This window comes from Saimiri boliviensis, chromosome X, assembly GCF_048565385.1.
Source record: "Saimiri boliviensis isolate mSaiBol1 chromosome X, mSaiBol1.pri, whole genome shotgun sequence".
Classification (NCBI taxonomy): Eukaryota; Metazoa; Chordata; class Mammalia; order Primates; family Cebidae; genus Saimiri; species Saimiri boliviensis.
This window is the reverse complement of record NC_133470.1, coordinates 48,538,931-48,745,891: the sequence shown is the minus strand read 5'-3', so window position 1 is coordinate 48,745,891 and position 206,961 is coordinate 48,538,931. Positions and strand designations below refer to the sequence as shown.

The 206,961-nt window shown below is 47.7% G+C and overlaps 2 protein-coding genes and 3 pseudogenes across 19 annotated transcripts; 3 read left to right on the top strand and 2 right to left on the bottom strand.

Annotated features, from left to right (window-relative positions):
- Positions 1–25,649: 25,649 nt before the first annotated feature.
- LOC101046821 (mpv17-like protein 2) lies at positions 25,650–40,691 on the bottom strand (annotated as a pseudogene).
- A 2,909-nt stretch (positions 40,692–43,600) lies between these two features.
- On the bottom strand, positions 43,601–44,894 carry LOC101047138 (small ribosomal subunit protein uS2 pseudogene; annotated as a pseudogene).
- Positions 44,895–46,066: 1,172 nt separating this feature from the next.
- Positions 46,067–133,954, top strand: IQSEC2 (IQ motif and Sec7 domain ArfGEF 2). 9 transcript variants are annotated; one of them, XM_074392024.1, is made up of 16 exons: positions 46,067–47,086; positions 75,934–75,963; positions 88,172–88,267; positions 110,697–110,958; positions 111,881–112,282; positions 116,121–117,016; positions 118,412–118,573; positions 119,059–119,181; positions 120,134–120,300; positions 123,461–123,600; positions 125,027–125,152; positions 127,583–127,682; positions 128,532–128,693; positions 130,333–130,506; positions 130,995–131,044; positions 131,644–133,954. In XM_074392024.1, the coding sequence occupies exons 1-16, from the start codon at positions 46,380–46,382 to the stop codon at positions 132,607–132,609; spliced, it is 4,563 nt and encodes a 1,520-aa protein (XP_074248125.1). In that variant the 5' UTR covers positions 46,067–46,379; the 3' UTR covers positions 132,610–133,954. The 9 variants fall into 9 exon arrangements, with proteins under 9 accessions (XP_074248125.1, XP_039331548.1, XP_010329880.1 ...); XM_039475614.2 differs by lacking the exon at positions 88,172–88,267 and having other exon boundaries at positions 46,144–47,086; XM_010331578.3 differs by lacking the exons at positions 88,172–88,267; positions 130,995–131,044 and having other exon boundaries at positions 46,144–47,086.
- A 5,901-nt stretch (positions 133,955–139,855) lies between these two features.
- Positions 139,856–193,511, top strand: KDM5C (lysine demethylase 5C). Of its 10 annotated transcripts, none has more exons than XR_005581179.2 (27): positions 139,858–140,361; positions 144,154–144,231; positions 146,426–146,548; positions 146,853–147,023; positions 147,543–147,677; positions 148,948–149,071; positions 149,169–149,347; positions 150,290–150,448; positions 153,699–153,818; positions 153,949–154,107; positions 154,618–154,799; positions 154,898–155,060; positions 164,232–164,351; positions 164,462–164,656; positions 167,103–167,284; positions 167,373–167,497; positions 167,619–167,766; positions 168,731–168,836; positions 169,546–169,904; positions 170,544–170,682; positions 171,188–171,367; positions 171,531–171,668; positions 171,853–172,452; positions 172,739–172,817; positions 172,947–173,146; positions 186,762–186,843; positions 190,720–193,511. XR_005581179.2 is itself a non-coding variant. In XM_010331580.3 (26 exons), exons 1-26 carry the CDS (start codon positions 140,212–140,214, stop codon positions 173,614–173,616), a joined length of 4,671 nt encoding a protein of 1,556 aa, XP_010329882.1. In that variant the 5' UTR covers positions 139,857–140,211; the 3' UTR covers positions 173,617–181,756. The 10 variants fall into 10 exon arrangements, 7 of the variants coding, with proteins under 7 accessions (XP_010329884.1, XP_010329883.1, XP_074248165.1 ...); XR_005581180.2 differs by having other exon boundaries at positions 190,708–193,511; XR_005581181.2 differs by lacking the exon at positions 146,426–146,548 and having other exon boundaries at positions 139,857–140,361; positions 172,739–172,808.
- Positions 155,067–156,437, top strand: LOC104650198 (large ribosomal subunit protein eL29 pseudogene; annotated as a pseudogene).
- Positions 193,512–206,961: the final 13,450 nt, after the last annotated feature.

Sequence of the window (206,961 nt, the reverse complement as noted above, 5' to 3'; positions counted from 1 at the left end):
CAAGAAGTTCTTGGCCCAGCAGCTCTTGGGTTAAAATCTTCGTCTGCATCTGAGTTATTTGTAACCCGTTGTCATAGCAACAAGTTTGGCAAGCAAGCCAGTGCTGCAAGCTCCTGACAGTGCGGAGGGGAGGGCAGTGGGAGAAGACGGAAGATTTGGAAGGGGGGTGGTCTGTGACCGCGCCTCACTTCCCTCTGATTTGTCTGAAGCTTTCAGCTGGAGATGAGGGTGAACGTCCTCTAGGGAGAATCACTGGACGTTGGAGCCTCTCCTCCCCAATCTCCTGATATTTCAGATATGAAAATAGGGCCAGAGAGGTCCAGCAGCTGGCTCAAAGCCACACAGCATGTCAGAGACAGGACTAGACTTTTCTAAAAAAGGACTTAGGGTCATGGAACTGAAGCATAACAAACTGGGAGGGGACCTTTAGAAATGTTTCCTCCACCTCCCCACCGACACACACATGCCTTTTTGTGTTGTTCATATCAGGAACCTGGACCCAGAGTGGTTCAGAACAGACTCAGCTTCACACAGCAATGCCGGTGCTGACTTGAGATCAAAACCCAGAGGACTCGGGCCTCACAGACCTGGGTGCTTCCAGAGGAGGTGGCAGTCTAGGAGTCACAGTCCAGAGATGTGCCTCTCTGCTGACTGCCAACACAGGGCCTCCCAGAGTAAGACTGATTTGATTGCCTTGACTTCTGACTGCCTTGGCCTTTGGCCTCCTCAAATCCAACACGCACGTGTCCAGGTCACATTTCCCCTCCATCGCGCCCCCCTTTGTCTGCATGTACGTGTGTCCTCCTGCCTGTGGCATCGCTATTGCCCAAATGGCAGCCCAGCCCCACCCCAACCTGGACCAAAGACACCTGCCACATGCTTCCCATCCATATTGCCTACAGGGCTAGGCATTTCTTGAACATTCTCTTATGTAATTCATTCCTCCCAATTAATCGTTCTCCATCTCCCAGTTTAGCAGGTGGAAACCTAAAGGGCCAGAGAAAGATAGTGACTGGCCCAAAGTCACACAGTGAGTCTTAGCCCGGATCCCTCCTCCTCATAATGAACCTCCTCATTTTACATGTTTCTGCCCATTCCATCCCACACTGATTTCTCAGCCCTCAGAGTTCCTCTGGCACTTATCTTTGTCTTAATCACCCCCTTAAACTTGTGCAATTTCCTCTGTGTTCTCTGCCTTATGTGCAGCCTAAAATCCTCCTGTCTCCTCATAGCTGATTCCTCACCAAGTCCAGTTGAGTCTCTCCTTCCTGTATGTCAAATCTACCTTCTTTCCTCGTCCTCTGTCACTATCCTGTTCGAGCCTCAACATCCCTCACATGAATGACCCCAAACCTTCTCCCTGGTTTCCAGTCTGCCTATCTTCAACCTAATATTCAGCACACCAGTAGTGAGAGGGCATTGATGTGAGTCAACACAACCTTTACTTCTGTGACACTCCATATACCACAGGCTAAAGTCTAGCTCCTTGGTTGGTAATTAAGGTCACATAAGTTCCAGCCCCTGCCAGACCTCTCAAGTCTCATCACCTGCCACTCTTGGCTTCACACCCTGTGCTCTGACCACTGAGCACGTAACTGTAAGTGCAACTAACTACAAGTGCTTCCTAGACTGCACCAGGCTATTTTTCTTCTAGGTGTCTTTACAATGTCCTCTGCATGAAAAGCCTTTCACACGGACACCCAAATCCCATTAACTCAGCTGTTCAAGTGTCACTTTATTCATGCAGCCTATCTTGGTTCCCAAGTTGGATGGGATCCTGTCATCTGGGCTCCCACAGCGCCCCTCTGCTCCTGTACCATGCAGAACTGTTGTCTGGGGCGCTTTCTCCTTTCAGATCAGAAGCTCCCTGAGGGCAGGAATTCTGTCTCCAGCAAAGCCCAGCACCTGGATAGTCCCAAAAGGAAGAGTCGTCGAATATCCATTAAATGAATCCAGGAGCATGAATGGTTGGATGACGAATGAAATTTGTTTTCAGCTCTGTGATTGCGCACTCCAGCCCGAGGGCCTGGGTAACAAGACTTGTTACCTAGAAGCTTTCCCTCCGTTTCGGGGCGTGGTCTATGGGGGCGTGGCTTGTGTCCGCTGACGCTAGGTAAGGTGGCGGAGCAGCCCAAACTAGATAGGTCTTTTATTTATTTATTTATTTATTTCTATATATATATTTTTTTATTGCATTTTAGGTTTTGGGGTACATGTGAAGAACATGCAGGATTGTTGCATAGGTACACACATGGCAGTGTGCTTTGCTGCCTTCCGTCCCCTCGCCTGTATCTGTCATTTCTCCCCATGGTATCTCTTCCCACCTCCCCACCCCCCGTCCCTCCCCCATTTCCCCCCAACGGACCCCAGTGTGTAGTGCTCCCCTCCCTGTGTCCATGTGTTCTCATTGTTCAACACCCGCCTATGAGCGAGAATATACGGTGTTTGATTTTCTGCTCTTGTGTCAGTTTGCTGAGAATGATGGTTTCCAGGTTCATCCATGTCCCTATAAAGGACGTGAACTCATCGTTTTTGATGGCTGCATAATATTCCATGGTGTATATGTACCACATTTTCCCTATCCAGTCTATCATCGTTGGGCATTTGGGTTGGTTCCAGGTCTTTGCTATTGTAAACAGTGCTGCAATGAACATTCGTGTGCACGTGTCCTTGTAGTAGAATGATTTATAATCCTTTGGATATATACCCAGTAATGGGATTGCTGGGTCAAATGGGATTTCTATTTTTAGGTCCTTGAGGAATCGCCACACTGTCTTCCACAATGGTTGAATTAATTTACATTCCCACCAACAGTGTAAAAGTGTTCCTATTTCTTCACATCCTCTCCAGCATCTGTTGTTTCCAGATTTTTTAATGATCGCCATTCTAAGTGTTGTGAAATGGTATCTCAATGTGGTTTTGATTTGCATTTCTCTGATGACCAGTGATGATGAGCATTTTTTCATATGTTTGTTGGCCTCCTGTATGTCTTCTTTTGTAAAGTATCTGTTCATATCCTTGGCCCATTTTTGAATGGGCTTGGTTGTTTTTTTCTTGTAGATCTGCTTTAGTTCTTTGTGAATTCTGGATATCAGCCCCTTGTCAGATGGGTAGACTGCAAAATTTTTTTCCCATTCTGTTGGTTGCCGATTCACTCTACTGACTGTTTCTTTTGCTGTGCAGAAGCTGTGGAGTTTGATTAGGTCCCATTTGTCTATTTTGGCTTTTGTTGCCATTGCTTTTGGCGTTTAAACTTCATATGGAACCAAAAGAGAGCCCACATAGCCAAGTCAATTCTAAGCAAAAAGAACAAAGCAGGAGGCATCACACTACCGGACTTCAAACTATACTACAAGGCTACAGTAATCAAAACAGCATGGTACTGGTACCAAAACAGAGATATAGACCAATGGAACAGAACAGAGGCCTCAGAGGAAATACAACATACCCACAACCATCTGATCTTCGACAAACCTGACAAAAACAAGCAATGGGGAAAGGACTCCCTGTTTAATAAATGGTGTTGGGAAAACTGGCTAGCCATGTGCAGAAAGCAGAAATGGGACCCCTTCCTGACACCTTACACCAAAATTAACTCCAGATGGATTAAAGACTTAAACATCAGACCTAACACCATAAAAACCCTAGAAGAAAATCTAGGCAAAATCATTCAGGACATAGGTGTAGGCAAGGACTTCATGACTAGATAGGTCTTGAGCAGGAAGGCTTGGTAGAAGAGAAGTGCGGATAGAAAGTGAGGGTCTTGGCGGGGAGCGGTGGCTCACACCTGTAATCCTAGCACTTTGGAAGGTCGAGGCGGGTGGATTACCTGAGCTCAGGAGTTCGAGACCAGCCTGGGCAACACGGTAAAACCCTGTCTCTACTAAAATACAAAAAATTAGCCGGGCGTAGGCCAGGAACGGTGGCTCACGCCTGTAATCCCAGCACTTTGGGAGGCCGAGGGAGTGGATCACGAGGTTAGGAGTTCAAGACCAGCCTGACCAAGATGGTGAAACCTCTTATCTGCTAAAAATACAAAAATTAGCCAGGCACGATGGCAGTTGCCTGTGATCCCAGCTACTCGGGAGGCTGAGGCAGGAGAATCGCTTGAACCCGGGGGAGCGGAGGTTGCAGTGAGCCGAGATCACACCATTGCACTCCTCCGGCATGGGCAACAACAGCAAAACTGTGTCTTAAAAAAAAAAAAAAAAATTAGCCGGGCGCAGTGGCTAATTTTTGCCTAATTGCTAGAAACCGGGGGGCGGAGGTTGCAGTGAGCCAAGATCACGCCACTGCACTCCAGTCTGAGCGACAGAGCGAGACTCCGTCTCGAAAAAAAAAAAGTAAGGGCCTTATGAGGTAGGTGATATTATTTCCCCTCCCCCTTATAGGTAAGAAAGCTGAAGCACAGAGAGACTTAGGTGACTTGCCAAAGCTACACAGCTAAGTACCGATGTGGTGTGCCCTCAACTCTGACCAACTCCAAGTCACTTTTCACATTGTCCCGTCCTCTTAGCATTCCCTTTGGACAACAGGGTAGTTAATGGCGAAGTCGTGCCTGGAACCTGGGTCTTAGAGAAACAACTGTCAAAGTAGAAGAGAGAGAATAAATTATACTTTGAAAGCCTACTGTGACCTCGTGCAGTAAATAGCCCATAGCCAGGCCAGATGGAGCACTTTCTACATATTTAAAAAAAAAAAAAAAAAGGCTGGGTGCGGTGGCTCACACTCGTAATCCCAGCACTTCGGGAGGCCTAGATGGGTGGATCACTTGAAGACAGGAGTTTGAGACCAGCCTGGACAATATAGTGTGACCCCGTCTCTACAATAACAACAACAATAACAACAAAAATTATCCAGGTGTGATGGCACACACCTGTAGTCCCAACTACTTGGGAGGCCGAGGTGGGAGGATCATTTGAGCCTGGGAGGTGGAGGCTGCAGTGACCCGAGATCACACCACTGCACTCCAGCCTGGGTGACAGAGCAAGACTCTGTCTCAAAAATTCGTAGGAAGTCCTTAAAATATATATACATAGCCGAGTTCGGTGGCACGTGCCTGTAGTCCCAGCTACTCGGGAGGCTGAGGTAGGAGGATCGCTTGAGCCCAGGAGTTCTGGGCTGTAGTGTGCTATGCTGATCGGGTGTCTGCACTAAGTTTGGCATCAACATGGTGACCTCCCGGGAGCGGGGGACCACCAGGTTGCCTAAGGAGGGGTGAACCGGCCCAGGTCGGAAATGGAGCAGGTCAAAACTCCTGTGCTGATTAATAGTGGGATCGCACCTGTGAATAGTCACTGCACTCCAGCCTGGGCAACATAACGAGACTTCATCTCTAAAAACAAAAAAAAAGAAAAAGAAAAAGATAAAAAAATATATACGTGTGCAAATTTTTCTGATGTTAAAAGTAAAATTCATTAAATACATTGAAATGTTTGTCTTTGGGTGTAAAGGGAGTGGAAATATAGGAGAAAGAATAAAATTAATAAAGGAAAGGAATCAAGAGAGAAGCCTTGAACAAACTAATGATAACTTCCGTCCCACCAAAAGTAATAAGTGTTCACTGATGAAAATTTAGGGGGAAAAAATTCCTACCATCTAAATACAACCAATGTTAGCATCTTGGTGTACTTAGGTTTTTTTCTAGGCCTAGAAAAATCATATTTGGAATCATGCTGTATGTTCAATTACATTCTGCCACTTTCACATAAACATTTCCCATTAAAATTTTTATGAACATCATTTAAATGGCCACAAAATATTCCATTGAGTGGATATACTTACGGAATTCCTTTCTGCGTGGGTTTTGGCATTTATTTTATTTTTTTTCTTGCTTTCTTTAGATTTGTTTGGCCAGGTTTTAGGTTTGATTTTCTGTCTTATTTTGGGAGATGGCATAGAGAGAGATTGTTGTTTGAGAAAAGTAAGGAAAGGCAGGGTAGACTTTTGGGAAGCAGTAGTATTTGAGGGAAACTTTGGAGTATGTCATGCACAAAACCTTCAAATGACACAAGAGGTTACACAGTGAAAATGGTCTCTTTCTCACCTCTCATCCTCAGTTCCTCAGATGTCCACTGGGGCTCTCCACTGTTACCAATTTTTTGTAGGACCTTTGTGTGAATATTCTAAGGCTACACAAGTGTGGGGGGGGTGGGGGGTGGCTATTTTTTTTTTTTTTTAAAGGAGTTTCGCTCTTGTTACCCAGGCTGGAGTGCAATGGCGCGATCTCGGCTCACCGCAACCTCCGCCTCCCGGGTTCAGGCAATTCTCCTGCCTCAGCCTCCTGAGTAGCTGGGATTACAGGCACGCGCCACCATGTCCAGCTAATTTTTTGTATTTTTAGTAGAGACGGGGTTTCACCAAGTTGACCAGGATGGTCTCGATCTCTTGACCTTGTGATCCACCCGTCTCGGCCTCCCAAAGTGCTGGGATTACAGGCTTGAGCCACTGCGCCCAGCAGCTATTTTTTTTTGAGACAGTTTCACCCTTGTTGCCCAGGCTGGAGTGCAATGGCGCTATCTCGGCTCATCGAAACCTCTGCCTCCTGGGTTCAAGTGATTCTCCTGCCTCAGTCTCTCCAGCAGCTGGGATTACAGGCATGCACCACCACACCTGGCTAATTTTGTATTTTTAGTAGAGATGAGGTTTCTCCATGTTGGTCAGGATGGTCTCGAAGTCCTGACCTCAGGTGATCCACTCGCCTCAGAATCCCAAAGTGCTGGGATTACAGGCGTGAGCCACCGCACCCGGCCTGGTTTTTGGTCCTTATAAACAGCTTTATTGAGATATAATTCACTTACCATACAATTCACCCCTTTAGAGTGTAGAATTCATCCGGCATGAAACTGGAGGTGAAAATAAAATAAAATAAAGAAAAAAATAGACTGTAGAATTCAACGGCTTTTAGTATATCCATAGAGTTGTTCAACCATCACCACGATCAATTTTAGAATATTTTTCATTACTCTTGTATTAGTTCGTTTTCACACTGCTATAAAGAGCTGCCAGAGTCTGGGATAATTTATAAAGAAAAGAAGTTTAATTGACTCACACTTTTGCATGGCTGAGGAGGCCTCAGGAAACTTAAAATCATGCAGAAGGGGAAGCAGGCACATCTTACATGGTAGCAGGAGACAGAGTGTGTCAAGAAGGAACTGTCAAACACTTACAAACCATCAGATCGCCGGGCGCGGTGGCTCATACCTGTAATCCCAGCACTTTGGGGAGGCCGAGGTGGGCAGATCACGAGGTCAAGAGATCGAGGCCATCCTGGCCAACATAGTGAAACCCTGTCTCTACTAAAATACAAAAACTAGCTGAGTGTTGCGGTCTGCGCCTGTGGTCCCAGCTACTTGGGAGGCTGAGGCAGGAGAATTGCTTGAACCTGGAAGGCGGAAGTTGCGGTGAGCCGAGATTGTGCCACTGCACTTCAGCCTGGCGCCTGGTGACAGAGTGAGACTCTGTCTCAAAAAAAACCCCCATCAGATCTCGTGAGGATTCTCTCACTATCATGAAAACAGCATGGGGGAAACCACCCCCATGAGTCAATCACCTTCCACTAGGTCCCTCCCTTGACATGTGGGGATTATGGGGATTACAATTTTAGATGAGATTTGGGTAGGTACACAGCCAAGCTATATCGGCTCCAAAAAGAAACCCTATACCCCTTAGCCATCACCCCCCAGTGTCCCCATCCCCCATCACTAGACAACCACCAGTTTACTTTCTGCCTCTGTAGATTTGCCTATTCTAAATATTGCGGGGTTTTTTTTGTTTTGTTTTTGTTTTTTGGGTTTTTTTTTGAGATGGAGTCTCACTCTGTCACCCAGGCTAGAGTGCAGTGGCATGATCTCGGCTCACCGCAACCTCTGCCTCCCTGGTTCAAGTGATTATCCTGCCTTACCCTCCTGAGTAGCTGGGATTACAGGCGTGTGCCACCAGGCCCAGCTAATTTTTGTACTTTTAGTAGAGACGGGGTTTCACCATGTTAGTCAAGCTGGTCTTGAACTCCTGATCTGGGGATCCGCCCACCTCGGCCTCCCAAAGTGCTTGGATTACAGGTGTGAGTCACTGCACCTGGCCTATTCTGAATATTTCATATAAAATGAATATAAAATTGAATCATACAAAATGTGGCTTTCTGTGATTGACTTCTCACTAGCATGATGTTTTCAAGCTTCATGCATGTTATAGTATTTTTCAGTATTACCATTTTTTAAAGAAAAATATAGTTGTTTTTTTGGGGCGCACAGGGTTTCACCATGCTGGCCAGGCTGGTCTTGAACTTCTGACCTCGTGATCCACCTGCCTCGGCCTTCCAAAGTGCTGGGATTACAGGTGTGCGCCACTGCACCCGGCCAGAGACTTTATTTTTATTTTTTGTCTGTTTGTTTGTTTTGAGACACAGAATCTCTCCCTGTTGCTCACGTTGGAATGCAGTGCTGTGATCATGGCTCACTACACCATTGACCTCCCACCTCAGCCCCCTGAGTAGCTGGGACCATAGGCATGCACCACCACGCCTGGCTACTTTTTAAAATTTTTTTGTCGAGACAGGATCTCCCTATGTGACATAGACTAATCTCAAACTCCTAGGCTCAAGTGATTCTCCCACCTTGGCCTCCCAAAGTGATGGGATTACAGGTGTGAGCCACCATGCCCAACCCTAGACTTTATTTTTTTGAGCTGTTTTAGGTTTACACAAAAACTGGGTGAAAAGTACAAAGAGTTTCCATAAACCCCCTTACCCTACTACAGTTTCCTCTATTATTAACATGGAATACATTTGTTAAAACTGATGAGCCAATATTGGTACATTATTATTATTGTTATTATTTTGAGACATAGTCTCGCTCCATTGCCCAGACTGGAGTGCAGTGGTGCGATCTTGGCTCACTGCAATCTCTGCCTCCCGGGTTCAAGTAATTCTCCTGCCTCATATTCCTGACTAGCTGGGATTACAGGTGCGTGCCATCACACTCTGCTAACTTTTGTATTTTTAGTAGAGAGAGGGTTTCACCATGTTGGCCAGGCTGGTCTCAAACTCCTGACCTCCTGATCCACCAGCCTCAGCCTTCCAAAGGGCTGGGATTACAGGTGTGAGCTGCTGTACCTGGCCTGGTACATTATTATTAACTAAGGCCATAGTTTGCTAGAAGGTTCACTCTTGTGGTTGTACATTCTGTGGGTTTTGACAAATGTCTAACGTTATGTATCTACCATTACAGTATCATACAGAGTAGCTTCATTGTCCTAAAAAATCTTCTGTGCTTGGCTAGATGTGGTGGCTCAGGCCTGTAATTCCAGCACTTTGAGAGGCCGAGGCAGATGGATCACAAGGTCAAGAGATCAAGACCATCCTGGCCAACATGGTGAAAACCCATCTCTACTAAAACATAAAAATTAGCTGGGAGTGGTGGTGCGTGCCTGTAGTCCCAGCTACTTGGGAGGCTGAGGCAGGAGAATTGCTTGAACCTGGGTGGTGGAGGTTGCGGTGAGCCGAGATCGCGCCATTGCACTCCAGCCTGGCGCCTAGCGACAGAGCAATACTCTGTCTCAAAAAAAAAAAAAAAAAAAAAAAAAAGAGAGAGATTGAGACCATTCTGGCCAACATGGTGAAACCCTGTCTCTACTAAAAATACAAAAATTAGCTGGGTACAGGAGGCTGAGGCAGGAGAATTGCTTGAACCCAGGAGGTGGAGGTTGCAGTGAGCCGAGATTGCGCCACTGCACTCCAGCCTAGGTGACAGAGCGAGACCCTGCCTAAAAAAAAAAAAAAATCCTCTGCACTCCACCTATTCACCCCATTCTCCTTCCCTCAAACCCCTGGCAACTTTTGACCTTTTACTGTTCCATAGTTGGCTTTCTGGAATGTCGTATAGTTGGAATCATACAGTATGTAGCTAGCCTACATTATGAAAGAAGGATTGGTGTCCTCCACTTAGCAATATGCGTTTAAGCTTCCTCCACGTCTTTTCATGGCTTGATAGCTCATTTTTTATTGCCAGATAATATTCCATGGAATGGATGTACCATGATGTGTTTTCTCAGTCACCTTGGTTGCTTCCAAGTTTTAGCAACTTTGAAAACAATTGCTATAAACATTTATGTGTGGATTTTTATGTGAACATAATTTTCAGCTCATTTGGGTAAATACCAAGAAGCATGATTTCTGGATCATATGGTAAGAGTAAGTTTACCTTTGTAAGAAACTATTCCAAAGTGGCTGTACTATTTTACATTCCCACTTTGCAGTGAGGATTCCTGTTGCTCTACATTCCTTGTCAACATTTGATGCTGTCAGTATTTTGGATCTTAGTCATTCTAATAGGGTTGTGGTGGTACTTACTGTTAGTTTAATTTTGAGTTCCCTAATGATACGTGATATTGAGCATCTTTTCATATGCTTCTTTGCCATCTGTATATCTTCTTTGCTGAGATCTTTTGCCCACTTTTAAATTGGATTGTTTGCTTTTTTATTGTTGAGGGGTTTCTTTTTTCTTTTTCTAAATTATTATTGTGTTTTCTTATAGGGATGGAGTTTTGCCATGTTGTCCAGGCTGGTCTTGAACTCCTGGACTCAAGCAATCTACTCACCTTGGCCTCCCAAAGTGCTGGGATTACAGGCATGAGCCACCATGTCTGGCCTTATTGTTGAGTTTTAAGAGGTGATTGTATCTTTTAGACACCAGTTCTTTATTAGATAAGTGTTTTGCAGATAATTTTTCTCCATTCTGTGGCTTGTCTTTTCATTCTCTTTAAAGTGTCTTCAGCAGAGCACAAGTTTTTAATTGTAACAAAATCAAATTTATCAGTTTTTTTCTTTTATGCATTGTGCTTTTGGTGTTCTATCTAAAAAGTTATTGCCAGCCTGGGCAACACGGCAAGACCATGTCTCTATTAAAAATACGGAAAATTATTTGGGCATGGTTGTGTACACCTGTGGTCCTAGCTACTCGGGAGACTGAGATGGGAGGATCGCTTGAGCCTGGGGGACAGAGGTTGCAGTGAGCCTAGATTGTGCCGTGCCCTCCAGCCTGGGTGACAGAGTGAGACTCTGTCTCAAAAAAATAAAAATAAAATAAAAAGTCATTGCCAAAGCCAAAGTCACCTGGATTTTCTCCTATGTCACCTTCTAGGAATTTTATAGTTTTGCATATTATACTTAGGCCTCTGATCCATTTTGAGTTAATATTTGCGAAAGGTTTAAGATCTGTGTCTAGATGAATGTTTTTGCATGCAGATGTCCAGTTATTCCAGCACCAATTGTCGAAAAAAGCATCCTTCTATTGAATTGCCTATGCTTCTTTGTCAAAACTCAGTTGGTTATATTTGCGTGTATCTATTTCTGGGCTCTCTATTCTGTTCCATTAATCTATTTGTCAATTCTTTTTATCAATAACACACTGTCTTGATAACTGTAGCTTTATTTAGTAAGTCTTGAAGCCAGGTAGTATCAGTCTTCTGACTTCGTTTTTCTCCTTCAATATTGTGTTGGTTATTCTGGGTCCTTTGCCTTTCCAGATAAAATTTAGAATTATGCCGGGCGCGGTGGCTCAAGCCTGTAATCCCAGCACTTTGGGAGGCCGAGGCGGGTGGAACACGAGGTCAAGAGATCGAGACCATCCTGGTCAACATGGTGAAACCCCGTCTCTACTAAAAATACAGAAAACTAGCTGGGCATGGTGGCACGTGCCTGTAATCCCAGCTACTCAGGAGGCTGAGACAGGAGAATTGCCTGAACACAGGGGGCAGAGGTTGCGGTGAGCTGAGATCGCGCCATTGCACTCCAGCCTGGGTAACAAGAGCGAAACTCCGTCTCAAAAAAAAAAAAAAATTAGAATTAGTTTGTTGATCCCCAACAAATAAATTAGTGGGATTTTTGTTTGGGATTGTGTCGAATCTATAGATCAAGTTGGCAAAAACTGACATCTTGATAATATTCAGTCTTCCTATCTGTATACAAGAAATAGCTCTCCATTTATTTATATTTTCTTTGATTTCTTTCATCAGAGTTTTATAGTTTTCTTCATGTAGATCTTGTACTTATTTTGTTAGATTTATACCTTAATATTTCATTTTCTTGCCGCTAATGTAAATGATATTGTGTTTTTTATTTTAAATTCCAACTATTCATTGCTGATATATAAGCAAGCACTTGAGGCTGGACACACTTGTAATCCCAGCACTTTGGGAGGCCAAGGCAGGAGGATCACTTGAGCCCAGGAGTTCAAGGCCAGTCTGATAACATAGTGAGACCCTGTCTCTATTTAAAAAAAAAAAGAAAGAAAGAAAGAAAAGAAAGAAAGCACTTGACTTTTATATATTAACCTTGTATCCTGCAACCTTGCTATAATTGCTTATTAGTTCCAGAAGTTTTTTGTTGATTCCTTGGGATTTTCAACATAACAATCATGTCATCTGCAAACAGAGACTATTTTATTTGTTCTATCCTAATCTGTGTACCTTTTCTTTTCTTGTCATTTTGCATTATTTAGGACTTCTAGTATGATATTGAATAGGAGTAGTGAGAGCAGACACCCATGCCTTGTTCCTGACCTTGGGGAGAAAGCTTCTAGTTTCTCACCAGTAAATATGACACTAACTGTAGGTTTTCTGTGGATTTTTTTTTTTTTTTTTTTTTTTTTTTGAGACAAGAGTTTCGCTCTTGTGGCCCAGACTGGAGTGCAATGGTGTGATCTTGGTTCACTGCAATCTCTGCCTCTTGGGTTCAAGTGATTTTCCTGCCTCAGCTTCCCAAGTAGCTGAGATTATAGGCATGCATAACCACACCCAGCTAATTTTGTATTTTCAGTAGAGACAGGGTTTCACTATGTAGGTCAGGCTGGTTTTGAACTCTTGATCTCAGGTGATCCACCCGCCTCAGCCTCCCAAAGTGATGGGATTTCAGGCATGAGCCACCATGCCTGGCCTTTTTATTTACTTATTTATTTATTTATTTAATTTATTTAATTTATTTTTGAGATGGAGTATCGCTCTGTTGCCTAGGCTAGAGTACAGTGATGCAGTTATGGCTCACTGCAGCCTCAACACGCCAGGCTCAAGTCATGCTCCCACTTGAGCCTCCCGAGTAGCTGGGACCATAGGTACGTGCCACCACCCCTGGCTAATTTTTGTACTTTTTGTAGAGACTAGGTTTTGCCACATTGCCCAGGCTGCTCTCAAACTCCTGGGCCCAAGTAATCTGTGCACCTTGGCCTTCTGAAGTGCTGGGATTTTTTGTTTGTTTTTCTGGGTTTTTTTGAGATGGAGTCCTGCTCTGTCTCCCGGGCTAGAGTGCAGTGGCGTGATCTCAACGCACTGCAACCTCTGCCTCCCTGGTTCAAGCGATTCTCCCACCTCAGCCTCCCGAGTAGCTGGGGTTACAGGTGCCTATCACCACACCCGGCTAACTTTTGTATTTTTAGTAGAGATGGGGTTTCACCATGTTGGCCAGGCTGGTCTCAAACTCCTGACCTCAAGTGATCTGCTCACCTTGGCCTCCCAGAGTGCTGGGATTACAGCCACCACACCTAGTCACAGATGTTTTTTAGCTATGTTTTTTCCATTAGGATTTTTTTTTGAATTTTTATTTTGACAATTTCAGACTTACAGAAAGTGTACTCTTCACCTAGATTTGTTAAATGTTCATATTTTACCACATTTGTTTAGCCTACTGTTGCTTCCTCTGTCTCATATATATATTCTGTTCCATTGATCTATTGATCTACCCATATATATTTATATGTGTATTCTTTAGATATATATTCTTTTTTTTTTTTTTTTTTTTTTGAGTTGGAGTTTTGCTCTTGTTACCCAGGTTGGAGTGCAATGGCACGATCTCGGCTCACCGCAACCTCTGCCTTCTGGGTTCAGGCAATTCTCCTGCCTCAGCCTCCTGAGTAGCTGGGATTATAGGCATGTGCCACCATGCCCAGCTACTTTTTGTTTTTTTTGTTTTTTGTTTTTTTTTTTTTTTTTTTTGAGACGGAGTTTCGCTCTTGTTACCCAGGCTGGAGTGCAATGGCGCGATATCGGCTCACCGCAACCTCCGCCTCCTGGGTTCCGGCAATTCTCCTGCCTCAGCCTCCTGAGTAGCTGGGATTACAGGCACATGCCACCATGTCCAGCTAATTTTTTGTATTTTTAGTAGAGACGGGGTTTCACCATGTTGACCAGGATGGTCTCGATCTCTTGACCTCGTGATCCACCCGCCTCGGCCTCCCAAAGTGCTGGGATTACAGGCGTGAGCCACCGCGCCCGGCCTAGATATATATTCTTTATATATGTATTTCTTTTTTCTCCAGAACTGATTAAATTGATAGTCAGTTGCAGACATAATGCCTTTTTATCCCTAAATACTTCAATGAGTATTTCCTTAAATAAAGAATTGTGTTTTTTTTGCAGTAGCTTCGAAGGAAAAAAAAAAAAGAAAAAAAAAGAATTGTGCTTTAGGCCGGGCGCGGTGGCTCAAGCCTGTAATCCCAGCACTTTGGGCGGCCGAGGCGGGTGGATCACGAGGTCAAGAGATCGAGACCATCCTGGTCAACATGCTGAAACCCCGTCTCTACTAAAAATACAAAACATTAGCTGCGCATGGTAGTGCGTGCCTGTAATCCCAGCTACTCAGGAGGCTGAGGCAGGAGAATTGCCTGAACCCAGGAGGCGGAGGTTGCGGTGAGCTGAGATCGCGCCATTGCACCACTCCAGCCTGGGTGACAAGAGCGAAACTCCATTTCAAAAAAAAAAAAAAAAAAAAAAAGAATTGTGTTTTATAAACACTGAACAATTATCAAAAATCAGAAAATTCACATTGCTAACATTACTATTACATATAGAATCTACAGACCTTACTCAGAACTCACAAATTTCCTCAATCATAGCCTTTATAGCCAAAAAAACAGTCCTCTGAATAATGTGCATTTGGTTGTTATAGCTCTGTAGTCTCCTTCCATATGGAAGAGTCCCTCAGTCTTTCTCCGTTTCGTGACACTGACATTTTTGGAGAGTGCAGGCTAGTTATTTTTGGACAGTCCCTCAATTCGTGTTTGTCTGATGCTTCCTCATAATTAGACTCAGGTTATGCATTTTGGTAGGAATCTCACAGAAGTGATGCTCTGTCTCTTTCAGTGAATCACATCTGGATGCACATGATGTCTTATTGTCCCATTAATGGCAATGCAAACTTGCATCACTTGGTTAAGGCAGCATTCATCGGGTTTCTCCACTGTAAAGTTACTGTAGTACCTTGTGGGGAGATGCATTGGGCTTATGTAATATACTGTTACTCAAACTTTCACCCACCAGTTTTAGTGTTCACTGATGATTCTCACCTGGAACAATTATTATGGCTGAGGTCCACAAATGTTGATTTTCAAATGCCATCATTCTTTTGACATATCCTGGGTTGGCTTTTCAGTATAAGGGAGCAGTTTTCTTTCTCCTACGTTTATTTATATCCTCATGGACTTATGGTTGTCTCCTTTACTCAGTGGGTTATAACACATTAAACTATTCTTTATTTTGATGTGCAAATGTTCCATATTTGACCACTAGGACACCTCTAATCTGCTGTGTCCTTGGATACATCTCCATCTCTCTTTGAACAATTCCTTGTTTTCTAGCACCCCAAGATGCTGCAGGCCCATCTCATGCTTTCCCTGCCGCAGCCCTGGAACTAGCCATTTTCCCAAGGAGCCCTGGCTCTTTAGTAACCAAGATTTGGACACCAGGTGTTACAGCTATATTTTAAGGGTTTGCTTTTTTGTTTGAAAAGATAAAGCTGGGCCGGGCGCGGTGGCTCACGCCTGTAATCCCAGCACTTTGGGAGGCCGAGGCGGGTGGATCACAAGGTCAAGAGATCGAGACCATCCTGGTCAACATGGTGAAATCCCGTCTCTACTAAAAATACAAAAAATTAGCTGGACATGGTGGCGTGCCTGTAATCCCAGCTACTCAGGAGGCTGAGGCAGGAGAATTGCTTGAACCCGGGAGGCAGAGCTTGCAGTGAGCCGAGGTCACGCCACTGCACTCCAGCCTGGCTCCTGGTGATGGAGTGAGACTCTTTCTCAAAAAAAAAAAAAAAAGAAAAGAAAAGAAAAAGCTGAAGCCACGTTACTGACAATCAAATGCTCTTCGTTGGAAGTATTGGGAAATAGGCAATATCTGCCTGTAAAGGTTGTTGGGTGTTGGTGTCTTCTGAAAGCAAGTTGTGCCTTGGGATGTGGTACCACAGAGATTCGGGGGAAGGAGCAAAAGTGGAGGTGACTGGCAATGAGGGTGGGCTGGAACATTAGAGAGGATAATAACAGCTTATAATTTGCATTTAGTGAGCACTTACTGTGTGCCAGGCAGTGTGCTGGGAGCTTCACAAACATTTTCTCTGATCCCTACAATAATTTTTGGAGGTGAAGTGAGGTTGACTTACTGGCTAGCGGTAACTGAGCCAGGATAAGAACACAGAGAGGGAGGAAAATGGTGGGAGAAGCCATTGAAGAGGGAAAATGGCATATCTCTGGATTTTTGAAAAATCACTCTGGTGTAACAGGTTAGGAATTTGAAGACTGAAGCTCTAGTCACAGTTCTGCCACCCACTGATTGTGAGATTGGGGGTAGCCACATAGCCTTTTTGAACATTAGTTCCCTTGCCTGGCTACCTCACAGAGTTATTAAGAGAATCAAATTAAATAATGATCCAAAAGCAGATTCGTAAACCATAAAGTGCTACACAAATGGAGGTGGTTACTATTTATTTATTTTGTTTTTTAGAGACAGGGTCTCACTCTGTCACCCAGGCTGGAGTGTGGTAATGTGATCACAGCTCACTGCGGTCTTGAATTCCTGGGCTCAAGCGATCCTCCACTTTCACTTCCCAAGTAGCTGGGACTACAGGTGCATGCCACCATGCCCAGATAATTTTTTTTTTTTTGATAGGGACAGGATCTTGCTTTGTTGCCCAGGCTGGTCTCAAACTCCTGGGCTCAAGCCATCCTCCTGCCTCAGCCTCCCAAAGTGCTGGGATTACAAGCATGAGCTACCTCACGAAGCTGGAAGTGGTTATGATCTACTTAGCCTTATGAGCCTAAAGTTTCCTCTTCCATCAAATACCATAATTTTCTTGAAAATATAATTGATGACTGGGCATAGTGGCTCACGCCTGTAATCCCAGCACTTTGGGAGGCTGAGGCGGGTGGATCATCTGAGGTAAGGAGTTCGAGACCAGCCTGGCCAACATGGTGAAACCCCATCTCTATTAAAAATACAAAACTTAGCTGGGCATAGTGGCGGGTGCCTGTAGTCCCAGCTACTTGGGAGGCTGAGGCAGGAGAATCGCTTGAACCAGGGAAGCGGAGGTTGCCATGAGCCGAGATTGCACCACTACACTCCAGCCTGGGCAGCAGAGTGAGACTCCGTTTCAAAAAACAAAAAACAAAACAAAAAAAAAAAAAAAAAAAAAAAAGAAAGAAAAACAAAATATGATTGATCTAGGTTACAGGAGAACCCCAATGATCTGTGTCCCTTCTTTACTTCATGGGCCAGAAATTTTTTAGGACACTCCTTTGGCAAATTTTGAGTTAGCTAATGCTACCAAAGCTACCATCATTTATACTTGTTCGTAACTGTGGCAGCTAACCTGATGACCCCCAATGATCCAGACTCTTGGTATTCACCCCTTTGCTTAATCCCCTCCCCTTGAGTGTGGGCTGACCTAGGTACTTGCTTCAAACTGATGGAATGTGTCAAAGGTGATAGGATTTCACTTAGTCATTAGGCCACTTAAGACTTTTTTTTTTTTTTTTTTTAAATAAGAAAAAGAATAAAGAAGAGGAAAAAAGAAAAAGAGGAAGAGGGAGAGAGGATGGGGGTATTGCTTTATTGCCCGGGCTAGAATGCAGTCTAAATATGGGTATGTCTATAATTGTCCTTAATAATGGAGACACGAAAGAAAATGAGGGAAGAGAGTAACAAACAAGGAGCCAACCAACATTTCGTTTAAACTTCTAAGTTGATATGATGTGGTACTGATCTACGTATTCCTGTATTGGGTGCGTCTATATTTAGGATCTTTAGCTCTTCTTGTTGTTGCATTGATCCTTTTATCATTATATAATGTCCTTCTTTGCTTCTTTTGATCTTTGTTACTTAATTGTAACTTCTGCTTTTTGTTTATTTATTTTAGCTCTCTGTTTGGTTGGTAAATCTTTCTCCATCCCTTGTTTTGAGTCTTTGTGTATCCTTGAATGTGAGATGGGTCTAGATGCAGCATACTGATGGGTTTTAGTTTGTTTGTTTGTTTTTTTTCCGAGACGGAGTTTCGCTCTTGTTACCCAGACTGGAGTGCAATGGCCCGATCTCGGCTCACCACAACCTCCGCCTCCTGGGTTCAGGCAATTCTCCTGCCTCAGCCTCCTGAGTAGCTGGGATTACAGGCACGTGCCACCATGCCCAGCTAAGTTTTTGTATTTTTAGTAGAGATGGGGTTTCACCATGTTGACCAGGATGGTCTCGATCTCTTGACCTCATGATCCACCCGCCTTGGCCTCCCAAAGTGCTGGGATTACAGGCGTGAGCCACCGCGCCTGGCCGGGTTTTAGTTTTTTATTCAAATTGCCTGTCTGTCTTTGGATTGGGGGATTTAGTCAATTTAAATTTAGAATTAATAATAATATATGTGAGTTTAATACTGCCATTTAATATTAGCTGGCTATTTTGCCCATTAGTTGATGTAAATTCTTCATTATATTGATGCTCTTTTTGGTATCTTTTTAGAAAGGCTGATACTGTTTGTTCCTTTCTATGTGTAGTGGTTCTTTCAGAAGCTCTTGTAAAGCAGGCCTGGTGGTGATGAAATCTCTGAGTGCTTGCTTATTCACAAAAAACTTTATTTTTCCTTCACTTGTGAAGCTTAGTTTTGCTGGATGTGAAATTCTGGGTTGAAAGTTCTTTTCTTTAAGGATATTGAATATTGGTCCCCACTCTCTTCTGGCTTGTAGGGTTTCTGCTGAGAGATCTGCTGTAAGTCTGATAGGCTTCCCTTTGTGGGTAACCTGACCTTTCTCTCTGGCTGCCCTTAGTATTTTCTCCTTCATTTCAACCCTGGTGAATCTGACAATTATGTGCCTTGGAGTTGCTCTTCTTGAGGAATATCTCTGTGGTGTTCTCTGTATTACCTGGAGTTGAATATTATCCTGCCTTACTAGGTTGGGAAAATTTTCCTGAATAATATCCTGAAGCATATTTTCCAGCTTGGATTCATTCTCTTCGTCACGTTCAGGTACACCTATCAAGCGTAGATTAGGTCTTTTCACATAGTCCCATATTTCTTGGAGACTTTGCTCGTTCCTTTTTATCCTTTTTTCTCTAATCTTGTCTTATTTTATTTCATTGAGTTGGTCTTCGGCCTCTGATATCCTTTCTTCTGCTTGATCAATTCGGCTGTTAAAACTTGTGCATACTTCACGAAGTTCTCGTATTGTGTTTTTCAGCTCCATCAATTCACTTATATTCCTCTCTAAATTGTGTATTCTTGTTAACATTTCATCAAATCTTTTTTCAAAGTTCTTAGTTTCTTTAGATTGGTTTAAAACAAGTTCTTTTAATTCACAAAAGTTTCTTATTATCCACATTTTGAAGCCCTGCTTCTGTAATTGGAACACACTCGTTCTCCATCAAGCCTTGTTCCGTTGCTGATGAGGCACTGTGATCCCCTGCTGAGGGAGAGGCGTTCTGATCTTGGGTATTCTCAGCCTTTTTGGGCTGTTTTCTTTGCTTCGTTATGAATTTATCCATCTGTGGTCTTTGTATTTACCGTCTTTGTAATTGGTTTTCTGAGTGGACGTCCGACTTACTGATTCTCAGCGCCGAAATCTGAGCAACCCACTGTGCCGACTAAATCAGTGGCGTTAAGATTGATGGTGCTTTTCTGACTCTGCACCAAGAACTGACGCTCCAAGGCGCCGGCAAAACCGCCTCACCAGTCACAAGAGTCGTGCTGGCGACCCGTGGGGCTCCTCCGCTGGGAATCCCCTGGTGCGTGAGCAACAAGAATTCATGTGAAGGTGTGGCGTCCTCTCGTTCTTTGCGCTTTCACTGGGAGCCACAATCCCGAGCTGCTAGTGATCAGCCATCTTGGATCTCTCTCCGAGGCCACTTAAGACTTTGACTTCCGGCCAGGTGTGGTGGGTCACACCTGTAATCCCAGCACTTTGGCAGGCTGAGGCAGGCAGATTGCTTGAGCACAGGAATTTGAAACCAGGCTGAGAAACATAAAGAGATCCCATCTCTACAAATAAAAAAAAAGAAAAGAAAAATTAGCAAGGCATGGTGGCATACACCTGTAGTCCCAGCTACTCAGGAGGCTGAGGTGGGAGAATCACTTGAGCCCAGGAGGTTGAGGCTGCAGTGATCTGTGATCACACCACTGCACAGTAGCCTGGGTGACATGACAAGGCCCTGCCTCAAAAATAAATAAATAACCAACTATGAAACTCTGCTTTCTATCTTGCTAGACTGTGATTATCTCTCTTTTTTTTTTTTTTTTTTTTTTTTTTTTTTGAGACGGAGTTTCGCTCTTGTTACCCAGGCTGGAGTGCAATGGCGCGATATCGGCTCACCGCAACCTCCGCCCCCTGGGTTCAGGCAATTCTCCTGCCTCAGCCTCCTGAGTAGCTGGGATTATAGGCACGTGCCACCATGCCCAGCTAATTTTTTTGTATTTTTAGTAGAGACGGGGTTTCACCATGTTGACCAGGATGGTCTTGATCTCTTGACCTCATGATCCACCCGCCTCGGCCTCCCAAAGTGCTGGGATTACAGGCTTGAGCCACCGCGCCCGGCCTGTGATTATCTCTTTTGTTGGCTTTGATGAAGCCGTGTTGGGAAGGTCCATATGGGAAGAAACTGAAGAGCACCATCCAGGCAGATACTGTGGCGCTCACTCTAACAGTCTTTGAGGAATTGAAAATATGCCAATGACCAGGTGATCTTGGAAGTGAGTCCTTCCTCCGTCAAACCTTCGATGAGACTCTATCCCTGGATGACACCTTGATTACAGTCTTGTGAGGGACCTTGAAGCAGAGGGCCCAGTTAAGCTGTGTGTAGAATCCTGACCTACAGAAATTATGAAATGAAGAATGTTGTGGGTTTTTTTTCTTTTTTGAGATGAGATTTTGCTCTTGTTGTCCAGGCTGGCGAGCAGTGGTGTGATCGTGGCTCACTGCAACCTCTGCCTCCTGGGTTCAAATGTTTCTCCTGCCTCAGCCTCCAAGTAGCTGGGATTACAGGCATGAACCACCATGCCCAGCTAATTGTGTGTGTGTGTGTGTGTTTAGTAGAGATGGGGTTTCACTATGTTAGTCAGGCTGGTCTCGAACTCTGACCTCAGGTGATCCACCCACCTTGGCCTCCCAGAGTGCTGGGATTACAGGTGTGTACCACCACACCCAGCCAAAATGTTGTTTTAAGCCACAAAATTTGTGGCCATTTGTTACTCAGCAATAGATAACTAATACAGTAACCATCTTTTATATAAGCTCCTGTAATCGTCTGTTCATTCCTGTATTGCTTTTTATTTTTTGAGACAGGGTCTTTCTCTGTCACCCAGGTTGGAATGCAGTGGCATTATCATAGCTCACCTCAGCCTCAAACTCCTGGGCTCAAGAGATTCTCCCACTTCAAACTCCTGAGTAGCTGGAGTTACAAGCATGCACCACAATTAGCTAATTTTTTTTTTTTTTTTTTTTTTTTTTTTTTTTAGTGACGAAGTCTCATTATGTTGCCCAGGCTGGTCTGGAACTCTGGCCTCAAGCAGTGCTCCCACCCCAGCCTCCCAGATTGCTGGGATTGTAGGCGTGAGTCACTGTACCTGGCCTTGCCTGTATTCTTACAACTCTGCATTTTCCCTCCCTTGAGTCAACCTTGAACTGCTTTGCTTCCTTCAAAACTTTTCTACTGTATCTTCTGGAAATCACACTCTATAGTTAAGAAGTTTATCCTATAAAATGTAATATATTTGGATATTTTGCGTTTTGTATGTGGTGTTTTGTTTGTTTGTTTTTTGAGATGGAATCTCCCTCCGTCGCCCAGGCTGGAGTGCAGTGGCACAATCTTGGCTCACTGCAAACTGCACCTTCCGGTTCAAGCGATTCTCCTGCCTCAGCCTCCCAAGCAGCTGGGATTACAAGTGTGCACCACCATGCCCAGCTAATTTTTTTTGTATTTTTAGTAGAGACAGGGTTTCACCAGGTTGGCCAGGCTGGTCTTGATCTGACCATGTGATCTGACTGCCTCAGCCTCCCAAAGTGCTGGGATTACAGACCCGTGAGCAGAGTAGAGGCAGGGTTTCACCCTGTTGGCCAGGCTGGTCTTGAACTCAAAACATAAAAATAAATAAACATTCAAAGCTCACCCATACTTTATTCATAATTGACAAAAAATGGAAAACCCCCATGTCCATCAGCAGGTGAATAAACAAATTATGATGCGGCCGCACAGTGGAAGACTTTTTTTTTTTCTTTTTTTTGAGACGGAGTCTCCCTCTGTCGCCAGGCTGGAGTGCAGTGGCTTGATCTCAGCTCACTGCATCCTCTGCTTCCCGGGTTCAAGTGATTCTCCTGCCTCAGCCTCCTGAGTAGCTGGAACTGCAGGCGTGCGCCACCATGCCCAGCAAATTGTTTTGTATTTTTTGTAGAGAGGGGGTTTCACCATGTTGGCCAGGATGGTCTTGATCTCTTGACCTCCCAAAGTGCTGGGATTACAGGCTTGAGCCACCACGCCCGGCCAGAATGGACTCTTGGTACATGGAATGACTGCAGTGAATCTCAAAATCAGATGCTCAGTGAATGAAGCCAGACAAAAAAGAGCACATACCATATGATTCCACTTACATAATATTCAAGAACAGGTCAAACTAATCTATGATGATAGAACTCAGAACAGTGGCACTTGTGAAAGAAGGTTGAGTTAAAGGGTCATTAGGATGATGGAAATGTTCTGTATCTTGATAGACATGTGGGTGACATGGGTTCATGCTTTTGTCAAAACTGATTGAAGGCTGGACACGATCGCTCACACCTGTTATCCCAGCACTTTGGGAGTCCAAGTCGGGGGGATTGCTTGAGCCCAGGAGTTCAAGATCAGCCTGGGCAACCATAGCGAAACCCCATCTCTATAAAAAATACAAAAATTAGCTGGGTGTGGTGGCACATGCCTGTAGTCCCAGCTACTCTGGAGGCTAAGGTGGGAGGATTGCTTGAGCCTGGGAGGTGGAGGTTGCAGTGAGCCAAAGATCGCACCACTGCACTCCAGCCTAGGTGACAGAGTGAGAGCCTGTCTCAAAAACAAAAACAAAAACAAAAACAAAAGTGTTGCTTATAGCCATTATTGAATTTTTTTAAAAAAAAGCATAATTGAACTTTTCATTTAAGATCTGAGCATTTCATAATATGTAAATTACATCTCAATAAAAAATTATTAGCTGGGTGCAGTGGTTCACACCTGTAATCTCAGTACTTTGGGAGGCCGAGGTGGGAGGATTGCTTGAGCCCAGGAATTTGAGACCAGTTTGGGCAACATAGACCTTATCTTTGCAAAAACAAAAACAAAATTAGCCAGGCATGGGGGTGTGTGCCTGTGGCCCCAATTACTCTGGAGGCTGAGGTGGGAGGATCATTTGAGCCCCAAAGTTCAAGGCTGCAGTAAGCTGAGATTGTGCCACTGCACTCCAGCCTGGGTAACAGAGCAAGACCCCATCCCAAACAAAATTACTAGTACTTATAGTATCACTCATAAAATATTGGAAGGAAATATTCAATATTGTTACAGTCTAGAGTGGGGAAGGCCTTTCTTTTTTTTTTTTGAGACCGAGTTTCGCTCTTGTTACCCAGGCTGGAGTGCAATGGCGCGATCTCGGCTCACCGCAACCTCCGCCTCCTGGGTTCAGGCAATTCTCCTGCCTCAGCCTCCTGAGTAGCTGGGATTACAGGCACGTGCCACCATGCCCAGCTGATTTTTTGTATTTTTAGTAGAGACGGGGTTTCACCATGTTGACCAGGATGGTCTCAATCTCTTGACCTCGTGATCCACCCACCTCGGCCTCCCAAAGTGCTGGGATTACAGGCTTGAGCCACCACGCCCGGAGGGAAGGCCTTTCTTATGTGACACAAAACCCAGAAACCATGAAGGAAAAGATAGATGATGTTTTCAGTTTCTTTCTTTTCTATTCTTTTTTTAAGACAGGGTCTCATTCTGTTACCCAGGCTGGAGTGCAGTGGTGCAATCTTGGCTCATTGCAGCCTCTGCCTCCTGGGCTCAAGTGATTCTCCTGTCTCAGCCTCCCAAGTAGCTGGAAATGGGGTTTGCCATGTTGCCCAGGCTGAGCTCAAGTGATCCCCCACCTCAGCCTCCCAAAGTGCTCGGATTACAGGAGTGAGTCACACACCCGTCCTATTTTATTTTCAATTAGAGAGAACTTAATGGAATTTCCACAGTCTATAATCAGAGACCTAGAGGCTGCCTGGCCCTGCCTGAAGGTTTTGGGGGCCAACTCCAGGTCTGACCCTGTTTTGAGAGGATGGGCTACATCCCCACCTTGGTGTCCAGTTCAACTGCTTGGCCCAGAACCAGGTCCGCAGCAGTGTTGAGGGGTTGGTGCTTGGGAATGGCTGGCTGGGTCAGGCCCCTTGGGACATCTTTGTCACAGGTCACATGATGCTCCTAGCTGAGAAGGGCTTGGGGATGACTGACCATCTTAATGGTTGTGTTTCAGTTAGGGACACCTCAGAGGCCAGACACAAACAGTGGGCTTGGAAGGGGCAGCTTAGCCGAATGCCCAGAAGCTGGACTGGTGCTCAGATGCAGCCCAGGACCCCAGCCTGCTGCGAGAGCCCATTCCTCTTCTTTTCTTTTTTTGAGACAAGGTCTCACTCTGTCACCCAGGCTGGAGTGCAGTGGCATGATCATGGCTTACTGCACGCTTCAACCTCCCCAGCTCAGGTGACCTCTGACTTCAGTCTCCTAAGTAACTGAGACCACAGTGGGTGCTACCACGCCAAGCTAATTTTTATATTTTCTTTTTCTTCTTTCTTCTTTCTTTCTCTTTCTTTCTTTCTCTTTCTTTCTTTTCTTTTCTTTTCTTTCTTTCTTCTTTCTTTCTCTCCTTTCTTTCTTTCTTTTTCTTTCTTTCTTTAGAGGGAGTCTTGCTCTGTCACCCAGGCTGGAGTGGAATGGTATAATCTTGGCTCACTGCAATCTCCACCTCCCGGGTTCAAGCGATTCTCCTGCCTCAGCCTCCCGAGTAGCTGGGACTACAGGTCCACACCCTGCTAATTCTTGTGTTTTCAGTAGAGATGAGGTTTCGCCATGTTGGTCAGGTAATTCCTGACCTCAGGTAATTCACCCATCTTGGCCTCCCAAAGTGCTGTGATTACAGCTGTGAGCCACTGCACCGAGCCTAATTTTTGTATTTTCTGTAGAAACATGGTTTTGCCATGTTGCCCAGGCTAGTCTCAAACTGATGACATGCATGAGCCACCACATCCAGTCCTGTTCCCCTTCTGGTAGAGGGGTAGACCCCTGGGAGTCAGTCCTGCACCTTGTCCCTGGGGACGGGCAGCTTAGTCTGCTCTGGTACCCAGGCCATATAGCCTGAGGTGTCAGAGGAACTGGTACTTCAGGTAGGACAGGTATGTGCCCCAGCCCAATGGCAGGCCATTGATGTAGGTGACTCGGAACTGGGGGAGGAGGGAGGGACGCAAAGAGAAAGTTGGCCAGCATGCCGCCGGCCACATGCACCAGTCAGCCTTGTAGAATTCCCAAAACTTATCCTGCAGCTCCTGGCAGCTCTCTCCCAGCGTCTGGCCTTCCAGGCAGCCAAGGCCCAAGAAGTACCAGATGCCCAGCATGGGAGACGCTACCAGCTGATCCACGAAGATCTTCCTGAAAGCATTTGGGAGACCTTAGAGGCCAGACACAGGGAGAAGGCAGTCCAACCAGAGGTACCAGTAGCGCAGGGAGGGTTCCACGCTGCCGCCCACTGCAAACGTGCTCGCTGAGTGCCACCAGTGGAACATCTGGTCCAGCTGGGTGTAGACCTCCCAGGACTGTCACACGCCGTCTGGGGCCACCATAAGCACACCACAGCCTAGTGTGTTGATGACCAGCAGCACACAGCCCTGGAACAGGGACTGTCCCGTAGTCCACAGACCACACAGCCAGTGCCAGTAACATTTGGCACTGTTGACCTCTCCCCTCCATTTGGAAGGAGATGGGCCCTTGGTTTCGGTGACACCGGACTCTCCTGGCTTTATTCTTTACTGTTTGGCTGCTACTTCTCAGTCCCTTTTCTGGGCCCCTCTTCTTCTGCCCTTTCCTTAGAATCTGGTGTTCCGTAAGGCCGTGTCCGAGCCTTTTTCTTATTCTTGTGGAAATAAAGACTCACCAAATAATAAAAGCAAAGCCTATTTTTTCAGAGCTTGGTATAGCAAAGGAATTGGCCACCATCACTTGCCTACTGGCAGACTCAAAGGTGGGCAGAGCAGTGGGAAAGCTTTAGCATGGAGAAAACGGAAGGCATCGGGGTGCCCTGACTGGAGGCTGTTGCTGTGGGGAAGCTGCAGGCAGTTAGCTAGAAAACGGGGTAATCCGATGAGACTGGTTGGGGATATGTATTTGTCTTTCTTTAGTTAGTCCTAAATTGGAAGCAGGGATAAAAATTAGGGGAGCTGTTAGTTACTCATCAAGTCCTGGCCATTTGGGGCCTTTTTTTTTTTTTTTGAGGCACAGTTTCACCCTTTCGCTCAGGCTGGAGTGCAGTGGCGTGATCTCGGCTCACTGCAACCTCTATCTATGAGTTCCAGTGATTCTCCTGCCTCAGGCTCCCGAGTAGCTGGGACTACAGGTGCATGACAACACACCCGGCTATTTGTTGTATTATTAGTAGAGACGGGGTTTCTCTAGGTTGACCAGGCTGGTCTCGAACTCCTGACCTCAGGTGATCCACCCACCTTGGCCACCCAAAGTACTGGGATTATAGGTGTAAGCCACCATACCTGACCAGGTCCAATTATTAGAGAAATATTTGCTTAGCTTCCTGGATTGTCACTAGAGGTGGCAAGCTGGTTTCCTGCAAGTCTGACTTAAGGCAGGCTGGCTTCCTGGGCTGTTTATTATACATAAGGAGTGGGTCCAAGTTCTGTTTTTATATATGATCTGGCCATTGTCCATTTGTACGTTCAGTCTCTCATTCTGCTCGGTCTTGGTAGACAACCTCACCTATTCCTATAGCTTTAATAACCATCTACATGTTGATGGGTCCCAAGTCTATCGCTCCAGCCGACATTTCTTTCCTGCACTTCATATCCATATGTCCAACTGCCTCCTGGAAATCTCCCCTTGGACATTCCAGACACTTAAAATTTGGCAGGTCCTAAATTGAATTCCGCATTTTCCCCAGAAACTTGTTCCTCTTTGGGTGTTCTCAGTCTCAGTGAATGGTTCCATCATCCGATCAACTACGTCAGCCGTTAAACCCAGGCTTCCTCTCTGACCCACTCTGTCAACCATCACATACAGTCCATCACTGATTTGTATCTCCTAAATAGCCTTTAAATTGGACACATAGGTTCATGGATCCTGGAGGATTCCAGAGCATTCACAAAGATGTTGAACTGTAGACACAATATGATAATGTTTAGTGGCATTCTTCTGGGGAGAGCGTGCAGGCCATAGCTTTCATCACATTCTTAGACAGGTCTGAGACTCAACAAAAGGTTTAGAACCACTTCTCTAAATGCATCCATTCCTCTTCATCCATCCTCCCACTCTGACCAGATGTAAGCCATAGTCCTACAGAGGACACGTCTCCCGATAATAGGCTCTTTGCTCTCCCACAGCTGCAGATAAGGAGGGGATCTTGCTGAGGCCATGGGCAGAGGCCAGCAGTGCTGGATGCTCTGTGCCCCAGGTGGCTCCCGTGTGCCACTGTGGCCTGCTCCCCTCCCCACATGCCGACAGGTCACTCACTCATTTTTCCTTTTCCTCCCCTCTCCCATCTCCCTTCATCTTCTTTTCTCTTTCATTCATTCTCTTTCCCTTCCCCAGCTTGTCTCATGCTTCATTAACACACTGATGTAGGGTAATGGGATCTTTGGCACACAAAGCTTGAAGCCTCTTAAAACCAAGACTAGAGGCAGCATTCACCCTGCTCATTGGCTGTCACTGGCAGAGCCCCCAACACCCCCGCCTCAAAGAAGAGGAAAGGGAAGTGAGAGGGGGGCTGAGCTTGGAGGTGTGGGGCCAGTAATTAGGGAGACCTCAGCCCCAGGAATAGCTGAAGTGTTAGGAGGGACATGGGGGGCATCTCAAAGAATTGTAGACCCTACAACCCTTGATTAAAACTTCAGAGTTGGCCGGGCTCGGTGGCTCAAGCCTGTAATCCCAGCACTTCGGGAGGCCGAGGCGGGTGGATCACGAGGTCAAGAGATCGAGACCATCCTGGTCAACATGGTGAAACCCCGTCTCTACTGAAAATACAAAAAAATTAGCTGGGCATGGTGGCGCGTGCCTGTAATCCCAGCTACTCAGGAGGCTGAGGCAGGGGAATTGCCTGAACCCAGGAGGTGGAGGTTGCGGTGAGCCGAGATCGTGCCATTGCACTCCAGCCTGGGTAACAAGAGCGAAACTCTGTCTCAAAAAAACAAAAAACCTTCAAAGTTGAGACATTTTACATTCTCTAACCTGATCTTTCTCCCATCTCTTACAGATGGTCCTTGATTCCTTTTTTTCCTCGATTCATATTTACAACAACAAGTTCTGTTGGCTTTACCTCAAACTGTATTCCACTCTGTCCTATTCATCTCTGTGTGCATTCTTTCTTTAACACCACGGTGATTATTATAAAATGTATACTTGGTCTTCCCCATTTCCTGACATACAACTTTTAAAATCCTTGAAATCTCCAAAATGATGTATTTTTACATGTTAATGAATTGGCTGTTGGCCAACAGCACCAGGTAGCTTCAGGATTGGGAATTGCTCCCCAAAAGGACCAAGGCATGATTAGAGAGTTGGGACTTTCAGCCCCACTCCCCAACATCAGGGGAGGGGAGAAGGGCCGGAAGGTTCAGCTGATCACCAATGACCAATGACTTAATCAATCACACCTAGGTAATAAAGCCTCCATCACAACCCAAAAGGCCAGAACTTGGGGAGATTCCAGACAGCAAAACAGGCGGAGGGTCCTGGAGGGCGGCACACTGGGAGAAGGCATGAAGCACTGTGCCCCTTCCCGCAGGCCTTGCCGCATGCATCTTTTCATCTACATCCCTTGTAATGTTCCTTATAATAACCCAACATCCTTTTGCTGCCTGACCACTTTCATCGTGGATCACATGCATGCTCCTGGTGGCTGAAGTTGACTTCCAATGACGTGAAGGAGCAGATTGACAAACTGGCCAAGAAGGGCCTGACACCCTCACGCATCAGATAAAGGATGCTAAATTCTATCGGACTCTGATAGAGAGCCAGATTCATCATTTGGCCCGATATTATCAGACCAAGCCAGTCCTCCCTCTTGACTGGAAATATGAGTCATCCACGGCCTCTGCCCTGGTCGCATAAATTATCTGTGTACTCAAGCAATAAAATGATAGTTTAACTAAAAAAAAAAAAATCTAATAAATATAAGTAAATGTTACCTTGAGTTCTGTGAGCTACTCTAACAAATTAATGGAACTCAGTGAGGGGGTTGTGGAAAACCAGCTTACAGCCAGTTTGTCAAAAACACTGGTAAAACAACCTGGAGTCACATCTGAAGGCGGAGGTGAGGATGACGGAAGGGAACATGGCATTCTTGGAGACAGCTCTCAACCTGTGATATCTGATGCCATCTCCGGCTAGTTAGTATCAAAATTACACCAAATTAGAGGACATTCACATGGTGTCCACAACAAAACTGATTGCTTATTTAGTGTGTGTACTCCCACACATCTGGTCACAGAAATCTGTGTTGATTGTTCTGTGAGAGCAGAGCAAAAAGAGTTTGTCTTTTTCCACTCTCAACCACGCTGTTTTGTGTACCGTAACTTTATGATACTGTGGCGTCTTGACATTAGATAGTGCGAATCCTCCAACTTTGTTCTTCAGTATTATTTTTGGTTTGCTAGGTCTTTTGCTTTTCCATATAAACTTGAGAATCATTTTGTGTATGTCTATAATATGGCTTGCTAAGATTTTGACTGAAATGATACTGAATGCATACATTAAGTTGTAAAGAAATGACATCCTAAAAATATTGCGTCCTCTTTTTCATGAACATGGAATAGTTCTCCCTTTATTTAAATTTCTTTTATTCGTGTTTTGTAGTTTTCTAGATTTGGGTCCAGTACATATTTTGTTATATTTATTCCTAAGTATTTAATTGTTTTGCTGCTATTGAAAACAGTATTGCATCCAGGCGTTGTGGCTCACACCTATAATCCTAGCACTTTGGGAGGCCGAGGCGGGTGGATCACTTGAGGTAAGGAGTTTAAAACCAGCCGGGCCAACATGATGAAACCCTGTCCCTACTAAAAAACACAAAAGATAGCCAGGTGTGGTGGTGGGCACCTGCAGTCCCAGCTACTTGGGAGGCTGAGGCAGGAGAATTGCTTGACCCTGTAAGGCAGAGGTTGCAGTGAGCCGAGATCGTGCCACTGCACTCCAGCCTGGGCAACAGAGCAAGACTCTGTCTCAAAAAAAGAAAAGAAAAGAAAAGAAAAGAAAAGAATATTGCTTTCCTAAAATTTCAAATTCTAATTGTTCATTGCTGGTATATAGGAAAGCAACTGATTTTTTCTTGTGTGTGTATCGACCTTGTACTCTGTGACCTTGCTGTATATATTTTCATTAGTTCCAGGAGTAGCGCCCCCCCCCCATAGACTGTTAGGGATTTTCTACTATCCCACAAATTTTAATAAATTGCATTTTTATTTTCACTTAATTTGAGATATTTTAAAATTTATATCGAGACTTCTTCTTTGATCTATGTGTTATTTAGAAATTTGTTGTTTAATTTCCAAATATTTGAGGATTTCCCAGTCATCTTTCTGTAACTAGTTTCTATTTTCTTTTTCTTTCTTTCTTTTTTTTTTTTTTTTCAGATGGAGTCTTACTCAGACGCCCAGGCTGGAGTGCAGTGGTGCAATCTTGGCTCACTGCAACCCACTGTCACCTGGGTTCAAGCAATTCTCCCTTCTCAGCCTCTCGAGTAGCTGGGATTACAGGCACACGCTGTCATGCCCAGCTAATTTTCCTTTTTTTTTTTTTTTTTTTTTTGAGACAGAGTTTCACTCTTGTTACCCAGGCTGGAGTGCAATGGCGCGATCTCGGCTCACCGCAACCTCCGCCTCCTGGGTTCAGGCAATTCTCCTGCCTCAGCCTTCTGAGTAGCTGGGATTACAGGCACACGCCACCATGCCCAGCTAATTTTTTGTATTTTTAGTAGAGACGGGGTTTCACCATGTTGACCAGGATGGTCTCGATCTCTTGACCTCGTGATCCACCCGCCTCGGCCTCCCAAAGTGCTGGGATTACAGGCTTGAGCCACTGCGCCCGGCTAATTTTCATATTTTAATAGAGATGGCGTTTCACCATGTTGGCCAGTCTGGTCTTGAACCCCTGACCTCAGGTTATCTGCCCACCTCGGCCTCCCAAAGTGCTAGGATTATAGGCGTGAGCCAACGCGCCCTGCCAGTTTCTATTTTATTTCTATTGTGGTCTGAGAGCATACTTTGTATGATTTCTATTCTTTTGCATTTGTGGTTTTTTGTTTTTTGAGACAGAGTCTCAATCTGTCACTCATGCTGGAATGCGGTGATGCAATCATAGCTTACTGCAACCTCAAAATCTTGGGCTCAAGAGATCTTCCTGCCTCAGTCTTCTGAGTAGCTGGGACTACAGGTATGCACCACCATGCCCAGCTAATTTTTTATTTTTTATTTTTTTTGTTGAGAGAGGGTCTCACTATATTGCCCAGGCTAGTCTTGAACTCCTGGCCTCAAGCGATCCTCCTGCCTCGGCCTCCTGAAAGTGCTGGGATCACCACACTCAGCCTTTTGAATTTGTTAAGGTGTGTTTTATGGCCCAGAATACAGCGTATCTTGGTGCATGTTCCATGTCAGCTTGAGAAGGATGTGTATTCTGCTGTTATTGGATGGAGCATCTATACATTTCAATTAGATCAAGTTGATTGATAGTGCTGCCCAGGTGAAAATCTATTCCAAATCCATCCACATATCTTTCTCCACAATGACTATCCTAGCCCAGGATATCATGATCTCTTGCCTGGACTGTCTAACTGGTCTCGTAACTAGCCTCCTAGCTGGCCTTCTTGATTCCGGTTTTGCCCCCACTATAACCCATTCTCCACACATCAGACAGAGTAAGCTTTAAAAGACAAAATTCAGATCATGTCACTTCTAGCTCAAAACCCTCCAATGGCTTTTCACTGTACCTGAATAAGAGCTAAATGCCTTCCATGGCTGACATGGCTGACACCGTCTTATTCCAGAACTCTTTCCTGCCTTCTCTAATACCAGTCCTACTTGCTGCCTCCAGTTGGCCTTCTTTCTGAAGTCCCTTGAATACACCAAGCTCATCTCTACCCTGGGATGCCACACCTCTAGGTCCTCATGAAATGACTGACGACTTCTTGTCGTTCAAGCTCACCTCAACTCTCACCTCCATGGAGAATCCTTCCCTGACTAAACGATTTCATCTTGTTCTCCATCTTCACCTCATGACACTACCTTTGTCCTTTTTCTAAAAAATTGTTTTCATAACACTTTTGACTTTTTTTTAAATTTTTTTTTTTTTTTTTTTTTTAAGATGGGGTTTCACCATGATGGCCAGGCTGGTCTTGGACTCCTGACCTCAGGTGATCCACCCACCTCGGCCTCCCAAAGTGCTAGGATTAAAGGCATGAGCCACCGTGCCTGGCCCACTTTTGACTTTTTGCAATGTTCTTGTTCATATATTTGTTTGGTTATTTGTGTCTGTCATCCCGTCTCTAAAATGTGAGCTCTAGGCGATCAGGGACCTTCTTCACCACTAAGTAGCCAGAACCTAGAACAGTGCCTGACACCTAAGTATTTATTGAGTGGCGGTACTTCTACTTGAACATTTCCAGTGACTTGGAATTGACTACTTTGATCCATGGGTGGCTAGTGCCTCTTTGGATAGTTTTGTATGTTAGAAATTTCACCTGTTTCTTGAACTAAATGCTGCATTCTTGACCATATAAACAGATTAGAAGAGAAAAATGCATGATTATTAGAAAAGATGCTGAGGAAGCAGTTGATAAAACTTAACTCCTATTCATAACAAAAGAAGTTCTTAGTAGGCCAGGCACAGTGGCTCACACCTGTAATCCCAGCACTTTGGGAAGCTGAGATGAGCAAATTGCTTGAGCCCAGGAGTTCCAGATCAGCCTGGGCAACGAAACCTCAGCTCTACACAAAATAGCCAGGTATGGTGGCACACACCTGTGGTCCCAGCTACTTAGTAGGGGCTGAGGCGGGAGAATTGCTTGAGCTTAGGAGGTCAAAGCTGCAGTGAGCTGTGATGGCATCACTGTACTCCAGCCTGGGCAACAGAGCAAGACCCTGTCTTAAAAAAATAATAATAATAATGAGAGGAAACTTCCTTAACTTAATAAAGAGTAAAGAGTATCCTCCAGAATCCTCCCAATCCTCCAGTGAAGACCATGTCTAAACATGGAAGATTGATATCTTCCCCTTTAACATAAGTAACAGCACAAGGATGCCCATTGCCATCCCTTTCGTTCAGAATTGAACTGGAAATTCTGCACAATAAGGCAAAGAAACAAAAAAACAGGAATATGGATTTAGAAATAAAAAACAAAACTGTCATTTAAATCTGCCTTCTGGGGTGGTTCACGCCACCAACACTTTGGGAGGCCACGGTGGGCAGATCACTTGAGGTCAGGAGTTCAAGACCAGCCTGGCCAATATGATGCAACCCTCTCTCTATTAAAAACACAAAAATTAGCCAGGGTGGTGGTGTGTACCTGTAATCCCAGCTACTTGGGTGGCTAAGTCAGGAGAATTGCTTGAACCTTGGAGGCGGAGGCTGCAGTGAGCTGAGATCATGCCACTGCACTCCAGCCTGGGCAACAGAGTGAGACTCTGTCTCAAAATCAATCAATCAGCCAATCAATCTGCCTTCTCGTAAATCATACTCACCGGTCCTCCTTTTTTCTGGAGGCCCTCAGAACAAAGCTGTTCCCTCTTCTGCATGGTAGCCCCAGCTCTTCCTCTCTGGGCCTCGGTCACCTCATCTGTAAAATAAGGTTATCCAAAAAGCTCCTTGTGTTTCTATCCTTCCATGCTCCTCTGAGTCCATATCCTTCCTACGGGCAAAACACCTCCGTTTTCCAATCGTGACGGTTTCCACATCCCTCCTTTCCTAGCAACAACACACTCCATTTTGTTTTGTTTTGCTTTGTTTAAATATGGTGCCCAGAACTGGAGCAGAAGGTGAAGAAAGGCGAGGACACAGAAAGATGAAAATAGAAGGAGTTAGACTGAAAACAGAACTTGAAAATGGTAGAGAGAGGCGGCCAAGGGGAAGGCTTGGGGGAGGGACACACAAGGCAGGGGACAGCCTCTGAGACAGAAGTGGCCTGGTGGAGCCAGCTTGTGGGCAGTGCCCCGTCTCCTTAACTAATTTCCCCGGGAGGGGAGGAAGGTCCCCTCCATGGTTTGGGAGATGGTGATGGGCACAGAGTCTGTGGTCAGCCACATGCCCTGGGTGGCTCTGCCAGTCCTTCCTTCCAGCTTTCCTCCTCCTGGACTCTAGGACTCTCTCTCTCTCTCTCTCTCTCTCTCTCTCTCTCTCTCTCTCTCTCCCAGAGCTGGGGTGGGGGTAGGGGCAAGGGGCATTGACAAAAGCCAGCTCCAGATGGGAAGGGGAACTGCACAGAGTCAGGTCCCTGTCCAGGAGGCAGGAGCAGCCGCCACAGTGGGAGGGAGCAGCAAGCCAACAGCTGAGTGCGACAAGGCCTGGGTTATTTTTTTTCCAGTTTGTTGGCATGTGGGTGGATTTTTTTCTCCTTTTTTCTTCTCTCCTGCTCTCTGCCGTTTCCACAGAGATGTGGGAGTTTGCAAATTTGTCTCAGTGGAGGGGAAAGGCAAGAGCTGATTTTGGGGGTCCTTGTCAGGGACCAGGGGAGCGGACAAGGACGCTGCAATTTTGGCAGCAGAAAAACCAGGACCCATTCCCTGGCAGCATCCCCGGGGCGAAGAAGGCTTTCACTTCCTCCTTTTGTCTTGAGGCTGCCTTCTCACCTCTCTTCAGCTCTTGGCTCTCAAATCCATCCCACCTGGTGATTGCAAAAGCCTCCCTCTGCTTCCTTTCTTGCTCTGCAGTGCCAAATGCCCTTTCCTCCGGGCCCTGGACCAACTAGGGCCACTCCCGAGACTATTCTGACCAGAGGCGGCTCTCCTTGTCAGTATCTCTAGGGGCTGGGCTGTGGGAAGCCGGGGAGCTTTTCTTTTTTTCTTTTTCTTTTTCTTTCTTTCTTTTTTTTTTTTTTTTTTTTTTTTTTTAGCAATACATTTAAAGGACAAAAAACAGTACCTATAGCACGTGCTAACTGTCAAATGAGTGTTTCAGGCTTTCAGAGGGGAAGTTTTCTGAAAGGATGAAGGGGTGGGTAGTTTAGCGAGGGCTTTCTGGAGGACATGGGACCTAGACAAACTGCCAAAGTTGCTGAGGGCATGCCAGCCAGGGGCAACAGTACCTGGGGCTGTGGGCCTGGATACCTAGACGCTGATTCTGGTTCTGCCATTAATTTGTAATGTAATGCTGAAGAAGGAAATTCTTTTCCTTCTCTTGGGCTTTGTTTCTCATCTAGAAAATGGGCTGGATCTCTAAAGCTCTGCAGATCTCTGCAGAATGAATCCTGATTCCTGGCATCGACTGTTAGGAGCCATGTAATGAGATCATGTGTATATAAGTGTGTTGAACACCATCAAGGGGTAGGCTTGCCTGAGACTCTGAGTTTTCTTGAGATGTAGGTCTTTCAGCTGCGAAAACAATCTTGGGCAGACGGGGATGGTTGGTCACGCAAGCAAGGACCACGTCCACTAGTTGTCATTATCATTATTATAATCATTATTATTATTATTACCACTAGATGGCAATACTCTCTTACGCCTGGGAGTAGGTCTTACCCCATCGAAAAGGTGCAGAACTGACCCCTCATTCCAGGTCCAATCAGATATCTCTCTCTCCCTCTCTCTTTGAGATGGAGTTTTGCTCTTGTCGCCAGGCTGGAGTGCAATGGCAGGATCTCGGCTTAATGCAACCTCTGTCTCCCGGGTTCAAGCGATTCTCCTGCCTCAGCCTCAAGAGTAGCTGGGATTACAGGCGCGTACCACCATGCCCGGCTAATCTTTGTATTTTTAGTAGAGACAGTTTTGCCGTGTTGACCTGTCTGGTCTCGAACTCCTGACCTCAGGTGATCCAGCTGCCTTGGCCTCCCAAAGTATAGGGATTACAGGCGTGAGCCACCACACCTGGCCCCAATCAGATCTCCTCAACCTTTCTCCTGGAGAGCAGAATCCTGAGAAATAGAGAGATTTGTGAATTCTGAATCCCAGGAGTTTCCTTTCAGCTCTGCCCTGTGGTCTGACTGCCAGTTGTGCCCAAACCCAGATCAGCAGGTGGTGGCCAGTCTGTCCCACTGTGGCAGAAGTGCCTGCTTCCTAGGGGCTGGGGAAATGGAGAGATGCTGACAAGTAGCTTTGGTTTGCCTGAACACAATGGGTGCTTTCACAATGCTATGCCATTTGCCGCATGCTTTGATTGGCAGTATATGCTTTCTGCAAGGCTAGCCAAGGCCAGCTCCATAGATGCAGAAGCTGACCTCCTCCTTTCTAAAGAAATGATTTCGGCTGGGCACGATTGCTCATGCTGGTAATCCCAGCACTTTGCGAGTCTGAGGCAGACGGATCACCTGAGGTCTGCAGTTTGAGACCAGCCTGGCCAACACGGTGAAACCCCATCCTTATCAAAAATACAAAATTAACCAGGTGTAATGGTGCATGCCTGTAATCCCAGCTACTAGGGAGGCTGAGGCAGGAGAATCACTTGAACCCAGGAGGCGGAGGTTGCAGTGAGCCGAGATCACGCCATTGCACTCCAGCCTGGGTAACAAGAGGGAAACTTCATCTCAAAAAAAAACCCTGATTTCTGTATTACTTTATATCCTTTATTCCATCTCAAAAAAAAGATTTCTGTATTACTTTATATCCTTTATCACACAGAATTGTAGTTACGATTTGTCTGTCTATATACCCAATTAGGTTGTCGATTCATGCATTTAACAAACACAGATTGCTTATCACTTTACTTACCACATACCAGGCTTTTGGTCAGGCTTATGGTATAGAGTGGGAAGCAACAGCAGTACCTGCCCTTGTAGAGCTAACAGTTTAATGAGGAGGCAGGAGGTAAGCAAATCAAGAACTGCACAAATCAATATAGAATTACGAACTCGCTAAATTCAGAAAGGAAAAGGACTCACTGAGAGCATGTATCAGAGGGATCTGCCAAGTTTGGGAATGAGAGAAGATGCTGCTGATGAGCCGACATTTGATCTTAGATTTGAAGGATGAATAGGCAGTTAAGCGGGCAAAGGCAGCAAGGAGAAAAAACTTTCCGTGCCAAAGGAACAGCAGGTGTGCAGGGCCGGAGAGGGGAAGAGCCTAGCTCCCTGGAGGAACGTTTGCTCCTGGAGGGCACAGCTGGCCTCTGGTTTATCTCTTACTGTAGCTCCAGGCCTGGCACAGAGAGAAACCAGTAAATGTTTGTTGAACTGAATGGAATGAGATTTTGTTATGGAAAGCATCATTAGGTTGGGGGTTGAAAGGCCTAGCTTCCAGTTGTAGCGCCTCTGGGCAACTCAGTTCCATTTTCCAACTGCTTACTCTTCACCCACAGTGGCCGAGAACCCAGGGCCAAGCTTGGCTGGGGGATCGAAAGGTCAAAAAAACCCTCTCTGCCCTCTATAAGCAGCACACGGCCCTGATGGAGTAGCGAACAGGGAGACAAGTCCTTTCCATTGTCTGAGCCTCCTTTTATCTGGTTATAAATGAGAGGTTTGGATTACATGATCTCTAAGGCTCTTTCTAGCTCTAGCCATCGTGACCTGTTCTTCCTTGAATAATAGCGAGTTAGATGGCAGTGCAGAGCCATGGAAAACGGATTTTTCGATTTATCCTGCCCTGTAGGAGTTACATGCAGTAGGACTGGGGAAACGCAGACCTGAGTTCTGTTTATGGACCATTCTTCCTTTTAGGAGTGTCTCAGGAGCTGTCAGGGTTCACTGCTTCTGGCTGGAATGTTCCAGCATTCAAAGGCCCTTTGTTTCTTTCTTTCCTGTCCCTCCTCGTTACCTCCCCGCCAGACTTCTTTTCTGCATCTAGGACTGTGTAGTGCAAATCAGGGCTGGAAGGAGCCTTTAAAATGATCTTTTTTTTTTCTTTTTTAGAGACAAGGCCTTGCTCTGTCTCCCAGGCTGAAGTGCAGTGGCACAATTACAGCTCACTGTAGCCCCAACCTCCCGGCCTCAAGCAATCCTCCTGCCTCAGTCTCCTGAGTAGCTGGGATCACAGATGCATGCCACCCCACCCAGCTAATTTCTTTTTTCAGTAGAGACAGGGTCTCTTTACGTTGCCCATGCTGGTCTCGAACTCCTGAGCTTAAGTGATCCTCCCACCTTAGCTTCCCAAAGTGCTGGGATTACAGGCGTGAGGCACTATGCCTGGCCAAAATTATCTTATTCAGCTCCTCTGCGGAGTGTTTCCATTCCCTAGGCAACAGACCCTCCTGATGAGGCTGTCCTGCCACTATTTGAAGACCTGCGATGACAGTGAACTCGCCGTCTTCGCCAAGCATTGCCTGTGAGAGCTTTCTTCCCCTCTGGGATCATCTCCCTGTAATTTTCACCCATTGCTTCTGGCTGTGCCCTTTTGAGCTAAGCAGAATAATTCCACTACATTGCCCCCCTGACAGCCTGTTGGATATTTGAAGACAGTAATCATGTCCTCATAAGCCTGCTCTCCTCTAGGCCAAATATCATCTGTTCCTTCAAATGTTCTTCATTGTTTCAAATCCCCTTAGCATCTGTAAATATAGTTTAGTTTATGTAAGATTTATATCCCGCCTACTTTAAAGAGGATATTAGGCGACTCATCAGTTTATAACATGAAAGAAAGACAATTAGGGATAAAAATGTGGAAGAAAACAGACCAGAGACCATGTAAAGGAAGCACAAATAGATGTTGCCAGGTACCTAAAATGAACTGGATTATAATTGGACTCTGAATTTGGCTCAAAGTTTTATGGCAGCTAGGACAAAATTGGAAACACATTGGGTTATGTGGTTTTATGTTCTGACAGGATCAAGCTTACAAATCATCTTCAGAGAGAATATTTTCCTAAAACGAAACTCCAGACTTGCCTATTACAATTACTTTTTGTGCAGCTGTTTGAGACTGATAGGTATTTTGGTTACACCTCACCCCTTCCCCCACTAGGGGAAAGGAGGCTGGAAGGATAATTAATTACTTCGCCAACTTCCATCTCAGTTTTAAACACCACTATCTCTTCAGGGATTCCCCCAGAGAAAAGAGTCTTCCTTTTCCCTGTCTTTTTTTCTTCTGTGTTCCTCAGCCATGGCTACTTTTCTACCTTTCTGCTCTCTAAAGTTTGCAATCTTAAGACTCTTTGGGAACACCAGACAGCAGCAAATACAGTAAGAAAATGGTAGTAGCCTAGTGATCACTGATCATAGCAATTGTGTGCAAATCACTTGCCTCTGGTCCTCAGTGTTCTTATCCGGAGAAGGAATTCACCTCGAAGTTCCTTTCAGCTCTAATATTCTGGACTGTAAAGTCTGAGAGAAAGACCAATTTTTTAATTTTTATTTTTATTTTTGAGACAGGATCTCACTTTGTCACTCAGGCTGGAGTGCAGTAGCATGATCTCAGCTCACTGCAACCTCTGCCTCTTGGGTTCAAGCGATTCTCCTGCCTCAACCTCCCCCATAGCTGAGATTATAGGCATGCACCACCACTCTAGGCTAGTTTTTGTACAGACAGGGTTTAACCATGTTGGCCAGGCTGGTCCCAAACTCCTGGCCTCAAGTGATCTTCCCACTTTGGCCTCCCAAAGTGCTGGGGCTACAGGTGTGAGCCACTGCGCCTGGCCAGACCAGTGTTTTTTTTTTTTTTTCATTTTGATTTTCCCACCTCGTGCTTGGCAGCTAACAGATTTGGGAGAAAAGGTCTGCTCATGGAAGGGAGAGAGCTGTGAGGATCCAGTAGGAAAAATCAATTTGAGCAGATGCCACCTTTGGATCTGAGGCAAATGTTTCATGGTTCTCAGTATTCTGACGGATTCTTGTTGACTGGATTCTGGCAGTGGTGAGATGTGGTTTTTAAATCTCTTTCCTGCTCTAGCTCCACGTTCCTTGGCAAAGCTGGTCCCAGGGACTCAGGCTTCTGGGAACTGACTCTGGGAAGCAGCAGGTAGGAGAAAAGGTAAGTACCACAGTTTCTGATGAACAACAACAACGAACCAATACTAAACTCACCTTGTACTGTGTGATTCTCGGTGCGCGCAAAATCCATGTGGGCCCCTCCCCTCCCACCATGTCACTCTTCTGATCATAAACCTTTCACAGGGCTGGGTGCTGTGGCTCACGCCTGTAATCCCAACACTTTGGGAGGCCGAGGTGGGCGGATCACGAGGTCAGGAGATCCAGACCATCCTAGCTAACACGGTGAAACCCCGTCTCTACTAAAAGTGCAAAAAAAATAGCTGGGTGTGGTGGCGGACACCTGTAATTCCAACTACTTGGGAGGCTGGGGCAGGAGAATTGCTTGAACTCGGGAGGCGGAGGTTGCAGTGAGCCAAGATTGCACCACTGCACTCCAGCCTAGGTGACAGAGCGAAACTATGTCTCAAAAAACAAACAAACAAATGAACAAAAACAAAAAAAATTTTCATGACTTTTCATTGCCTATAAGGGAAGGTCCAGGTCCTTCAGTTTGGCAATGAAGTCTTCTCTAAGTGGAATCAAGTTCTGTCTTCCCATCTCCCATCCCTTGCCACCCCCCAACCCCAAACACGTTTCTTGCGCTGTCTTCAACCAAACCACATGTGGTTCCCTAACACTGTTTCCCTGATCCTGTTCCTTTCCTCACTGGCACAAGGTTCCTCTCAGCAGGCCCCACCCACTTCTAGCACTTCCACCTGTTGAAATCGTAGCTTAGCTCAAAGACCGTCATTCACATCCATAAAGACTTCCCGCCCCCTCCCCATCGTCCTTGTGCCTCAACTCTAATGTTTTCCACATTCGGTCTCATTAGTCATGTTTGTGATTTATGGTTGTGGCTCTCTGAGTAGATTGGGAGCTACCTAAGGGCATAGGCTGTATCTGATTCACAGAAGCCTCTGCGTCATCTCTTCTTCCCTTGTCTTTCTCCAGAGCACCTGTCAACGTCTGTATTAGTGTCTCAGGGCTGCCATAACAAAGTACCACAGACAGGGTGCTTACAGCAGCAGTGGTTTCCCTGAGAGGCCGAAATCCAGGTGCCTCTGAAGGCTCTAGGAGAGAATCCTCCCTGCTGCTTGCAGTGTCTAGTGGCTGCGGCAGTCCTTGGTATTCCGAGGCTTATAGATTCATCTTTCTGATCTCCACCTCCAGATTCGTGTGGTGTTCTCCTCATGCATGTGTGTTTCTGTGTCTAATTTTCCCTCTTCTTTTAAGGACAGCAGTCATTGGATTAAGACCTGTACTCATCCAGTATGACCTCATCTTAAGTTGATTACGTCTGCAAAGACCCTTATTTCCAAATAAGCTCACATTCAGTTTCTGTGTGGCTATGAATTTTGGGGGGACATTATTCAACCCCGTTCACCATCCAATGTGCCCTACATATTCTATTTGCTTCTTGTGTCTCTCTCCCACTAGAATGTTAGCGCTGCAAGGTTAAGGATCGTTGTCCTATTTTATTCATAGCTATATCCTCAGCTTCGGGAGCAGTGCTTTACTCATGGTAGACGTTCAAAATAGTTTGTAAATGAATCTAAGTACCCATCTGCTTTCAACCCCAGAGGGCATCTGAATAATAGAAGAAGAAAGATAAGGATGGGAACACACATATTGCTTAGAACACAATGTTCTGTGTTTGTTGGAGGAGTGGACATAATATGGTGGATATACTGTATTACTTTAACGTTTATGGAGCTGTTGTTTTATACAAGGTTCTGAGGGAAGATACAAAAATGTGAGAATGAATCATCTGAGTATCGTCACTGTGCCTCTGTGTGACCCTGGGCAAGTCACTTGACCTCTCTGTTTTACTTCCCTCATCTGTAAGACGTCGGGGGGCGGGGAGAGGTATTAACAGTACCTACATCACAGGATTGTCATGAGGATTAAGTGAGTCCTTATATGTAAGTGTGTAGCACAGTGCCTGGTACACAGCAAGCACCAGAGATGTTAACTATTACCGTTGTAGTTGTTATGTGTTAGCTCTGTGCAAGGTGGTTTTTTCTTTAATAAAAAAAAAACTTTATTGAGATATAATTCATATACCATAAAATTCACCCTTGTAAAGGGTACAATTCAGTGCTTTTTAGTATATGGGCAGGATTGTGCAACCATCATCACAGTTTAATTTTAGAACGTTTTCTTTTTCTTTTTTTTTTTTTTTTTTAAGACTAGTCAAGTGCAGTAGTGAGAGGTGGAAAAAGAGTAGAACAAGAAGTTTGATCTGTGACTGTGAACAACCAATTGAGATAACTCACTGCCTTTGGACCAGCCTCATTTTAGAACATTTTCATCCCCCTCCAAAAAAGCCCCATACCCATTAGCAGTCTTTCCGCATTTCTCCACCCACACTCCAGCCCCTGGCAACCATTACTCTAATTTCTGTCTCTACAGATGTGCCTATTCTGGGATTTCATACAAAAGGAATCATACAGTATGTGGTGTTTTGTGACTGGCTTCTCTCATTAGCATAATGTTTTCAAGGTTCGTTGTGTTTTCGCATTCCTTTTTAATGACTGAATACTATTCCATTGTGTGGTCATACCACATTTCGTGTATTCATTCATCAACTGATGAGCGTTTGGTTGCTTCCACTTTCGGGCTATTACAAATCATGCTGCTGTGAACATTCGTGTACACGTTTTTGTGTAGATGTATGTTTTCATTTCTCTTGGATATATACCTAGGAGTGGAATCCCTGGATCATATGGTAACTCTATGTTTAACATTTTGAAGAACTGCCAGACTGTTTTCCAAAGTGACTGAACCATTTTACATTCCCACCCGCAATGAATGAGGGTTCCAATTTCTCCACATGCTTGCTAACACTTCTCATTGTCTGTCCTGTGGATTTTAGCTATCATAGTGGATGTGAAGCGGTATCTGTGTGTGTGTGTGTGTGTGTGTGCACTTAAGAAACTAATGTTTATTTTCCATCAATCTGATTTCCGTTTTCTGTTCAAGAGCCCGTGGAAGAACAGCTTAAGACCACTCAGTGGTTGTTCCTATCCATTCAGCTATCTGAAAGTGACTGCTACAGATCAGCCTCCAGTGGTAGGCTGAGTGCTCCAAACTTGAGTAGAGAATTACTGAATAGGCACGAAGGGCACCTGCAAACCTTCAGACCAGTCTGCACCCTCAGGTTGAATAGCAGCAGACTCTGGAGCTGACTCAGTCCATTCACCCTGAAGTTTCTCCTTGGTCACAGCCTTTTCAGCAGCAGCCTGCTCTTCCTTTTCCATCTTTTCAGGATCTCTGCAGAAATAGAGATCAGGCATGACTCTCACGGGTGTTCACAGGAGTTGGCACCACACTCCCGCAGAACCTTCTGGGCCAGCATCCACTCCACCAGACCCCCCTGAGGGAGCTCCCGTGTTGTTGCATGGGATGGCAGTGTCCACACAGGGCAGGGGAGACTCTGTGTGACCCAGAGCAATGGTAGGCAAGTTAATATAAGATGCCTCTGTGAGAAGCTAGTGGTCAGTCCTGGGATCAGTAACCACCAGCAGACGTGGCTCCTGGAAGGCTGCCTGGATCTGGTTAGTGAAAGTTCCAGGAGTGAAGCTTCCAGCAATAAGAGTGACCCCAGTGGAAACAGCAAACTCTAGCACAGACCACTGGCCAGTATTCCTGGAAGATATAACACCAGCATCAGTTGGAGTTTCAATGGCAACAATGGCAGAAGCTTCTTCCAGGTCCTCTTCAGATTCAATGTAGATGCCATCACTTTTCCTTTTGCAGACGTGCTGTTCCATTTGGAAGTCAAGGTTGGTGCCATTCAAGTGGGGTTCTGCTGCAAGGAATTTTACGATATCCTCTTCCTTCATCTGCAGGTCACGAAGGGCTCCAGACAACGTCCAAGTTTCCTTTTAGGTTACTGGAGAACGCAGGTGATGCCTGATGGGTAGCGCTGAGAGCTCATTGTGGTTTTGATTTGCATTTTCATGATGGCTAATGATGTCGACGACATTTTCATGTGCTTATTGACCATTTGTATATCTTCTCTGGAGAAATGCTTATTCAAATTCTTTACCCATTAAAAAAAACTAGTTGTCTTCTTGTTGCTGTAAGAGTTCTTTATGTACAAGTCCCTTATCAGATACATGATTTGCAAATACTCTCTTTTATTCTGTGGGTTGTCTTTTCTGTGCAAGGTGTTTTTTGCATGCTTTTATCCAAGACCACCCTGTCAGGTAGCTGTTATTGATAGGGAAATGGAAATTAAGAAAGAAGAAGATGGAATTTAAATCCAGTTTTGTCTGACTGTAAAACTCATGTTTTCTCCTCTAACCCAACCTGCTCACAAAGATAAATTAAGAAACGTTTCTGTCTTTAAGGAGCTCCGTCTGGCAGAGGACATAAAACAAGAACACAAACGAATGTGCTGTAAAGCAAGTCCCACTTGTTCCACAAATGCCACAAGAAAGGGACAGAGGAAGTGGAGTAGAAGGTCAAGAGGAGAGAGAGAAAGGGAGAGAGAGAGCAGCAGCAGCTCGCACTTCTGGCTGAGGGAATCAGGGTTGGCTTCAGTAAGGTGGCATTTGAGTTAAGTCTTGAAGAATGGGTACAGTTTTAGTGGATGGGGATGATGGAGTGAATGGGAAGAGCATTTCTAAAGGAGAGCAGGAAATGAGGGTTGGTTTAATGAATGGAGCCTGGATCCCAAGACTGGCTATGATGTGGAGTCCCAGGGCTTGTTGAGTTGGGAGATTCTGGGACTGCCTCGGTTAGAGGACCCAGGGGCTGGCTAATGGGGATTCTGGGGTTGGCAGAGGTAGGAGATCTGGGCACTGGCTTGAATGGAGAGTGTAAGGGCTGGCTGGAGTGGGAGATGCCTGCGATGTTGTGCCTGAGAGAGAGAGAGTGTGTGTGTGTGTGTGTGTGTGTGTGTGTGTGTGTGTGTATGTGTGTGTGTGCATCCCTTGGGAGTTCCAACGGCTGCCTGGGATGAGGGCAGCTGCAGACCGGCTGGGCTGGGGGGAGAGTCAAGGGACTGGTTAGGATGGGAGACCAAGGGACGACTGCCCCATAATGGGGGCTGGAGGAAAGTCGCCTGAGGTAGGAGATACAGGGGTTGGCTTAGAAGGGGAATTTGACACTGGTTAGGATTGGCAGACCTAGGGCATGGGGAGGCTGGTTGTCTGGAGCCGGGGACTGCCTGGGATGGGGGCTCCTCCCGGGATGACTTTGGATGAAGATCCCCAGGCTGGCGGACCCCAAGGACCGGCGGACTCTGGGAAGCAGGGCTTCTTTAGGCTGCGTTAAGTGAGGACCCTGGGACGGGTGGAATGGAGAAATCTCTTTCGGGCTGTGATGGGGCTGGCCCTCGCCGAGCGCCGGTGCCTTGGGGCCGGTCCAGCTGCGGGTGCGGGTGGCAGCCGCAGGTGGGGCGCGCGGGGGCGAGCCGGGCGAGCCGGGTGGGGGCAGGGGCGGGGGGCGGGCCGGCGGCCGGGGCGGTCCCGCGCGGCCGCGCTGCGCAGTGACTCCGCAGCGGGCGGAGCGCCGTGGGCCGCGTCCTCTCGAGCAGTGGCTGTGGTGGTGGTGGTGGCGGCGGCAGCGGCGGCAGCCTCAGCTCCTGCTCCCCGTGCCGCCGGCCCCAGCGCTGTCTCCCGGGCCCCCTAGGGCCCCCGGGCCCTCGAGCCCGGTGCGCGCCCTTGCGTCCCGCCGGCCCCCTCCCCCGGCTGGGCCCGGGGGAGGGTGGCGCCGTGAGAGAGCGGGGACCGGGCTCTCCTGCCCGTTCCCCTGCCCCTGGGCCGCCAGGATGGAGGCGGGGTCAGGGCCCCCGGGTGGCCCGGGATCGGAGAGCCCAAATCGGGCCGTGGAGTACCTGCTGGAGCTGAACAACATCATCGAGAGCCAGCAGCAGCTGCTGGAGACCCAGCGGCGGCGCATCGAGGAGCTGGAGGGCCAGCTGGACCAGCTCACCCAGGAGAACCGCGACCTGCGAGAGGAGAGCCAGCTGCACCGCGGGGAGCTGCACCGGGACCCCCACGGCGCGCGGGATAGCCCGGGCCGCGAGAGCCAGTACCAGAACCTGCGCGAGACCCAGTTCCATCACCGAGAGCTGCGGGAGAGCCAGTTCCACCAGGCGGCCCGGGACGTGGGCTACCCGAACCGGGAAGGCGCCTACCAGAATCGGGAGGCTGTGTATCGGGACAAGGAGCGGGACGCCTCCTACCCGCTCCAGGACACTACCGGTTACACAGCCCGCGAGCGCGACGTGGCCCAATGCCACCTGCACCACGAGAACCCAGCCCTGGGTCGCGAGCGTGGCGGGCGGGAGGCCGGGCCGGCGCACCCGGGCCGCGAGAAGGAAGCCGGCTATTCGGCGGCGGTGGGCGTGGGGCCGCGGCCACCGCGGGAGCGGGGCCAGCTGAGCCGTGGCGCATCCAGGAGCTCCAGTCCCGGCGCCGGCGGAGGCCACAGCACCAGTACCAGCACCAGCCCGGCCACGACCCTCCAGAGAAAGTAAGGAATGTGTGTTTGTACCCCCGGCTCTTCCCTCGAGATCCCTCTCCAACTTGTCCGGCTGATAGAGTGAGAAGCTGTCTGGTTCCATGTCTTCCTCTCCTGTCCCAACTCGCCAGGATAAGCTAGGTCTCCCTCATCCAGCCGACACCCCTTCCCTGGCCACCCCAGACTGGGTTGGCCAGATGAGTGCAGGCGCCTCCCCCGCCTCCACTTCTTCAACCCCTAGCTGCATCCTTGCTAGAAGATGGGTTTTCATTTATTTATTTATTTTGGATATGCTGGTTGGAATTTTTATGGTCGGTGAGGGTGTCGACTCAGAGCCCCAGGGGAGAGAAAGCCCCCCCCCACCCCGCCTTTTCCCCCCTTTTTCTTTTTTTCTTTTTGCCTGATCTTTTCTCCTCTGGCCGCCTCAGCTCCATCCTTTACCAGAGAGGCAGGTGGGGACCAGAATGGCTGCTGGAGGCTGAGACATCTCTCTGAGGGGAACTGCAGCACATTCTGGCCGGGGGGAGCAAAGATGGGGGAGCAAAGATGGAGGCCAGGCCCTTGGCTAGTTCCTCAAAGTCCACCCCCTCTCCACCCTTCAAGAAAAACAACATCCATTTAAAGAGCCCTACCGGGAAGGGAAGTCTAGATCTCCCCTCTCCTGGATCCGTTCCAGTTCCGGCGCTGGGGTCTTGTGTCTATTTGGGACACCTTGGCACTATGTCTTGGGTTGGTGGGACATGGGCTGGGTCCACTTTTTCTGTGCAGATACCATGGTGAGCCGATTGGGATAAATGTATCAGGCTGAGAGAGTCAAGGGCGTGCAGGCTCGCGGCTGCCCTAAAGGCTCCCCTTATTTCTTTTCTGCCGTATTCGAAGGAACACTGAGCTGGGAGTTGGGAGACCTGAGTTCCCCTTCCGGCTCTGCTGCAGATTGGCTTTGTGACCTTGACTGAGTCTCTTTCTCTCTTAAGCCATCAGTTCCCCCGTATCTCTTTAAACGGCCAGGTCTGTCTTAAATGCTCTTGAAGTACCCCTCCAGCTCAGATTTGATGGTTCTGTGTTTAATCCAGCCACACTACAGAGCAAGTCTGAAGTCCTGTAGCGAATGGACAGGCTTCCCCCTCCTCTCACTGCTCAGCTGGTCCTACCATGTGCCACAACCAGTGGAGTGTCTCTTGGAGGCTGGGCTGGGGGTGGGGAAACCTTCTGCCTCAGGAAATCTGCCGGGAGACAGCTCTCTGCAACTCCCCCGTGGTGAGGCAGCAGGCTGGGGTGCTGGGTTGAGATGGCTGGGCCCCAGGAGCAGCAGCTGTAGCTTGAGGGCTCGGCTGGGCTCCACTGCAGCGCACCCTAAGCTGAGTTTTAGTGTAGACTTGCCCGAGGAGTCTGGGGCAAAGGAAATGGGCTTTCCTGCCCCGGCAGGGCTGCTGTGAGCTCAGTCCGGGAGGACTGACTGTGTGCCTCGTGGTGTCACACTGGAAGAGAGACACAGGTAGACCAAAGTCCATTCAGGAGAGGGCCGTGGTGGGCCGGGGGCAGAGGAAGACAGCATGGGGCATGGTGGTCTTCGAGCCTGGCTGCAGAAGAGTTTTCTAGAGGGGTCAGACCTGTGACAGAGGGAGCAGACTCAATTACGTGTGGCTTCAGGGAGCAGAACCCAGAACAGTGCGAACATTTAGGGTCAATTAGGAAGAACTTTCTAACCTGGCCTTCCAGTGGTGTAGTGGGCTGCCTCGAGAGGTAGAGGTGGGAGCTGGTTGGACCTGGAGCTCTCAGTGGAGCCCGGGTGGGGTCTGGGAGATCTGGAGGAAGCATGATTCGTGAGTCAGGTAGAAAGCTCAGGGAAATGACCTGGGTGGTCCCCAAATAGGGGATTCCATGACTCTGGCTCTCCATCCTGCAGACATTGGTCTGAGTCAGTAGGCTGGCTGGACTCCTGTTTGCTCCTGAGCTCCATGTTTCTGCCGTCCGTGCAGGCCTACGTCTTGGTCCTTCCCTCTTTTTGTGAACCCCCAAGGTTGCTTGTTGCATTTCCTTGCTTCGCATTTCCTACTGGATTAATAAAGGGGTTTAGGTAGTGCTTTAAGTTCCTCTCCTGACCGTATATTAACTATTTGCACACCCATTATTACCTCTTTTGGACTTCGCAACAAGCCTTGTGCACTGAGTGTTGGCAGCTGCATTTTTAGAGATGGGGAAACTGAGGCACCAAGATGAAGGGACCTCGCTCAGGGTTACCCTACTAGTTGCTAATGGAGCTGGGACTAGAACCCAAGTCTTCCTGGCTCCCAGGCCTGTTATTTTTTCTCTAGAGCTCTCCAGCCCACAGGAGTGTCTTGGCCTCAGGAGCTGGACTGGCACTGAGCAGGGAGAGACCCGGAGAGCCTTAGGTCTCTAAAGGATTAGAGCAGGAGACGCGTCTGGGATGAGTGGGGAGTTGACGGCGCAGGGACGAAGGCTCTGTCTTCCTCCTTTCCACTCTCTCCCTCCTGGCCTGGCATCAGGAGGGCCTGTTGATGCAGTAGCCATTGCTGTCACTGCTGCTGCTGCAAGCAACTCCCCTGCTAGGCCTGTTCTGGGTTTGTAAGGAGTGGGTGAGAAGCCGCTGGAAGCGAGGGCAGGCAGGGTGGGAGTTTAGCAGCAGAGGCTGCAGCATTGGGGGAGGCTAGGTAGAGCGGGTACAGGCTGGGCGCTCCTGGTCCCCAGGCTCCCCCTGGTGGAGGAAGAGGGGAGAGTGGCACCTGGGCCAAGCTGGGGCTTGTTGGGGCCCCCCGCCCTCACTCCCCCGCTGTGCCCAAGGACTGTCTTTAGTTTTCCCAATGATCCCATGCTTCTGTCACCGCGATCCACATTTTACAGCGGAAGAAACTGGGGGATCAGAGAAGTGAAGCCCACCAGAGTTTACGTTACTAGTAAGACAGACTCCCAATCCTGTGAACTTTCCCTCTACTGCACCGGACATCAGCTGTCATGCCCAACTCCATCCATGTCATCCACCCAGGCTTTCCATATCCTCCTGCACTGTGCCCTCTGGACAGGTTCCAGGGCGCCAGTATCCCTTCTGCTGTGCTCTGGGTGTGGCCTTTCTAGTGCAGATAGAGTGAGATGCGTCCCTACCTCCTTTTGGTCATGGGTCCTCCGTATGCGAAAGATTTGTTTGCTTGCTTTCTAGTAGTCGTTGGTCCTGACTAATGCTCAGGTCTTTTTAGCTGGAATTGACCACATACCCACCCCAAGCCCGGCTGATTAGAGAACAGCTCTGCTTTTGTTGTTGATCTTGGCTTGGCCCCCTTGCAGTTCTGCCACCTAGAATGATTTATAGGAGTGCGAGGGGCCACTGCTGAGTTGCTCCACGCTGAAGAGCTGCATTTCCCACGCTTTTTGCATGGGCCCAGCTCCGGCTCTGCTGTAGGCGGTGGTGGGCTGAAGCTGGTATGGTGGCAACTCTCCTTCCTCTACCCCCACCCCCACCCACCCCGCAAGCTGGCTTACATTTGGAGATAACAACTAGAGGGGCTGGCCTGATGTGCGTGCGTGTGTGTGTGTGTGTGTGTGTGTGTGTGTGGTGTGTGTGTGTGCGTGTGTGTGTACGTTTGGTTTTGTTTTGTTTTTGAGACAGGGTCTTGCTCTGTCGCTCAGGCTGGAGTGCAGTGTTGCGAACATAGCTCACTCAAGTGAGCTCAGGAGTTTGAGGCTGCAGTGAGCAATGATTGCAAAAAAAGAGGAACACCAGGCTGGCCCTTCTACTTGCTATCCTCCCAATTTTTTTTTTTTTTTTTTTTTTTTTAAGCAGAGATGGGGTCTCTCTGTGTTGCACAGGCCGGTCTCAAACTCCTGGGCTCAAGAGATCTTCCTTGGCCTCCCAAAGTGCTGAGCCACCACACCCGGCCCAACCTGGTATTCTTGACAGCCAGGGCAATGTATGGTCTACCACATGCTGTCCTCTGCTTGCGGTGGGATGTCAGCTCACCCCACGCAGGGGCTAAGGCCACTGAGAGACAGTGCGTGAGAGAGTGAGCCCAGGAAGAGGCTCAGGGGAAGTCTCTCATATGGGGTCTTGGGTACTTTTCCCAGGGGGTGTCTCTCCTTCCCAGGAGGGAAAACCATTTATCTTCCCTCCCACTGTGTTGTGAGCATTATCTTGGTGTGGGAGGAAATGATAATGTTGAATTTAATGAGAATGTGAGTCTTGCTTCTCTATCTAGATTTGGGGCAAGAATGGGGTTGTTGTCATCCACAAGCATTTCTTGGCTGTGTGCACAGTGCAGGAGGGGCCACCAGGCTGAGCAAACACCGAGCTCTTAGGGCTTGCGGAACCCCCTCTCCCCTCCGTCCAGGGAGACAGGGTTGCAGGCCTACTAGCCCTGCCATAGAGACAGTGCTCAGGGCAGAATGAGTGGCAGGAGTGGTGAGGAGTGGGAGTTCTCAGAAGAAGGAGGGATCAGGGCAGGCCGGGTTGCTGGTGGAGTAGCTGGGTGGCGGGTAAGGGATGGGGGTGTGGAAGGAATGTGAGTGGTCCCTTCGTGGAGGTGGCAGCTGGGAGGAAGACGTCAGACCAGACTTGCTGCCTGCGCTTTCCTCCTCTGTCCTACCCCTTTCTCTGAATTTGCTGGGTGCAGAGTAAAGGCTTGGAGTATGGGGAAGAGGCCACACGTGTGCCGAGTGAGTCTCAGCCTCCTGTGTGCCAGGCCCCACGCTACGTGGCTTTATGTAATAATAGCTAACATTTTTTCACTGTTCTTACTGTGTGCTAAGCACTATTTGTTCTAAGCACTTCCCATGTATTAATTCATTCAGTCTCCACATGAATCCTCTCGTGTAGATATTGTTATTAACTCCGTTTTACAGATGAGGAAACTGAGGCCCGGAAAGGTTGGATAGCCTACCCAGGATCACTCGGAGAATAAGTGGCGGAACTGTGAAGGAGCTGGGGAAACCCAGGGAGTTGCGCTCCAGGGTCTGCAGTGTTCTAACCCACCCTGGAGCACTACTTCTTATCTCATTTGCACAGAGCCCCTGCCAGATAAGTGTTTGTTTTGGTTTTTGGTTTTTTTAAATACGGAGTTTCACTCTTGTCACCCAGGCTGGCGTGCAAAGGTGTGATCTTGGCTCACCGCAACCTCCGCCTCCCGGGTTCAAGTGATTCTCCTGCTTCAGCCTCCCGAGTAGCTGGGATTACAGGCATGCACCACCACGCATGGCTAATTTTGTATTTTTAGTAGAGACGGGGTTTCACCATGTTGGTTAGGCTGGTCTTGAACTCCTGACCTTAGGTGATCCACCCACCTTGGCCTCGCAAAGTGCTGGGATTGCAGGCGTGAGCCACTGCGCCCGGCCTCTCCTCTTGTCTTTTTACAGACCATGCTCCAGCCAGACTGACCCATGTGCCCCCATGGTTAGCCCACTTGGGCCTTCTGCTGGCCTCTGGATCTTTGCTCATGTTGTTCCCTTCTCTTGGGCTGCTATGCCCAGTTCCTAGGCTGGACTCGGCTGTCACCTCGCCCCTGTCTGTTTGCTGGCGTCTCTCAATGCTTGCTCTATCCCTGACTCTCTCAATGAGCACTCTGCCCCTTTTTATTCCTTCGTGGTTATTTACATCTCGTGTCCCCTCTGTTAGACTGAGAGCCCCTTCAGATTTAGATTTAACTGACATATACTGAAGTGCATCTTGTGTGTTAGGTTCTGTGTTAGGAGCTGTGGCCATGAGTGAAGGGGCTATAAACTTGAAAACACATAGCACAGCACATAGTAGCTGCTTAATAAATACTGAGTGGACAAATGAATGTCTGATTGACTCCTGCTGAACTAATGGCCAAAGGTACCTAACTTTTTCTTCCTTCCAGGAATCCTGTAGTGAGAAATGACAACTGTAGAATTCTCTTGGGGTAGGCACAGTAGCTCCCAGCACTTTGGGAGGTCAAGGTGGGAGGATCGCTTGAGCCAGGGAGGTTGAGACTACAGTGAGCTATGATTGTGCCACTGCACTCCAGCCTGGGCAAGAAATCGAGATCCTGTCTCTAAGGAAAGAAAACAATTATTCTGGGTTTTCTGTGGCTTTTTTCTCCTGCTTCCTGGAGCCGTTTTGGCCTTTGCTGTCTCTTCTCACAGTCACCAGCCCCCCGATTCATAGAACATCAAGGTAGCAGAGTTGGATGAGACTTTGGAGACATTTAGACCAATCTGCGGATCATTATCTCTCTCTACCATGTCAGGCCGTGGTCATGACTGGAGCAAAGAGGCCTGCACAGGACCTGTGTGCAGTTCACCCAGCCCAGTGGGAAGTTGCTTATTTATCCATCAAATCTTTCTTGAGCTCAGATCCTGAGCTGGACATAGTATCTTAGGGTTGACAAAAGACTTGGCCCCTCTGCCTCACTCACTGGCGTGTTCCCTGGCAGAATCATAAACATTGCTCATGGGGAAGAACGCGTAGTAAGTGACTGATTCCTCTTTTGGGGAAGCTCGTTTAGGGCAAGATAATTTGCCAGTTACTACAACTTCCTCATGGTATTTGGTTTCTCTGCAAGCCTGCATTTTGGAAGCATTTACATGGAGAAGACCATTCCCCAGTGCTTAGTAGCTGAAGCTCTCTGGGACCTTAGCATTCAGGGAAAGCGTGGTGTCGTGGAAAGACTGTGCAACGCTAGGCAAATCACTTCACTTTCAGAGCCTCAGTTTTCTCAGGTAGTAAATAGGAATAAAACTGTATTTTCTGATGTATGAGATTCATGTTGCCCACTCCCCTTTCCCCAATAAAAATTGTATCGGAAATTTATTTGGCCGCCTGTCATACCTGTACATCAAGGTCCTGAATCAGGCTGGAAAGCTGAGGATGTTAAATACTACATGAGACTGCCCTGCCCCCTAGAGGTGGAATGTAGCAAACACACAACAATGCAAAGAGGGACGCATAGCATCCCTTCCAAAACAAAGATGACAAGCCAGAGCTCCAAATCTGATCAGGATTATTCCTCTAACATTTTAGATGTAAATGTGGCACTATCATCACCTGATAGGTACCATTTCACTAATGTTTCACTAGTGCATTTCTTTGGAGCGATGTGACTTTATACCTTTTTAAAGGAGTGATATGACTGCATATCCAGGCCCTGTGATTTCCTACTGGATTCTAGGAGACGGCATACTGCATTCACCTGAATAAAGCCAATATTTTCCTTTATGTAACCACTTTAGAATTATTGCCATTATATCTGTGATGAAAAGTACCTAACTTGGCACTTCCCCCACATTTTCTTACAAATCTGGGAGGCATCTCACACAACTGTACATTTGATATGCCAGCCAATTCACAAACAACTCATCTCATTGTGATTGTTGTGAAAACTAAATACGATGACGTAGATGAAGCGTTGAGCACACAGTATGTGTTTACTCAGCGATAAGCATTATTATTAATAATAACTCTGTAAAGCTCTGTGCTGTGGGAGGAGGGGAGGAAAGCCACGCGGCAGCTCACCACATTTCTGAGAGAGAGATCAGTCCAGTGACTGTTGCATGCCAGGCAGAGAAGTCCATGATTAGAATGATATAGTTCCTGGCTTCAGGCGCTCATAATTGGGTGGAGAAGGTGGTGGTGGAAATAGACTATTGCAATGTGCTATTTAGTATGTTATGCCAGAGGGGAGCACAGGGGGCTCAAAGGAGAGACATCAACTCAGACTGTCAGGGAAGGCTTACTGGAGGAGGCGACACCTGAGCTGAGGCTTGGAGGATGAGTTGGAGTTAGCTAGGTGAAGAAGGACAGCATGTGGGTTGGGGGGCAAAGGGGAGGTTAAGGCAGAGGGGCCAGCATGAGCAAATGCACAGAGGTGTGGGCCCAGCAGGATATGTGTGTGGGGAGGTTTTTTTTTTTTTTTTTTTTTTAGTTCAGTACAAACTAGAGCACAAACTGGGAGGCTCGGAGGGGAGTCTGGAGGGTCACCTGGCTCACATCATGACACTGCACTAGCAGTGCCAGGAACTTTCTGTTGTTTCGTTTTTGTTTTGAGATGGAGTTTTGCTCTTTTGCCCAGGCTGGAGTGAAGTGGTGGGATCTCGGCTCACTGCAACCTCTGCCCGCCGGATTCAAGTGATTCTCCTGCCTCAGCCTCCCGAGTAGCTGGGATTATAGATGCCTGCCGCCACACTTGGCTAATTTTTGTATTTTTAGTAGAGACAGAGTTTCGCCATGTTGGCCAGGCTGGTCTCGAACTCCTGACCTCAGGTGAGCTACCCACTTCGGCCTCCCAAAATACTAGGATTACAAGCCTGAGCCACGTGCTTGGCCAAACAGTGTTTTAAACTGGAGGGAGAGGTGCCTATTGTGCTGTGTGAGAGGAGATGTCGAGAGCCATGTTTTAGAGAGATCCCATTAGAGGGCAGTTTGGAAGATAGATTGGAGGGTATCCAGGGAGGAGGCTGGTGCAGCAGTCTAGATGAGAGGTGGTCAGGCCTGCGCTTGGGCAGTGGGAGTAGAGATAACCTATATGGGGAGAAAGATGATGACAGGGGGAGCGCAGCCTGCTGTGGAAGCTGAGGAGTGGCAGCATTCATGACCAGTAGGGTTTTAATAATACCAGCGTAGAAGTCAAGAGACTACAAGCTGGAAGGACTCTGACAAATTATCCAACTGAAGCTGTTCATTTTACAGATGAGAAGACTGGGGCCCAGAGAGAGAAAGGACTTGTATAAGGCCAGTCAGGGTATGAGCAGAAAAGAGAGCACGTGCCTGTAATCCCAGCACTTTCAGAGGCCGAGGCGGGCAGATCACAAAGTCAGGAGATCGAGGCAATTCTGGCCGACATGGGGAAACTTCGTCTCTACTAAAAATACAAAAATTAGCTGGGCGTGGTGGTGTGTGCCTGTAGTCCCAGCTACTCGGGAGGCTGAGGCAGAAGAAGCGCCTGAACCTGGGAGGCAGAGGTTGCAGTGAGCCGAGATTGTGCCATTGCACTCCAGCCTGGCAACAGAGTGAGACTTCATCTCAAAAAAAAAAAAAAAAAAAAAAAAAAAAGAGTCACCCTAGTATGAATGCCAATGTTCAGAGCATCTTTTCTTAAATGTGCTATTTCCTGCTTTTAAATCCTGTGCAAGTGGCAGGGATTATTATCTTTGTGTCCCACAGATGAGAAAACTGGGGTCAAAAGGAGGCTAGGTGACTTGCTGGGGAGGAAGCGATGAACGGGCATCATCTAAGGGGCTCTTGTTTTGATGGCAGACAGACCCGCTGCTCTGTTCCAACCTCTCTGAAATCAAATCTAGAATCATAGCTGGGGAATGAACCCAGGGTTCTCTTTTTCCCCCTAGCCCAGGCCTAGCCTTGTTTCTGCTGCTTTTTGCCTTACATGGCTTCATTTACTATAACTGAGGCAGCTCAGAGACAGTTTCTGGCCTGACAGCCAGGTCTGTCATTCCCCTTTTTCTGTTTCCATGGAAGAGAGTGGAACTGTGTCTGTCTTTAGTATTTCCCCATTACCTAGTCAGGACAACTCTGCCCTGGGTGTCTGTTTTGAGGCCCGATGTTATGATACGCAAAGAATGAGCTCGGGACACAGACAGACCTGGGTTTGAATCTATGCTCCACCCCAACCCATGGGATGGCCTCGGCTAGGTCATTTGACCGTTTCTGAATTTTCATTTTTCTGGAAAATGGGAGAACAGTGCCTATTTCTCAGGATTTTTTGTTGGTTGGTTTGTTGCTCACTTGTTTTGAGACAGGGTCTCTCTCTATCAGCCGGGCTGGAGAATGATGGTACAATCACAGCTCACTGCAGCCGTGACATCCTCAAGTGATCCTCCTACCTCAGCCTCGCAAGTAGCTTGGACCACAAGCATGCACTACCATGACCAGCTAACTTTTTTTTTTTTTTTTTTTTTTTGTAGAGACAGAGTCTCTTTATGCTGCTTGTGCTGATCTTGAACTCTTAGGCTCAGGCGATCCTCCCACTTTGGCCTCTTAAAGTGAAGGGATTACAGGCATGAGCCACTGTGCCTGGCATATTTTCCAAGGTTAGCCAAGATAATTTGAATGGCATTCCCTGATACTTGTAGGTGCTCAGTAAATAGTCATTTTTCTTCTCTTTCATGAAATTTCCCGTGGACGATGACGTAACGAATCAAAGCTTTGCTTCCCTTGAAAACTGGTAGATTTCCTCTTTCCTAAAATGAGGCTGTCATAGCTCACCGTATCTTCCTTTTTGCCTTAACCACCAGTTAATTTGAAGCATAGATCTAGCATCTTTGTTGATTTCTTTTTCGGAGTTCTTATTTTCTAGTTCAATTTCTGTTCTGTGTTCTTGGAGTAAGCACCCTCAAATCCTCTGTGACTCAGGCAGGTATAAATAACTAAGGGGTGTAAGTGGTTGAATGAATGTAAGGCTGAAGAGGCTGGACTGCCCATGGTGGGATTTGAAGAGGACCAGAGGGTGGAACAGGCTGGGGCAGCCAAGACACTTATCTGCGTGGATGGCTGTGAGGAGCGAAGGAGTTAGTTAGAAGGGGCCAGCCCTTCACCCGCCTCTCTTACTCCTGTTCTCAAAACAAACATAGATTGGAGAACAGTACCTTGTGTCACCAGAATCATCAGCTTCCCCATTTTGTATTTCCAGTGTGCAAGACAGAGCTCTAAAGAAAGAGAAGGGGCTTGTTTTGAGAAATTAAATCAAAGCAATGCACATACACAATTTTTAAAAGGCAAAATCGTACACAAGGACTCATGTAGTAAAAAGCTGATGTCTTCCTATCCCCTGCTTCTCAGCCCCAGAGGCAACCACTTTTCCCATTTAGTTCTTCTGGTGGTAACTTCATAGCGCTAAGTAACATGCTTGAATGGTTATTTCCTATTTATCAACTTTAAACATCATCTAGACTTTTTCCTACTATGACAAATAATTTAGCTTATTTACAACAGTTGACTCTTTCTCAACACCCCTCTCCCAGGTTTTTTTCTTTTTTGAGACAGGATCTCGCCCAGTGGTCCAGGCTGGAGTGCGGTGGTGTGATCACAGCTCACTATAACCTCAAACTCCTGAACTCAAGCAATCTTCCTGCCCCAGCCTCCCGAGTAGTTGGGACCACAGGTGCACTACATCTGGCTAATTTTTAATTTTTTTTTTTTTTTTTTTTTTTTTTTTTGTACAGATGGAGTCTGGCAATGTTGCCCAGGCAGGTCTGGAACTCCTAGGCTCAAGTGATCCTCTTCCCTTGGCCTTCCAAAGTGCTGAGATTGCAGGGATGAGCCACCACGCTTGGCCCCTCCCAGCTCTTGCGAGTTTTATTAGTTTGGGCTCCTCTATTAGTTACCTTTATAACTTTATTAAGTACTATTTTAAACTGCAACTTCTTATTTCACCGGTTTTCTACAGCATCTCTTGACCACACACTTTGTAAAACATAGTTATGACTGCCATCAGCCCCCCATCTCTGCTTCCCCTCTTCCACCTCCCCCCAGTCTCTATGTTCTGTACCTGTGTATTTAGCAAGGTTGATTACATTGGCATTCTATTCTGTAAAAATAATTATGTCTTTAAGTGCTTTACCTAGAAAGACTGATTACAAAAATTACTGGCAGTACACTGTTTCTGTGATTATGACTGTGTCACTATTAGTCATCGCAGGGCCAAATAGTGTACTGTAATTATACCTCATTACTCACAGTTGCACAACCTTTGTGCTCCCAGGATTGTTTTAAAATTTCATGCTGAAATATAACATGAATACAGAAAAGTGCTCATATCGGAAGTGATGTGATCATATCACAAAAGTGATACCGTCACTTTTTACAAACCAAATCCCTAGGTAACCAGCACTCAGAATAAAGTCTGTTTTTTAGTTTGCCTTAGGTGGTACTCAAGAAGCCCTTTCAGTTCGAAGGACTGAAGGACTATGTCTGTTCATTTTTCTTTGTTTGTTTTTTGAGATGGAGTCTCACTGTGTCCCCCAGGCTGGAGTGCAGTGGCGCGATCTCGGCTCACCGCAACCTCCGCCTCCTGGGTTCAAGCAATTCTCCTGCCTCAGCCTCTCAAGTAGCTGCGACTACAGGCGTATGCCACCATGCCTGGCTAATTTTTGTATGTTTAGTAGAGATGGGGTTTCACCATATTGGTCAGGCTGGTCTCGAACTCCCGACCTCAGGTGATCCACCCACTTTGGCCTCCCAAAGTGCTGCGATTACAGGTGTGAGCCACCGTGCTGGGCCTTTTTTTTTTTTTTTTTTTTCTCTTCTTCTCTTTTGATACGGCCTCACTCTCCATCGCACAGGCTGGAGTGCAGTGGGGTCAACCTCTGCTTGCTGGATTCAAGTGATTTTCCTGCCTCAGCCCCCGGAGTAGCTGGGATTACAGGTGTGTGCCACGATGCGTGGCTAATTTTTGTATTTTTAGTGGAGACAGAGTTTCACCATGAGACTGCATGAGACTACATGAGACTACATGCCTATAGTCTCAGCTTCCCATGTTGGCCAGGCTGGTGTCAAACCCTTGACCTCAAGTGATCTGCCCACCTTGGCCTCACAAAGTGCTGGGATTATAGGTGCCAGCCACCGTGCCTGGCCTTCTTCTGTTATTTCTTTAATCATTTCCTTCCCTTCATTTGCTCTGTTTTCTTGTTTGGGAATGTCTCTCCATTGGGTGTTGAGCTTCCTGTAGGCTGTTGATCCTGTAGGCTGCTTACCTTTTCTCTCATACTTTCTATTTTATGGTATGTGAATGAGTTAATAGAATGTTTGGGTGAGCCAGGCATGGCGGCTCATGTCTGTAGTCCCAGCACTTTGGGAAGCTGAGGCGGGAGGATCGCTTGAGCCCAGAAGTTCGAGACCAGCCTGGGCAATATGATGACATGATGAAACTCTGTCTCTACAAAAAAAAAAAAAAAAAAAAAAAAAAAGAACGTCTGATTGAGCTGTTAGCTGTCTGTGTTTCCAGGCTTGCTTGTCCATTCACTGGCTTCATTTTGGTTATGGCAGGGTCCTGGGAGAGAGAGGAAATAAACATTTATGCCCTTGAGGTGGAAACTAAGGCAAAAGCTACTTTAAAAAATGGTTGTTTTAGGCTGGGCGCAGTGGCTCACGCCTGTAATCCCAGCACTTTGGGAGGCCGAGGCGGGTGGATCACGAGGTCAAGAGATCGGGACCATCCTGGTCAACATGGTGAAACCCATCTCTAAAAATACAAAAATTAGCTGGGCATGGTGGTGCATGCCTGTAGTCCCAGCTACTTGGGAGGCTGAGGCAGGAGAATTGCCTGAACCCAGGAGGCGGAGGTTGCGGTGAGCCGAGATCGCACCATTGCACTCCAGCCTGGTGACAAGAGCGAAACTCTGTCTCAAAAAATAAAAAAGATTGTTTTGCTTTTTCAACCCAGACTGAAACTGGAAACTGAGTAAGTCCCCCAGATAGCCAAGCCTGGATGACGTCATTTGGGCCTGTGTTGCTTTTGGCCCCAGCCCTTATCATGCGCATTCCTCCAGTGGCCTCCAGAGCACCCCGTTCCTCAACCTCTGCTGCCTAGGCCATAGAGTCAAGTGAGCCCTTAGCTGAGGAACCAGACGCCTGGGTTCTGATCCCAGCCCTGCCCCTGGCTCCCTCTGGACCCCTGGGCCAGCCCCTCCGCCTCTCTGAGTGCCCTCTCTGTGACTTGAGAGGCTTTCCGTTTGCTGCGAGCTGGGCTTTGCCGGGGTTGGCTGGGTGCTTGGAGGGCAGCCCAGCCTCTTTGTCCAGGTGATGGGAGCAGGTGGGCCAGAGATGGGCCTCAAGCGCTCAGAAGGGGGCTTCAAGGCTGAGCTGAGGCTTCTGCAACAGCAGGCTGCGCTAGCTCTCCCCCTTCCGCCCACTCTTTCCCATCATGGCTGAACCTCTATCCCTCTACCTCCAGCAGAGGGAGGAAAGAAGGCAGGGCTAGAGAGCTGGTTCTGTTTTCCTTTGCTTCTCTCTCTCTCATTGTAGTACCGAGCTGATCTGTGCTGCAATACCTGTGCCTAGCCCCACCTTCCTTTTCTGGTGTTCCCCCTTTCCGTCCTTGAATGATTATTTCTTCTAGAAGCACTCCTTGAGTGTTCGTGGGGTGGAGGCCTTGGGCTGCACTGCGTGGTGGGGAGACAAGAGACAGATGAGGGAGAGGGACCAAGCTCGCAGGCTGGGATGGGAGATGCAGTGCCGCTTGACTCTGGGATGACAGAAGGAAGCAGCAGCTGTAGCAGTTAAAAGCATTGGTTTTGGAATCAGACAAACCTAGACTTGAATCTCAGCTCCACTACTTATGAGCTGTGTGAGTCTGGGTAAGTAACATTGCTCCTCCGAGCCTCAGTGACTGCATTCATACAATGAGAAGAACTACTTTGCACAACAAAGTTATGAAGATTGTGCAAAGTAGTAAGTGCAACTCTGGACCACTGTAGGTGTAACTAAATAGTAACTTTATGGCTGGGCATGGTGGCTCATGTCTGTACTCCCAGCACTTTGGGAGGCTGAGGCAGGACTGCTTGAGGCCAGGAGTTTGAGACCAGCCTGGGCACCATAGCAAGACTCCATCTCTACAAAAGATGAAAAAATTAACTGGGTGTCATGGTGCATGCTTGTAGTCTTAGCTACTCGGGAGACTGGGAGCCAAAGATCGCTTGAGCCCAGAATTTCAAGGCTGTAGTGAGCTATGATCGTGCCACTGCACTCCAGCCTGGGTGACAGAGTGAGACCCTGTCAAAAAAAATAAATCGAGTTGGGTGTGGTGGCTCACACTTGTAATCTCAGAACTTTGGGAGGCCAAGGTGGGTGGATTACTTGAGACCAGGAGTTCAAGACCAGCCTGGCCAATATGGTGATATCCCATCTCTACTAAAAATACAAAAAATAGCTGGATGTGGTGGTGCACACCTGTAATCCCAGCTACTCGGAAGACTGGGGCACGAGAATCACTAGAACCTGGGAGACAGATGTTGCAGCGAGCTGAGATTGGGCCACTGCACTCCGGCCTGGGTGACAGAGCGAGACTGTCTCAAAAAATAAAAAATAAGAAAAATAAATAGTAACTTTATGATTATTTGGATTACTATAAGGTGGAATATGCTAAGACCCAAATAAAGCCTGCTTATTACTTTATTAGATTATATACCATATAGTATTTATGATTGAAAGGAGCACGAGGTTAGGGAAGGCATTCTCTAAGGAGGCAGCTTTTGACCTCATCATTCCTTGGGTCAAGCCTCCCAGGGGCTCCCTGGCAATTACAGAATGACGTTCACGCTGTGCTGCCTGGTATTCAAGGCTCTCTTGGTTGTAATCTCTGCCTTTCTTCTCTTCAAAATGTGAAATGATACTTGTCTCTTTATTTCCTGAAAAAGACTTTTCAAAAGCGATAGACAAATATTTCATTTGAAGCACACAGAAATCTTCCTCATTATTGTCATCATCGTCAACATTTTTTTTTTTTTTTTTTTTTTTGAGATGGAGTCTCTCTCTGTAGCCCAGGCTGGAGTGCAGTGGTGTGATCTCGGCTCACTGCAACCTCTGCCTCCCGGGTTCTGGTTCAAGCAATTCTCCTACCTCAGCCTCCCAAGTACCTGGGATTACAGGCACAAGCCACCATGTCCAGCTAATATTTGTGTTTTTTAGTAGAGACAGGGTTTTACCATGTTGGCCAGTCTGGTCTTGAACTCCTGACCTCGTGATACACCCGCCTCGGCCTCCCAAAGTGCTGGGATTACAGGCATGAGCCACCGCACCCGGCCCATTTTTTTTTTTTTTTTTTTTTTTTTTTTTTTTTTTTTTTAGACAAAGAGCCTCACTCTGTCACTGAGGCTGCAGTGCAGTGACGTGACCTCAGCTCACTGCAACCTCTGCCCTCTGGGTTCAAGCGATTCTCCTGCCTCAGCCTGCCAAGTAGCTGGGATTACAAGTGCCTGCCACTGCGCCCAGCTAAGTTTGTATTTTTAATAGAGACAGGGTTTCACCATCTTGGTCAGGTTGGTCTCCAACTCCTGACCTCATGATCCACCCTCCTCAGCCTCCCAAAGTGCTGGAATTATAGGCAGGAGCCACCGTGCCCCGCCTATCAACATCATTTTTATCATCCCAGAACATGTTCAGTAAGTTGTGCTAAACAAGGACTATGGGAAAAATAATCACTAGCAAAAGGATAGCCAGCAACTGAAACAATCATGGCCTTCATTTTGCATCCGTTACCGCCATCTTTGCCTTCAGGATTGTTTGGATCCATTACTAAAAGTGATTCCAGTATCCAACAAGCTTTCTGATTTGTCATCTGGTTCTATTTCTTCTTTTTAAATAATCTTCATGAGATTTTCTTGCATAATACCATTACCTCATCCACCTGTTCTCTATATTTTTTTGTCATTTCTAGGTCTGATTCTTGGCTTCCTTAGAAAGGAGTCTTCCTCTCTACCTGAATCATCTTTCAAAAGGTTTTCACTTTCGCTTTTTTGTTTTGAGACGGAATTTCGCTCTTTCACCCAGGCTGGAGTCAAGTGCCACGATCTGGGCTCCCTGCAACCTCTGCCCCCCAGGTTCAAGTGATTTTCCTGCCTCAGTTTCCTGTAGCTGGGATTATAGGTGCCCACCATCACCCCAGCTAATTTTTGTATTTTTAGTACACACAGGGTTTCACCATGTTGGCCACAGCCCCACTCATTCCTCAAGCCACTCCGCTTCCTTCCTAACCCTACACTCAAGTTGTACTGAACTATGTAGAGTTTCCTAAGCATGTCAGGCTTCTTCATGCTTCCATGCCTTTATTCTGGCTGTTCCTATGGCTAAATGCCATTGTTGGTTTTTTGGAGATGGAGTCTCACTCTGTTGCCTAGGCTGGAGTGCAATGATGTGATCACGGCTCACTGCAGCCTCATCCTCCTGGGCTCAAGTGATCCTCCCATTCCAGCCTTCTGAGTAGTTGGGACCACAGGCATGGACCACCACACCTGGCTAATTTTTTGACTTTTTGTAGGGACAGAGTGTCCCTATGTTGTCCAGGCTTGTCTCAAACTGTTAGGCTGAGACAATCTTCCTGCCTCAGCCTCTGGAGTAGCTGGGACTACAAGTGCACACCATCATGCCCGTCTAATTTTTGTATTTTTGTAGAGACAGAGTTTTACTATGTTGCCCAGGCTGGTCTCCACCTGGGCTCAAGCAATCTTTCACTTTAGCCTCCTGAGTAGCTGGGACTAAAGGCACACACTAATAAGCCTGGCCAATTTTTAGTTTTTTGTAGAGATGGGATCTCCCTGTGTTGCCCAGGCTGTTCTCAGACTCATGGGTTCAAGCAATTCTCCCACCTCAACCTCCTAAAGTGCTAGGATTATAGGCATGAGCCACTGTGCCTGGCCCCAATGCCTTTTTACCCTTGTCTATGTGGAAGATAACTACTTAACTTTTTTTTTTTTTTTTTGACATAGGGTTGTGCTCTGTTGCCCATGCTGGAACGCAGTAGCATGATCATAGCTCATTAAAGCCTCAAATTCCTGGGCTCAAGTGATCCCCCTGTCTCAGCCTCCCTCGTAGCTGAGGGAGGCCTAGAGACTCATTTCTCTCTGTTGCCACCGTGCCTGGCTAACTATTCAAATTTGAAGAACATCTAAGTACCTCACACTATTCCAGGCACTTGGAAACAGTGAGCAAAATAGACAAAACCTCTGCCCTATGGAGCTGAGATTCTAGTGTATGGATGTCTGGGAGGGGCATGGAAAAGAAACAAATAAACAAGAAGACACACAATATGTCAAATAGTGATAAGAGCTATGGGAGAAAAATAAAGCTGCATGGGCCTGGGGGGTGCAGAAGGCACACTCAACAGCACCACAGCCAGTGTTTGCACAACTAATATTATTATTATTATTATTATTATTATTATTATTATTATTTTTGAGATGCAGTCTCTGTCGCCCAGGCTGGAGTGCAGTGGCACTGGATCCTCCGCCTCCCAGTTTCAAGTGATTCTCTTGCCTCAGCCTCCCAAGTAGCTGGGACTACAGGTGCGCGCCACTACTGGCTAATTTTTGTATTTTTAGTAGGGACGGGGTTTCACCATATTGGCCAGGCTGGTCTCAAACTCCTGACCTCGTGATCTACCCACCTCGGCCTCCCAAAGTTATTGGGATTACAGGCGTGAGCTACCACGCTCAGCACACAACCATTATTAAGCAGCATTTTCTCATTTAAGCATTTCCAGTGTTACCACATATTCTTTATAACCATAATCCTCGCAACAACCCTATCATATTAGTGCTGTAATTATCTCCATTACATTGATGAAGAAACTGAAACTTAGGGTTGTAAATTGCATAGCTAGGAGAGGCAGAGCTGGGGACCCAAATCCAGGCCTGTCTGACCCAAAGCTTGGACTCATAACTACTTCATTCTACAAACCTCAACACAATTCTCTGGAGACAGACTTATGCCTATTTTACAGTTGGAGAAACTGAGTTCCGAGAGAAGAATGGATTCATCCATGGGTTGCACAGCAAGTGAATGGATTTGAACCCAGATCTGTGAAGGCTAGGGCCTCCTACAAACCCTGAGGCCTAAGGCTCTATAGATTTGCCTGCCTCTACATTTCTAGGGCCCAAGCAAGTTATCGGTTGAAGCCCTTGGGCCTCCATGCTTCTCTTCCCTCCTGTAGTCCATATGGAACCTTGGCATATGTAGATAACCCAACCCACATGTCCAAGCCCTGTCTATCTCCCCTTCACCTTAGGCCACTCGGGCCTGGATAATAAGACCGTACAATTCCTGAAAGTAAGCCCAAGAAATTTAGGCAGGAAATTCCAAGGTCCTTGGTGCTTGAAGCGCAGCCTAGAAGGGACAGGGCCAAAGATCCTGATGGGTCCCGATGGCCTTATAGACCTTTTGCCTGATGGGAAATGGCCCCTAAAGTGTGGGCCCTGGTGTAGGGCCTTCTGTTTATCAGTACGACCCATGAGACTGTGATTTGTAATAGGCCACCCTCCAAGATCCTTCTCCTTTGGCTTCCTGAGCTAGGTCCTGCTTTGCAGGGAAGGGAACAGGGGGTGTTCCACGGGCCTGAGACTTCAGAGGCTCTGGCAGGTGAAGAATGGAGCCTTCCCAGCAAGTACTGGTGGACATGTGCACTGATTCTTAGGCCCCCCTTCACAGTATTTTGTTCCCAGTACTCTCAGGCTACTTATCCAATTTAATTTCTTAGTAGCTTTTAAAAAAATTATACTTTCAATGCATTTTTTAATTAGGAAATTCAGAAAAACTAGGAAAAGTAGAAAACATTACACATAATTACAGCACCAAGAGGCAGCCACTCTGAGCATTCGGTATATTTCCCTTGTTCTCTGCATTTTTTTCATGTAGTTGAAATGCTTTTACACATACAATTTTTTTCTTGATTTTTCCATTTGAGCATTTCCCAATGTCATTGCATATTCTTCATAACCATCAATTATAGTGGCAACTGACATAACACGATGGGTTTAACCATCCTCTTAATGTAGGGCGTAGAAACTGCGCCCATTTTTTCACTGGTTTAAATCATGCTGCAAGAGGGTTCCTTGCACACATGGCATTAAAGGAACTTAGAGCTTTTAGGGAAGTGATCTTATATAGGGACAATCGTATTCAGCTTATTTCCCTTTCTAGATGGTCCCTCTAGCTAGGTCCAGTTCATTTCTTTAGCCATTCAGTTATTCATTAATTTCATCACCACGTATTTACTCCATACACCTGGGAACCAGAGTCTGAGATCTGGGGGTTCAGGGAGGAATGAGACAGAGCCCCCGACTACCAGGAACTCCCAGTCACTGGGAGAGTCAGCCATGGAAATAGACAATTTCAGAACAGTTTGATCAGGGCTGTGATGGAGGCAAGAAAAGGATATTAGCCGGGCGCGGTGGCTCAAGCCTGTAATCCCAGCACTTTGGGAGGCTGAGGCGGGTGGATCACAAGGTCGAGAGATCGAGACCAACCTGGTCAACATGGTGAAACCCCGTCTCTACTAAAAATACAAAAAAATTAGCTGAGCATGGTGGCACGTGCCTGTAATCCCAGCTACTCAGGAGGCTGAGGCAGGAGAATTGCCTGAACCCAGGAGGCGGAGGTTGCGGTGAGCCGAGATCGCGCCATTGCACTCCAGCCTGGGTAACAAGAGTGAAACTCCGTCTCAAAAAAAAAAAAAAAAAAAGAAAAGAAAAGGATATTGTGGGAGAACAGAGGAGGGCTCCTAACCCAGCCTAGGGGTGTGAAGATATGCTTCCTGGAAGAGGTGATACCTAAATGAGTCATGGAGGATGAATAGGAGTTGGCTGGAATAAGAAAGGGAGCTTCCTGTTAAACACAATGAGTTGAATAAACTTATTTCTCTCTGTTGCTTTCCGAAATCTCATTAAAATATGAAAAAAGGAATAAAAAAGATAGAAACACATAAGGTCTGGGATACTGACCAGAAGTAAACTATGCTACTTAGAGAATCCCAGTGGTGCTCAGGATTGAGAGGTAGTCAAGGTACATCCTCAGAAGGCAGGATGAAGTATGGACCTAAGAACGGGCATGTTGAAAGACTTCTCTGCCTGGGCACAGTGGCTCATGCCTGTAATTCCCCCTACTCTGGGGGGTTTGAGGTGGGAGGATCGCTTGAGCTGAGGAGTTTGAGACCAGCCTGAGTGACATAGTAAAACCCTGTCTCCAAACACACACATACGCAGACACACACACAGAAACAAAAAGATTGCCTGGGTGTAGTGGCATGTACCTGTGGTTCCAGCTACTCAGGAAGCTGAGGTGGGAGGATCGCCTGAGCCCAGGAGGTCAAGGCTGTAAGCTATGCTCACACTTCTGCACTCGAGTCTGGGCAACAGAGAGAGGCGTTGTCTTTTTTTAAAAAAAAAAAAAAAAAAAAAAAAAGGTATTTTATTTTTGGTCCTTCCCCAACCCCATCCAAACAATGAGACCCCCCGCTCCCAGCTGCCTCCCTGTACAATGGAGTGAAACAGGGCTGCAGGCAAAGGGATCTGCAACCTAAAACAGTGGAACCCCCACTTCCTTTCACTTAAAACAGCGGGACTGCAATCTCCTTCCACTCTCCTACTTCTAGGACACCAAAGTCAGGTACACACATAAGATCAAAGAATTCTTCTCTGGGGAAACGGAAAGGCCCTAGAAAAAAAGGCCCCCAAAAGCTGACATTTGGAAGTCTTCTAGCAAAAGAACAGGCTTTCGGCCTAGTGATTCGGTAGTGAAGCCCACCACCTGGCAACCCCCACCTACACACAGAGCTTCCAAGCAGCTTGGTAGTGTCATGGGAACTAATCTTCAAGTATCACCAAGGAGCCAAGTATCAGCCAAGGACCCTTAAGATAGGTTTATTTTATTTTATTTATTTATTTATTTATTTATTTTGAGATGGAGTCTTGCTCTATCACCCAGCCTGGAGTGCAGTGATGCGATCTCGGCTCACTGCCACCTCTGCCTTCCCAGTTCAAGCGATTCTTCTGCCTCAGCCTCCTGAGTAGCTGGGATTACAGGCATGCACCATCACACCAGGATAATTTTTGTATTTTTTTTAGTAGAGAAGGGGTTTCACCATGTTTGTCAGGCTGGTCTTGAACTCCTGACCTCATGATCTGCCCACCTCAGGCTCCCAAAGTGCTGGGATTACAGGCGTGAGCCACCGCGCCTGGCCTATTTTTTATTTTTTTGAGATGGAGTTTTACTCTTGTTGCCCAGGCTGGAGTTCAGTGGCACGATTTCGGCTCACTGCAACCAGCCACCATGCCTGGTGAAGATAGGTATGTTTTATTTTATGTAAACTAAACGTCAGTAAACAGTTATGGTGGTTTATGCCTGTAATTCCAGTACTTTGATGGGGCTGAGGTGGGAGGCTCACTTAAGCCCAGGAATCTTGAGAGCAGCCTGGGCAACATAGGAACATAGCAAGACCTTGTCTCTAAACAAAACAAAACAAAACAAGACAAAACAGAAAAAAAAAAAAAAAAGAGAGAGAGAGAGAGAGAAATAAATAAATAAAAGAAATAAACCTCAGCATATTTTTCAAAACCCCAAGCTCTTGGTAGCCAGAAACAATCAGTTTTTTTTTTTTTTTTTTTTTTTTTGAGACGGAGTTTCGCTCTTGTTACCCAGGCTGGAGTGCAATGGCGCGATCCTGGCTCACCGCAACCTCCGCCTCCTGGGTTCAGGCAATTCTCCTGCCTCAGCCTCCTGAGTAGCTGGGATTACAGGCACGCGCCACCATGCCCAGCTAATTTTTTGTATTTTTAGTAGAGACGGGGTTTCACCATGTTGACCAGGATGGTCTCGATCTCTTGAACTTGTGATCCGCCCGTCTCGGCCTCCCAAAGTGCTGGGATTATAGGCGTGAGCCGCCGCTCCCGGCCCAATGATCAGATAGTTTAAGGCTATTTGAGGAAACCCATCAATTTGGAAGACAGATTGAAAAAGCAAACAAACAAATGTTAAAAAAAGGGAGAAAAAGAAACCTGGCCAATTAAAAATAGTGAGAGCCAAAATAAAAACTTCAGTAGAAGGATTAGAAAATAAAAGGTGAAGAGATATCCGAGGAAGCAGAGTAACAAGACAAAGAACGGACAACAGAAGAGAAAAGATGAGAAAATTGGGGGATCAATTGAGGAACTCCAACAGCCAACAATAGGAGTTCCAGAAATAGAGAATGGTAGAAACAGCAGGAAGGAAATTCTCAAAGACATAATACAAGAACATTTCCTAGAACTGAAGGAATGAAAAACTCCTGCTGAGTACCCAGAAAGATAAATGATAAAAAGACCCATGCCAAGATATGGCACTGTGGTATTTCAGAATACCAGGGATTAAAGGGAAGATTCTAAAAGCTTCCAGAGAAGAAACATCATAGACAAAGAATCAAGAAAAGGAATTGCGTTGGACTTATCAACAGCAACACAGGAAGCAAGGATGTGATGGAGGAGAGTTCCTAGTATTCTGAGGGAAAGGGCTTCCCGAGAAAGGAGGCATAGGACATAAAACCTTTAGATCTTATATAGCCTCATTTCTTTCCAGCAAAATGTGGGCATAAACTCTGAAAAAAAAAAAAAAAAAAAAAAAAAAAAAGCCACGGAATCTAGGAAACAGGAAGTCCAATGCAAAGGAGAAGTGAAGGGAATTCCTGCATGATGGAAAAGAGAGAGGTTCTTAGGGCAACATCTGGGCAGGCCTAGAGAGCAGCCAGTCTAGATTGCAGCGGGAAGATGAGTGTTTTTAAGGGAAACAAATAATCTGATGGATTACCTGATATGTCAGAGCATATTGAGAGGACGACTATGCTTCTGACAGTTTGGGGAGAATTGATCATTTGTATGAAGAGAACTAAGCTCACAAAAAGATAATGGATAGTAACCAGCCTGGGTACAGTGGCTCATGCCTGTAATCCCAGCACTTTGGGAGGCTGAGGTAGGTGAATCTCTTGAGCCCAGGAGTTCGAGACCAGCCTGGGCAACATGGTGAAACCCCTTATCTACAAAAAAACACAAACATTCACTAGGTGTAGCAGTGCGTGCTTGTAGTTCCATCTACTTGGGAGGCTGAGGCAGGATTGCTTGAGCCCGGAAGTTTGCAGCCAGCCTGGGCAATGTAGTGAGACCCTGTATCTATTTTTAAAAAATGGTTGGGCGTGGTGGCCCACACCTGTAATCTCAGCACTTAGGTAGACTGAAGTGGGCAGATCACTTGAGGTCAAGAATTTGAAACCAGCCTGATCAACATGGTGAAGCCATGACTTAACACACACGCACAAAAAAAATACAAAATTCACCATTGTAGCAGTATGACTGGGCTATAAAAAAATAAAAAAATACAAAAAATACAAAAATTAGCCAGACACGGTGGCACACACCTATAATCCCAGCTGCTCAGCAGACTGAGGCAGAAGAATCGCTTGAACCCAGGAGACAGAGGTTGCAGTGAGCCGAGATTGTGCCATTGCACTCCAGCCTGGTGACAGAGTGAGGCTCCATCTCAAAAAAAAAAAAAAAAAAGTTCCTTTAGCAGTCAAGCGGAGAGAGGAGCTGTCCACAAAGACATTTGCAGTTAGGTGTAAGGTGATATTCCAGAGAGAAGGTGCGAGGCTCTCCGCTTTTGGGCCCAGAAATCATGCTGGGCCAGGGTACCTGCCTCTTTTTCCTCAGGACACTCCTGGGAGGAGCGCTGTTCGTAGTTGCCCTTCAAGTTTCATTCTTAAAACAAATCTACTTCTGTTGCTGTCCAGTCTCCTTTCTGTGGGAGACATGATCTTTTAGGCATGCTGTTCAGATTCTGGCTCAAGGACAAGTCTGTGATCATTCAGGTTCCTCTGCATATCTCATTTCTGATGCATTCTGTATTTCTTTAATTAGTTTTGCTTTCAGGGACAACCTTCTTGATCTAATTTCAGGTTCCTGGGAAGAGACACCATATTGTTCCCCAGTTACTGCTTATGGATGGCTTGGAGGATGGCAGGGAATCTAGTGAAGAGGCAGGGGCAGGAACTCCGACACAGCAACTCTAAGGCCTCCGCTCTTTTCGGTCGTTCTGCTCTGTCTTCCCCATAAGTCCCCAAAAGGTTCAGGAACTTTCGATATTCTGCCATTTGTTCTCCTATCTTCCAGATTGCTTCTTGTACCTCGAAAAAGCAACATTAAAGTCCCTGGTCAGATGACGTGCCTGTTTTTGATTCAGAAAGTATGGTCACTATCCTCAAAGCTCCAATAAGTTACTGTTTATTGGCCATCACTGCTGAGCATGGGAGTGGGCATATCCAAATCTCTTGAGAATCCTGGGACATAAATAGCCTTTCGTTAAGAGAAGGCTGACCAGGCGCGGTGGCTCACGCCTGTAATCCCAGCACTTTGGGAGCCTGAGGCGGGCGGACCACTTGAAGTTAGGAGTTTGAGATCAGCCTGGCCAACATGGCGAAACCCCGTCTCTACTAAAAAGACAAAAATTAGCTGGGCGTGATGGCAGGCACCTGTAATCCCAGCTAGTTAGGAGGCTGAGGTAGGAGAATTGCTTGAACCTGGGAGGCAGAGGCTGCAGTGAGCTGAGGTTACGCCACTGTACTCCAGCCTGGGCAAAAGAGAGAGACTCTGTCTCAAAAAAATAAATAAATAGAAATAAAAATAAATAAAATAAAGAGAAGCTTGTGGGGAGTAACAGGTCTCCTCTACTGACATGGATTGGTGAAGCAGGAGCTAGCACTTGGGTCTACTGCTTCTCCATGTAGACAGCAGAATCTATTGATAAAAGAGAGAAACTTTGGGGTTCTGAAGAAATAGATTTTTTTTTTTTGAGACAAAGTCTTACTCTGCTGCCCAGGCTGGAGTGCAATGGCACAATCTTGGATCACTGCAACCTCTGCCTCCCGGGTTCAAGCAATTCTTCTGCGTCAGCCTCCCGAGTAGCTGAGATTACAGGCAAGCGCCACCACACCCGGCTAATTTTTTATTTTTAGTAGAGACGGGGTTTCACCATGTTGGCCAGGCTGGTCTCGAACCCCTGACCTCAGGTGATCCACCCGCCTTGGCCTCCCAAAGTGCTGGGATTACAGGCATGAGCCACCGCGCCCGGCAGAAATAGAATGTTTTAAGGCCTAAAGATTGCTTGGAATTCAACTAACACAGCTCCATCATTTTACAGGTGAAGAACCAAGGTCCAGAGGGAAGTGACTTGTCATGCTGCCAATTAGGGAGTGAGCCGTAATAGAACCCAGCATTCTTTCTACCCGTCTGTACTGCCTACCAAAAGAATGATGGCCCAGCTTCCTGACCATTGGGCAGGACAGGAGCCTCTAAGGAGTTGTAGGATATCACAGCACTGATGATTGTTGTCTATACAAAATGAATAATATGCTAAATGCATGAAGGGTGATGGACCCTGGGGTGAGCTGCACCCCCACATTGAGAGTCAGATGATGCTGTGTACCCTCAAGCTAGTAAGAATCAGTCCATGGCGAGGGGAATTGGCGAATTCCCTCTGCAGCATGACTTGGAGCTCTTTTGTTTTCCTTTGCTGCCATCTTGAGGCCTGTCACATATCACACAGAAATACTTTTGGAGCAGAGGTAAATTTCTCATCATCTCTCAGATGAAAGAGCCCTGGAGAGGAAAGGTGTGTTGGTATCTGTCTGGCTTGATACTGAGGAATGAAGATAAGGGAACGCACCATCACAGTGCGTAGGTGCTCGGCACTGAGCTTCTGGTACAGTGGAGCGTCGTGGTAAGCACATGAGCTTTGGGGTTCACTCAGCTCCTCCGCTTGTGTGACCTCGGGCAAATCATTTCGAGCTCTCTGAGTCTCAGTTTCATCATCTTAAAAATTGAATGAATAATCCCACTTTGCAGGCTCAAAGGAGATATTGTACAAAAAGAGGCTATCACTGTGCCTGGTACATAGTAGGTACTCATAGTGTGTTCACAGTGGTGGGGGGAGGTGATTAGATGTGTTGCTTAAACGCTTGGGGAGGTTGGGGCAAGTGGCCACTCCATGAGCTCCTTGAGAGGTTGTATTCCCAGGGCAGGGCGTTGTAGACAGTGGACTGAATACATGTGTGCTGCGTTTGGGGGTAGGTGGGTGGTGAAGAGATTGGCCTGTCTAGAGCAGAGAGTTAGTGCTCAGTTCTGTAGGCATCTGGGGAGTCATTGAAGCCAGGCCCCTCAGGCCTGGTACCTGAGAATAATTGGGCCAGGCCTCAGAAGCAATCTTGTTGTTGCAGAGGGAGATGGAAAGTTTTTGTTTTTTTTTTTTTTTGAGACGGAGTTTCGCTCTTGTTACCCAGGCTGGAGTGCAATGGCACGATCTCGGCTCACCGCAACCTCCGCCTCCTGGGTTCAGGCAATTCTCCTGCCTCAGCCTCCTGAGTAGCTGGGATTACAGGCACGCGCCACCATGCCCAGCTAATTTTTTGTATTTTTAGTAGAGACGGGGTTTCACCATGTTGACCGGGATGGTCTCGATCTCTTGACCTCGTGATCCACCCGCCTCGGCCTCCCAGAGTGCTGGGATTACAGGCTTGAGCCACCGCGCCCGGCCGGAAAGTTTTAATAAATGTGACAAGGCGTGCTGTGGCCCTGGTGCTCTGTTCCTCCAGGAGGTGAGAAGGCTAAGGGTTGCTGCTACTGGCATCTGCTGAGCACTTACCATGTGCCAGGCACTGTGCTAGGCTGAGCCTCACAGCCACACCCCATAAAGGGAGGGATTCTCACCAGCTCACCCCCAAAGCCCCGTTTTACAAGGCAAAGCACGGATACTCAGCATAGTGAAGTACCTTCGCTACGATTCCATGGTTTGTCAGTACTGGAACCGGGAGGGCTGTGGTCACAGCACCCTGATGCCTGCCTGCCCCACCTCGCCAGCGAGGTCTCCTTTCACTCTTTCAACAAATGCCCCCGTCTGAGGCCCACCTCCTCCTCTCCCTGTGTGTCCCTCTGTCATTTAGCGCTTAGCATAGATGGACACTCCCCTCAGTAAGGCCACATCTTGGCTCTCTTAGCTGAGGACAGAGCCTGTTCTATGTTCATCTCTGTCTCCTTTGCAGCATAAGGGAGGGAGGGAGGGCTGGGGTGAAGATGGAGGAAGATGACAAAGAAGGAAGGGGAAGTCTGTGTCCCACATGCTCCCCTCCTTTTTTTTTTTTTTTTTGAGAGGGAGTCTTGCTTCTTTACCCAGGCTGGAGCGCAGTGGCACAATCTCAGCACCTCTCTGTAACCTCCGCCTCCCAGGTTCAAGCGATTCTCTGCCTCAGCCTCCCAAGTAGCCGGGATTACAGGCGCACGCCACCACGGCCAGCTAATTTTTTTATTTTAGTAGAGATGAGGTTTCACCCATCTTGGCCAGGCTGCTCTTGAACTCCTGAGCTCGTGATCCATCCGCCTCGGCCTCCCAAAGTGCTGGGATTCCAGGCGTGAGCCGCCGCGCCCAGCCATGCTTCCACTTTCAACTTCCATGGTCCTCCTCTGCCCCACTGTCGTGACCCTCCCTCCTTTACACACACAGACACACACACATGCGTGCATACACATGTGTGAGCGTGCACTGGCGTATACACTCTCACATTCTCTTTAGGAAGGAGTAATGGGAGGGGAAGGGTGTGGTTCAGATTTCACTCGTTTCACTCGTTTCCCTGGTTCCCTCAGTGATGTCCCTAACTCCATTCTCTCCTCTCGCCTTCTTTTGCCTCTGAAGTGGCCTCACAATGAGAAAAGCAGTGTAGTAGAAAGGAGCCCAGCAGCTGACTCATTTATCCTCTCAGCCTCGTTCTCTTCATCTGGAAAATAAGCAGGTTGGAGCAGGCAGTTGGCAAAGCCTCCTCTATGGTGTTAATAATACCTGGCATTTGCCTACCGGGTTCCAAAGGGCTTAATTATCCCAACAGCCCCGTGAGGATCGGCCTCGTGTCACAAATGGGGAGAGACTGAGGCTCAGACTCAGAGAGGTGAAGTGGCTTGCCCAGGTCATGGGGCTGGTAAGTGACAGAGCCAATATTTGAGCCTAGGTCTTTCTGTGTTTCAAGCTCGGGCTTCGCCCTTGCTCACGGCTGCTGGCTGCCTCGAGGAAAGCCACACTCCTCACTGCAATCCACTAGGCTCCACATGGTTGGTTCCTGGTGGCTCTTTGACCTCACCTCCGACCACTCCCCACCTTGCTCACTGCACCCCAGCACCACCGTCTTCCTCTCCATCCCGCCAACTGGCGAGGCACTCTGCCGTCTCCCGGCCTTGCACTTGCTTCTCTTCGCATGAAACACTCTTGCCCTCATTTTTATGACATGCATTAGGCCTCAAGGCTCCCAAAGCCACTCTACCTAGGGCAGAGGGAGAAGAGTAGAGAGCGCATACTGACTGTGTTGGGTTTTTTTCTGTTTCTCTTTCAGATCTGATGGTGAGAATTCCAGAACAGTCAGGTCAGTACCTCCTTTCTTTAATACTAGTTGGGAGATGGGGCAGGGCCTGGGGTGGGGGCCTCTGGTTTGTAACTGCAGGACCCATGGGCAGGGGCAGGGGCCAACTCCAGGGTGTCTTCCCTGTTGGTATTAGGGGTGGCTATGGAGTGGAGTGGGAGGGTGGTTGGGGGATGTGGCAGTTGTGGGGAGGGGGTTCAAGACTGTTCCTTAGTCTTTCCAACCCTAGTTGACTTGGGGGCTTGGCTGAACACCACAGGGGCTCATAGGAGCTGCCCAGATGTGAAAGCTGATTTTCAGAGAGGTCAGCTCTGGACCCAGGACCTTTTCTACCTTCTCCTCCCAGAGGAAGAGGGCATGATCATGCTGAGCTTCCCTGGTCTAGCGTTCACGTTCCACCCTGAATCCATGCCAGCCCCGAGTAGTGGGATTTGGATGGACTCTGGATATAACACATTCTAGACTTTAGAACTATGCATTACGGTGACAAGGAAAAATTTTTTGTGTGTGCTTGGTAAAAAAAACAAGTTTACAAGCTTCAGTATGTTTTATTTCCTGTTTTTGTTGGTGTTGTTATTGCTGTTACTGACCCATTGGTAAACATAGTAAGTCTTAAAGATGTGCTCAGTCTGCCAGTTGGGGAGGTAGGAGTAAAACTTGGGTAAAGGTAAAGACAAGGGTCCTTCGTGCATTGCCCAGGCCTTACCCCCTCAGAACCTTCATGAAGGCAGAGGTGTCAAGTATGGGGATGATACAGGGATGATGAGGGGCTCAGGAGAGGACCCGCTCAGCCTAGCATCCAGGCTGGGGGCTATGGGATAGGCCGCTGAGATGAGATGAGCCCAGGCAGCAGAGGCACAGATGGGTACAGTCCTTCCCAGCCACGGCTGCCAGTAGCATAATTGGCACCTCTGTGAAGAATAGAAAAAAGATGTTCCTTTCAAAGGCACATCCTCTGAGTGGCTCCATTGAACATAGCGCGGGTTGGGTATCAGCCCCCGTTCGTGTCCTCTTGGCTGTGACCCTTTGTGCACAACTTGCCCGACTGTATGCAGCAGCCCTGGACCTGTCATCCAGGCAGTGGATGTGGGCTGGTGACAGAGGATGCCAGCATACAAACAAAAGTGTCTAATGAGACACACTCTGTTCTAGCACCCCAGGCAGGGGATCTGGGGTAAACACATGGGTACCCAGAGCCAAGACTGGGGCTGTGGGATGAACACACACTGAGGCCAGCTTTAATGCAATCAGTCCCAGTGTCCAGGAAAGAGGTTTGTGACAAGACATAATTAGTCCCAGCATGCAGCCAAGGAGCATGTCATGGGCACAGCTTGTTCTAGCACGTAGGAAGGCACCTGTCTAGCAAAGGGTGTAGATCTGTGTCCCACCGTGGGTTTGGAGAGAGGCCATCTGAGCTGACCCCGAGCACAGGGCTCCTGCAAGCATCCCCAGTGATGTGCCTGCTACTTGTTGAAGAACAAGATTGAAAACATCTCTAGTTCTCAGCACTTCCCAGCAGGGAAGTTCCCGGGACTTAGAGCTCAGGACATTTCGTAATGAACGTGATCATAAGTCTAGCAATGATATACATTTGGGCCTTTACAACTTACAGCAGTTGTCAGGGACTTTCTTTTGTTTGATCCTCCCAGTGACACTGTAGGTAGAACCTGGGCTGGCCTTATCTTGATTGTTTTACAGTTGAGGAAACTGAGGCTCAGAGTGGTTATGGGTTTTGCCTACAGCCAGGCAGCTAATATGTGGATTCAGCTAATATATGGATCCTGAGCCAGGATTCAAACCCAAGTCTGTCTGGCACCACCCCAGAGTGCTACTGACACCATCACCACGGGAGCTCTCGACAGCCTGGCAGATCATCATCCTCATCCCCATCCTCATCCTAATATTAGCGATCATAGCAATCATCATCTGTTCCTCACATACGAACAGTTCAGAATATCATCGTATTTAATGCTCACAACAGCCCTAATAGGCATGGATTACAATCCCTGATTTACAGATGAGGAGAAAGAGTTTCTGAGAGAGTCAGTGCCTTGAGCTGTCTGGTTCCAAAGCCAAATTTAATTTTTTCAGACACGTTTCCTGATAGCCATCCTGGGCCCACAGTCAAGGAGGCTATAAGGGCCTAGAGGACTCAGAGCATCTGGGAAGCGAGGGTCAAACTCAGGCTATGGGAAGGGGCTAAAGCATGGCGTGTGGAGGGCAAGATCTTGACAACATGATGGGAAGGCAACTTGAACTTGCGACCAGGGCTGGGTAGGGATCCACTTATAACTTCTGGAGTTCACTCCAGTTAGGGTAAGGAAGAGCTTCCCAGAGCAGGCAGTGTCTGCAGGACTGCTGTGCAGATTTGCATAAGGAGGGTGTCCCGGAGGTGGGATCAGCAGAGCGGAGGAAAGCGAGCGGGGTGGGTTTAGAGACAGGGACTGATCCTTGGGGCTAAAATAGAAGATCTAGGCAGGAAAAGAGCAGTGAGGTCAGAACACCGATCAGGGCTGGGTCACAGCGACTTTCTGTCATCAGTGGGGAGCTGGGGAGAGTTGGAGGAGAGAGGCGAGGCTCTGTAGCATAGGAAGGGCAGAAACATTGGCTCCATGCACAGGGCTCCATTTGGGGGTAGGTTGCTTTCTAGTTGTGTGACTGGACAATCTGTTCGTCTCTTGGAACCCCAGTTTCCTCGGCTAATAAACTTCACGTGTGTGTGTGCGTGTGTGTGTGGAGGGGGAAAGGCTGGGGGCGGGGGGAGAAGAAACACTGAGGAGAGGCGCTAGGCCTGGGCTTTTATGAGAACTGAAGAGCAAGAAGAGAGCAGAGTCGGGAGACTGCAAGCCACCCGTGGCAGGTCCCAGGCCTGAGGGCTTCTAAATATGGGGTGCCAGAGGAAGTGTGGAGTCTAATTACAACTGACAGCTGGTGCTGGGGGTGGGGGGTAGGCACGGGCAGAGAAAGGTGCCTGGACTTCTTGTGGATCCCAAGAAGTTGTCACGGATCTACCTAAAGGCACCTTAAGCCAAGGTCCAGAGAGGGATCGGCCATGGCCCAAGGTCACAAAGCTAGCTAGCAGCATACCGCGCTTCCTAGCTGTGTGCTCTTTGCAAAATCACTTAACTTCTCTGGTTCTTAGTTTCTCATGGAAACGATAGTCTTGACTTCTCTGGGTTAATGAGAGAACTTAAAGTAAAGCAATGCTAGGTGTGAAATAGTGGCGCAACAAACTAGAGTCCTCCGCTCTCCCCTAACCCAATCCATCGTCATATGCTATACAGTCAGGCTGGAAGAATGTGAAGAGGTGTAGAACTTGAAAACAGAGAGGGCGGGAGGGGCCTGATGAGGCCCTCACCGGAAGATGAGGGGACCCAGATCTAGAGGCGCTGCTGCGGTGAGGGTCAGCCTGAACTTCTTGGCCCTGGAGACCAGGCTGGGGTTGCTAGGCACACAAGGATGAAAGCCGGAGGAGGTGGCCTGTTGCTAGGGAAGGAGGGAGGGGGTGGGGGAGCTGCTGACACCCTCGGAGGCAGGGGTGTCCCCATGGCAACGGGAGTCGCTGCAGTTGGAGGAAAAGTGGGAGGAGGAGCCTCCCACTCTGGGCCTCAGTGCCCCCATCTGTCCTACGGGAGTTTGGATTAGATAATCTCTTTTGACCTCTTAGCAGTCTGGGATGGCCAAGACCTCAAGAACCATCCGTGGCTCCCTCATCCACATGTCCAAGACACTACCCGTCCCCAGAGCCGTCCAGCCGCGTCACCTCCCATGTTGCCCTCCCGTTCGGCTCAGCCCAGTGGCCCACCCTGCTCTGCTCCTACCACTTCCTTTGCTTGGAACCTTGCCACTTACTGCTTCCCAGTCTGGGGTTGCTGCAGACACAGATGAGCCAGCTCCGGCCAGCCCAAATGGGAGCGTGATGATGGTGTAGACAGCCAGTTTGTAAGGATAGAAGTCTAGAAGAGTCAGAGCTAGATTCTGACAGTGGGACAGAGGAGGAAGTACCTTTCCAGGAAGCGAAAGAAGGGCAAGAAGGGATAAGAGGTTTCTCTTCTCCTCCCCTTCCTTTCAGTGTTCTGCCTCCGCCTGGCCCAGCCCCAGGAAGTGGGTGACCCCTAAGCAGGCTGAGTGCCTGGTTGGCACCGAAATAAACTTACCTTCTCTCTCTTCCCCTCCCCGTGCCTCTGTCCCCTCTGTCCTGGCTTTAATTAGCAGCCCTGGGGATGAGTCACTTGGCAGCTGGGGTGGGAGGCTGCACAGAACCCAGTGAAGCTTTGACTCCTGCCCTCAGCCTTACGGGCAGCACCTCTGTGTGCATGCATGTGGGTGCACTGCTGCATGTAAGGGGCTCCGTGGCAGTGCAGCTGTAAAGAGCACAGTGCAACACTGCATGCTGGCGTGTGGCCCTGCATGTCAGGGGGTCTGCAGACAACCATATCTGGTTGCTGCTGCGTTTGTTTCTGTGTGCCACTGAATGTCAGCTTGTGTGTGTGAGCGTGTGGCTGGAGTGTGTGGCTGTGGTTGCAAGTGTCAGGGAACAAGGGAGCTTCTGGGTGAACACACATAAATGCTGGATAATTGCATTCGCCCCTCTCTACCTAAGCGTTCTTTATGTGATTTTGCTTACACAAGCCCTGTCCTTATGTTCCAAATTTTCACTTGTCTTAGTCTGGGTACACTTTGTGGCAAGGAACAGAAACCCACCCAAGCTAGTGCAAAAATAAAGGGCTGGTGGGGTATTGTGAGGCTACACCTCACAGAATCTAAGAACAGTGAAAAAAATACAGCCAAGCCTCACACCAACTGGAAGTGGGACCAGGAAGTCGAGAACCAAGGTTGCTGCCTCGCCCTCTGCATGTCCTGGGCCCATGTCTCATCTTTCTCCATCTCTCATGGCTTGCCTGGTCCCGATCATCTTTTTCATGGACTCCTCTCTCTGGATCGGCTTCCTCTGCTTGCTATATGACCTTTTTCAGCTTCAGGATCCGCCCGCCCTCACCATCGGACTGCAAGGATCCTCCAGTCTGTGGTAACACAAGGCAGCAAGGGGCCGTGTGAGATAATTGATTCCCCGAGAACTGGATGAGAGGAGAGAGAAAACACTTAGTACTTCGTGTTTCTTCTGCGATAAGCACAGGTTTTATGTGTACCCAAGTGAGGTCAGAGCCTGGTCGGCTCAGAGGCAAACACTTGTAAGATTGCTTCTGGTTCCAATTTTATAGAAAGATGACCTTTTGCTCACCATGCTTTCAAGTTCCATATCCTTGCATCAAAACATGCTGTTTTGTCTAAAAGTGCCTTCTTATTTTATGCCGAGAAGGCTTTTAAATGTAGTGCATATTACCATTGCTACCAGCTTGTGGTAATTTTTCATAGCCTCGGAACAACTGGCATAATGCGACTGATGGTACAGCTGCCACCCAGCTCTTGGTGGCCTCAGGAATTTTGATATTTGTGAGTTCAGTGACTGAATTTATAGTTCTCTCCGGTATATAATTACAAGTACACATTATCAATGTTATCAGCTTGACGCTGTAGCTTACTTTTCCATTAATACAAACCCTGCAGGTTTTACATTAATTACAGAGGGAATTAATGACCCCTTAGATAAGTTTTCACCTATGAATAAAGAGTTTGGAACCAGCTGTGCCAGTAATGACTGTTCTCCAGACACAGGGGTGATGCCCACAGCTCTGGCCTTGGTCCTGACGTCGCATCCTCTGGCCGAGAATAGGGCTTCCCACCACCTCCTCAGAGGCCTCCTGATTACAGCCTGGCACACAGTAGGTGCTGTTATTTTTGATGAAATTGATAGTTTTATTATTGCTATTAAAGCCACCTTCCATATATAAATGGTAAACCTAGGTGGGAGAGATTATCCCAGGTTCTGGGCAGTCTCCTTCAACTCCTCCCCTGCCCTTTTCTCACCGTTCCAAATAGTCATAATTGCTTCAATTCAGAAAATGCCTCCTAAATATCAGGTAGTATTACACAGCACTGGACACACATTATCTTTAATCCTCGTGGCCACCCTGCCAAGTAGGGTGATTTACAGGTGGGGAAACTAAAACCTAGAGAGGTAAAGCGACCTGCCCCAAGTTGTCCATCCATCCATCCATTCATTTATTCCTTCATTCAAGGATTTATTGAGTGCCTACAATGTGCCAGATGCTGCTAAATGTGGCTGACAGGGTGGTGAGTAACAGCCCTGCTGTGATGAAGCCCACTGTCTGGTCAGGAAATAGACAAGGAGACAGACAATTAGAGACAATTATAGGGGAAGTGCAGGGTGCTGTGGGAGCACCACGGAAATATACCCAAATCAGCCTGAGGGCCAGGGAGGCTTCTCCAAGCCGACATCTAAGCGGAAACTTGGAGCGTGAGTGCAAGTTAGCCAGGGGAGGGGCTGGGTGGGGCAAGATGAAGTGGAGAGTGTTGCAGGCCAGAACTGCACATTTTGGCACCCACATTTGTGAAGGACTAAAGGAGTATCTGCAGTGAAATGGCGATGTCGTGAGAAATAGTCTGGTCTGGAAAGGGAACAGCAGGTTTATTGGGAGGCTGGAGCTGCTGCCCTGGTTGCTTAGATCCAGAGCTGAGGAGCTGCAGGATCCAGCAAGTTTCCATTCGCGGGCCTGGGGGCCCCCTGGGTTGGCCTGGCCAACATCGGGCTGGGATTCCAGTGGCCACAGTGCCCCCTAGTGTCCACCAGCCCACTTTGCAGCCTCCACCTCTGTTCATTGTCTCCCGCCATGTGTGACCAGGTGCCCTGCGTTGAGTGCTGGGGACACTGGGATGAACAAAACACAGAGCTCTCACAGAGCTCCTGGCAGAGAGGGGGCAGCAGGCATGTGAACACAGTGTTCAGAGAAGCCGGCTGAGACGAGCAGGGCGTAAAGGCACAAGGGAGGTGACCCATCCTGCTTGGGTGGGGTCACGGCAGGTTCCCAGAGGGCACAACATCTAGCTGACTTTTGAAGAACAAGGGGGAGCCAGCCAGGTGGGGAGATGACAGTGGGGGCACAGCGGGACAACAGAGGTACTATTACAGGGCATTTGACACACAGTCTCTTTAATAAAGCTTGCAGCAGCAGAGTGGAGCCGAGAGTTGCAGGTGCTTCTGTCTGGGTGGGGTGCAGGTTGAAGGTAAGGGGAAGGCTGAGACTAGCTGGAGGGTCACAGGCTAGCTCATAGAAGGTTCTAGGATGCCTGTCACTAGCTCATCATGGGCACTTAGTGAATGGGATCATACAAGAAACTTCTCTACCCTTTGGGATCACAGACACATCTGAGGATCTGGCCAAAACTAGAGATGCTCTCCCTAGAAATTAATACTCTTCATACAACTTTGGGGACTTCCAAGACACTCCCCACTCCACATGCATGTCCACAAACCACAGGCTCCCAAACTGATCTTCCTATAGGTACGGAAACCCGCACGGAGGCCTCCAAGGCTCTGCATGCTGGGCCCCACCTCCATCTCCAGTCTTGCCTTTCTCCCCTGCACGTTTCCCGCCCTGCCACGCTGGCCTCTTCATGCTTGCTGGAAATAGCACTTCAGGTCCTTTGTCCAGGTTGCTTCCTCTGCCTGGAATGCTCTCCTCTTGCCATCTCTACCTTTTGCTCAGTTGAACTGCATTCGTTTGTGAATGTCTGTCTCCTATCACTTGGATATAAGCTCCATGAGAGCAGGACATGTCTACCCTTAGTCCCTGCTGTATCCAGCCCCGGGCACAGTGCCTAGGCCACAGTATCTGTCAAATAAGTGCATGAAGGCCCTGCCAGTGCCCCGTGGCTGGGTCAGGCTCCTCACCATTCATTCCTTCCTCCCTTCAACTCCTGATGGATCATCACCTGAGTCGGCTCAGCCTGCTCAGCTATGACTGAATTCCGAAAGTGGCCCCAGACTCAGGGATATTTTCTTAGAAATCTTCCTCACTATCCCTGAAACAAACAGGCTTCCCATGGGTCCTCCGCCTCTCTGGGAGAAGGGTCAGACTCTCTCTGGCTCAAGCTGAGACTCTTCACCACGTGCACACTTTGTCTACCAAATCCCTACAAGAACGGTGAGGTAGGAATTGCCACTCCTCTTCTATAGATGAGCAAACTAAGCCTCAGAGGGCTCACCTAGCTAAAAAGCGATAGGGTGGGGACTTGTACCTAGCTTTACCAAGCACCAAAGTGTAGGTTTTTTTGCTTCACCAGAGAGGGAAAGGGGCTTACCCAAGGTCACATGGCATCATCCCTTAAAGCTACCACTACGCTTTTTTGTTTTGGACAGGGTCTTGCTGTGTTACCCAGGCTGGAGTATAGTGGCATGATCTCAGCTCACGGCAACCTCCGCCTCTAGGGCTCAAGCAATCCTCCCACTTCAGCCTCCCTGCTAGCTGGGACTACAGGTGTGCACCACCACGCCTGGCTAATTTTTGTATTTTCAGTAGAGACAGGGTTTTCCCATGTTGCCCAGGCTGGTATCAAACTCCTGAGCTCAGGTGATCTGCCCACCCTGGCCTCCCAAAGTGCTGGGATTACAGGCGTGAACCCCTGCCTATAACCCCGGCCTGGCGCTGCACTTAAAGTCTATCGGCTCCTGCCAGGTCAAGAGGGTTCAGGTCTTAGGGCGACAACTACAAATGGCTAGTTACAAGGTGAAGCTGCTGCAGGAGCTAGGAGAGTTGCTCAAGGACAGTTTTGTTTTGTTTTTATTTGTTTGTTTGTTTGTTTTTTAAGGCAGGAGTTAAGGGCAGAGCCCTGAGGACCAGGGCTTTGAGGGGTGGGCAGAGGGAGAGGAGGCCACCGAGAACCCACAGATGCCAACCTTGCGGTGGTCCGGAGGGCCTCTCTCTCTCAGTAGCTTTGGCTTTCTTGAGAGGAACCAGCTGCCCCGGCAGGGAGGCAGGAAGGCTGGCCTGTTGCCTGTCAGCTTCTATTTCTTCTAGATCACTGGCCCCCTGGCCCCTCCCAGGGCCGCCTTCTGCTCAGAACAGCCAGGGGCCTGGGCTCTGGAGCCATGAAAGGACGGGAGCACTTCAAGTTGGACCTGTGGTACTCTTCAGGAGCTCCACGTCCTTTAGAGCTGAAAACCTCTCTCCTTTCCCCAGTCGCGCCCATGTGGAGGACAGAGAGGTTGCTTTCATAGGCAGTCAGGGAACCAGGGCATCTGGAGTCTACTCTGACTCGCTACATGAACTTTGGTAAGACTCTTCTCTTCTCCAGGCCTCAATTTCCCCATCTGTAAAGTCAGGCTGGGCAGTTTCCTTGGAAGAACAGCCTCTTGGCATTTCTTTTGATTTCTCCTCTTCTCTTCAGGAAGCATTTCTCTCAGCCAGTCTAGAAAACAAGACAGACGAGTGAGAACTGACTGCAGTGCGAAAGAATATTGGCCGGGGCCCCATCTTGAGATCTCAAAATGGGTGATTTGAATTTTCCTTGATATGGAGAGTCCCAGAACAACTCCTAGACATAGTCACTTTAACTGTGCTGTAAATGACGGTATTAGTGAAAAGCTTCTATGGAAAGGTTTCTGCATTCACAAGGTAGCGATATGGCTGAGGGCACAGATTCCAGGTTTGGGAATAGCCAAACCGGGTCTTGATCTTGGCGTTCTGCCACTGACTAGCGGTATTACTTCACCTCTCTCGATCTCAATGTTCTGTTCAGGAGAACAGAGCCACACACTTGATGGAGCGCTTGGGGAGATTCTAGCAGAGGTGCACGTGGGGAGCCCAGCCTGGGGTTTGGCCCAGAGGAGTGACTGACTGCAAGCTCTCCGGGAGGAGTAGGGGAAGGAGCAAAGTTTCCAGTTGCAATCTGGCCCGCAGCCCAGCTGGCCTGGCCCCGCCTTCTTGGTTCCTCCTTCTAGGGAAGGGCTGGGGAGGAGGGGGTGGTGACACAGTGGAGACACCGGCTAGGCCAGGGGGCCTGCCCTTGGGACAGGTCCAGACCCATGGAGCCCCCCAGGAGGAGCAACAGGTAGGAACCTGGGCCCCGCAGCCTGGCCCCTCCCTTCCTGCCCAGGCCTGGACCCGGTCCCTGGGCTGCTGATTCAGCAGCCTCCTGGCTTCCTGGTTCCTGGCTCCCTTCTTGGACTCTGAGAGGCCTTTGGCCCGGGGAAGGGAGCCAGCTCGAGTGGGAGAGACCATGGGCATCCAGGTGCCCAGCTCTGGAAGGACCCTGAGCCCTGAGCAGCACAGCCTGTGGCCGGTGAGGGGTGAGCTTGGCTGCTACCTGGCTTATTGGCTGTGTGTTCGAGGCACTGCAGGGCTCCAGGCTCTCGGCCCCTGAGATTCTCACACCAACATTTCAGCAGCCTAAGGGTCTCTGAGTCTCAGATTCAAAAGAGATCATGAGTCAAGGACTTGGGCTGGAGACCGGTACCTGAGAAGCAGTTGCCCTGATGATTAATCCAGAGCCTTTGATAAGAAGAGTCTCGGATCCAAAGATTCCCTGTAAGGTGCTGAGATTTGGACATCCTCAAATTTGCAGCTGGCCTGGCCCGCGGCCACATCTCCTGGCTTTTACATGGGCTTTTGAATGGCTCGGCCCTGACCACAGCCTGCCTCTAGGGGCTTGTGGGTGACAGGGGCTGGCTGCCATGGAGGGGTCGGCTCCACTCCCAGCCTGCTCTGTCTCCGGCTGACTGGCACGCCTCTGGCACCTGCGCTGCATGGGGTAGGGTAGGGACCAGGCCCTCAGCCTCCCTGCCCTGCTGTGCCACCTCCTCCCCTTGGCCATTCTGCGGGAGGCAGGAGGTTGGAGGGGCGTTCGGAGCCCGCCCTAGGGGTGGGAATGCAGCATCAGGGGTGGAGTGCGGGCCCTGCCTTGGGGTGGGGGGTAAGCACTGGCCTTCAAAGCAAAAGAGTCCTACCTGGAACCACCCCATCCTCGGCCTCACCCACTCAGCCCTGAGTCCCATCCTGTCACCAAGACCACTGAGACCTTGTCAGCCTCCTCCGCCCTCGCCCTCCTCTGCTCTGGCACTCTCTGCCTCTCTCTGGCTTCTCTCTGTGTCTTTTGTCTCGCCCTTTCTCTGTCTTCCTCTTTCTCTGTCTTTCTCCTCTTCTGTCTCTTTCGGTTTCTCTCTGTCTCTCTCCCTCTCTCCCTTCAGTGTTCCCCCTACCCACCCAGCTGGCTTCTCCCCTCTCTTCGGGCCCAGAGCCTCTCCTTCCTGGAGCCCTTTCTCCCTTCCTGTGCGGGGTCTTCTCTCAGGGGAGCCCCCAGGCGTCTTTCCCCCTTCTCTTTCATCCCCTGCTTCCCTCTCCCGTCCTCCCTACCCCTGTGGCGTCTGGTGTGAGGAGGGCTCCCTTCCCCCTTCCCTGCTGTGGTGTCCCAGCGTCTCTGTGGCTGAGGTCCCCACGGAGTCACCTGGAACACAGGAGGCCCAGCCCGGCTCTTTCGTCTCTACTGCCCCCTGTTGTCGTTGTGTTCTGTATGTGGTTCGAGTGCCGTCCTCTCTTTCTTGACTTTGTGGTTTTTTTCTTTTTTTCTTCCTTCCTTCCTTCCTTCCTTCCTTCTTTCCTTCCCTCCTTCGCTGCTTCCTTCCTTCCTTCCTTCCTTCCTTCCCTCCTTCCACTCCTCTCTCCTTCCTACCTTCCTTCCCTCCTTCCCTCTTTCCTTCCTTCCTTCCTCCCTTCCTTCTTCCTCCCTCCCTTCCTTCCTTCCTTTCTTCCTTCCTTTCCTCCCTCCCTCCCTTCCTTCCTTCCCTCCCACTCTCCTTCCTTCCTTTTTTCTTTCCTTCCCTCCCTCTGTCCCTCCCTCCCTTCCTTCCTTCCCTCCTTCTTCTCCTCTCTCCTTCCTACCTTCCTTCCCTCCTTCCCTCTTTCCTTCCTTCCTTCCTCCCTTCCTCCCTTCCTTCTTCCTCCCTCCCTTCCTTCCCTCCCTCCCTCCTTCCTTCCTTCCTTCCCTCCCTCTGTCCCTCCCTCCCTCCGTCCCTTCCTTCCCTCCGTCCCTCCCTTCCTTTCTTCCCTCCTTCCCTCCTTCCCTCTCTCCCTGTCTTCCTCCCTCTCTCCCTTCCTCTTTTCCTTTTTCCCTTCTTATCTTCCTACACTCCCTGTCCCCCTCCCCTCCTCTTCCATTCCCCATCCTCCATTCCTCCCAGTCTTCCCTTTCTCCTCCCGCACTCACTCTCACCTTCTCGCCCCCATCGCCCACCCTGCCACTTCCCTCCCTCCCTGTCTCTCTCTGTCTCTCTCTGTCTCTCACTGTCTCTCAGGTCCACAGCGTCTCATACTCTACACCAGTATTGCTGTCCTACTCAGGTCCTTGACTCCATGAAGCTTACCCCCTCAGGCAGGCTGGCAGAGAGCAGGTAAGAGCTAGACCCATCCCCCCCCCAACTCCTCCCCATTCCGGACAAATATACAGTGTCATTGCCAGCCCCTCCCACCTCCCTGAGTCCCTGCTGTGCCTGTGGAATGGGTGTCCGAGTGTATGAGAGTGCCTGGGAGATCAGGTCAGGAGATCAGGTCAGGAGACCAAAGAGGAGATGCAGGGCCTATCTGTAGTTTGTCCTTCCTTAAAACAATTCTTCCCTAGAGACCGGCCGGAAAAGGCCTGAGTGCTTGGTCCTAGACTATGTGATACTCCAGCTGTTGTAAAGGATGAATAGGAGTTTGCCAGTTGGATAGACTGAGGAAGGGTGTTTAGGCAGAGGGAACAATCTGCCCATATCTTTGGAGAAGGTGACTTCTTTTTTTTTTTTTTTTCTAAGAGAGAGTCTTGCTCGGTCGCTCAGGCTGGAGTGCTGTGGCACAATCTTGGCTCACTGCAACCTCCACCTCCCGGGTTCAAGCAATTCTCCTGCCTCAGCCTCCTGAGTAGCTGGGACTACAGGCACGTGCCACCATGTCTGGCTAATTTTTGTTATTTGTTTTTTTTTTTTTTTTTTTTTTTCTTTTTTTTTTTTTGGTAGAGACAGGGTTTCACCATGTTGGCCAGGCTGGTCTCGAACTCCTGACCTCATGATCCACCCACCTTGGCCTCCCAAAGTGTTGGGATTACAGGCGTGAGCCACTACACTCAGCCGGAGAACGTTATTTCTAAGTTACATTTTCTAATTATAACTCGATAAAAGGAACTATTAACAACAACAGCAAAAGGGCTAGGCCCTCCTCCTCATTTGAAAGTTTAAAAATACTTGTGTTAAAGAGGAAATAAGAGTGGAATTTATGGACTATTTAGAATAAATGTCAGGGAGAATACTACATATTAAAACCTATGGAATATGGTCACAGGGATTCCCAGGGGGAAATTTATGATCTTAATTGCTTTTGTGAAAGAACATCATGGTTTAAATTAAACGGACTAATGATTCCACTCCAGTAGCTAGAAAAATACAACCAAAACAAAGCAGAATAATTACTACAGATAAAACCAGAAATTAATGAAATGGAAAACAAAAGCTTTGATAAAGTATTAATAAGTAAGCAAATAGGACTTTTGGAAAGACCAGCTCTACGTAAGATATAAGGAAGGGGATTTAACCATAGGTTCTGAACAGATTTTTAAAAAGTTATTATAAGAAAATATTGGGGCCGGGCGCGGTGGCTCAAGCTTGTAATCCCAGCACTTTGGGAGGCCGAGACGGGTGGATCACGAGGTCAAGAGATCGAGACCATCCTGGTCAACAGGGTGAAACCCCGTCTCTACTAAAAATACAAAACATTAGCTGGGCATGGTGGCTCGTGCCTGTAATCCCAGCTACTCAGGAGGCTGAAGCAGGAGAATTGCCTGAACCCAGGAGGCGGAGGTTGCGGTGAGCCGAGATCGCGCCATTGCACTCCAGCCTGGGTAACGAGAGCGAAACTCCGTCTCAAAAAAAAAAACAAAAAGAAAAAGAAAATATTGGCTGGGCGCAGTGGCTCACGCCTGTAATCCCAACACTTTGGGAGGCCAAGGTGGGTGGATTGCCTGAGGTCAGGAGTTCAAGACCAGCCTGGCCAACATGGCAAAACTCCATTTCTACTGAAAATACAAAAATTAGCCGGGCATGGTGGTGCATGCCTGTAATCCCAGCTACTTGGGAGGATGAAGTAGGAGAATCGCTTGAACCTGGGAGGCAGAGGTTGCAGTGAGCCGAGATTGCACCACTTCACTCCAGCCTGTAGTTGAGACTCCGTCTCAAACAAAAAAATAATTGGATATACTTTTATACCAGTAAATATGAAAATACAGATGAATTGGGTGGTTTTCTAGGAAAATGTAAATTACTAAAGTGACTTAAGGAGGGGTAGGAAACCTGAATAAAATGGAAAATTATGGATGAAACTGAAAAGGTGGTCAAAATTTTCTCCCCAGAAATGGTACCGGGTCCAGTTGGTATTCTGGAAGTTCTGGTATGATGGAAATTCTAGCAGATCTTGAAAGATCAGATAATAGGAAAACATAGATTGCTTCCCAGTTCATTCTATAAGGCTAGTATAACTAGACAGGTTTAAACAAAATAAGCCAACTGTAGCCTAATGCCGCATATTAATAGAGCAGCAAATATTTTCAATAAAAGATTATCAAGTGGAATCCATCAGTGTATTAATAGAAAAATATATTGTGACAAATGAAGGTTTGCCCCAAGAGTGCAGGGATTGTTTAACATTAGTAAATGTTATTGTCATTTATTGTATTAAGAGATTAAAGAGAAAATATCATATAATCTCCATTAATGCCGAAAAGCGATCTGATTAAATTACACATCTATTCTGCTATATTGGAGTAGTTTGTTACACAGCAATAGATGACTAATATAGTAAGCTAGGAATCATGAAGACTTCCTTAACTCGGTAAAGAATTTTTATCAGAAACCAAAGAGAATCATCAAATGCAACAGTGAGGTACTGGATACATTTCCATTAAATTCGGGAACAAAATAAGGATGGCGGCTATCGCTGTTATTAACCGATATTTTTCTAAAAGTTTTAACCAGTGGAATTAAAAAAAGAAATACGTGGTATAAATGTTAGAAAGACAGAGTTAGAATTAGCATTATTTGAGGATAATATGATCGCCTACTTAGATAATTGAGGAGAATAAAGTGAAAAATTAGTAGAAGAAGAAAATTCAGTGCAATGAGTAGACACAGATAGATATACACGCAAACCATTAACTTTTCTGAGTACCAGCAGTAAGTAATTAGAACACACAACAGAAAATATCCCATTCACAATAGAAAAAATAATTCTATAAAACCCCTATGAATTTATAAGAAATGTGAAACACTTCTCTATAGAAAACTATAAAATTTCATCAATGGCTGTAAGAAGTCTTGAGTAAAACAAAGTTATATCTTTTTTTTTTTTTTTTTTGAGACAGAGTCTCACTCTGTTGCCCAGGCTGGAGTGCAGTGGGGTGATCTTAGCTCAGTGCAACCTCCGCCTCCCAGGTTCAAGTGATTCTCCTGCCTCAGCCTCCTGAGTAGCTGGGATTACAGGTGCATGCCACCACACCCAGCTAATTTTTGTTTTTTTGGTAGAGGCAGGGTTTCCCCCTGTTGGTCAGGCTGGTCTTGAGCTCCGGACCTCCTGATCTGCCTGTCTCGGCCTCCTAAAGTGCTGGGATTACAGGCCTGAGCCACCGTGCCCGGCACGAAGTTACATCTTGTTCCTGGATGAGAAGAGTCACTGTGGTAAAAATGGTATTTGTTCCTAATTTGGTCAAAACGTTCATTGCATTCCTTATTAAAATTTCAATGATATTTTCTTTGGAACTTGAGTGATTGCAGTTTAAAGTTCATTCGGAAGAGTAAATGTTCATGAATCACTAAGAAAATTTTGAAAAAGAAAATGGGTGACTTGTTTTGTTAGATACAAACTTACCATAAAGCTGCAATAATTACAAATATTCCATCATCAAAGAAATAAAGGACTACAGACATGAAACAAAACAGAGTTTAGAAATAAACTCATGTTCATATGGGAATTTATGAAAAAAGACATCTCAAATCAGTGGGGAGTCAATAAATGAGATGGGACTATTGGTTATCCCTTTGGTAAAAACGTTTAAGTGAAATCCCTGTTTCATATGAAAACAAATACAGGCCGGGTGCGGTGGCTCTCTCCTGTAATCCCAGCCCTTTGGGAGGCTGAGGAGGGCAGATTGCTTGAGCTCAGGAGTTCAAGACCCACCTGGGAAACATGGCAAAACGCCAAAAATAGAAAAATGAGCTGGGCCTGGTGGCACATTCCTGCAACCCCAGCTACTTGGAAGGCTGAGGCAGGAGAATCACTTGAACCCAGGAGGCGGAGGTCGCAGTGAGCCAAGATCTCACCACTGCACTCCAACCTGGTCAACCAAGGGAGACTGTCTCAAAGAAGAAGAAGAAGAAACAAACAAACAAACAAAAATACAGCCATAAAAGTATCAGAAAAAAAAATCTGGAATATTTTAATACTATTAGGGTGGAGAAAGCCTTTCTGAGCATGACTTAAAAACTCATAAGCTATAACATAAAGAGTAATAATTTCAGCTACATTAAAATTTAAAACTTCTGTGTGGGGAAGGATACTATACACAAAATTAAAACATAAACAACAGGCTAGGAGAAAGTATTTGCTACACAGATATCAGACAAAAGGTTAATGTCTCTGCCTGTATCTATATCACCTTCTGGAAACTAGTAAGAAAAAGAGACAACACCCATTGAAAATGGAGAAATCACATGATATGGCAATTCAGAGAAGAAATAGACAATTAGCTAACAAATGAGGAAAGCTGCTCAAGCTTACTAATAGTTAAAGAAATGTCACTAAAGCAATGAAGTGCCATTTTTAGGTACCAAAATTAAAAATATCAGAAGGGTTCTGGAGAAACTGAACCTCTCAGATACCTTGTGCAAATTGGTAACATTTTTTATGGGGCTAGTTTGTCAGTTACCACTAGAATCCTAAATGTCTGTATTCTTCCATGCTGAGAACCGTATCTTGGAGTTAGATTTCTCCAAGCTCTTGCTTCCAGAAGGACCCCAACGTGGCCAGCCAGAGGCCTTTTCTAAAACGCCACAATCCGAATTGCAAACATAAGCCAGACTGTGCAACTGTTTATCACATGCCCTTGTAGGACATCATTCTCAGCCAACTCTTTTTTTTTCTTTTTTTCTTTTTCTTTTTTTGAGACGGAGTGCTCTTGTTACCCAGGCTGGAGTGCAATGGCGCGTTCAGTACGTTCAGCCGTTCAGATTTTGTTCGGATCCTTTTAATAATTAGCTCAGATACCACCTCACTCATTCAGCAAGCATTCTGTCTTGCCTGCTTTAGATTAGGCCTTGTGCTGACCCTTGGTGGAATGTTGGAATGAATCTGATCCTACTGTCAGGGAGCTCAAGTCTAGAAGGGCGAAAGACACATAGACAATGCCAGCATAGTGTGGCTTGGGATGGGACAGAAGTAGGCTCAGAAGGCTGCCAGATGAGGGGCTCTTAACCCCATCTGGGAAGGCTTCCTACTAGACGGGACGTTTGTACTGAGTCTTGAAAGAGTGCTAACTTTGCTTCATTTCCTTCCTCCACCAGAAATGGTCTTGTTCACTCTTTGGCTCTTCCAAGCAGGATGACCTCATAGGGGAAGAATAGTTGAGTCAGTACCTTTATTGAAGTGTGAGTTCTGCTACTTACCAATTCGGTGACCCTGGGCAAGTCATTTACCCTCTTGAGCCTCTGTTTCCTCATCCGTGTAATGGGGCTAATGCTGACTTACTTCTCAGGGCTGTCTTTAGGATTGGAGATAATGGATGTAAGGTTCCTGGGTGACTGTCAGCTCTACAAGAGGAGGGACTACCTGTGTCTTGTTTTCCTCCTAGCCAAGCGTGTAGCATTTGATTGGATTTGATCTCAAAGCTGTGTGCATCTGGAGGTGGTTCTGGAGCAAAGAGTGGGCCTGACCATAGCAGGGCTTTGGGGCGAGAAGGCTGGGAGGAGTACATGGTGCAGGGGTTGCATCATGAGAAGGTGCTTGGTCTTGGCATAAAGGTGATGCAGGAGGGAAAATAAGAGTAGGTGTTCCTGGGAAAGGGATTCCAAGTAGGGAGTTCTGGCCCTGGTTCTCGGTCCTCATCTGCTGATGCCACCTCCTAATCTCACAGTCCAGGACAGTGAGGCATGATGGGCCACTACTTGCCATGACATTCATAGCAACCTCAGTCCCAACTCTGTCACTCACTAGCTGGCTGACCTTGACCAACTCACTTCACATTTCTGAGCCTAGTTCCTTATCTGTTAAACACGACTCAATAGCACCAACATCATGGGGTTCATTTACTGAAGAGTAGCTGAGATCATTCAGATGAATGCATTCAGAATTTAAGTGGCTGGCACATAATGGGTACTCAGGAAAGAGTAACTATTACTAGTGTTCGTTTCAGGAGATAATTTTGGAGTACTGCTATGACCAGGATCTCTGTTGGGTGACAGTTCTTGCCTCCATGAGTTCCCAGTCCCTCAGGGAGACCGAGAAGGGCTCTGACAGAGGAGAACACTGAAAGATGTGGAAGCCCAGAGGAAGGAATCTGGCCCTGTCTGGGGCTGGTACAGGTCAACTCAGCCTAAGAGCTGAGTCTTTTTTTTTTTTTTTTTTTTTTTGAGACGGAGTTTCGCTCTTGTTACCCAGGCTGGAGTGCAATGGCGTGATCTCGGCTCACCGCAACCTCCGCCTCCTGGGTTCAGGCAATTCTCCTGCCTCAGCCTCCTGAGTAGCTGGGATTATAGGCACGCGCCACCACGCCCAGCTAATTTTTTGTATTTTTAGTAGAGACGGGGTTTCACCATGTTGACCAGGTTGGTCTCGATCTCTCGACCTCGTGATCCACCCGCCTCGGCCTCCCAAAGTGGTGGGATTACAGGCTTGAGCCACCGCGCCTGGCCAAGAGCTGAGTCTTAAAGGTTCAGTAAGAGTTAGCCAGGGACAGAAGGGTGAAGTGTGGAAGAGCATTCCAGGCAGAAGGAATACCATATAGCATATGCAAAAGAAACGGGATGTTATTGGGTAGGGCCACAGTTCTTAACCCGGGGTGCATGGGTCTCAGATGGGCTTCAGGAAGGCCACGAATCTCCTGAAATTGAATGCAAAATGTTGCATGCATATACCTATGTGCATTTTTTGGTGGAGGAGGGGTTTGCACTCCCCCCAAAAAGGTTGAGAACCAATATTGTTGGTGACAAAGTGTCAACTGAATGGATTCTAAATAGGAGAGTAATTTGGTAAAATTTGTGTTTTAGAAATATCACATTAGCAGTCAGTATGAAAAATGGGTGGTATGCAGGGAGACCAGCTGGAAGGCCTAAACTGGGGTATTGGCAGAGAAGAAATGGATTCGAGCAGGGCTACTGTGTTGCACGACTCCAGTGAGCACCATTTGTTGAGAAGCATTTCAACTTCAGATTATAGAATCCGAATCCTTTGAGAGTTATTAATGAGATAGACTCAATAGAAGTGTCAGATGACATAAACTGTTGTGGATGTAGAAGGTGAGGGAAAGGGAAGAGGTGAAGATGAGTGAAAGTCAGCAGAGGGCCAGAGGGACATGAGTCCATGCCAGTGTTATAGTGCAAGAGGAAAGGGGAACCTCTATTAATGCTCACCCAGCATCCAGAGTCCTTGGTCTCAGACACATTTACTAACTTCCATCCTACCCTTGGTTCTCAGAGATCCCGAATGACACTGGCAATACTCATTTCCATGTGGATTTTGCAGAGGAATTACTTTGGCTTTGTGAGTCAGGTCAAGTTTCCTGAAGAAAGTTGTGTTCGAGTCAGTCATTCAAGGTCCATGAGGATTTTGAGAGGTAGAGATGGGGGAGGAGGTGCTGAGAGTGTGCACAGAGGCCTGGAGGTGAGCAAGATGAAATCAGACATTGGAGAGTGCAGAGGTCAGGGTTACCTCAAGCAGCTGTCTGAAGAGCACCGGCTTTTTATTTTATTTTATTTTATTTTTGGTAGGCAGCTGGAGAGCCATGAGCAGTTCTTGAGTAGGAAAAGAGGAAAAGTGATATGACCAAATTAGCATTTTAGAAGGGAGATAAGGGAGGAGGCCAAGGGAGAGAGAAGCCAAGGTCGTGGGCCTAGAGCAGAGGAGATGGATTTGAGAGGGGATCGCAAGTTAGAGAGGACTGGCGTCAGAGACTGAAGAGGTGACCGGGGAGAGGAGGAGGTGGAGATGACCAAGGCTGGACTTCGCCGTAAGGTGGAGTGTTCAGGGCTGGCACTGGATTCATTCATTCGCTGAATGTTTATTGAATGCCAGGCACTGTGCTAGGCACTAGGGGTATAGCACTGAACAGAACAGATGCCTGCCCTGATGGATCTTACAGTGAGTGAGACAGATAAATAAATAGACAACGAAATGTCTAGAGTGGGTCTGATGTTAAGTGCCATGCAGAAAAATAAAGCTGGGGTGATGAGGCAGCAAAAATAAAGTTGGGGTGCCTTTTGAGAGGGAGGGCCTCTCCGATGAGGCAGTATTTGAGCAGAGGCTTGAAGAAGGAGGCAAGGGAATGAGCCGTGTACCTGTCAGGGACGATGTTCCAGAGAGAAGGAACCTCAGGTGTAAAGGCCCCAAGGCAAGAGCGTGTTTGGTCTGTTTGAGGGGCAGCATGGAGACCAGTGTGATGGGAAAAGGCTGAAGAAGGAGCGAGAGTAGTAGAAGATGAGGTAGAGGTGACGTCACAGTCTATCTTTTAGAGCTATTGAGGAGGTAGAGTCCACAGGATTCGGTGACCGACTTGCTAAGGGGGCAGGAAGAATCTAGGGTGACTCCAAGGTATGTTTTGGGCTCAAATGACTGGCTGAACGGTGGTGCCTTGAGGACAGTGGTGAGATGCTGAGTCAGAGGTCCCTACCCAAAGGGCTGTCCTGGTAGAGCTGTCCAGCACGCATTGGGCTCGACGGGTCGGGGACCCAGGAGAGGGATCCACACCTGAAGTTATGAAAGGGAATGAGATTACTGAAAGAGTGTGCAATGAAAGAGAAGAGGACCAGAGCGGAACGCGAAGGGAAGGAGCCCAGGAAGCAATGGGGGCGGGGTCAGAGAAGTAGGAGGAAAAGCAGTGCGAGTGGGCTCACAGAAGTGGAGGAAGGAAAGGGCCATGCAGAGAGTAAGCCGAGGGTGGAAGACAGTCTATTGGCTTTAACCATCAGGAGGGCCTGGGCGACCTTCCTCAGAACAGCTTCTGTGGCGTGGTGGGCGCATGAGGCAGATTGCAGTGGGTCGAAGAGCTCGTGGGAGGTACCAGAGTGAAGCAGAGATGGCCAGTGTAGACGGGTGTCTTAAGAAGAAGCTTAGCCGTGAAGAGGAGAGAGGGACAGAGGGGGATGTGGGGGCAGAGAGAGGGTTTTTATTCCCAGATGGGAGAGACTTGAGCTTCTATAAATGTTGATAGGAAAGAGGCAACAGAGGGGGAGAGGTTGAAAACGCAGGAGGGAGAGGGGATGATTGTTGTGGAGGAGGTAATGGGGATGGGCTCCAGAGTCCAGGTGGAGAGACTGGCCTTAAATGCTGGAGGGGTCCTCTCTTTCTTACAGAGGAGCAAAGCTGTGGTAGTGGTGGGATACAAGGGCACTGAGGGGGATTGGTGAAAGAAATGCTTCAGAAAAGTTCACAGCAACAAATGGAGAGCCCTGACCAAGGGCACGGATGCTGGAGCTGGGAGGAAGCAGAGAATACTTCTGGCTCGGACTTCCTGTAGGAAGTGGCACTCGAGCTGGGTCAGGAAATTCAAACAGGACTGCAATAAGCAAAGATCTGTGCAGAGGGAAGAGTATTCTAAGTGGAAGAAACAGAGTCAGCACACACATAGAGCTGTGAAAAGGCCAGGCATGCTAATGGAATAATGAACAAGCTAGCTTGATGAAGGCTGGACAGGAGTCAGTAGGGAACATGGATGCCACTAGAATGGCCGTTGTGGTAAGCACCAGCCCTGCTTTAGGACATATGTGAATTCCTTTAGGCCCGCCACACCCTGTAGAATAGGTATTTCCTCAGTTTACAGGTAAGGAAAGTGAGTCCTGGAATGGTGAAGAAATGGACCCAAGGTCACCCATCCGGCTCCATAGCCTGTGCTTTTCCCACCTAACAGGAAAGGCCTGGTGAGGCCAGATGATGGGAGAGCCTTGAATGCCAACTTGAGGACCCTGAACTTTATCCAGGAGGCAGTGGGTGTCGGAGCAGAAGAGATGCATGCTTGAAGGTGGGCTTTACGAAGGCTAATGCGGTTCAAGAGGGGAGGGAGAAGAAATCAGGAGGTGACCGCGGTGTTAGGGGAAAGGAAGGAGTGGCCTAGCCTGGAAAAGAAGGGAGTGAGCGCTGGGATTGGAATGTCATTTGTTCCTCATGACAGCCTCGAGAGGTGTGGATCTTTCCTCTCTTTTTATAGACAAGGAATGGGAGACTCAGAAAGGGAGGGCTACTTGCCCAGGCCTTGCGCCCAGCTTCATGTGGTTTTGCTGATTCAGGAAGCCTGTGGAACAATGTGTCAGAGGGAGCTCTGAGTCTGAGAAAGGCGTGTGTGTGCGCGCGTGTGCTTGTCTGTCCGTCAGACGGCCAGCAGTGCCTTCCCTTCCGTTCCCTGTCTGCGTTCCTCCCCATCTCTTCCCAAGCTTCCAGTTTCCTGGATTCCACAATTCCTGCATCCCCTGAGTCCGGGAATGGGGGTAACTGTTTCCTTGTCTGTCCCCAGAAGGTCAGCCTTTCACTCCCAAGCCACCTGGTCCCTCCTAGCCCCACTGTCTTTCCATCCACCATATGAGACTGTAGCCCAGCACCAGTGACTGCCACACGCAGCCTGGCCCCTGGTACTGTTCAGCAGCCCCCTAGGGATAGGTGGTTGTTCCTGCAGCGACTCTTCTTCCACTGCTGTGGCTGCTTCTGTGTGGGCAGACGGCCACTTTGGGAATTAGATTTGGCTCACGAGTAGTTAATAACCACCACCACGTTCCCATTGCCGTTGTTTGCCAGGCGCTTGATATAGGTTCTAGTTCCTGCAACAGTCCTGGGAGGTTCACGTCACGAGCCCCATTTTTACAGACGAGGAAACTGAGGCTCCAGGAGTGGCACTAATGTGCTCAAGGGCATGTAGCCTGGAACCACTTGTAGAGCTGGGATTTAAACCCAGGTCTGTTTGTTTCCAAAGCTGTGGGCTTGCTGTACTCCACTGCTAAAAATCTCCCATTTTCCTGAGCCTGAGCCTTCAGGAACTACAAATCCTCGTCCCTCAAGAGCAGGGTGGGTTTCTAGAGGTAGTGCCAAGTTCACCCAAAGGACCTAGTGGGATGAGTCTGAGACTTGGAGCTCCAAGAACCCTGGGTTCAGATCCTGACTCTACCACTTACCCAGCTGTGTGACCTGGAGCAAATTCTCTAACCAAACCGAGAGCAGGTTGCTGTTATATTAAAATGAGAGTCAGAAAAGGAGTTGATAAACGCTGAGGGTGACCTTAAGACTGAGCCCAGGCTGGGTATGGGGGAGGGCTGTCCCAGGAGGGGACCAGCCACACTGAGTTGGATAATCCATCACACCGGCCTCCCCACCCCAACCCCCATTCCAGTCCCACCTTCTGGTTCTGGCCCTGGCCCTTCGTGTATCTCCCCTGCTCTGCAAACTAATGCCTCTGCCTCTCTCTGTCACCCGCCGCCTGTGGCCTCTACCCCGCCCTTCCTGGCCCCAGGGAAGAGGAGGAGGAGGAGGAGGAGACTGAGGAAGAGGAAGAGGAAGACGCTCACCAGTTCTGCTGTCCGGCCTCCGAGTGCAGTAGTCCCTCCTCTCGGTAACTGAGAGGACAAGGGCCATTTTCTATGCAGAAGCAAAAGCCTTAACCAGCCCCTCCTTCACCCTGCCCACCCCCCGCAGATCCCCCATGGGACCCTGTCCCCTGCTTCAGGAACCAGATGGGCAAGCATCGTACCCCTTCCTCCCCCAACCTCCTTCTTGGAATTCCCATCCTCACTGCTGTCTCCTCTGGACTCCAGCCCCTGAATTAAAGAGAGCTGGAGCCCTAGGTCCGACTAAAATGTGGGAGAAGCAGAGCTTGGAGCTTGGAACCTGGACCCTCCCGTACCCGCACTCCCACTTCCCAGGCACCCTGGAGCCTGCCACTCCTGGAGAGGTCTCCAAATGACATCCCAAGGACCTACCTCTGTCCTCTGTGAGCACAAACAGAGATGCCGGGTGCCTAGGGCTCAGAGGACCAGGCGGGGGCAGGACCCAGCCTGCCTATTTCCCTGTCGTTTGTTCCCTTGCTGTGGCCATTGCTGCCAACTCCTCCACTGCTTGAAGGCCTCACCCCATGCCCTCTGCCACTCCCATAGTGCTCTGTAAATATGATCAGGAGGAAAAGGCCTCTTAGAGTGCGTGTTGCTGTGTACAAAGGAATTTCCATCAATAAAAGCTGATCTCTTCTCTCTGTCTGATGTATATTCCACCCAACCCCACTGCCCTCTTCCCATCCCCACCAGGGCCTTGCCTTCTTTCCTATCCAGAGCTGGGAACTGGGGCCGGGAAAGAGAGTAGGGTTTGATTTGTGGTTTTGTCAACACCCGAGAGGCACTCAATAAATGCGTGAATGACTCCTAACACGGGCAGGCTAACCTTGGATGTATCGCATGACCTCTCTGACATATAGTTTCCCCATCTGTAAAAAGGAGAAGGGTTGGATTAGAGGGTCCCCAATTCTTCCAGCTGTGACATTCTGTGAATCTGAGATGCTACAGTTTTAAGAAGCTATAATTATGTGAATTTAATAGACAGTGATTCAGTGACACCTTCCACTGCAATTTTGCGATTTCTGTTTCTACAATGCTGTGATTTTTGGCCTCTCCAATCCTGTGGTTTTAAGATTGTGTAATTCTACCATTTGAACAAATTCTGATGATGCAATTTTAATATGCTGTAATGTTAAGATTCCTTGAGCGTTTACTTTTAAGGTTCTGATTCTACAACTTTAGGGATCTGAATCTGACAGGAAGCCATCTCCCCCGGTGCAACAACCTTAAATATTCCCTGCGCCTGGCCAGAGGCTGGTTCTAAGACTCCCTAGAGGCTGTCAGCTGGAGGGTGGAAGATGTCCTTTATGGGTTTGTAGGACTCACACCTTCCGTGATGTGTCTGTGTTAGGAGCACAGCCGGGAAACCCCAAAGTGGGCTCCTACCTCTGACTTTCCCTCTCTGAGCCTTTGGTGTTAGACAAACCTGAGTTTACCTTCCGGTTCTGCCACTTACATCTGCATACCCTTGAGCAAGTTTTTTCTTCTCCTTGAGCTGGGTTTTCCTCCTGAGTACAGTGAGAATGTATCTACCTCTCTGGGTTGTCATGAAGATTAGCAAGAAAGAACACGACCAGCCCAGCATAGGGGCTGGTGCACTGTGGGGCAAGCGTGCTGCGATTGGTGGCTCTTATTTTGATTAAGGTCCAGGTGAGAGTTTTCTCCTGTCTTTTCTTTCCTCCCTCCCTTCAGCATCCCTATCACATTGAACCTCCAGGTTTTCTAGAACCTCACCTCCTTCCCTCATTATTTCTTCACTTGCTCAACGCATCTACTCATTCACTCGTTCCAAGTCTCATTTATTTCTCCCCTCCCTCCCTGCCTCCCTCCCTTGTTTACTCTTCCTCATTCTACCCAACAAAGCACTGCTTGAGCCCTTACTGGGTACAAGGCCTGACGCTAAATACTGTGAGGGATCCGAAGTAAGGCAGAGGCCGGGTGTGGTGGCTCACACCTGTAATCCCAGCCCTTTGGGAGGCTGAGGCAGGCAGATGGTTTGAGGCCAGGAGTTTGAGACCAGCCTGGACAACATAGTGAGACCCCCATCTCTACAAAAAGATTTTTTTTTTAAAAGTAAGACAGTGGCTGTGTCCCCTGTGAGTTCTCCGTCTCCCAGGGGAGGTGGGAGATGAGAAATCCTTTGGGAACGTAGGAAGGATGCAAAGGGTTGAAATGATTGGACAGGAATGGCTTCAGTGATGAGCACGTTTTGTTCCTGGCCTAAAGAGGAAGGAGATGTCAGGGTGGGTGGGGAGGTATGGTGTCCAGGAGGGCTTGCTGGAGGAAGAGGTGCAAGAGTTGTGCCTTGAAGACTGGTAAGGGTTTGAAGTGGTGGCAAGGGGTGAGAAGGCATTCGAGGAGGCAGGAACCACATAGACAAAAACCTGAGGGAGAGCTCCAGGGTCGTGCAGGGGAATGGTGGGTACATTACTCTGTTCACCTGGCTCTCCAGGGTGTGTGAATGTAGATGACCTGGGGCTGGGGAGGAGGAGACCATTCTACCCTTCTGCTGAACGGAGAGAAAAGAAGTATGGGGGTAGTGACAGGGGTTCAACTATATGGAGGGAGGGGGGCAAGTCAGGGTCAGATGGATATCCTGAGCTATGGGCAACTGAATTGGCTGAATTGGGCAGAGGGCTTGTGCTGTGGGAAGGGGGCGGGGTTTTGATCAGCCATCAGAGAAATATGTGTGCACGCATGGCCTCCATGTGCCCGAGCATCCTCCCGCTTGTCTTTGCACAAGGCTCTGCGGGTCTCACAGTCATGAGAGACTGTGCACACTGCTGCGGAGCTGAGGAAATGTGATGATGTGAGACTGGGTGCGAGGAATTCTGAGTGTGAGGTTGATTGTGTGAAGTGGTGATTTCATGCACCTGGCAGGCTTGATGTGTGTGTCTGGTGGATGTCATCACAAGGCTTGGTGTGGGTGGCTTTTAAGCATGTGAGGCTGTGGCCTTTAGGGTGACAGTTGTCAGGCAGGATGGTCACACACACACAGACACACGTGACTTCTACCTGTGGCCTTAGAGGACCCAAGGTGGCTGCTGAGCAACTGAGGTGTGCTTCGCCCTAGCATGAGTGCCATAGGTCCACAAAGGTGAATCGTGCTGAGTCGCTGCCCTTGGGAAACAGGAAGGGGGTGTGGGGTGGGAGACAGACACTTTAAGAGAGAATCACGAGTTAGCCAGGGAGAAAGACTGACTGTGACATACAGGTATGCACAAGACGCAGGGGAGGGAGTCACTGACCCTGTCTGTTCTGCGTGGGGCAGGAGTGAGTCAGCATTGACTTCTCAGAAGGACCAACCTGCTCAGGGTACTGCAAGATGAAGATGAGCTCACCAAGACCGGTCAAGTCCGGGGGTGAAGGGGAGACAGAGGACATTCTGGGCAGAAGAAACAAAGGAAGAATATGAGCACGGGCCTGGCGGTGTGGATCGACTTGCCATAGACTAGGAATTGCAAGTAGCGTGCTGTTGCCTATGACATTTAGGAGCTTACAGGGCAGGGTGGGAGGTGAGGGGTGGGAGATAAGCCAGATTCAGAGGGGCTTCTGAAGCTAAGAATGGGCTGCTGGCCTAGAAGTGAGGGGGATTCTTGTCCTGTGCAACCCTGGGCAAGTCACTTTGACTCTCTGGGCCTCCATTTGGGTCTGTGGGATTGGATGGTTCATAAAACCTAGTCCGCCCAGTCCATCCCAGCTCTGTGCGGTGCCTACCACCCTTGGCCAGCCACATCCATGAGTCATTGCCCTTCAAGTCGGGAGCTTCTTCCATCTAACCTCAGTCTTTCCTGCTTCCTCCTGGGCTGCTTCCTCATTCACCCACTCCACAAATATTTACCCAGCATCTGATCCCTTGCGTGCCGCTGTGGGAAGGCACGCGGAGATGAAGAATGCAAGGACCGGACCTTGGAGGGACTGCTCAGCAGTGCCTGGGGCAGAGGGCGGGGTGGTGGTAAGAGCACGAGCTTTGTGTTCAGATACATTTTTTGTTTGAATCTAGGCTCCATCGGTGCCGAGCTTGGAGGCTTTGGGCAGATGGCTTCATCTCTCTGTACCTGTTTCATCATCTGTGCTATTCTCCTCAGAGAGAACCACCCAGACCTTGCAGAGTCGCTCGGCCTAGCAAAATGACAACTCAATAAATGACAACTATTATTTTTAGGGCTACACAGCAGCAGAGCTGGGATTCAAACCCAGCTCTGTGCATTCCCAAAGCCTGTGTATGCCCACTGCATACCCAGTCAGCTCAGCTCCTTTGAAGGCTTCCTTCTCCCCTGTCAGTTCCTGTGCCACGCCAGGCTAGGCTCGGGCTTAGAATTCCTGTGACACTGGGATTGGGCAGCAGAACTAGTTTGCAGAAGAAATATTGGAGAGAGAGGTGGCTCCAGTTCCCCACCTCCTCCCTCCCCTGCCACTGGGTCTAGTCTCCTGGCCCAGTCTGCTCCTTCCAGAACCCAAAGCCCCCGGCTGGCCCCATCCAGGTACAATGACCTCCTCATCTTGTTTTCTCGTCTCTACTTCCGGTCCATCCCGCACCGCCCCCCCGCACCCCCCCTCCGCCACCTAAGTTGTCATGGGGATAGTCCTCACCATCCCTAGCTTCCTCTTGCCCTCATCTTATGATATCCATGGCAACAGCCCCCATTCGTTTCCATGGCAACTGCATCCTGATCCCATCCCCTGCTGGCTGCCTGGCTCCGGGCAGTGCCAATAAAGGGAAGGAGGGAGAGAAGACCTCCCATTAGGAGCAGCATTCAGGGAGGGTTAATGCCCCTGCCATGGGCAAGCCGGCCCCAGATCCCTGTGGAACATCCTACACTGCTTCTCCCCATATTCGTGCTTTGACACACAAGGTTCCCTCACTCTTCATCTCTGCCAACTCCTCCTAGGCAAGACCCAGTTCACAAGCTTCCTCCCCCAGGAAGCCTTCCAGGCAGCAGAGGAGCTAGCACAAGCTTTGGGGTTTAAATCCCTGTCCTGTCACTTGCTAGCTCTGAGACCTTTGGCAGTCACTTCCCCTCCTGGAGTCTTCTTTTTCATCTGCAAAATAGGAATCCTAATTCTTCCCTCACGTTTGTCATGCAGATTAAATAATGTGTGGAAAATGCCTGACACAGGGAAGGTGCGCAGTAAGTGCGAGTTTATTTTTATTCTGCTCAACCACCCCCAAACAGAAGGGATCTCTCTCCTGCACTCCCCCAGTACTTCCTCTGTTCCCCAGCCCTGATAACTTTCTGCTTTGTACTGTGGTTATTTGTGTAACATAGCTTATTTCCCCCTCTGCAGAGGATGCTCTCCAATTTCCCCCACAGAATAGCCCAGCAGACAGTGCACATGGGCACAACTGTGTGTGTGTGGTTGTGTCTGTATATGTGCATGTCTGCATGTGTTTATGTCTATTTTCATGTGTCTGTGGATGTGTTTTTGTTCCTAGGCTTGTCTGCCTTTGGATGTGTCTGTCTTCTTGTACCTCTCTGTGCATGTGTGTGAGTGTGTGTGTGCACACGCAGATGTTTTGCTCCTGGCTGGGAAGAGCCCAGAGACAGGGGTTTCCCAGACCCTTTCTGAAGTCCAGGAATCTAAAGAAGGAATTGATTTTGCTTGAGCCCTGCACAGATGAGAAACTGACATGCCTGGGCTGACACAGCTGGTCAGTGGCAGTCAGGACCTGAGCCTCGGCCTGCCCAGCATCATACTCTACAGCTGGCTCTGTGTGTGTGTGTGTGTGTGTGTGTGTGTGTGTGTGTAAAAGAGAGCAAGAGAGAGAGAGAGAGAAAGAAAGAAAAAGAAGAAGAGAGATTTTCCACGTGATCAACATCTCCCTGAGTATTGCATTGTTTGGGGGGCTCTGACCTGAGGGATTCCACATCCCCAGTACTGTTTCTTCAGCAGTATATACGTTGTCAGAAGCAACGCCCTCAAGCACCCTCCTTTTTTTTATCAGGCTCCTTTGTGGGAGGCTGTGCTGACAGCCCGACCTCCCTGCCACTATTCCCTTTGCAACCAAAACGGGGTGAGCTCTCAAGGGAGGAATTGTCAAAGAGTGCAGAGCCAGGGGCAGCACAGAGCTGGGAGTGAGGAGAGGCAGCAAGAGGTCATGAAAAGCCTGGGCCCTGGGTTGGAAGCCTAGCTTTTTTACTTAATAGCTAGCGACCTTGAGCAAGTTTATATCACCTCTCTGAGCCTCACTGTCTTCATCCATAAAATGAGGCTAATGGGACCTGCCTCAACACGTTTCAAGGATTCAATGAACTAAGTAGTGCCTTCGCCCTAGGAATTAGAGGCCCTACAGCAGCCCAAGAGGAGGGGGCGTAAGGCGCCCTGTGTAGAGGAGGCAGGTCAGGCAAGGAAAGGCACACCTGAGCTGAGTGGTGAAGGCTGAGCAGGAGATAGCCAGGTTGGGGAAGTGGGACCGAGAATATATGAGGTGGAGGTCAAGTCGGGAGAACCATCCATGGCCATGGTGAGGAAGTCGAAGGTTATCCCGTGGCTGCTGATTCCTGGAACACCCAAGTTAGATCATGTCCCTCCTCTGCTCACCTCAATCAAAGCAAAAGCCAACGTCTTTATTGTAGGCTCATGCACTTCTAATTTGGCCCCCATGAATTCTCTGATCTTTTATCCTATCTCCTCTCATTCACTCTGTTCTGGCCACACTGGCCTCTTCACTGTTCCTCGAACATGCCAGACACAGGTCTACCTCCGGGCAGCTTACCCTCACTTCCAGCAACACTCTGTTTATATGCCATTGCTCCAGAAAGGCCTCCCCTGACCACCACATCTCAAACAGCACCTTTTCACAATCTGCTTTCTTTTCCTTCCTAGCACTTCACCCCTACCTGAAAGGGCAGGATATATTTACTTGTTTCTTTCTTTATAGTCTGCTTTCCTCACTACAATGTCACCTCCCTGAGAACATTCTTGTGTATTTTGCTCTCTAGTATGTTTCCAGTGCCCAGCACTGTGCCTGGCGTACAGAAGATGCTCAGTTGTTGGGTGTTGAGTGAGTTACGTGGTGCTGTGGAAGCATTTTAGTGACAGAATGAAATAGGCTAGTAAAGTATTTTGTTGTTGTTGTTTGAGATGGAGTCTTGCTCTGTTGTCCCAGGCTGGAGTGCAGTGGTACAATCTCCGCTCATTGCAACCTCCGCCTTCCAGGTTCAAGCGATTCTCCTATCTCAGCCTCCCAAGTAGCTGGAATTACAGGTGCACGCCACCATGCCCAGGTTTTTATTTTTTTTATTTTTTATTTTTATTTTAGTAGAGATGGGGTTTTACCATGTTGCCCAAGCTGGTCTCGAACTCCTGAGCTCAGGCAATCCATCCGCCTTAGCCTCCCAAAGTGCTGGGATTACAGCGTTAGCCACTGCTCCCAGCCTTGTTTATGTTGTTTTTTTTTTTTTCTTTTTTTGAGACAGCATCTCACTCTGTTACCCAGGATGTAGTGCAGTGACACTACTGAGCCTGGACTCAAGTGATTTTCCTGCCTCAGCTTCCCTACTAGCTAGAACCACAGGCACGTGCCACCATGCCTGGCAAATTTTTTATTTCTGTAGACACGGGGTCTCCCTGTGTTGCCCAGGCTGGTCTGGAACTTCTGGGCTCAAGCTATCCTCCTGTCTTGGCCCCCTGAAGTGCTGAGCTTATGGGTCTGAGCCACCATGCCTGCAAGTACTTTTTTTTTTTCTTTTTTTAAGATAGAGTCTTGCTCTGTCATGCAGGCTGGAGTGTAGTGGCACAATCTTGGCTCACTGAAACTTCCACCCCACTGGGTGCAAGTGATTCTCGTGCCTCAGCCTCACAAGTAGCTGGGACTACAGGGGCCCACCACCATACCTGGCTAATTTTTTGTATTGTTAGTAGAGACGAGGTTCTGCCATGTTGCCCAGGCTGGTCTTCAACTCCCGGTCTTAAGTGATCCTTCCATGTCAGCCTCTGGAGTAGCTGGGATTATAGGTGTGAGCCACTGTGCCTAACTAGATTTGTGCTTTTTTATTTTTTTGAGACAGAGTCTCTCAGTCTACCTCTCTCCCAGGCTGGAGTGCAGTGGTGGGATATCGGCTCACTGCAACCTCCACCTTCTGGGTTCAAGTGAGTCTCCTGCCTCAGCCTCCTGAGTAGCTGGGATTACAGGCACGTACCACCATGCTTAGCTAATTTTTGTATTTTTTGTATGATTTTTGTCTTGAAGTCCTGACTTCAGGTGATCTACCCGCTTTGGCCTCCCAAAGTGCTGGGATTACAGGTGTGAGCCACAGTGCCCTGACTAGTTTTTTTTTTTTAAAGACAGAGTCTTGCTCTGTCGCCCAGGCTGGAGTGCAGTGGTATGATCTTGGCTCACTGCAACATCTGCCTCCTGGATTCAAGTGATTTTCCTGCCTCAGCCTCCAAAGTAGCTGGTATTACAGGCACCTGCCACCATGCCCAGCTGAGTTTTGTGCCCCTAGTAGAGATGGGGTTTCCCCGTGTTGCCCAGGTTGGTCTTGAACTCCTGGCCTCATGTGATCTGCTCACCTCAGCCACGCAAAGTGTTGGGATAACAGGAGTGAGCCATCGCTCCTGGCCCAGATTTGTACTTTTGAAAGCTCTCACTGGCCACGGGGTGGAGAATGGGTTGGAAGAGGAGATTGGAGCCTGTGGTAAAAGTTCAAGACAGACTATTTCTTAGAGCAGCCTCCTGAGCACATTTACTGACTCCCTCTGGACGGCAGCTTTTATTGAGCACCTACTCTGTTCCAGGCTATGTGCTCTATGTTAGCTGGGAGATTATCAAATTCTCTTCCCGAGCTGGGATTCTGGGAGTCATGAACACAAATAGCTGTCACGCTTTGCCAAAGCTAACCTGTGCCATAAAAAGCAGGACAGACATGTGCTGTGTGTGGGAGCTCTGAACAGGATCAGCAATAATTTCTGGCTGGAGGCGGGATTCAGGAGGGCTTCTTAGTGGTGGCATATGACCTGAATCTTGACGGAACTAGGATGTGGGGGAATTTCTCAGATTGCAGATGGCGGAGACGATGGGGATTGCATTTCAAGTGGTAGGTACTGTATGAGCAGTTTTGGAGGTAGAAAGCAGAGAGCATTTGGGAGAAGCAGGATCTGGGCCAGGCTGGAATGATGGGTGGATGGAGTAGGGGGCTGGCAGCCAACCCTGCAGCATGGCTTAATGTTTAAGAGTGTAGGCTCTGGAGTCAGACTGCCTGGATTTGAATCCTGGCTCTATCATTAGTAGCTGTGTGACCATAGGTATGTTACTTAACCTCTCTGGGCCTCAGTTTCTTTATGTGTAAAATGAAGATAAATTACAGTACCTGCCTTATACGGTTGTCTTGAAGAGTAAACAAGTTATTCAGTGTGAAGTGCTTAAGAATGGTGCCTAAATGTGCTAAATGATCTGTAAATATTAGCTGCTGTGTCTTGGAGAAGCCTCAAATGCCAGAATAAGGGACTTGGGCTATCTCTTCCGAGCAGTGGAAGTTATAGATGATGGTTCATGCATACAGGAGACAGTTATCAAAACTGGGCTTGAGCCATGTGCTGGGAGGGGAGGTTTGAGAGATTGGTGGGTGAGATTCTGCAGTCCCGGCAGGGAGGAGAGAAACATCTTAGATGCCGGAGGGGGGCTGCGCTGGGGCTGAACCCTGGAGTGGGGGTAATGTCAGGGGCCACCGCCCCAGGCCCAGGAGGAGAGAGAATTTGGGGTGGAGGGTGAGCAGTGGGTGGGAGCTCCCCACAGTGCTGCAGCCCGGGACCCGGCCCCGTGGGCACAGCCTCCACGCCACATCCAGCCCCCAGTGCAAAGCGCTCTGCTGCAAGGCTGCTAGGCCTGTTGCAGCTCAAGCTCCAGCACTGGAGGGCCCCCGTGCCCACCCCGGCCCATCTCTGCCCTTTACCCTCGCCTCTGCTGAATAGGGGCTGGGGAGTACCCCTTCACCCGTTTACCAGCCAAGAGACTCCAACCTTATGCCCCCCCAAAATGAGGCCATTCTCTGGGTCCCAGCCGCACGCCTTCCCCCCACGGCCTCCTCCATGCCTCACCTGCGGGTTCCTTCCCGGTCCTCCCCACCTCAGTGGCTCTTCACTATGCAGGCTCGGCTCAAGGCGCCTGGGCTCTGTCGCCACCTGGGTTCCCTGGCAGCCTGGTTGCCATGGCACCATGGGAGCAGTTCTGGTGGAACAACAGCTCTGGGAAACCAGGGCGGGCAAGACCGGGGGCCCAGCTCGTGCCACGCGTGGAGACCCCCCCCCGCCCCCTCCCCCAAGCTGAGCAGAGGAGGCCATGAGGAGAAAAAGGAAGCTGCCCCGCAGGGCGGCTCTTTACCTGTGAGGATGCTGGATGGGAGGCGCCTCCCACTGTCGCTAATCGCCCTGCCCTAGCAGCCAGGGAACCCTGGGAACCGGCTTGGCCTGGTCCAGAGTTCAGGCACCAGAGGGCAGGGGCCAGGGCTGGGTGGGGGAGGGGAGCTCCTGGGTGGGCCTCACACTGCTGGGACAGGGCTGGGAGGGGGGGTGGCATTTGGAAGGAGGTAGTCTGGGGTGGTTAGTGCTGGGCCTCAGACTGGGAGGGAAATCCCAGCGCCAGGCTGGGGACAAGGCCAGGAGGGGACAGAGCCGTGAGGGGAAGACGTTTGAGGGGAGGGGTGGAGCTGTCAGGGGACAGAAAGAAGGGCGTGAGGAGAGCAGCCGGAGAGTTAAGTGGTCTAGGGTAGAAGGCTGCGAGGGGTGAGGGGGACTGGGGATCAGACAGAGCCTTGAGGGAAAGGAGTCGGAGAGGATCTCGCTGTGAAGGCAAGGGGCCTGCAAGGGAAGGGACTTGGGCGGGAGTGGGGAGAGAGTCTGAGAACTAGGACTCGCTCTGGCCTCTAAGTGTTGGGTCCCTAGTCTGTGAGGAAGCTGGGGTGGAGGGGGTGGGGGCAGGGATCTGGCTCACCCCTCTGTCTGGCCCGGCAGGCCCCTCTCCTGTCCCCACATCCTGGCTCATCTTATCTCATCCCCACAGTGTGGAGGGTGATGCCCCAGGCAGTGACCTGAGCACAGCGGTTGATAGTCCTGGGAGCCAACCCCCCTACCGGCTGAGCCAGCTGCCCACCTCCAGCAGCCACATGGGGGGCCCCCCTGCTGGAGTGGGCCTTCCCTGGGCTCAGCGAGCACGCCTGCAGCCAGCCAGTGTCGCCCTGAGGAAGCAGGAGGAGGAGGAGATAAAGCGCTCCAAGGCCCTATCGGACAGCTATGAACTCTCCACAGACCTGCAGGACAAGAAGGTACAGCAGAGGCGCCCTGGTTGGGCGTGGGAGTCAGGATACAAGAGAGCGCCAGGGGAGGGGTTGGGACACGGCACTTGGGGGTGGTGTCAGGGAGGGATCATGAGGCCGGAATTGGAGAAGACTGGCCCAGGATCTGGGGACACACTCATTCACCACCTATCCACTGAGGCTTATAGTCACTCAACAAACATTTACTGAGCTCCCTGCCTCGGTCTTGGAGATGTAAAGGTGAATGAGTCCTGGAGACGGTCCCCAAAAACCTCAGTCTAACGGGAAGCACACTCATTAGCTGACCTTTTCAGGAGAGCGCCATACAATAGATTGCGTAGCTAAAAAAAGGTGGAGGGAAAACAAAATACTACGTATAGAAAAAAACTGGAAGGACATATACAAAAACGTGTACCTTACACCAAAGGACATGGTCTAGTTATGCTTAGGTGTTTGGAATGTAGCTAATTCAAACTGCCTGCCTGCCTGCTTGCCTGCCTGCCTTCCTTCCTTCCTTCTCTCCTTCCCTCCCTCCCTTTCCTCCTCCCTCCTCCTCTTCCTTCCTTCCCTACCTTTCTCTGTCCCTCTCCCCTTCTCTTTTCTCATTTTCTCTCTTCCTCCTGCCTTTCCTTCTTCTTGATCTCCGTTTATTTCTACCTTGCTTTCCTTTTTTTCCTTTTTTTTTTTTTTTGGCTTCTCTGTTTCCTGTTTTCGAATTATCAGTATGTTCTTCGCGTAAATAAGAAAACAAAACATAATCCAATGCCACTTGAAACTCCAGTGAGGAGACAACACTGAGCGCGTAGCCTGGCACTTCCGGAGGCTGCCAGCAGTCAGCCCGGACTCCAGTGGGGGTGGTGTGGTTGAGGGCCTAGGGAGATGAGGCTGCCATGACTTTCTGACCTTGTTCCCCTTGCCCCTTCTCTGCCAGGTGGAAATGCTGGAGAGGAAGTATGGGGGCTCCTTCCTGAGCCGCAGGGCTGCCAGGACCATCCAGACAGCCTTCCGCCAGTATCGCATGAACAAGAACTTTGAGCGGCTACGCAGCTCAGCCTCTGAAAGCCGCATGTCCCGCCGCATCATCCTTTCCAACATGCGGATGCAGTTCTCCTTTGAGGAGTATGAAAAGGCACAGAACCCCGCGTACTTCGAGGGCAAGCCTGCCTCGCTGGACGAGGGTGCCATGGCTGGTGCCCGGAGCCACCGGCTTGAACGGGGGCTCCCGTATGGAGGCTCCTGTGGTGGGGGCATTGATGGTGGTGGAAGCTCCGTCACCACATCTGGAGAGTTTTCTAATGACATCACGGAGCTTGAGGACTCCTTCTCCAAACAGGTCAGGATCTCTGAAAAGGGCCTTTCTTTCCCATCCCCATGTCCTGGCTACTCCTACTTTTTACCTAGATTGCAAACTGAAAAAAGTTGTGTGACAGGCATTTAATAACAGCAGATAGCTACCATCTGAGTTAGGACTGTGACAATAATAAGAAAGAGCTGGCAAGATAGAAAATTACTTTTTTTTTTTTTTGAGACGGAGTTTTGCTTTTGTCACTCAGGCTGGAGTGCAATGGCACTATCCCGGCTCACTGCAACCTCTGCCTCCTGGGTTCAAGCGGTTCTTCTGCCTCAGCCTCCCAAGTAGCTGGGATTACAGTCATGTCCAACCATGCCCGGCTAATTTTGTATTTTTAGTAGAGATGGGGTTTCTCCATATTGGCCAGGCTGGTCTTGAACTCCTGACCTCAGGTGACTCACCAGCCTCGGCCTCCCAAGTGGCTGGGATTACAGGTGTAAGCCGCTTCACCCAGCCAGAAATTATATTGCTAAAACAAGCAAGTTAAAAATATGGGTGTTTCGTGCTGTTCCCTTCTTGTGGAAAAAAAATATATATATGGGTATATAGAAAAAATAAGAAAAAAAGTTCTCACTATTTGGAACTTGATCTACTGCTATCAAATAAAGCTTAACTCACAGGTAATGAGCTCCTACTGTGTGCCTGTGCTGTATATGCCTCACACCAGATCTGTGAGACAGGGATTATTTGTTTTTTTGTGGTTTTTTTTGAGACAGAATTTTGCTCTTGTTGCCTAGGCTGAAGTGCAATGGTGTGATCTCAGCTCACTGCAACCTCTGCCTCCCGGGTTCAAGCAATTTTCCTGCCTCAGCCTCCCGAGTAGCTGAGATTATAGCCATGCACCACCATGCCCGGCTAATATTGTATTTTTAGTACAGACAGGGTTTCTCCATGTTGGTCAGGCTGGTCTCGAACTCCTGACCTTGTGATCCACCCACCTTGGCCTCTAGTAGAGTGTGCTCTGAGCCACAAGAAAGGCTATAGTATAATGTATAGTACCTCGGTTACCCAGAGGAGGGAGAGGAAACTTTCTTCTGGGAGAACCACGGAAAACCTATTTGAGAAAACAGCACTGGAGCTGGGTCTTACCAAACAGAAAAGATTTAGCAAGTTAGAAATACCTGGGAGGGTATTGCTTACATAGGCGTTGCATCAGCAAAAGCGTGGAGGGATGGGATTGTAACACAGTAAGGGTAGTGGGCTTGGGGTGTGTTGACATTCTTGCCCAGGTGTGAATCCCAGTTCTGCCATTTCCCATTTGACAAACTGTTTAACCACATTGAAACATGATCAGTAAAATGGAGAGAAAATAAAATGGAGAGAAAACTCTTTTAGAGCTGTTTGGAAGACTCAGTGAAACTACACAGGTAATATATATGAAAGCTCCTAGTATATAGTAGCTGCTAAGTACATATTAGTTTTCTTCACGAAACCAAGAAGGTACTTGGTAGAGATTGGTGAATGAATGGATGAAGCTTTGTAAGAGAAAAAGTCACTCTGCTCTAACCTCTATGATCTGGCCTTGCCATCAGCCTGGGCATGCCTCCTTGGAGCTGGTGAAGAGGTGGAGGGAAGAAAAGGAGTGTTGAAAGGAAGATCTATATCATTCGTTCATTCATTCATACAACAGAGATTTAATTTAACATATCTTCTGTGTCAAGCAATGCATCGAGCTGACCTAAAAAGAGAGAAACCAGGCCTGGCTCCATCCCTCAAGGGAGGAATGGGGAATAGGAGATCAGTCTGGGAACCAGATCTGGTTCAGTAGCTCTGAGTGCTACTGAAGTCTGATGGGGAAGTGTATCTGTTATCTGTTGCTGTGTAACAAATTACCCCCATATTTGGTAGCTTAAAACTGACCTGAGAGACTGAGCCTAAACAATGAACATTTATTATCTCATACAGTTTCTGGGGGACAGGAAGCTGGGAACGGCATGGCTGAGTGGTTCTGGTTCAGGGCCTTTTACAAGGCTGTAGTCAAGCTGTAGGGTGAGCCCACAATATCTGAAGACTAGACTGGGGCTGGCAGTCTGCTTTCTTTCTTTCTTTCTTTTTTTTTTTTTTTTGAGACGGAGTTTCGCTCTTGTTACCCAGGCTGGAGGGCAATGGCGCGATCTCGGCTCACCGCAACCTCCGCCTCCTGGGTTCAAGCAATTCTCTTGCCTCAGCCTCCCGAGCTGGGATTACAGGCAGGCGCCACCACGCCCAGCTAATTTTTGTATTTTTAGTAGAGACGGGGTTTCACCATGTTGACCAGGATGGTCTCGATCTCTTGACCTCGTGATCCACCCGCCTCGGCCTCCCAAAGTGCTGGGATTACAGGCGTGAGCCACCGCGCCCGGCTGCAGTCTGCTTTCAAGCTCACCCACTTGGCTGTTGGCAGGAGGTCTGTGCCTTACCATGTGGGCCTCTCCATAGGACTGTTCATGATGCAGCTTTCCCCACACAGGGGATGGGACTGAAAGAGTACAAGTGACAAGTGACCAAGAGTGCTAAAGATGGAAGCTGCAGTCTTTTTTTTTTTTTTTTTAAATTTTAATTAAAAACATTTTTTTGCAGCCTTTTTTCTTTAAATTAAAAAAAAGGTTTTTTTTGTTATGTTTTGTTTTGTTTTGTTTTGTTTTTTTTGCTGCACATGGTAACTCGAACCTGTAATCTCAGCACTTCAGGAGACCAAGGTGGGCAGATCACCTGAGGTCAGGAGTTTGAGACCAGGCTGGCCATCATAGTGAAACCCCGCCTCTACTAAAAATACAAAAATTAGCCAAACGTGGTGGCGCACACCTGTAATCCTTGCTACTGGGGAAGCTGAGGCAGGAGAATGGCTTGAACCTGGGAGGAGAAGGTTGCAGTGAGCTGAGATCGTGCTACTGCACTCCAGCCTGGGTGAGAGCAAGACTCTGTCTCAAATGAACAAACGAAAATTTTAGAGACAGGGTGTTGCTCTGTTCCCTGGGCTGGAATGCAGTGGCGTGATCGTAGCTCACTGCAGCCTAGAACTCCTGGGCTCAAGCAATCCTCCTGCCTCATTCTCCTAAGTAGCTGGGACTACAGGTGTGTGTCACCACCACCACACCCAGCTAATGTTTTTATTTTTTGTAGGGATAGAGTCTTGCCATGTTGCCCAGGCTGCTCTTAAACTCCTGGGCTCAAGGGATCCTCCCATCTCAGCCTCCCAAAGTGCTGGGATTACAGGCATAAGCCACCATGCCAAGCCTCTGCAGGCTTTTGAAACCTAATTTCAGAAGTGACATACATTCACTTCTGCCATATGCTGTTTGTCACACAGACCAACTCTGGTACAATGTGGTACCCTAGGGTGTGAATACCAGGAGGCAGGGATCATTAGCAGCCAGTTTAGAGTCTGGATACCGCAGGGAGAGAGCACTACAAGTTGTGGTCCAGATGCTCAAGGTCAAATATTATGGATTTCCTAAGAGAATTCCCACAGAGGAAGCTGGGATTTGGGTTTACCCTGGGGGATGGCACAGACAAGAATGTGGCTTGAATCAAGGAGGAGGAAATATTTGGCTTGGGTCTAAATGGACACAAAGGAGGTATTGGGGGTGAGCTGAGTGGGGAACTTGTGGGCATTAGTGCCAGCTCCTGTGAGCTCACAGTGGTTCCCTGGGAGTCATTTTACAGACCACAGAAAGCCTGTCAGGGCTGGGGAAGCGGAATCCACCCTCCTAGCTGACCCACCAGGAAGACTCCCACTTTTCCCTTCCCTCCCTCCCTCATTCCCACCTTCCACCGTTCTTCCCTTTATCATTCTTTCCTTTCTCTCTCTTTCCCTTCTCCCCTCCCTCCCCCTGCACAGGTAAAGTCTCTGGCTGAATCCATCGACGAAGCCCTGAACTGCCACCCATCGGGACCCATGTCTGAGGAGCCAGGGTCAGCCCAGCTGGAGAAGCGGGAGTCAAAGGAACAGCAAGAGGACAGCTCAGCCACATCTTTCAGTGACCTTCCCCTCTACCTGGATGACACAGTTACCCAACAATCCCCTGAGCGACTGCCCAGCACAGAACCCCCACCCCAGGGCCGGCCCGAGTTCTGGGCACCAGCCCCTCTCCCGCCAGTACCTCCACCAGTGCCATCAGGAACCCGGGAAGATGGTAGCCGAGAGGAAGGCACTCGCAGGGGCCCCGGGTGCTTGGAGTGCCGGGATTTCCGGCTGCGGGCCGCCCACCTTCCCCTGCTTACCATTGAGCCTCCTAGTGACAGCTCCGTGGACCTGAGTGACCGCTCAGATCGCGGCTCCGTCCACCGCCAGCTGGTGTATGAGGCTGATGGCTGCAGCCCCCATGGGACCCTGAAGCACAAGGGGCCACCAGGCAGGGCCCCGATCCCACACCGACACTACCCAGCCCCTGAGGGCCCAGCCCCAGCCCCACCAGGGCCCCTGCCCCCAGCCCCCAACAGTGGCACTGGGCCCAGTGGTGTGGCTGGGGGTCGGAGGTTGGGGAAGTGCGAGGCAGCAGGCGAGAACTCTGATGGTGGCGATAATGAGAGCCTCGAGAGCTCCAGCAATTCCAATGAGACCATCAACTGCAGCTCCGGCTCCTCTTCTCGGGACAGCCTGAGGGAGCCTCCGGCCACCGGCCTGTGCAAGCAGACTTACCAGCGGGAGACGAGGCACAGCTGGGACTCGCCAGCCTTCAACAATGACGTGGTCCAGAGGCGGCACTACCGAATCGGCCTCAACCTCTTCAACAAGTTCGTGCTCCCTGTTCTAGCCTGCTCGCCCCTTCCTACTGTGCCATGGGCACTTGGGTCCCTGGGACAGAACTCCACGCAGTGATCCCAGTTCTGTCATCCTCTCATTTTGTGGAATGGCATTTCTCCCCAGACGTTCAGGGAAGAGGATTGGCAACAGGGTGGCAGAGTAGAGAGCCCCTTAACACATCTGGGCTTGGGTCCTGGTACTGCCTCTGGCTGGCTGTGCGATCTGGGGTGAGATGACCCCACTAAATGGAATCTGAACCTTGTCTTCCCCACCTTCCCTTTTTAGAGGGGAGGTGATATGGTGTAGAAAGAGCCCTAGTCTGGGAAACAGGAGACCTGGCTCCCCAGTCTGCCTCTGGCCAGACTCGCTGCACAGCCCTGGGTAAGGTGTGTTACTCACCTGCCCTTCCGTTTTTCCATCTACTGACTAGCAGAGTGCGTATGTGAGAGGTGTTGGGGGCAGGGTGGTGTGCTGGACCCTTTAGTGACTGTGACTAAGCTCTTTCTAGGTGCCTGGTCTTCTGCCAGGTGCTTAGGAGTGAGGTGGGAGTGTGACATTTGATTAGAAAATAATTGGAAAACATTAGATGTAATTAGAAAACATTAGACGTAATGTAAGCCATTACTTGAATGCCTTACATCTTTATAGCTTATTAAACACTGCCACCTATATTTAGTTCTTACAATAGCTCAGCGAGGCAAGCAGGAGTGTCCCTGTTTTGTAGATAAGGAACCAAGGCTTGGACAAGTGAAAGGAATTGTTCAAAGTCGTAAAGTGGGAAGTGATGGGTCTGAGACGCCTGTGGCACCAGTCTCTTCCAAATTTTAGCCTCGTGGGGTCCTGAGGTTCTGGGCTTTTGAATATGGGATAGCTTTGACCCAGATTTTGGCCCAGCTCTCTGGAAATCTACGGGCACCTTGTCTATAGAAACACTCAGAGAAAGTTGGTGATAACCTGCCTGAGTGGGACGTGGGATGTGGAACAAAGTAACCTCTTCACTTCCTCCCTACTCTGAGGGTCTATGACTCAGAGGGAAGGCACTCAGCCCTGCTCCTCGGTTCTTGCTGTGAATATCAAAGCTCTTGGCATAAAGCAGGCTCTCGTTAGATTCTGATTCTCTTTCAATTGTGGTGTGGCTCCAGTGAAGGGGGATGTTGTGTTGAAGATACCTGAGGATTTTGAAGCTCCTTGAAATGGGCAAGTGGCTTCTCCCTGGGCCTCAGTTTTCCCATTCGTGCCATGATGGGATTACATCAAATGATGTATTTGACTTCATTGGTCCTCTGAGGCCGGAGTTAGTTGGGCCTGAAAGTAGTTCAACAAATGAGACAGAGAGCACAGTTCCAGGAGGACAGTCATTTCATCGACCTCCTCTCTTTCTACAGGAAGCCAGAGAAGGGTATCCAGTATCTGATCGAGCGGGGCTTCCTGTCAGACACACCGGTGGGAGTGGCTCACTTCATCCTGGAGCGGAAAGGCCTCAGCCGGCAGATGATAGGGGAATTCCTAGGGAACCGGCAGAAGCAGTTCAACAGAGACGTGTTGGAGTGAGGACCCCGGGATGGGGCAGGCTGGGCCAGGGATTCCTGGAAAAGGACAGCAAGAGGGAGGAAGGGGGCAGCCTCTCCCTTTGGCACAGATAAGCTTTTCAAAACAGGATGAATAGACCTTCCTGCTCCCGTACCCCATCTGCCCCAAAGGGGTCTGATCTTGCTCGGCCCTATTCCTAAAGTCTTCTGGGTGGCCCTGGGCAAGACACGCTCATCCTGTGGCCTATTTGGGGCCTCAGTTTTCCTATCTCTGAAATGAGTGGCTTGATGGAAAGGACCTTTAGTGACCACGTGCCTTGCCTCAATTTTCTGAGATGGATTCAATTTCAAATATTCCGTCCTCATGTGTACTTGCTCGGGCCACAGGTCCTGAATTTGAGAGTCTATCAATGGGGGTGTTGGTCCATTTGAGCAGATCCAGGTGGGTCAGAGGTTTTCTGCAGAGGAACTGAAAGCGCCACACCCCCTTCTCTGCTCTTTAGCTGTGTGGTGGATGAGATGGACTTCTCCTCCATGGATCTGGATGATGCACTCCGGAAGTTCCAGTCCCATATTCGGGTTCAGGGTGAGGCCCAGAAAGTGGAGCGACTCATCGAAGCCTTCAGGTGTGCCTGCCTCCCACTTGCAAAGCTGCCCCTCCCTCCTGTGGGCATCGATGTACTATTTACAAGTCACTTCTCTGAGCCTCATACTCTCTTCACCACAAAACAGAAATGATAAATCCTATCTTGCAAGGCAATTGTGAGGATCAAAAGTAGTGCACGTAAGGTATCTAGCTCAGCCCCGGGACAGAGGCATTCGATAAGTGACAACATCAGCAATAGCAGCTAACATTCATGGAGTGCTTACCAGGTATCAGGTGCTCTGAGCTGAGCACTTTACGTGATTATTTCACCGAATAGTCACAACCACCTCATAAGGCAGGCGCTTCTATTGTTATTCCCATTCTACAGATGAGAATTCAGGAATTTAGAGAGGTTAAGTAACTTGCCCAGAGTCATACAGGATTGGAATTTGTATGTGTCTGAGTCCATGGTCCATCCATGTCCTTAACCATTTTACTCTGCTATAAAGACTTTGGAGATCAGATAGACCGGGGCCTAAATCCTGGCTCCTCCACTTTAGGGTATTTAGAAGAGAAATAGGAGTTGCTGAGAACTTGTTTCTCATAATGGGAGAAGGATTTGCTTTGCATTCAGAAATATCCGGGTTTTCATCCCGGCTTCACCATTTACTGGCTCTATTACCTTGGGCACGTTACCTTACCACTTTGAGCCTCAGTCACTTCATCTGTAAAATGGGACTGCCAGTAGCTTCCTTTCAGGATTGTGATAGGATTACATGAAACAATGTACACAAACCCCCTGGAAGAGCTCTGCAAAAGGTAGCAATTGTGATTTTTACATGCTGGTCTAGGGGAAGCTCTGAAGAGGACAGACCCAGAGATCAAGGAAGTATTGCTTACAGGACAGGATTGGTGGTGCCAGACTGGGTGGATGGTGGGTAGGCAGAGATGTCTAGTTCCTGAATCTGGCTTTGACCCCTCCTGCCCTACAGCCAGCGGTACTGCGTCTGTAACCCAGCCCTCGTGCGCCAGTTCCGGAACCCAGACACCATTTTCATCCTTGCTTTTGCCATCATCCTCCTCAATACCGACATGTACAGTCCCAGCGTCAAGGCTGAACGAAAGATGAAACTAGATGACTTCATCAAGAACCTGAGAGGTGACTTCCCTATCAGCTTTTCTGGCCCTTCACCTGGGAAGGGAAACTGGGGGGTAAGGTGGGGAAGGATGCAGGATATCCCATCTGTTCCTTGGAACTTAATTTGTGATGCTGTCACTTTCTGCCCTGGCTGGATGTTCCTAGAATATTCACTTATTAATTCTCTCAACTCGTCATTTGCCCACTGTACTGAGTATTTACTGCGCTTCCACTGTGTGCCAGGTTTCTAGGTCCTGGGGTTCAAGCAGTGAACACGATAAAGTCCTTACTCTTACAAAGCTTACTCTGATTCATTCATTCAGTCATTCACTTGTCCTTTCCTGGCTCCCTCTTTCCCTCTCTTATTTATGCCCCCTGAGGACTCAGTTAATTATTTTAGGTAACTTTTCCTCTATTCATGCATTCATTTATCGCTCGACCAAACAACCAGCCAGTCAGTCAACACTTAGCACTTAGTGTGTGGCAAGCCCCACAATGGGTGCCAAGGACAATGGAGGGGAGTCTGCCATAGTCCCTGTTCTGAGAGAGCTCCCGTGTCGGGGAGAGGCTGACTCGTGGTACCCAGATAACTGACATAAGACAGAAAGTGAACAGTGACATCGGAGAGGCCGAAAGTGCAGTCAGAGCTCAACGGAGGGAGAGCCCACCTCTACCTAGCTTCCCAGAGGAGGCAGTATTTGTATTTTAAGGTGGGTCTTGAAGGCATGGAGAAGGTGACGCAATGGAGATAGAGAGCTTACCTAGCAGTGAGAATACCAAAGGCGCAGAGGCAGGAACATTTATTTTCTTTAGGGAACAGTTGAGGGCTGGGTGCTCATCCCTGTAATCCCAGCACTTTCTGAGGCCGAGGCAGGTGGATCACATGAGGCCAGGAGTTCCAGACCAGCCTGGCCAACATGGGGAAATCCTATCTCTATAAAAATACAAAAATTAGCAGGCATGGTGGTGCATGCCTGTAATTCCAGCTACTCAGGAGGCTGAGGCAGGAGAATCACTTGAACCCGGGAGGTGGAGGTTGCAGTGAGCCAAGATCGCGCCACTGCACTCCAGCCTGGGTGACAGAGCGAGACTCTGTCTTAAAAAAAAGAAGAAGAAGCAAAACAATTGGAATGAGGTCACTGATGGGTTGGGAAGGTCCGCTGGAACCAATATATGAGGGACTTGAATGCCAGATGAAAGGTGTCGCCTGGCTCTTTTTGTTTATTCTACTGATGTCAAGCCCTGCCTATCACCAAAGAGCAGCCTACTAAAAATGGTACAGATGTTAAGATTGTTTAAACAGAAAAGAAAGAGGAAGATAGAGGCAAAGAAAAAAAAAAAAGCAAACTGAAAACAAGACAAATTGGCTGCCTGTCGGGGTTTCCGCAGCTGCGACTGCTATGGTAAGAAAGTCAGTGCGACGTAGGACGTTCCTTTAGCACCTGTCCAAGGAGGAGATGTCTCATTTCCAAGGGAGAAAACATTTTCTCTTTTTTTGTTTTCTGTTTTTCTTGTTTTTTATTTTTAGAGACAGGGTCTCACTCTGTCACCCAGGCTGGAGCGCAGTGATGCGATCACAGCTCACTGCAGCCTTGAACTCCTGGGCTCAAGTGATCCTCCCACCTCAGCCTCCTGAGTAGCTGGGACTAGAGGCACGTGCCACCATGCACAGCTCATTTTTAAATTTTTTGTAGAGACAGGGTCTTCTTGTGTTGCCGAGGCTGGTCTCACACTCCTTGCCTCAAGTCGGCCTGTGAAAGTGCTGGGATTACAGGTGTGAGCCTCCACAACCTGCAAAGAAAACATTTTCTCTAGCAGAGTGTTTAGAGAGAAGAGTGAGTGGGTTTCACTCAGCAATCGGAAGTGGAGAAGGATGGTGAACATGGGAGGACGGAGTTAGATCAGAGGCCCTTTGGAGCTGTCTACTAGAATCCTGCCATCATTCACTCATCCATTCTTTTTCCTTCTCTCTCTCAACATATGTGTGTGTGTGTATCTTTCTCCCCTCTAATTATTAAATAAATAAACAAATAAATGAAGGTAATACATAATTATTTCAGAAATTTTGGAAGATTCTGAAAATTAGAAAATTTCTTTTTATCACCCCAAATTCGTCCCCTAGAGGCAATCATAGTTAATGTTTTGGTGCATTCTAATCTTTTCCCCCATGCATACATAACATCTTATATAGTTCAGATCATACTATACGTGCAACTCATCTCACTCGTTCCACATCACTTGCTACTGTAATTTTTTCATGCTATTGAAATGTTTTTGTAAATGTCAAGTTTTTAATAGCTGTGCATTATTTTATTAAATGGATATACTATACTTATCTGTTCTTCTATTTTTAAAATTTAGGTTGTTTCAAATTGTTCCCATAAGTAACACTTAGTATTCTTTTTTTTTTTTTTTTTTTTTTTTGAGACAGGGTCTTGCTCTATTTTTTTTTTTGAGACAGAGTCTTGCTCTGTTGTTGTTACTGGAGTACAGTGGTGCAATCATGGTTTGCTGCAACCTCCGCCTCCTGGGCTCAAGTGATCCTCCCACTTCAGCCTCCCAAGTAGCTGGGACCACAGGTGTGCACCACTGCACCCAACTAATTTTTGCATTTTCTGTAGAGATGGGATTTTGCCATGTTGCCCAGGTTGGTCTCGAACTCCTGGGCTCAAGCGATCCACCTGGCTTGGCCTCCCAAAGTGCTGGGATTACATCACTCCTGCCCTACATTCTCGTAGTACATACATCTTGCACATATTTCTGAGTAGTTCCTTAGGGTAGATTCCTAGAAGAGGAATCACTGGCTACTAACATTTAGGTTCTTGCCAGATTACCTTCCAAAAGAGTTACGTTACCATACATGCCCACTTCCCTGCACTCTTACTAGCACTGGATTTCATTTAAAATTATTTTTGCTTATTAGGAAGGCAATCAATAGTAACCGATTATTTTAATTACAGTGTATTATGAGTTGTTTAAAAGAATTCACCCTGGGGAAGACAGCAACTGGCTGTTGCATTGAAGGACACCCTCCATGCCCCAATCCTGGCTAAGGGGCTAAGGGCACCCACTGACCCTCAGTCCTATCGTGGCCTGTGCCTGTGTGTGGAGGTTGTCTAGCACCCCTACCATGCAGTGCCCATAATTATGTGACATATCTCTGTGTTACTCCCTCCCCCAGGGGTTGACAATGGTGAAGACATCCCCAGAGACCTTCTGGTGGGCATCTACCAGCGCATCCAGGGGCGTGAACTGCGGACCAATGATGACCATGTGTCCCAGGTGCAGGCTGTGGAGCGCATGATTGTTGGAAAGAAACCGGTGAGTGCCTTGGGAGCCTGCAGAGGGGCCAGGGTTCAGGTCCGCCTCTGCCACTGAGTGGTAAGTCACTGCACCTCCCTGAGCCCCTTACCTGCAACACGGAGTGGGTGATAATGCATTCCTCAGAAGGTTGTGTTGCAGATTGAGACACTCTGTGCGAATGCATCTAGCACATTCCAAGTCCCATAGTGGGTACTGTATAAATATTAGCATCCTTTTCACCTCGGGCTTTGCCTGTCCATCCCAAGTGAAGAGTCAAGCTAATGATTAGCAGAAAACCAAAGCAAGAACACACTTTAGGCCGGGTGCAGTAGCTCATGCCTGTAATCCCAGCACTCTGAGAAGCTCTGGTGGGTGGATCACCTGAGGTCAGGAGTTCCAGACCAGCCTGGCCATCATGGTGAAACCATGTCTCTGCTAAAAATACAAAAATTAGCTGGGTGTGGTGGTGCGTGCCTGGAGTCCCAGCTACTCAGGAGGCTGAGTGAGGCAGGAGAGTTGTTTGAACGCAGGAAGTGGAAGTTGCAATGAGCTGAGATCTGAGATCATGCTAACGCACTCCAGCCTGGAAGACAGAGCAAGACTCCGCCTCAAAAAAAAAAAAAAAAAAAAAAAAACACGCTCTTTAATATTTTAGCCAACAAATATTTGTGGATGCTATTCCACTGAGCCCAGCATCTTACTGGGCACCAGAGACATAGACATGAATCAGATGTGGTCTCTGTCCTTGGGGGCACTCACAGACCAGTTAGAGTGTGAGACAAAGACACATATGTTATAATACTTCTGCCTTATGGTCCAGTTTAGGAGATGAGAAAGGAGAAAAAAGCCATTCTCAGCCTGGAGAAATCAGGGAAGTCTTCTTGGAAAAGATAATTTTGGAATTGAATTTTTTTTTTTTTTTTGAAATGGAGTTTCACTCTGTCACCCGGGCTGGAGTGCAGTGGTATGATCTCGGCTCACTGCAATCTCCACCTCCTAGGTTCAAGTGATTCTCCTGCTTCAGCCTCCTGAGTAGCTGGGATTGCAGGTGCCCACCACCACGCCCGACCAATTTTTGTGTTTTCAGTAGAGATGGGGTTTCACCATGTTGGCCAGGCTGGTCTCAAACTCCTGACTTCAGGTGATCTGCCCGCCTTAGCCTCCCAAAGTGCTGGGATTACAGGTGTGAGCCACTGCACCCGGCCGGGATTGCAATTTGAAGAGGAGTCGAAATATGGCCATGCAGAGCTGGGCAAGAAATACATTCCAGACAGAGGGACAAAGGCAAGGTAGCAGAAAAGCTTAGGCCTTAGTTGCTGATATCCCTTGTGTCAGAGTGACACACATGTATGAGACGTAAACTTTCGGTTGAAAGTTAAGATGCCAGGAGACCTGAAGCTGATGGGCTGGCCTTGCTGACACCTGTTTCTTCATGCCCATCTAGGTCCTGTCTCTCCCTCACCGTCGACTGGTTTGCTGCTGCCAGCTCTACGAGGTGCCAGATCCAAACCGCCCCCAGAGGCTAGGGTTGCATCAGCGGGAGGTCTTCCTCTTCAATGATCTCCTTGTGGTATGGGCACTGTGGGGGAGGAGATGGGAGGGAGATGGGAGATGGTGAGCTTGATTCCTGAGTCAGATGTGAACCACTTTGATGTTGGTGTGTGGAGTGTGGCGGGCGCGGTGTTCTGCCATGCCATCTGCATGGTCTCAGGCAAGACCCAGGCCTTCTCTACCCCTCCTTTTCCTCAAAGATGCATTTGGAGATAGTAACAGACACACAGGGGCAGAAAATATGAGGACCAAGGGGATGACAGACTTACAGCCTGGGAAGTGGCAGGAAATATCCCTGTCCACCTCAGTAGCCCATAGGGTTGAGGAAGGAGGGTGAATCTGCGACCCTCGGGATCCACCTGGAAACCTTCAGTAATCAAGATGCTTGAAGTGGGCTGCGTGGTGTGGCTCACGCCTATAGTCTCAGCACTTTGGGAGGCCAAGGCAGGTGATTCACTTGAGCTCAGGATTTAGACCAGCCTGGGCAACATGTCAAAACCCCGTCTCCACGAAAAATACAAAAATTAGCCCGGCGTGGTGGTGCGCGCTTGTAGTCCCAGCTACTTGGGACGCTGAGTCGGGAGGATCACTTGAGCCCAGTAGGCGGAGGTTGCAGTGTGCAGTGATCGCACCACTGCATTCCAACCTGGGCAACAGAGCCAGACCCTGTCTCAAAATAAAAATAGAAACAAAATTTTAAAAAAATGCTTGACCCAGGGGCAGTGGCTCACGCCTATAATCCCAGTGCTTTAGAAGACCAAGGTGGGTGGATCACCTGAGGTCAGTAGTTTGAGACCAGCCTGGCCAACATGGTGAAACCCTGTGTCTACTAAAAATACAAAAATTAGCTGGGCGTGGTGGTGCACATCTGTAATCCCAGCTACTGTGGTAGGCCGAGGCAGGAGAATCACTTGAACCCGGGAGGCAGAAGTTGCAGTGCCGTTGCACTCCAACCTAGGGGACAAGAGCAAGACTCTGTCTAAAAAAAAAAAATGCTTGAACCGATTCTTAAAACTGAGCTCATTACTAGTAGAGATGTTTGTCTGTTAGGGATGGGACTCTTAGGACTCTGCAATTTGGAAGGGACTTTCAGGGTCCAACTACCTAGGTGGCCCACTGGATGTATGACTACAGGGACAGAAAGCCGCCTTTGTCTAAGGCAGCTCTGACTGATAGAATCTGTCTCCCTGTGGGTTTCTTCCAACCATCTGCACTCCACCCTTGGGATCACGAAGAACAAGTGTTGCCTCTCTGCTCCAAGACAGCTCTCCAGGGATTTGAGGACAGCAGTCCTGTTCCCCCTATGGTCTTCCCTCCTTTAGAGCAGGGTTTCTTAGTCTCATCACTGTTGACATTCGGGGCTGGATGATTCTTTGCAGGGGCTGTCCTGTGCACTGTAAGATGTTTAGCAGCATCCTGGTCTTTCCCTGTTAGGTGCCAGTAGCAACCCTTCAACCAAAAATGTCTCCAGTCATTGCTCCGTGTCCCCTGGGGGCAATATTGCCTGCAGTTGAGGATTGCTGCTTTAGCTGAAGTACTTCCATGCTCCCTCTGAGCCTTAGTTTCCTCCTCTGTGAAATGGACCCCTACCTCACAGGGTTGTCAGGTGTATGAAATGAAATAAGAGGTTGTATGTGGAATCAGCCTTACCCCAAGGAGTACCTGGCCCACACAATCAATGTGCAGATATCCCTCAGGTACTCACAGTGGTGTGTGTCCAGCTCTATGCGAGGCACTGGGTATGCCAGGATGAATCAGGCTTAGTCCCTGTTCTCAGGAAGCTCACAGCCCAAAGGACCTAAAAAAAGTGCTTTGCGTCATTGTTCACTCTAACCACCCTGAAATCAAAACATTTCTTTTTACGAGCCACTTGCAGACCGCCTGAGATATTTGCAGCCTGCGTTAGTTGAGTCCAGAGTGCCCAAGTACTCGACAAAGACGTTGGGTTGTTGAGAGGATGACTTGTTAAGTCTCTACGTAGGTTCAGCAGAGATTGCCGTTAAGTGCAGGCTCTGGTGGGGCTGGGTGACAGAACCCAACAACCAGACTCCTGCCCTCCAGTCCAGCAGGGGGCGATCACACACTCAGAGGACTAGCATAGCGCCTGACAAAGGAAAGGTACTCAATCACCGTTCTGCAGCTCAGAAAAGGGGTTTACAAATTTCGGTGGGATGTTGGAGCTGGTTTCCTGGAGGGAGCAGGATTCAGTTAGTTCCTGGAAATGTGGTAAAAAGTGGTGCATGGCCATTACATGAGGGACTTGCGTTTTCTTCCACGTCTCTCATTCTGTCCCTCAAGCTTCCATTCTCCCCAGCTTGTGGGTATGTGTGTTTGTGTGTGTATGTCTGTTAATGGGGTGGGAGGGGAGAGTGGTTACCAGAAATAGGTGCCACATGGAAATTCCCCACCCAAAACCCTGCCTCTTATCTTTTTCCCACCCCTGCCAAAGGTCACCAAAATTTTCCAGAAGAAGAAGATCTTGGTGACTTACAGCTTCCGTCAGTCTTTCCCGCTCGTGGAAATGCACATGCAGCTCTTCCAGAATTCATGTGAGTCCCTTCTTGGATCCTCCCTCCTGAGAGTCTCCTTCATTCATACCAGCCCCAGTGTTTGGAGTCCCTTACAACAGGGCTAAGGGTCTCCAAAGCACCTACTTGGGTCCAGGATGAGGGGCAGGCCAGTGTGGAGTATGACTTGGGTCTAGCCCCTGGTAAGCTCATGGTCTTGCAGAGAACCACACTACATGTGTTCTCTGGAGGGCCAAAGAGATGGTGAGCACGCTGTGCTCTGAAGGATGAACCAGGAGGAGATTTGCTGGGTGGCATTCTGGGCAGCAGAAGCATTGTGAGTTGAGGCAGAGGTGGGGAGGAAAGGTTTTCGAGAGACCAATGCAGAATGCCGTGAGTTTACATCCTACAGTACAGGGAGTAAGGGGGCCATGGCTACCAGGGGTTTGGGGGCTTTGGGCAAAGGGGAGCTGCTAAAGATGCTCAAGCAGAGAAGAAGCATGATCAGAGTTAGATAGTAGAAAAATTATTTCATGGGCTGGGTGCGGTGGCTCACACCTGTAATCCCAGCACTTTGGGAGGCCGAGGCAGGAGGATCACTTGAGCCCAGGAATTTGAGACCAGCCTGGGCAATGTAGTGAGACTCCATCTCTACTGAAAATTTAAAAAAATTATCTGCACATATGGTGTGTGCCCATGGTCCCAGCTATTTGGGAGGCTGAGGTAGAAGGATCACTTGAGCCCAGGAGTTCAAGGCTGCAATGATATATGATGGCGCCACTGCACTCCAGCCTGGGTGACAGAGAGATGTTGTCTCAGAAAAAAAAGACCATGTATGAACCACCTTGCCCCAATCCCAACAGAGGTGCCCAGTCTCCCCTTTCTCCACAGATTACCAGTTTGGGATCAAGTTGCTGTCTGCAGTACCTGGCGGGGAGCGAAAAGTCCTCATCATCTTCAACGCCCCCAGCCTCCAGGACCGGCTGCGCTTCACATCCGACCTGCGCGAGTCCATTGCAGAGGTGCAGGAGATGGAGAAATACCGTGTGGAGTGTGAGTAGCCCAGCCACGTCTCCTCCCCGCTCTCCTGAAACAGCACCCTGCAGAAACCAGGAATCCTATCCTCTGAGAATCTCAGCGTTGAGGGTTAGCTTGTCCCACCTTCTCATCCTCATTCCAAGAATTCCTCAGCCTCTGCTTGAATACCTTCAGTGACAAGGGGCTCATTACCTCCCAGCCCCATTAGTATCCCAAACTCTAATTATGAGCCAAATATTCCTTCTAGTGAAAGGTATCAGGGAGAAGAATCAGAGTACTGGAGGTAGGACTATGGTTTTAGATTCCAGGTATGCTACTCATTATGTGGGTGAACTGGAGCAAATTGCCTAACCCACCAAGCCCCAGTTTCCCTCCTACACAAAGTTGGGGTAACGAAATCTCCTTCACAGAGTCATGGAGATGAAATGAGACAAGGTAGCCGAAATGTCCCAACACATCTTAGAGGTTCAAAAAATCTGTATTGCCTCTTCCATCCTCTCTCCTCCTCTGCCCACATATCGAGTCCTGAGCTGAGTCCTGCTGGCCTATCCTCTCAAACCCCAGGGGCCACACCAAGTCATTTTGATCATATCTGTATATAATGGAAAATAGCGATTACATCTCATTCCTCCCAACGCCCTCCAAGTTTTCTCTTCTCCAGGCTAAGCAGTCACAGTTAAGTAACATGGTGTTAAGGAGAAAGAGGCAGGCAGACAGAGAGAGACGAGGCGGCGGACAGCTCCTTGGTGAGGTCTTCACAGCTCCAGGGCCATTCTCCTCCTCAGCGAGGCAGGGACAGAAGTTTCAGTTCACCAGATCCTTTGAGACCCTGGGGAAATCCTGAGAGAGGGATTAGCAGCCCAAGATGAGAGGAGGCCAGTCGACACGTGCTTCTATGAGCTCTGTGGGGAGGTGGGGCTGTAAGGAAGCCAGAAGCACCCAAGCTCTGGGATCAGGCAGACCTGCTTCCAGAATGTCAGCTCCACCATTTCCAGCTGTATGACCCTGGGCAAGCTCTAAGACTTCTCGGATTCTCAGTTTCTTCCTCTGCACCATGTGGATGCTAATACTGACCTCTGAACTGTTGTGAGGATTGAGAGCGATCAAGTATGTGTAGCGCCCAGCATACTGCCTGGCACACAATAGAGAATTTGATTCCTGTCAGTGTCCTGCTCCTGCCCTTCCAGGAGCCCTTCTGCTCTGGAGCGAGGTATCTGAGAACTGAGCGAACTCTGGAAAGATTGCCCTTTGCCATAGGCTAGAAGGGCCTTCCCGTCCTTACTGTGAACCGTCTGCCATGAAGCTCTATTTTGAAGGGCAGGGGTGCTTTGGGAGACCTGACGGCAAGAGGGCATGGGAGGGGAGAAGTCAGAAGGGTGAAAGGAAGAGAGAGGGAACAGGGAGAGCAGGCACCAAGAGGAACGAAGGGAAGGCTGAGCAGGAAGGGATGCAAGATGGGAGCCGGGCACTGAGGGTGCTTTGGCGACGGAGCTGCAGTCTGGGGGGAGACAAGTGCTAGCCGTCCAAGGGGCAAAACAGGAAGCCCGGGGACAGAGGGAGGAAGGAGGAAGGCGGAAGGAGGGCTAGGGTCAGTCAGATGGGCTCTCACTCCTGTTCCTGACCTTTGCTCCCTGTCTTCCTGACTGCCACCCAGCGGAGCTGGAGAAGCAGAAAGGTATGATGCGGCCTAACGCCTCACAACCCGGAGGGGCCAAGGACTCAGTGAATGGGACGATGGCCCGCAGTAGCCTGGAGGACACTTACGGGGCAGGCGATGGGCTCAAACGGGGCGCACTCAGCAGTTCCCTGCGAGACCTCTCTGATGCAGGTAAGCCCTCTGGGCCCCTGCCCTGGCTGGGGAGACATGGAACCGGGTGTCCTCTTTGCCTCCTGTCACTGGCTGCCAGCCTTCCCTCCACCTGCCACACAGGCACGCACCCTGCCTTCACCCAGAGCCCTGGGCACTGTGCCACAGGGGGCCTGGGAGCCAGGTCAGAGCACTGGGAGCCCAGCGTTTGGGCCAGGGAGTGTGAAGTGGGGCCACAGTCTTGGTCCCTCTCTGGCTGCTCCACCTCTCCTCCTCTTCTCCCTCTTCTGTCTCTCCTATACTGCCTCTCCTCCTACTCCATCTTTTCCTCCTCTCTCTCCTCTTTCTCTACCTCTCCTCCTCCCACCTCCCCCTCTTCAATGGGGGAAAGGGATAATGGGGTGTCTGTCCCCGGGAGGGGCCCAGGCCTGGTGCCCAGCTCTGGAGCCCAGCAGGGTAGGGAGGGGGGGTTGCTGCTCTGACGCTGGGCTCCTTGCTTGTGGGTGCAGGGAAGCGGGGGCGGCGTAACAGCGTGGGATCGCTGGACAGCACCATCGAAGTAAGTGCCAGCTCCTGCCCCACTCGTCCTCTGCATGAGCCCTGCCCCGGCCATGGAGCCCCAGAGGAGGAGGGGACCTGTTGCTCCCCACTCTTCCCCGCTGGGAACTGTGCAGTTGCCTCCCCCCAGCCAACCACTCTCTCCATCTGTCCTCAACTCTGTCTGTCCTCATTCTGCCTGTCTCTCAGTCTGTCTTCCACTCTCCCGTGCCCCCTCTCAACCCCAGGGCCAACGGCGCGTAGGGATGCCCTTGGAGTTGGGCCACGAGAAGCTCTTAACCTCCAAGTCCTGCTCTTTGACCCTGGGCGAGTCACTCTGCCTCTCCGGGCCTAACCTTTTCCCCGCCTGCAAAATGGGGATGAGGAGGAGGTGCCACTAATTCCTCCTCTCCCAGCTGAGGCTCAGCTGAGATGTGGATGTGACAGTCGAGCTTTGCAAGCTGGGGAGCTCCACATACGCGTACAGGACCGTGATTTGGTTTTTGTTACAACTTGGGGTTCGCTGTCTCCCCAGCTCCAGCCCTCAGGGATAGGGGTGGAATTTAGGGCTGAGGGTTTAGGGCATCTAGCCTGGCCTGACTTCCCCCTCCCCACTTCCAGGGGTCTGTTATTAGCAGTCCACGCCCTCACCAGAGGATGCCACCTCCGCCCCCACCCCCGCCGCCAGAGGAGTACAAGAGCCAGAGGCCCGTCTCCAACTCCTCCTCCTTCCTGGGCTCTCTATTTGGAAGCAAGCGGGGCAAGGGGCCCTTCCAGATGCCACCACCGCCAACAGGCCAGGCCTCTGCCTCCTCTTCATCTGCTTCTTCCACGCACCACCACCACCACCACCACCACCACGGCCACAGCCATGGTGGCTTGGGGGTGCTGCCTGATGGGCAGTCTAAGCTCCAGGCCCTGCATGCCCAGTATTGCCAAGGACCGGGACCTGCCCCGCCACCCTACCTCCCACCCCAGCAGCCCCCTCTTCCCCCACCTCCCCAGCAGCCCCCACCCTTGCCCCAGCTGGGCTCCATTCCACCACCTCCCGCCTCAGCCCCACCTGTGGGACCACATCGCCACTTCCACGCCCATGGCCCAGTCCCAGGGCCCCAACACTATACCTTGGGCCGGCCAGGCAGGGCTCCCAGACGGGGGGCTGGAGGACACCCTCAGTTTGCTCCACATGGCCGCCACCCCCTACACCAGCCCACATCCCCACTGCCCCTGTACAGTCCTGCCCCCCAGCACCCTCCAGCCCACAAACAGGGCCCCAAGCACTTCATCTTCAGCCACCACCCACAGATGATGCCAGCAGCAGGCGCAGCTGGGGGCCCTGGATCCCGGCCACCAGGGGGCTCCTACTCCCACCCCCACCACCCCCAGTCACCATTGTCACCGCACTCACCCATCCCACCCCACCCCTCCTACCCGCCCCTCCCCCCACCCTCCCCCCACACCCCGCACTCACCCCTTCCGCCCACCTCCCCCCATGGCCCGCTGCACGCCTCTGGGCCGCCTGGCACAGCCAACCCCCCCAGTGCAAACCCCAAGGCCAAGCCAAGCCGGATCAGCACCGTGGTCTGATGAATGGAGAGAGTGAGCTGGCGAACAGGAAAGTCTGGGAAACTGCAGGAGAGGGACCTTGTACCCTCTCTGCTTCCTCGGCTTTTTAAAAAATATATATACACATAGCAACGTCCTCCTCCCCATGTCCTCCCTGCCTTGGGACCCCTCCTCTCACCCCCAGCAGTTGCCATGGGGTTTCCTTCCAGATTCGAGGACCCTTGCCACTAGAAGCCTGGACTCAGGGCGCTCCAGCGCTGGGGAGTGGTGAGGGCCTTCCAGAGATACTCATTCTCTTTCTCCTGTTTTCTTCTTCCCCACTTTTCCCTGGAGGTCTAGCTCTGTGGCCTGAGCTCCAGGCCTGTGTGAACTCACTGTCGGCTCTGGCTGGCAGAGAAGGCAGGTGTCGGGAGCTGTCAGGGTGAAGACTTCCCAGGGGCTCCTCTGGCTGTGTGGGGCTAGGAGAGCGCTCTGTAGAGTTGTGGCCAAACCTCACCTGGCTCGGCCCTCTCTCTGACCTCAGGGCCTGGCCACACACCTCCATGTGTCTTTTTGCCTGCTGGAGGACACGGACTGTCGATGCACTTGGTGGGTGGGACCCTGCTTGTGCTGGCCCCACGCGGGGCTGTGCTTCCTCTCTCGAGCCAGTCTATGCCCTTTCTCCAGTAGGCCCCAGCCCAGACCTCTTTGGCTTCAGGAACTTGCCTTGCCCTGCAACGTTCTTATCCTGATCAAAGTCCAGACAGGTTTTGGGGGGGGGGGGGCTCAGGTCTGGGATGAGAAGGGCACTGCCCTCCCTCACCCATATTGCATGCCCCCCCCATTCCCTTACACCTACCCCACCTACAACTGAAGACAATGCACTTTACAGATATTGCCCACACACACCTTGCTGGGGCAGGGCACCCAGCATCAGCCCTGGGGAGAGAGGCTCCCAGAGGGCCACCATGAGCCCAAGATGTCCTTCCTGAGGCAGAGATTGAAGCCATCAGAGCCGGGGCTGGGAGCCAGAATGCCTGAGTCCTTCTGTCCATCAGAATCTCCGCTGTCTCTCCAGCCCTTTTGCAGCCCTGTTTATTTATTATAAATATATTTTTTACAAGCCCCAGCTCATCTTCTTGCCCTGCATATCCAGCTCCTAACTCAGCTCCTGCCTCCCTCTCCCCTCTCCACCATGGGCTGCAGTACAGACAGACAGACAGACCCTGGCTGTATGAAGGGCCAGGGCCACTGGGGCTTGGGGGCGGGGGAGGGTGGCAGTGGGAGGGGCTGTGTGGAGAGGAGCTGGGGTTCAGGCATTGTCTTTTTTTCCTCCTTGTATATAAGAATGTATATTTGATGCCTCATAAAAGACCTTGTGCTCACATCCTGCCTCTGCCTCCTACTTCTGTGCCCCTTCCCCACTGTGGAGTCCATGGAGCGAGGCCTTAGCCCAGGGAGGCAATGCGCTAATGGTAGAAATTCAGGCACCTGGGTGGACGAGATGCTTTGGTTGGGGGGAGGTGGGTGTGAGGGAGGTTTTCCTATTTCATTTCATACAGTTTGTGTGACAGAGTGGGTTTTGGAGTTGATCCAGTTCACATCCCAGGTTTCCACTTTCTAGGCAAGTGATTTTGGGAGAGTCACCTCACCCTCTCTGAGTGATAAGTCATTGCCACATGGAGATATGATGACTCCAAGGGGTAATGGATGCCAAGCAGCCAGGATGGAGCTGGGCAAGTTAGTTCCCTTGTCTTCCTTTCATAGGATGGATGCTTTCTTCCACTCTTGGGGTGTCTCCTCTCACCCTGGATGTGGCTGGTCTGGCCTGGCCTTGGAGCTCCTCCCTCCTCCCCGCAATGGCTGGCTTTTAGCGCTCAAATCCTGGCTCAGTGACTTGCCTATGCTGCATTTGGCAAGTCACTTACCCCTTCAGAGCCTGGCCTTCCACCTATAAGGTGGGATAACAACTTTTCAGGACAGTTGTTAACAGATGCATGTGAAGTGCCTACCTCATGCCAGACACAGAGTAAGCCACCTACAGAAACCACTTGTCTTGACATGGGAGGTGTTCCACAAGGTGGCCCATCTAATCTCTGTGGTCTTAACTCTCATTCCTCACCCACACATTGGCCATCCAATTACTGTTCCCCCAAAATGCCTCCGTGTACCTTCCAAACTCAGTATTTTACTTGTGCCTTTCTCCCCGCCACAATACTCCCCCCAACATCCCTGATGAAGGTTTTCCCAACCCTTGCAAGATGGGCTTGAAGAACCCCTCCTTTGGCCAGGCGCGGTGGCTCAGGTGGCTCACGCCTATATCTCAGCCCTTTGGGAGGCTGAGGCGGGTGGATCACAATGTCAAGGGACCGAGATCATCTTGGTCAACATGGTGAAACCCTGTCTCTACTAAAAAATGCAAAAATCAGCTGGGCATGGTGGCGCGTGCCTGTAATCCCAGCTACTCGGGAGGCTGAGGCAGGAGAATTGCTTGAACTCAGGAGGCGGAGGTTGCGGTGAGCTGAGATCTCACCATTGCACTCCAGCCTGGGCAACAAGAGCGAAAACTCCATCTCAAAAAAAAAAAAAAGAACCCATTCTTCACAAAATGTGCCTTTCATCACATCCTCTGAGATCCTTTCCCACCAGACCTCAAGCAGTCCTCCCACCTCAGCCTCCCAAAGTGTTGGGACTACAGGCATGAACCACTACACCCAGCCTGGGCATGTCTTAGTTAGATTTCCACTATAACGGAGTGCTTTCCCTTTTACATTATTTATATTCTCATGGACTTAATGGTTGTCTGTCTTACTCAATGGGTTATATGTATATAACTCATTAACATCATTCTTTATTTTGATATTCAGAATGCCCCAGATTTGGCCAGTAGGAAGCCCTCTAAGCCCCTGTGTCCTGCGGCATGTCGCCATCTTTTTTTGAGCCCTGTTTTCTGGCACCACGAGATGCTCCAGGCCCATGTTTTACTTTCCCTGCTCCAGCCCCGGAATCAGCTGTTTTTCCCAAGGAGCCCTGCTTCTTTTTCGTAGAGAATGACATTTAAAAACCAAGATTTGGGCACTAGGTATTATTCCAGCAATATTTTAAGAGCTGGCTCTTTTATTTTGTGAAAGTTTGAATATCCATTTATGATTTTCAAGCTCCATCATTCCTTCTATATAATTTAGAATTCTACTTTGCATTTTCTCTCACTTTATTTACTTATATCAATGTGGAGTCATGGATTTTTATTTTAACCAGTGAGTTAAAATCCACTACTATCATAATTCATTTTGAATTAACATTATTTTAGATAAATCTTTTTATTGTTATGTATATTAAGCACATACTATACCTCTATATTTCTCTACTATACATCTATATTTCTCTCTCTGTCTCTGTCTAATAGACCATGAATTCACACAGATACCTTGAGGAGGCTCTTTTAAGAGTCCAGGCTAGACGTAGTAAAAGGCTCACAGGAGGAGTGGAAGATGGCGAGGGGGAGGGGGATGGATTCTAGAGCTATTTAGGGAATTAGAACCAACAGCTCAAACCTACTTCAGAACTGGAAGAGACTCTATTTTACAAATAAAAAAAGTGAGACACAAAGTTACTGTCACCCAGTTGATCCACAAAACATGAATGGGGTGAGCGTGGTTTCGAGCCCAGACAAGCCTTCCAGTCACTGCTCTGCAACAACTTCATGTCAGACCCAGGTGGATGTTGTCTCCTGGGTGAATGGGTGAGGCCAAGCCAGTCCCCAGCTCAGGATGAGCTCCCCGATGTGTCCCAATTCTTAAGTCCACAGCGCCCAGACTCCTGTTGGTCTCTAGCAAGACCCATGGCTTGGGAAAGAAATCCGTTTTCTGAATGCCTTACTGCGTGGGGAACACTATCTGAGACTATTTCTAAGCAGAATTGTATGGCAGTCAGACAGACCTGGGTTTCAGTTCTGGCCCTGCCACTTACTAGCCATGTGACTTGAGGGAGTTTACACTTCTCTGAGCTTCAGTCTCCTTACCTGTAGGATGGGGATAACAATACCTACTTCATAGCACCCGGCCCTTGATGAATGGCAGTCATCATCATCTCTAATCCTCCTAGCAACACTGTGAGGAAGGGATTATTTAGCTTCATTGTATAAAAGAGAAAATTAAGGCTCAGGGAGGTGAGGTACTTAGCAGATCTCAGTGGGTACATGTCAGCTCCAGGAAAATAGAGACTGCATCTGTCTTGGTCACCATTATAGTCTCAGTGCCCAGAAAATTGTCTGGTGCATAGTAGAAACTTAATAAATACTTGTAAACGAATAAATTCTATCTCACTGGCTTCAAAGACTATGTAATTTCTATTTGATCTTCCAGGACAGGGGGTGTGTCTGGGCTAAAGACCTCAAAGACGGCTGTAGGAAGCCTGTGCGGAGCTGATACCCAAAATCTGGCTTCCTGATTCCTGATTCCTGCTCTTTGTCCATCCCTGAACTGCCTCCAGCTGGGAAGGCTGAACTTCCTTCAGTCTAGAATCTACCGTATTCTCCCACCTTCTAGGTTCTCCTCACCCTTCTCTGGCCAGGCCTCTGCCTCCTTTTTATCTGCTTTTTCAACCCCCACCCCCACCCCCACCCCCCACCCCCCGACCACCACAGTCACAGCTTTGAAGGCCTGGGGGTGCTGACCAATGGGCAGTACAACATCCAGGTCCTGCATGCCCCGTATTTCCAATGACTGAGCCCTGCCCTGCCACCCTACCTCCCACCCCAGCAACCTCCTCTTCCCCCACCTCCTCTATTCCTGGTGAGGGCAAACGACAGGAAGAGCATTTGACCAGAGTCAGCAACTTCCTGTGTAACATTGGGCAAGTTGTTTAATCTTTCTAGAACTTGGTTCCTCATCTACAGACTGGGTAAATTCACCTACATCTTTCTGAAGACTGTTGCAAAGATTAAGGGAAATAATTGGTATGAACCAGCCGGGTAGGGAATTAGATGCTTATCCGTGTGAGAGGCTATGATATTAGCATCACTTTGCCTAGCTTTCCTGCTTCCTGTCCAGACAGCTCTTCAGTTGGATCATTCACCTGTGTTTCTGGTGGAGAGGGGTCGAGGTTTCCCCTGGCACCTAGAAAGCTAGAAAGATATCACTTAATATCTGTGTTACTTGGGACAAGTCTCCACATAAACCAAGTGGGGATAAAGATCTTGAACATTTAAGGTAATATAAGGATTCAGGTGATAAAAAATACAAAAACACTACACAATGTGTGACACAAAGGAGATTCTTTTTTTTTTTTTTTTTGAGACGGAGTTTTGCTCTCGTTACCCAGGCTGGAGTGCAATGGCACGATCTCGGCTCACCGCAACCTCCGCCTCCTGGGTTCAGGCAATTCTCCTGCCTCAGCCTCCTGAGTAGCTGGGATTACAGGCATGTGCCACCACGCCCAGCTAATTTTTTGTATTTTTAGTAGAGACGGGGTTTCACCATGTTGACCAGGATGGTCTCGATCTCTTGACCTCGTGATCCACCCGCCTCGGCCTCCCAAAGTGCTGGGATTACAGGCTTGAGCCACCGCGTCCGGCCAGGAGATTCTTAATGAGTTTTGGCATATTGGTTGTTGACTCTCAGAAATAAAAATAACAGCTACCAGATACTAAGGGCCGGCTATGTGCCAAGTACTGTATAACAATTCTGCAAGATGTGTATTATCTCTATTTCTGTTATAGAAGTTGGGACTTGTTCAAGGTTATAAACTAGAAAGTGGCAGAGCTGGTGGGACTGCAAGGCATGACTCTTTGAGCCCAGGGTGTAAGCTCTTACCTGTGTGCCCTGTTCCCTCAGCTAGGATGTCCTTAGCTCAGTCTTGAAGTAGGCAGGATGGACCTAATTGGCACAGTATCTGATTAAGAACAGTCAACTGCTTGAAGGAATGACACTCCCTACCCACCTCAAGCTTATAGTGGACGTTTAATATGTTAAACAGGAAATGTTTGCAAAAAGTATGCAGATTTTTCAGTCAATATATCCTAAGGTAATTTATTCATTTCTTTTGTTTACTCAACATTCTTTTACTGGTTAACATTCGAAGTGCTAAGGATGTATAAGGCCACGTGGTCCCTGCCCTAAGGAATTCATAGTCTGAAGGGGGAAAACAAAAACACTTAATCAGCATGTACACAAGTACTCAAATATGTGTACAGTAGGTGCTCAAACTATATGCAGTAGGTCCACAGCTGATGAATGACGTAGATAATTCTCCCATCAGTAGATTTCTGATATATGTGTACAAAGTACTGGTTTGATACTTATTCAAAGTACTGTAGTTGCAGTGAACCTATTCTGAAACGGCTCAAGGAATACGCACACGATAGGACCAAATGTACATAGAGTGGGTACCAAATGCACAGGGGCTATACACAATAAATACAATCAAAGTACACAGATGTTTGGTAAGTACACTGCAGGCTCACAAATGGGCAAACAGGTGTTTTACACGGTAGGCACTGAATACGCCATTGCTAAACATCCATAGTTAAAATATACACACACACAGGCTTATTTTGTAGGAGTATATGCCACAAATGTGTACACGGTAAAAGTGAATACAGAACAGTTGAAAGCAGTTACGAAAATGCTGACTGCCAGTGACTTTTGGGGGGTAAGAATGGAAACCCCATTTCTCTACTTCTTGGATGAAATAAAGATTTCTTCCATTTAGTTGGGACCCAGGATTCTAAAAGTCCATAATCCCCGGGGAGTAAGCAGCTGCCTTCCTTCCTTATTTCAAAGCCCGAGAGGTGTCAGTGTCTAGAGCTGGAGCCTAGTACATCTTCCCCCCAATTCCGTGGGCCAGCAGAAGGGGTACTTTGCTATCAGGCTTCCAAAGCCGCCTTCCGCGGCCCACACCGGCAAGACCAGGGAGCAAAGACAGAGAACGCTGGGGCGGGGCTCGCGTAGCGACCAGGTTGAGGTTTGCAAGGGAGTGCCGGTTTAGCTCCACCACCCACGGACACCAGCTCCTCTTCCGGTCTGTCCATAACGCGCATGCGCATCACTAGCCTTTAAACGTGCACCGCCGGTCCATCCGGAAAGAGGAACCGGCAGACTAATTACAATCTTGTTCCTCCGCCGTTGCAATGAACTATTTTCTCTCAGTCGGGGGTTGTACTTTTGAGTAACCCCTTCCAAATAGAAATCCATACCAGCCTATTTGGCTCGGTCTCCACTATATGAAGGTTTCCTAGGGCCTGGTGTGACGCAAGGCATACAAGGCTCGGAAGGACACCCCGCGGAAGGATCCGGTTTGTTGTGGTGTGGGGAGGGGGGGAGACGCTGACAAACCAAGATGGCGGCGGCGGCGATGAAGGCCGCGGCGTTTGGGATGTAACTGGTAGCGAAGGCTGCGGTAGTGGGGAGGCAACGGCGCAGTTTGGAAGAAACGGAGCAGAACGAAGAGGTGGTAGCAGTAGCATCAGCCTGAGACTCTCAGAGCACGACAGCTACACGCCCCCCTAGGCCCTCGGCGGGCGGCGGCTGCCCCGCTTAGGGCCTAGCCTCCGAGCATTGCCTCGGTTTCAAATAGCGGCGGCGCCATGAGTCCTTAAGGGCGATCCAAGCCCTTCTGATCCCTGGCCCAGCCCTCGGGCCCACCATGGATCCGGGGTCCGACGATTTTCTACCGCCCCCGGAGTGCCCGGTGTTCGAGCCTAGCTGGGCCGAGTTCCGAGACCCTCTTGGCTACATCGCCAAGATCAGGCCCATCGCAGAGAAGTCGGGCATTTGCAAGATCCGCCCACCCGCGGTAAGCCCAGGGGCTGGTTTTCGCCGGCGGCGAGGCGGGGAAGTCTGGGGCGGAGGGCAGCTCGAGGTGGGGAGAGGGGGTGGCTGGGACCGTTGTGGATGCGGTGCATATCAGAAAAAGATGTTGGGCCAGGAGGTCCTCTCGTGGTGTGAGGCCCACAGGTGACCTGGAGTCAGAGATCCACCCCCACCCCCGCTGTTCAGAATCACTCCAGGTTTAAGACAGGGATTCCTAGTGGGCCGGGGAGAGTTCCCAGAGAGGCACCCCGCACATCTCTTAGTTAACCCGGGCCTCCTACGTTGAGGCTGTAAAAATAAGGCGTTTCTCCAATCTGTTGTCATCACTTCCCTTAAGGCAGGCAGCATGGTATAGTATTAATAGAAAGATCGCAGCCCTGAAGGGAGTTTAAAACTGCACTTTGAAGCTTAGCAGCTGTGTGACCTTGGGAAAGTAGAAGTAATGTCTCTGAGCCTGTAAAATGGGTCCCAGGAATGGTTATTTAGAGGATGGGATTAAACTAGGTAGCGTCTGTGTGTAGTAGGCACTAGATAAGTGGTAATTATTGTGACTATGACGGTGTTTGATGTGGTCATTGGTTTATTCCTACGTAGGTTGACTCATATTTACTCATACCCTGCTAGGCCAATTCATCTGTGATAATATCCTGGCCTGCTGGACCAGTCAGGAAATCAGTCTCACAGGGATTGCTCTGTCTCCCTTAAGGTAGATTCAGGGAATTGTCCCCTTCTTTTCCTTGTTGAAGGCTTTTTCTGCACATCTACCCCCCAGACTTGACTTCTATGGAGATGTTTGGACCTGTTAGCTTGGTGGTGGGGTGTGAGTCCTTCTCAGAAGATTTCTGCTCTGCTCTGGTCCAGGATGTAGGAGATCCCAGAGGATAGAACACTCTTGGGCCCCCAGCATAGAATGGAGCCATGGAATTCTGTCCCCTTTGGAACATGATTCCCAGGGGTCGTCAACAAAGGCCGTAGCTTTCCTCCTAGGCCTGGCTTCAAGCTGGAAGTCCCCCAAGGGCTAGGGCAAGCTGCTGCCTTGCTGGTGTGGTGGAAAAATGATGATAACGTTGTTCACTGATCACTTGGGATTCCAAGGGCAGAAGTTGAGCTTTGCTGGAAAAGGGTGTTTTTGAGTGGGTGTCTCCTGGCTGAAATCGAATAGGAAGCTTTATTCCCACCTGAGGAGGGCACCACAGTTCTCCTTATCCAACTTAGTGCTTTCTGGTGCTCAGCCACATATCTAGGATGGTTTCAGATAGACCCTCTAGGAGGTGTTGGGTAAACTAGTATCTTCCTTGTTGGAGCCTGGCCACAGATCTCTGAGGTATCCTTGTCCATGGTGAGGGAGTGGCAGTAGGTAGAGGGGTCAGGAAGGCTAGTGGAAGGGAGAGGCAGGAGTCCTGGGCAGCCCCAGGGAGGCATTCCCTGAAGTGGTTGGGCAAGCCTATGGGAAAAAGAGGCATAGCTGACATAGGGGGTAGTTGAGGCCTGAATTCCTTTTTTTCTATCTTGGACTGACTTAGGCTGGCCTTGTGCAGGTGTTGTTACCCTGCTACTTTGGGGGAACCAGGAAGGAGAAGAGTGACATGTCACAGGTGTGCGTGGCCAGCAGGAGGCCTTCCTTTGTTATGCTTCTTTTCACTGCTCAACAGTGTGCTTCCCTCTAATCCAGGAGAGACCTGGCTCCTGGATTAGGGGGAGCCAGGGTTTGTATTGTCCTTCTCTAGGACGGCTCCTAGGCCACCTTTAGGCAGCTGGCCTTCTGGTTGAAGTTTGAAGTACTTGCTCAACTGATGCTTGGGCCCAGGGTAGGAACCTTTATATGGGTGGGTGCCTGGAAATTGGAGGTTTGCCGGAGGAAGGATGGTTTGGGGCCTAAATTGCTAGGCAGGTGACTGCTACACTTGGGAAAGATGGGTGGGAGGAGAGTGTGGTTACCCTGAGTAGACCCAGGGCAGTGTGAAAGGATCTTGCTTTCTTCATCAGGTAGCCAGCCTTTTTTATCACGACATCCCGATAATACCAACATACTGAGCATTTGGCATACAGTAGTCTGGAAATGAAGGCAGGCGGTTTGCAGGGCCCTCCCAAGTATCTGTTGCATCCATGGCTCCTGCTGTAGCATTCCAGGGCTGCCATTTCCTGTCAGGTGCTGACGTTGTTCTGTTTGTCTAGAACTTGATTCAGCAGAAAAGAAGGGTACCCGGAGTTTTGGGTTTGAGCACCTTTTTACCTGGATTATCTGTGCTGAGGGGAGTGCCCTATCCTGATGAGAGGCAAGAGGGCATGGGAAGCTTGTCTGGATTTGAGCCATACCATTTTGGACTGCATTTTTTTTTTTTTTTTTTTTTGCCCCTGCTTACTGAGCACCAGATGTTTGCCACCTGCTTTGGCTGGTAGGGGAAGGGGAGTGTGGTCTATGTATGCATGGAAGTATGAGTACTCTGGCCCATATTCTAAAAGTGTGTGTGCAGAAGAGGTCAACAGTTTTTCTTCTCTTTTACTATCCCCCCGCTTCCATATGTATTCATGTATGTGTGAACACTGATGTCTGGTATAGTGCAGAGGCCTTGGATCAGAGGTCAGAAGATGTGGGTTCTTGGCTCCGCCACTAACTCAGCATGTAATTTTGGAAATTTCCCTTATTTTCTCTGTGCCTCACTTTCCCTATCTATAAAATCAGAGCATTGGTTTAGGTTACTTTAGGTTCATTTTCCCATCCCAGCAGGAGCCACGGCCCTGGGAAGGAGAGGACTGCATAGGAGGTTGGAAAGGGGTGTTAGGGAGCGTGTTCTTCACATCTGACCTTTGGGCAAGACAGAACAAGCTCCAACTTGGCAGGGCAGGGTTTCTCCCACTTTCATGATCTTTCCCTGACTTCCCTTACCAAATTTTCCCATTCTTTGCCACCAAAGTCTGGCATCCCAGCACTTACCCCACCCCCTGGGGCTTCCTCCCCTGCCTCTTCCTGTACCAGGCAGGTGTATGAGAGGATCCACAGGAAGCTCTCCAGACTGGGTGAGTGATATACATACTTGCTCCCTGTTCCTGCAGTGTCTATCTCAGGCCCTTTAAACTGAGAGAACAAACATTAAAGGCCCAAACCTTTACATCCTGCCAGAATCGGAGCTGAGCTGCCCTGCATGTATATTGTGAGGGTGGTCAGCCTTAGACGTCTCGTCAATGATGACTCCTTTGAATAACATTTTCATTTGAAAACTAGTTTTAATTTTTCATATTGGTCTTGTGAGGAAGCCAGGGCTAGAGTTCATAGTCCCACCTTACAGATGAGAAAACAGGTTCAGAAAGCTAAAATCTCATAGCTAGTAAGTAGCAGAGCTAGAACATGAACCCATATCTTCTGACTCTACATCCTGTGTGCTTTCCAGTACTCCCAGGACTGTGTGTCCTATAGCACATCCCTAAAGGATTAGGAATTAAATGTGGGTGTGGAGAAGGTTTAAGGTCAACAAAACAGAGGTTCCATCTCTTAATTTCTTGAAATCCTGGCACTGTACTGTTGGGTGGGACTCAGGGGAAGTTTCCTAGGGCCTGTGCATGGGGCCTTGGGTGTGGACTTGAGGGGCTGCTAGACTCTTGTGAGTTCTGGGGGGATGTGAGGGTGGGTGGATGGGTAGGATGTTTGCAGGTAAAGGGTCTGGAGTGGCTAGAGGTCTGGGAAGGTGCGAATAGGATTCTGAGCTGCTTTTGGTGTCTTATGGTCTTATACAATGGGGAAATAATTCAAGTCTCTTTCCCCTCTCTACTCTCTTAGGACTGGCAGCCACCCTTTGCTGTGGAAGTGGACAACTTCAGGTTTACCCCCCGAATCCAGAGGCTGAATGAACTAGAGGTGAGAAGACGAGGAGCTGGTGGCGGGGTTGGGAGAACGGATACCTGAGCTCTAATCCCAATTCCTTATAGTTTCTCTGGCTGAGGTACTTTACCTAGCTAGGCCTTTATTCTCTCCTCTCTGAAATTGCATTACTTGAGTGTACCCAGGGCATGGAAGAAGCTTTAGAGCTCTAAATATAACCAAGAGCCAGGGGCATTTAGCATTTGTGATTTGATAGCCTGAAGGCTGGGGACATATATGTCACAAAGGTCTGTTAGTTCTGAAGCTCCCCTGTGAACTAGCCTACCCTAGCTGAGTCAACAAAAAGGAAATATGGATCTTGCTGATACGCTTTCTTCCTTGGCCAGCTGAATGTGGCTTCATATATACAATTCGTCCACAGCCCTGTGCTTTCTACTTTCCTTCCACGGGTTCTTGGTAGGGTGGGAGTTGAGATAGATGGGCAGAACAACACAAGAACTGGTCTCTGTGGAGGCTGGAATGGTTAGAGACTTGGCCAGGGGTCAAGCAGATAGGATTTTCCTTCTTCCTTTTGTTCTGTACAGGAAGTCCAGGCTCTTTTCATGGACAGGTGGGGCTCCACCCTCCCCTTGAGAATACTCTGGGGTAATGAGAGTAGGGTCCCTAAAGCCAGTTCCAGGTAAGATCCTGGAGTTTTCCATGGAAGCTCTACGTTAGGCATGTGCTGCCACTCCCTCCCCCATTATTATGTATCCACAAGTCTTAATAGATGTCCGAGGGGTGGGAGATTAGGCCCAGGCCCAGCTGAATCCTTATACCCTAGAAGCTCACTTGTGTTGTAGACCAGAGTGCTTCAGCCTTGGCACTATTAACATTTTGGGAAGCTAAGGTTGCTTGAGCCCAGGAGTTTAAGACCAGCTTGGGCAACATAGCAAGACCCCATCTCAGTAAAGAAAAATATATCTGGTCAGGTTTATAGGGGTACAGCTTGGGCAAGGTGTTGCCTAGCATGAGACAAGGGCAGGTTTTCTACAGAGGGAGTGCTGGCTAATGAGAAGGAGCAGGGATGAGGCCAATTTTAGAAAGCTAAGGGGCTGAGGTTGAGGGAGTACTTCCTGGCCCTTTGAGGGTTCTCACAACCAAGGAACGGTAGGTTGTTTCTTTCCACAAATAGACTTTAGTGTTTCTCAACTATGAAATGGAAAGAACCATCTTTGTTCCCCCTAATAGGATCACAAGGTAGTGAATGGTAATGGCTGTCTAGTTCTTCCAAGAACCAGGCCCTCTGGAGTGAGGAGGTTATAGACTTGAGGCCTACGGGAGTCCTTGGGTTACTGAGATTTCAGGGAAGCATGATACATATCTTGTTCCTAGTCTCTTTGGCCCACACTGGGTCCTGGGTTGGCCAGGTGCTAGTGCTACTATGGTATACCATCTCTTAGTTCTAGGCCATTCTGCCTGTAGTTATAGCATGCGCTTTCACCCTTTAGCCACCATGGAACAAGTTTGGTGATGCCTAAGGAGGTACGTGTGCCTTTTTGGAGCTTTCATTCTCTGAAACATGTCTAGAGCTTAGATATAATTCACTGGTCCCCTCATTAAGTCTACCCCTCTGGGGTAAGTGGACTATGCAGTTATTTTCCTTTTATAATTATTAATAAAAGAAAAAAGGAGTCCACAGTGGAACTGATTTGCTCAAGGCAATATAGCAAATCAGTAGCAGAGGGAGAGCCAAAGCTCAAGTTATTTGGCACCAAAATATCTTGATGTTTGCCATGTGACCTAACTTCTCTGAGCCTCTGTTTCCTCATCTGTACAGGAAATGATAATACGCACACAACCCTGTCAGGGAGATTGAGAAAGGACGTATCTAAAGCTTTTGGCAGTTGTGACCCTCTCTGTTGGGACCTTGGGCTTCTCTGGTTGACTAGAAGGTGACAGAAATGAGAGAGAGGTGGCTGGGTGCAGTGGCTCACGCCTGTGATCCCAGCTCTTGGGGAGGCTGAAGTGGATGGATTGCTTGAGTCTAGGAGTTTGAGACTAGCCTGGGCAATATGGTGAAACCTCATTGCTAAGCACTGCCTAGAGTCTGGGATCTGGTTCATTGGGAGAAGCCCTGGGAACTAAAAGTGTGAACTGCGTTATTCCTTTCTCCTCCCCTAAGATTGGATCCAAAGATAGTGGTCAGTGGGAAGGGGTGGCCAGCCTCTTTGAGCCATTTCTTCTTCAGGCCCAGACGAGAGTGAAACTGAACTACTTGGACCAGATTGCCAAATTCTGGGAAATCCAGGGCTCCTCCTTAAAGATTCCCAATGTAGAACGGCGGATCTTGGACCTCTACAGTCTCAGCAAAGTAAGAACAGGTTTTTGTCGAACACCCCCCACCTTGCCCCAATATCCTTCGTATTCTGGGGGCTCCCTTGGTTTGGATATTAGATCTTTAGGCTGCAATGGAAGGGGCACAGCTTAGTAGCACACGAACTGTCATCAGAACAACTTGGAATCTTTTGCTGCAATTTGAGGTTGGGAGAAGGGAGTAGCCCCCAGTGAAGTGAGGGACTGAGTTGCCCTCATTGCCCTTTTGCCCTTTCTACAGGCCTGCTCCCTCATATAAATACACATGGCATATCCATGTCTTTTCCTGCTTGTTTTTGCAGATTGTGGTGGAGGAAGGTGGTTATGAAGCTATCTGCAAGGACCGTCGGTGGGCCCGGGTAGCCCAGCGCCTCAACTACCCACCAGGCAAAAATATTGGCTCCTTGCTACGCTCCCACTATGAACGTATCGTTTATCCCTATGAAATGTACCAGTCTGGAGCCAACCTTGTGGTAAGGATGTCACAGTGGGGTAGGATGTGACTTTACCCTTCAGCACAGATTTCCACACTTGCTCTTAATGGAACTGGTTTAGTGGACTGGAGACCTGGCAGTTGGACTCTGCTCTTTCCTAGTGATGCTTATTCTCTTTCTCACTGCTCAGGGTTAGAAGTCCTGGAGTTATCTGTAGGGCTAGCTTATTTGTTACATGACAAAGTTCTAACTGATAGAGAAATCAGAGAAGGGAGAGCTTGGGCTAGAAAGGTATGGGAAGAGATGGTGTCTTGATTTAGTTGGGGAGATGGTTGGTGGAGGAAGTGACTAGAAGGAGGAATGAAACGAGCAGAGGCACTGAGAATTCCCAAAGCGTGTGCTGGTGTCAGTGCTAAAGACCACTGGAACAAGGGCTATTGGTGTGGGTCAGGTGAGTGGACCACAACTTTGGTTGCCATTAGGTGAGGGTAGAGGGAAGTTCTTGCTTTTGTGGGCTGTAGTCCCATGTCCTGACCATTACCCCTCATCTGTCCCCAGCAATGTAACACACGTCCATTTGATAATGAGGAGAAGGACAAGGAATACAAACCCCACAGCATCCCCCTACGACAGTCTGTGCAGCCTTCCAAGTTCAACAGCTATGGCCGGCGGGCCAAGAGACTGCAGCCTGATGTGAGTCCTCCCCTTCTTTCAACTTAGAGCTTTGAGGTGGAGGGAATCCTCTCCTTTTCTCTGGCTAAGACTATTCCCTGTTCCACTATCCCTTCTTTTGTTCTCTGAGTTCTTCTGACCATTAGTATGCCTCTCTCTGGCTTTACTCTTGCTTTTTTCTCCCCTCTCAGCAGAGCTGCTGAGCTGGGGCTTGCTTGATCTGTTTGTGCAACCTCTTTTGTATGTCTGCTCTTCTTGCCTGTCTTGTTCCTTTCTGGACTTACTCTGATCATAGAAGTAGAACTCTTCTTTCTCCTTATACCTGTATATTTTGTTTTGTTTTGAGACATAGGGTCTTGCTATGTTGCCCAGGCTGGAGTACAGTGGCTATTCACAGACTTGATCATAGTGCACTATAATCTTGAACTCCTAGGCTTGAGTGATCCTCTTGCCTCAGCCTCTTGAGTAGCTAGGACTAGAGGTGTGTACCACTGTCCCCAGCTCCTTATAGCTATGTCTTACTTCAGGAAGAAGTTTATGTGCTAGACATTCTTCTTGGCACTCGGAATGCAACAGAGAACAAGATGGACAGTGACTCTGTGCTCATTGAAGCATGTAGTTTAGCAGATCCTATTAGTCACTGCCGTTTGTTGGTAATGCCAAACACTGTTAGCTTTTTCATATATATTATCCCTAATCCCCCTTATAACTGTAAGGGAGGAGTTAATATTCTCATTTTACAGTTGGGAAAACTGAGATATCCCGTCTTTAATTCCTTTCCAAGAGAGGTCCGAGGAGGCAGCTCACCTACCCTCAGTCTCCAAAAAGCAACTCTGAGTTCTTTTTTTTTTTTTTTTTTTTTTTTTGAGACGGAGTTTCGCTCTTGTTACCCAGGCTGGAGTGCAATGGCACGATCTCGGCTCACCGCAACCTCCGCCTCCTGGGTTCAGGCAATTCTCCTGCCTCAGCCTCCTGAGTAGCTGGGATTACAGGCATGCGCCACCACGCCCAGCTGATTTTTTGTATTTTTAGTAGAGACGGGGTTTCACCATGTTGACCAGGATGGTCTCGATCTCTTGACCTCGTGATCCACCCGTCTTGGCCTCCCAAAGTGCTGGGATTACAGGCGTGAGCCACCGCGCCTGGCCAACTCTGAGTTCTTAGCTTAGCCTATCTGTGCCTCAGCCTCCAGCATGAGCTCGGGTGATATGTAGTCTGGGTTATTGTTCTTTTAGGATGGGACAGTCTGCCCCAGATAGCAGTCTTGATTCATTTCCTTCTGTCCTTCCAGCCGGAACCCACAGAGGAAGACATTGAAAAGAATCCAGAGCTGAAAAAGCTACAGATCTATGGGGCAGGCCCCAAGATGATGGGCCTGGGCCTCATGGCCAAGGATAAGACTCTGCGGAAGAAAGGTAAGGCCTAACTGGCCTAGGTGGCCTGACCTGGGGAGAGAAGTCAGGGCCCTAAGTGTCCTAGACCTGTGTTTACAGCCATTTTTCTCTCTCCCAGATAAGGAGGGGCCTGAGTGTCCCCCCACAGTAGTGGTAAAGGAGGAGTTAGGTGGGGATATGAAGGACTCAACTTCGCCTAAGTCCTTCCTGGAGAGCAAGGAGGAGCTGAGTCACAGCCCAGAACCCTGCACCAAGATGACTATGAGGCTGCGGAGGAACCACAGCAATGCCCAGTTTGTAAGGACCCAGCCCTGACTTAATGCTCTGCTTCTTGTTTCTTCAATAAGCATTTCCCTGCATGGCACTGGACTAGTTCACATTAACCATAAAAGCGGGCTTCGTGGCCCTGCCCTCAGGTAGCTCACTTAATTGGGGAAACGAGGCCAACTCACATGGAACAAAGAACAAGAAAGGGTGATCAAATGCTGTCAACATGAAGTGCTGGAAGGGTCCAGAGAAGGAGTATCACTCTCTATTGCTTCAGGATAAAGGCTAAGCTCCTCATTACTATGCATTAGCCTGTCCCTGCTGACCTCTAGCTTCATCCCCCAGCACTGCCCACCTCACTCCTGCTATAGCCACACTGAACTACTTGTAGGTATGTTCATTTTCCCCCATAAGATGCATTATGCTTTTTCTTCCCTGTCCTTTGCATGTGTTGTTTCTTCAGCCTAGAAGACATTCCCCCAGTGCTCTGCCCTATTGCCAAGTTTTGTTTTGCCTTCAGGTTTCAGCCAATTTCAAGTGTCACCTTTTCAATTAAGTCCTTTCTCAAGGCCATCTCTCCTTATCTCCAGCTTGAGTGCTTTCTTCTCTAGGCCCCCATAGTGCCCTTTATGGACCACTATTGGCAGTTTTTAATTTTTACGAACACAGGTCTCTAGAGTACTATGTACACTTGGAAGGATACCATGTCTTACTTGTCTTTATGCTAGGGTCCAAGCATAGGTACTGAACACAGGTTTAGTAAGTGTTCATTGAATAAACAAAAATGGGAGGCTTCAAGACTGGATGATAAAAGACTGCTCTCACAGCTCTACCTGCTTAGTTGGGGAGATGGTACATACATGCAGTTGAACTCCAGACCTAGCATGATTAGCCTGTATAGGACTGTGAATCATTCAGCCAGCAAACACAGTGGATTTCCAATGGAGAACTTTTGCTTTCCTCCCCTGACAGATTGAGTCATATGTTTGCCGGATGTGTTCCCGAGGGGATGAGGATGACAAGCTCCTGCTATGTGATGGCTGTGATGACAACTACCACATCTTCTGCCTGCTGCCTCCTCTGCCTGAGATCCCCAAGGGTGTTTGGCGGTGCCCAAAGTGTGTCATGGCGGTAAGGCCTCCCCACTCCACATTTGCCTCATAGGGTTTCCTTGCCTCCCTTCATCTGGCCTTATTGTAGGGCAGCCCCTTAGCTCAGCCATAGTCTTAGATTTCGGGTGTCTCTGGTGGGATTAGGCTGGCCAGAGTTTTGGGAGAAAGGAGCAGGAGATTCAGCCTTTGCTTCTGTCTTCTAAGAGCTCCCAGACCACCTGGAGAGGTAAGCATCACAATTGAACTGTACATGGTGACATAAACAGAGGCTAAATTGTGTATTAGAAGCTCTAAGACACAGAAGTTCAGAGGAGAGGAAAATGTAATAATCAGGGAAGATGTCAGAAATGAGATTTGAAGGATAGGATTATTAAGAAAAAAATGTTCTTTCAATTTCTGAGTTTTTATTCTTTGTTTTCTTTTTCAGAAAGTTTGGGCCGGGCATGGTGGCTCAAGCCTGTAATCCCAGCACTTTGGGAGGCCGAGGCGGGTGGATCACGAGGTCAAGAGATCGAGACCATCCTGGTCAACATGGTGAAACCCCGTCTCTACTAAAAATACAAAAAATTAGCTGGGCATGGTAGCGCATGCCTGTAATCCCAGCTACTCAGGAGGCTGAGGCAGGAGAATTGCCTGAACCCAGGAGGCGGAGGTTGCGGTGAGCCTAGATCGTGCCATTGCACTCCAGCCTGGGTAACAAGAGCGAAACTCCGTCTCAAAAAAAAAAGAAAGTTTGAGGCCAGGCATGGTGGTTCACGCCTGTAATCCTAGCAGTTTGAGGCCGAGGTGGGTGGATCGTTTGAGCCCAGAAGTTTGAGAGCAGCCTGGGCAACATGGCGAAACCCCATCTCTACCAAAAAAGATACAAAAATTAGCCAGGCATGGTGGCGCATGCCTCTTGTCCCAGCTACTTGGGAGGCAGAGGTGGGAAGATTGCTTGAGCCCAGGAGGCGGAGGTTGCATTGAGCTTATATCATGCCACTGCACTCCAGCCTGGGCAACAGAATGAGACCGTGTCTCAAAAAGAACAAAAGAAAAAGAAGGAAATTTTGGAAAATAGACAAATTACTTGTCTTCCCACCACCCAGTGACATTGTTAATAGTCTGGTATATTTTTTTTGTCATCTTTTTGCTGTTAATTATATGTAACCATCTTTAACAAATTTATGATCTTGTAATATATTTTCATTTGTTACTTTATAACCATTTCTCTATATCAGGCGTCCCCAAACTTTTTACACAGGGGGCCAGTTCACTGTCCCTCAGACTGTTGGAGGGCCACCACATACTGTGCTCCTCTCACTGACCACCAATGAAAGAGGTGCCCCTTCCTGAAGTGCGGCGGGGGGGCAGATAAATGGCCTCAGGGGGCCGCATGCAGCCCGTGGGCCGTAGTTTGGGGACGCCTGCTCTATATTATTAAATTTAAGGTATGAAATTTTTTTTAGACAGTGTATCATGGGTATAATAATTTAGTTGTTTTCCTATTGTGATATTTAGGTTGAGGCAGTGCTACAGGTTTTAACTAGATGAGGTGGGTAGCTGTTTGGGACTGGGAGGTGGAGAACTAGCAGGAGCAGAGGTATAGTGGGAGAGCAGGCCTAGTATGGGTATAGGGGCAGTAAGGAGAGCAGCTGAAGCAGCAGTAAGGGCCAAGTGGCCAGGAAGTTGGGCAGGTACATTTCGTGAATGTCCGACCTTCACCCAAATTCTTGGTGCTTATCTTCTACATTTCCCTCTGGATTTCTGAAGAGGAGACATTCATGATCTCTTGCCTTGTCTTAGGGACTCAACTGTGGTTGTGGAGACTGGGTGTGTGTGAATACACACACACACATGCGCGCGCGGAAAAACCAGGGTAGTGCATATTGGCCTTGGTAGTAGTGGAGATTCTACTTGGGGAGGAGTTCAGATACCAACAGTGTCAAGACTGTCGGCTCTACTTGACTCTCTTTTCTAAGTGGTTATAAGTCAGTGGACCAGACTGACATTTTTTTTTCTTATTTTTCTTATTTCTGGTAACAGAGTCTCGCTCTGTCGCCCAGGCCTGGAGTACAGTGGCACGAACTCGGCTCACTGCAACCTCCACCTCCCGGGGTCAAGCGGTTCTCTTGTCTCAGCCTCCCAAGTAGCTGGGATTACAGGCACACGAACAGCTAATTTTTGTATTTTTTAGTAGAGATGGAATTTCACCAAGCTGGTCTTGAACTCCTGACCTCAGGTGATCCACCCATCTTGGCCTCCCAAAGTGCTAGGATTATAGGCATGAGTCATTGCACCTGGCCAACTGACATTTATTTTTCAAACATGAACATGATGTGTGTCTGATTTTCGGGTACATATAATTCTCATCTAAAATAATGAACGTAGGTACAAAATGAGGTAGACCCACATCCTGTCTTCTGAGACAGTCTCAAGAACAGGAATAGTAGAGAGTTTGATACTGTAAAAGCCAGTGCCTTCATTTTCCTTTTCTTTTTTCTTTTTTTCTTGAGACAGAGTCTTGCTTTGTCACCCAGGCTGGAGTGCAGTGGTGCCATCTCTGCTCACTGCAACCTCGGCATCTCCCGGGTTCAAGTGATTCTCCTGCCTTAGTCTCCTGAGTAGGTGGGATTACAGGGAACTGCCACCATGCCCGGCTAGTTTTTGTATTTTTGGTAGAGAGGGGGGTTTCACCATAGTGGCCAGGCTGATCTCAAACTCCTGACCTCAAGTGATCTGCCCGCCTCGGCCTCTCAAAGTGCTGGGATCATAGGCGTGAGCCACCACGCCTGGCCCCGTTTTCCATCTTTAAAGGTACTAGAATATTCAGTGCCTTTTTCCCAGCCTTATAGTTCTAGTCTGGGCTGAAAAAAGCTTCTCTAAGCACCCTGCATAGAATCACATTTTAGCTAGAGAGGAAAAACAGTGGCAGAAGAACATAGGATAGCATGTTAAAGTCAGAGACATTTAAATAAAGTCCTAAAGGAAGAAAAGAGCATGGGATGACTCCCTGGAAGATGTGAGACTGGAATTGAGTTTTGGAGAACCAATGAAAGTGGGAAAGGACATTTCAGTAGGGAGGAACTATGAGCACAAGCATGGTGGGGAGTGAAAAAACTAAGCTGAAGTGGTAAGACCAAAAGGTACAGCTTTGAGGTAAGGCGTGCTGTGAGTGCTGCTGACCTAGGGCTCTTCTCCCTCCCTACTCCTTATATTCCAGTTCCACTTGTGAGGATTCTTCACCTCTTTGCCTCTGTTTTGGTGACATGTTCTCCTTTGGATTTCAGGAGTGTAAGCGGCCCCCAGAAGCCTTTGGGTTTGAGCAGGCTACCCGGGAATATACTCTGCAGAGCTTTGGCGAGATGGCCGACTCCTTTAAAGCTGACTACTTCAACATGCCCGTGCATGTAGGTGATGGAGGGCTGAGGTAGTATTGGGCTAAGATCATAGGTGTTGGTGCCAGATGGTCTCAGCTCACCGGGTCAATGGGTTCAGGGTGTGATGGGCCATGGTTATCTGCTACCCTTCTTCCCCCAGATGGTGCCCACAGAACTTGTGGAGAAGGAGTTCTGGAGGCTGGTAAATAGCATTGAGGAAGATGTGACTGTTGAGTATGGAGCTGACATCCATTCCAAAGAATTTGGCAGCGGTTTCCCTGTCAGTGACAGTAAACGGCACCTAACCCCTGAAGAGGAGGTGAGTGGATGATTCATGGTTACACGTCAGCTGTGTGAGCTTAGGCAAATCATTTAGTATCTGAAAAGCTCAATATCTCTGTAAGATGAGGATAATTATGCCTGCCTTATGTAGCCATGAGATTTAGATGAGATGATGGCATGTAAAGAAAACAATCTAATACCTGGCATGTACAAACATGAGATGGGTTCACCTCTGTGAGCCCATTTCCTTACCTCTAAAATGAGGATAATATCTACCTTGCAAATTTGTTATAAAAATTAAATGAGAAGGTATATGAGATAACTTGCAGGTATTTTGGTAGGTGGATATATCCGTGAACGTCCCAGAAATTGAAGTGAGTAGAATTGAAAGTGTGAGAGGTAGGGAGAAAACGTATATGTTTCTTAAGATGTTTCAAAAAAGTCTCTGACCTCAAAATTAAGGTTCCCTAGGCTAAAGAAAATGACTTAAGATCTCAGTTCCTTAGCATAACCCTCATGCCCTTTTTACAAATACCTGACCTGGCAGGAGTATGCTACCAGTGGTTGGAACCTAAATGTGATGCCGGTGTTGGAACAGTCTGTACTGTGCCACATCAATGCAGATATCTCTGGCATGAAGGTGCCCTGGCTCTACGTGGGCATGGTCTTCTCAGCCTTTTGCTGGCATATTGAGGATCACTGGAGTTACTCCATTAACTACCTCCACTGGTGAGTGGGGCCCTGGGGAGCCAGGGAATCAGTCAGTGTGGGCTCCCTGCATGACCAAGGTGTGATCTACTGTGTGTGTCCCTTTTCCACTTGTGCAGGGGTGAGCCGAAGACCTGGTATGGGGTACCCTCACTTGCAGCAGAACATTTGGAAGAGGTGATGAAGAAGCTGACACCTGAACTATTTGATAGCCAGCCTGACCTCCTGCACCAACTTGTCACCCTTATGAATCCCAACACTCTCATGTCCCATGGCGTGCCGGTGAGTACCCAGGCAACAGGGACAAGTGGCAGGAATGATTTAGTGATGGCCTTTATGATGGTAGTGGTGATGGTTGTCATCTAGATTCTGCCCCTGCCCTTTCTTCATTCCTTTTCTTAATTGGGCTACAGGATTGACTAGTAGAGACCCAAAATAATAGTGATTAGATGCACGATGGTATGCCATCTGGGCCATGTGTTTGAGGGTAACATCTAAGGGGTGGCTTATTATCACATCTGGATTCCAGCTAGTAGAAGAGGGAAATGTGGAAGGGCAGGGCTAGACACATCTTTTAAAGCCACATACCGTTTCTGTACATCTCCTGTTAGTGAAAACACAGTCATAGATGCAAGGAAAACTGGGAAATGTAATTCTTACTTTGGATTATCAAGTACCACTTATAAACTGGAGGTCATGTTGTTATGACAGAAGATAAGAATGAACATCAGGGTACAACTAGCAGTCTCTGCCATACTTTGTATACTCTTACCCTTCTCAGAGCAGTGGATAGGTCTTTTTATATAACAGGTCAAAAGTTAAACCCAGAGTCCTGGTCTTTCTTCGGTGTACTTCTGTTTTATCCTTTAAAACATTTTGCTGGGTATACAATCTGGTTTACCTGAGAGACACTGTATATTCCTGGGAATTTCTAGCATTGATCAGCATCAGCCAGTTTTTTGGTGTGGATCTTAAAACAGCCTGAACATTAATCCTTTAAGAACAGGAATTAGTTCTGGTCTTAGGCGCTTCGGGAAGCGCAGCTTAGGTGCAGACATGGCCAAGTCCAAGAACCACACCACACACAACCAGCCCCGAAAATGGCACAGAAATGGTATCAAGAAACTCCGATCACAAAGATACGAATCTCTTGGCGGAGTGGACCCCAAGTTCCTGAGGAACATGCGCTTTGCCAAGAAGCACAACAAGAAGGGCCTAAAGAAGATGCAGGCCCACAATGCCAAGGCCATGAATGCACGTGCCGAGGCCATCAAGGCCCTCGTAAAGCCCAAGGAGGTTAAACCCAAGATCCCAAAGAGGGGTGTCAGCCGAAAGCTCGATCGACTTGCCTACATTGCCCACCCCAAGCTTGGGAAGCGTGCTCGTGCTCGCATTGCCAAGGGGCTCAGGCTCTGCTGGCCAAAGGCCAAGGCCAAGGCCAAGGATCAAAACAAGGCCCAGGCTGCACCTCCAGCTTCAGTTCCAGCTCAGTCTCCCAAAGGTGCCCAGGCCCCTACAAAGGCTTCAGAGTAGATATCTCTGCCAATGTGAGGACAGAAGGACTGGTGCGACCCCCCGGGGCTGCCATCTGCATGGGGCTGGGGTCCTCCTGTGCTATTTGTACAAATAAACCTGAGGGAGGAAAAAAAAAAAAAAGAACAGGAATTAGGGCTGGGCACAGTGGCTCACGCCTGTAATCCCAACACTTTTTGGGAGGCTGAGGCAGGCCTCACCTGACCTCACCTGAAATCAGGAGTTCAAGACCAGCCTGGCCAACATGGCGAAACCCCATCTCTACTAAAAATACAAAAATTAGCTGGACATGGTGGTACATGCCTGTAATCCCATTACTCAGGAGACTGAGGCAGGACAATCACTTGAACCCAGGAGGCGGAGGTTGCAGTGAGCCGAGATGGCACCATTGCACTCCAGCGTGGGCAGCAGAGTGAGACTCCATCTCAGGAAGAAAAAGAAAAAAAGGATTGGTTATGAGGAGAGACAAAAAAAAAATAATTAAAAAAAAAAAAGGAATTAGTAGATCCTCTATCTCTGCTTTAAGTCTTACTGGGGCTGCTACTCTTCCTTACTCCCTTCCACACTCTTTTGTCTTGGCCACACTACCACTTACTCTAATACATGGGATAGTCAACACATTGAATTAATGTCTCCTTGAGATATTCCTGGATATCCGTACACTAGGGCTTTGGACTAAGTCAGTGGTTCTCACCTGTATTTCTTTTTGCCTTCACCTTGTTTTGATATATTATATGCCCCGTGAGTAACACTTTTATTATAAAATTTAGTGAAGTTTAACCAAGGACTTGTGATATCTAGGGAATTGGACCGAGAGAGGTATCCTAAAACAGTTCACATAATCTTCCTCCACTCAGGGAGTTATCCTTTTCTCTGTCTACCTCACCCCATTTCAGGATTACCGGACTCAACTATCAAGGGCTCTTTTAGTTCTGCTGCTTCACAAGCAGGCGTGGGGTCTGACTTTCCTCAGACTTCTCTCTTCTTGACCCATAGTCCAGCGTTAGTCCTTGTCTATAATGCCATGGAAAACTGTAAAAGGGGATTCTCTTGGCCAGGCGTGGTGGCTCATGCCTATAATCCCAGCACTTTGGGAGGCTGAGGCCAGCGGATCACTTAAGGTCAGGAGTTCGAAACCAGCCTGGCCAACGTAGTGAAACCCCAGTCTCTACTAAAAATACAAAAATTAGCCGGGTGTGGTGGCGCATGTCTGTAATCTCAGCTACTCGGGAGGCAGAGGCAGGAGAATCGCTCGAACCCAGGAGGCAGAGGTTGCAGTGAGCCGAGATCACACCACTGCACTCCACCCTGGGTGACATAGTGAGACTCTGTTTCAAAAAAAAATAAAAAAGGATTATCTTAAGGATTTGGGTAGCTAAGATACACACACACACACACACACACACACACACACACACACGCAGAAGGTCATGGAGCTGTTGAATCCTTACCTCTTTTTAAAAACTTTATCACAGACTCTGAAATATATGCTTTTTGCTTATACCTCCACAGCATTTCTCCTGCTCATGGCTCACCATCTTCTTTGGCCAGCTTTACTACCAGCCCTCTCTCTGCCCTTCCTATAGGTAGTTCCCAGCATCTCCAGTCCCTTTGGACTTGGCAGTATCCCCTTAATCCAGGCATCTGTGATTTTCACGTTCTCATGCTGGCAGGCTACAGTTTAGCCAGCTGGAGCTCCCCTAGAGGTACCTTCAGCTCCCTGCCCCTACTGCCCCACCTTCCCCTTTGGTGGGAGAAGTCCATTTCTTTTTATAGGTAAGTGATAAAAGTATTATTTTCTTTCTTTTTTTTTTTGAGACAGAATCTCACTCTGTTGCCAGGCTGGAGTGCAATGGCGTGATCTCAGCTTACTGCAACCTCCGCCTCCTGGGTTCAAGTGCTCCTCCTGCCCTAGCCTCCCAAGTAGCTGAGATTACAGGCATGTGCCACCACACCTGGCTAATTTTTGTATTTTTAGTTGAGACGGGGTTTCACCATGTTGGCCAGGCTGGTCTCAGACTCCTGACCTCAAGTCATCTGCCTGCCTCAACCTCCCAAAGTGCTGAGATTATAGGTGTGAGACACCACGCCCAGCAAAAGAATTTAAAAGTACCTATGTACCTAGCATATTTCTTTGGACAGCACTGGTCTAGAATGATTTTTTGGTTTGTTAACTATATGAATTATAACCATTTTTTAAAAAGTTTTATTGTAATATGATTTGCTACATACCATAAAATTCACCCATTTTAAATGCACAATTCAGTAAATTTATGGAGTTGTGCTACCATCACTACAATCCAGTTGTAGACCATTTCTACCACCACAAAAAGATCCCTTCTACCCATTTACGGTTATTCTCCTTTCCAGCCCTTAGTCCCAGTCTACCGTTCATCTGTTTTCTGTCTATAGATTTGTCTTTTCTGGACAGTTCATAAAAATGGGATAATATGTAGTCGTTGGTATCTTGCTTCTCTCACTTAGCATGTTTTTGGGGTTCACCCACATTGCCGCATGTGTCAGAAGTTGATTCCTTTGATGGCCCAGTAATATTCACCAGTTGTTGAACCTTTGAGTTGTTTTTGCTTTTTGGCTATTCACAGTTGTCATTTTTAACAGCTGCAGAATGTGAGGAGAACTTTTCTAAATAACCACACAGGAAATAGTAAAGTGACGTTGCCAGAATCAGGGTGCAGGGTGAGACAGAGTTATGAGCATTAGGTTCTACTCTTGTCTCTTTTACCTGAGGCTTCTCTGAGACTTAGTCTTCATGGCTATAAAATTAAGGCTGGCATAGTGAGACCCCTTCTGATTAATTAATTAATTAATAATAAATAAAACTAAGGCTGGGACTACATCATTCAGTGAATGTTGCTAGAGCTCATTCTATGTGTAAGTCCTCTCTGGTCAACACTAAGGGTAAATAAGCCAGTGCCTGCATCGGGGTATACATAGCTGAGGGTTGGACAGAGAGGAGTAAATAAGTGAAATAAAGCAGTAGAGGAGCTACAAAAGAGCAACAAACTAGGTCATTTAGGAAGTTGGTGTATCAGGAAAGGGTTTGTGGGAGCAGATCCCTGAAAGAAGAGTAAGAGTTTACCTTTCAAAGCTGTGGCTTAATCATGTGGGCATGGGGATTCCAGTAAGGGGCTCTCAGCTGAGGTATTACATGGTCAGATTTACATTTTTTGAAAGATAGTTCTGGTGGTTAGTAATAGAGGCCAATGCAATAATACAGGTAAGAAATGCTGATGTTGCCTCTAAGTAGAGATAGATTTAAGAAGAAAGTATGATGGAGATGGGAGCTGATACATGGTCCAAATAAATGTGGAGATATGTTTATGAATGGAAAGATTTAATATTGTTAGCATGTTAATTCTCCCCAAATTAATTTAGACTTCTGGCAGAGGAATCACTGGGTTGAAGGGTTCTTGGTATACATTAGCAAATTTGTTTTCCAGAGAGTAGAACTTACTGATTCCCTTACCAGCACTGTACCTACTTCACTGTGTCTTCACCAGAATTGAATGTTTATCTATAAAAGCTTTGTGAGACGTCTTAGTAAAGATGACAGGTTAAGCATACACATGGCTACTTCCATTCTATACTGAAACTGCCCTAAAATGACACAAGGGTCTTTTTTTTTTTTTTTTTTTTTTTTGAGATGGAGTCTTGCTCTGTCGCCCAGGCTGGAGTGCAGTGGTGTGGTCTTGGCTCACCACAACCTCTGTCTCCTGGGTTCAAGTGCTGCTTCTGCCTCAGCCTCCTGAGCAGCTGGGACTACAGGTGCGCCACTGTGCCCTGCTCATTTTTGTATTTTTAGTAGAGATGGGGTTTCACGATATTGGCCAGGGTGGTCTCCACCGCCTGACCTCGTGATCCACTCACCTCAGCCTCCCAAAGTGCTGGGATTACAGGGGTGAGCCACTGCGCCCACCCACACAAGGCATTTTTTTTTTAAGGTGAAAAAAATTACAGAGATGGAGAATACCAGAGAGGAGACAATGATAAAATTCTTGAAGCTAGAAAACAGATGTGAAAACTGAAACATAAGCCGATACTGAGGACATCTTGAGAACCAACCTCAGATTCCCCCAAATATTTATAATTGGTGGCACCAGGCATTCTGGGGGTAAAGATGGATGAGGTGAAAATAAGAATTGGTTCATGTCTAAGCTTCATAAGAAGCTGTGAGATCTCCTCCCATGCTGGGCAGCTAGAAATGTCTAGTCACTCTAGTAAAAGACTGAAGATTTATTTCTGAAGAGGTTAAAACAGAGTCTGTGGATTAAGGTCTCCTAGGTACAGTTGAGGGTGGAGTTATAGGGAAAGTAATTAGGATTTATTATAGTGGATGCTGAGGTTCCCAGGCATCTTTCTCCACTTGGCCGGTTAGAACACTGGCTACCAGGCCTTTTTTCCTACAGGCAAAAATAAAAAGAAGAGGGATTTCTCTGGGGAACCTGGCCTGAGAGGAAAGACCTGGAGTTTCCCAAACTAAATGGCTTAGCTAGATCACCCTACAGTGAATCTTACAGTTGACAGGCTTCATCTGTATACTCAGAGCTTCCATTCAGCTTTTTCATCTCTTCCTCTTAAATATAAGCAGGCAGCCACAGATAAATAACTGAGAGGCTGGGCATGGTGGCTCACATCTGTAATCCCAGCACTTTGGGAGGCTGAGATGGGTGGAACACCTGAAGTCAGGAGTTTGAGACCAGCCAGGATCACGCCACTGCACTATAGCCTGGATGACAGAGCAAGAGTCTGTCTCAAAACAAAACAAAACGGAAAAACAACTGAGGAAACCCTAAAAAATAAACCCCACAAAACAGAAAGCAACTTGGAGATACAGAGGCTAGATAGGGAGAAATAAACTTCAGAAGAAAAGCATGTACTGTAAACATGAAAGACGACCAGGACGCTGTTTTAAAAAACAGCATACTGCAAACAAAATTATAAAAGTAGCAAAAGTGAAAAATGTAAAAAGCTTATGTTTTTCACTTTTGAAAGATAGTTGAGGAAATCTCCTAAAATCTAGAGTAAAAAGATTGAAAAAGGTAAAAAAAAATTAGAGATTTTTCTAGGACATTCAATATTCAAATAATAGGAGTTATGGAAAGAAAATAGATGAAAACTGAGAGGATGAAATCACTCAAAATTTCCTTTAACTGAAGAATCGAGTTTCCAGACTAAATGGGCCTACCCAGTAAATGAGTGAAAAGAAACTCATATCAAGATATATCCTGTGAACTTTTATATCAAACACTGATACCAGAAGAGTCCTATAAGCTCGAGAGACGGAAACCGGTTTCAAATACTTATTAAAGCATTAGAAATCAGAATGTCTTCAAAGTTTTCAGCAGTAACACTAGAAGACTAGGGCAGTGTCTTTAAAATGGTTTTCTTTTCTTTTCTTTTTTTTTTTTGAGATGGAGTTTTGCTTTTGTTACCCAGGCTGGAATGCAATGGCACAGTCTCGGCTCACCGCAACCTCCGCCTCCTGGGTTCAGGCAATTCTTCTGCCTCAGCCTTCTGAGTAGCTGGGATTACAGGCACGTGCCACCATGCCCAGCTAATTTTTTGTATTTTTAGTAGAGACGGGGTTTCACCATGTTGACCAGGATGGTCTCAATCTCTTGACCTCGTGATCCACCCGCCTCGGCCTCCCAAAGTGCTGGGATTACAGGCGTGAGCCACTGCACCCAGCCTAAAATTATTTTCTAAGTCAACAACTATAGGAGTTTAAAAAAAGGATTTTCATCTTAGAATTCTATATACAGTCAAGTGTGAGAGTAAGAATAGAGACTTTTTTTTAAAAAAAAAGTAGGTTCTTCACACCATTTCTTAGGGAACTGTTGGAGGATGTTTTTAAGCATAGCAAAGGAATAAACCAAGAAAGAGAAAGACATAGGATCTAGGAAATAGGAGATCTGTCACAAAGGAATGATGATCCAGGGAGGACAGCTAGTCCAGATTGGGACAGATCAGAAGGTTGCATGAGAGACGGCTACAGAAAGATGAAAAGTGATAGGAAAAGAGATTTGGATATTGGTTAGAAAGTTAGGGATACATGTATAAAAAAAACTAAGCAAATTGAGAAACAGGAAGCTGTTTTTAACATAGTCTAGAAGCATGTTATTTATGGTAATTATAATCATTGCCAAAATAATCAGAAGAGGTGAAAGTGATCGGCTCTGGGGAAGGGAGAATGGCAAGGCCTGCTGATTTTATAACAGATCATACAGCCATTTGACTTTTGAAACTGCATATGTAACTGATGAAAGTAAATAACTTAAAAAGCTTGTCCATTCTGATCTTCGACAAACCTGACAAAAACAAGCAATGGGGAAAGGATTCCCTGTTTAATAAATGGTGTTGGGAAAACTGGCTAGCCATGTGCAGAAAGCAGAAACAGGACCCCTTCCTGACACCTTACACTAAAATTAACTCCAGATGGATTAAAGACTTAAACATAAGACCTAACACCATAAAAACCCTAGGAGAAAATCTAGGCAAAACCATTCGGGACATAGGCATAGGCAAGGACTTCATGAGTAAAACACCAAAAGCATTGGCAACAAAAGCCAAAATAGACAAATGGGATCTAATTAAACTTCACAGCTTCTGCACAGCAAAAGAAACAGTGATTAGAGTGAATTGGCAACCAACAGAATGGGAAAAAGTTTTTGCAATCTACCCATCTGACAAAGGGCTAATATCCAGAATCTACAAAGAACTAAAACAGATTTACAAGAAAAAAAAGCAAGCCCATTAAAAGTGGGCAAACGATATGAACAGACACTTTACAAAAGAAGACATATATGAGGCCAAGAAACATGAAAAAATGCTCATCATCACTGGTCATTAGAGAAATGCAAATCATAACTACATTGAGATACCATCTCACGCCAGTTAAAATGGCGATCATTAAAAAATCTGGAGACAACAGATGCTGGAGAGGATGTGGAGAAATAGGAACACTTTTACACTGTTGGTGGAGTGTAAATTAGTTCAACCGTTGTGGAAGACTGTGGTGATTCCTCAAGGATCTAGAAATAGAAATTCCGTTTGACCCACCAATTCCATTACTGGGTATATTTCCAAAGGATTATAAATCGTTCTGTTATAAGGACACATACACACGAATGTTCATTGCGACACTGTTTACAATAGGAAAGACCGGGAACCAACCCAAATGCCCATCGATGATAGACTGGACAGGGAAAATGTGGCACATATACACCATGGAATACTATGCAGCCATAAAAAATGATGAGTTCTTGTCCTTTCTAGGGACATGGATGAACCTGAAAACCATCATTCTCAGCAAACTGACCCAAGAACAGAAAATCAAACACCACATGTTTTCACTCATAGGCGGGTGTTGAACAATGAGAACACATGGACCCAGGGAGGGGAGCATCACACACTTGGGTCTAGGGGGAGGAATAGGGGAGGGACAGTATGGGGTGGGGAGTTGGAGAGCGATCACATGGGGAGAAATGCCAAATTTCTGGCGTAGGGAGGAAGGCAGCAAACCACACTGCCATGTGTGTACCTGTGCAACAGTCTTACATGTTCTTCACAGTACCCCAAAACCTAAAATGCAGTGGGAAAAAAAAAAGCTTGTCCAGCTTAATGAAAAGTGATATTTATAATTTTTGCAAAAATTACTAAGGAAGTTGGAATTTTTGACAGATACATTTTTTAATCTCAAATATTCCTGTCATCTCAACACACATCAAAACCTTGAGAGCAGAGACCAGTGGTCCTTCATTTCAGAATTGGAGAGTCTGAGATCCTATTGTCAGACTGTCCCCTGAGGCTTTCCTTTGTCTCCTTAACAACCTTGTGCTTAAGTCAGGTCTCCATACAGGAAATTCTCTCTCAACAGCCGTGGCCTTTCTTGTTCTTTAGGTTGTCCGCACAAACCAGTGTGCAGGAGAATTCGTCATCACCTTCCCCCGTGCTTACCACAGTGGCTTCAACCAAGGCTACAACTTTGCTGAGGCCGTCAACTTTTGCACTGCCGACTGGGTGAGTCTGGAATGTGTTGGGATGGCGGGGGTGAAGCAGGAGGGTTGTGGAGAAGCTGGGGCATCATGGCATCTAGACTTGGCCACACTCAACCTTGAACCTGCCCACAGTTGCCTGCTGGGCGCCAGTGCATTGAGCACTACCGCCGGCTCCGAAGATACTGTGTCTTCTCTCATGAGGAGCTTATCTGTAAGATGGCTGCCTGCCCTGAGAAGCTAGACCTGAACCTGGCAGCAGCTGTGCACAAGGAAATGTTCATCATGGTTCAAGAAGAGCGGCGTCTACGAAAGGCCCTGCTAGAGAAGGTGGGTGGTGGGAAGAGTACCCCAGATAAGCACCCTATTCTGATGGAAGTTGGGGGAGGCAGAGGTGGCACCAAGATGTAGCCTCTACTCTTGGAGTATAGTGAAAAGAACTAGATGCATCTCGATTGAAAACCACATGCCATTCTCTACTATACCCTTCAGCAACCTTGCTTAAGTCAGTTTACTTCACTGTCAATTTTCCCATCCAAAAAATGGGATTATGATAATGCTTATCTTTTTGCATAGTTGATTGGATTAAAGATAAAGTTTGCTTAGTGACTGACCCGTAGCAGGTACTGGTATAGCAGCTATTTATCATTATTTAAGTGACCCAGCAAGATAGCTGGCATAGGAAACCTCACCACTGATTATCTTTGTATCAAGTTACTTCATCTTTCATAGTCTGTATCAAGTTACTTATCTTTCATAGTCTGTATCAAGTTACTTCATCTTTGAGAGTCCCACTTTTCCATTCTAAAATAGGAATAAATATCTAACTTGCAAAGTGTAAAATTAGAGTACAGTGATTTATGTTAAAGCCATCTATGCTACATTGCCTTTGCAGTGTTGCAGCTGCCATTATTGACATTGTTAATACATGAAGAAACTGATTGAAATATGTATGGAATGTTTCTCAGGAAATGCCATTTTATTACATGCAGATGGTTCAAGCTAGGGCAATAATATTACCAAGTAGAAGGTGGTCCTGCTTTAATTGATTTCTCATAATTATGTGTCAATTGTGTGTGTAGCTGAGTGGAAGCTGCTACAGAGCTCTAAAGTCCACTCGTGTAATTTCAGCCATCGTCTTCAGATTTCACAATTGCCCAGTTAGGGAATTGACTTTGTGAGTCTTTAATAAGATTACAAAGGAATACTGGTTCTGTGGGATCCCTTGCTGCCTACATTTAGGGTATTACTTTCTTATTTTAAAGCTCATTTATAACTTCCCTGTGAGTGTGGGCTGTAGGGAGAACTATAGCTACAGTAATGTTGGAAGTCTGGGGCTTCTCAGTCGTGGTGTTAGTTGTTAAGTCCCTGGGCTTTTCCAGGCATCATTTTCTGACTCTGTTCAGTACTGTTATTAAATGATGGCTGTGTGGCTGTGCCAGGCTGTGGGAAGGAGCCAAAGCAGGGTGGGGAGAACAGACCGTCTCATCTTGACATTCAGAATTCTTCACACTTGACCCTTAACTCACAGAAGCATTCTGGACACCATAGTCTTGGAATCCTGTAAGAGATTGTATATGTATTGAAGTATGTTTCTGGGAAGAGGACTCATAGTTTACATCAAATTCTCAAGAGTCCATGGTCCAAAAAAACCCTAGAGACTTCATCCTTAGAATATTCTCTGGCTTTAGAGTCAAAATTAACTCAGTTTGGCAAGTTACTGACCTTGAGACTTAGTTTCTGCCTTCATAAAATGAGATAGGCCTGTGGAATATATATTCTTATCCGAAAATTAGAGCTAATAACAGTAAATACTTGATGAACACTGACTCTAAGTGCTGAGATACTTGTCTAATTCCATAGCTACTTTATCTTTGTTAATCCTTGTAGCAACCCAACAAAGATGATACTGTTTATCTCCATCTTACTAGATAATGAAACAGACTCAGAGACGTTAAATGATTTACTCGTGATCACACAGAGAATAAGTGGCAGAGTGGGATCTGGGCTCATAACTTATGCAGAGCTTAGGTGTTAAAGTTGGTATGTAAGACAAAAACTGTTAGAGTCAACATTTCCCATCAAAATCCCTAAAATTGACCGTTAGATATAAGCACTGGTTGTCTCTCAGTTACTCCGACATAGCCAGCTTTTCCTTCATTTTTGAAATGGATTGCTTTTTCTTTTTCTGAGCAGCAGTTGAAGTCATTGGATTAGGTTTGGAAGCCATATTGTTGGGAGAAAATTATTGTATCTCTTTAAACCCTGAGCACAAGCACATACTGTTCAATTTCTCTAAGTTATATATGTACACAAGTATCTCTTGCCTACTAAGTGGCCAGAGTCGTGCCTGGAACACAGTGGGCGCTGAGTAACTGGAAGCCAATATTGTTCCCCAGTACACATCCTCCATAACTAGCCAGGCCTGTCCCTTGGCCACTTCCACACATTGCCACCTCTCTGGTTTCTTGGTCCATGATTTTCCTCACTTCTCACCCACAAGGCTCTTTCTGCTGATTTGGATCTCACCTGATTTTTTTTCCTTTATAAAATTATCTGATTCAGCTTACGCTGATCTTTCCCTGGTTTATCTGATTCCCTCAGCTTTGAGAGTCTGGACTTTACAAAGGGCAGGTATGCTCCATGGGGTTTCACCTCTTAAACCCCATGACCCTAACATAGATTTGAGTCTAAAGTAGGGGTCGGTGGTGGCTGAGATGGAGGATTCTGCTACCTGGTTCCGGTTATATATAACATATGGATTGAATGCCCTTAGGGCATCACAGAGGCTGAGCGAGAGGCTTTTGAGCTGCTCCCAGATGATGAACGCCAGTGCATCAAGTGCAAGACTACGTGTTTCCTGTCAGCCCTGGCCTGCTACGACTGCCCAGACGGCCTTGTCTGCCTTTCCCACATCAATGATCTCTGCAAGTGCTCCAGTAGCCGGCAGTACCTGCGGTGAGCATGGGCCTTTCTGGAGGAAGTGGGACAAGAAGGAGGATGCAGAACTGGGCCAGATGTGCTCTTGCCTGCCCTCTTCCTCCAGGTATCGGTATACCTTGGATGAGCTTCCTGCCATGCTGCATAAGCTGAAGGTTCGGGCTGAGTCCTTTGACACCTGGGCCAACAAAGTGCGAGTGGCCCTGGAGGTGGAGGATGGGCGGAAGCGCAGTGAGTGATGGGGGGATGGAGGGACTCCACAGGCAAGTTCTGTTCCCTTCTGTACTCCGACCCCCTTCCTCTGCCTTTATTCAATACTGCCTACTCCTTGGTGCCCTCATTCTTCTTCCAGGCCTTGAAGAACTGAGGGCACTAGAGTCCGAAGCCCGTGAGCGGAGGTTTCCTAATAGTGAGCTGCTGCAGCGACTGAAGAACTGCCTGAGTGAGGCAGAGGCTTGTGTGTCCCGAGCTCTGGGACTGGTCAGCGGCCAGGAAGCTGGGTATGGCAGCATGAGGAGTTGGGGCACGCATGAGGTGCTCAGGATCCAGCACCTAGGAAAAGTACTGCAAGGGGTAGACTGTGGATACCATTTGGCAGACTGGACATCAGCAGGAAGCTGCCAGGGATGAGTGTGAGATGGCCTGGAAGGTGTTAGGGAGGGCAAGGAGACCAGGCCACCTAGAATGGAGAGGAGAGCCTCTGTGTTAGAAAGCTAGACGTGTTTGTTTTTTATCAGTACCTGGAAGAGGCCTGAGAGAGAGGCTGAGGGGTTTTATGGGCAGGGAAGAGTTGTGGGAGGCTTACAGGTAAGAACATGACACAGATGTATAAACCTGACCTCTGCTGCACAGCTAGAGTTCACAGTAGAGGATGGATTGCATAGTACAGCTCTTGTTATGACCCATTAGTTTCTTTTCTTTTTTTTTTTTTGAGACGGAGTTTCGCTCTTGTTACCCAGGCTGGAGTGCAATGATGCAATCTCGGCTCACAGCAACCTCCGCCTCCTGGGTTCAGGCAATTCTTCTGCCTCAGCCTCCTGAGTAGCTGGGATTACAGGCACGTGCCACCACGCCCAGCTAATTTTTTGTATTTTTAGTAGAGACGGGGTTTCACCATGTTGACCAGGATAGTCTCGATCTCTCGACCTCGTGATCCACCCGCCTCGGCCTCCCAAAGTGCTGGGATTACAGGCTTGAACCACCGCACCTGGCCGACCCATTAGTTTCTAAACTCCCTCGCTCCCCACCAGAGTTGTATTTCCCTCTCTTCTAATTCTTTCCCCTCATAATATGAACATACTCTATAATTTAAAACCCTCCCTCTAACCCGGGCAGTTGGGGCAAATTTGAAATATGCAGGATCAAGGTGGACAGGTGTGGTGAGGAAAGTTGTTGGGTCTTAGCATATACATGGAGGGAGGGCACTGGGTTTGGACCTGAAACCTCACATGTGAAACTCCATAGTCCCCACAGGGTGGCTGGTCTACAGATGACCCTGGCTGAGCTCCAGGCCTTTCTGGACCAGATGAACAACCTCCCTTGTGCCATGCACCAGATTGGGGATGTCAAGGTGAGGACGCTTGGAGTGCTGCTGAGGGATCAGGGGGACTGAGGACCTGAGCAGCAGGCTACTCTTGGCTCCTTTCAAAAGTCTGAAGTGTTCAGGCGAGACAGGACACACGTTTGAGAAAAGAACAGGTGGGAGGGTAAGGCAAGGGTCTAGCGACTACCTGTTAGAAATGGGACTTGAGGGTCAGGTGGCAGGGGGATGAGTACAGGATACAGAGTCCAGGTAAGGTTTCCTAGAGGAGGGGTAGAGGAGAAGAAGGTAACAGGGGTGCTTGTTGGGCTTGGAAAGTGGAGTGAAATTCATGAAAGAGGAGGAATGAGATGGAGAGGGCAACAGATCCCAGGGTGGTGAGCACGAGGGTCTATGTGAGGACTAAGCATAGCAATTTTTAGGGCACAGAGGTCTCTTGGTGCCCTGAGAACAGAGCCCTCTGGAGAGATAAGTAAAGCATAGATTCATAATTATTAAGAATTTCTAGGGGTGGGGCCTGGGAATCTGCATTCTTGACAAATTCCCCAGGGCATTCTAATGAGCAGTCAGTCTTGGGAACCCCACTGTCTTAGGGCTTGGAGAAGGGCCCAGCCAATGTTAGGCTCTTTTGCCCCAAAAGCTTGGAGGGCAAGAAGGTAGATGGGACAAGGGTATCTGGTGGTGGGACCCCTCAGTGGACCCAGCTAAGGAGATTGTTCTTCTTCCTGTGTTCTGGTAGGGTGTTCTGGAACAGGTGGAGGCCTACCAGGCTGAGGCTCGTGAGGCCCTGGCCTCACAGCCCTCCAGTCCAGGGCTACTGCATTCCCTGTTGGAGAGGGGGCGGCAGCTAGGGGTGGAGGTTCCTGAGGCCCAGCAGCTCCAGCGGCAGGTGGACCAGGCACGATGGCTGGATGAGGTGAAACGCACACTGGCCCCCTCAGCCCGAAGGGGCACCTTGGCTGTCATGCGAGGACTGTTGGTCGCGGGTGCCAGTGTAGCCCCTAGCCCTGCTGTGGATAAAGCCCAGGCTGAGCTGCAGGAGCTGCTGACTATTGCTGAACGCTGGGAGGAGAAAGCCGACCTCTGTCTGGAGGCCAGGTAGGTCCAGCTGCTGCTTCCCTGCCCTATTCCAAACATCAAAGTTGAATGGAGACCCAGAAGATGATTCTCATGGGTGACCTAGGTATCACACTCCTGTGTTGCCGTATTGACTCTCCTCCCCCCTTTTGTTCCCTATCTTGTCATTTTGTCTTTAAAAACAAAACAAAATAAAAATCTCTGTATACTTAAAGGCAGAGAGAGGCTGATGGAGAAGCAGAAATGGACAGATAGAGATTATGTAGAGGACTAGTCCTGCAGGCTTATGTGCCCATACCCAGAAGCACAAGTGATAGGCAGATGGGCAGATGTTAGTAGAAAGACCCCACACAGGGCAGTTGACAAACTGCAGCAACAGGTTACACAACACAGGTTGTATATGTAGGCATTGCCAGCAGGCCAGCAGACGGGCAGACCAGCAGAGGCACAAGAGCGATGGCAGAAGGATGAAGTTGGGTGCATGCAATCTTGGCGAAACAGGGACTGGCAGCTACCCTTAGGTGGAATACAAGCAAGTAGGCCCAAGTGGCAGCAGGAATAACAGACACCCAAGGGGCCCATGCGGTTATATCTGGTGGACAGTCTGGGCTTCTGGTCAGGCAGACCACATCAGACTGAGTTTGTTTTTCCTACCTTTAGGCAGAAGCATCCACCGGCCACACTCGAGGCCATAATCCGTGAAGCGGAAAACATCCCTGTTCACCTGCCCAACATCCAGGCTCTCAAGGAGGCTCTTGCTAAGGCCCGGGCCTGGATTGCTGATGTGGATGAGATCCAAGTGAGGACCCTGCCACCCCCATCTTCCACCCCAGGCCTTCAGTCCAGCTGGGAAGAGATGGCATATATACTGGGATGTGCTGGGTTGCTGGGATGGGTTGGGTTGGCTGGAGAGAGTAATTGGGCATGGCATGTAGTCAGGAGGCAAAATGTGCCTGATGAGCGGGTGAGAGGAAGAGTGTGAGGCTGGCCTGAAGGAATAGAAGGCAATGGTTGGGATGAGAATGGTGGGCCAGGGAAACAGGTGGTATGGGAGTGAGCAGGGCAGGGGCGTGCAGGAGAGAGGAGGCAAACCACAACAGAAGGCTGACTGGATACTTGGGGCTGAGCCAGTCAGTAGATGCCAGAGTTGTGAGAGAGAGTTAAGTGGGTGTTCCTTAGGAAGACGCTTGTGTTTTTCTCCCTCAAGACAGCCCACTTCATGTTTCCAGCTCACAGCCAGGCACAGAGTAAGCATCAGTAGCATTGGCAAGTTGAACTGAGCTGTCTCTTGCCCTTGTCCCTAGAATGGTGACCACTACCCCTGCCTGGATGACTTGGAGGGCCTGGTGGCTGTGGGCCGGGACCTACCTGTGGGGCTGGAGGAGCTGAGACAGCTAGAGCTACAGGTACTGACAGCTCACTCCTGGAGGGAGAAGGCCTCCAAGACCTTCCTCAAGAAGAATTCTTGCTACACACTGCTGGAGGTGAGGCCTGGGACCTTGAGCTACTGCATCTCTTACATCTGCCCTGGCTGCTATGAGATGGGTCATGAGATAACATGGGTTTTGTGAGGGCACCAGGGAGGGAAGGAGAGGGCGTGGAATGTAAGGGAAGCCCAGTCATTGCCTCTCTGTCTGCCTGCCTCAGGTGCTCTGCCCGTGTGCAGACGCTGGCTCAGACAGCACCAAGCGCAGCCGGTGGATGGAGAAGGAGCTGGGGTTGTACAAATCTGACACAGAGCTGCTGGGGCTGTCTGCACAGGACCTCAGGGACCCTGGCTCTGTGGTAAGGAGCTTAGACACAGATGGAGAGAAGAGCTTGGTGGTGATAGTGTCTGAGCTGGGTGACCATGAGCAGACCGCTTGCTTCCTGAGCCTCAGTTCTGGTTTGGGAGTGGGGTGTTACAAGGGGCCAGAGAAGGGAAGGGATAGGCTGCTGACCCACTCTGCTCCTGTCCTGGGTATGACAGATTGTGGCCTTCAAGGAGGGGGAACAGAAGGAGAAGGAGGGTATCCTGCAGCTGCGTCGCACCAATTCGGCCAAGCCTAGTCCACTGGCATCATCGACCACAGCCTCCTCTACAACCTCTATCTGTGTGTGTGGGCAGGTGCCGGCCGGGGCGGGAGCTCTGCAGTGTGACCTGTGTCAGGACTGGTTCCATGGGCGGTGTGTGTCAGTGCCCCGCCTTCTCAGCTCTCCAAGGCCCAATCCCACCTCATCCCCACTGCTGGCCTGGTGGGAATGGGACACCAAATTCCTGTGTCCACTGTGTATGCGCTCAAGGCGCCCACGCCTGGAGACCATCCTGGCACTGCTGGTAGCCCTGCAGAGACTGCCTGTGCGGCTGCCCGAGGGCGAAGCCCTGCAATGCCTCACAGAGAGGGCCATCAGCTGGCAAGGCCGCGCCAGGCAGGCTCTGGCCTCTGAAGATGTGACTGCTCTGTTGGGACGACTAGCTGAGCTCCGCCAACGGCTACAGGCTGAACCCAGACCTGAGGAGCCTCCTAACTACCCTTCAGCCCCTGCTTCTGACCCCCTCAAAGAGGGCAGTGGCAAGGATATGCCTAAGGTGAGCTGCTCAGCCCAGCTCTTGTCCCCAGATTCTTGTCTCTTAACCCCTACCCCAGGTTAGGCTCGGTGCTGCCCCTCGTTCTCCAATTTTCAGTTTTCGTTGGAACACCTTCCTGCTCCATTCTGCATCTGTCCAGATTCCTTGACTCTGCTCCCTGCTGGCAGCCTATGTTTTCTGTCCTCCTCCAGAAGGAGGAGGGTCTCAAATTTGGGGTTGGTGGGGGAGGAATAGGGCCTGGTTCTTCAGTTCGGTTGTCCTTACCTATTCTTGCTTTCCTTGGCAGGTCCAGGGCTTACTGGAGAATGGAGACAGTGTGACCAGTCCTGAGAAGGTAGCCCCGGAGGAGGGCTCAGGTAAGAGAGGTAGGTCTAGGTGTGGTGTGGGTAGGCTGTTGACTGCACATCACTAGAGTGACCCATGTAGCTCTGTTGTCATGGTGGGGATAAGACCAAGGGCAGCCTCTAACGCAGCCTGTTCCTGCATTCTCCTAGATCTGGAACTGCTGTCCTCGCTGTTGCCACAGTTGACTGGCCCTGTGTTGGAACTGCCTGAGGCAACCCGGGCCCCCCTCGAGGAGCTGATGATGGAGGGGGACCTGCTCGAGGTGACCCTGGATGAAAACCACAGCATCTGGCAGCTGCTGCAGGCTGGACAGCCCCCAGACCTGGAGAGGATCCGCACACTTCTGGAGGTGAGGAGAGGGGTCATGGGCCGGGCCAGGAGGTCAGACCGAGTAGGGAGCCCAGGCCTGACCACTGGCCCACAACCTGTCTTTCTGCCTATCTGTAATCACAGCTGGAGAAGGCAGAGCGTCACGGGAGTCGGGCTCGGGGCCGGGCCCTGGAGAGGCGGCGGCGGCGGAAGGTGGATCGGGGTGGGGAGGGCGATGACCCAGCCCGAGAGGAGCTAGAGCCAAAGAGGGTACGGAGCTCAGGGCCAGAGGCCGAGGAGGCCCAGGAGGAGGAAGAGCTGGAGGAGGAGACTGGGGGTGAGGGCCCCCCTGCACCCATCCCCACCAGTGGCAGCCCCAGCACCCAGGAGAACCAGAATGGCTTGGAACCGGAGCAAGGGACCACTTCAGGCCCCTCGGCCCCTTTCTCCACTCTGACTCCCCGGCTGCATCTGCCCTGCCCACAGCAGCCGCCTCAGCAACAGTTGTGACAGTGGCTGAGCCTAGCACAGACCCTGACAGAGACCCCCCTCGGCCTCAAGGATCCTCTTTGTGACCATCAAGCCTGCTTCTTGGGGGGTGGGTGGGTAGGGGGGTGGCCATCCCCCTACCCACTCACCCCTGAGTCCCTTGACTTTTGTATTCTGACTCCAAGGTATTGTTCAGACCTCAGCTCCTGGGGGCCGGCCCCTGGAGTCCTCCCTCCCTGGTAGCCTCTAACCAGCATTCCTAGACACTTGAGGCAGATAGATGGATGGGCTGGTGGGTGAGGGTTGGGGGGAGGGTGGCTGGGGCTGGGCTAGCACCATTCCAGAGACAAGGCCAGTGCATATGCGAACTAGGGGACTCTCCCCTCCCTTCTCTCCCCAGTTCTGGTCCTGACCAGGCCATGCTACACTAACCCCTGCCCCCACTCTCCTCCCATCTTTTCCTTCCTTCCTGCCCCCTTCTCCCTCTCCCTTCCCCTGACCGTTCCACCCAGGAGGAGGAAACTTCACATAGTTGTGCTCACAGTTTTTTATTTTAAAGGAATTTGGCTGGTGAGCTGAACAGGGCTCCCTGTGATCTGAAGAAAGCTTTTGGTGCTTGTCCTCACAACCACCTCAATCCTCCCTCCCTGTCCTTCCCTGTCTCCTTTCCTCCTCCTGGGTTCTTGTTGTAATAAAAGAAGATTGTTGGTGTGTAATTAATTTGTTCAAAAGAAAAAGCAAAACAAGAAACTTGGTCCCAACTGAAGCCTATTTTAATTTTATTTTATTATTTTCCTCTTGTTAGAAATAAAACCCTTAGAAACATTTTTTGGAAACATGTTTCTGAAGTGCATTTCTCTCAGGTGGGGAGGACAGTGCTTCCCTCACCAGTCAGTGGAGCAGCTGTAGTGCTAGCAGGAGCACTCGGGCTAAAGCCAGGAAGCTCTGAGTTCTGAAATCATGTTCCACCAGCTTCTTAACCTTGGGCAAGACATTCTGATCCTCCCCCAACTCTGCCCCCAAGCCACTTTCCCTCAAGTCCAAACAGATGGGCTCTGGCCCCGCATCCTGACTCCTACACCACAGCCTCCCCCAGTTGATGCCCTCCAGTTTATCCTCCTCAAGCTCCCAAAGGGATTTTTTTTTAATGGCTTTATTGAGATATAATTTACATGCCATCAAATTCACTTGTTTGAAATGTACAGTTCAGTGATTTGGGTTTCTGAAGTGTAGATCTGGTTATATACTGCTTAAAACCTTCCATGATGCTTTATTGCCCTTAAGATTATACATAGAATCTCGTTCTTTCTAGAATGTTTTCTTGTCTAACCCGTATACTGCATAATTCCCTGATTTTTCTCCACAGGTTCTTTATGCCCCTGATGAATGGGGACTAAAGCTCAGATGTGTGGTCATTTGAAACCCCTGAGTTCACTTTTTTAAGACAGCTTATTGAGATGTAATGTACATACCATACAGTTCACCCACTTAAAAGTGTACAATTAAATAGCTTTTAGTATATTTAGAGTTATGCAGCAATCATTGCAAAAAAAATTTTAGAACATTTTCATCATTGCAAAAAGAAACTCCATATCCCTTAGTCATCCTTTACCCCTCATCCCATTTGCCTATTCTGGACATTTTACATAAATGGAATCGTATAATATGTGATTCTTTGTGTCTGGCTTCTTTCACTTAGCATAGTAGTTTCAAGCCCATGAATGATCCCATAGTAGTTGGAAAGATCTCCCTTCTGGGTCCCAAAGTCTTTTAAGATAAGGGTGCTGGACTAAATCAGGGACTGTCAACAGATTGTTTACCTGTTTTTGTGGGTGTTTGCATGCATGTGTTTCTCTGACAAGACTAACCAGCTTGTATCAGATTGATAAAGGGATCCTTGACCCTCCAAAGGCTAAGAACCATTCTTTGTGGTCGTGAGTGTTCTGTGTTTGGAGTCTGCCCATGATATGAGGATACAAAGGAGGAAGCAAAAGCATGGAACCCCTACTAAACCAGATTCCCATCATTCCTGCCTCAAGGGCTTTCCCTCCTCTCAAGGGGCTGTGAGGAGGCTGAAGGCTAAAGACTGGGTCCTGATCTCTAGCCCAGGAGCTTAGCACACTGCCACCCTTATTTTGCTTTCTCATCTGAACTTTCATGGGTTTCATTCCTCCTTCCCATATTTGCAGTTGATAGGAATCTAGTGGTAAATAAGAAAGCCCACCTTTTTCTAGCAGCAGCTTTGATTGGTGGAAGGGTCTGGCTCAGCCCTGCTTCATCTGGTCTTCCAGTTGAGACTCTGGGCTATACAATATACAAGTAAGGAGAGAGGAGCCCACGGACAATCCTGTTGGGTCCAGTTTGACTCCAGGTCTCGGTCCAGGGGAAGAGGCTGACCTTTTGGCTGCCCACCCCTCTGGAATTGATGATAAAAAGAGGGTTGGAGGAGTTGACAGGAGAGGTGAGTGAGAGCTGGAATGGGCAGGAAGGGGCTCAATCTCAGCACTTAACTACCACTCCCAAGGCAGTCGGCCACAGGAAGAAGTGGCCAGACAGGAGAGGAAGAGATGGTGCTACAACATGAAGCAACTCCCAGGTTAGAGAACTGCTTGGCCCAGGATGGGGGTTCTCCCAGGTACGAGCCCATCCCTCACCGGTTTTCAGACAGCCTTTCCCATCTTGGCATGTCTCTGTCCCATCCCTCACACGCTTTCCTTCACAGCAGACGTACATCCCATGAACTCTGCAGGAGAGTCCTTGGCCATCATCCTGCAAGACCCAGATCAAATCTAACCTTCCAGAGAGCTTTCTCTGGTTCCAGATCTGCCCTCTTTCCCAGACGTTCCCCTAGAAAGGGAGGGGGACTGGCTCAGGGGACCCCCTCCCCCCTCAGATAAAGGGATGGGGAGAATGAGGTCAGGGAAGCAGGGGGTATCTTCTCACCTCAAAGTAATTTTTTACTACGCAGAACACCAGCCTAGCTGCCGAGTCCTCCCAAATGTTGCCACATCCCTCAGGATGGCTCCTGAATCTGCAGGTGACAAGGGGATGGGAAGAGACATCACTTCTATTAAGGACTTGACCCAAACCCTTCCTTCAGGCCCAACTGACCCCTTCTTCACCTTCTCCTTAGTGCTTCCACCTGTGCCTTACATGGTGTCTGAAATACTCCTATAGGTCTGTCCTCCCACCCCCAAGCTCTGGAGCTTCTGGAGGGAAAGCAAGGCCTAGGCATCCGTCTGTCTCCACTTCCAGGCCAAGGACCTGCAGTCTAGTTTTAGAAAGAGAGAAGAGAATCAGTTGGAGCCCCCACACTGTGCATATGAACTCTCCTTTGCATTGCAGAGTCCAGTGGTACAGGATTCCACCCCTTGGAAGTGGCACCTGGGGTCTGAGGCACATGGTCAGTGGGTCCTTGAAAGGGCAGACAGTAACCATGCTTCCCGGAAGACCTGAAATTGTGATAGGAGAAGAGGGGTTAGGAAGCAGCCGGACAGGGGTCTGCCCCCGGGCACTCACATGAAAGGGAGGGGAACAGCCCCTTGTACACCTCCACCTGGGTGCTCAGCTTCATGTGAGATATTTCACAAAGTCCCCAACAGAAACAGACCCCTAGAGGAACAGACTTCACCTAGGTATATCAGCCTGGCAGAGTTGGAATTTTCACCAAATCTCTGTGACCCTCAGGCCTGTGCTAGACAGGTGTCCAAAGTAATCGGCCTGCCATCAGGAAATAGTTCACAATAGGAGCTCAGTGTTGCTCTGTGCTGTTAATAGGTTGGGAATTCAGCAGTGGTAGGGCCACAGTGGCCTTGGTAGGTAGAAGTTCATATTGCCAAGGTGCATAACCTCCATGCCCATCTGTATTGGTTACATATTTGCTACATAACAAATTACCTCAAAAACTCTGGCTTGAAACAACATTTTGTCTCTCATCCCTGTGGGTTAGGAATCTGTACACGACTTAGCTGAGTTTCTAGTTTTTATTTCAGGGTCTCACAGCCTGCAAGGTTTGAGCTGGGGCTGCAGTCATCTCAAGGCTCAACTGGGGAAGGATCCGCTTTCAAGCTTACTCACGTGGCTGTTGGCAGGATTCAGTTTCTTGCTGGCTGTTGGCTGGGGATCACTCTCAGGTTCCTTGCCATGTGTACCTTTTCATAGGGCAACTCACAACATGGCAGCTTGCTTCAGCAGAGCAATCAAGATGAGTTAGAGATAGGAGAGTGCCCACATGCCAGACAGGACTCTTAGTCTTTATGACCTAATCTCAGATGTGACATCCCATCACTTTTTGCAATATTCTATTTGTTAGAAGTAAGTTACTAGGTCCAGGCTACACTCAAGGGGAGGGGATTATACAAAGGTGTGAATACCAGGAGGCGGTGTGTGTGTGTGTGGGGGGGGTGTCATTGGGGGTCATCTTGGAGATTGACTGCTATAGTTTTTCCACTGGTCCTGGTGATTCATGTTACTTACACATGCAAAATACATTCGCCCCCCTCCCAAAGTCTCTAAAAGTCTCATCCAATTATAGCATTGCCCTGAAATCCAGAATATCATCTAAATCAGGTCCGTATATGAAAGAAACTCTTTGGATATGGCTTCTTAACTACTTTTTTGTCCGTCTTTAGATTTGTGAGACAGCTATATTTTGTAAAAAAAAAAAAAAAAAAAAAAAAAAAAAAAAAAAAAAAAATTGTTTTTGTTTTGTTATACAGACGAGAACTTACTATATTGCCCAGCCTGGTCTCAAACTCCTGGGCTCAAACAATCCTTCCACCTTGGCCTCCCAAAGTGCTGGGATTAGAGGTGTGAGCCACCATGCCCAGCCGATTTGTGAGACTTAAGAGGCAAATTATCTCCCCCCAACACACCCATCATACAATGGTGGACTAGCCATAGGACAACTACTACAGATATTCTGGTTCAAAAAGAGGGCAAATGGGAGACATAAAGGAGTCACTGGTCTATAATAATACTGAAATCCAGCTGGGAAAATGGAAGTTTCCTGATTAGATTTCAAGGCCTGGGAATAGTATTCTAAGGCTCTGCCCTCTGACCTTTTCATTCTACCCTCTGTGCCTTCCTTTTTCAAGAAAGGCAGCACGTTTGCAGCTGAAATTTCCCCAGTCTGCTTCCTGCCAGTAGAATTTTGGGGGTCCGGTGGCTTTTTAAAATTTTGTCCTGTCTGTAATTAGCTGCCACCAAGGAATAGTTCCATAGAGGGGCTTGGGTTTCTCTTCTGTTGGCAGGTTGGGCACTCAGCAGTGGCTTATAGCCAGATTGGTCTTGATGGAAGTCCATTTTGTGGAGCCCATGCATAACCTCCATGCCTGCCACCATGGCCGTTCTGTTCAGGAATCCATTGGGCAAAGAAAAGGGTGAGAGACAGAGACTGACAGCACAGAACAGGACACCTACCTGTCTACTTGATTGAGGTCCTCTTCTGCAGTGGACTCTCTCTGGTGCTCGTTTATGTGGGACATGAATATCTCTGCCTATTCCAAGAGGGCCATCCATATGCTCTTCCTCAGACCTCAATAATATTTCAGTCCTGTTATTTCCAAGTTCTTCATCATTTAGCTGAATCATTAACAACTACTCATGAAACAGTGGAAACCTATCTATACCTCTGACCAGCTATGTGACCCGGCAGTTGTCCTACTGTGAGAATTTCCCTTCTCACTGTCCTTCAGGATCAGCCCTAAGTGGGGCTGTAACACTACAGTTAACTACTTCCAGCAGGGCCAGCATATCATGCAGGGGTCATGTGTAAACCAAGCTGGATATCCGTTAGTCACCTTGTCACAGGGAATTCCCCATGAGGCCTCAGGTGTGCGCAAGAGAGGGATGGCAGTACAGCAGATGGGAGTATAATTCGCCTGCTCAGGCAGCTTATTCATCTCCTAGGCCTGCTTGTATAACTCGATTCTATTTGGTGGTGGAGTGCTACTGCACGTAGATAACTTCATGGCTTGATGGTACTGTTAACACACAGCTCTCAATGGGGAGCTCAGCTTCCCCAGGTCACTTGGAGTCCTGCGCTCAGGCATTCATTCACAATGTAGATCCACTTTTCTGTTTGTATCTTTCTCTGCTTCTGGAACTTCTGTTATCACAATATTTCTACCTCCAATTTTACCCCCCATTTCTTGAGTCTTTAACTTGCTCTTCAGCTGTGGTACTCACTCCTCCCCTTTATGCCATCTATACTGTGTAGATTCCAATAGTATATCCAGAACTGGAGAAATCACCACAGGATTTCTGGGCCCAGTGTAAGAAAAGACAGATCAAAACTTCATGTATAACCCCATCCCACTCTGACTGATGGGCCACAGTGGCAATATGGTTCACCAGAGATTAACATTAATTCTGAACCAATATCCAGTGGTATTTCCCTGTCCCCAGTGTACAATTTGTGACTGCAGGTCTCTGTGAGGAAAGCAAGGAGGGAGATTTCACCATACACACGTGTGAAAAGTGTAGCAAGGTCCTTCTTCAAGTGGACCCTCCCCTTCATTCAAGGGGCTCTGGTCTGTGAGCTGGGGAAGAGGCTGGAATGCCACATTTTTTAGGATAAGATCAGGCCTCCATTTTCCAGAGTAGAAGATTATTGGGATTATATAACAACTAGGACTTTGTTAGGCTGTCCATCTATTTTGGTCCTAGGGAAACTATGCTTAATTATCCACTGTTACAAACCTCCACAGGTCAACCCTGATTATTGCTATGGCTCTGCTGTCCATAATAAGAACCAGACCCAATTTCTCTCTGGAGATGAACCTATCACCTCCATTGAAATCAGGGAGCCAATTCATGATTTCTCACCATGACCCTCATCTACAGAAATAAATCATTGCAATGCTTTATAATACTGGTACTCATTCACGTACTAGTTAAGGTAAAGCTAGCTCCTGGGACAGAAAATTTTCTGAGATTTAAGACAAGTTTACTTCTTGCTTCTGTAGTAGTACAAAACAGGTGTTAGTAATTGGGCTTCCCTCTTCTAAGTGATGATTCAGAGGCCCTAGGCACTTTCTCTCCAGAAGGTCTGCTATCTTCAAAACATGGTCATCATTGTATTTATTGTCATCTCCATCCTAGATAGCTAGAAGAGGAAAAGACCATGTGGGAGGTTTCTATGAGTCGGATGTAGCACACATCACTTCGCATATTCCGTTAGCTAGAAATCAGACAATGGGCATACCCAATTGTAAGAAACACTGACAAAATATAGTCTGAACTTGTCCCTAGAAGGGAGAGGAAACAAATTTAATGACCACTTAGCTAGTCTTTACCACAGTGTATTTCTGTGAAAGGAATGTCAGTGTACACGTAGTCAAAGGGTTAGTTGAATGTGTTACGATTAATCGATTCCAACATAATTATTGCCCTAAACGATGCATTCCCCTTCCTACACCGTACCATGGAGTTTCTGGCACCTTAACCTCATTTAATACAAGCTACTATTGAGTCCAGGTTTTGGTCAATCAATAGAACAACTCTTAGAAATACTCCTAGTTGCTTCAGCTAACCAAGTACACCCAGGATTGCTGTTGAGTGCACCCATACTGAAAAGTTGGCCCTATCCAAACCAGATGAAGACCACAAGTGAAGAAAATTACAGACCAATATCCTTTATGAAAATAGATGCAACATCCCCAGCAAAATACTAGCAAAGTAAACCCAACAGCATTTTAAAAGTAGGATACACTTTGGCCAAGTGGGATTTATCTTAGGAATGCAAGAACGGTACAACATATGAAAATCGATCAAGATAGTAACCACATTAATAGAACGAAGTTTAAAAACACATGATCATCTCAATTGATGCAGAAAAGACATTTCAGGCTGGGTGTGGTAGCCAACACTTATAATCCCAGCACTTTGTGAGGCTGACGGAGGAGGACTGTATGAAGTCAGGAGTTTGAGACCAGCTTAGGCAACATAGCAAAATCCCATCTCTATAAAAAAATTTTAAAAATTAGCTGGGCATGGTGATGTGTGCCTGTACTCCCAGTTACACGGGAGGCTGAGGTGGGAGACTCCCTTGAGTCCAGGAGTTTGAGGCTGCAGTGAGCTATGATGGTGCTACTGCATTCCAGCCTAGGTGACAGAATGAGACCCCGTCTCTAAAAAAAAAAAAAAAAAAAAACGAAAAGGCATAGAGCTAATAAGCAAATTCAGCAAAGTTGCAAGGTGCATGATCAACACATAAAAAGCAGTTGTGCTTTTATACACTAGCAATGAACAACGCAAAATGAAGTTAAGAAAGCAATTCAACTTACAATAGCATCTAAAAGAACAAAATACCCAGGAATAAATTTAATCAAGGAGAAAGACTTGTACATTGAAAACCATGAAACATTGGTGAAAGAAATTAAAGATCTAAAGAAATGGAAAGGCATCTCATGTTCATAGATTGAAAAACTTAATACTGATAAGATGTTAATACTAGCCAAAGTGATCTACACATTCAACACCGTCCTTATGAAAATTCCAAGGGCCTTCTTACAGAAATGAAAAAGCTGATCCTCAAATTCATATGGAATTACAAGGAGCCTTTAATAACCGAAACAAACTTAGAAAAAAAAGAACAAAGTCAAACGGCCAGTTGATTTTTTTTTTTTTAAGACGTAGTCTTGCTCTGTTGCCCAGGCTGGAGTGCAGTGGCATGATCTTGGCTCACTGCAGTTTGAGGCTCACTGCAACCTCAAACTCCTGGGCTCAAGTGATCCTCCTATTTCAGCATCCCAAGTAGGTGGGCTTAATAGTCACATGCCACCACACACAGGTAATTTTTTTTTTTTTTTTTTTTTTTTTTTAGAGACAAGGTCTCACTGTGTTGCCCAGGCTGGTCTCAAACTCCTGAGCTCAAGCAATCCTCCCATTTTGGTCTCCCAGTGTTGGGATTACAGGTGTCAGCTACTGTGCCCAGCCACCAATTGATACAAGAGTGCTAAGTCCGTTCAATGGGGGAGAGATTAGTCTCTCCAACAGATGGTGCTGGGACAGCTGGATTTCCACATGCAAAAGTATGAAGTTGCACTCGTACTTCACACCATATGCTATTAACTCAAAATGGATTAATAACCTAAATTTAAGTGCTAAAACTATAAAACTAGAGGAAAACAGGAGTTAATGTTCATGACCTTGGATTTGGCAACAGTCTCAGATGCGACACCACAAGCATGAGCAACAACAGAAAAAAAAAAGACAAATTGGGCTTCATCAAAATTAAAAATTTTATGCATCAAAGGACATCGAGAAAGTGTAAAGACAGCCTACAGAATAAGAACATATTTGCAATCATATATCTGATAAGAATTTACTATCCAGAATATACAAACAACTCCTACAACTCAACAACAAAAATACAAGCAATTCAATTTAAAAATGGGCAAAGGAGGCCAGGCGCGGTGGCTCAAGTCTGTAATTCCAGCACTTTGGGAGGCCGAGGTGGATGGATCACCTGAGGTCAGAAGTTCCAAGACCAGCCTAGCCAACATGGTGAAACCCAGCTCTACTAAAAATACAAAACTTAGCTGGGTGTGGTGGCATGTGCCTGTGATCCCAGCTACTCGGGAGGCTGAGGCAGGAAAATCACTTGATCTGGGAGGTGATGGCTGCAGTGAGCTGAGATCATGCCACTGCACTCCAGCCTGGGCAACAGAGCAAGACTCTGTCTCAAAAACAAACAAAAAATGGGCAAAGGATCATGTCTTTGTGACTAATAAGAAAAATAATGGGCAAAGGACTTGAACAGATATTTCTCCCAAGAAGTTACAAAAATGCCCAAAAAGTTGGGGAGAGATAGCATGGGGAGAAATGCCAGATATAGGTGAGGGGGAGGAAGGCAGCAAATCACACTGCCATGTGTGTACCTATGCAACAATCTTGCATGTTCTTCACATGTACCCCAAAACCTAAAATGCAATTTAAAAATGCCCAAAAAGCACATAAAAAGATGCTCAACATCATTAGTTATTAGGGAAATGCAAATCAGTTACCACTTCACACCCACTAGAATGACTGTAATAATAATAATCAGAAAATAATAAGTATTGGACAAGATGGGGAGAAATTGGAGTCCTGGTACAGAGAATTGTCGTATGACCCAGCAATTCCACTCCTAAGAATATACCCAAAAGAACTAAAAACAAGGAGTCAAAACAGATATTTTCCAAACCAGCGTTCTTTTCGTCATTATTCACAATAGCCAAAAGATAAAAACAACCCAAATGTCCATCAACAGATAACTGTATAAACAAAATGCAGTATATACAAATACTGGAATATCATTCAACCATAAAAGGAATAAAGGTTGGACACATGCTACAACATAGATGAACCTTGAAAATATTATTCTAGCAGGGTGTGGTGGCTCACACCTGTAGTCCCAGCTACTCAGGAAGTGGGAGGATCACCTGAGCTCAGGGAGGTTGAGGCTGCAGTGAGCCATGATTGCTCACTGCACCCCAGCCTGGGTGACAGAGTGAGACCCTGTCTCAAAGAAAATATTCTAAGTGAAATAACCCAGACACAAAAGGAAAAATATTGTATGATTCCACTTAAATGAAATTATCTAGACTAGGCAAATTCATAAAGACAGAAAGTAGGTTAGAGATTACCAGAGGCTGGGGGTAATAGGGAAATGATTGCTTATTGGGTATAGAGTTTCTGTTTGGGGTGATGAAAAAGTTTTGGAACTTGATACTGTAGTAGTGATGGTTACCCAACATTGTGAATGTAATTAATGCCATATAATTGTACACTCAAAATAGTTAAAATGGAATTTTTAAAGACAGAGTCTCACTTTGTCATCCAGGCTGAAGTGCAGTGCAGCTATATCGCTCACTGCCACCTCTGCCTCCTGGGTCCAGGTGATTCTCCTGCCTCATCCTCACGAGTAGCTGGGATTACAGGCGCCTGCTACCATGCCTGGCTAATTTTTGTATTTTTAGTAGACAGGCTTTCACCATGTTGGCCAGGCTGGTCTCGAACTCCTGACCTCAGGTGATCCATCTGCCTCAGCCTCCCAAAGTGCCGGGATTACAGGCATGAGCCACCATGCCCTTTCAGAAATTTTTATGCTATATATAGTTTGCCACAATAAAAAAGTTTGGCCCCATCTAAAGTTACACTTCTTTTTCCCTAATCTATCATCCATAGAATCAATTCTCACACATATTATGGAGGTTTCTTTTCTTTTTCTTTTTTTTGTAGACATGGTCTCACTCTGTCACCCATATTATGGAGATTTCTGCCAATATAAATTAACTATATCTTCTTATTTGTGTGTGTGCTTCCTCCTCATAGGTTTGACTTTACTTCCTGGGACATGCAGTAACCTGAATTCAGTAATGGGTCTGGAGGCAGCAAAAGATGATAGGGGTGGATCTTGAAAAGATTAGCCAGTGAGAGGGTCCCCAAGTCAGGCAGGACCAGCCCCATAGACTGGGGAAGAAGGGCTGCTTCTGCTGCCAAGGGAGACTCAGTGAGGGTTGGGGTTTAGGGTGCTCAGATCAGTCCAAATCAATCCTGATGTTCCTATTTCTATTCTCAAGGTCCCATTTTTCCCTAATCAGTGGCCATGTTTTTGCCTGTGAGACCTGGAGATCCTATGAATTCAACCTGCGTTGTAATTTAGCAACCTGCAGGATTTAATTTTATGTCTGATTTCAGGCTACATCAGTCCTGTGCCTGGAAGATGTATATGTATATATAAGTATATATACGTGTGTGTGTGTGTGTGTGTGTGTGTGTGTGTGTGTGTGTGTGTGTGTAGGCTGGGTGTGATGGCTCATATCTGTAATCCCAGATTTTGGAAGGCCAAGGTAGGCAGATCACTTGAGACCAGGAGTTCGAGACCAGCCTGACCAACATGGTGAAACCCCATCTGTACTAAAAATACAAAAATTAGCCTGGTGTGGTGGTGTGTACCTATAATCCCAGCTAATCAGGTGACCGAGGCAAGAGAATTGCTTGAACTTGGGAGGTGGAGGTTGCAGTGAGCCGAAATTGTGCCATTGCACTCCAGCCTGGGCGACAGAGTGAGCCTCTATTCCTTTGAGCAGTTTTAGGTCCACAGCAAAATTGAGTGGAAAGTATGTGTCCTATATACCCCCTGTTCCTACACAGGCACAGCTTCCCCCACTATCAACATTCCCAGCAGAATGGTACATTTGTTATAGTCAATACATTGGCACGTAATTGGTCAAGTACATAGCTTACATTAAGGTTCACTCTTGGTGTTGTACACTCTGTGGGTTTTGACCAATGTATAATGACGTGTATCCACCATTATAGTATCATACAGAGTTGTTCCATTGCTCTAAAAATACTCTGTGCTCCACCTATTCATACTTCCCTCCCATAACTCCTAGCAACCACTGATTTTTTTTTTTTTTTTTTTTTTTTTTTACTGTCTCCATAGTTTTACCTATTCCAGAATGTTATTATTTAGGAATCATACAGCATATAGCTTTTTCAGATTGCCTTTTTTTTTTTTTTGAGATGGAGTCTTGCTCTGTCACTCAGGCTGGGGTGCAGTGGTGCAATCTCAGCTCACTGCAACCTCCACCTCCTGGGTTCATGCAATTCTCCTGCCTCAGCCTCCCTAGTAGCTGGGATTGTAGGCATGTGCCACCATGCCTGGCTGATTTGTGTGTGGTGTGTGTGTGTGTGTGTGTGTGTGTGTGTGTGTGTGTATTTTTAGTAGAGAAGGGGTTTTCACCATGTTAACCAGGCTGGTCTCAAACTCCTGACCTCCAGTGATCCACCCACCTCAGCCTCCCAAAGTGCTGGGATTACAGGCGTGAGCCACCACCCCTGGCTCAGATTGCCTTCTTTCACTTATTAGTATGCATTTAAGTTTCTTCCATGTCTCTTGGTGGCTTAATAGCTCACTTATCTTTATTGCTGAATAACGTTCCGTTGTCTGAATGTACCACAGTTTATCCATTTACTTACTGAAGGGCATCTTGGTTTCCAAGTTTGGGCATAAATATCCATTGCATGTTTTTATGTAGACATAAGTTTTCAAATGACTTGGGCAAATACCAAAGAGTGTGATTGCTGAATGGTAAGATAAGAGTGTGCTTAGTTTTGTAAGAACCTGCCGAACTGTCTTCCAAAGTGGCTGAACCATTTTGCATTCCCACCAGCAGTGAATGAGAGTTCCCGTTGCTCCACATCCTCATTGGCATTTGGTATTGTTGGTGTCCTGGATTTTGGCCAGACTAATAGGTATGTGGCGGTATCTCATTGTATTAATTTGCAAACCTTAATGACATTTGATGTGGTGCATCTTTTCACATACTTATTTGCCATCTGTATGCCTTCTTTGGTGAGGTGTCTGTTTAGGTCTTTTGCCCTTTTTCTTTTTTATGAGGTGGGGTTTTGCTATGCTGCCCAGGCTCATTTCAAACTCCTCAGTCAAGTGATCCTCCTGCCTCAGCCTCTCAAGTAGCTGAGATTAGGCACCCGCCACCACACCCAGCTAATTTTTCTATTTGTGTGTGTGTGTGTGTGTGTGTGTGTGTGTGTGTGTATTTTGGAGATGGAGTTTTGCTCTTGTCACCCAGGCTGGAGTGAAATGGCACCATCTTGGCTCACTGCAACCTCCACCTCCCAGATTCAAGCGATTCTCCTGCCTCAGCCTCCTGAGTAGCTAGGACTACAGGTGCCTGCCACCAAGTCTGGCTGAATTTTGTATTTTTGGTAGAGACAGGGTTTTACCATGTTGGCTAGGCTGGTCTCGAACTCCTAACCTCAGGTGATCGACTCACCTCGGCCTTTCAAAGTGCTGGGATTACAGGCATGAGCCATCATGCCTGGCCAACAGTATCTTTTGCAGAGCAGAAGTTTTTAATCTGAATGAAGTCCAGCTTATCAATTATTTCTTTCATGGATCATACCTTTGGTGTTGTACCTAAGAAGTCATTGCCATACCCAAGGGCACTTACTTACATGTTCTCCTATGTTATCTTCTAGGGGTTTTATAGTTTTGCATTTTACATTTAGGTGTATGATCCACTTTGAGTTACTTTTTTGAAGGGTGTAAAGGAGATTTCTTTTTTTGAGGGCAGTGAAATAAGCTCCCTAGTGTCTGACCATGCCTTGAACTAAAAGTTTAAAACCATGATCTTGCCTTTACAAAGTTTTTTCTTTTTTTTTTTTGAGACGGAGTTTCGCTCTTGTTACCCAGGCTGGAGTGCAATGGCGCGATCTCGGCTCACCGCAACCTCCGCCTCCTGGGTTCAGGAAATTCTCCTGCCTCAGCCTCCTGAGTAGCTGGGATTACAGGCACGCGCCACCATGCCCAGCTACTTTTTTGTATTTTTAGTAGAGACGGGGTTTCACCATGTTGACCAGGTTGGTCTCGATCTCTTGACCTCGTGATCCACCCGCCTCGGCCTCCCAAAGTGCTGGGATTACAGGCGTGAGCCACCGCACCCGGCCCAAAGTTTTTTCTTAATTATGCCAGCAATATGTATTTTTGTTGTTCATAAATGGTCAAAAGATACTACCTATTATACTAAAACAAGGTATAGTTTCTCAAACACAGCATCACCTAGAGACAAAGAGTGAAAAGGCCAGTCATGTGTATACTTTAAAACACCCGTATATACACGTATACCCTCATGTCCAATACAGGCAAATGTTCTCCATGCTTTGCTTTGAAAGCAGGAAACATTGAGTTGCAGAGGTTCTAAAATACAGAACATATTGAACACGTCCCAGGCATTTAAAAAATGCACCGAAATAGCAGGAATAAAGTTTTTTTTCTGGCCAGGCATGGTGGCTTAGACTTATAATCCCAACATTTTGGGAGGGCAAGGCAGGAGGATCGCTTGAGCCCAGGAGTTCAAGACCAGCCTGGGCAACATAGTGAGATCCTGTCTCAACAAAAAATAAAATTATTAGCTGGGCATAGTACCATGCACCTATAGTCACAGCTGCTCTGGAGGTTGAGGTAGGATGATTGCTTGAGCACGGGAGGTGGAGGTTACAGTGAGCAGTGATCACACCACTGCACTCCAGCCTTAGTAATAGAGTGAGACTCTGAAAAAAAAGTTTTTTTCTTAAAACATTTTGATCCAAACCAAATCAAAGAGTACATTAGAACAGACCGAAAAGTCGTGTACAAGTAGACCTGTTTCTTTCTCAAACATTTAACAATTATTAAACCTTAAGTTGAGTCAGTTTAAACCAAATGATATAACTGATTATTACTCCAAACAAGAATCTGTTGTTTCTTAGTGTCTATGGATAGAAGTTTCACAGATGCAGGGACATTACTTACCTGAAAGATCATTCTTGTTACAACTAGAGGGCATTCATACAAACATTGTTTCCTGTTTTATTTGCCTTTTAAAATCGTGAAACATGACTCATACAGGAAAGGTTATGTGTAAACATTTTTTTTTTTTGAGAAAGAGTCTTCTTCTGTTGCCCAGGCTAGAGGGCAGTGGTGCAATCTCAGCTCACTGCAAGCTCCACCTCCCAGGTTCAAGCGATTCTCCTGCCTTAGCCTCCCTAGTAGGTGGGACTACAAGTGCCCATCACTGCGCCTGGCTTTTTTTTTTTTTTTTTTTTTTTTTTAATAGAGATGGGGTTTCACAATGTTGGGCAGGCTGGTCTCGAACTCCTGACCTCAAGTGATCCACCCGCCTCAGCCTCCCAAAGTGCTGGGATCACAAGTGTGAGCCACCGCCCCCAGCGAAATCAATTTTTTAAAGAGATATGGTCTGACACTGTTGCTGAAGGTGTCTGAAACTCCTGTCCTCAGATAATCATCCTGCCTCAGTCTCCCAAAGTGTTGAAGATTACAGTCATGAGCCAGTGCACTCAGCCTGTGTAAATGTATCTTAACAAGTAGCTACCTAGGTCAAAAAAAAGAAAATTACCAAAGCGAAAAGCTTCCCTGCATGTCCTCTGTTCTTATCACAACTCCCTCTCCCCAGCTCAGAAATAATGAGTACCTGACATATTTTTATCTTTTAAAAGCTTTTTATTATTAAAATGTCTGAATGTAAACAAAAGTGCAGTATGCTAAAATTCCCATGTATCCATCATCAAGCTTCAAGCACATTTTGTCACATTTGTTTCATAGAACCACCTTTCTCTCTGTATCCCTCCCTCTTCCCCCCTCTCCCTCTCTTTCCTGGACTGTTTTAAAGCAAACCCCAGATATTATGTCACTTCATCCGTAAGAACTTTAGCATGCACCTAAAAAAGAAGACATTTCCTTATGTAATCACAAAACCATTAGTAACCTAACAAAATTCACAATTATTCCTGTCATCATAGTCAAATGAATGTCACTGTATTCAGCTGTTCCCAAATTAACTAAAAGCATACTTTGAAAAATTATGTACAAAATAAAAAAAAATTTTTTTAGATGCCGTGTTTTGTTCTGTCACTCAGGCTGGAGTGCAGCACAGTCAGAACTCACTGTAATCTCAAACTTCTGGGCTTCCGTGATCCTCCAGCATCAGCCTCCCGAGTAGCTGGGACTACAGGCGTGCACCACCACTCATGGCTAATTTTCAAAAAAATTTTTTTCAGAGCAGTTCTGAAAGTTTATTTAAAAGCTTTAGAACAGTAAGGAAAGGAAAGACAAGAAGGAGGGTGACCTGAGAAATGAAGTTCACCTGATGTGGATTGTTTTGCTTTGTTGCAGTCTGGTCTCCAATTTCCAGCCTCAAGCGATCCTTCCATCTCGGCCTCCCAAAGTGCTGGGATTACAGGTGTTAGCCACCATACCCGGCCAAAATATATCTTTTAATAGTCAGATTGTTTGATTCAGGATTCAAACATTGACTTTTATGGTCACCACTTCCTTACTTTTCTTTGACATTTTTCTACCTAAGCATGACTTCCTATTTGTGTAGTTTAGATTTTCCTGTTTTTATTAACATCATGAATAGAGTCATACAGCATGTATTCTTTTGTGTTTGGTTTCTTTCATTTAACATTATACTTTTAAGATTTATCCATGTTTTAACATATAGCTGTGCTTTATCTTCTTGCCTGTATAGTTTTGAAATCAACCCTGTTTTCCCCCTGAACTGAAACTTGAGAATCTTACATTTGTTTTTATCTGAGTTCATTTCTCAGGAAACCAACCATCAGGCCTCCCAGAGAGAACTGAAGAACCGAAACTTCCCGTATCACCACATCCAGACAACGAGACACACCTGCTGCCTGTTGACCAACTCCTCTTCTTTATACCTCCCGAATTTCTGTTTTCCTGCATATGGTTATGGTGAGACAACAGATCCCTCATCCAACCACGTGCTGCCCGTTGACCAGCTTCTCTTCCTTACCCCTCCCTAATTCTTGTTTTACATCCCTTCCCTACTATATAAACTGCTAATTAAGTTGGAGAGATGAATTTGAGACCGGTCTCCGATCTCCTGGCTGATGCTGGCATTACAGCCGTCCTTCCCTGGCAATACTAATCTCAGTGATTGGCTTTCTGTGCATCAAGTAACCAGACCTAGGCCAAACCCCTGGTGTTCGGCAACGGTATTTCATTGTATGAATCTACCATAATCTATCAACTCTAATTTTGAAAGGCATTTGCACTGTATAAACAATGCTGCAAGAACATTTTTGTACATATTTCCTAGTATACATAAGCATACATTTATTTATTTTATTTATAGGCTCACTGCAACCTCTGCCTCCCAGGTTCAAGCTAATCTCCTCCCTCAGCCTCCTGAGTAGCTGGGACTACAGGTGTGCACCACCACGCCCAGCTGATTTTTGTATTTTTGGTAGAGATGGGGTTTCACCAAGTTGACCAGACTGATCTCAAACTCCTGACCTCAGGTTTACCATCCCAGGTCCAGCATGGTGGCTCATGCCTGTAATCCCAGCACTTTGGGAGGCCAAGGTGGGAGGATCACTTGATGCCAGGAGTTTTGAGACCAGCCTGGGCAATGTAGCAAGACTCCTATCTCTATTTGTTTTAAAAAGACATCTTTTACTATTCTAATATCAAGAATATTTTCCTTTGTTACCTTCTTTGCTTTTCACTTAGGTCTATAATGTACCTGGCAATTTGATTTTTTAAAAATGTATGATGTGAAGTAAATAGCCAATTTAGTTCTAGTTTAGTTTAGTTTTTTTTTTTTTTAACTGGACACCTAATTGTCCCAGTACCATTTGTTGAAAAGATTACCCTGCTTCTACAGCTCTATGGGGACACATTTTTGATAAATCAAGTATGCAAACATGTATGGATTCATTTTTCTTTTCTTTTCTTTTTCTTTTTTTTTTTTTTTTGAGATGGAGTCTCACTCTGTCACCCAGGCTGGAGTGCAGTGGCACAATCTAAGCTTACAGCAACCTCTGTCTCCTGGGTTCAAGCAATTCTCCTGCCTCAGCCTCCCAAGTAGCTGAGATTGTAGGCATCTGCCACCATACTTGGCAAATTTTTGTATTTTTAGTAGAGTTGGGGTTTCACCATGGTGGCTAGGCTGGTGCTGAACTCCCGACTTCAGGTGATCCTTCCACCTCAGCTGCCCAAAGTGCTGGAATTACAGGCATGAGCTACCACGCCTGGCAGGATTTACTTTTCTTTGTGCCAATACTATACTTTTTTTTTTTTTTTTTTCTTGAGACAGAGTTTCACTCTTGTTGCCCGGGCTGGAGTGCAATGGCGTGATCTTGGCTCATGGCAACTTCCGCCTTCCTGTTTCAAGTGATTCTCCTGTCTCAACCTCCGGAGTAGCTGGGATTACAGGCGCGTGCCGCCACGCCCAGCTAATTTTTTGTATTTTTAGTAAAGACAGGTTTCACCATGTTGACCAGGATGGTCTCAAACTTCTGACCTCAGGTGATCCTTCCACCTCAGTTGTCCGAAGTGCTGGGATTACAGGCATGAGCCACCATGCCCAGCTGCCAACACAGCACTCTTAATTACTATAGCTTTATTTAAAAAAAACAAAACAAAACAAAAAAACAACAAAAAACCCTTAACATCTGAGAGAGCAAGTCCTCCATCCTAGTTCTTCAGGAGTCACAGCTATTCTTAACCTTTTTCATTTCTATTAATATATACATTTTAGAATCAGTCAAGTTCCACCAAAACAAACCAACCAATCCATCCATCAGGGTTTAATTGGAATCTGTAGATCAACTTTGGGAGAACTGGCATTCTTGTAATACTTAGTTCACCAGCCTATGCACATGAATATGGTGTATCACTCCATTTATTTACCTTGTTTTTGAGAGAGAGAGTCTCACTCTGTCATCCAGGCTGGAGTCCAGTGGCTTGATCACAGCTCACTGCAGCCTTGACCTCCCAGGCTCAAGTGATCCCACCTCAGCCTCCCAAGTCGCTGGGACTACAGGCACCTGACACTACACCCGGCCAATTTCTAAAAAATTTTGTAGAGACAGGGTCTCACTATGCCCAGGCTACTATTGAACTCATGGGCTCAAGTGATCTTCCCACACTGGCCTCCCAAAGTGCTGGGATTACAGGCGTTATTTAAATCATCATTCTTTCTTTTTTTTTTTTTGAGAGAGTCTCTGTCACCTAGCTTAGAGTGTAATAGTGCGATCTTAGTTTACTGCAACCTCCACCTCCCAGGCTCAAGGGGTCCTCCTGCGTCAGCTTCCCAAGTAGTTGTGACTACAGGCGTGCACTACCATACCTGGCTAATTTTTGTATTTTTTGCAGAGACAGGGCTTCGCCATGTTGCCCAGGGTGATCATCTTCTTTAATTTCTCTTTTGCAAGTTCTACAGTTTTCTCCAGAAAGCATTTACACATCCTCTCTTAGATTTACTTCTGAGATCTCTAGATAATTGATTTTTAAATGCTATTTAAATGGTAATTTTTTGTGTTTTTTAGCTGTATTTGTTTTATATAGAAATACAATAGACTTTGTAAACTGATTTTGTATTCAGCAAACTTTATTCCTGGGATATTTATCTCCATTCTCCAAATATTTTCTTGTATTTATTTATTTATTCTTACACTCTTTCTAAGGCTATCATCAAAATGCTGACACTTCTCCATTTCTCGTTATTTTATTTATTTATTTATTTATTTATTTATTTATTTTTGAATTTTTATTTAGTTTTTGAGACGGAGTTTCGCTCTTGTTACCCAGGCTGGAGTGCAATGGCGCGATCTCGGCTCACCGCAACCTCCGCCTCCTGGGTTCAGGCAATTCTCCTGCCTCAGCCTCCTGAGTAGCTGGGATTACAGGCACGCGCCACCATGCCCAGCTAATTTTTTGTATTTTAGTAGAGACGGGGTTTCACCATGTTGACCAGGATGGTCTCGATCCCTTGACCTCGTGATCCACCCGCCTCGGCCTCCCAAAGTGCTGGGATTACAAGCTTGAGCCACCGCGCCCGGCCTCTCGTTTTTTAAATTAATGTTTTGTATATTTTTATTCTTTCCTGCTGCTTTCTGGGAGAGGTCCTCAGTCTGATCTTCCAATTCACTTATTCATTCTTCATCTGTGGTCAATCTATTTACCCCATCTATTGTGTTCTTTCTTTGAACTACATATTTTTCTTTTTTTTTTTTGGAGACGGAGTTTTGCTCTTGTTACCCAGGCTGGAGTGCAATGGCGCGATCTCGGCTCACCGCAACCTCCGCCTCCTGGGTTCAGGCAATTCTCCTGCCTCAGCCTCCTGAGTAGCTGGGATTACAGGCACGCGCCACCATGCCCAGCTAATTTTTTTGTATTTTAGTAGAGACGGGGTTTCACCATGTTGACCAGGATGGTCTCGATCCCTTGACCTCGTGATCCACCCGCCTCGGCCTCCCAAAGTGCTGGGATTACAGGCTTGAGCCACCGCGCCCGGCTGAACTACATATTTTTCATAGCTAATATTTTCACTTTTCCGTGTCTGAGGGAAGGTGAGGGAAGATCCCAGAGAAGGTGATTATGAACTGTCTGGAGAGATGAGTAGGGGTTTCTCTGGTTGTGAGAGGGAGGAGAATCCACCTGAGAGTTCAGCAGTAGCTAAGGTCTGGAAACCAGACAGTGGGCTCTGGCTTATCCTGCTGGGAATGGCTGGGGCACAGGAAATAAGACGGGAAGGAGATCAGGTGGAGAAAGGCAGGACTTTATATTTTATAGGGCCAGTGCCATTGAAGCTTGTGGTTACCCTGACTTGTGACCCCTGAAGACTGTGGTGGCCTCCAGAAAGATGGCAGCTTCAAGGCAGTGTTGGTCACCCAGCTCTTTGAGGTGAAGAGACTTGCCTGCCCCCACCACCACCACATCATGCACCAGCACCATCTCCCTTCCCTTCCCATTTGCCAGAAGGTCCATCTTTCTTTCCTCTCTCTCTCTTTTCTGAGTCTCACTCTGTTGCCCAGGCTGGAGTGCAGTGGCACAATCTCGGCTCACTGCAACCACCGCCTCCCAGGTTCAAGTGATTCTCCTGTCTCAGCCTCCTGAGTAGCTGGGATTACAGGTGTCCATCATCACGCCTGGCTAATATTTGTATTTTTAGTAATAACAGGGTTTCAGCATGTTGGCTAGGCTGGTCTTGAACTCCTGACTTCAGGTGATCTATCCACCTCGGCCTCCCAAAGTGCTGGAATTACAGGCATGAACTGCACTGCGCCTGGCCTTGTCTTATGTTTCTTGAGTAGGCAGGTTAAGTGGAGAAGGGTACCTAGTCCAGAGGGGTTTAGGAGCTCAGGTTGGCTGCGGAGAGACTCAAGCTCTGGAGATGCCTTCAGGCCATCTCTTCTCTGGCTATTTTATTCCCCCAACTACCATCAGGAGGAGCTGCTGGGATTGATCCCCTTCCTGCCCTCTACTTGGCATTTAGGCCTCATTCTCTTCTGAGGACCTCCCTGCTAGCATCTCCCTGCCCTTGGACGATGGCATCCCATTTGGTCCTAGGATCAGCTCCAAACAGGAAGGCAGGTAAACAGCCAGACCCCTCCCCTAGACTAAGGCTTAGGGACAGGCCGAGTCAGCGCCTGGTGCATCCATTACTTCCTGCCGCTCCTAACTACAGACATCAGAGTCCGCAGCTGGGCCTGTCCTGCTATGTCACCTGCTCAACCTGTAGCTTGGCCTGGAACAACCCTAATACTGACCCCTCTACATAACCAACCACTGCAGACCAAAAGCAGAGGCCCAAGGGAGCAGAAAGGATCCCAGGAGAAGCAGGCACATTGAGGGGTACTCAGATGGGAAGGGCCACCCACCCAGGAGTTGCTGAACTGCCTGGGTGCAAGGCCTCCCTGTGTCTCTGCAGAGACATCCCTCTGGCTGTTTCTCCGATTCTGATTTGGTGGCAGTTTGAGGATGGTGAGAAGGATGGGAAGGGGGATTGGTAAAAACGTGTTACTTTGTATTTATTTCATATAGTTATTACAAAAAAGAAAATATATTTGTATATTTAAATAAACGACATTTTTAATGACATACTTCAGCGTCTTTTATGAATATGTTTATATAAGGTTTGTGTATAGCTGGAAACAGCTATACCCAATTCCTGATCAAGACTTTTTACTAATGATCTCTTCAAATTCCTATTAATGAAAAATGACTGTTGTTCAGGCAGGTAGTGGTAAACGGAAAAGGAGAATTTACCTATGTTTCCACCCATTACCAGGATTTTCATTTCATTCTTCAAATCATTTAAACCCAGTTGAATAATGGTTTTTTAAATAATAATTCTTTCAAGTTATTCGCAGATGTTACTCTACCCCTTTTGCTACAAAACGAATGTTTGTCCCTCTTCCCCCAAATTCACAGATTGAAATCAAATCCCCCATATGATGGTATCTGCAGGTGTAGGGCCTTTGGGAGGTGAATAGGTCATGAACATGGAGCTCCACGGATGGGATTAGTGCCCTTAATAAAAGTGTACCAAGAGAGACCCCTTGCCCCTTCTACCGAGTGGGGAGACAGTGAGAAGGTGCCATCTATGAACCAGAAAGTGGGCCCTCACCAGACACTGAATCTGCTGATGCCTTCGACTTCCCAGCCTCCAGAACCGTGAGAAATAAGTTTTTGTTCTTTTTAAGTCACCCAGTCTATGGTGGTTTGTTACAGCAGCCTTTTAGTAACTTTATGATTCAAACTATAACAGCAGCAGCACCTGAAAACCATTTTCACCTCATTTTTTTTGTTGTTGTTTCTGATTAAGTGCTTGCTCACTTTTCCTAAGTTGAATTTTTGCTTTGAACCCCAAATCTTTGTCAGTTCACATTAATTAATTTTGATACGGTCCTTCCAAACTTCTATTAGGTATATTCAGGGATCCAAAAGGTCAGCTAATCTATCCGTAGATCTGCCAGGTGAGAATCATTCAAGGAAAAAGTTTTTACCTTTTAAATCTTTTTGCTCACAAACTTTTAAAAATATTTTTCCTTTGGATCAACTCCCACACTTAAGTACGAAATAGCAGAGAGGGATGTTCTGATCCCTTGTCTTTACACAAAACTGAAAACAGGTGAGAGGTTAGTGCCTTACATGTAATTAGATTCTGAGTATGATACTGATAGTATCATTTCCTGTGGAAATCAGAAAGGCAAACTCTTACAAATGAGGGATTCTCTGTGTGAAACAGTGAATGAAATAATGTATTACTTGAATCTCAGGGTTTTCAGAATAAATTCTAAATGCAAAGCTTTTACATCTCTCACTGTGGCTTCACTCACTACACAGACTTGTTTTTAAAACATTCATAAGCATGCAATGCATGTTCCTGGTTTGGATCATCTTGCTAAAAATTATGAGATTATTATGGTAATAGGTATAATTTGGATAGGGTCTGAGGACGAGGTGTTAGTAATGTACCAACACTGATTTCATGACATTGATGGGTACATTGTGGTTATGCTGGAAAACGTACTTGTTTCTAGAAAATGCACACTAAAATATTCAGAAATGATGGGCACCAGGTCTGCAACTTACTCTCAAATGGTTCAGAAAAAAAGTTATCTGTATTGTTCTTGCAACTTTTAACTTTGTGATACCTTCAAAACATACAGTAATTTGATTTATTCCTAAAAATAATTTATGAATTATTAACTATTTTGACCTGGAATAGTCTGCTTGGCATTGTTACTTCTCTTGCTAATAAAATGTCTGCAAATCAGACATTTAGGTTGAAGAGTGACAGCTTGTCAGGCATCCAAAACCAAAGCTGAGATGATCCTCATCACTTAAGCATCATTTGCGGACATTGAGTTAGTCTTGGAAATGTGATGACATTCCAGCTTTACTCCAAAAATTGTACAGTATGGTACAGTGAGGATTAATTTTATGTATCAAGTTGAATATGCCATTGGTGCCCAGATATTTGGTCAAATATTATTCTGGGTGTTCTGTGAGGATATTTTTGGATGAGGTTAACATACATACATACATAATTTATTTATTTATTTGACAGGGTCTAAGTCGGGCTGGAGTGTAGTGGTGCAATTTCAGCTCACTGCAGCCTCGACCTCCCTAGTTGAGAGTGATTGTTATATGTAAATTTGTGGTGCCGCAAAAGAAGTAGCACTTGAATATAAATTTTTCTCAGCAAGGCAACTTTACTCTCTACAGAAAGGGTGCTCCTGTTAGTCACCTTGCCACAAGAGGACACTGAACAAAGGAGGCAGGGCCAGTTATATCTAACGCATCTACCCTATTGCTGTGTCCTCATTCCATTGGCTGGAACTGGACTTCACAGTCTAAGCTGCACCCGGTTGGCTAACTTAAAACTTTCCTAAAGAGGTAAAGGCAGAGGAGAACAAAGGAAAAGAGGAAGTAACCTGAGGAATGCTTAGAGAAGCAACAACGTTTTCAAATAAGGAAGGGGAATAAGCTATGACCTAAGACTTGCCTGGGCTTGTCCAGGCTTACCAGGGCAAATATCTAGGTTAAAGTGTAAGAACTAAGAACACAGGAAATATTTATTTCTTTATTATGACTAACAGCTACTTTAAGATTATTAGCAGAAGCTTTAAATTAACCTTTGAAAAAACGATTATTTATTTGTAATGATCTGAGGAAAGCTTTGAAAAGGAACTTTTATTATTTCCTACAATTCTTTCCTTTTTCTATTTTATAGTTCCTCTTCAAACTTATTTAACATACCTTGACTCAGTTGTTTTGTCTGTTCTTCTAAAAGAAGTAATCTATCTCAATAGGGTGGAGGAGGGGCTGGGGATATTTTAGTAAGAGTTGTGTTTACTAGCCTCTGCACAAGTCCTTGGATCCATGGTATGATACAACAGAAGCAGCATACTTATCACAGTTGCTAGAGAGGTAAGAATTCAGGTTATGGTTTCCTTCCATTGACTGAACCATCTCGTGAGTCAATTTGAATAGCGTTATTGATGCCAGAATTTTTAGCTAGCTCATTTGATAAAGTAGTAAGTCCTTGGAGAGCTTTTGTTATGGTCTCATCAGAAGCAGTGTTGTTTGGAATAACAGCACAACACTGGGTTTTAATTGTAACACAAACACCACCTTTCTCCACTAATGCCATATCTAGGGCTATTCTGTTTTCCTAGGCCATTTGGCTAGTGGATCTTAATTGTTCAGTTATTCTTTTGACAGCATCTTTAGTATAGTTAATAAACCGCTGTTGGTTGTAATAAATGTAGTTTATTCAATCTACATTCTTATTGTTACCTACCAAAACAACACTGGCTCAAATCTTGCAGCTATCTGATCTCAGGCTGTAAATTTATCTAGTACTCCTCAAGGAACTCCAATTGCATTTAGATAGACATGGGAATCAAAGGACCTATAAGAAGCTTCTCTCATTTGCCAATGTCATATTTTCTCTTTTTCTGGTTGATGAAATGCCAGGGTAAAAGGGATAGCAAATTGGATTAGAGTGCAAGTGCTGCTCCAATTATCTGGCAGAGTGTCCAGTAAAGGTCCTCCACAATACCACCATGCATCTGCTCGGGGATGAGTAAGGGCGGACTGATGAGCCAGCTCTTGGAAGTGCCTGATTTCACTGCATCCTGTTAAGTTTCCAAGGAACACTAAGTTCTCCCCCTGTCATGAGAGACAAAAGGCGAACTTCACCTTGGGAGATGGAGGCTGTATGACCCTCGGGGGCTGACCTGCAGGGTACTGAACCTCAGGAAATAGCAGCAAAATAACTTGGCACAATTTGTTATTCCAAGCAGTGAGCTCTTGAAAAAGAGCTACCATATATTCCATGTCCGCTTGATTTGAGGACCATCCAAGTGGAAAGGGGACAACCTGGGCCTCTGGCCTACCAGTGCGCACAAGCATAACAGCTGCATTTATTTAAGGTGCAAACGGAATAGTTAATCCATTCTAACCAGGCATTTGCATCTTTATATCCTGTTTCGATGGCTATGGTTTGCCTTAGGTCCTCTACTTCTACCACTGAGAGCTTGGTTTTGTCATTGTGTCTAGGAGTAGTGATTGATAAAGAGGTTGAAGGAGCAATAAAGCACATTTCAAAAATTTCTTCTGGAAATGTCAGCTCCTATATCATAAATCTGACTTAACGAAGGGGAAGAGTTTTCAGATGTTGCAATAACAACAGTAAGCTGTATAGGATTACACTGGTTATACTGAAGGAATAATTCAATATTTTGAATAGAAGGAATAATTCCTTTGGTGAAATGGATACATGGTTTTAAGGACTCTCAAAAGCCTGTGGAAGCAGGTCTATCCTAAACCTTTAGTGTTCCATATGACATTAGATCAAGCAGAGCACAGAGATTCTGTTTTAGAGGGACAAGAGTCTGATTCCTGCCAATTAATACAGCTACTATTCCTTGGACTACTAGTATCCTTAGAGGAACTCATTATGTCTTTCTAATATGAGGAAGTCTAAGAGGGACAGAGACATTTTTCTGAAGTAGTAAGCTGTCATGTAAATCTCCACAAGGTATAACTAAACAGGCATCAAAAGTAATAACTTGAGGTGAGTTAGATCTATGGATATTAATAATAAGATGGGGAGTAGCTAAAGGTAAGAAAAGAAAAAGAAAAGATAGACTAAGCTTTTCTTAGCTTTAACTTGGCAGAGTCTGATCCTGGAACAATAGTCCATGATTCTAACAGTGATGGCACTTTCTTGACTCAGGTGTGATGTGTCCATCTCTTTTCTGCTGTACAAACAGTAGTCTTGGTGGTTAGCAGCACGAGGTAGGTTGGTCTCCAGGCTGGTGCTGGTGTACTGGAAATTCTAGGAGTGGTGCCTGTACTAAGAGATCACTTACAATCTTTGTTAAAGAGCTGGTTAGTGCTTTAAGAAAAACCTGTTGTGCTTTTATTTTAATGTTCAGTTTACAGAAAAACTGGATGATACCTGTTTAACTTTAGCCAACATGTTTACACACAAAATTTCCTTTACAATTAACATTTCAAAACTTGTTTAAAGTTCCAAAACAAAAATTATGCATTTCTTCCATAAATTCCTTTTTATAACATTTTTCACAACTATCATAGACAATCTTAGCTTTCTTTTTTTAAATTGAAAAAAACTTTTTTTTTATAAGATGGGGTTTCACTACGATGGCCAGGCTGGTCTTGAACTCCTGACCTCAGGTGATCCACCCACCTCGGCCTCCCAAAGTGCTAGGATTACAGGCGTGAGCCACCATGCCTGGCCTGACGAGGAGGGAGACCCAGGCATCTGGGAATTCCCTCCCCCTCTGTCATCCACTGTGCAGCTCAATAAAAGAAAGAGCAGGCCAGCTGGGGCCTCCTGAATCTCTTTCCTGAAAACAACAGGCTAGGCCTTGGGGAAACGCTCCAGAAGGCACTATTTTTACTTAAACAAGATCGAACCAGAAATCTTTTCACATGTGAGTCCTAAAACTGTAAACCGGAACCCTTTCATATGTGATTCCTGAAACTGTAAACAAAGACCTTTTCACATGTGAGTCCTAAAACTGTAAACTGGAACCCTTTCATATATAATTCCTGAAACTGTAAACAGAGACCTTTTCATATGTGAGTCCTGAAACTGTAAACCAAAACCTTTTCACATATGAGTCCTAAAACTATGAACCTAAGATTCTTCCATGTGTAACATCTGAAGTATAAGCCTATATAAAGGCTGAACCTCCCTTTGTTAGACTAGCTTGGCTGTTAGGCACCTATGCCACCTTACTCCCAGCTGAAATAAATTCCTTCCTCCTGTATTCGGTGTCCAAGAGATCCTTTCCCGTGGCCACTCCTGCTACATTTTTGGTGCATTGGCCGGGAAGCGAGTCTTGGATAGCAGATGGCCATAAAAAGTCTCTTAGGTGGTTTGCCTAGCCCCGTGGAGCATCCCTGGGCAGGTATCTGCCCGGTGGAAAAGCCTCACCAGAGTGGAGCAAGGAGGCCCTGCAGTGTCAGTCCACCCAGTGGCTGACCACTGAGGAGGAACGAATATTTGGGCAAGTCTGGACACTGAATTTGGTAAGATTGAACCCGGGAAAGTAGCCCACCTCATTTTGGGTGGAAGTGTGGCGTGATCACCCACGGGTGCCAGATTGGCACTTTTGAAGGTAGCTCTCTCTGTAACCTTGGAAGCTTTTGCTTATGGTTTTGAATTGGAGGGAGAGCAATCGGATGTGTGTCTCTGTGTGTGGATGGTGTCTGTGTCATCGAGCAATCTGAAAGAGAAGATTGAACCCAGGAAAGTAGCCCACCCCATTTTGGGTGGAAGTGTGGCCTGATCACCCATGGATGCCAGATCAGCACTTTTGAAGGTAGCTCTCTCTCTAACCTTGGAAGCTTTTTCTTATGGTTTTGAACTGGAAGGAGAGCAATTGAATGTGTGTCTGTGTGTATAGATGTGTCCGACCGGACTCATCAGTCGTAAAAGGCATCAGGCCCATTAGGAAGGGCCTCATGCGAGCAATTTGTAAGAATTAGAGACAGCCACAGAGCCTTAAGTGAAGAAGACTCTGGGTGTTATAAAAGGATTGAACTGAATATAAATCAGAGAGTGCTCCGTGCTGCATCTTGCTAGATGTGAACGGGAACTGCTGTGAGTGAACTAACACTCTCCTAACTGTGGGAATTTTCTTTGAAGTGTTTATAAGGGTCACTTCCATAGCCATTCCACCCCTTTAGAAACCATGCTGAAAAATTTCAAGAAGGGATTTAGTGGGAATTATGAAGTAACTATGACACCAGAGAAATTAAGGGTTTTATGTAGGGAAGATTGGCCAGCACTTAGGGTAGGTTGGCCCCCAGAGGGGACCCTACACAGGTCCCTTGTCTCCAAAGTAAGGCATGAGGTTATATATGGCGAGCTAGAACACCTCGATCAATTTCCATACATAGACTCATGGTTGCAGTTAGTGTTAAACTCTCCAAAGTGGCTAAGAGAGCAGGCAGCGACTGTTTCAGTAGCCAAGGGACAGACTGCTAGAAACCACCATCCCCCTAGCTGCCGAGAAAAGCGGACTCTCAAGGCCCAGGCAGATTCAGTGGCAGAAACAATGGCTCCCAAGGTTTTGGTTAACCCAGTGGCAGAAGAGTTTTTGTCGATAACGCCTCCTCCTCCTCAAGGACTCCCTGTCCCTGGGCTGGAGGCCTCAGCATCCCCACCAGAGCTACATACCCCTAAAATCCTCCAGAGCAGACAAAAGAGAATGTAAAAAAACTCCGTCCATTGCTGCCTGCTTCCCAGAGGGAACTCCCCCTCTGGCAGCCCGTTTGTGACCCAAGGCCGGGGTGCAGATGCCTTTGAGAGAACAGAGGTACACGGGAGTGGACGAGGACTGCCCCATGGTAGAAAGGCATGTTTTCACATACCTGCCGTTCACCTCGGCTGATCTTATCCATTGGAAAAATAACCTGTCTTATACCGAGAAACCCCAAGCTCTCGTTGATCTACTGCAAACTATTGTTCAGACTTATAACCCCATTTCGGCTGACTGCCATCAGCTGCTTATGCATCTTTTTTAACAAGGACGAAAGGCGGAAAATACTCCAAGCTGCTTCTAATTGGCTGGAGGAGCATGTTTCTGCAGATTACCAGAACCTCCAAGAGTATGGAAAAAGGGGGGGGGGGGGTTCCTGGAAAGCCCCACAGTCTGCCTGCCCGGGCCTGCAATTCGATCAGTGTGCATTCTGTTGAGAAATAGGATGCTGGCAGAAAAAAATGTCCACAATTAACTGAGGAACAGGATGCTCCTAAGCAGGAGGATCCAAATGAGCATGAAGGGGCTCTGTTAAATCTAATGGAAGGGCCACTGGAGTAACAGAGACAAGGGCTGGACTCATATGCCCCCAAAGAGCCCATGGCCTGGACAACAGCCCTGTAACCCCCCATCAAAAGGAACAAGGCCAGTGTTGTTAAATCTATTAAGATATTAAAAGAACAGACTTTCTTGTACTTAATCAATTGCCCCTGCCCCCCTTCTCCAACAAAACCTGTTGTGCAAATCGAGGGCCACTATCCCATTCAACAAAAGAGATGACCTGCAGCTAAAACTGCCTCAGTCAGGGGTCATCCAGGCTCTCACTGTCCCTTGGGAAGGAGGGTGGAGAGTTCCTAGCCAGAAGCAGAGGACTGATATCGCCCAGGCCAGTGCAGGGTTTGCGTGGCTTTGCACCCAACTTATACACGCAGTTGGGATTATTGCCAGCAGTGGATAGTTGGTTCACCTAATTGGACTTAAAGAATACCTCCTTAGCATTGGACTTGCCTTGGAGGGTCAACAACTATTTGCATTTCAATGGGAGAAACCCAGAAGTAGGTGCAACCACTCAATACACCTGGAGGCAGCTTCCCAGGGGCTCAGAAACTTTCTCATCATCACTGGGGAGGCATCAGCCTGTGACCATTCCCCAGAAGCTTCTTCCTTGCATGCTGCCCCCATATGCTGATAACCTTTTATTGGGACACCCCACAGCAGCTGGGTGTGCAAACAAATGCCTTACTTCGGCACCTCGAGGACTGTGGGTATAAAATGTCTAAAAAGAAAGCCCTAATTTGCCAAAAAGCAAATGCAGTATCTGAGGCTTGTCATCTAGAAGGGGGAACGCAGTCTAGAAGCAGAGAGGAAGAAAGCCGCTTGCAAAGTCACGGAACCTGAGACTAAAGAGCAGGTGAGAGAGCTCCTGGGAGCAGTGGGTTTTGTAAATTCTAGATTTCCAAACTTTGCAGTACTGGCCAAACCCTTACACAAAGTGACAAAGAGGGGAGGGGAAAAGACAAGACACCCTTTGAATGGGGCAGAAGCTAAAAGTGAAACTTCTGTTGGCCCTGGCTTTGGGGCTAGCCAATTTTAACACAGCCTTTTCATGCTGTCAAAAAGAAAAAAAAGGAAGAAGAAAAATGACAATCAAAGATTCTAACCTCAACTCTGGGAAGAATTTAAATACCAAAGCAGCCCACATAGCGGTGACTCTAATGAATACCAAAAGACCTCATTGGTAACCCTGCCAAATACCGGGGCCTGCTATGTGCAGTGCTTGTACAAGCCATACATGAGACCACTCGTTTAGGTCAAGAGTCACTTGAAAAGATGCTGAGTCGGTACTTTTACATCTTACACTTATCAGCCTTGACTAAAATTGTGGCACAGCAATGCATTCATTACATGTCGACAACACGTGAGGCACGGTCCCAATTATTCTCCCTGGCATTCAAGCTTACGGAGCACTCTGTTTAAAAGATCTCCAGGTAGACTCTACTGAAATGTCCAAGTGTGGGGAACATAAGTATTTGTTGGTCCTCTGGGTGGGCCTGAAAGGACCCATGAAGTAATCTGTGTGCTGCTTCGAGATCTTATCCCTAGGTTTGGACTGCCACTGTGCATCGGATCAGACAACTGACCAGCATTTGTGGAGGATTTAGTCCAGAAAACAGCAACGGCCTTGGGTATCACCTGGAAACTGCATGTTGCCTACCAGCCTCAGAGTTCCGGGAAAGTGAAAAAATGAATCGGACCATCCAAAACAGCTTAGGGAAAGTGTGTCAGGAAACAAGACTAAAGTGGGTGCAGGCACTTCCCTTGGAGTTATTCAAAATTAGAGGCACCCCTTTAGGAATAACAGGATATTCCCCTATGAGGTCTTATACCATAGGCCTCCTCCCCTACTCTGGGCACTCCTAGGAACTCCTCGGGAATGCGGACAGATTGAGTTAGGATGCTAGTTACTAGCCCTAGGGAGAATCGCTTAGGATACTTCAACCTGAGTAAATAACAAATGTTCTGTAAGCCTTTTTCTCCCCAGTTCACCCTTTCTCACTAGGTAATAATGTGTGGATAAAGGACAGGAGGATAGTCCCTCTAAAGCCACAATGGAAAGGACCTCGGACCTGATCCTGACCAGTCCCACAGCTGTGAAGGTAGAAGGACTCCCAGCCTGAATCCACCACAGCCGTGTAAGAAGCCAGCAACACCTGAGACTTGGACCAAGGCAAGGACTGCAGAATCACCTTCAAAAGGACAACAAGCCTTGCTCCAGCCACATCCCGGAAGCTGGCTGGTCCACGCAGGGCCGAAGCATGAAGACATTCATCATGAGACTTGTTCTTCTTAATATTTGGACTTGTACAGTAGGAGCATTAACTAATTTTAAAGAATGCCCTCAGCATGTACACCAGGTAGGGCATAAAAGTTACTGCCATTCTTTTGTCCTACAGTTCTTATAAATGTACAGGGACACAGAAGGGAACCTGTTTATATAATGGTCCTCAACATAAGGTGTGTAATCCATGAGATGGACAGGTAGGCTGTTAATGTATTCACTCTACTCTGCTAGAGAGGAAAAAAAGCCCTAAAGATAGGAGAATGGACAGATGAGTGGCCCCTGGAGAGAACAATTAAGTATTATGGGCCAGCTACATGGGCAGAGGATGGCTCATGGAGCTACCAGACCCCTATTTACATACTAAACCAGATCATCCGGTTGTAGGCTGTTTTAGAAGTACTCACTAATGAAACGGGCAAATCTCTATCCCTTTTAGCCCAATAAGAACAACAAAAAAACCCAAATGAGAAATGTGATTTACCAGAACTGGCTGGCCCTAGATTATTTCCTAGCAGCCGAAAGAGGAGCCTGTGGAAAATTCAATCTAAACAACTGCTGTCTGCACATAGATAACCAGGGGCAAGCAGTGGAAAGTATTCTGTGAGACATGACCAAATTGGCACACGCATCTGTACAGGTATGGCAAGGATTTGAATGAAAACTTCACAACCTGGCGGGAGCTGGGGCTGAGGCACAAGGAGCTTCATGTGTGCCTTGACTAGTTTCACTTGATAATACCCTTCAGGAATTATGTAGAAAATAAAAACTCACATGTAAACTGATTGGAATCACCAAAAGGAATCTAAACAATTATGAGGTGAAACACTTGCGTGACCACAGGGTAGTAAAGGATATACAATGTCATCTTGTAAAACGGAAAGGATGGC

Coding starts and splice junctions, on each gene's coding strand:
- KDM5C (XM_003943717.4), top strand. CDS start 140,212: ATGGATCCGGGGTCCGACGATTTTCTACCGCCCCCGGAGTGCCCGGTG. Junction 147,024..147,542: donor AGTCTGGAGCCAACCTTGTG/GTAAGGATGTCA, acceptor ATCTGTCCCCAG/CAATGTAACACACGTCCATT. Junction 173,147..173,250: donor GGATCCGCACACTTCTGGAG/GTGAGGAGAGGG, acceptor CTGTAATCACAG/CTGGAGAAGGCAGAGCGTCA.
- IQSEC2 (XM_074392024.1), top strand. CDS start 46,380: ATGGAGGCGGGGTCAGGGCCCCCGGGTGGCCCGGGATCGGAGAGCCCA. Junction 75,964..88,171: donor GAGAATTCCAGAACAGTCAG/GTCAGTACCTCC, acceptor ACTGTCTCTCAG/GTCCACAGCGTCTCATACTC. Junction 112,283..116,120: donor AGGACTCCTTCTCCAAACAG/GTCAGGATCTCT, acceptor CCCCCTGCACAG/GTAAAGTCTCTGGCTGAATC.